This window comes from Spermophilus citellus (assembly GCF_964194105.1).
Source record: "Spermophilus citellus genome assembly, chromosome: 2".
NCBI classification, from domain to species: domain Eukaryota; kingdom Metazoa; phylum Chordata; class Mammalia; order Rodentia; family Sciuridae; genus Spermophilus; species Spermophilus citellus.
The window spans coordinates 240,715,141-241,003,498 of record NC_138183.1 but is presented as its reverse complement, the minus strand read 5'-3'; the positions used below and the strand labels follow the sequence as shown (position 1 = coordinate 241,003,498).

The following is a 288,358-nucleotide window of genomic DNA, read 5'->3' as shown; positions in this document are numbered from 1 at the left end:
TATCTAGCTCCATGGTAGAATGCTTGCCTATAATGCACAAAGCCCTGGGTTAGATCCACTGCACTAAAAAAAAAAAAAAAAAGTAAAAAACATTCTCATAAGTTGTAAGTGGTGTATTTGTGCTAATATGGAAACCACAGGTGAAAAACAATCTCCACATTGTACAACTATTTTCTTATGGGATCCTAAAATAAAGGAGATTGTTAGCCAATTTTAAAATTTTTATTTTATTAAGTAAAAAAATTTGAAAAATATATAAGAATAATAAAAATTAAGATAGTTGGTGACATAGAGTGATTATAAAAGGATAAATATAAAATTAATATTTTCTGGACTACAGTCATGTTTACTAATTTGTTGGTTTGTTTTCCTACTCTTCTACATTTCATTCAGCCCATAGTAGTCAGAGTCCTTTTTATAAAACATGAAGCAGTTCATGAGACTCTTCTGCTAAAACTCAGATGCTTCCATTGCACTTAAAGTCAAAATCTTTATCCTAGTTTACAAAATCTATATGATCAGTTCCTTGCCTAACACTTTGACCTCATTCCATATTACTCTCTTCCTAGTTCATTAGGATTCATCCATAACTTCATTTTTATTCCTGGAACACATTTATGTTCATTCCCAGCAAAGCACTTTGTATTTTTGATATATTTTTTTTTTTCTGCATAGAAAGCTCTGAATTTGGATTTTAGTACCATTGCTATGTCCTTATAATTCAGATTTTAACTCAATTATACCCTCCTTCCAAATGAGGCTTGCTCCCAGTATCAAATCAAGTTAGTTTAACCCCATTCTTATCACCAACTTTTTAAGTCACTGTCTCATCAATTTGAATTCTCTTAACACCATTGCTCTCTGAAATTATTCAATTTATTCCATTGGTTGAAAGCTCCTTGAGACTAAAGATATTGTTGATTTTTTTCCTAATATTGGATTTTTTTTATTGGTTGTTCAAAACATTACATAGTTCTTGATATATCATATTTCACACTTTGATTCAAGTGGGTTATGAACTCCCATTTTTACCCCGTATACAGATTGCAGAGTCACATCAGTTACACTTACATTGATTTACATGTTGACATACTCATGTCTGTTGTATTCAGCTGCCTTTCCTATCCTCTACTATCCCCCCTCCCCTCCCCTTCCCTCCCCTCTTCTCTCTCTACCCCCTCTACTGTAATTCATTTCTCCCCCTTGTATTATGTCTACTTTTAAGAACATGAGCAATTAGAAATATTTAAAATTTTAAAGGAACCATTTGTTGTTGCTTACTTTTTCAATTCCAAGATGCTTTTTCAGATAACATTTGTATTGTTGTAATTTTTGCCACTTTTAGGTGAACTGAAAGCAAAATGAAAAATTCTTTGCAATAAAAAGAGGCAGCCTCAAAGTATTTTTATCATCTTCTTATGTGCTAATATTTGCTAAATAATTATGTGATAAGCACTTTTTTAACTATTTTACATCAACAAGACCTGGACTTCTTATCTGTTTCAAACCAAATTATATATATAGGTGAACAAAATATTCAATACAGAGTATTAAAATGGCTCTGCATTCTACTACTAAAAATGTTTCCTGTTTTAAGGGTCAAATCCATGATAAATGAATCTAAAACTGCTAGAGAAATATTAACATTTTTGTATATTTTTATTTTCAGAATCCAGGGGTACCCAACCATTTAGCTTCATACCCAGGGCTTTACTCCTTTTTATTTTGAGAAAAGTGTTGCTAATTTTCCCAGGCTGATCTCAAAATTTTCCTCCTCCTGCTTCAGCCTTCTGAGTAGCAGGGATTATAATATTCTTTCCTTTATATATAGTTGGACACAGAGAATTACATTAAATACTCATAAAATTGTTGGTTTATTTTATTAATGGAAATTTAAGTCTCTCTCACCTAGGAAAAAAAAAGAAAAGAAATGGAAAAGAAAGTTTACATTTCAGTAGGTATAGATAGAGCACAAGTTGTGTTCAGAGTACTTTTTTTTTCCTTATTAAATTTTGAAAACTTGGTTGTAATTTGCTTTATAAAAGTACCCTCCTTCTTGAACAGAGGGAAATGAGAGCAAAAGGAGATTACAATGTGCAAAAAGAATAAAAAAAAATCAAGAACTAGTATAGCAAAAACATAGAAGAAGGTGGCAATTTCTAAAAGTTAAGATTAGAAAATCAAATGTGGGCTCAAATATATCATAGTCCCCAGTAAATTGTTGATTTGATCAATGGTTTCTATAAGTGTCAATTTATTGAGTTCTCAGGCTAATTAAATACAAGAATAACTGCTTAAAATTTTTTATGTTGAAAAATAAAATACTTTGTGTAAGAGTTTCACATCCTTATTATCGCAGTAAAGCCAATTTGAGTCTCAGTTACACATTTTTACATTGGAATATCAAATTTTCATTCAGAGTAATTTTATAATTATTGAAGAAGTTTGAAGTACCTTTAGGATTTCAATATTTTGTAGAATATTGTAAATGTAGCAAGAAATTCTTATGTAACTGTGCCATGTTCAATTAGGAACTCCACAGGATACCCAAGTTCAGCATGAACTGTTGATCTTTCCCAATTTGCAACTATTTTAGAAGCTCAAATCTTGACAACTGTCCAAACATAACAATCTTATAATAAGATTAGAGGTACTCATCATTATTGCATATAGTCTCTTTGCATTTAAATTATTTATTACTCATATGGAAGTTACTTAGCAAATAATGATATGATAGACTTTTTCTGAAAGAGTTAATGAGATATAATAATTCACACATAACCACGAAAAACACAAACACACATACAAACACACACACACACACACACACACACACCTACACAAGGCATGCATAGAAACTCAGAAATTCAGGAACATTACTTAAGTCTTAGGCATAACTTCAATTATTTGACTCATTTTAATTTATCCAAAAATTCAGCCAATGAAAAATGTTTGGAAAACTATACTGTACCACATATAAAATAGTGTTTATAATATCAAATATGATATATTTCATAGGTCTAGAAATAAAAGGAATTCATTCATAATGTAAATAAATAATAGCATACAAACACACTCATATATGAAAGCACACATAAAGCAAGGAAATAGACTGAGTGGAGCAAATGAACTTAGTAGAATAGCAGTCATTCCTGAAAATGTGAATGATCTAGGAAAATGTCCAGGAGAAGAGATGTGCTAGATGTCTTTTTTATGCATAGATCTGCATTCAGAATAAAGAGGTGCATAGTCTATTTAGGACGTGTTTCCTGACTGAAGATGTAAATGAAATTGCTTCTTGACTATTGAGCTTCCTTCTATAGGAAAATCATGTTAAGTGTCCCTCATCCTTCTTGAGATCCTCAGTATCCTTCAGAATGTCAATTGTACTAGAAAATCTGAACAAAATCTATGATTTCTGATTTCATAAACTTACAGTTAAATGAATACACAATTTTAAAGATTAAATAGTATTGCATTATATTTCATGGACAATTAATCATTATTTTTTAATGGATTTTACAGAATATCAAAGCTAAAATGATCTTAGGAAATATACAAAAATCAATTTCAAAGATTAAATACACTCTTCCCTAAATTTATTAGAAATGTCTTAAAGAAAATATTCTCATAAATGTAAGATAATTTTGAATTGATCATTGTGTACTAAAGAATGTTGGGAGAGCAGAAAAATATAAACTAAATGAGTAGAATTTTTGCTCCACTTGAACCTAGACTCAGATTTTTTGAGTATTCAAATGAAAATTAAAGTGACACGCCTCATCATAGAAATAGAAAAAATCTGTAATAACCTTCAGCAGAAAAAACTACAACTTTCATGTAGATATACTTAGGAATAATTTTAAAAAAATATTTATGACAATTTCAGACCAAATAGAAGACATAGATCTTTATCTTAAAGGTAACTGGGAAATTTGAAATCAGGCCATCTTAAGTGTACACATAAGAAAACAAAAGGAAAATGTAGTTAATTTTCTACTTCTGATTGCCTCTTCCCCATAGATGAAGCATGAAGCCATAGAAGTAGAAGACAATGTCTCCACAGTGGCACAGTTTGTCCTGCTGGGATTTTCTGAATTTCCAGACATCCAAGGTTTCCTATCTGGGGTTTTTTCCATCATTTACATGGTTGTTCTCATTGGGAACTTCCTCATCATCATAATAACCAGGCTGGACCATGCACTGCACAAACCCATGTACTTTTTCTTGGGACATTTTTCTTCACTGGAAATCTGTTATGTCTCAGTCACTCTCCCGAGGATTCTGGTCAGCCTTTGGACTCAAGATAGGAGCATCTCCCTACTGAGCTGTGCCACACAAATGTATTTCTTCCTAATGTTTGGAGCAACAGAATGTTTCCTCCTGGCTGTGATGTCTTATGACCGCTATGTGGCCATCTGCAACCCTCTGCATTATCCTCTAGTCATGAACACAAAGAAGTGCCATCAACTGGCAGCTGGCTCCTGGCTTGGGGGAGTGCCAGTCCAGATAGGGCAAACATGGCAGATATTCTCTCTGCATTTCTGTCATTCCAACCAAATCAACCACTTCTTCTGTGACATACCCCCCATTCTCAAGCTAGCCTGTGGGGACACTTTTGTGCATGAGGTGTCTGTCTACATTGTAGCTATGTTGTTTGTTGTAGTCCCTTTTATGTTGATACTTGCCTCTTATAGCAAAATTGGACTCACAATTCTGAGGTTGCCAACAGCCCAAGGAAGGGCTAAGGCATTCTCCACTTGCTCCTCCCACCTGCTGGTTGTGGTTTTATTTTTTGGATCAGCTTCCATTACCTACCTTAGGCCCAAATCCAACCATTCTGCAGGAACTGACAAAGTACTCTCTCTTTTATACACCATAGTGACCCCTATGTTTAATCCGATGATATACAGCCTTAGGAATAGGGATGTGATTGCTGCTCTGAAAAGATTCATGCTTAAAACATAGTATCACATATTTGTGTATGAATGTTTGCATTGCTGATCTCAAAGTTATCAGAGAAATATTTCAGATCTTACATTTGCTCTTTGACATGCCGATCACTTCCATCTTAGCATCTATTTGTTTTAGTTCAGAACACTAGCCTGAAATTTACTCAACCTGGATGTATCTTAGGCAAATCAATTTATTTTCAATATTACATATCTAAGGAAAAGTATTTTCTCATCAATGAAATTGCAATGTTCATCATATATCCCTAGAAATCTATTATCAGAATCCAGTACTATGACTTGTGACAGAAATAAACTGGCCCAATTTTTGCCTGAAAAAATTCTTATGTATTCACAGCTGTAGTTGTTAGTTTTCCTCTTTGATACTTAACACCTGGAGTTGACAATTGTAGTTGAATATTAAATATGTATTGAGTGATCAAATGAGTGACAGTGTACTTGCATATTTCTGTTCCCTACCTCAAACTCCTGGCAAACTATGGAAATTTTACAACATTGCTCAGCTCTGAAAACACTTTAACTGACTGTGGGTCAGTATATAATCCCTTCAGAGGCAATACCAAAAGAAAATTTTATGAGCATTCAATTATATTCATTAACACTTTCTATACTAGTACATAAAATACAACATGCCTATCTGGTGAGTTATTTACTCACTTAAACATCTAAAGCCTTTGATTAATATGAACTCTTTAGAATTTATTCCTCTATAACCTATGACTGACTGAAATGCATGCTGTATGATGCATCAGTTAATTATTTTAACATTTAAAAATCTGATCAAATAAAGCATTTATAGTAGTCATTCAATTTCACTGGAACATTGTGGTAGAATAATGGTCCTCCAGATATTACCTGGTTCTAATTCATGGAATTTGTGAATTCAATGATTTTATGACAAATAAAACTTTGCACAGGTATATCAGATTAGCAGATATAAGACTAGGAAATTATCCAGGTAACACAACTCATGACATGAGCCCAAAAAACAGAGAGAAGAAAGAAGAATGTGTCAGAGAGCCAATGACAAAAGAGTAAGGAAAATTCTGCCTTTCCAGTAGTAGACTATATGCCCAAGTAGTGACTTTGAGAAGTCACCAATGGCATTTAACTGACATTCATTGAGATAGCAGGGACCACAGTTCATGACCTCAAAGAACAGTATTCATAATAACATAATTGAGCATGAATGGATTCCCCAGGATAGCCTCCCAGCCTCCTGAAAACCATGCATCTCTGATGATAACTTTATTTAAAAATAAAGAAGACACCTCAAGGCACTATAGCATAGCTTAATCTCAGCTCAGAGCTTGAACATGATCAATAGAGTGAATAAACAACCTACAGATTCACAAAGACGTCTCCATCCATAGGGGGTTAATATCCAAAGCATACAAAGAACTCAAAAGCTCAATACAATGAAGACCAAGAATCCAATTTAAATATTGGGAAAAACATGAGCAAACATTTCTAAAGGCATAAAAATGGGCACAGTTATGTAAGGCAAATACTCAATATCACTAATTGCCAGAGAAAAACAAATTAAAGGTACAATGTGATACCACTTCACTTGTGCAGATTCATGGTATCAAAAAGATGAAAGACAAATGTGTTTCTCAGGATATGTGTTTCTTGGAGTATTTTGCGGGGGGTATAAATTGTTCAGTCATCATGGAAAAGAGCTTGTTGGTTCCCCAGAATATTAAAAATAGAACTATCATATGATACAGCAATTGCACTGCTAAATATGTGTCCAAAGAAATTTATCCATATGTTGATGAGATACCTGTACTGCTATGCACATTTCAGCACGCTTTACAATAGTGAGGATATGGATAAGCCCAACTGTACATCAACAATGTAATAGATATATAGAACCTGGCATAAACACAATGCAATATTGTTTGTTCTTACAAAAAATAGAGAAAATCATGCCATTTGTGGCAACATGGAAGAACCTTAGTAGAGTAGGTGACATGGGCCAGATACAGAAAGAAACACAAATCATGATCTCACTCATAGGTGTGATCAACAAATATGAACTGAGGAGCAAAGAGTAGAATGGTGGTTGTGAGGGTAGAGTGGAGAGATTACAGAGGTGCTGATAAAAATAGGCATAACCACATTGAGGAGGTGCAGGTTGAAGAGATCTGCTGTGCTTCATGTTCAGTTTAGACACCAAAAACGATATAGGTTTATGAATATATTTTATTTTTACTTAATTTTAAATAATATGTAAGCACAAAAGTTTACATATTAATTGGGTACCATGTAGGGTTTTGATACATACATAAATTATGTACTTTTACACCATGATGAATGTATCTATTTCCAAAATCTTTCATGATGTCTTTCTGGGAAGAATTTCAAAATCACTTTTTTTCTAAATATGGAGTATAGTATTGGTGTCTCTGGTCACCCCAATGTGCAACAGCACACCAGAATTCTTTCTCAAATGTAAGTGTAACTGAGAACACGTTGATAAAACTTTCCCTTTCTCTCACAACCTCCTGCTCTCCCCGAGTTCTCCTAACCAGAAATGTACTCTAAAAGTTTGTGAGATCTACTTTTTTTTTAAGATTCGACATGTTGAGTGAGATCATGTGGTACTTGGTCTGCTCTTGGCTTATCTCAATATAATGATCTACAGATATAACCACACTGTCACAAATGACAGCATTCTACTCTTTTAGTGGCTGACTCATAGTCCATTGTGTATACGGATCATATTTTGATTACTAATCCATAAGTTGATGGACACTTAGATGGTTTGTATTTCTTGGCCATTGTGAATAGTACAGCAATAAACACATAAATGCACCTTCCTTTAAATACTGTGGTTTATTTCCTGTGGAGATTGGTGACACAGAATGGGACAGCAGTGCCTCAGATTGGAGTCTCTGATGACCTCATGGCTGTGGTATACCTGGTGCCCTGGTATATCCCTTTGCAAGGGTGCAGGATGCCTAGCTGCTATGGCCATGTCCTGCATGAGGAGTCTCTGCAGAAGAGTCTTATGAGCTTCAACATTAATCTCAGACACATAGTTTTAGAAATAGGAAACTCCCTTGTTAGACAACCACAATGTTTCACCAACTCTTACTTCTGAAGGTTCCTGCTTAACAGTAATATTAAAAAAAAGGACTTCTTTTAAATTGGAGATCTACACAAAGCTCCTTGCAACTATAGATTGTAACTGAGACCATAATACACCTTACCTAAGATTTGTCAGGAGGCCAACTCACCTGTTAAGACTCTGCCTCTCACATTCCATTGTTATGAAAACACTCATGTTCATGTATAGTTAAGTTTAAAAGAAAGATTTTTATTAAAATTATTGTAATCCTTAAATAAACAACAAATGTAAATGTTTCTAGCCCAAAGCTTTCTGAGTACAAAGAATAAACCTTGCATGGCATGACCTTTAACCTGATGAGGAGACATATATAAAAAAAAGATTACTGGCATAACTCTTTAGACCTGCTTCTCCATCAGAGAAGTGTTCCACCAAACTCTGACTTTATCATCAAAATTATTTGCATGTGTGAGTCTTTGTTTCCTCTCCCCCTTTGCCCCTCACTGAAACTGCAAGTTTGGCAGCTCTGATAGCACCATTAACATCCAGTGTAAAAAAAAATAAATAAAAAAGGGGGAAATACAAGGTCCAAAAATGAGGATCTTTATGTGTCTATCCTTAAAGGTATGTGCAAAAGAAGAGGTAGTTCTATTAGAAGAGCACATTGTTGTTACAATTTATGAACTTTATTTCTAAAACTCGCCTTTGGTTCCCTACAGAGGGAATGGCAAATGTAAAGAGATGGACAACTGACACCTTACTTAAAGTAATGCTTAAAACTTGAGGGAAAATAAGAGGTGGGGCTCTCCAAGGAAAACATAAACTATGAAACCATACTGTAAGGGAAGAAAAAATGGTTACTACAATTGCCCTTACTTCTTCATTTCTGCTGGATCTCTAGCTCTCCTAGTCTTCTATTTGAACTGAAAATTACAGAGCTAAAACCAGTCAAGACAAAAGAAAAAAAAAGTGTCCCTTTTAAATCAAAACTGCTTGGCTACTAATCTTATCTGTTTTCAGCCAGTTTTCTTAACCAGTTTCTCCCTATTGCTAAAGCACAGAAAGACAAAAAGTGGAAAGATTCCAAATGTAGAAGCTTTCTTTTTTTTTTTTTTGAGAGAGAGAATTTTAATATTTATTTTTTAGTTCTCGGTGGACACAACATCTTTGTTTGTATGTGGTGCTGAGGATTGAACCCGGGCCACACACATGCCAGGCGAGCGCGCTACCGCTTGAGCCACATCCCCAGCCCCGAAGCTTTCTTAAAAAAAAAAAAAAAATGAGAATTTCACAGCCTTCCACATTATTTAAATATCTGAACTGACTCTTTTCTGACCTAAAAATACACTGTGGCTTGATGAAGAAGTTAGTATTGTGGCCATGTAAGTTTCTTATTTTTTAAAAGAATTCTACATAAGTAAATGTATTTTTGTCATCAGTCTTATTTTATCTAACTATAAAGTTTTTACGTTCTGCTTTTGTTCAGGAGCCAATTTCTCCAGGGTTAGTTCTCAAATACTTTCAAAAATTTATTTTTAATAAATCCTGAGGAGGACATAACATGGTGATATTGGAAATGATTCTGATAATCATTAAGGACAAATAGCTGGCTATCTAAAACCTTTGATTTGAGGGTCCAGTATGGTTGTTAGACTTTTTAATTATTATTATCATTTTTTTGTAGTTATAAATGGACATAATGACTTGATTTTATTCGTTATTTTTATGTAGTGCTGAGGAACCCAGTGCCTCAAGCATGCTCTGCAGGGCTCTGCAGAAGAGTCTTATCAGCTTCAACCTTGATCTCAAGCATATAGTTCCTGGGGATAGAGGAACTTTCTTGCTAGACAACCACAGTGTTTCACCAGCTCTGTTACTTCAGAAGCTGCGTGCTTAACAGTAACTTTAAAAAAGTGGACTTTCTTGAGCTCTAAACAAAGCTCTTTATATTGTATATTGCAACACTAGATTGAACTGCAGAGAAGTTGCATAAATGTTGTTAGCCCTGTATCCTTCTGAGTACAAAGAATGATGCATATAATAATTATTTGCATAGTATTTAGCCTGATGATGAGACATATATAAAAACAGATTACTGATGTAACTCTTTAGACCTGCTTCTCCATCAGAAAGAAGTGCTCCTCTGACCTCAAATTTATCTTCAAAATTATCTGCATGTATGAGTCTTTATTTTTCTTATCTGCCTTTATCCTTCACCAGGACCAACAAATTTGGCACAGCTGGTCCCAACAATTTCTTCTGAATATATACTCAGAAAAGGGACTGATAGATCCCATGGAAGTTCTATTTTTAATGTTTTTAGGAAGTTCCATACACTTTTTCATAAGTCTGCCCTAATTTAGAATCTCACCAACAGTGTGCAAGTGTTCCCTTGTCTCTATATCTGCACCAATTGCTATCTTTTGTCTTGTTGATCACAGTCATTTCTACTGAGGTGAGGTGATGTTTTAGTTTGCCTTTCTGGCATGGCAAGTGAGGTTGAGTATTTTGTCATATACTTTTTGACCACTTTTATTCTATTGAGAAATATCTCTTCAGGATAGATATTTAATTGGGATATTTGTGGGTTTTGCTATTTGGAGTTTCTTATATAGTCTCTTTACCCAGAAGTAGGTAAATAAAGAAAAAAATACTAGCATCATATATTCTTTGACAATTCATCACAAACTTTCAGTCAATTTTTTATTTTGGACATATATTGTAGTCATGTATTTTTTACACTAGTTCATGCTTCTTTGCTTTTTATTCTTCTTCCACTCTATGTTGGTGACACTTGCTGATATGGTTGATATGCAGGTAATTAATTCCCTTTCATTTCTGTGTAATATTCCAATATAAAATGTATCATAATGATACTTATTTAATCAAAAGCTAAACTCAACACAGTATGGCACATGCAATTTTTGAAACTCAAACAAGAATTTACTAATGTACTCTCTATTTCTGTTTATATGATAGAGGATAAACCTGAGTGGCTGTGGTAAAGTTCAGGGCTTCAGACCCTAACATGTATGCATGTATGAGGTCTGTTTTCAATTCCCAGCACTACACACACAAATGCACACATGCAAATATCTTGTTAGAGAATTTTTTAAAAAATGTATATGTGTTAATCTAGGATGTTTACAGATGGTATTGCTCAATGCTCAATTCATATTAAGAAAGAAATGTACTGTGCACTCTATTCCATAGGGAACCTAAAGAGAATGTATTCTGGCTACAGTGAGAGTTATCTGGGCAAAATTAAATAAAACAAATAAGCAGAAGCCTAAGAGCTGCTCTTATATAGAAATTTAAATGGGTAGGTGGACAAAGTCCTTGGGGTAGACAAAACAGCTGATATTTAAAAAGCATTTTGTAAAGAACAATTATCTTAAAAGCAGAAGGAATATCTATGATGACATTTTAAGCAATTTAAATATCAAAATAAAAGAGTTAAGCTTTACAGTGAGGGAAAAAACAACCCATTCAAAGAAGGTAAATATGAATTATTTTATCCTGATAGCAAACTTTAATTTATAAGACAAACTAAAAATTGATATTTGTAATATAGTGAGAAGATGTATGTTTTATTAAAGCAAACAATATATAGTTATTATTCTATTAAATGTAACTCGCAATGAAATAATAATTATAAAACATCAATGTAAAGTTTATGTGAAGTCAGAAAACTGTGCTGATTGTGTTTTTAAGCATAGATAATATTATTGGAAAAAAATTTAATTTCAAACTAACACCTTGTTAAAAATAAGATTCATATATATGTATTCAGTCTAGGTTACACTTTGATGATTTAAAGTAAAAGAATCTATGAAAAAAACTTATAATCATTGAGAAATACAATAAATAGTACTGTAGATATATAATTTTTAAAATAATAATTTATGATACAAAATTTCATAGGATCAAAATTTTTTTTTAAATTTTAGTTTAAGGTTTAAGTTGTTAATGTACAAGAAATACACGCACAGAGAAAAGCTTAGGTAGCATGTAATAGTTAGGTGAACTTAAACATTATTACATAATACTTTAATCTTTTGGATTTTTTGAGAATATAAGAACTTGAATTTAAAATATAAAAATCAGAACATTTTACTTTTGGTTAAGAAAAACAAACATTTGCCAAAATAAATAAATAAATAAAATCTCATTTGAAGATATTGAGGACATTTCTTCTCTTTCTACCTTGCTCCCTTTGAGTAAAATAATATTTATTTTTTGTATGTATTAATTATTTCAAAACAAAATGTTGGTTTTGTATTATATTCAATTACATTTTATGTATCACTGAAAATTATTTTAATAGTACAATTAATTTTTAAATATTGTCATTTACCATAAAAATACATAAAGTGTAAATTATTTTTTTTTAAAGAGAGAGTGAGAGAGGAGAGAGAGGAGAGAGAGAGAGAGAGAATTTTTAATATTTATTTTTTAGTTCTCGGCAGACACAACATCTTTTTTTGTATGTGGTGCTGAGGATGGAACCCGGGCCGCACGCATGCCAGGCGAGCGCGCTACCGCTTGAGCCACATCCCCAGCCCATAAAGTGTAAATTATTGTCTTGTTTTTTTTTTTTTTTTCTCTTCGGAGGGATAATTTTAATAGTATTTCTTACTTGGAATAATTTCCAAAAAATTACTGAGCACTATAGAAAGATTAGGCCAAATTTCAACACACTGGGCTGAGGAGTGATTTGTATTTTGCATATTAGAACCACATAATAAAAGATGAGAATATAAACAAAATGTGACAGAGAACTTCTGGATATTTCATCTTGAACCTTTGGGAATTGCATAACTTTATAAGATTGCTATAAGATCTCTCTCTATTCTTATAATAAACATATCATATAAAGAAGAAAATGATTTATAGAATATTTTTCCTTGAAAAATATTTGCTTGAAACAGCCAATAAACTTAAAAGAATATTAATAAATAGCATTTATGTAGATTTGCATAAATGCCATAACCTCTTACAGCTATTAAGATCAGTAATTTACATACTAATTCTAAATCTGGGCACAATTCTTAGTCTGGTTTTTGTTTGTTTGTTTGGCTTTTGTTTGTTAGTTTGTATTTTTTTTTTTATTCCTGTGATACAGGGAATGCAGTAATTTGTATGAATCTCACAGCCAGCAGGAAAAGTATCTGTAATTCAATTCCCGTTCATCTTGGTAGGACTCTGTCCCTACTGTTGGGGGGCGGGTGACCAAGTCCAAAGCACCAGGTTTGGAGGGATGATAACAAAGCTGGGATTAGTAAAGATCCAGAAACCTTGGGTGCAATATCTAAAGTAGCCTTCACTTTCAGAATTGTACACTTACTAAATGCCTCCTAAGAATGAGTGAGCCCTTCTTTAATATTTTATCAAAGAGTCAACTGCAACTTTCCATCATTCTGACACAAAAGAAAAAAAAAAAAATAAGAATGGGACAAAGTACATAAAAAGTAAGTAGAAAACACTATGAAAATAAAATTTTCTAAGCAATGTGTTACCAACCAAGGGGCTAATGATATATTAGCCTAATAAAAATATCTATATTCTACACAATTATATGTATAGAACCATAACTAGATGACAATTCTTCAAAAGGGATGTTTTGCCAATAGTATATCATTTACTTGTCCCCAATAAGGTAACTTAGAAATGTTAAATAGCTTTTTCATATATCACAGAAAATAAATAGTTGAGTTAGTATTCAAACCCAGCTTCAATAAAAAATTTTTCAATGAGAAAATTAAAAAATTGCCTATTATTATTGAGTCTCAATATGTTAATTTCCCAAAACCATGAAAATAGAAAAGTTTGTAGAGTTCTTTGGTTTGTTTGGGGGGTTTTGTTGGCTTTATTTTATTTTTATTCATGGAACAGCAAAGACTTGTGTGGCATCCTGAACATGGAGTATACTTTAGTGGACAATATATTTTTTTCACTTGTGCCACAAACTTATGCACTGTTGCATACCTCACTGACCACCTTGGTTTACTTCAGTACATTCTTAAATGATTCTATCTAGATCTATGCTGCAATACTAAATATAATCCTCCAATTGTTCCCACTTACTATCCTACTGAAGGATACATTTTTTTTCCTTTTTTCAATAAAATATTCTCTATTTTCCCAAATTTATGTAATTATGAATTATGTTAAGGCATTTATGTTAAAATCAAGTGATGGGAGGATATGGAGATGTGAAATAGCCACATAAAAATGTATTCTATATTTACAAAAATATGAATGAATGATCATGAAAATTTTCACAATAAGGAATATTGCTTTGGGAAATAAATATGTAACATGACTTAAATATTACACAATGTGAACATGTATCAAAACATACTGTGGTACCCCATTAATATGTTTTAGAGGGGAGAAAAAGGAAGAGGAGGGTGTATAAGTGTAGGAAATATAGTAGAATGAGTCAGACATCATCACTCTGTGTCCATGTAATATTCCATGACCAGTGTAATTCTATATCATGTACAACAGGGAGAATTTTGGGAAGTCATATGCCATTTATGTATGATGTGTCAAAATGCATACTACTGTGAAGTTTTACTAGTTAGAACAATTTTTTTTAAAAAAATGTTTTTTAGAGATAAAGGCTGGGAGTGTAGTACAATTAACATGGGCTTGAGCCCAGCACTACTAAAATAAATAAATAAATAAAAATGTTAATAGTGTGGGAGAAGATAATCTATGATACAGTTCTGTTGACAATGACTGAGAAAATTCATGGAGACATGCAAGAAGAGGATTTTCAAAAAATGTAATTAATTTAACCTAATTAAATCAACTCAATTAAACCTAAGATACCAGGGCAGACCTATAGATTAATCTTTAATGTTGTCAATTGTACAGGTGCCTGTGCATAGTTTGGATTATGCTGGGCTTTAACAGGAGACACCTGAAGTGATTCTCAAACAATTTTAGGTCAATGTGAGCCATGATCATGCATAAGATCTAATGCAATAAAAGGTGGAATGTGTACGGAGTCATATTCTTACAGTGCAAACAATCGCAGTGGTCCTGAGTATTGATGTGGATGACCAGATTCACTTAGATAGCCCAGACCTGTCCCTGAAGGTCTCTGAGAAGCACATGACCAGTTTCTGCTTTCCACAGATGAAACACCAGGGGAAACCCCCAGAAGGAAACCTGACTGCATGGAAGGAATTTGTCCTTTTGGGGTTTGCTGATGTGCCCCAGCTCCAGTGGTTTCTGTTTGGACTGTTCTTTGTCATCTACATGATCATCCTGCTGGGCAATGGAACCATTTTGGTAATAACAAAAGTAGAGCCTGCTCTCCAGACCCCCATGTATTTTTTCCTTGGCAATTTTTCCTTTTTGGAGATCTCCTATGTTTCAGTTACTCTCCCCAGAATGCTCTTGAATCTCGGGACCCAGAGAAGGACCATCTCTTTGGTTGCCTGTGCTACACAGATGTGTTTCTTTCTTGTACTGGGGGCCACAGAATGTTTCCTTCTGACAGTGATGGCCTATGACCGCTATGTGGCCGTTTGTAACCCTCTGCAGTACCCTCTGGTCATGAACCACAAGGTCTGTATCCAGCTGGTGGCTGCCTCCTGGATCAGTGGAATTCCTGTGCAGGTAGGTCAGACCTTCCAGGTTTTCTCCCTGCCATATTGTGCTTCCAATGTAATCAACCACTTCTTCTGTGACATCTCCCCAATACTTAAGCTGGCCTGTGGGGAAACCTTCACAAATGAGCTGATGGTCTATGTGGCTGCTCTGCTGTTTGTTTCGGCCCCGTTTCTGTTAATACTCATTTCCTATATCAAAATCATCTCCACAGTCCTTAAATTGCCATCAGCCACAAGCAGAGCCAAAGCCTTCTCCACCTGCTCATCTCATCTTACAGTGGTGGTGTTATTCTTTGGATCAGCTATTATTACATATTTGAGACCTGAGGCTAGTCATTCAGCAGAAACTGACAAAGTGCTTTCTCTTTTCTATACTATTGTGACTCCTATGTTCAACCCCATGATATATAGCCTGAGGAACAAGGATGTTATAATGGCATTGAGAAAATTATTAGGGAAATAATCTACTTGAATAAATGTATGCTATATTTGCAGGACTTATTTTTGTCTGTATCTGTAATAAAATCTTCAGTGGTATCCATCTTTAGCTCTGTGTCTTCAATGGAAACTCTTTTTAAATTAAATATTATTTGTGACATTGAGAGAAGCTATATAGGTGATATGTGTAACAAAATTCCAAATCATATTTCATTGATATTTTTTTAATTTTTGTATGTGTGGAAACATGTTTTCTCAATGTACTACTGATAGCTTTAATTATAATTGTACTAATAATATTACAGACTCCATCTTATCACTTTTTGAAAATCATGTCATTCACATCCATAGATTTGTGACAACTATATTTAAAACAGGTACAAAGTGGACATTAAATGAAAAATACACAAAGTGACAAATGCACATACCCACATTTGTTTTGACCAACAATGACCATTCAGTGAAACAACTTGTTCTAGGAAAAGAAAAATGTATTTTCATAAATGATATTGGTGAATATTATGCCTGGCTTATGTACTTTTAAAAGTTAATATTCCTATGTAGTAGTCATGATATGTTATAATAAATATTACTAAAATCACAGAAATAATATGGAGAACTGGGAAAAGGAAGAATATTGTGAATAACTGACAAGTATTATTTTATTGAATATTGAATAGTTATTGTTTTTCAAGTTAAAATTTTCTTGGGGAGATAAAAGATACAGTAGAATTAAGGAAGAGGATATAATATTTTATAAAGCATGTATTTAATATAAAATCACAGGTATTTCATACATACTTTTACACAATATTCACTGAAAATGATGGATTAAAACCTAATTAAAGTTAATGGTAGCTATCTCAGAATAAATTTTTCTCTTATGTTTCTTTTATTTCACTGATATTTAGAGCTTTTGCCATTAATTGGTATTATTTATGTAATAAATAAAAATGAATGGTAAATTGTATACACTGAGGATATGAAACATGTAAACAGTTTTGTGTGCTATTTTCTCATTCATATTCACATAAGTAAACTTATTATTATTACTATGCACAAAGGTAACATATTTCTGAGAAATTTGTCCTGTCAACATATTTATGATTAAACAAGTATGTTGTAAGGTTTGCACCTGCTATTAAAGGCATTTGTCTTTAAGTAAATAATACCTGTTCTTATCACACTTACATGGAGATATGTATGACCAAGGGGAGACAAAATGTACTACTTTCTGACTAGCAGAAGATATTCAGAATATGTGTTAATAAATCAAATGACATGTCCAAGAAATCTACCCCAGCTGAGATCAAAGAAAGGCATGAATAAATCACCAATAATTGCACATAAAGCCTCTATCAGAAGCTACTAAAACCTAACATAAATGATTGGTAATAAAAGAATGATAATAGAAAGAAAAATATACTAAGAATTGTTCCAGGAAAATAATTTCAAGACAGAAATTGGACAAACCAGAAGCTATTGCATTTAGAATTAGATGAGGCAGAAATTCAGGAGACTTTTTATTCTCAGTGTCCCTCCTGTGAAATACAGAAAAAAATTGTTTGAGAGAAGTGAGTTTTGGAAGAAGCAATCTCTTAGTAAGAGTGTTTCTCTTTTTGTGATGGAATAGGCCCAATGTAATCAACCTGCCATTAGAGAATTGGAGGGTCAGTGGAGGAAATGTTGTCATATCAAGAATTAGATATTCATCAGTGACTCTAATCAGATTGAGGATAATGATTTGAAGTTCATGTGTCTTTGTCCATTCATATCCTTACCCTACGTCTGCATGATCTCTTGGCACAAGAGCCAGTGGACAATGCTAACAGTAACTGGGGACAGAGCCTGGGTGGTAACCACAGAAGGGATTTTTCTACCCATTTGATTATCCAAAACTTCCTCAATTGAGGTCAACCTTTGATAAACATTCACATGGTTCACAAATATCTTCACTTTTTTTTGATCATTAAGAAAAGTCTATTTATGTATCTTTTCTAAAGAACTCTTGGTTATCATTTTTCAATTTTACTACTTCAAAATCTCTCACTGTTCTCTCAAACTATTACCTTAAGCCAATGGATGGGTACACAATCACACATCTGGCCATTTTGTCTTTCAAGCTTAATGAACAATCAGAAGTTCTGCTCAGAGTTCTTCTCCCTGGGAATACATCCTCTCACCAATCACCCTCAAAGATATTCCAGAAAGTGGCTACAGGGTTGCTGAGGTCAGCTTTAGCATGATTTCTGAATGCCACACAGAACCAAGTAAACCAGACCCATACTTTCTTTTGCCAAATCAGCTTTCATGAGGTCATTAATGTAGAATTAGAGAGTAATAATGTAGCAAGAGAAAGGACCCTAAGAATCTGGACCTTTTTCTCATGTAAATTACTTGTGTCATCTGGACCTGTTGAACTCCTATATACATCACTTCCATTTGATACTCAGGCCTTTTAAATAAAAATTCAATTTCCCTACTAGTTAGGTAGACTATGCATATTATCCATTTAATCTTGAGGAAGAGTAGCATTTTGTGGATTTTAGGAATGATTTTCATCTACTTTCCATATTCATAGTTTTAAAGTCATTAGGAGTATTTTTATTAGTACTTCAATAATGTCTGTGAGTTTTAATGTAAAATTTCCTTTTGATCCTCATATCTACTATTTGTGATTTCTCTATTTTTATCAATCATCTAATATACACGCATATGTTATTGAGCTTCATAAAAACAGTTTATTATTTTTTTGTTTTGATTATCTTTCTAAGTTTCCACATTTATGTATATAAAAAATATGTAGAATGAAGAACATTAGATTAGAGGAAGCCTAATACAGAAAGGGGGAGGGGAGGGAATAAAGAGGCACTAGGAACTGCAATGGATGGGATTTAAATCCATACTACTATGAATATGTCAAAATAAACTCAACTATTACATATGAATATAATGCAGTAATAAGAGCATTAAAATTTATGATACAAAAAACTGAAAGAAGAAAAATAGTGAAACCCTCTCATATTGACTTTTTTGTATAGATTTATTAATTATCAATTTAATTACACATTGGAAGTCTATGTAGATATTTTATTTCATATTAATGAACATAATTAATGCACATATGATGTCATTTTAGAAGTTGATTTGTTTTAAGATAATTTTTTCCTATAAAATGTTTATATTATCTTTAATAGTGATTTTAATCTTTAAAAAATCAGTTGTAATATATACAAAATCACAATTTTAAATGATTATTTTAAATTATTTAAAGGGGAAACAAAAAATTATGCAAACACTTTGCCTTATAATTACTGGTATAATTTGCTTCATAATGGCTCTCTTTGTTTTTTTTTTATTTTTTTAAATTATGATTTGATATATGGTATCACTTCCTTTTAACTCAAAGACTTTACTTAATATTTCTCATAGTGCAGGTCTCCTAGCAGCAAACTGTGATTTTTTTCAATGTTATTGACTGTGATTCTGTATATAGGTCATATTTTCTTCTTTGGTTGCATATCTCATAAAGTCTGGTGAAAACTGAACAACTGATCTAATATTCTTCAGCAACTTTAGATTCTAGTAGCATTTAGGAGGGGGTGTTGTTGCCTTTTGTTTGTTTCTTCTCTTGCCTGAATTAATTTTGTGGAATTAGGTTACATTGTTGTTGTTGTTATTATTATTATTATTATAAAATCTGGTTGCTATTATTACTATTATTATTATTATTATTATTATTATTATTATTAATAGTAGTAGTAGTAGTAGCAGTGGTAGTAGTAGTTACATTTCAATGTCTGAATTCCTAAGTATACCTCATTGGTCAGTATAGCTTGGCGACCAGCCAATGATACTTATTGTAGGCAGGAAGACATCCAACATTTGTTTGTTGATGAATTTATGGCTGGCTTGGAAACTGAGAAAATGTATTAAAATTTCATGAACTTTGCAAGTGTTTGATGGATTTTATTTTCTGCATTTACATGGTCACATTTACCAGAATCTCTCTTGGGATAACCTTGAGTGTGTGTGGCCTTACAATTTCACCCACTCATTCAGATCACAACAATAATTAGAATTTCAACTGTATCCATTTTCATTTCATCATTTTTCTGAAACTTCTGTTAAATTGTTGGCTAATCTGTCCCAAAGTCTATGTACATCCCACCATAGCTATAATCATGGCCCAATCCCCACAATGACTTACTTCTGATGTTGACATCATTTATAACAATTCTGGAAATTTTGTTCCAATATCAATATGCTGCTTGAAGTCACAGAACCTTCTCCTATAAAATTAGACAGCTGCTGAACTATCTGGTAATTAGTGTCCTGGCAGATCTTCAGTTCCATGTAACTGAGAGTGGTAATGGAAACTGTCTTGTGCAAAATACAGTGAATTTTTACTATTCTTATTTAGTTTGGCTTAATTTTCATAAACATTTTATTAGTGCAACATAGCTGTATATAGTTTTTTGAGGATGCAAAGACTTTTCACTAAAAAAAAATGGACTTCTATGCAGAAAACCCTAAAACTAGAATTCTTGTTTTAAGAAATTCTTGACTTATTATTTACTTAGCTATAGAATGTTTAAAATACATAGTTATTGGAAGAACATGTATGGAAAAAATATGTGTGATCATGTATAGGAATTTATCAATAAATGTTAGCCAAATCACAAACCTGAAAGAAAAATCTTTATAAGCCATACTTTACCAGTATTAAATATTTTGTTCTGTGTTAACATTGTTAAGAAACTGCAAAATATGGGCTACAGTCTCTGAAAATATTGGCAAAGCACATATCTCTCAAAGGAAACATACATAAAATATATGAAGATATCCCTAACTGAGAAAGACATGGCCTAATTAAACAATGTACAAGAGTAAAATTTAAAACAAAAAAATAATATTTCATGTATATTTTAATGCTAAAATTAAATTAATCCCAAATAATATCATTCAAAGTAGGTAAGTACATATATAACCCTTAAATAATCATAGTTTTGATTGTTTGGAAATTAGGAAGCCATAAGTTCTAAAGTATATTTTCCATTTATATAATCATTAGTTCTTATACTTGTTGACATATATTCCAGATTCCTGTGGCTGCATCTTATATTGTCTCCCTTGAACCTGTGAGTGTGCATAAGTGTGTTTTTGTGGATGATTGGGCAAGTTATAGAAACCTATCTTATTAATTTACACTCAATTTGAGGAGCTCCTTGAATCAAAAATCAAGCAATAACTTCTTAAAATTCAAAATATTGACAAGTGAAGGAAATTAATGATAAAATAGGGAACCATAGTTGGTTACATGTCCATCTAGTTAGAAGTTACATTTTATAGCTCCCTGTTCAGGTTTCTATAGTGCTGTCACTAAATTTTACATTGAGCATTATTTCTGGAAAGTCTGCATGACTATTCCAGTTTGTGCATCTGAAAAGGAAAAGTGAATATTAGTCTTTATTCCCCTTCTCCTTCTTTCTAAGTGGGGGATGATGAGATTGAACCCACCAATGTAGATTGATAGGTGGCAGAATCATGTTGAAGATAATGGGAACATCTGAAGAGACATGAACTGCTTGAGAACTTTTAACGACACAAAATTTTTTCTAATTGATGTCCTGAACATTGATAGAATATATTCATTTGTATCACAACTACTATGCAGTTATAAATTGTAGATTTTTCAATGTTTGTATCTATTATCAAGCACAGAAAGGAAGAGAGACTGAGAATAGAAGGGGTCTATAGCCAGGCATGTATTAGTGTGTTGTTAAACTCCTTGAATAACATGAAAATGCTTTCCTTAATTAGTAAGTTACATGGGAAAATACATATCCCCAGGACAGACAATATTTTCTACCTCAGGAGCACTGATTTTTTTTTCTTCCTAAGAGTAGAATATATAATAGGCAAGGCTTACCCTCTGTTACAAATGAAGATAAATTTCTAAAATATAAAAAGGACACACTTCTTTATTATTTTGTGTATTTTACCAATCATTAAAGGGGTAAGCATTATGATTAACCTAATTCTGAAATAGATAAGCACAGAGAAGTTTGACAAATACAGAATGTATTTTCATGTCTACTTTTATTTTTAAGAACATGAGCAATAAGAAATATTTAAAATTTAAAAGGAACCCTTTGTTGTTGGTTACTTTTTCAATTCCAAGATGTTCTTTCAGATTATATTTGTATTCTTGTGACTTTTGGCATTTTTAGGTGAACTGAGAGCAAAATGGAAAATCATTTTTAATAAAAAGAGGCAGCATTAAAATATTATCATCATCTTCTTATGTGCTAATATTTGCCAAATAATTATGTGATAAGCATGTGTTTAACTATTTAAATGAACAAAATCTAGACATTTTATCTGTTTCAAACCGAAATATATATACAGCTGAGCAAAATATTGAATACAGAGTATTAAAATGGCATCCTACTACTATTAAAAATGTTCCTCTTTTCAAAGGTCAAATTCATGAAAATGAATCTAAAACTGCTAGAGAAATGTTAGCATGTATATATATATATATATATATATATATATATATATATATATATATACATATTTTTTATTTTTAGTGATATCTGTTAGAAGGACATCGTTCTGACTTCTGTACCCTTGTATCTTCTCTTATTTCTATTTTTAAAGTGGTTACATTAACTTACTACAAATATAATATGTATGAGAGAAGCTCTGAATAATTGCACAATATTTACACAAAATGAAACAATTGTTTCATTGATCGAAGGGGATAACAGTTAAATAAACAAGAAGTATATGAAACAACAACAACAACAACAAAAAGGTAGCTATGTCTAACTGAATTACTAATCACTTTCTTACTTAGTAATATAAATAGAAATTTCAAGATTTCCCAAAGTCTGAGAAATAAGCAAGAATATTGTGTGATTTGAGTAAGTTTGATATGTCCAATTATGTCTAGAATATAAGCACAATTTGAATAATTGTAAGTAATTATATCATTTCTCTCATTTTAGGTATTGAGTATTGAATCCAGGGGTACTCAGCTACTGAGCTAAACATCCAGGGCTTTATTCCTTTCTATTTTGAGATAAAATGTTGCTAATTTCCCCACACTGATCTCAAAATTTTCAACCTCTGGCCTCAGCCCTCTAAGTAGCAGGGATTATAATATTCATTTCTTTATATGTAGTTAAACATAGAGAATTGCATTAAATATTCATAAAATTGCTGGTTCATTTTACAAATGAAATTTAAGAATCTCTCACCTCTGAAAAGAAAATAAAAGAAATGGAAAAGAAAGGTTTCATTTCAGTAGATACAGGTAGAGCACAAGTTGTGTTCACAGTGTTTTTTGTTCCTTATTACACTTTGAAAGCTTGGTTGTAATTTCCTTTATAAAGGTACCCTTCTACTCGAATAGAGGGAAATGATTACAAAAAGGAGATTACAATGTGTAAAAAGCATGAAAAATTAGTGAGATGGTATAGGAAACAGATGGAAGAAGATGGCAATTTCTAAAGGCTAGGGTTTGATAATATGGTCAAAATATATGATAGGCACAATAAACTGTTGATTCAATCAATGGTTTTTACAAGTGTCCATGTGTTAAGTTCTCAGCTTAGTTAGATACAAGAATAAGTGTTTATATTTTTTTATGTTGGAACATAAAATACTCTGTGGTAGAGTTTCATATCCTTATAATCACAGTAGAGCCACCTCTATCTTACACGATAGTTTGTGTCATTGTAGAGTCTCAGTTATACCTTTTACATTGAAATATCAAATTCTCATTTAGAGTGATTTTATAATTATTGAAGAAGATTGAAGTACCTTTAGGACTCCAATATTTGGCAGAATATTGTAGATGTAAAAAGAAATTCTTATTTAACTTTGCCATGTTCTGTTACAAAAATGCACAGGATGACCAAGTTCAGCATGGACTGTTGATCTTTCCCCATTTGCAGCTATTTTTGAAGCTGAAATCTTGACACCCGAGCAAACTTAACAGTCATAGAATAAGATTAGAGGTATACAACCGTATTACATTTTTTGAATTTAAATTATTTATTACTTATATGGAAATTATTTAGCAAATAATGAGATGATAAACTTCTTCTGAAAGAGTGAATGAGATGTAATAATTCCTACATACCCACCACAAGTACAAACACATTTACACACACACACACACACACACACACACACACACACACACACGGCATGCTTAGAAACTCAGAAATCCAGGAACCTGTACTTAAATCTTGGTCATTAATTCAATTATTTGACTCATTTGTAATTAATTAAAAAATACAGCCAATGAAAATTTTTGGAAAAATATACTCTACCGCATATAAAATAGTGTTTATAATACCAAATAGGATATGTTTCATAGGTCTAGAAATAAAAAGAATTCATTCATAATGTAAATAAATAATAGAATACAAACACACTCATGCATGAGCCCACACATAAAAGCAAGGGAATAGACTGAATGGAGTAAATGAACTCAGTAGAATAGCAGTCATTCCTGAGGATGTGAGTGATTTAGGAAAATGTCCAGGAGGAGAGATGTGCTAAATGTCTTATATATGCATAGATCTGCATTCAGAATAAAGAGGTGCGTAATGTAGCTAAGACCTGTTTCCTGACAGCAGATGTAAATTAAATTGCTTCTTGACTATTGAGCTTCCTTCTATAGGAAAATCATGTTAAGTGTCCCTCATCCTTCTTGAGATCCTCAGTATCCTTCTGAATTTCAATTGTCCTAGAAAATATGAACAAAATCTGCGACTTCTGATTCATAAATTTATAGTTAAATGAATATACAATTTTAAATATTAAATAGTATTGCATTGTAGTTCATGTACAGTTAATCATTATTTTTTAATGCATTTTACAGAATATAAAAGCTAAGATGATCTTGGGAAAAATACAAAAATCAATTTTAAACATTCAATGCACTCTTGCCTAAATTTATTAGAAATGTCTTAAAGAACATATTCTCATAAACTTAAGGTAATTTTGAGTTGATTATTGTACACAAAACAATGTTGGGAGAGCAGAAAAATATAAACTAGAAGAGTAGAATTTTTGCTCCACTTAGACCTAGACTCAGACTGTTCAAATTAGAATTAATTTGACATGCCTCATCACAGAAACAGAAAAAAATGTGTAATAACCTTCAGCAGAAAAAAAAATACAACTTTCATATAGATATGCTTAGGAATAATTTTTAAAAATATTTATGACAATTTCAGACCAAATAGAAGACATAGATCTTTATCTTAAATGTAACTGGGAAATTTGAAATCAGGCCATCTTAAGTGTACACATAAGAAAAAAAAAAAAGGAAAATGTAGTTAATTTTCTACTTCTGATTGCCTCTTCCCCATAGATGAAGCATGAAGCCATAGAAGTAGAAGACAATGTCTCCACAGTGGTACAGTTTGTCCTGCTGGGATTTTCTGAATTTCCAAATATCCAAGGTTTCCTATCTGGGGTGTTCTCCATCATTTACATGGTTATCCTCACTGGGAACTTCCTCATCATCATAATAACCAGGCTGGACCCTGCACTGCACAAACCCATGTACTTTTTCTTGGGACATTTTTCTTCACTGGAAATCTGTTATGTCTCAGTCACTCTCCCGAGGATTCTGGTCAACCTTTGGACTCAGGATAGGAGCATCTCCCTACTGAGCTGTGCCACACAAATGTATTTCTTCCTAATGTTTGGAGCAACAGAATGTTTCCTCCTGGCTGTGATGTCTTATGACCGCTATGTGGCCATCTGCAACCCTCTGCATTATCCTCTAGTCATGAACCCAAAGAAGTGCCATCAACTGGCAGCTGGCTCCTGGCTTGGGGGAGTGCCAGTCCAGATAGGGCAAACATGGCAGATATTCTCTCTGCATTTCTGTTATTCCAACCAAATCAACCACTTCTTCTGTGACATACCCCCCATTCTCAAGCTAGCCTGTGGGGATACTTTTGTGCATGAGGTGTCAGTCTATGTAGTAGCTGTGTTATTTGCTGTAGTCCCTTTTATGTTGATACTTGCCTCTTATAGCAAAATTGGACTCACAATTCTGAGGTTGCCAACAGCTCAAGGAAGGGCTAAGGCATTCTCCACTTGCTCCTCCCACCTGCTGGTTGTGGTTTTATTTTTTGGATCAGCTTCCATTACCTACCTTAGGCCCAAATCCAACCATTCTGCAGGAACTGACAAAGTACTCTCTCTTTTATACACCATAGTGACCCCTATGTTTAATCCCATGATATACAGCCTTAGGAATAGGGATGTGATTGCTGCTCTGAAAAGATTCATGCTTAAAACATAGTATCACATATTTGTGTATGAATGTTTGCATTGCTGGTTATCAGAGAAATATTTCAGATCTTACATTTCCCCTTGAGATGCTGATCAATTCCATCTTAACATCTATTTTTTTTTTTTTTTACTCCAGAGCACTAGCCTGAAATTTACTCAGCTTGGATGTATCTTAGGCAAATCAATTTATTTTCATTATTACATATCTAAGGGAAAGTATGTTCTCATCAATAAAATTGCAATGTACATTTTATATCCCTTGAATAATGTACAGAATCCAATACTATGACTTGCAACAGAAATAAAGTTGCACATTATTTAGTTAAATAATTTGTATGTATTTACAGCTATATTTGTTAGTTTTTTCCTTTGATATTTAATACATAGAATTGCCAATTTTAGTTGAATATTATATGTTTATTGAGTGAGTGATTAAATGAGTGAAGATATAAGTGCATACTGCTGTTCCCTACCTCAAACTCTTGTCAAACTCTAGGGATTTTATAGCATTGCTAAGCACTGTTAGCATATTTAACTCGCTGTCTGTCTTCATAGAATTACTCCAGAGACAATATCAAAAGAAAGGCTTATGCACATTTAATTTTCTTCCTTAAAACTTATCCAAGTACTTAAAATTCAACTCTCTTGCCTGGTGAGTTATTTACTCTATTAAACATATAAAGCCATTGATTACAATGAACTCTTTAGAATTTAGTCCTAGGGAAGCTATGACTGCCTGGAATGCAATATCAAATGATACATCAGTTAATGATTTTAACATTTAAAGATATGATCAAATAAAGCATTTAAAGTAGTAGTCATTCCATTTCAGTGAGACATTATGATAGACTAATGGTCCCCCAGATATCGCCTGGTCCTAATTCATGGAACTTGTGAATTCAATAATTATATAATAAATAAAACTTTGCACAGGTATACCAGATATCAGCTATGAGACGAGAAGGTTATGTGTAGGGATTCTGGTTATTAAAATATAGAGGGTAGCGTTCTTTTGATGAGCAAACTCCTATGGGATAACAGGTACCCTGTTTTCCATGCTTAGGATGCTCTGCAATTTCTTTTAGAATCAGTAAGATAACTAATATATGTGCATTGTCTATCTGCTCTTGCAATGCTCTGCATGAAGAGGCTCTGCGGGGCTTGACATTGATCTCAGGCATACAGCTCCTGGGAATAAAGGAACTTGCTTGCCAGATAACTACAATGTTTCACCAAGCCTGGTGCTCCTGGTTCTGCCAACAGTAACTTCTTATGTTCATAGTCACTTGAGAAAATGGACTTTCTTGAGAGCTGCACAAACTCCTAACTTTGCATATTGTAACTGTAGAATGTAACTGTAGAATAAGCAACCTTACTGAAACAATAAACAATAATGTATTTATGGTACCAATGACCTAATGTAACCTATTGTTTTAAATAAAGGTGGCAACTTGGAAAAACAGCCATCTTTCCTGCCTCTGCATCTTGTACCTGGGTCTCCTTTTTTTATTTTCCTTATAATTATCTAGGTAACACAATTGATGACATGAGCCCTAAAATATAGAAAGAAGAAAGCAGAGTATGTCAGAGATGCAATGATGAAAGAGGAAAGAAAATATAGGGATAAGAAGAACCCAATTTGTCTTTGTTGCCTTTCTAGGAGGGGGACCATATGCCCAAGTGGTGACTTTGAGAAGCCACAAGTAGCATTTAACTGACATTCATTGAGAAATCAGAAACCATAGTTGATGTTCTCAAAGAACAGAATTCTTTAGTAATACCATTGAGCATGAATGGATTCCCCAGGATAGTCTCCTAGCCTTCTGAAAACCATGCATCTCTGATGGTACCTTTATTTAAAAATAAATAAAGCCATCTCAAAGAATTATAGAATAGATTAACTCCAGCTCAGAGTTAAAAAGTTATCAATAGAGTGAATAAACAACCTACAGAATGGCAAAGAGTATTTTTAAACCATAAGGGATTACTATCCAAAGCATAAAGAGAACTCAAAAGCTCTATGAATGAAAACCAAGAATCTAATTTAAAAATTGGGAAAATATGAGCACACATTTCTGAGGGCATAAAAATTGACATTTAAGTGAGAGAGGTACTCAAGATTGCTAGTTGCCAGAGAAAAACAAATTAAAAGCACAACGTGATATCTCTTCACTTTTGTAGATATGGAGAAAATTAAACTTTGAACACTTTTATATTTAAATAAAAAGAATATAAATCAGTTCAGTCATTGTGGAAAAAGCATGGTGGCTCCCCAGATGATTAAAATTAGAACTACCATATCATGCAGCAATCACACTACTGGACATGTTTCCAAGGGAGATTAATCCATATGCTGATGAGACACCTGTACCAACATGCAGATTTCAGCATGCTTTACAATAGTGAGGACATGGAATAAACCTAACTGTACATCAACAACTGAATAGATACATAGAACCTGGCATATCCTGTCATTTGTGGCAATATGGAAGAACCCGGAGGACATTAGAGAGATTACATATGCCGGGCAAAGAAGGAAAAACACATCATGATCACACTCATACGTGCATTCTAAAAATGTGAACTGAGAACCAGAGAGTAGAATGGAGGTGGTGAGGTAGGTGCTTGGGGAGCAGAGATTGCAGATCAGAGCAGGCAAAATGACTTAGAGGAGGTGTAAGTTGAAGAGATCTGCCTTGCTTCATGGTTGAGTGCAGACACCAAAAATGACATAGGTTTATGAATACATTTTGTTTTTAATTAAATTTAAATGGCAAATAAAACACAAAAGTTTACATATTAATGGAGTAATATTTTGATACATACATAAATTATGTACTTTTTACATTCATGATTAATGTATCTGTTTCCAAAAGATTTTATCCTTTCTTTCTGGGAATAATTCCAAAATCTCTTTTTTTTTTTCCCTAGGTTTTGAAATGTGGAGTACAAAGATTGTTATCTCTATTCACCATGATGTGGGGTAGCACACTGGAACTCTTTCTCAAATGTAAGTGTAACTGAGTACCCATTGATAAAACTTTCCCTTTCTCTTACAACCCTATACTCTCCCCACTACTCCTAACCAGCAATGTAGTTTAAATATTTGTGAGTACAACTTTTTAAGGATAAAACATATGAGTGAGATCATGTGGTACTTGCTCTGCCCTTGGCTTATCTGACTTAACATAATGATGTCCTAATATATTCACATTGTCACAAATGTGAGGGTTTTATTCTTTTAGTGGCTGACTAGTAGTCCATTATACATACACAAAATAATTTGGTTACTCCATTGTCAGTTGATGGACATTTGTTGTGAATAGGACTGCAATGAACACATGAATTCACATACCCTTCAATACTATCATTTCATACTTCTGATTATATACTCAGAAAAGGGACTGTTAGATTCAATGATAGTTCTATTTTTAATTTTTTGAGAAAGTCTCATACACATTTTCATAATGTCTGCATTAATTTCCAATCTCACCAATAGTGTGCAAATGTTTCATTGCTTCCATATCCTTATCAACAATTATTTATTTTGTCTTGTTGCTCCTGGTTATATATACTGAGGTGAGGTGATTTTTTAGTTTGCATTTCTGACATGATTAGTGAGGTTCAGTATTTTGTCACATACTGTTGAGCATTCATCTTGTTTTCAGAAACATCTATTTAGGTCTATTGTTCATTTTTATTGGGGATATTTGTAAGCTTTGCTATTGAGTTTTTGTTTTTTTCTCATATGTTCTGTTTATCCAGAACTTGTTAAATAAAGGAAAATCATTAGCATCTTGTAATCTCTGCCAATTCATCATGAATTGGCAATCAATTTTGTATTTTTTATCTGTGTTGTAGTCATATAGTCTTTACTCTATTTTATGTATCTATTCTTTTTGTTCTTCCACTTTACATACATTATGTTGCTGATATTTCCTGATGTGGTTATTATGCAGGTAATTCATTCGCTTTCATATCTGTGTAACATTCCACTCTAAAACATTTCATAATATTATTTAGTAAATTGAAAGCTAAGGTCAGCACAATATGGCACATTCATTTTTGAGACATAAAAATGAAGTTTTCAATATATTGCATATTTCTGTTTATATGACAGAAGGGTAAACCTGAGTGGCTTTGACTTAGAATTCAGGATGCAAACTCTAACATACATGCTACCTGACATTTTAAAGAAAAGCTTCTTGTCTTGATATAATAAATTTTTTTAAAAATTGAGTTGTTTCCAATTGTGTGCTATTACAAATAAAGCAACAATGAAAAAGCTTGCATGGGGGCTGGGCATGTGGCTCTCAAGCGGTATCTTGCTCACCTGGCATGTGCAGGGTGCTGGGTTCGATCCTCAGCACCACATTAAAAAAATAAATAAATAAAGATGTTGTGTCCACCGGGGAAAAAAAAAAAAACAAGTTTGCATGTATTGGAGTATTTCTGAGTGTAATTTTGTCGCATATGAATTTTAAAAAGAAACTAACTAAAGAGGCATTTGTATATATAGCTACAGTAGAAATGGTCATGCATGTTATGAAATGTCAATTCCCACTCCACTGTCAAGAGATTTTTTTCACATTTTCACCAATGTTTTATATTTTGAATGTTTTCACTTTGGATTTTGTAAACTAGTCATAGTCTTGTACAAAGTTGTTTTTTTATGCACTTGGGCACAAAATAAGTTGTGTGTCCACTATGATATCATGCCTATGAAATTTCAATTTTGAATAAGAGACCAGTCAAAAGACCTGTGTTGACCCTTTTTGGTCCTTATGATACTCATGCTACCACTACCTACCTGACACCTTTGTTCTTTTGACTCTTAGTTCAAGTCAAAAGAATGAGAGACATTGTTATGATTTGGAAACGAGGTGTCCTTCCTAGCTCATGTGAGAGACCAGGCAAGAATTTTCAGACATGAGAGGACTAGATTATGAGAGGTATAAGCTAATCAGTGCATTAAATCACTGATATAGATTAACTGGGTACTTCCAATAGTCAAGTAGGGTGTAGCTGGTGGAAGGAGGTTACTGGGGGCAAACCTAGGCAGATTATATTTTGTCCCCAGTGTATAGACCTCTTTCATTGCTTCCTGGCTGTGATGTTCAGTACTGCTTTCTTCTGCCATTCCATTCCACAGTGATGTTCAACCTCACCATAGTCCCAGATTTATGGTGTTGGCTGACGATAAACTAAATATATGAAAACAGGAGCCACAATAAACATTTCCTCCTTTAAATTGTTCTTGTCTGGTCTTTTGGTGACAGCAACACAAAGTTGATTAAAACAGATCTAAAACAAACTTTGTACAAACAAGAAGTCACTCATCTCTTTCAAATCATTTCAGTATTGGTGATGTGTTCTCGTGAGAATAGAACAATAATTCATAGAGATAGAATACTGTATCTGGAAAGGACATTGCAAATAATCTAGATTAAATCCCTATTTCAAGTATAAATTGATTGAATTATATTGTGTTGTACATATACAAGATATCCGATTTCTTTCTCATTTGTATATTTAGGAATTTCAGCAGCAAAGATGAAGAATAAAGTCAATATGTGAAAACATAACTATGATAGTAATTTTCTCTCCACAATCACTGGTACTACTCTATTTAGGAAATAAGACTTGCTGCCAGTAATTGGTTTATATGAAATGAGAATCTTATTTCAACAGATGTAGGAGAGAAAAAAAATAAGGCATGAACTAGACAGTATTAAAGGGATCATAGCATTTGATGACGTGCACTGTATAATTTTGAGATAGAAGAGTCATAACCATCTGCCAAAGTTTCTACTTGTCACAAATTTACCCAAACTAATTATATATAATTGATACTCCACTTTCTAAATTCAAAAGTCATAATTAATCAAATCAGTTCACTCTTTTGGAATACCCTTGTACAGGATTTTAATTTTTCTTTTCTTTAGTTCTTACTCACTGACTCTAATAATAAGGGAATTTGTGAAGCCCCAAGCAGTCTGTAGATGGTATAATACATCTGAACATATGAAAAAGAGATAAGTTAATGTGGAGGAATATCTGCATTCTATAAATTATTGGCAATCAAATGCCAATCAGTTTTGATAATGTTTTAGTATAATTCAGACAATGTTCTTTGGCCATGTTTCTGTTAACCTCAGTGTGTTTGAGGGACTATAATAAATACCACAAATACCTTAGCTTATGTTTTAATCAGCTAATGCAGCCCTGTGACCAAATGTCCTGACAAGAACAATTTGGAAGAGTAAAAGTATATTTTGGCTCACTATTTCAGAGTTTCATTCCATGATCAGAGAGTTTCAACTCTCTGGGCCTCAGGTAAAGCTGAACATCATAGTGGAAGGTTGTGGCAGAGGAAAGCAGCTTTGTACATGGCAACCAACAAGCAGAGAGAGAGAGGTCCACTCACTAACTATAAAACATAAACCTCCTGGGCATGCCCCCAGTGACTTCCTTTCTTCAGCCAAACCCAGTTAATCCATACTAATGGATTAATCCATGAATTTAGACAATAGCTATCAAAATATAATCATTTTACCTCTGAAATTTCTCATATTTTCTCAAACATGAGATTTTGGAGGACACCACATACCCAAATCATAACATTTTACCCCTGACCCAAAACCTCATGACCCACACATAATGCAAAATGCATTTCATCAATTGCCAGGAGTCCCAAAGTCTTAAGTGTTGCAGCATTGCCCAAAAGTCCAACTCCAAAATCTCAGGAGACTCAAGGTAAGCTCTTAGTTATGAGAGTGAAAATCAAAAGCAAATCGCATATATCTAATATACAATGGAACCAAATCAACATTTCCTTTCCAGAAAGGAGAAATAGGGGTATAGAAAGAAAAAACAAAAATGGGACCAAAGCAAGACCAACATCCAGCTGGGAAAACATCTATTATGTACTCACAAATACTTTGCTATTTGGCATTTTTTATTTATTTATTTATTTTTTATCCATTTGCTTGTTTATACAGACATGAAGAAGTGTTTAGAATAACTTGGATGGAATGCTCGATTCTTAGGCCCAATATCTCATATTGGAAATATTAATTTAAGAAACATGGTCACATTATACAATGCTTTGAAGAAGTGAATGTTTGTAAAGGACATTTGATCACATGACTGGGGCTGACAGTGTGGAATAAGGAAATGAAATCTTGAAGGAAGTGATGGAGATGAATTTGATAATTTCATTACAAGATATTCTTTACCAAGTTCATTTTAATTCCTTTTTATAGCTTTATCAAGTTGGACTTTTTTGCTTTTTAAATATCATGACTTCTCTAGTTGTTCAACTCTCTGCCTAGAATTATTTTCTCTGAGTTATTTTCAACATGAAACTGACCTTTGCCATCCAAGGGAGACTTTCTCCTGCACACCACATTTAGATATTTTGCTTTCATCATCTTTTTTTATTCCAGGGTTGTTTTGAGGCCAATTGTCACTCATTTAATTCATGTTAATAAATTAATGTATTAATTATTAATTTAACTAGAATGTAATATTCACTAGTATATAAACTCATAAATTCACAATAAAACATAAGGCACAAAAATATATAAAAGGCAGTTAATATGCATTTACTAAATTATAATATAATTGAAGTAATGCATGAATAAAAGAACAAGCAAATAAAACTTTGAGAAAATTAATATGTGAGGATAATATTTTCAGAGATGAATATAATATGTTAATTCAAAATGAAAAATCAAGCATGACATGTTTGTATAGCTGCAACATTTTCTTATAATTAGACTTAAGCACAAATACTTATTCAATAAACCATGTGAAAAAAATATTCTGTGTATCATGCAATATATTAAAAAGTTTTCACATTAAATATGCACATATGGACAGATATTACAATTACTTAAATCCACCTTTTCTTTTTCACTCTTTGCAGGGCCTCTTTCACATCCTTGTTGCGTAGGCTATAAATCAAAGGATTCAACATGGGGATGATGAGGGTGTAGAACAGTGAGGTCATTTTGTCTTGATCTAGAGAGTAGGAAGAACTTGGCCGGAAATACATGAATAGTATAGTGCCCTGGAAAACTGCAACGGTAGTCAAGTGGGAAGCACAGGTAGAGAAAGCTTTGAGCCTCCCCTCAGCAGAGCGGATCTTTAAGACTTGATGAGATGATGTAGCCATAAGAGACCAGGACTCCAGAAATGGTACTTAGTTCAATGAAACCAAAAATAGTGAATATTGCTAACTCGTTGATCTGTGTGTCAGAGCAAGACAGTAACAGGAGAGGAGGGACATCACAGAAGAAATGATTAATCTCATTAGACTCACAGAAACATAAGCGGAATGTTAATGTCGTGTGTATCAAAGCATCTCCCAGCCCCACAAGGTAAACTCCAGCCATGAGCAAGTAGCAAACCCTACTGGACATGTTGACTGTGTACAGCAAGGGGTTGCTGATGGCCTTGTACCTATCAAAGGCCATCACTGCCAGCAGCAGACACTCAGAATCAGCAAAGATACAGAAGATCAAGAACTGCATTGCACAGCCAATGAAGGAAATTGATTTGTTCTTGGCAAATATGTCCACCAGCATCTTAGGTCCAATTGCTGTGGAATAGCAGAGGTCACAGAAAGAGAGGTGGCTGAGGAAAAAGTACATTGGTGTATGAAGCTGGGGATCCATTCTAACTAAGAAGATCATTCCAAGATTTGCCAGAAGATTAATAAGATAAATAAATAGAAACACAGCAAATAAAATGCTTTTAATCTCAGAGTTAATAGTAATTCCCATGAAAATAAATCCAGTCTGTGAGGAACAATTTCCTCTGTCCATTCTTCTTTGCCTAAACTTTTGAGAAAATCATTAAAAAAAAGATTCATGTTTCATTCTTTACATACAGACTGTACCTATATAGCAAAACACCATTTGTTTCTGATATTTTTCTTTTTAGTCTCAGAAGAATAACCATTTATTTGTCACTTTTTAAAAAACAATTGCATCTGCTTGACAGTATTCATAATAAATAAGAGACTGCAGGTAAAAATTTTTGATTCAAATTTGAATGTCATTCAAGAAATATATGACTTTCTACAACTTCATTACTTCCTCTGGATTTTACCTTAACAGTATATTTTTACTCTACTGAAACCTGTATTCATCTTTCAAATAAATGGAAGAAACACTAGACAAACTATTGCAATTGGAGAATTGACAACATTCACATTAGACTAAAAGGGTAATTTCAATGACATCAGTTTTAAAAAATCATTTTTTATTTAAAAGATCATTGTAGTAGTTCTAGGAATATTAAGTGTATCACTGACTACTGAAACTGAAAAATGTTATTATACTGTTATTACATGTGGCTTTTAGTATTTGTGAAATATAAAATAAATATTCATTTCTTTCTGTATTTTTTATAAATATTGTATGATTTTACCACAATGATTATTGTCTCTTTTTAGAGATAATATGGAATTAAAGGATAAGCCTACTGACCATGCAAAGAAAAATGCTAAAAAGACAGTAAAACCACCTTCATTTAATACATATATTCACATTTCAACTAGATCTTAAGTAGACACTTATATTTAAAAAAAAAGAAAGAAAAAAAGAATAAGGATTTTTGAATAGGCGTGTTTTACTTAAGCATAAGTGAATTTATGTACTTGTGAAGTAATTACAAGTGTGTATGATTCCTATCTGGAATATGAGAAATAGTGAGGGATAGATATAAATGGGATTTTTGTTTTTATGCTTTGGGATTAAGTAACAATATTATATGACTCATACTGAGTTGAAATTACATATATAGTTATTTGTAATGCAGTACTTCAAATATCTATTAAATAAACCACAAAACAGAAAAGTAACAACAAAACCACTTAAATTAATGTAAATACTTATATAGTATAAAGCAAGTAAATATTTTTTATAATATATATTAATATAAAATTAATAAATAGGAAATTTAATGGATAGGAAATTTATTCATGTCTTCCAGTTTTGAGAAGAAATCACCATTTTTGATCATTAAACCAGAATTTATGGAACAGAGTAACTTGGCATAAAATTATTCATCTAGATGTCTTTTTTTTTCAATGTCATTTCTTTAAACCTCAAGTCTTTGAGTTTGGAAACTCAGGAACTTACCTGACACGAACTTACCTGACATTCTTTGATAACTGAAACTTAAGCAGGTAGCATTGAATTATACCAGGTAAATTTTGAGACTTAACTCTCTGAGGCTATTCCCTCAGGCTTTGTTGTTATGCAAACTTATGACTTAATTATATTTATGGCTCTTCATTTTCCCCTCTGAATACATCCACCTCTTTATGAAAGATTGAGTTATTATTATTGACTATCATCAGCAATCTGATCTATGACAGAATGAAAGCTACGAGTAAATTTTATGGCGCAAAATACAGAAAATACATACATACCTTTTACTATAAAATATGATCTATGTCATCCTTGTCTAGTTAAAGCAGAATGTGAGGGAAATCAGCCCCCCAGGTTAGTCATTTCCAACACCTTTCTTTTGTTCATTTTTTTTGCTTTTTTAAATAGTCTTAATGAATAAGTAATTACTAAGTAACTTCACTAATATTTAATGAAATGATCAGTACCTTTCCGTGATAATTATAATGAGATATCCTTCATATTTTATAAATCGTACACTTATAATATCAAAATTTCCTTGGATGTAGTATATTCACAAGGTTATGTAGCCTTTAACACTCTCTGCTTCCAGAATATTTTTTAACACCTCAGTAAAAAACACATCTATTGGGGGTCACTTTCCTTCTTCCTACCCCTGATCCTTAGAAACTTTATTTTCTGGTTCTATGTGTTCACTGATCCTAAGTATAAACAGTCATCTAATATATGTCCTTTTGTGTCAGTCTTCCCTCATTTAGCATACCTTTGTCAGAGTATATCAATGTTGCAGCTTGTTTCTGAATCTCATTCCTTTTTATGACTGCATAGCATTTCATTTTATAAATAAGAGACCCTTTGATTATTTATTTCTACTGGATGGATATTTTGGGTGTTTCCACTTTATTTGTTTTAATAATATTGCTGTAACTACTCATATCAATAGCAATAATAAAGGCCATATTTTTTACTCAGGATTGTCACATTCCCATACCAACCATGTGTCATCCATCCACATATCTTAGATTTTATGATTATTGTGCATACTCTATAGTCAATACACTGCTTTTTGAATTATGTGTAATTCATCCATATGAGGATTTCTCTGCTAAGTTTAAACCTCAAGGAATAAAAATATATGTATTTTTTGTATTCGCTATAATCAGTACTAAAAGATTTCATAAAGTTAATTGCTTACTAAATATTTTTTGGCTATTTTAGAGAACAGTGATCAAAAGTTAAAAGCATAATATGTTTGCAGGATTTTTTTTTATTAATATACCTTATATGTGTAAGAATGATTCAGTTAAATATTGTACATAGATAAAATCGTCCTAAAAAACAGTTACAAATGTTTTGTGAAAGTGATTTAATTTTCTACTATTCATACTATTTCTTTGCTAACTTGGTTAATACTGGAAGACTGAATTCTATGTTCTCCAAATATCACATATCAAGAGATTCTTCATATTTCTTGAACCTTGGTCTATCACTGAAATATTGGATTTGATTGGGCTACCTCTAAAGGATCTAGAGCCAACCCCTGCTTCCACATTTATCTGATTGAAATTTCTGACATTATTCTATATAGGTGTTATTCAATAATTTGGTAGGTTTATGCACAGCAGAAACAAAAGGAGATCACGCATATAGTCACTATTTATTTAAAATGTTAATTAAATGTTAACTTAGGAATATAAGAATTTTAAAATTTCTGCAATTAGGGGCTGGGGATGTGGCTCAAGCGGTAGCGCGCTCGCCTGGTGTGCGTGCGGCCCGGGTTCGATCCTCAGCACCACATACCAACAAAGATGTTGTGTCCGCCGAGAACTAAAAAATAAATATTAAAAATTCTCTCTCTCTCTCTCTCTCTCTCTCTCTCCTCTCTCACTCTCTCTTTAAAAAAAAATTTCTGCAATTATAATTTTAACAGATTAAAGATAGCTATAAGCATTCAGATGCATCTCCTTAGACCACAGTGTCCATTTAGCCTCCCTTCAAAGTTTTGTTGTCATTTACTTGCTCTGACCAAAAAAAAAAAAAAAGAAAGAAAGAAAACAGAAATTATTCTAGGTCGTGCTATTTCCAGTCTTTAAGAAATTATACTGAGGGTGGTCACAATCTATTACCTAATGAGCTAAAGTATCAATGTGAATCACTCTGAGACTCCATGGGGAGTGCAAGAGGACCAGATGAGCCTGTCTTTCTAGAGACATTCACATGCTTATGTCACTTGTGTGATACTTTTTCACCTCTCTCAGATGTCTACTGAATACCATAGTCAATAGGAAGACCAACAGAATAATGATAGTGGTTATTTTGAGTCCTCTGTTCTAGAACTTCATATAGCAAAAGTTAACTAGAACAATGTGGAGAGAATGTAATTAGATATGTACTTTTTCAGAAAGTACTTATTTTTAACACTAGGCACTATATCTGTATATACACATAGTCTGTTATATATGCATGGATTTATGGAGATTTGAATGTGTCTGTTTTGTCACAGACTGAAGAAAGCATTTGACAACCTTAGATCTGACAAAGGACTTGTAGTCAGAAAATGAAGAACTCACAGCAATAATAGAAAATAACCATTCATATAAAAAAATGAAGCAGAGGTTTCAATAGAAACTTCTCCCAAGAAGATCTTTGGATGGAAAATTAATGAATGAGAATATGAACAGCATCTATCATTTTTCAGGAAGTGATAATTAAAGCCAAAATGAGATAACATGACATACCTGAAATAATACTTAAGCTAATATTTTTAAAAAATCATATGTACCATTAATGAAAATATTGTGGAATATGACCTTTCATGAACTTCTGGTGGGCAGGTATAATGTTGCATTTTGGAATACATGTGGGCAATTTCTATGAATGTTACACAGACTTGTGCTACAATACAACTATTTCGTTTCTGTGTATTACCTAAGTAAAGCCCCATGTTCATACAATGTTTTCTTAATGGGCATTTATAGCTTTGGTTTCTAATAACCAAAACATTGGGAATAACTCAAATCTGTCAACGTGAGTGGTTGCAAAATTGTAGAATATTCCTATACTACAAATATACACATAAATAAAAAGGGTAAATCACAGAAACATGCAATAGCATGGATAAATTTCAAGATAATTGTGATGTTTAGGAGAAAAATACACTTGAGAGAATATATAATGTCTACTTCCACTTATAAAAATTATATCAGAATAAAATCTAATCTATAGTGACAAAGTATGTATCAAAGCAAAATGCTTATAAAATGCATGTGGTTTCCAGAGGTAGTATAAAAAGAACAGATGAAAAAGATGGTGCAAGGAAATTTTGGGTGGTGATTTATTTTTTTCCTTGTTTTATTTTACTCATATTTAAAACAAGGATATATGGCAGAAAGAAAACTGTAAGGAAAAACTAGTGAATAGGATTGATTAGTATCTTTATATTCATCCAATAATCTCATTTCATTCTTAAAATGGAACCGGTTAGAAATCTGATAGCCTGTACTTAACTCAGTTGTTTGATTAAGTCACTTAGTCTGATTTATCTGAAAACTATTGAAATACTTGTTGCTTAGTTTTCTTACCAAAAACAATTGGTCTAAAAAATTCATAAGAAAATTTCCAGCAGTAAAAGATGGTGAATGAATTCCAAAAGCAATGTATATAAGGCTATAAGATTTAGAAATGATATGAAATGATAGCTATGTGAACCTACTTTCTATAGTAATCATTTTACTACCTAAAGGTTTCTGGTAACATCATACATACATATTAAATATACATAATAAAATTTATTTTAAAAATAATTTGAAATTTTTTTCTAAATTTGCACTAACAGGTAACATAGATGTGATTTTCAAAGACATTTGGTTTCCATTAATAGTCTTAATAAATGTAACAATGTAAAAATACATTGTTTCAAATTTAGAGCAGTAATATTAAATAAAAGATATTAAAGAATTGTCAGAATTCACTTTATGGTTCTTTGTTTTATTAAAGCCTAACTAAAATATTTTTATAGTTAAGATTTAATACATCTTTTTTTAAAATTTGAAAATTTTAAAAATTTTCTTTTACAATGAAGGATGCTACAGTAATACTCTGACATGTTTTATTCTAACATTGAGGTTCTGGGAGAAAACTCATTTAATACTTGAAATGAATCAGAAAGATTATGAAAATGAAACTCTCTGAGCAGTTGACCTACCCAAGGTTTCTTAACTACTAACAGATAGGTTTAAGGACCAGTCATTTAAGTAAGAATTCAGCATCTGTGTTCTATTTTAGCCTAGATTTCACACAGCTCTGTGGAATTCCTTTCTTCTTTACAAGGAAAAATAAAGAACTGCTATTCCAGAAGTACTTTGGATTAGGGAGAAGGAAGTGAAGGAAGGGGGTAGGGTTTGGGGGTAGGAAATAGAAGAATAAATCGGACATTATTACCCTATGTACATATATGATTACATGAACTGAATGATTCTACATCATGTACAACCAGAAGAATGAGAAGTTATACTTCATGTATGTATGATGTGTCATAATGCACTCTACTGTCCCATATAACTAATGAGAATAAACTTAAAGAAAAAAATCACACAGTTATAACTTCTTAAAAATAGGATAAATTACATAGTGAATAGTGATTTTTAATCTAACAAAGAGAATATACATTGATTAAAGTTTATCCTTTCATTTGTGAGGCAAAGAATCATAATTCTGTCACAGAAGAACTGTGAAATCTGCTGGTGCTCATATAAGCAGAACCCCAACCTGTCCTGACAAATCTGTATTATTACATATAATACTATTTATTTGCAAATGAATCAATAGAATCAAAAAACAACTGCTATTTCTGTACCCACACACTAAGGGGAACAGGTGCGATTTGTGCAGCTTTTACAACATGATTAGTCACTTTCACTTGATGCGGATGACAGATGAAAGACTTTAGAAAAAGGAAGCTAATGCTCAGATTCGGAGTCTGTGAGCATTTTGGTAGTGTTGTTATTTAATGCGAGAAACACTACTTTAAGGACAGAGGTGATCAATTTTCAATTAAATTTTTAAAAATCAAAACTCATGCATTGAACTGCACTAATGCTAGACATGCTTAGTTTTTATCAATCACTATATTCAACTGGATTTAGAAAGAGTATTCTATTTATTTTATAGGATTTTTGGGGGCTTTTGTCAGTACAGATTATTCATTTATTTTATTTCATTTATTTATTTATTTTGGTGCATCTCAATTGTACAGACTAGTTTTTGTTGTGGCATACTGCAATACCTGAATTCACAATTTGATCAATTTCAATCCCCAATAATTCCCACTCTCTGCCCTTCCTCCTCAGAACCCCTGCCTCTACCCCAATTGTCACCCTTCTACTTTTATGGCGTCCCTTTATTTCCCTATGTTTTCCATCTAGCTTGCACATCTGAAGGAAAACATACAATATTTTCTCTCTGACTTATTTCTCAAAGAATTATGACTTCAATTTCCATCCCTTTTTTCTACAAATGACAGAATGCCATTTTTATTTGTGAATGAATAAAACCTCAGTGTGAATAGAGAACATTTTCTTTATCCATTCATCTGTGGATAATCACCTAGATTGATATAATAATTTAGCTATTATTTATTGTGCTTCTATAAACACAGGTAAGCATAGATCTCTAAGCTAAGCTGATTTATTTATTTTTTGTTGTTGTTTTAGTGTGGAGGAGTAAGGTAGCTAGGTCATATAGAAGTTTTATTATTATCTTTTTGAAGCTCCTCTATTCTGACTTCCACAGTGGCTCTATTAATTTATATTCCCACCTACAAAAGAGTTCCTTTCCTCTGCATCCTTGCCAGAGTTTATTGTTATTTGCATGCTTGAGGATTGTCATTCTAGTTGAGGTGAAGTGGATCTCAGTGTAGTTTTGACTTGTATTTCCTTGAGGGCTATACTTAATAAGAGACAAAAATGGTAAAATTACAACAGATACAACTGAAATCAGAAGGATTTTATATACTACTTTGAGATATTATGTTCCAATAAATTGAAAAGTATGTAAAAAATGGATAAATTTCTAGACACGTGATTCACCAAAACTGACCAAAGAGAACAAAGAGGATATAGAAAACCTAAAGAGACCAATAAAAAATATGGATTTATAGCTGAATTTTACTAGTTGTTTAAAGAATTAATTCCAAGACTCCTTAAATTAATCCAAGAAATTGAGAGAAAAGGAATGCTTCCAACACCATTTTATTAAGCCTCTATCACCTTGATACAAAACTGGAAAAGAACACTTCAAGAAAACTACAAATAATGATGAAATTTTCATACTTGATGAAAATAGATGCATAAATCCTCAATAAAATATTAGAAAAGAGAAAGAGACTTCTACAACACATTTGTTGTAGTTTAGATGTGGGGTGTCCCACCTAACTAGTATGAGACAATACAAGAAAGTTTAGAGGTAAGAAATTGTGTTATAAGAGCCTTAATTTCATTAGTCCATTAATCAACTGATAGGGATTAACTGGGTGGAAACTGTAGGCAGGCAGGGTGTATCTGGAACAGGCAGGCCATTGGCAGCATGCCTTAGGGTGTATATTTTGTTTCTGGTGAGCAGAGCTTAGTCTTTCTCTGTTTTCTTGTGGTCAGGACCTGACTGCCTTCCTCCACCAAGCTCTTCTGTCATGATATTCTCCCTCTATGGCACAGAGCAGCCATTGGCCATCTATGGATTGGGACCTCTGAAACTGTATTAAAGAAACCTCTAAACTTGTTCTTGTCAGGTCTTTTGGTTACAGCAGTGAAAAAGCTTACTAAAACAACATTAAAAAATGATACACCATAATCAAGTTGACTGCAGCCCAGGGGTGCAATACAATGCTGGCTCAACATAAGCAAATCAATAAATGCCATACACCACACAAATAAAAACAAGGACAAAAAGGAAGAAAAAGAAAAAAAAACAAGATAATCTCAATAGATTGACAAAATATATCCACTATTTATGATAAAAACCTTGAAGAAAGTAGGGATAGAAGAAACTTGCCTGAATATAATAAAGGCTATACATGACAAACACAAAGTCAACATCATATTGAATGGGGAAAAATGGACACTATTTTCTCTAATACTGGGAACAAGGTAAGAATAGCCACTCTCACATTCCTATTCAACATAAAAGTTGAAATTTTAGAACACTTACTCAAGATAAAAAAAAAAATAAAAGGGATACAGATAGGAAAGAAAGAAGTCAAATTATGTCTATTTGCAGGTTATTATTCTATGGTTAGAAGATTAAAAGTTTCACCAAGAGTGTCCAGGGTATTATTAACACTTTCCTCTTTACTCTGTCATGGTTCCATCTAGGAGCACTCTAGATAATGAAGTGGGAATGTGACACATTAAAGATGGAAATCCTTCTCCAGGGATTCAATGACCATCCAGAATTTTTGAGTCTTCTTTTTGCTGTGTTGTTTTCCATCTACTCTGTACCCTGATGGGGAATCTTGGGATGATTTTACTAATCACCACCAGTTCCCACTTGCCTATCCCAGTGTACTTTTTCATCTGCATACTGTTCTTTATAGGTGCATGTTCCTCTTCTATCATTGCCCTTGAATTACTGTGAGCTTGATTTCTGATATGAAAACCATTTGTTTCACTGACTATACTGCAGAGTTATATTTTGTCTGTTCAATCCTTCTTCGTGGCCGCCATGGCTTATGACAGGTACATAGCAATCTGCAACCCACTGCTTAATACCATTATTATCTCCAAGAGGTCTGTTGCAAGATTGTGCTCAGAGCACTTTGTTGGTGTGTAGGGGATTCAATTCTGACACTGGCATGTTTGACATCATTCTTGTGGTCTTTGCTAGCTTGGTAGAGGCAATCTGTTTTCTAACAGTTCTCCTCTCCTGTGCCTGCATATTGGCAGCCATCCTTAGAACAGATTCAGCAGAGGCCAGAAGGAAAGGCTTCTCCTCCTGTGCTTCCCACCTGATAGTGGACACTCTCTACCATGGCTTCCTGATCTTCATTTATTTGTGGCCCAGGACAGGTCATTCACTAGATATTGACAAAGTGACCTCTGTGTTTTATAAGTTGATTATCTCTATGCTGAACCCCTTAATATAAAATCCAAGGAACAAAGATGCAAAGAATTCCTATAAAAATAATCATTAAGATTGTTCTCAGTCTTGTAATTTTCAAACATATCTATTCTTTGACTTATTTTCTGTCTGTTGCAAATGTCAATTTAATAAGGATATTTCTCCAAGCTGTGGATAATGAAAGTTTCACAAAATAAAAGGCCAGAGCCCAACAGAGAAGCTAGATTCTCATTTTATTTATATCATCACTATCTGTTATTTCCCAGTTGAAATATTTAATATCTATTTCAGGGGAAGATTTACCTTTTCTTACATGCTTGTGTGTCTCATTCTTACACATTTTCTGTTCTTACTCTTTAACTTTTTTTCACAATTTCTGTCAATAATGAATAAGTCACTGAAATAATACAATGCTCCTTTTGTGAAAGAAAATTAATTATATTAACAAAGATTATTTGCCAATTAATTTTGATTTTCATATAAATATGTGTTCATTGTACTTTACCTATTCCAATTTAACTCATTCTAAAAAGACTCCTTAAATACTATTGTCAAAATTTTATTCTGAATCCTCCATTACAATCATAGATTAGTCTGTACTCTAAATCTCATAGGAATCATAGGTGTATTACTTTGAGTACTCTATTCTCATCATTTTGTGTCTTACACTTATTTATGTCTGTGTTCTATTTTCCTACAAAAATTATTTATTAATTTTTATTCGTTATTTGTATCTCTTGCGTTTGTTTCATAGTGTCTTCCCAGTGTATATTCTGAGTAAATTTTATGAAAAAAACAATACAGGTTTACTATTGATTGTTTTCAGTTCTTACTATATAAATCTGACATGCAAAAAATTGTTATTCCTGTTATAATATTTTTGTTTAATTTTCCACAGTGGTATTATATGCTTAGGTGTCCATTACAAGTTATTTTCAAGTAGGAGGGCTAAAAACTAGGTAAATTATTAACAAAATTGTTAATAATTTAATTTTAATAATAACTTTATATTATTCTATAATATAAAGTCTGGTTCTTAGACTGTTTCCTCAAAAGTCAAATGGGTCTGAAATTTCTTGATATATAATGTACAAAGCAAAAATTTCTGATGAATTCTCTAATGTTAGGGTGAAAACTGGGAACTGAAGCCTGAAATTGGTGGAGTTATGGCTTAGTTGGCTGCTGGAAACAACGTTTACAGAATGTGAGGATGAGAAGTCAAAAAAAAAAAAAAGTTAAATCTGAAGATGAGGTTAAATAATTAGAAATCCAATGAGCTAAGAGGAAGACTTTCTGACAGGGAAAACATATGGTGGATTGTAACTTGCAGCCACAGTTTCACTCACTACAGTGGGATGTATTTTTGTAAAAAATAATTTATCCATAATGATCAGTAAGAATATGGCATTCTGAGACTGAAGAGAACTAACTACTTCAACCTGAGTACTTAGCAGTAAATATTTTTTGAAGTGCATGGATGTTTCAAAATAGATGGCTATTGATTCTTCATAGCTGCCATTTCAGCAAGAGCCTTTAGGATCAGCCCCACAGAGTATAACATAAAATGAGTTGCTGTGGGATTAATTATCCAAATTTCTTGGAAATGTGGAGTCTGGGACTGAAGTCCTTAGTGCAGTTTAGGCGCCTGATCTGAGCAGCATAGAGATGTGCTTGGCAGAAGGTCAGCAGAGGTAGCATGAGGAGCCTCTACTCAGCTTTAGCCAGGAGCCAAGGCAGAGTCAAGAAAATAGGTCATGAGGAGGATAAGGAGAAAGCTGCACACATGATGGAAACCATATTCTAAAGTTGGATTCTGACCAGCTAAGGGAGATACATCCTAGAGAACATCACATGACATGGTTTTATTGCAACACCATCCTTTCTTGGAGCACTAGGAGATCAGTTCCTGCAAGCTGACTCAGTAGACTCATAGAGACTGTCAAGAACAATATCATATGTATGTCTACTATCTTTACGTATGTAACTGATAAATATGGATATACAGATACAATCATAGAATGTGTATATTAAACCCCTGTTTAACAGATGAAAAATCTAAGACCTGAACGTAGACACATAACCACCTAGTAATGAGAGCACACAGATGTGAAAACCATACCTGGCTCACTTTAAGGTCCAAATTTTATTCTTAAATTCTCTCTTATTTTTATCATTTTTAATAATTAAAACAAAACAATAAAGTCAAAAATTAAACACTGTTATAAATCTTTCTTTAAAAGAAAAGCTGACAAAAATATATGAGAAATATGTAGCAAAAGGAATTCACAATGTGTGTTTGCTTTTTATAGATGTCAATATATTAAATATGTTTTTAATAAATCACATTGAGGTGGGAAACTGGACAATGATTAAGAGCTCCTGATAAGTAATATATTCCATGAACAATAAGTATGCCACCTGAGATTATAGAGATAAGCAGATATTTAAAAGATGGGACACTATTGTTTGTTTCTTTGAAATTATTCAGCCCGTAATACTAGATATACACTCTGAGAAAATTACATATTTTTATAAATTTGTTCATTCCTATAAATTTTAATGTAATAGTTTTTTAGCACATTTTATAAACAAAATGATGTATAAAAGTAGGTAAGAGGATTTTAATGAAAAACTTGCATAAACACAATCTTCCTTTTATAACAACAACCTGAGATAAGATGAATGCTCTTGAAAGCCTGAAATTCAGTGATATTTTTCATCACCAGATTAACCAATGAGTGATAACATTGACAACATTCGCCACGAATTAAATTAAATATTAGAATATTTATAGTATTTTCTGACACTCAACCACTCTTAAATGACCATTATTAACATTGTTTATAATAGAGTTTCAGTTTATTTTTCAGACACAGAAAGAACCAATATAAATCATTCTAAAGGAAATAATAATGTAAATGTTACTTTTTATATATATATATCTATGTTAATTCTTCTTCCTTACAACTTAAACTGTATCAATTGGTCATTACCATTGTTCTAATTTTAACTAACAATAATATATTATAAAATGCTATGAACCCATTGAGAGAGAAGGAGGCTCCTTTCCAGATGCCTTTGGAGAAGGTCCTGGTCTTAAATCTCTGGCTTCCAACTGTGCAGCACCACATCTGTCCTCTAATCTGAGGGCAAAGAGGGAAGTCCACTCCTATGCCAAGACTGCAAGGGGAAAGGAAAGGCTGGGGATTCTGGTTCAGGGGTTATTACTGCTAATTGAGGCAGACTGAAGAGTGTGAATATGAGGTAAGAAGTTCTGTACATTAAATGCCCTCTTTTACTGATACTTTCAGTTTAAGCAGAAGCCAAGAGGTGTGGAGAGACTTCCTCTAAAACAATATAGTTCATGAAAAGTGAGGAAGGGAGAACCTTTAAATTTACAAATACTCCTTTATGCATTTATTTTGCAAGAGACACTACTTGGTTTATTCAGTTACTGTTTTCAAATGGCTCTCTGAAGCCAAACACCCCAAACAACAGAGCCAAACATAATGGAAAAGGAACCAGACAAGAACATTGCCTTAAAAACTGTGTCTAATGTGCTCCCTCTTTTTCATTCATAATTATTTATTTACTATTTAGTTATTCTAAGTGTTATAATGGAAACTTAGAGAAAGACATTAGTGCTTAGGAAGGAAACCAGGAAGACTGAGTTTTACTCTCTCAGTTTTCTTCCAGTGTGTCAACTGTGTCCACTAAACCCATATTTGAAGTTGAAAGTTTATGAAGGGTGTGTTGAATTAGCAAGGCATCTTTCTGGCTCAAACATCAACAAGGTGGGAGACATTAAAGGACACTTTCTGCAAAATACCTCAGTGATGTTCATTTGCTCTTCACTTAAAAGAGGAAGACCAAAAATTGTGGCTACTTAATCTCAATTTCATCACAATAGATATTTCGAAGTTTGTACTGATAAGAACCTATGTCAATGCATTTATGTTTTACTCTCAAAATCTGTTGATATTTTCTGAGTGTGAAACATGATTTCACCCACAACACAAGTTAGTGCTGATAGCTTTGCTCAGAGCACCCTTTACATCCTTATTTCTTAAGCTGTAGATCAGCGGGTTCAACATGGGGATAACAACTGTGTAGAAAACAGAGGACATTTTATCTGTGTCCATTGAGTAACTCGAGCTGGGTCGAGAATACATGAACAGGAGTGTGCCATGAAATATGGCCACAGCTGTAAGGTGAGAGGCGCATGTGGAGAAGGCTTTGCGTCTGCCCTCAGCTGAGTTCATCCTAAAGATAGTCGTGATGATGTAGCAGTAGGAGAGGAGGACGGTGACAATGCTGAGTCCTACAACACAGCCAGTGAAGATGAACATCACTATCTCCTTGATGGAGGTATCTGAGCAAGAGAGGGCTAGCAAGGGTGGGATGTCACAGAAAAAGTGATTGATGACATTTGAATTGCAGAAGGACAATCGAAATGTCAAGCAAGTGTGGATTGCTGAGTCTACCAAGCCCATGAGGTAGGCAACTGCCACTAGCTGGGTACAGATCCTCCTGGACATTGCGATTGTATAAAGAAGTGGATTGCAGATGGCAACATAACGATCATAGGCCATGACAGCCAACATGAGACACTCCGCATCTGCAAAGGCACCAAAAAAATACATTTGGATGGCACAGAAATCATATGGAATTCCCTTTTGCTCAGATAAGAAATCAGCCAGCATCTTTGGAGAGACAGTGGAAGAATAGCAGATGTCACAGAAAGACAGATTGCTCAGGAAGTAATACATGGGTGTGTGAAGTCTGGGGTCTACCTTGATCAGCAAGATCATCCCTAGATTGGCAATCAAGGTTATGCTATAAACAAGGAAGAAGAACACAAAGAGCCCCTTTTGCACATCCTGTCTTCCAGATAGTCCCAAGAAGATGAACTCAGTAAACAGAGTGAAGTTCTCAACTGCCATTGTTCAGATCTGGAAATTCCTGTATATGTAAAAACAAAGTGAAAGTGGAGGTCATCACAGTCTTTCCTTAGTACTAGTTAACCTCTTGGCTCACTCTTATCTTCTTTCTCTCTATCCCTTCCTCCCTCCCTCCCTCCCTCCGTCCCTTCCTTGATTCCTTTCTTCCTTCTTTCCTTCCTTCCTTCCAGTAATCATAGAAGAAAGAATGCTACAGTTCTTTTAGATTAGTTTTCTCTACTGGAAATATGTCTATTTTAATGTGAATCAAGAGAATAATGGTACCTCTTATATTTATCTTACTCTGTAGAAAGGTTAACATTCTTTCATCTAAATTATGCCAGGTGCTTTTCTGAAAACCTATATAGTCCTTGGAAATATTTTTGTTAGTTCTTTGTATAGATTAATAAGTTGATGTACTTATAATTTAATGTAATAGTTCCTACAATTAGTTGGTCCAGATATCCACATTTTCTGAGGAGACTGTTGTTGATTTCAAATTTGTAGAAAATTCTTCATTCTGTAAGAAAGAATTTTAGTTATGTGAAAATGGAAATAAAGTATATATCCCATTCTTGTTCCCTCATTATATTGGATACCTGAGCAAGTAGCAATTAGTCTTAGACTAGCTTTCTACCTCTCCTTTACCTTCTTAGTGCCGTTTAGCTGCTATCATATGTCTATATGCTATTGTCACTGGGAAGAAGATGGTGTGTAGATGAGGACTCACTAGGATAGGAAGATTAGTTGTTTCTGGACAAGTAGGTATTCTGGGTTTCATGAGCAGTAAACTAGCATAGGTAGAAGGAAACATGCCAGAGTGCACCATTTTTTCCTTTTAAAGCGGTTATGGTCTGGCTGAGATTCTAAAGGCATTGTGAACTTAATTGCAGAGATATTGGTAGGGTAGGTGACACAAAGGCAAGAAAAGCACTGTAGTTTACTAGATGAGTCATTTCAATTAACTAGTATCCACAGGATCTGTTCATACGAAGTTCATACGAAGAAAATAATACATGATGGTTATCTTATTTGTTCACTGTCCCATATCCTCAAGAGAGATTTGTCTCTGAACTGTGTCTCCCCAAAGTTGTTATGTTTTATTATTTTCATTGTTCACTGTTTCTGTTTTATACCAATGAATTCTGCTAATTTTTATTTAAAAGGCCAATGTAATTCTAGGTCCCACTGTCATATTTTGTCAAAACTAATTGTACATCTTATAATAACATTCCTGTGACCTTTGACCAGTGAAGATATAAGAAAAGTGGAGTTGAAGGTAAATGAAGAAAAATGAAAAATTTGAAACCTTACCAGTAGTACAATAGTCAATGTGCAGGTCTCTGTATCTCAGCATAAAGTCATTTAAATATTTACCACTATTTAAAGATCTCTAAAAGCAGTGATTTTCTTTGTAATATGAAAAGGTTTTAAGATATATAAAAATGCAGGTAAGAGATTAAATGACAAATGATAGTAATTAATAATGCTACATGGTATATGGTATATAATTACCATATACCATGTAGCATTTAGTGTATTCTCTGCTATATTTGTATTATTTAAATTGCTAAATAAATAAAGTAATTATAGTAAATGTTTGCATCAAGTTTCATAATCTTCTTCTGTTATATAACAATTTTACTTTTATTTCAAAAGTGTTACAAAAAACTAAAGTCATATATAACATAGAACAAAAGTAAAATTAAAAATAAAAAAATTCAGAACCTGATTCAGAGCTACAGACCTGGTATCTGGATGCACCTAATCCTTCCCAAGGCTAGTTATTGTCTTCAGATTGCCTGGGATTTTAAACATCTCTGTGTTTGACCCCTGGGTGCTGATCACTTTATCCCTTGGGAATAAGTTTAACATCTGATATTTTAAAGAAGTAAGGTAATTGGGAAATAAATGCAGAGCTGTTTTTAAAAGCATAAAAAAAAATTGTTCTTACTTTCTTATCCAGTTTAATGCCCAGTATTAGGTCATGTAACACTAAAGTGATGCAGTCAACCAACATTCCATATCTCAGTGTGCCAGTTTACTTGTTTTAATGACATAAATGTAAAATCAGTGAATCCTTAAACATTTACATGGACACCAACACACAAATATTCTTTATCAAAAACATTCAAAGATTATGGTGGCCATGGTGGCGCATGCCTCTCAACCCAGTGGCTTGGAAAGCTGATACAGGAGGATCATGAGTTCAAAGCCAGCCTCAATAACAGCAAGGCACTAAGTAACTCAACAAGACCCTGTCTCTAAATAAAATGCAGAATAGGGTTGGGCATGCAGATCAGAGGTCCAGTGCCCCTGAGTTTAGTCCCTGGTACTAAACTTTTTAGGTAAAAAGAAATAAAAGATGAAAATAGAAATAATTTTACAAGGGAGCAAAAATGAACAGTTTTCACATGGTCTTATGATAACTAGGTTTTGTTTTCTATACTTAGGAGTTTCTCATCTTCAACAAAAATAATGTCAGATAAACATACCTTGCATACAAATAAATATTGTGATTAGATATGATGCTTTCCTTTCTATTTGTATACATTAATTTATTTAATCTCTTCTTCTAATGACCATTTTTCTTAATTTAATTTTCATATTATAAAACATCTACTTATAAGTAAAATTATGCATACATAATTTATCACGTGTAAGGGTTGTTTTTAAACGTATATTCTAAGAAATAGCCTATAAGAACAAATAGATTTCACCTTCAAAAGAAAATTTTAGCCTTCTCAACCTAGTCAGGCATTTTACATTATTTAATTATCACCACAGATTGTCATATATATTAGGCACTGAGTTGTCTAAAACCCATAAGTGATAAGTCAACTTATAGTGTTTTGTAGGCATTTTTTTCACTGAATCCATAGAAATTTCTCATGTTAGATTCCTGAAAGAAGCACAGTAAAATATATATCTTAAAAAATACTTTTTATAATTTCTCACAGAATTTAAAATGTGCTGATTTTAAAGCAATATTTGAAAACTTACAAAATTAGAGAGCCAAATAACCTTCAGAGACCATTAGGATCCATTTGTAAACCTAGACAGGATCCCAAAAGTGACTGAAAATAAAAGGGAGCAAATAGCAAGGGTTTCCACACTGGCAGACCATTTCTTTTATTTCTATCAACTTGGCTGGAAATCATTAACATTTTTACTAATAGAAAATAGTGCGGTGGGCAGGGGCATTGCACAGTTCCAGGAAGAAAAAAATTAAACAGTTAAACTATTAAGCCATTCCTAAGTGCTCTGTCATGATTTTATCACCTCTCCAAGACTTTGATTCTGAATAGCATCCTTTAGGTGGCATGACATCAGGGAAACAAAGAATGACAGTGCTTATAAGTAAACATTGCAAAAGAGTATGTATACTCAATTAAAACAAACAAAAAATTAAAAAAGAGTAGGGGGTTAATTGATAAAATATGGAACAGGTGGAAATATATGAAGCCTTTTGTTAAGGATATTGCATAGGTATGTTCCATCAGGATGTCTTCTCCTAACTTGTGAAAGTGTTTCACATGCAACTTTGGAAGCAGAGGTCTTTGGATCTTCATTTTAGCCTGTAGTATTTTCACAAAGAGACATATTCCTGAGGCAGCTGGAAAACGCGAGAGACACAGTGGCTTTTGCTTCCAAAATTGAAAAGGATAATTAAGCACTGCCTTGTGTTCTCCAGGGCCCTTAAAATGTGGTCATTCACAAGAAGTTAAATCAGTACTTGACTCATGAGAAAACCAATGTACAGAATATTGATAAAGGCAAATATCAAGGATATATACAGATATAGGCCATTTACTAGCTATTAAGTTGATATTCATGTCACTGTGAATATTTTGGATTTGTATACACAATAATTTTATGGACTTTCTTTAAAGATATTTGGGATGTGGTGTGTGTATGTGTTGTCTCTCTCTCTCTCTCTCTCTCTCTCTCTCTCTCTCTCTCTCTATATATATATATATATATATATATATATATATATATATATATATATCATGCCACTGATTGTTTTTATTCTTTAACAGCATCTATTATGTACTCAGAACTATTTGCTATTTGGTATTTTTATTTTAGAATTTGTTTACTTTACCCATTTTGTGTCCCAGATTTCAGGCAAGTATTTTAAATAGAATAAAATGTTCAGTCCTTAAAAAAATATGCACACAATCTCATATTGGAGATATTGACTTAAGAAAAATGATTGATTATACAATTCTTTAAAGAAGTAAATGTTTGTGGAGGACAGATGATGACTTGACCAGGACAGAGAATGGGGAAGAAGGAAGAGAAATATTCCTGGAAGAAGTTACTGAGAAGATGAACTTGATAATTTCATCACAAAATAGTCCTTAACAAGTTCATTTTAATTCTTTATTGTATTCTTTTCTTTTTAAATGTCATGGATTTGTCCATCTGAAGACTTCTCTAGTTGCCCAAATCGCTGCCTAGAATCAATATCTTTGAAAGATTTTAAATGTGAATCTGATCTTTGCTGACCAAGGAAGATTTTTTCCTGCATATTATATTTAGACATTTTGCTTTGAAATGTAACTCATCATCTTTTTTATTTCAGAGTTTTTTGAGGCTTATTGTCATAATTAATGAATTGACTGATTTACCTAGAATACAATGTACACTCTTATATAAACTAATAAATTCACAATAAAACATAAGGCACAAAAATATATAAAAGGCAGTTAACAAGAGTTTACTGTATTGTAATATAATTGAAATAAAGCACAAATAGGAGAATGAGCAAATAAAACTTTGAAAAAATTAAAAATTTGAGGATTTTTTTAAATGGAGATAACATGTTAATTTCAGGTAAACAGGGAAGCAGAACGTTTGTACAGCTGAAACATTTTCTTATAACTAAAAATTAGTACAGATACTTATTTAATAAACTATGTGAAACAATTTTCCTTCTGTGCATCATGTAATACTTAAAATAACTTTAACTATAAATATGCAGACAATGTCTAAATATTATAATTATTTAAGTCCATCTTTTATTTTTGAGTTTTTCCAGGGCCTCTTTCACATCCTTGTTCCGAAGGCTATAAATCAGGGGGTTCAACATGGGAATCACAATGGTGTAGAACAGTGAGGTCATTTTGTCTTGATCTAAAGAGTAGGAAGAACTGGGCCGAAAATACATGAAAAGCATGGTGCCCTGGAAAACTGCAACTGCAGTCAAGTGGGAGGCACAGGTGGAGAAAGCTTTGAGCCTCCCCTCAGCAGAGCGGATTTTTAAGACTGATGAGATGATGTAGCCATAAGAGACCAGGACTCCAGAAAAGGTGCTCAGTTCAATGAAACCAAAAAGTGTGAATATTGCTAACTCATTGACCTGTGTGTCAGAGCAAGACAGTAACAGGAGAGGAGGGACATCACAAAAGAAATGATTAATCTCATTAGACCCACAGAAACATAGGCGGAATGTTAATGTCGTGTGTATCAAAGCATCTCCCAGCCCCACAAGGTAAACCCCAAACATGAGCAGGTAGCAAACCCTACTGGACATGTTGACTGTGTATAGTAAGGGGTTGCTGATGGCCTTGTACCTATCAAAGGCCATCACTGCCAGCAGCAGACACTCAGAATCAGCAAAGATACAGAAGATCAAGAACTGCAGAGCACAGCCAATAAAGGAAATTGATTTGTTCTTAGCAAATATGTCAACTAGCATCTTGGGTCCAATTGCTGTGGAATAGCAGAGGTCACAGAAAGAGAGGTGGCTGAGGAAAAAGTACATGGGTGTGTGAAGCTGGGGATCCACTCTAATCATGAAGATCATTCCAAGATTTGCTAGAAGATTAATGAGATAAACCAGGAGAAACATAGCAAATAGAGTGCTTTTCATCTCAGGATTATTAGTAATTCCCATAAAAATAAATTCAGTCTGTGAGGAACAATTTCCTCTGTCCATTATTCCTTGTTCTTACCTAAACTTTTGGAGAAATCATTTTTTAAAAAAGATATATTCATGTTTCATTCTTTACATTCTGTATCTATGTGGAAGAACACCACTTGTTTCCTAGATTTTCTTTTTAGTCTCAGAAAAACATCCATTCATGTGTCACTCTTTAAAGAACAATTGTATCTGCTTGACAATATTCATGATAAATCTGAGAAAGCTGATAGAAAATTTTGATTCAAATCTGAATGTCATTTAAGAAATATGTGATTTCTACAATTTCATTACTTTCTCTCCATCTTTCCTTCTTTGTTAAGGAGAATAATTTTATTCTACTGAAATCTGTGTTCATCTGCAAATTAATATGGAAGAAACACTAGAGTAACTATTACAGTTAAAGAATTGACAACATTCACATAGACCAAAAGGGTAACTTCAATTACATTGGTTTTCAAAAATCATGATTGGTTGAAAAGATCATTGTAGTAGTTCTAGAAATATTAAGCATATCACTGACTACTGAAAATAAAAATTATTATTCTACTAAAAATAAAAATTATGATTCTACTGTTATTACATATGGCTTTTAGTATTTGTGAAATATAAAATAAATATTCATTGATTTCTGTATTTTTTATAAATCTTGTATGATTTTACCACAATGATTGTTGCCCCTTTTTAAAGATAGTCTGGAATTAAAGGATAAGCCTACTGACCATGCAAAGAAAAATGCTAAAAAGACAGTAAAAGCACCTTCATTTAATACATATATTTACATTTCAACTAGATAGTAAATGGAAGCTTATATTTAAAAAAAGAAAAAGAATAAGGATTTTTGAATAGGCATGTTTTACTTAACCATAAGTGGATTTATGTACTTGTGAAGTAATTACAAGTGTGTATGATTCCTATCTGGAATATGAGAAATAGTGGAAGATAGATATAAATGGGATTTTTGTTTTTCTGCTTTTGGCCTAAGTAACAACAGTATATCCTGACTTGAATTTGCATATATAATTATTTTTAATTCAGTACTTCAAATATCTATTAAATAAGAAAACAGCAAAAAAATAACAACAAAACCACTTAATTTGATGTAAATATCTATATGGTATAAAAAAGTGAGCATTTGTTGGTGAATCTATATTAAAATGGAATTAGTAAATAGTAAATTCAGTGGTAAGGAAATTTACTATGTCTTCCAGTTTTGAGAAGAAATTATCATTTTTGATCATAAAACCAGAACTTATGGAACAGAGTAACTTGGCATAAAATGATTTATTTACAGATGTCTTTTTTAATGTAATTTCTTTAAACCTCAAGTCTTTGAGTTTGGAAACTCAGGAACTTACCTGTCACAAATTTACCTGTCATTCTTTGTTAACTGAACCTTAAGCAGGTAGCATGGAATTATACCAGATAACTTTTGGGATTTAACTCTCTAAAGCTATTCCCTCAAGCTTTGCTGTTATGCAAACTTATGACTTAATTATATTTATGGTTCTTTATTTTCCCCTCTGAATATATCCACATCTTTATGAAAGATAGAGTTTGTATTATTGACTATTATCAATAAACTGATCTATGACAGAATGAAAACTATGAGTAAATTTTATGGTGCAAAGTACATAAAATACATACATACCCTTTACTGTAAAATATGATCTATGTCATCCTTGTCTAATTAAAGCAGAATGTGAAGGAAATCAGCCCCTCAAATTAGTCATTTCCAACACCTTTCTTTTTTAAAATTTTTTTTCTGCTTTTTAAAATATTGTCCATAGTCTTAATGGATAAGTAATGACTAAGTAACTTTACTAGTACTTGCGTGGAAGATGGAAGGAGACAGAATATATGTATGATGATGTGAGGAGGAAAAAAGAAGTGTGTCACATTAGATTGGGTAGAGAGAAATGATAGGAGGGATGGGGAGGGGAAGGGGAGAATGTAAGTACAGCAGAATAAAATAGACATTATTAATACTGTGTGTATATATGTGACTACATGACCAATGTGATTCTGCAACCTGTACACTCAGAAAAATGAGAAATTATATCCCATCTGATTCAAATGTATGATATGTCAAGATCATTCTACTGTCAGGTGTAATAAATTAAAACAAATTTAAAAAATAAAGTTAAAAAAAATCTATGGGGGGTCACTTGCCTTCTATTCTATCCCTATTCCTTAGAAACTTTACTTTATGGTTCTATGTGTTCACTTATCCTAAGCATAAACGTCATCTAATATGTCCTTTTGTATCAGTCTCCCCTCATTTAGCATCCCTTTGTCCGAATATATCCATGTTGCAGCATGTTTCTGAAACTTGTTCTTTTTTATGACTGCATAGCATTTCATTTTATGAATAAGAGACCCTTTGATTATTCATTTCTATTGGATGGATATCTGGGTTGTTTCTATTTTTATCTGTTGTAATAATAATGCTGTGATTACTCATATCAATAGCAATAAAAAGGGCCATATTCTTCACCCAGAATCTTCACATCCTTTCTCCAACTATGTGTCATCCACCCACATATCTTAGATTTTACAATTATGTTGCATATTGTACAGTCAATACACCGCTTTTTGAATTATGTGGAATTCATCCATATGAGAATTTCTCTAATAAATTTAAGACTTTAGGGATAAAAATCATTTTTGTATTCTCTATAATCAGTACTAAAAGATTTAATAGAGTTAATTAGCTACTAAATATTTTTGGCTATTTTAGAGAGCATTGATCAAAAATTAAAAGTATAATGTATCTCAAAGATTTTTACCCATATAGCTTATATGTGTAAGAATGATTCACTCAAATATTGTACATAAATGTACAATAACATTGTTATTGTACAAATAACAATCTTCCTAAAAAACAGTTACAAATGTTTTGAAAAAGTGATTTCACTTCCTACTATTCATACTAATTCTTTGTTAACTTGCTGAATACTGGAAGAGTGAATCCTATACACTCCAAATATCACATAGCAAGAGATTCTTCATATTTCTTGAACCTTGTTGTACTACTGCAGTGTTTGATTTGACTGGGCTACCACTAAAGGACCCAGAGCCAACTCCTGCTTCTATATTGGTCTGATTGAAATTTCTGTCTTTCTTCTATATAGGTGCGGTTCAAGTATTTGTTATGTTTATGCACAGAAAAAAAATAAAAGGAGATCACACACGTAGTCACTATTTATTTAAATTGTTAAGTTAAATGTTAAGCTAGGAAGTGAAGAATTTAAGAATTTCTGCAATGATAGTTTTCACAGATTAAAGATAGATGCATCTTCTTAGAAACACAGTGTCCATTTAGCTTCCTTTCAAAATTTTGTTGTCATTTAATTCCTCTGAGCAACAAAACATAGAAATCATCCTAGGTTGTGCTATTTCCAGTCATTAAGAAATTATAGAGGTAGTCTCAAGCTGTTACCTAATAAGCTAAAGTATCAATGTGAATCAGTCCAAGACTACATGGGGGAGTGCAAGAGGATCAGATGAGCCTGTCTTTCTAGAGATATTCACATGCTTATATCACTTTGTGACACTCTTTCACCTAGCCCAGCTGTCTCCTGAATACCACAATGTGACCTTAATCAATGGGAAGAGCAGCAGAATAATGACAGTGGTTATTTTGAGCCCTATGTTCTAGTACTTTATATAGCAAAAGTTAACTAGAGCAATGTGGAGAGAATATAATTAGATATGTACTTTTTCAGAAAGCAATTGTTTTTAATACTAGGCACTATATCTGTATATACACATAGTCTGGTATATATGCATAGGTTTATTTATGTAGATATGCATGTGTCTGTTTTCTCACAGTCTGAAGAAAACATTTGACAAACAGATCTGACAAAGGACTTGTAGTCAGAATATGAAGTACTCACAGCAATAAGAAGACAATAATAACCAATAGTATAAAAAATGGAGAAGAGACTTCAATAGAAACTTCCCCAAAGAAAATCTTTGGATGAAAAATTAATGTATGAGAAGATGAGCAGGAGCTGTAGTTATTGGGAAAGTGATAATTAAAGACAAAATGAGATATTATGACATACCTGCAATAATTCATGAGCTAAAATTTTAAAGAATCATATGTACCATTAATTAAAATATTGTGGAACATGAACTTTCATGAACTTCTGGTGGGAAGATATAATGTTGCATTTTGGAATATATGTGGACAACTTCTATGAAAGTTACACAGACTTGAACTGCAATACATCTATTTCATTCCTGTGTATTACCTAAATCAAGCCTCATGTTCATACAATGTTTTCTTAATGGGTGTTTATAGCTGTTCTGTTTCTAATAACAAAAACATTGGGAATAACTCAAATATATCAATGTGAGTGGTCGCATAAATTGTAGCATATTCCTGTACAAGAAATGTACACATAAATAAAAATAATAAATTAGAGAAACATGCAATATCATGGATGAATCTCAAAATAATTGTGATGTTTGGAGAAAAACACACTTGAGAGAATATATAATGTGTAATACCACTTATAAAAATTATATCAGAATAAAATCTAATCTATACTGACAAAGTATGTATCAATGCAAAAGGCCTATAAAATGCATGTGGTTTCCTGAGGTGATGAAAAGAACAGATGAAAAAAGTGGTGCAAGGAAATTTTGGGTGGTGATTGATTTTTTCCTTGTCTTATTGTACTCATATTTAAAACAAGGATATATGGCAGAAAGATAACTGAAAGGAAAGACTAGTGAATGGGATTTATTAATATCTTAATATTCATCCAATCATCTCATTTCGTTCTTTTAATGGAACTTTTTAGAAATCTGGTAGCCTGTACTACACTCAATTATTTGGTTAAGTCATTTAGTTTATCTGAAAACTATTCAAATACTTGTTTAGTTTCCTTACCAAAAACAATTGGTCTAAAAAATTCATAAGAAAATTTACAGCAGTAAAAGATGGTGAATGAATTCCAAAGGCAAGTATGAAAGGCTATAAGAGTTAGAAAAGATATGAAATGATAGCTATGTGAACCTACTTTCTATAGTAATCATGTTACTACCTAAAGCTTTCTGGTAACATCATATATATATATATATATATATATATATATATATATATATATATATATATACAAACACACACACATAATAAAATTTATTTTAAAAATTAATCTGAATTTTTTTTCTAAATTTGCATTAACAGGGAACATGGATGTGCTTTTCAGAGACATTTAGTTTCTATTAATATTCTTTATAAATGTAACAATGTAAAAATATATAGTTTCAAATTAGAGCAGTAATATTAAATAAGAGATATTGAAGAATTGTCAGGATTCACTTTATGGTTCTTTGTTTTATTAAAGCCTAACTAAAATATTTTTATGATTAAGATTTGATATATTTGCTACTTTTTAATACCCCTTTTAAAAATTTTCTTTTACAATGAAGGATGCCACAGTAATACTCTGACATGTTATATGCTAACATTGAGGTTCTGGGAGAAAACTCATTTAATACTTGGAATGAATCAGGAAGATTATGAAAATGAAACTTTCTGAGCATTTGACCTACCCAAGGTTTCCTAACTACTGACAGATAGATTTAAGGACCAGTAAGTAAGGAATTTAGCAACTGAGTGATTCTACACCATGTACAACCAGAAGAATGAGTAGTTATACTCCATATATGTATGATGTGTCAAAATGCATTCTATTGTCACATATAACTAATAAGAATAACCTTAAAGACAAAATCAAACAGTTATAAAGTCATAAGAATAGGATAAACTTACATAGTGAATAGTAATTTTAAGCTAACAAAGAGAATATACATTGATTAAAGTTTATCCTTTACATTTATGAGGCAAAGAATCATAATTCTGTCACAGAAGAACTGTGAAATCTGCTGGTGCTTATATAAGCAGAACCCCAACCTCTTCTGACAAGTTTGTGTGATTTATGCAGCTTTTACAAGGTGATTAGTCACTATCACTTGACACTGATGACAGATGCAAGACTTTAGGAAATGGAAGGTAAAGCTCAGGTTCAGAGTCTTTGAGAGTTTTGATGGTGGTTTTATTTAATGTGAGAAACACTGCTTTAAGGACAGAGGTGATCAATTTTCAATTAAATTTTTAAAAAATTCTAAACTCATGCATTGAACTACACCAATGCTAGACATGCCTATTTGCTATCAATCAGTCATGCATTGAACTACACCAATGCTAGACATGCCTATTTGCTATCAATCAGTTCAACTGGATTTAGAATGAGTATTTTATTCATTTTGAGTTTTTTTTTTTGCTTTTGTCAGTACAGGTTATTCATTTATTTTTCTTGGCGCATCTCAATTACACAGACTGGTTTTTGTTGTGGAATATTGCAATACATGAATCCTCAATTTGATCAATTTCAGTCCCCAATAATCCCCACTCTCTGCACTTTCTCCTAGGAACCCCTGCTTCTACCCCAATGGTCACCCTTCTACTTTCATGGAGTCCCTTTATTTCCCTATCTTTTTCATCTAGCTTGAAGGAAAACATACAATGCTTTTCTCTCTGACTTATTTCTCACAGAATTATGATTTCAATCACCATCCTGTTTTCTACAAATGACATAATGCCATTCTTATTTGTGAATGAATAAAACCCCAGTGTGAATATAGAACAATTTATTTATCCATTCATCTGTTGATGATCACCTAGATTGATAAAATAACTTAGCTCTTGTTTATTGTGTTGCTATAAATGTAGGTAAGCACTGATCTCTAAATTTTGCTGATTTATTTATTTTTTGTATTAGTGTGGAGGAGTGGGATAGCTACATCATATGGAAGTTCTATTACTAGCTTTTTGAAGATTCTCTATTTACTAGCTTTTTGAAGCTCCTCTATCCTGACTTCCATAGTGGCTGTACTAATTTACATTCCCACCTACAAAAGAGTTCCTTTTCCCTGCATCCTCACCAGAGTTTATTGTTATTTGCATGCTTGAAGATTGTCAGTCTAATTGAGGTGAGATGGATCTCAGTGTAGTTTGATTTGTATTTCCCTGAGGGCTAAACTTAATAAGAGACAAAAATGGGAAAATTACAACAGATACAAGTAAAATCAGAAGGACTTTAGGTACTATTTTGAGGTATTATGTTCCAATAAATTGAAAAATATGTAAGAAAGGGATAAATTTCTAGACACGTGTGATTCACCAAAACTCACCAAAGAGAACAAAGAGGATATAGAAAACTTAAAGTGACCAATAAAAAATGATGGATTTATTAGCTGAATTTTACTAGTTGTTTAAAGAATTAATTCCAAATCTCCTTAAATTAGTCCATGAAATTGAGAGAAAAGGAATGCTTCCAACCCCATTTTATGAAGCCTGTATCACCCTGATAGAAAAACTGAATAAGAACACTTTAAGAAAACTATAAATGAACATATTTGATGAACATACATGCAAAATCCTCAATAAAATATTAGAAAAGAGAAAAAGACTTCCCCAACACATTTGTTATGGTTAAGGTGTGGGGTGTCTCACCGAACTTGTAATAGACAATGCAAGAAAAGTGTAGAGGTGAGAAATTGGGTTATAAGAGCCTTAATTTCATTCATTAGTCCATTAATCAACTAATAGGGATTAACTGGGTGGTAACTGTAGGCAGGCAGCATGCCTTAGGGTATATATTTTGTCTCTGGTGAGCAGAGCTTAGTCTTTCTCTGCTTTCTTCTACTCAGCTCGGAACTGCTTTCCCCTACCATGCAGAGCAGCCATTAATCATCTATGGATTGAGACCTCTGAAACTTTATTAAAGAAACCTCTACTCCTCTAAAATTGTTCTTGTCAGGTCTTTTGGTTACAGCAGTGAAAAAGCTTACTAAACCAACATTAAAAAATCATACACCATAATCAAGTTGACTGCAGCCCAGGGGTGAAATACAATGCTGGCTCAATGTAAGCAAATCAATAAATGCCATACACCACACAAATAGAAACAAGGACAAAAAGTAAAGAAAAAGAAAAAAAAACAGGATAATCTCAATAGATTGACAAAATATATCCACTATTTATAATAAAAACCTTGAAAAAAGTAGGGATAGAAGAAACTTGTCTGAATACAATAAAGGCTATGCATAACAAACACAAAGTCAACATCACATTAAGTCGGGAAAATGTAAACTATTTTCTCTAAAATTGGGAACAAGATAAGAATAGCTACTCTCATATTTCTATTCAATATAGAAGTTGAAATTTTAGAAAACTTACTCAAGATAAAGAAATAAAAGGGATACAGATAGGAAAGGAAGAAGTCAAATTATGTCTAGTTGCAGGTTATTTGATTCTGTAGTTAGAAGACTAAAAGTTTTACCAAAAGTTTTCAGGGTATTATTAACACTTTCATCTTTGCTCTGTCATGATTCCATCTAGGAGCACCCTATATAATGAGATGGGAAGGTGACACATTGAAGATGGAAATCCTTCTCCTGGGATTCAGTGACCATCCAGAATTTCTGAGTCTTCTTTTTTGCTGTGTTGTTTTCCATCTACTCTGTACCCTGATGGGGAATCTTGGGATGATTTTACTAATCACCACCAGTTCCCACTTGCCTATCCCAGTGTACTTTTTCATCTGCATACTGTTCTTTATAGGTGCATTTTACTCTTCTATCATTGCACTTGAATTACTGTGAGCTTGATTTCTGATATGAAAACCATTTGTTTTACTAGCTATACTGCAGAGTTATATTTTTTTCTGTTCAATCCTTCTTCTTGGCTGCCATGGCTTGTGACAGGTACATAGCAATCTGCAACCCACTGCTTAATACCATTATTATCTCCAAGAGGTCTGTTGCAAGATTGTGCTCAGAGCACTTTGTTGGTGTGTGGGGGATTCAATTCTGACACTGGCATGTTTGACATCATTCTTGTGGTCTTTGCTTGCTTGGTAGAGGCAGTCTGTTTTCTAACAGTTCTCCTCTCCTGTGCCTGCATTTTGGCAGCCATCCTTAGAACAGATTCAGCAGAGGCCAGAAGGAAAGGCTTCTCCTCCTGTGCTTCCCACCTGATAGTGGACACTCTCGACCATGGCTCCCTGATCTTCATTTATTTTTGGCCCAGGACAGGTCATTCACTAGATATTGACAAAGTGACCTCTGTGTTTTATAAGTTGATTATCCCTATGCTGAACTCCTTATTATAAAATGTAAGGAACAAAGATGCAAATAATTCCTATAAAAATAATCATTAAGATTACTCTCCTTTGATAACAGTAATCAATCTTGTAATTTTCAAACATACCTATTCTTTGACATTTTTTTCTGTCTGTTGCAAATGTCAATTTAATAAGGATATTCCTCTAATCTGTCGATAATGAAACTTCCACAAAAGAAAATACCAGAGATCAACAGTGGAACTAGACTCTCATTTTATTTATATCATCACTATCTGTTATTTCCCAGTTGAAATTTTTAATATTTATTTCAGGGGAAGATTTACCTTTTCTTACACTCTTGTGTCTCTTATTCTTACACATTTTCTGTTCTTACTCTTTAACTTTTTTCACAATTTCTGTCAAAAATGAATAAGTCACTGAAATAACAATGTTGGTCCTTTTGTGAAAGAAAATTAATGACTGTAACAAAGATTATTTGCAAATTAATTTTGATTTTGGGGGCTGGGGATGTGGCTCAAGTGGTAGCGCGCTCGCCTCGCATGCCTGCGGCCCGGGTTCGATCCTCAGCACCACATACAAACAAAGATGTTGTGTCCGCCGAGAACTAAAAAATAAATATTAAAAAAAATTCTCTCTCTCTCTCTCCCTCTCTCTCCCCTCTCTCATTCTCTCTTTAAAAAAATTAATTTTGATTTTCATGTAAATATGTGTTCATTGTACTTTACCTATCCAAATTCCACTCATTCTAAAAAGACTCATTATATATTATTGTCAAAATTTTATTCTGAATCCTCCTTTACAATCACAGGGTAGTTTGTACTCTAAATCTCATAATAATCATGGGTGTATTACTTTGAGTACTCTATTCTCATTATTTTGTGTCTTACACTTATTTATGTCTGTGTTCTATTTTCCTACAAAATTATTTATTAATTTTAATTCATTGCTTTTAATCTTTTGCATTTGTATCACAGTGTCTTCCCAGTGCATATTCTGAGTAAATTTTATGAAATAAATACAGGTTTACTATTGATTGTTTTCAGTTCTTACCATATACATCTGACTTGCAAGAAAATAGTTATTCCTTTTATAGTATTTTTGGTTTATTCTCCATAGTGGTACCATATATGCTTGGATGCCCATTACAAGTTATTATCAAGAAGGATGTCTAAAAAATAGGTAAATTATTAGCAAATTTCTGTATATAGAATATGATAAAGTCTGGTTCTTAGACTGTTTCCTCAAAAGTCTAATGGATCTGAAATTTCCTGATCTATGAAGTACAAAGCAAAAATTTCTGAGGGATGCTCTACTGTTAGGGTCAGGACTGGGAACTGAAGCCTGGAACTGGTGGTTTATGGCTTAGTTGACTGCTGGAAATGACCTTTATAGAAAGTGTGGATGAGAATTCAAAAAAAAAAAAAGTTAAATCTGAAGATGAGGTTAAATATTTAGAAAGTGGATGAGCTAAGAGGAAGACTTTCTGACAGGGAAAATATATGTTGGATTGTAATACATGACCACAGTTTTACTCACTACAGTGAGATGCATTTTTTTAAAAAATAATTTATCCATAAATATCAGTAACACTATGGCATTTTGAGACTGAAGAGAACTAAGTACTTCAACCTGAGTCTTTAGCAGTAAATATACTTTGAAGTGCATGGATGTGTCAAAATAGATGGTTATTGATTCTTCATAGCTGCCATTTCAGCAACAGCCTTTAGGATCAGCCCCAAGGGGTATAACATAGAATGAGTTGCTCTGGGATTAATTATCTAAATTTCTTGGAAATGTGGAGTCTGGGACTGAATTCCTTAGTGCAGTTTTAGGCCCCTGATCTGAGCAGCATAGAGATGTGCTTAGCAGATGGTCAGCAGAGGTAGCCATGAGGAGCCTCTACTCAGCTTTAGCCAAGAGCAAAGGCAGAGTCTAGAAAAATAGGTTATGAGGAGGATAAGGAGAAAACAGCACACATGATGGAAACTAGACTCTGAAGCCTGATTCTGACCAGCTAAGGGAGCAGGCTCTATCCAGCACAGGAGGTAGACCCTAGAGAACATCTCATGATGTGGTTCTATCAGCAACACCATCCTTTCTTGGAGCACTGGAAGATCAGTTCCTGAGCACTACTCAGTAGACTCTTAGAGACTGTCAAGAACAATATCATATGTATGTCTACTATCTTTACGTATGTAACTGATAAATATGGATATACAGATACAATCATAGAATGTGTATATTAAACCCCTATTTAACAGATGAAAAATCTAAAACCTGAACGTAGACACATAACCACCAAGTAATGAGAGCACACAGATTTGAAACCAATACCTGGCTCACTTTAAGGTCCAAATTTTATTCTCATATTTTTATCATTTTTAAAAGTTAAAACAAAACAAAAAAGTCAAAAAATAAAGATTATTATATCTCTTTCTTTAAAAGAAAATCTGACAAAGAATATATGAGAAACATGTAGCAAAAGGAATTAACAATGTGTTTGCTTTTTATACATACCAATATATTTAATATATTTTCAACAAATTACATTGAGTTGGGAAACTGAGCAATGATTAAGAGCTCCTGATAAGTAATATATTCCATGAACAATAAGTATGCCATCTGAGATTATAGAGACAAGCAGATATTTAAAAGATGGGACACAATTTTTTGTTTCTTTTAAATTATTCAGTCAGTAATACTAGACATACACCCTGAGAAAATTTCATATTTTTATAAATTGGTTCATTCCTATAAATTTTAATGTAATAGTTTTAGCACATCTTATAAGCAAAATGATGTATAGAAGTAGGGAAGAGAATTTGAATGAAAAACTTGCATAAACTCAATCTTCCTTTTATATCAACAACCTGAAATAAGACAAATACTCCTGAAAGCTTGAAATTCTGTGATATTTTCCATCACCAGATTAACCAATGAGTGATAACATTGAGAAGAACATTTGCTACCAATTAATTTAACTATTAGAATATTCATAGTATTTTCTGATATTCAGTCACTCTTAAATGACCATTATTAACATAGTTTATAATAGACTTTCAGTTTATTTTTCAGACACAGAAAGAACCAATATAAATCATTCTAAAGGAAATAATCATGTAAATGTTACTTTTTTCCCCCAGTGAGCATATATTTATGTTAATTCTTCTTCCTTACAACTTAAACTGTACCAATTGGTCATTACCATTGTTCTAATTTTAACTAAAAATAATATATTATAAAATGCTATGAACCCATTGAGAGAGAAGGAGGCTCCCTTTCCAGATGCCTTTGGAGAAGGTCCTGGTCTTAAATCTCTGGCTTCCAGCTGTGCAGCACCACATCTGTCCTCTAGTCTGAGGGCAAAGAGGGAAGTCCACTCCTATGCCCAGACTGCAAGGGGAAAGGAAAGGCTGGAGCTCTGGTACAGGAGTTATTACTGGTAACTGAGGAAGACTGAAGAAGTGTGGATGTGAAGTAAGAAGTTCTGTACATTAAATGCCCTCTTTTGCTGATAATTTCCTTCAGTTTAAGCAGAAGGCAAGAGGTATGGAGAGACTTCCTCTAAAACAATATAGTTCATGAAAAGTGAGGAAGGGAGAACCTTTAAATTTAAAAATACTCCTTTATGCATTTATTTTGCAGGAGACACTGCTTGGTTTACTTTGTAACTGTTTTCAAATGGCTTTCTGAAGCCAAACACCCCAAACAACAGAGCCAAACATAATGGGAAAGGAACCAGACAAGAACATTGCCTTAAAAACTGTGTCTAATGTGCTCCCTCTTCTTCATTCTTAAGTATTTATTTACTATTTAGTTATTCTAAGTGTTATGATGGAAATTTATAGAAAGACATTAGTGCTTAGGAAGGAAACAACAAAGACTGAGTTTTACTCTCTCAATTTTCCTCCAGTGTATCAACTGTGTCCACTAAACCCATATTTGAAGTTGAAAGCTTACAGAGGGTGTGTTGAATTAGCAAGGCATCTTTCTGGCTGAAACATCAACAAGGTGGGAGACATAAAGGACCTTTTCTACAAAACACCTCAGTGATGTTCTTTTGTTCTTCACTTAAAAGACGAAGACCAATAATTATGGCTACTTAATCTCAATCTTGTCACAATAGAAAGTATTGGAAAATATTTCGAAGGTTGTATCGGTGAGACCCTATGTCAATGCATTTATGTTTTACTCTCAAAATCTGTTGATGTTTTCAGAGTGTGAAACATGATTTCACCCACAACACAAGTTAGTGCTGATAGCTTTGCTCAGAGCACCCTTTACATCCTTATTTCTTAAGCTGTAGATCAGCGGGTTCAACATGGGGATAACAACTGTGTAGAAAACAGAGGACATTTTATCTGTGTCCATTGAGTAACTCGAGCTGGGTCGAAAATACATGAACAGGAGTGTGCCATGAAATATGGCCACAGCTGTAAGGTGAGAGGCGCATGTGGAGAAGGCTTTGCGTCTGCCCTCAGCTGAGTTCATCCTAAAGATAGTCGTGATGATGTAGCAGTAGGAGAGGAGGACGGTGACAATGCTGAGTCCTACAACACAGCCAATGAAGATGAACATCACTATCTCGTTGATGGAGGTATCTGAGCAAGAGAGGGCTAGCAAGGGTGGGATGTCACAGAAAAAGTGATTGATGACATTTGAATTGCAGAAGGACAATCGAAATGTCAAGCAAGTGTGGATTGCTGAGTCTACCAAGCCCACAAGGTAGGCAACTGCCACTAGCTGGGTACAGATCCTCCTGGACATTGCGATTGTGTAAAGAAGTGGATTGCAGATGGCAACATAACGATCATAGGCCATGACAGCCAACATGAGACACTCTACATCTGCAAAGGCACCAAAAAAATACATTTGGATGGCACAGAAATCATATGGAATTCCCTTTTGCTCAGATAAGAAATCAGCCAGCATCTTTGGAGAGACAGTGGAAGAATAGCAGATGTCACAGAAAGACAGATTGCTCAGGAAGTAATACATGGGTGTGTGAAGTCTGGGGTCTACCTTGATCAGCAAGATCATCCCTAGATTGGCAATCAAGGTTATGCCATAAACAAGGAAGAAGAACACAAAGAGCCCCTTTTGCACATCCTGTCTGCCAGATAGTCCCAAGAAGATGAACTCAGTAAACAGAGTGAAGTTCTCAACTGCCATTGTTCAGATCTGGAAATTCCTGTATATGTAAAAACAAAGTGAAAGTGGAGGTCATCACAGTCTTTCCTTAGTACTAGTTAACCTCCTGGCTCACTCTTTTCTTCTTTCTCTCTATCCCTCCCTCCCTCCCTCCCTCCCTCCGTCCCTTCCTTGATTCCTTTCTTCCTTCTTTCCTTCCTTCCTTCCAGTAATCATAGAAGAAAGAATGCTACAGTTCTTTAAGATAAGTTTTCTCTACTGGAAATATGTCAATTTTAATGTGAATCAAGAGAATAATGGTACCTCTTATATTTATCTTACTCTGTAGAAAGGTTAACATTCTTTCATCTAAATTATGCCAGGTGCTTTTCTGAAAACCTATATAGTCCTTGGAAATATTTTTAGTTAGTTCTTTCTATAGATTAATAAGTTTATGTACTTATAATTTAATGTAATTGTTCCTACAATTAGTTGGTCCAGATATCCACATTTTCTGAGGAGACTGTTGATTTCAAATTTGTAGAAAATTCTTCATTCTGCAAGGAAGAATTTTAGTTATTTGAAAATTGAAATAAAGTATATATCCCATTTTTGTTCCCTCATTATCTTAGATACCTGGGCAAGTAGCAATTAGTCTTAGACTAGCTTTCTACCTCTCCTTTAACTTCTTAGTGCTATTTAGCTGCTATCATATGTCTATATGCTATTGTCAGTGGGAAGAAGATAGTGTGTAGATGAGGACTCTCTAGTGTAGGAAGGTTAGTTGTTTCTGCAGAAGTAGGTAGTCTGGGCTTCATGAACAGTAAACTAGCATAGGTAAAAGGAAACAAGCCAGAGTGTACCATTTTTCCCTTTGAAAGTGGCTATGGTCTGGCTGAGATTCTAAAGGCATTGTGAACTTAATTGCAGAGACATTTGTAGGGTAGGTAACATAAAGGCAAGAAAAGCACTGTAGTTTACTAGATGAGTCCTTTCGATTAACTAGAATCCACATGATCTGTTCACTACAGCTCATATGATGAAAATAATACATGGTGAATATCTTATTTGTTCACGGTCCCATATCCTCAGAGAGATTTGTCTCTGAACTGTGTCTCCCCAAAGCTGTTATATCGTTCTTTTTATTTTCATTGATACCTGTTTCTGTTTTATACCAATGAATTCTGCTAATTTTTATTTAAAAGGCCAATGGAATTCTAGGTCCCACTGTCATATTTTGTCAAAACTAATTGTACATCTTACAATAACATTCCTGTGACCTTTGACCAGTGAAGATATAAGAAAAGTGGAGTTGAAGGTAAATGAAGAAAAAAGAAATAGTTGAAACCTTACCAAGTGTACAATGGTCAATGTGCAGGTTTCCATATCTCAGCATAAGCTCATTTAAATATTTACCAGTATTTAAAGATCTCTAAAAGCAGTGATTTTCTTTGTAATATTAAAAGGTTTTAAAATACATAAAGTGTAGGTAAGAGGTTAAATGGCAAATGATATCAATACCTCTCTAGCATGATAGCATTCAGTGTATTCTCTACTATCTTTGTATTATTTAAAATGCTAAATAAGTAAAGTAATTAAAGTAAATGTTTGCATCGAGTTTTATAGTCTTCTTTTGTCATATAAAAATTTTATTTCAAAAGTATTTCAAACAACTAAAGCAATATACAAGTCAGAACAAAAGTAAAATAAAAAATAAAAAATTCAGTACCTGATTCAGAGCTATTGACCTGGTAACTGGATGCACCTATACCTTCCCAAGAATAGTCATTGTCTTCAGATTGCCCTGGATTTTAAACATCTCTGTGTTTGACCCCTGGGTGCTGAGCACTTGATCCCTTGGGAATAAGGTTAGCATCTGATATTTTAAAGAAGTTAGGTAATTGGGAAATTTGGTTAATTTTAAGAAAGTATTTAAATTTTTTTTAAAATCTTACATTTTTAACCAGCTTAATGCCTAATATTATGTCTTGAAATACTAAAATGACTGCAGTCAACCAGCATTCCATACCTCAGTGTGCCAGTTCCTTTTGTTTTAATGACATAAATGTAAAACAAATGAATCTCAAACACTTTTATGGACACACATGAACAAATACTCTTCATCAAACACATTTAAAAGATAGTTTTATGCTGGGTGCTGGTGCACTCTTGTAATCCCAGTGGCTTGGAAGGCTGAGACAAGAGGATCAGGAGTTCAAAGCCAGCCTCAAAAAAAGCAAGGCACTAAGCAGCTCAGTGAGACCCTGTCTCTAAAAAAAATACAAAATAGAATTGGGTATGCATCTCAGTGGTCGAGTGCCCCTGAGTTTAGTCCCTTGTACCTAAAAAAAAAATTAAAAAAAGAAATAATTTTACAAAGGGACCAAAAATGAATAGTTTTCACACTGTCTTGTGATAATTAGGTTTTGTTTTCTATACTCAGAGATTCTCATCTTCAACAAAAATAATGTCAGAATAAATATATTTTGCATACAAATAAATATTGTGATGTGATGCTTTCCTTTCTATTTCCACACATTAATTTATTTAATCTCTTCTACTAATGACCATTTTTTCTTATATCTAATTTTCATATCATAAAACATCTACTTATAAGTAAAATTATGCATACATAATTTATCATGTGCAAGGGTTATTTTTAAACACATATTCTAAGAAATACCCTATAACAACAAGTAGATTTCACCTTCAAAAGAAAATTTAGACTTCTCACCCTAGTCAGGCACTTTACATTATTTAATTATCACCACAGATTGTCATATATATTAGGCACTAAGTTGTCTAAAACCCATAAGTGATAAGTCAACTTATAGAGTATTGTAGGGATTATTTCACTGAATTCATAGAAATTTCTCATGTTAGATTACTGAAAGAAGCACAAGCATGATTTACTATGTGATATTCAAATGTCTTTGGTTGACAATTTTAAGAAAGTGTGCAGTGACCATGTATATTAACTATATAATGTAAATCTTAATGTAGTTCATTCAATTGCCAAAATTCCTATGTATGATGAATGTGAAAAATTGCCAAACAGTAAGGGGTACAAGAAGTGCAACAGGTTATGCATACTAATGTTTCAAGTAGTTTCACGTTCCCTCTACAGCCCAACTTGAAGTAATGGTTGTAGGTTTTGTGGTGGTCATTTTTGTTTGTCTGGTTTGTTGATATGGAGCATTTCTTTTGCTTTCTAGAAAGCTAGAATACTCATCAGGTGAAGTTCTGTCACATCTGAGTATTTTAGTCTTTGGAAAAGTGATTCTTAGTGATAATTTTTAAGGTCTCTTGATATTTCATTTTTTGAAGGATGATTTCAACAGTAAAATAACAAATGTATTCCTCTGAGAGATACTATTGAGACAAAAAGCAAATCTAAATAATTGCCAATAATTTTCCACCAGGTTAGCTCAAGAATGTCATATTTTGTGTACTCAAGAGCTTTATTAATTTTCTGGTGCACATTTGGAGGAAACATTCAAGGGTATTTGTTTTTCTGATTTCTTTTCAAATTCTTTTTTTTTTATTCCTACTTCTTCCCTATCTGCAGTGATGGCTCACTTTCCTCAGTGTAGAGTCTGGGAAGAATGCAACCTTTAGCTTCATGAACATGGCAGCCCATCCAGGCTCAGTGGTCCAACTTCTACTTCCCATCAATACAGGAGAAACAGTAATATACTAATATGTTGCTGAAAAACAGTTAATCCAAATTATGTCACAAAGAATTTCTGTATTAATAGATAGTGGCTCAAAAGTAAACAGCATCAAGAGTAACTTCAGAAATGGAAATGGAAATGGTCATGTACCAAGACCTAGACGACAAAACAGAGCAGAATCAGCGTTTAAGACAGTATCTCTAGGTCCTATCCATAAATTGCTATTCAAAATACTAGCTTCATTTTGGATGTTTTAAAAGCCCTATAAAAGTGAAATAATTCCATTTGTACTCCTAAATGGCAGGACACTTTAAATCTTTTTATGTTAAATTGCTCTATTCTTTTGTATGTGGTGATAGTTTATTTGTTTTCAATGTGCAGCAGCATCTTAACAAATAAACACACCATCCATTATTAATCAAATTGCAAACACTTCTACTGTGATCATTTTTGCACAAGTGTGATTGTGCATCATGCATTTAATCTATTGGGTGTAAAATAAGGAAGAGCATTTTGGGGTAATAAGGTATGTGTATGTTCAGTTATAAAAGACACTGCCAAATAATTTTCCAGTTGAAACTATTATGACTCCTACTGTCACTAAAAGCTGTAGTTGTTATATATCTTCACAAATTTCTGAAATTGACATCATGAATCATTTTCATTTGATTATTTCATTGGATAAGTTAGAGTTATGTAGTTTTAATTTTTATTCATCTGAGGTCTAGTAGTCTTAAAACCACTTGAGTGATGTGACTGTAAGTCTAAATGTAGAAATGAAAATCAGTTAAAGAGACTTTGGTTAAAAATGCATCTGAATTTTCACAACTCACATTTTTAGCTGATACCAGTGGTCATTGTCCATTTAGGCCATATTACCAGGAGATACCATATAGTTCTATCGTGCAAAGTTGAAGTACCTCATCATTTTTATTATTATTATTTTGATATTTAAAATATCTCTAATAGTCACGATAGGTTTAGATGGCAGCAACACCACAGATATATTGAGGAAAACTGGAGTCCACTGTAAACTACCTCATAGATGATCTGCCATAAATCCCGCCCCCTTTTTTAAAATAAAGAGGTGACTGATGTCTCTTGAGGAAGAGTAACTTGATAAATTCCATAGTCACTGTGAGTTACCTAGGATGTCTACCTCATAAAATGTTGAGGGAAAGAATGAAATAGGAGGCAGGGAAAGAAAGGAGCCCTGGGCAAAATGTAGTATAAGAGCATGTCCCCAGTTGCATCCTTCCTCCTATTATGTCCTCCTGCCAAGAGTTACTACCGATGAGTCAGCTAAAATTATTCATCTATCAAATGGATTAATCCACTGATAATATTGCAGCCCTAATCACTGTCTAAAAAGCCACACTTCTGAACCTTTCTGCTTTGGTATCATGTTTTCAAGACATCAGTTTTTTAGGATGATGTTTTTTGATTCAAACCATAACAACATTCATGTATCTTAGCTTGTATACTTTTATCAGATAACTAACAATATCATATAGTTTTGTGTATTTCTTCTAACATGTGACTGTATACCCATTACCTCACCTAGCTTCTTCCGGTTTTGTGGCATGATAAACTTCAGCAGAGTCCAATGGAGTAACTAAACATCAGTGAAGTACAGAAACAATATTTTTACTTCCTGTTTAATTAATTTTCATGCCTTTTTTTTTTAATTCCTTATCCTAGAATCCACAGTTTTATTTACTTTCTTCCAAACTATAAAATAGGTAATTAAGGCACATACCACAATGTCAGTTAATTTTAATTCAATATCTAATAAAGCTCTCAAAAGTCTATCACATAGGTTGATTTTTTTGGTGTGGGAGGGGGGCACCTGGAATTAAACCTAGGGACACTTAACCACTGATTAACCACTGAGCCACATCTCTTTATTGTTTTTTACTTTGAGACTGGGTTGCACTAAATTGCTTAGGGTTCACAAATTTCCTGCAGCTAATCTGCCTCAGCCTTCCCAGTCACTGGGATTCCCTTAGGTTGATTTTGTTGTTGTTGTTGTTATTTGTTTGTTTTTCCCATTTTGAGTCTTAGTCATGGAGTAGTGCTAGAGTGACAGGAACAAATCATGCTGTCCTTAAGCAGAGAATCTTCACTGTCTCCTAAGGAAGGTGATAGTTTAATGAACAGACTGATGAATGGATCAATGCCTGTAGGAGAGATAATTTATGAATTACAAGATGTACTTAGGGCTGAGAAAGGGAAGAAGAGAACCTCAGTGTAAGTGACTGAGTGGAGTATTTTAGCACAAAACCCTTATCTTTGCAAGTTTGTTTTCCTTAATTTTATTTACATATAATTGACATGGAATTTTACAAATATACAGGTATGATGTGAGGTTGAGTCATATGCTTACAATGTAATGACAAAATCAGAGCCATGACTATATTTGACATATATTTTCTTTGTGGCTTAGCACTAAAACTCACTTTTTCTACTTATTTTTAAGCATACAGTACGTTTACTTGACTATATTAACCTTAGTATAACATAAGAACTCATGGTTACAATGGGAATCCAAGAAATTAGTATAAGGAGAAAGAAAAGCAAAACAAAGATAGTGTAAAAATATACAAATGATCCAAATAGATACTGCTCAAAAAATAAAAATAAAAAAAGACATAAAACTTGCCAATAAGTAATGACAACATGTTCAGCACCACACATCATTAGGGGAATACAAATGAAAACATGTTTCTTTTTATTCCTCACTTGTGGACTTCCTTATCTGTAAAAGCCAGTGCTCCTACCTGCCTAGGATCTCTAATTCTCATCTCCATCTAGAATCATTTCTTCTCCCCATCACCCCACTAGTGTATGTGTATTGATTGTTCTTTTCTAAAACTAAAAGTCCTCATTTCCAAGAGTATTTTCTTCTTTTCAGTATAGATTTTTGACATTTTGCTTCTTCTTAGGATCCTTTACTTTTTGGCATTATGGTGTTACAAAGTTTCTTGTAAATTATACATGCCTAATCAATCAATATTGTGAATTTCCAATACATTATAAGATTTATTAACATAAATAATTAGTTATACTTACTAAAGGCACAATAACTAGTAGAAAAATAAAATCTGTGCATAAAATATACACCAAAAAAGCCCCTTCCCACCCCCCCCCCCCCCAAAAAAAAAATCACCTCTGGCACACTAACAAAGAGACCAGAAAGGTTTTTTTTTTTTTTTTTTTTTTTTTAAGAAACAAAGAGTACCATATTTTGGCATCCCACAATGAAGTACAGAACATTTCATGAATATATACATTTGTGTGTCAATGTATATCAATAACATATACTAAAACAAAATTTTATTTTTCAGTTTTTGTAGGGCCTCTTTCACATCCTTGTTACGTAGGCTATAAATCAGAGGGTTCAACATAGGAATAAATAGGGTATAAAACAGTGAAGTGATTTTGTCTTGATCTAGAGAGTAGGAAGAACTTGGCCGGAAATACATGAAAAGCATGGTGCCTTGGAAAATCGAAACAGCAGTTAGATGGGAGGCACATGTGGAGAAAGCTTTGAGCCTCCCCTTAGCAGAGCGGATCTTTAAGACTGATGAGATGATGTAGCCATAAGAGACCAGGACTCCACAAATGGTACTCAGTTCAATGAATCCAAAAATGGTGAATATCACTAACACATTGACCTGTGTGTCTGAGCACGAGATGGATAGGACAGGAGGAATATCACAGAAGAAATGATTAATCTCATTAGACCCACAGAAACACAAGTGGAATGTCAAAGACGTATGTATCAAAGCATCTGTCAGCCCCACCAGGTAAACCCCAACCAACAGTTGGGAGCACACCCTGCTGGACATGTCCACTACATAGTGCAAGGGGTCGCTGATGGCCTTGTACCTATCAAAGGCCATCACTGCCAGCAGCATGCACTCAGTATCTATGAAGATACAGACAACGAGGAGTTGCAGAGCACAACCAAGGAAGGGAAATGATTTGTTCTTGGCAAATATGTCGACCAGCATCTTGGGTCCAACTGCTGTAGAATAGCAGAGGTCAGAGAACGAGAGGTGGCTCAGGAAGAAGTACATTGGAGTGTGAAGCTGGGAGTCTGTTCTGATTAAAATGATCATTCCAAGATTTGTGAGGAGGCTAATGAGGTAAACAACTAGAAATGCAGTGAACAGAACAACTTTCATTTCGGGGTTATCAGTGATTCCCAAGAGAAAAAATTCAGTTAACGAGGAGCAGTTTCCAGGATCCATTCTTCTTCATTCTTCTCCTACACTATTAGAAAATTCATCAGGTTAAGATCCAATGTTTTTTGAATAGCCAAAAAAAATAACATCTATAAGACAAAATGTAATTTCTTTCTGTAAGTTATTTATTTTCTGTACACTCAGAAAATGTCCCAGACATTTAAAGTTATTATCATATGAAAGCAAATTATTTTTTTTAGAATTGGAAGTTGATAAGCTTTTGTTGTTAATATTTATATAAGTCCTGAGATTTGTTCCTCTCTGAGCGTCTATCATTCATTCAGTGGATGGTAATAAACTAACATGGTTTTAGTTATAAAATGATGTAAAGGAAATACCAAATTTAGAGATAGAAACCATAAAAGAATGAATATCCAATAACTTCGACAAAGGTATGACATTTATTATATTGTTCAAGAATCAGAATTGATTTTATTACTAATAATGATATACCATAAAGTTAATAAAATAATTATGATGACTTTTTTGGTGGTTTTAGGGTTTTTTGTAAAATAAAACACATTTTATGGAACTAGTCTATCACACATCATCACTGATTTACCAATATCATATAAATACTTTGGATAACTGACCTAGTTCCAAAGGAAAAGACCCTTGGAAAGCCAAAAAGTAGTGATAAAAGAAGTAGGAGCAACACAACAAATGTTTTGTCTTAAATTTGGCTGTTAATTGAGTTTTTCTTTAAAGTGAAAATAGAAAAACAGTAAATATTTTAGAGTCAGGCTTCTGTTTCTTGTTTTTACTATGTGCTTATATGTGCACATGGTGGGGTGTCTCTATCTGCTCATATGTGAAAACTGGGCACTCATATATTAGCTCTTCTAGACATCAATAGCATGGCATGTGATCCAGTTGGGCTTCAATTTACATATATTGGTATTTATAATGTGCTACCTCTATTATTATTTGGTTAAGCTAGTTCAGACTTTAAATTTACCTGCACCATATAGCTTGAAGAGTGATTTTAACAGGAATGGGTTACTAATGAATTTTGATGAAAACAAATAAACAAGTAACTATCCTTACACAAATGACAAATGAATGCAGTGGCGTTTACAGAGCTCTAACATGAAAATATCATTGACCATATTTAACTGAGTAATAAGGAATAAAATCTTTCATTGAAACATTCCTCAATACTTGATTTCTGATTTTTCCAAACAAGGCAGGGATTTCTGTTTCCTTTCTTTTTCAATTAGACATTCAGAAACTTACCTGAATAAGAAAGTCTTTCTGTCCTTATCTCTGGTACGTGAATGCTCAGTAGATCACATTGTATTTTAAACTAGTGACTGTTGGGACTTACATCTCTTAAGCATCTGTCCTCACTCCTTTGTATTATTCAAGCATGATTAATTAGATCCCTGGCTCAGTATTTTCCCCTGGGATTTATTCAGCACAGGCTGAAATTTTAATGTAATTCTTTACCCTTCTCACAAAATGATCTATGTCAGAATTTATTTAGCAACATACTCCATGACAATCAGGATCACATGCATTTCTAGTGAAGACAGACAGTTTTTTAAATTTTTTAATTTGTTTTAATTAGTTATACCTGACAGTAGAATGCATACACTTTGATATATCATATATGGATGAGATATAATTCCTCATTTTTCTGAGTGTACATGTTGCAGAATCATATTGGTCATGTAGTCACATGTATACATACAGAAATAATGCTCTCTTCATTGTACTATATTTCCTATCCCCACATCTCCTCTCTTATTCTTTACCTAATGATGTTCATGTCCCTTTCATTGGTCATCCTCCTCCTTCCATTTTTTTAAATAGTCTCCTTATACCAGGTTTAAAAATGTGCTCCTCTCACATGCTGTTTTCCATTAATCAGTGTCTGATGCCTCTCCCAAAATTCATACCAACCACACTCAAGTCTATTGTTTTATGAATGCACAAACTTGACTGTACCTAGAATGCTCTCTTGTATTTATATAATCATACATGAGGTCACTACATTCTCATAATCCCTAGTAGAGATTTAAGTAAAAATAGACTTGTAAAGATGTGTTGTCAAATATGTTCAGACTATTATGGTGGATATTCAACAAAGAGTAGAAATAGTCAACCTCTGAGGTCTGTTTCTACTAATTTAGATAATACATAGTGTAATTTTTTTAAAAAAAAACAAGTTTGATGATACTTTCAAGAAAGAAGCCAACTTCTATTCTTTTCCAAAATAATATGTGTGTAATATTATGCATTGAAGTTCTTAACTAATTGGGAGATCCTGGAGTGTAAATTTTGTCTGTCCTTCAAAATCTTCCCTACGTCTACCAATATAATGTTATATTTTCTCTCAAATTTAGTTTACCATCTTGGTCTCTGACTTTGACTTCATTGGACTCTTGCTGGGACAAAGAGGTAAATTCTGCATTCAGATTTTTCTGACCATAATAATTTCTCTGCTCACCATTCTGTGAATGGGTTTTTTAAGCATCTATGCACTCAGCAATGGACTTTTGAAGGCAAAACTTGTGAATTTAAATATAGATTATTGTGAATATTTTATGAAAAGCTATGTGCTCTTACATATTATGTAATTTATCTCTTTATACATCATGTATATGAAACATTACTGTGTATTTCCCTAACAACTACATTATACAGAAAGAAATTATGAGGTTCAGAAGTAATCAGGAAACTTCTGGAATCCATCAGCATCATGTTTGAGTATAAAACTTGTGCTCTCGATAGATTTATAACTATAGTTTAATAGGAGAAAATATTTCCATCTTTGGAAAAAAAATTGTCTTGGCTTCTATCAGGAAATATTTAGTGTGTTTTATTACATTCATAAAAATAGGAATATACAGTCTTAGATTCTAAGACAATGAACAGGTCCTTCAAGTTCCAACTCTATACCAAAGCAAGATTTCACCAGAGATGGAATGTAGAGGGAAGCAATAAGGTAGGTTGCCAGATTGAAACATAGCTTGTTCATTTGTTTTTATCTGGACATTTCAACTTTGTACATTGGTTTGCAAATGTCTGCCATAACACACAACCCCCAGAATCACTTAGAAAATAAATAAAATAGCACTCCTCAGGCTGTGCACCTAGGCGGTCTTGGAATAAATGCTCTGTATTAGCGACTTCTTGAGGGATATTTTGCAACATGCGAAACATTTCAGAATGCAAAGTTTTATATGTGTTCATTAAACCCTATCTTTTAATGTAACATCAAATAAAATACCCTTACATTCTTATGCAATTAATTGTGTCTACTAAATCAGTAAATAAAAACATTGAATATTCAAAACTTCTGTGAAAAATGATAGGCATAAGCCATTGATATACTCAAAAAAACTTGGTGATTCCAGTGTCTTCTCAATCCTTACCTGAGAATACGCAGATTGGGACATAGTCTTTTTTCAAAATTCTTTTAAAGCTAGAAAATATCTTGGTCTAAAATCATTAAAATCTTCTTGTTTAGGGGCAAAAGTTTCCTTAGTGAAACACTTAAGTGACTTTTCATGTCTCACTATTATTTATTGAGTAATGACACCAATACAAATGTACTAAATTTACTCTAGGAGAAATGTTGCCTAAGTCAAGCTGAAATTAAGTAATTGTAATAATTTGCCACCCATTAAACTGAGAACACTGATACATCTGAATTACTCAAGAGCTTCATTCACTACCATTATCTACTTCTCTTTTATGTATTTAAAGGATGGAAATTACCCTTGTTCCAAAGTACTTTTCCCATCAGAGGACTCCCTGTCTCCAAGATGACAAATCTCTTTTGGTTATTTTCTGTTTAGGCGGGACTTAATTTTTGTTCCCTAAACACAACTGTCCCTGCAGACCATTAGGTCTAAGTTCTCTCCACCCTTTTCCATGACAATCTGAGATGAGAGCCTGAATTTTATTATTCTGGTTGGATAATTAATTTCCTAAAAAAAAAAAAAAACTTGGATTTTATTTTGTCTAGTGAATCTTTCATCATGGAAGGAAATAATTTATTTGGAACTTAAAAAATCACAAGTAATCATGTAAGAAAACAGCGATTAGCTAAAGGACCTCTTTTATGTCATTAGTGCCCTTAAATGTAATAATACTATCCAGGCAAATGCCTGCTTGTAAACTCCTTCCTTCAAAAACTAATTTTCTGGTCTTAAGTTATGGACAGTAACAATAAGGTTAGTGAATGGTACCATTCCCAAGAGAATCAGGTTTGTTCATTTCTTTTTGTGGGAAACAATAGTGAAAAGACTCAGGTTTAGAATAAGATATATTTGTTTTATTTAGAAGAGAGCCATTTTTATAAGAAAAAGGAAAATTACACTGCAGAAAAAAATATAAAAACTGTACACAGTCTTCTTAAAAAATGATTTTTATGTACATTTTTAAGACAAAAATGTGCGTGGATATTTGTGTGTGTGTGTAAATACTTAGTTATCACTGTCATACAGCTTCCCAAAGGGGTGTGCCCATGCATATGTCCACTAAACTCTTTCAGGAACTGAGTCCTTTGATTGTTTCTCTTCTTCACCAGTAACTTAGAGTGGTTTGAGATTTTAATTTTAACCATCAAGTAGGGTATGAATTTTGCCCTGATAACTAGTAAAGCTGGATATCTACTTTTATGAAGCATCTCTTACAGTCCAAAGACAGAGTAGAAGGACGGTCAGTTAATGCGTCCAGATGAATGGTATTGGGTTCCAGAAACTCCTGCTGTCTAGCTAGCATAACTGTCACTGCACCTTCAGGTCAAATTGGCTGATAAATGCAAAGACACCATTTTGCATGAATATGCTCCCACATGCCCCCCTTTTTTCTTCCCCAGTATAGAAACAAATATAGGTATTAACAAAGTCACACTGATTTAGACAGACAGTATGGCAGTAGGAATAAGAGTATAATAAAGGTCATCCAGTTTAAGACTCTGTTTGACCAGATGGTTACTGAGGCCCAAAAGGAAAAGTGATTTTTTTAAAAATTTAAACTATTTGCAATAGTCATATGAATAGTAATATGCTAGCTACATTGCATGTTCATATATCTGTGATTGACACCCAACTTGTCATGGATCAAACATACCTCTGCTCTGAGGCTATTTCAGATATAGGACTTTGTAGATAAAATTTTTATAAAACAGGCTGAGAAGTGATTATGACTAAAATAATCATTTCTCATTACTTTTTTTATGCCTCTATACTTCCACATACAATGTCTTTGGATCACTGAAAAATGACATCCTAGAAAGCACAGGAATTTAACTGTCCTACATGGGTTTAATAAGAAGTCCAAAATATTTTGCTCAAAGGAATAATACAATGGCAGCTGCATAACTTTAAGTGTTTAAGAACTTTTAGCTGGTATAGTTGTAGCTGAATTTTTAAGTGTTCGTGATTCTTTATGACGTTCAAATATGTGTTCATATGAAGAAGTCACTTCCAGTGCTTTGCTCATTAAAAAACTACAGCACAGCAATTGAAAGTTCCTCAATGTCTTAGAAACACTCAGATAAGTCTCTTTTTTATTTTCAAAATTATTTATTTGACTTTATTTACTGTTCCATTAATTTTAGCACAACCACTTCACATTACTTATAACACACACAAAATATATTCAACACAATATTTTAGCACAACCGCTTCACATTACTTATAACACACACAAAATATATCCAACACAATATTAGACATTTGGTCACTTTTTTGTAACCTCATAAGTAATAAACTCCCAACAAACATAACAGATATTTTTCTCTCCCAAACTCCTTGTGTCTCTCCTACCCTCCTTTTTCTCTTGCTCCTTTCCTTTTCCTTCTTTCCTTCCTTCCTTCCTTTGCTCAAATGGTAGGCTGGGGTGGGGTGAAGAGATAAAAGCACAGTCCTTATTCTCAAAGTGCTCAGTGCTCCTCCACATTGGAGGCAATGACTTGGGAAACAGAGTCACAGATTCAGCATGATCTGAGGCCCATGGGGATGTGAGAACAAGGACAGGAGATGCTGGAGGTCAGAAAAGCACCCAGAAGGAAGTGACCTGAGTGGAGAATTGTAGCAAGGATTTGCCTAGTCAAGTCTGTTCTCTTTGTTTGCCATAACTTAGCTGCACTGGCCTTCTTCACATCTCTATGACATGGGCCTGACTGCCTCATGGCCTCTCACACTGCTGACCATCTCTCTAGAATGAGTGTTTTTTTTTTTCCCAATAGAATCTCCCACTTAAATATACTTATCCCTTATTTAAAGATTAAATGTTGCCATTTCCAGGACACATGTTTTAAATTCTGGTTACTATATATGTCCAGTGTGCTTTGGACTTATAAGGTTCAGTTAATTTATATTAGACATAATTGCAGGTATTATGAACAATTTGAATAAGCATTTGGTTCACATTCATTATTTTCATTAGATTAAAAGATGAGTTAGAAAAAGCACTTCAGGATTCACCAGTAAATTACAAAGTACTTGGGAGTGCAACTGGAATTCAGGAATCTATAAATTCTTAAAACAATAAAATTTATAAGTGTAAATTTGAAAACAAGAGATTGAACATATTAGCAATCCTGAATTTGCCCACATAGTGAATACTGTATACATAAAATGAACCAAGACCTATTTGAGGAATTATAAATGTTGATGTCTCTTTAACATGGTATAAATAATTACCAAATTATACCACATTAGTGAAAATATTTTTATTTTCATGTAGTGTAGTGTAAGAGTGGGAGAAAATTCTATGCACATAATTAATTAATAAAACCCCTCTTCAAGTTTTCTCAGGGCCTCTTTCAAATCATTGTACAATTGGATGGAAGAAGGTTCAAGACCCTTGTTTTTTCAAAAGAAAAAGAGATTTGATATAGGTCACATTTATTGAAGAAGAGAGTCATTTGGATTGCAGTTGTAGTTAAATGAGAAGATACCCGGTAACTAAGTTTGATACTAGTAATAACTAAGAGTGTCCTTATGTCATATATGTGTGTGTATGTGTATGTGTGTGCACATGCGTGTGTGTATGGACATTCCTTCACATATAGTGACACACCCAGGTTTTCTCAAGAAGCTCATTCAGTTCTTGAGACATAAGAAAATTAGAGCAGAGAAAGTTAAAAATGAAAATATTAAGGAAATATACAGATGTGCATTTTTTCACTTCTCAGAAAATTAACATTCATGTCTCTGTAGAATCACTGTATTTATATGAAATTATTTTATGTAATTTCTTAAGAAACACCGTGTGTACATGTGTGCATGCATGTGTGTGGCAAACACGTGCTTTCTGTTGATTTTGTTTTACAACATCTAGTAAGCACTCAAAAATGATATCTAGTACTTTATTTATTATTTGTTTCTTTCCCACTTTATGTCTCAGACTTGATGCAAGTAAGTGTTTTGGATTAAACAGGTGGAAGGCTCAGTCCAATTTGGAAAAATAAATTTTGTAATCTCACATTGGAGAGACTGATTTAACAATCAAAGAAACACTAAATATTTCTTTAGAGAGTTGATTTGTGGATCTCAGAAGAGCACTTAGCCAGGACTGAGAATGGGGAAAGAGCAGGGGGAATCATCCTGGAGGAAGTGATGAAGGAAGGAGTTGATGGTTTATGATTCCAGTGCCCAGAGCCCCTTCACCAGGACGCTTTAGCAGCTCTCTGTAAACAAACTTGTTGGGTTTCTTTACTTGCCAGCTACAATAGACCTATTCCTCTTTAAGCTTCTTTAATTGTAAATGCCCTGATACAATCCTTACTTCTCCCAAGCATACCTGTGTTTAGATTTTAACTGGATATCTCCATCCCAGGAAGATTTTTGTCCTGCACATATAATTTAAACATTGAGTTATAGTTCAATCCTTTTTTGAGTTTGGTTGTTTCAAGATCAATTTTAATTTCAGCATGAATTATTTGAGTGCTTATTGAATCTTGTTATTCTATTTCCATTAGAATATAAAATTTACCACAAGGACTTCTGGACTTGTGATGGAATGCCTGACACTTAAATTTGAAAAAAAAAATAGTAGACACTCACTAAATCTTAACATAATAAATTTGAATTAAAATATAAACAAAAGTTTTATGCTATTGAAAGCATTAGGAAAATGAATACCATATATTTATTCAAGAAATATAAAGAAGCATGATTCATAGAAAATGAATACCATATATTTATTCAAGAAATATAAAGAAGCATGATTCATAGAAAATGAATACCATATATTTATTCAAGAAATATAAAGAAGCATGATTCATTCAAGCAACAGTTTTCTTGTGATTAGACTCTAGTACAAATTATTATATATGAAAATTAAACTATGGGACACATCTTTGTTTCTTGTGTCATACAAATATAATTTTATAAAAACAATAACAACTATACATGCATGCATATGTACACAAAAGGAAATCATTTAAAACCACCTTCTGTTTTTTAGTTTCTCTAGGGCTCCTTTCACATCTTTGTTACGTAGGCTATAAATCAGAGGGTTCAGCATGGGAATCACAAGGATGTAAAACAGTGAGCTCATTTTATCTTGATCTAGAGAGTAGGCAGAACTCGGCCGGAAATACATGAAGAGCATAGTGCCCTGGAAAACTGCAACTGCAGTTAAGTGGGAGGCACAGGTGGAGAAAGCTTTGAGCCTCCCCTCAGCAGAGCGGATCTTTAAGACTGATGAGATGATGTAGCCATAAGAGACCAGGACTCCACAAATGGTACTCAGTTCAATGAATCCAAAAAGGGCAAATAATACCAACTCATTGACTTGTATGTCAGAACAAGAAAGGAGTAAGAGTGGAGGTAAATCACAGAAGAAATGATTTATCTTGTTAGAACCACAGAAACATAATTGGAATGCCAATATCGTATGTATCAAACCATCTGCTGTTCCCACCAGGTAAACCCCAACCAACAGTTGGGAGCACACCCTGCTGGACATGTCCACTGCATAGCTCAAGGGCCTGCTGATGGCCTTGTACCTATCAAAGGCCATCACTGCCAGCAGCATGCACTCAGTATCTATGAAGATAGAGACAACGAGGAGTTGCAGAGCACAACCAAGGAAGGGAATTGATTTGTTCTTGGCAAATATGTCGACCAGCATCTTGGGTCCAACTGCTGTAGAGTAGCAGAGGTCAGAGAATGAGAGGTGGCTCAGGAAGAAGTACATTGGAGTGTGAAGCTGGGAGTCTGTTCTGATTAAAATGATCATTCCAAGATTTGTGAGGAGGTTAATGAGGTAAACAACCATAAATATAAAGAATAGAAACACTTTCATTTCGGGGTTATCAGTGATTCCCAAGAGAAGGAATTCAGTTAATGAGGAGCAGTTTCCTTTGTCCATTTTTCTTAGTAAATAGTTAAGAATATCATCAAAGCTGTGACAGATTAGGCTGTGATTTTTTTTTCTGAACAGTAAAAATAAAAACTTATCTGTAAAGCAAAACATAATTTCATTCTGTAAATTGTTTTGTGTTTATTTGGAATATATCCCAAACATATGTTGATTTAAAAAAGACATTATAATATAAAAAATATAGCACAGGAAGTTTGTGATCTTTGACTCTAACTTTTTATATATCCCAGATGTGCAACTTGTCTTATCTATTACCCATTCTCAGTAGAAGCCTTAAGCCAGATGCTAGAAAAGTGAACATCTCCTATCCTTAACCAATATCCAAGTTCTCTCATTCTTCATCATTGCTATACCGTGATTTTATATCTTCTGTCTATGCTATTTCCTGGTTCCAAAGGAAATAGTCCTTGAAAAGCCAAGGAAAAGTCATAAAATAAACTGGTAGGGAGGACTACCACCAACCATTTGCTCATTCATGGGTTTTACATTGATGTTTTCATTTAAATGAAAGTGTGATGATAGACAAAGTTTTGCAGTTATATAAGCTTCAGTTTCTTTTGCTCATCTATGTGTTTACGTGTGTTATGGCATGTTACATGATGGTGTGTCTACATGTATTTATCTGTTGATGTATAAAACTGGAATGTGACTGGTCTTCTACATTTCTTTAAATGTTATCCACAGCATGTGATCCACATGGACTTGAATTGACATGGATTTTTTTGTAATAGGTCACTTCTATTATTATTTGGATACAATGAAATCTTTATATGTATGATATCACTTGAAGAGGGATTTTAAAAATAGGATACTTTCCTTATGAATCTTAATTAAAATATAAATAAAGAAATCCTTTACTATTATTCTACAAATAAGAAGTAGAGTGAATCCTATCCACTCAGATCACCAAGAAAATATCACTGACCATGAGACTGTGGAGCATGATTCAATTAGCAAGCAGGTATAAAATCATTCATCTATACATTTCATAATACTTGATCTCTTATTTTTTTTTTTTTACAAAGAAGTCCAGTATTTATTTTTCTTCTATCCTTCAAACATAGCCATTTAGAAACCTACCTGAGATAAGCGTGTCTTTCTATCCTTATCTCTGGTGTCTAAACAATATGAGGATTATATTTATTTCTTCCCAATGTCTGTTGGGACTTAAAGCTTCCAGACCTCTACCTTCAGGAATTTAAACATGATTAATTAGTTTCCTGGCTCAGTATTTTCCTATGAGAATACTGCAATGAATTTAGCAAACAGCATGCTTCACAACAAACATATGTCACCTTCTTCCAGTGAAATCATACATCTAAGAAACTGAAATGCACAGTCTGCTTAACATGCTGAAATACAGACTCCACTTCCAGGTCCCTTCCATAGCTTGGCTGTTCATAATGTAGAATCCCACTAGTCACGTAGTCATATATGTACAGAGGGTAATAATTTCTGATTCATTCTACTAATGTTACTACCCCATAAACCTTCCCCTCCCTTCACTCCCCTCCACCTAATTTAAGTAATTCAAGTCTTCTTTTAAAATAAACATATCACTTGTATATTCATAAGGCTGTGCAGCCACCCCACTATTCAATCACTGAACAATTTTCATCATCTTAGTAAGAAACACATCTCATAGCAGGCACCCTTGTTCTCCCTTTTCTGTTAGACTCGGAATTCTTTAACCTATTCTGAGGCTGTGTGCTTCCCTAATCAGGAGAGTACATATAAGCAGAAGTATAAAATATGTAGCCATTTGTCTCAGGCTCCTGTCAATGAGTGTAATATTTCCTGGAATCGGGGCTGGGGATGTGGCTCAAGCGGTAGCGCGCTCGCCTGGCCCGGGTTCGATCCTCAGCACCACATACAAACAAAGATGTTGTGTCCGCCGAGAACTAAGAAATAAATATTAAAAATTCTCTCTCTCTCTCTCTCTCCTCTCTCACTCTCTCTTTAAAAAAAAAAAAAAAAAATATTTCCTGGAATCATCCATGCCCTTGCATGTGTCAGAAAGCCCTATTTTGTAGAACTGAAATAACGTATATTTTTAAGTATATAATATATTTTCATTATTCATTCACCCTTGATGGACACTTGGTTTGTTTCTACATTTTCACTGTTATGAATAAAGATGCTATAAACATGCATTTCAATGGAGACTTTAAAGACAACAACATTTCCTGTTCGCGTACTCTGAGTCCCCAATGGCAAGTCATCATGTGTGAAGAAATAAGGCCAAAAACTTTTCAGCCTGAAAAGTTTGGGGCCGTATTTCTTCACATATATTTCTGTCTTTCCTGCACTTTTTCTCCTTCTGTCATTTAGAAAATGTATATGCTGTTATGATTTTTAGTGTCCCATATGTCTCTTAAATCATCTTAAGTTTTCATTTTTTCTTCAGGCTTCCTAGATTGTATGGTTTCTAGGCACCTGTTTTCCAAGTTCACTAACACTTACTTCTTATTCATCTACTTTGCTGGAGAATCTTTCTATTGAATTTGTTAGTTCAATTATAACATTATTCAGATCTATGATTTATGTTTGCTACTTTTTAAGCATATATTTTCTCTCTCTTGGTAAAAATTCTTCGTTTATTTTTGCATTGCTATCTTGAGTTCTGAATGCATTTCTTTGATGATTATTTTTAATTTCCTGTCAGGTCAATCACAAGTCTTCACTCATGTCAGTTGGAGATTTATCATGTTGTCTTCACTGTTTTAACTTAGAATAAATATCCCTGATTTTTCATTTTCCTTAATATTTTTTAATTTGGTCCAAGGAGAATTATAAAGTCAAATCCCCTCTGCCGTCAGAGTTTATGAGTTGAGAGTCAAACCTTGGAGGACGACTTTGGAGATAGTAGTACAATGTGAGGTATACAAGGCTCTACTTTCCATAGGAAGAGATCAGTATTAGATATTTTTATCCCAGTTTTATGCCACAGTTCCTATGACATGTTTTATGTGAGAGTATACCGCATACATTCTTATTCATTTAATATGGATGTTCTCTCATTAGTCCAGTGGATGGGGCTCTCTCAATTGATCTCTTTTTCTCAAAAGGAATTGATACAAGAATAGAGGTTGATTTGGTGTATTCATAAAAGAATATGAATTGAGTGGCTAATTTGCCTTGTTGCTGAAATAATTTCCTCAATTACATCTTATATTAACAGTTTTATTATGATATGTCTTAACTATAGTCAGCTTTGCTTTAAGCTTTATTACAGGTCTTTGAACTTTCTCCATTTGAATATTTATATTTGCCACATATTTTTTAACTTTTAAGTTTTGATTTCCTTATCCAGATTTTTACTCAATCCATCTATTCTCCTTTAAATCCTAAGGTATGAATGTAAGCTTTCTTTAACGTATCCCATAAATCTCATGGATTTTCTTCATTCCTACTCAATTATTTGTAATTTTATTCCCATTGAGTATATATTTTTAAAATACTATGCTTAAGTACACAGGTTCTTTTTTCTATTTGATCAATTATACTTTAAATTCTTTCTATTGCATTTTTTATTTCATTAAATTTTTCTTCAGCTCCAAATTTCTGTTTGGTTCTACATTTTTTATTTCAATCTTTCATGTTTCTATTTGGTTGATTTATTGTTAAATTATTTAATTTTGATTAATTATCTCTCTATGTTCTTTTGATGTTGACTGAGATTCCTTAAATCCACTCAACTCTTTTAAAGGTCATTTATAGGTCTCCCTTTCTTTGAGGATAGTTAATGAAAAATTAGTCTGTCTGGTGTCAGTGTGCATAGTCTTTTTCTATGGAAGATGTGAGTATCTTGTCTGAGCAAGGTCCAATTTTTCTATCTCCAGTGAGAAGGAGTTACCCTAACCCTAACCCTAACCCTAACCCTTTGTATCATGCTTTGTATGAAACCTTTTAGCTTAACTCAGTGTTAATGAGGATTGGATTAATCCTCAGCAGTCAACATTGTGCGTGCTTACAGTAGAAGTAAGGGTTGTAGGAGTCTCTGATGGAGAAGGCTCCACTCTTTTTCCCACTGATGAAATCATTCTCAAGAGGATGACTGTTGGCACTGAGTCTATGTTGGGGACATGATGATGGCGATAGTAGGGATGGTATCTGATGTGCAGAACCTGTGGAATGGACAAGCAACTTGAGTCTTAATCCTGAGTACTCATACAGAATTTATAGCTCTGAAGTTCGGGAAAATGGTGGTCTCAGGGTTCATGATGAATTTTCTCTTAATAAATTATTGATTATGAGGATCAAAGTGTGAGTGCTTGTTCATCAGCTGGGACTCCAGACTCTGAAGCCTGAGTGTATGCAGAGACACTGCAGTACTAAGAGACAGACAGAGCTGGGTTGTTAGGGAAGAGGAACTTCTTCGGTCTTCCTGCTCTTATACCAAAATAACTGAGATTAGGTAACTTATAAATAATATAAGTTTGGTTTCACAACACCAAATGCTATTAAGTCCAAGATGAAGACACCAGAAGATTCAGTGGTAAAGGCTTTTTCCTCATAGATGTTACCTTTCTCAGTGTCACCAAATAGCAGACTAGGTGAAAGCTCTATTGCCACATGTCAGAAACCAGGGAGTTCCTGTTTTGAAAGGTCACTATGAGCTTATGAGTGGAAAATCCTTAAGATTTAATTATTTTCCTGAAAGCCAAACCTCATAATAACACAGTAGGAGTTAGGTTTTAACATGAATTTTGGAAGGAAAATTTTAGACCATAACAACAGTTGTCCAAAGCATAGGTACACACAGACATATTGTGTTGGAATTTAATGGAGATATAGCAGTTCTGGGGTGCCGGGTACATACTCAGTTGCAAATGCAACAGAGCTATAGACGGGAGTGTGAGCATGCACAGAGAAAATGAGGATCTGGGTACAGCATGCAGTCTAGTTTCCAATACTGGTAGTTCTAGGGTCTGAGGCATGAATATATGCACTGCAGCTATGGAGCTGGTCCAGAAGGAGAGTACTGTGGAAAGGCTGCAGGATAGGGTGAGTGGTATGTGTGTGTTTTAAATTGATGTTTCTTCTATTCCTGGGAGGACACAACAGTCCATTACTGAAAGGTTGCAAGCTTCAATGTCTTTCTCTTCAGGGTTGTCCACAGCAGGGCAACCTCAGGGACAAAAGATTTTTGTGTCCTCTACAGAGCACATTGTTGGAGACAAAGAGGGTACCACCCTTTGGCTCATAGCGACCACAAACATTCAAGCATTCTAATTTCTCAGTACTTTTTTGTGAAATTTTCCTCCATTTATTTTTTTTCTTCCACTCTATTACAACATGTAAATAAATGTTCCCTTGAGTAATTCTAAGACTGTTATGATTCCTGAATAATTGTCTTTTTTCCCACTTGGGGAAATGAATTCTTCCATGCTAAATTGCTAACACCATTATTTTAACTCACCAAGATTGTGTCTGATAAATTAAGTGGGGGTAAAAAAGACGGCTTCTCACAGTTTTGCATCTGAAGATACATTAAGACATTTTTCTCTTCCCATCCTCACAATTTTAGGATATGATTTATTTATTAAAAAATACTCAATTATTTCTCCTGAGAACCTAACAATGATTTCATTAAATTAGACGGAAAACTGTTATCTGGTCACATTGGGATGCTCATGCAATAGAATCAATAGGCAAAAGAGTTTATTTTCCTGATTTGGTGATTGTCTATGAGTTGTTATTACTCCCATATAAGGAGGGAAGTGGACAGAATTTCTGGAAGACACAAGAGCCTTTGAGGTGTCTTATATTCTCTTTAAATCTATTGGAAAAAAGTTAGCAAAAAACTAGAACAGTTCAATTTAAAAATAACTGCTGATGACATAGATATTTCAAGAATAATAGTTTGGAAACCTTTACCAGAATGGAAACCATAAGAGTTGAGATGATTGCTGAAATTGAAGAGACTATAAAACATGTCATAGAATGAAGTCTGTTATGTTTGCTACCTGTAATAATATCAATAGGAGTTGAAACCAACATTGTAGTATGAGTTCATTTCTCTCTGGCTTTGACACTCATATATTTATAATTAGAATATCCAATATCCCCCTCACTCCATTCCTCTGTTTCCTAATATAAGACATGGTAATTGTTGTTATACTTTTTATTTATTTATTCTAATTTGTTATACATGACAGCAGAATGCATTTCAATTTAGAGTATACATATAGAGCACAATTTCTCATTTCTCTGGTTGTACACAAAGTAGAATCACACCATTTGTATCTTTATACATGTATTATATGAAGTTCATCTCATTTCGCCATCTTTCCTTTCCTCATGCATCCTCCCTTTCCCTCCTTCCCTATTCAAAGTTTCTCCATTCCTCCCATCTCCCTCATTATGATTCAGCATCCACATGTAAGAGAAAACTTTTGGCATTTGTTTTATTGTGATTGGCTTACTTCACTTAGCAGGATGTTCTCCAACTCCATCCGTTTACCTACAAATGCCATGATTTTATTTTCTTTTAATGTTGAGTAATAGTCCATTGTGTATATATTTTCTTTATCCATTCATATATTGAAGGGCATCTAGGTTGGTTCCACAATTTTGCTCTTTTGAATTATGCTGCTATGAACATTGATGTGACTGTGTCCCTGTAGTATGCTGGTTTTAAGTCCTTTGGGTATGTTCTGAGGAATGGGACAGCTGGATCAAATGGTGGTTCCATTCCAGTTTTCCAAGGAGTCTCCATACTGCTTTACAGATTAGTTGCACCAGTTTGCAGTCCTACCAGATATTTATGAGTGTTCCTTTCCCCACACATCCTTGCCAGCACTCATTGTTGTTTGTATTCTTAATAGCTGCCATTCTGACAGGAGCAAGATGAAATCTTAGAGTAGTCTTGACATGAATTTCTCTAACTGCTAGAGAGGTTGAATATTTTTTGATATTATTTGTTGATCGATTGTATATCATCTTCTGAGAAGTGTCTGTTCAGTTTCCTAGGTTTTTTACTTATTTATTTATTTATTTTTATTTTTTTTTTTTTTAGTTCTTCATATAGCCTAGATATTAGTGCTCTATCTAATGTGTGTGTGGAAAAAATTTGCTCCCATTCTGTAGGCTGTCTCTTCAACTTACTGATTATTTTGCTGTGAAGAAGCATTTCAATTTGAATCCATCCCACTTATTCCTTTTTTTTTTCTCTTTGGTGCTGGGAATTGAACTCATGGCCTTATACATGCAAGGCAAGCACTCTACCAACTGAGCTATATCTCCAGCCCTGAATACATCCCATTTATTTATTCTTGATTTTCTTTCTTGCACTGTAGGAGTCTTGTTAAGAAAGTCAGAGTCTAATCTGACATGATTAAGATTTTGGCCTCCTTTTTCTTCTATTAGGTGTAGGGTCTCTGGTCTAATTCCTAGTTCCTTGATCCACTTTGAGTTGAGTTTTGTGCATGGTGAGAGATATAGGCCTAGATTAATTAATCCAGCATCTGGATTTCCACTTTTCCCAGCACCATGTGTTAAAGAGGCTATCTTTTCTCCAATATATGTTTTTTTGTGACTTTGTCTGATACAAGATAGCTTTAATTTTGTGGATTAGTCTCTGTGACCTCTATTCTGTGCCATTGGTTTACCAGTCTATTTTGGTTTCATTATCATGCTGTTTTTTCTTATTGTTGCTCTGTAGTATAGTTTAAGGTCCAGTATGCTAAGCTCGAGGCCAGCATAAATCTTTTTTTAAAAAATATTTATTCTTTAGTTTTAGATGGACACAATATCTTTATTTTACATTTATATGGTGCTGAGGATTGAACACAGTGCCTTGTGCATGCTAAGAGACCACTCTACCACTGAGCCACAACCTTGTTTTCATTACATTTGTTGATCTCAGATATTGTAGCTTCCATTTCTGTAAGAAAAATATAAAAATGATAGTAACTTCATTATAAATTTGTTAACGGTTTAATGACAAATGGTTATAGATAAAGTGTTTTGCATATTTTCAAGACATATAATCATTATTATATTAAGTTTGCAGTTTGCTCATTAAATGTCCTTTTCTAGAAGGAATGACAGACACAGAGAATGGTGGATCCATTCCCAGCTTTCCCAGGAATCTCCATACTGCTTTCCAAATTGGACTCACCATTTTGCAGCCCCACCAGCAGTGTACAAGTGTACCCTTTTCCCCACATCCCCGCCAACACTTATTGTTGTTTGACTTCATAATGGCTGCCAATCTTACTGGAGTGAGATGGTATCTTAGGGTGGTTTTGATTTGCATTTCTCTGACTGCTAGAGATGGTGAGCATTTTTTCATGTACTTGTTGATTGATTGTATGTCCTCCTCTGAGAAGTGTCTGTTCAGGTCCTTGGCCCATTTGTTGATTGGGTTATTTGTTATCTTATTGTTTAATTTTTTAAGTTCTTTGTACATTCTGGATATTAGGGCTCTATCTGAGGTGTGGGGGGTAAAAATTTGTTCCCAGGATATAGGTTCCCTGTTTACCTCTCTTATTGTTTCTCTTGCTGAGAAAAAAACTTTTTAGTTTAAGTAAGTCCCATTTGTTTATTCTTGTATATAACTCTTGGGCTATGGGCGTCCTATTAAGGAATTTGGAGCCCGACCCCACAATATGTAGATTGGAGCCAACTTTTTCTTCTATCAGGCGCAGAGTCTCTAATTTGATATCTAGCTCCTTGATCCATTTTGAATTAACTTTTGTGCATGGCGAGAGAAAGGGGTTCAGCCAACAGTATTTTTTAGAGAAATAGAAAAAGGAGTCATGAGATTCATTTCCAAGTAAATTTATTGAGTTATTTGACATTGTGTATAGGGTTCTAAATTTCTTTCTCTTTAATAAGTTCATACTCATTACATAGAATTAAAGGATGCCAATTTGAAGCTCAAATCAGTCTTTAGATGCTATAGTTAAAGTGAAAATACCAGATGAATCAATTGGAAGACAATGTGCTCTCCAATTTTACATATTCTTTGAGAGAATTCAAAAATTGTTTTCTGTTATGTTTCTGTGCATGTTGTATTTTTGAGTTGTAATAACAAATATGATAAACTGGCTGACTTATAAACAAACAAACAAAAATTTACCTCAAAGTTATGGAGGCTGGCAGTCCACAGTCAAGTCATAGGCAGATTTAGTGTCTAGGGAGAACTTACCTTGTAATTCACAGACTGCACAATTTAAAATGTCCTTTCATGATGAAAGGGGCTAGGGAAGTCTCAAATCCTGTATAATAGAGACAATTATCCAACATCTGAAGACTGCCTCTGTAAATTTATCACTTTCTAAAGGTGAATCTCAACCTAAACCCAGAATCTCAACATATAGGGAAAGCAAATCACATCTATGTTCATATTCAAAATTACAAAAGAGTTAGAGGTTAACTGAATAAAATGTGGTACAGGTAGAGATCTAAATTGCTTCTTTTTAAAACAAATTGCTCAGAGTTATTTTCTATTATGATACCTTCCCCTATGTTGTCGTGGTATCTCACATGCCACCTTGAAAACAGACGCTTCTTATGTTTTACTTCTATCTTAAAAATTCACAAATGGAAATTTCACACTGGTTATTAGAAACCCTGAGATGCCCAGTGGCTTGTAGCTTCTGTGGTTATACAGGAAAGTTGAGGGTTGCAGGGCAGACCCAAGAGTATAGTTACGCTCACTCATTGGACTTCCAGCCAGCTATGCTTTAGTACTTTTTAAAAAAATTTTTAGTTGATTTTGTTTTTTAAATACATGACAGTGGAATGCATTACAATTCTTATTACACATATAGAGCACAATTTTTCATATCTCTGTTTCTATATGAAGTATGATCATATCAATTCATGTCTTCATACATGTACTTTGGATAATGATGCCCATCACATTCCATCATCATTGCTAACCCCCTGCCCCCTCCCTTCCCCTCCCACCCCTCTGCCCTATCTAGAGTTCATCTATTACTCCCATGCTCTCCCTCACTACCCTACTATGAGTCAGACTCCTTAAATCAGAGAAAACATTTGGCATTATTTTTGGGGGGGATTCACTAACTTAACTTAGCACTATCTTCTCTAACTACATCCATTTACCTGCAAATGCCATGATTTTATTCTCTTATATATCTGCTCACTCTTCCTCCTAAGTTTGCTTTAGCCGTTCTGTTTTTCCAGTTGAATTTCATGACTGCTTTTTCTATTTCTATGAGTAATGTCATTGGAATATTTATCAGAATTGCATTAAATCTGTATAGTGCTTTTGGAAGTGTGGTCATTTTGATAATATTAATTCTGCTTTATCTAAGAGCAAGGTAGATCTTTTCATTGTCTAAGGTCTTTTTGATTTCTTTCTTCAGGGTTCTGTAGTTTTCCTTGTATAGACCTTTCACCTCCTTTGTTAAGTTAATTCCCAAGTATCTTATTTATTTATTTATTTATTTACTTACTTACTTATTTTTGAGGCTATTGTAAATGGGGTAGTTTTCCTCATTTCCCTTTCTGACGATTTGTCACTGATATACAGAAATGCCTTTGATTTATGGGTGTTGATTTTATATCCTGGTACTTTGCTGAATTCTTTTACTGGTTCTAGAAGTTTTCTGGTGGAGCTTTTTGGGTCTTCTATGTATAGAATTATATCATCAGCAAATAGTGCCAATTTAAGTCCTTCTTTTCCTATCCTTATCCCTTTAATTTCTTCCATCTGTCTAATTGTTCTGGCCAGTGTTTCAAGAACTATGTTAAATAGAAGTGGTGAAAGAATGTATCCATGTCTTGTTCCAGTTTTTAGAAGGAATGCCTTCAGTTTTTCTCCATTTAGAATGATGTTGGCCTTGGGCTTAGCACAGTTAGCCCTTACAATGTTGATATATGTTCCTGTTATCTCTAGTTTTTCTAGTGTTTTGAACATGCAGGGGTGCTGAATTTTGTCAAATGTTTTTTTTCTGCATCTATTGACATGATCATTTTATACTTACATTTGAGTCTATTGATGTGATGAATTACATTTATTGATTTTTGTATATTGAACCAGCCATACATCCCTGGGATTAATCTCACTTGATCATGGTGCACAATCTTTTTGATATGATTTGTATTTGATTTGCCAAAATTTATTGGGAATATTTGCATCTATGTTCATTACAGATATTGGTCTAAAGTTTTCTTTCTTCAATGTGTCTTTGCCTGGTTTTGGGATCATGGTGATATTAGCCTCATAGAATGAATTTGGAAGTACTACCCCTTTTTCTGTTTCCTGAAATATGAATAAAGGTCTTGTAGAATTCAGATGTGTATCCATCCAGTCCTGGGCTTTTCTTGGTTGGTAGGCTTCTGATGGTGTCTTCTATTTCATCACTTGATATTGGTCTGTTTAAATTATGTATATCTTCCTGATTAATCTGGCAAATCATATGACTTAAAAAATTGTTGAAACCTTCAATTTCTTCTATTTTATTGGAGTATAGGATTTAAAAACAATTTCTAATTATCCTCTGTATTTCTGTAGTGTCTATTATGATATTATGTTTTTCATCACCTATGCTGGTAACTTGATGTTTCTTTCTCCTTCTCTTCATTAGCTTAGATAAGGGTCTGTCAATTTTATTTATTTTTTCAAGGAAACCAACTTTTTGTGTTGTCAATTTTTTTTTGCTTCGATTTCATTGATTTCAGCTCTACTTTTAATTATTTCTTGCCTTCTACTGCTTTTGCTCCTGGTTTGTTCTTCTTTTTCTAGGGCTTTGAGATGTAATGTGAGGTCATTTGTTTGTTGACTTTTTCTTCTTTTAAGAAATGAACTCCATGCAATGAACTTTCCTCTTAGAACTGCTTTCATAGTATTCCAGAGGTTTTGATATGTTGTGTCCATGTTTAATCTCCTCCTTGATGTCTTCTGCAACCCATTGTTCATTTAGTAGCATATCATTTCGTCTCCAGATATTGGGGTAATTTTTATTTTTATTTTGTCATTGATTTTCAATTTCATTCCATTATGACTTGATAAAATGCATGGTAGTATCTCTACTATTTTTGTATTTGCTAAGAGTTGCTTTGTGGCATATTATATGGTCTATTTTAGAGAAGGATTCCTGTACTGCTGAGAAAAAGTGTATCCACTTGATACAGGTTGAAATATTCTATATATGACAGTTAAGTCTAAGTTATTTATTGTATTATTGAGATATATAGTTTCTTTATTCAACTTTTGTTTTGAAGATCTATCCAGTAGTGAGAGATGTGTTTTAAAGTCACCCAAGATTATTGTGTTGTGATCAATTGGACTCTTGAATTTGAGAAGAATTTGTTTGGTGAACATAGCTGCACCATTGTTTAGGGCATATCTATTCATGATTGTCATAACTTCTTAGTGTATGGCTCCCTTGAGCAGCATGTAATGTCCATCTTTGTACCTTTCGATTAACTTTGGCTTAAAGTCTACTTTATTTGATATGAGATGGAAACCCCTACTTGTTTCTGTAGTCCACATGAGTGATATGATTTTTCCCAACCTTTCACCTTTAGTCTGTGTATGTCTTTTCCTATCAGATGAGTCTCCTGGAGGCAGAATTTTTTTGGAGTCTTTTTTTAATCCAATCTGCTAGCCTATGTCTTTTGATTGATGAGTTTAAATTAATAATATTCAGGGTTATTATTTATATATAGTTTGTATTCCTAGCCACATTTGTTTATTTTTGTTATTTAACTTGACTTGATTTTCTTCTTCAATTAGTTTTTCCTTTAGTGTATTACCTCCCTCTGCTGATTTTCATTGTTGTTTTTCGTTTCCTCTTCATGGAATACTTTTCCAAGGATGTTTTGTAGTGCCAGTTTAACTTTCATTTATCATGTAAGATTTTTATTACACCTTCAAATCTAAAGCTTACTTTTTGCTGAATACAAGATTCTTGGTTGGCACCCATTATCTTTCAGAGCTTGATATATGTTGTTCCAGGATCTTCTAGCTTTCAGGGTCTGTGTTGAAAAATCTGCCATTATCTTAACTGGTTTTCCTCTAAATGTAATCTGATTCCTTTCTCTCGTGGCTTTTAAAATTTTCTCCTTATTCTGTATGTTGGGCATTTTTTATTGATATTATTATTTTTTTAAATACACGACAACAATGGAATGCATTACAATTCTTATCATGCATATAGAGCACAATTTTTCATATCTCTGTATGTAAAGTATGTTCACACCAATTTATTTTGGGCATTTTCATTATAATGTGACTTGTTGTGGATCTGTTGTGATTTTGTACATTTGACATCCTGTAGACTTCTTGAAATAGGATTTCCAATTCATTCTCCATGTTTGGAAAGTTTTCTGATATCATTTCTTTGAATAGATTGTTCATTCCTTTGGTTTGGACCTTTATGTCTTCCTCTATCCCAAGAACTCTTAAATTTGGTCTTTTTATGCTATCACATATTTCTTGAATGTTCTGCTCATGGTTTCTCACCATTATCACTGTGTGGTATATTTTCTTTTCAAGATTATATATTTTGTCTTCATTGTCTGATGCCCTATCTTCCAAGTATTCTACTCCGTTGGTGATGCTTTTATTTGAGTTTTTAATTTGGTTTATTGTTTCTTTCATTTCAAGCATTTCTGTTTGTTTTCATTTTAGGACCTCTATCTCCATGTTGAGGTGATCTTTTGCTTCCTGTATTTGTTTATGTAGCTCCTTGTCAAACTGATCTTTCACTGCCCGTATTTGCACTCTTATATCTTCTTTGAGTTCACAGATCATTTTAACCATGTATATCCTGAACTCCTTCTCTGTAATTTCTTCTTCTATGGCTGCCAATGTTTCTAATGATGTGGTTTCTTGATGTATTTGGGGCACTTTCTTCCCTTGTCTTTTCATGTTGCTTGTCCATCTTCCTTTTCAGTTCTGTGGGTATGAAGTATTATTTTTTTTTTACCCTATAGGTTTGTAGTGCTCTTGTAGGATTCCAAGACCTCTCCCTGTGGGAATGGACAAATATCAACAATATGAACAATTTGTTGTTATTAAGACATTTACAATTAGTCTCAATGTAAAGAAATGTTGGATTCAATTATTATCTAAAATATAGTCAGTAGTTTTGTAAAAAGATTTACAGTTTCTGATGGTGCACAGTGAACTGGGGGTGGAGCATAGGATGATATGCTGAGGATATAGGATGTGAGGATACAGAGTTGATCTATCTTAGGAAACGTGAAAGAGAAATCTAATGAAGAGGGTAAGTAGCAAGAGAATAGACAGGAAGTAGTTTAGTGTAGGCAAATACTTGGAAAGACAGTAGAATATATAAAACAAACATATGTATTTAGAAAAATGCAGATGTTAAAATAGTAAAATTTGGAGGGGAAAGAAAAATGAAAGAATAAAAAATGAAAAGAAAACACAAGGACATATACAACACCTCTATATTATATTATTCAGATGACTCTGTTCTCAAAATTCTATTTCATGTGAAGTTCTTGATTTCACACATGAGAGCTGAAGAATAGAGGGGAGAAAGAGGAAAAAAAAATACCTCAAAGGAAGAAACCAAGGTTGTTGCTAGTTTTAGAGATCCACATCTTTCTTGCTTCTCTTCTCCTTCAATAGGTAGGGTCATCTGTTGTAAACTGGTGTCTCTGCCCTCAGGTGGTGAAGGTAACCAAGGTGGAAAGACTGGTCCTGGAACAGGGCATCTGGAAGCAGGGAGTGGCAACCCCCAGTCCCTGAAGAAAGAATGCACCTCACAAGTCTCTTTTGGTACTGCTCAGATGACTTTAGCACCCGGTACTATCTCCCTATCTTGCCTGGAGAATTCCCAGTTCCTAGTCTCTCTGTTAGGCTCCAAAATTTAGCCCTGTGTCCCTCTCTCTTACCAGTACCCAATTGAGGAATCTCTCATGCCGGGGCTCCTGTGGGAAGCTCCCCGGTCACACTGCACACCTGTGTTGTGCAGCTATTGTACTGGGTTACTGCAGCTGGGGAAGGGGAAAGATTGGGAACCTGGTACCTGGCTGCTGGAGATCCAATCTGGGATCTGCCTGCACCTAATAGGGCGAGAATATTAAGTCAAGATGGAGGCAGTCTGCCTTCAGCCCTGGGGTGTCTGGTAAGGTGGGGCGATAGCGTTGTACTGTGGGTAGGTAGCAGCTGAGTGACCAGTGTGGGAGCAGAGAATAGTCTTGGAGATCTGCAGATGTGTTGATAGGTGATTCTGCTAAGGTGCTTGCTCAGGAGCCCTGCATAGCAAGAACTTCAGGCTTTGGGTCTTACTGGAACCTAGTACATATTCAAGGTGATAAACACCCTGATTCAGCATACATACCCACAGCGGTGAACATCTGCTTGTAAGCATGTGCTTGCTTAGGTAACCTGTTGGCATGATGTTTTCTTTATTTGGTCTGCATATTTAAAAAGGCCTATAGATGGTCTCAGGGGGTTGGGGGATTGAGGCTGCACTCTGATTAGTTTGTTTCCCAATTTTTGTTTCCTAGACATGATGCAAGAGTGTTAGCTTTCCAACAGGGTTAGAATGCTCACTCATGGAGCCAATATTATGCTTATGACCTACTCTTAAAAATGTTGATTTAAGAAGCAGGGTAGTATTTAATAATGATTTAAAGAGGTGATTGTGAATCATAGTGGAAAATGTTATTAACCAGAGCTGAGATTGGGGACAAAGGAAAGTAAAGCTGCCTGGAGAAAGTGATGGAGGGCTATTTGGCAGACAGTTCTGGGCACTCAAATATATACCAGGGCCTTTTGAATTGCTCTCTATAATCTAACATGTTTGGCCTCCTTTACTTTCCAAACTTCATGGACCTGTCAACCTCATATTTTCCACCTGTTAAATCCTATGAACAGAATCTTCCCTCTCCCTAACAAATGTCTATTTTGATCTAAGATTGATTGCATCCAAGGAAGATTTCCAAATCCACACTGGATGTATATATTTGCCCTTAATTTTATTCAACTGTATTTCTTTATTTTAGGATTGCTTTAACGCTTGCACCCAATTGCTGCAGAATAGCAGAGGTCACAAGAAGAGAGGTGATTGAGGAAAAAGTACATTGGTGTGTGAAACTGGGAATCTACTATAATCAGCATGATTATTCCAATATTTCCCAGAAGATTAATAAAATAAGCAAGCAGAAGTATGGTAAATATGGATAATGTTAATGTCAGTGTAAATGAATTCAGTCAAGGAGAAATCTCTCTCATCCATTTTCCTTTGTTCTTGTGCAAACTTAAAAAAAGGTCCCCATTATGTTATATACATGTCTAATTAGTCTGTGTATCCATGGATTGTCTGTAATAAAAGAACAATGATTCCACCTCTAATTTTCTTTTTTATCTTTAGGAAAAATATCTAGTCATGCTTCACTCTTTAAATAGAATCATATCTATTTGGAAAAAAGTGAAAAAAATCTAAAATAGAAGTTGAGAAAATTTGAGAATTAGATGTCATTTAAGAGGGATAAGACTTTCTACATGGCTTTTAATTTTTTGGGACTTTACCTTCCTTACTTCATGAAATCTCAGTATGTTTTCAAACATGGATTAAACACCAACTATACAACGACTAGGCTGCAAGATATAGCACCAAATAATTTTATTTTTTTATTTATTTTTTTAAAGAGAGAGTGAGAGGAGAGAGAGAGAGAGAGAGAGAGAGAGAGAGAGAGAGAGAGAGAGAGAATTTTTAATATTTATTTTTTAGTTCTCGGCGGACACAACATCTTTGTTTGTATGTGGTGCTGAGGATCGAACCCGGGCCGCACGCATGCCAGGCGAGCGCGCTACCGCTTGAGCCACATCCCCAGCCCACCAAATAATTTTGTAATTCTGTGTTTTGTAAAAACATTTACAAAGACACAAAAAATTATTGTTTTAGTTCTACATGCATTGAACATATCACTAACTTGTAAAAATTCTACTGTTGGTAATCAATGTTTTCTTTAGTATTTGATAAGACATAAAACAAATATTATTGACTTTTTTTCAGGAAATGTATTATCATTTTACCACAAATTTGATTTTACCACCAAAACTGGAATGAAATGGATAGATATTTGTGGGTTTCCTGACTTTCAGATAACTATGGTAAGTGGCCCTATTGCGTTGAAATTGTACATATTGTTACTTGTAACATGATAAAGCAACTATCTCTCAACATAAAAAAACAAAATGATGTTCTTAAATTTTAATGTTTCTATACAATAATCAAATGAGGTAAGGGTTGCTTATGAACCCAGATTATAACAAAATAATTATATATATGCATATATATGCAGGTAATATTTGGTATATATATAAATACAGGTAATACTTGGTATGTGTGTATATATATATATAAAGTAATATTTGTCATTACCTCTGAAGCTACTTACTGTCTGAAGCAACTTCCTTCAGGGTTTGCCATTATACAGAGATAAGTATGATTAATTATATTTATGGCTCTTTATTCACCCATGTGAGTGCATCCATGTCTTCAGTAAAGGTTAAGTTTAACTCTTGACATTTATCATTGAATTGATCTATGTCAGTATAAAAAGTACAAATTAAATTTATAGTGTTAAAGTAATACTCATACACAGAACCACTTTTATCATTTGAGCTGTGCCAAAGGCCCACTTTCATGTTTGTCTGGGACTAACTGTTGGTGTGCCATGTGAGTGTGTGGTCATTGCTTCTGTACTAGAAGTCAATCTAAACCCAAGTAATCCCAAATATGCTGTTGGTGTATTGTGCAGAAAATACTAGATAAGTACCTACAAAGTCTTACCGCCAAACCTCCCACTGGTGCTGGAATAAGTTGAGACGCCTTGTCCACAGTTACTACCCAGTAGTCAGGCACTGATGAAGTCTGCCTGACTCTAGGAAGAACCTCGGGATGAAGGGACCATCCCCAGGCTCCTATGTTGCACCAATATTACTAAGCTGGGTAGGTCATAATAATAAACACAATACTGGGACAAGACCATAATAAGCACAGTACCAGGACAAGACCAAGGTCCACAATTCTATGGGCTGCCAACTACTGATGTGGACTTGTGATCCAAGACAGTTTAAACAGCCGTATATTATACTAGCTTAATAGAAGCCTGATATACTAGGACTATATATCTGCCCTTAGCAATGTCACTATCCCAGAACCTTCACCCACAAGCAGGCTAGGATATGAGGCTCCTTAGGTTCTGCCCAGGTTTATATCTCTCCATTCCAATGCTAAGATCCAGGGCAAAGTCTTCTGTTTACTATGATGACATACATCCAATGGAAAAGGTCATGTACCAGGCTATGTTGCCTTAGTTTGGAATGACATTTATGACAACAGTTCCCTTGGCCCCCTAGGCTGGGTGTAAGCTGAGTCATACCTGAGTCTCATGGCCACAACAACATGACAGTCTCAGTGGTTCACCAAGGCCTGACCAACAGCTGGTGATGATTTAAGTCAAAAGATTTGATCTCACTGGCTTATGATTCTCCCTGGTGCTGGAACCTTGTTTTAAGCACTGGCCCAGTGAGGCCTGTGTTGCCTGAATTTGGAGAATGGTTGGTGGAAGCAGTCCCTTGGCCACCAAAGCTGACACTAAGCTGGGTCAAGCCTGAGTCTCATAGTAGCAGAGATTTGCACTGTCTCAAAGAGGCAGGCTGGCGATGGCTCAGGTCCAAGGCTGGATATAATACAGGTTAAACTTCAGGTAGTCCCACTAGTGCTCAAGTCTCTCCCTGATGCTGGGTCCAGTCTACAGACCCCCTACAGGCTCTGGTTGTTTGAAGTCTCAAGATTGTACCAGGTCCTGAGACTCACCATGGTGGGCTTGGCACTGGACTGTGACACAAAGTCCTATACTAGACTTCATGCACATCTCCCCAGACAGTGCTGAGTCTGGCTCTACCTGCCACTCGAAGAAGAGTTTGGCTTTAATTCAATAATATTTTAGATTATCTATCTGAAAATTGTCTCAACATATAATAACATTGATACTAGTATTGGGGATGTAAGAAGCAGGGCTTTTTATCTGACAGTGGCTTACTGGAATATGAGGACCAGAATATTATGGCTAAGAGAAGTGATAACAGTATTTCTCTAAAGAAAATAAACATTAAAATAAAATATTAATATGTGTATAAACACACACACACACACACACACACACACACACACACACACACACACTCAGAGTGAGAAACAACACCACTTACCCCAATGTGAGACTCTGAATGTACTAAAGCCCTTTAAGAAAACTGAAGGATTGAGACTGACTGGCTTACCTCTAATTAGGTGATGACCTGCTTGTCTCTGGCGCCATCTACTGTGTAGAACAGGTAAGAACTCTATAGATATAGTGCCAAAGGAAATCACTTTGCAATCCCTCCTTGCCAAGCAGAACCAATGTGAAAGAAAGAGCATTTTCTGGACAGACTTCCTTCTTTTTAAAATTTATTTATTTGTATTTTAGTTTTATGCAACATTCAGGGTCATTTTCACATAATTATTAAAACATGGATTATAATGTGCTGTAATTTAGTCTCCAGTATTTGCTCATCCCCTCTTCCCTCCTCTCTACTAATATTTATTTATTTATTTATTTATTTATTTATTTATTTATTTATTTATTTATTTATTGTGGATGTACATGATGGTGATATTCACTGTGGCATATTAATAAGTATACATAGAAAAATTAGTTCAGATTTATTCCACTTTTCTTCTGTATCCTGTCCCACCTCCCTCCACTTCAATCCTCCCCATCTAGTCCACAGATCTTCTCTTTGATGTAATCTCCCCCCCACACTTTTTTTCATTTCTCTCTTTTCCCCCCTTTATTTTGGACTTTTTTCCCATATGTCAGAGAAAAGACCTTTGACTTTTGATGTCTGATTTATTTCACTTAGCGTAATAGAGACTAATTTCTTAAAGCTGGTTTAGGGTGGACATTCTATGTAATTGGATAGAATTATATATTTTTTCTGACAATATTCTACATCAAATTAGTTGCATGTTCCAATTTTTTTCCCAAAGTCTCATGGTACTCCTTTGTTTCCACCTAATCCCCTGTGTACTAATAGTCAGTACTATTAAATTCATTCAATGAGCTGTCCATTCTAAGACTGTGTTTACCAGCTCCATTTGATTTGTTACTACAGCTTAATTCCATGGTGAATGACCCCACACTTTTTGTCATTATCCAAATCTTTCTAAAATATTTTTTAAATATTATTTTCTATATTTTTATTTTGTTTCATTTTTTGGAGATATTAAGGATTGAAAGTGCTCTACAAACTGAGTTACATCCCCAACCAAACTCAAAAGGTCAAGGGTTATCTGTTTCCTTCAGAAATAGAAGCTAGGGAGGAAAAAGGAAAAGAAATGTGGGAACAGATCTCAGGGAAATCAATAGAGAAAAGGGATCAAAAAGTGAGGAGTGAGGAGTGGGAGGAGGGGGGGTTGTGGGGAGTGATATTGACCAAATTATATTATGTTGTGGGTATATATGAATATGCAACAACAAATCTCACCATTATGTCCAACTATAATGTGCCAATAAATTATGTGGAGAAAATAAAATAGTTATTTTATAATCTTTTGCCAACTCAAATTGTGTGTCAACATGCATTGGATTTTTAGTATTTATTTTCTTGTTTATTGGCCATAGTTCTTGCCTATTCTTGTTAATTTCACATTTAGTAATTATTATATGTTATGTGTTGACTACACAGAAAGATTTTCCAGATGATTTCTTTTATTAAAGAGGGCTAGATCTTTCCTGTGATAAGACTTAGACTGATAACTCAATCACATCAGCAACTGATTAGAACAGGATCTTTCTTGCCTTGGCAAAAGGCAGTATCCCTATTTATAGGGCATAGCCATTCTGGCTTTCACATATGAGCTTGGGATCTTTGTCTTTTCAATAGGAAGAGTGTGAGAATCTCCACTGTCATGCTTCCAGAGACTTCTGGTTTATGGCATTAATGTTGAGAAGGTTGTAGAAGCAATGTCACTGTGCATTTGAGGTCCCACCAATCTCCTGTTGTGGAACTGTAATCATGTGCAATTACGAGAAGTTCTGCTAACCATTCTGACCATAGCCGCAGCGCTTCTGTATTCTTTTCTGTGAGAGGCAACCAGATTAGCAGGCATTCTCTAAGAAATGTGGTTAAGAGTTGCCATGTCAAGCGATAATTCCCTCAAGCTTTTACACTTTTCTTTTTTACTCAAACCTTCCATCCATTGCAGATCCTTTTGTCCTTAGTAAAACAAGAGTATTCCACTTCACTTGTATGAGGTTTTGTAGTGATGTCAGTTTATTGTAAAATTTGAAGTTTATCCTATCTTGAATAGGAAATCATTCATTCATTCCAGGGTCCTCACATCTCCACTTTAAACAGTCCCATACTTGTAACTTCCTCAAACACTCAGTAAGTCCATGTTCTGTCCTCTCACCCACACTCATGATTGACGTAGCACCTCCAGAGACATTGGCAGATCCTCAGCTCAAGTCTGAGTCTTTAAACCCTGAATTATATTCATTCTAACGTATACTGATGAGTTTATATATATGATGCAAAAAAATTGATTCCCCTAATATTATCAAAGTAGAGATTTGATCAAAGCTTCAGTTTTGTTTATTTTTTTGCTTTGTTTGTTTTTATTTTTGCTGATAAGGGAGAATATCGCCCCACAAAAGCTTTGTCAGTTTCTAGAAGAAAGAGGAGGAGGTAAGTGGAAAAAAACTATTTTAATAAGAGGAAACTAGGCTTCAGGTGGATCTTTCAAAGGAAAGATTTGATTGGGATTAGATGGAGAGAAAAATAAAACAGTCCAAGTTGGTGGAAACAGCAAAAAAAGGATTTAGATGCAAAGCATTTAAAAACTCCAAGGAAGAAATTTTCCCTAATGTATTCCATTGAAGAGGCCATGGATTGTTCAGGAAATTTCTGCAATGGGCAGTTGAAACGGTTGCATGAAACTCTTGGAAAAATTAAAGGATCCTAAAGGATTAACAAGGTCATGACAATGCAAAGGTTACTGTGTGGTTTCAATTTCCTGGTGGGGTGTTGTAGAAAGTCTAGGTTCTCAGTGATATTTAGAATGTAGCCCTTAATATTGTTAATTTTTAAAAAGTTTAAATGAAACAATAAACTAATGCATATTTTCACATCCTCTGTATAGGTTTAGGTTTATAATTTTTTTCTGTTTTATATTTATAGAAACAACAGAGGGTATGGAATTATGTATATACTATATTAGTTACAGTCAATAAACAAGAGAAACCTCTTAGTTGCCTACAAAATTCAGTGGTATTTGCTGATATTAGAAAACATACCATCATAGGTGGTAGAGTAATATCACCTTCACTTCCTTCTCAAATAAAAGTTGACAATATCATAGTTACCATACACCAGCTGACATTGTATTAAAAATCTGTTCAAATATACTCTACTGTTATGTATAACTAAAAAAAAAGAAAAAGAAAAAAAGTTGTCCACTATATCTATATTCCTAAAAATTGTGCTAATCTGTACACTGGACCAATGTATATAATTATCTCAATGTTATCTCAATGAAAGTTTCCCTTCAATTCTCCTTTTTCCTCTATCTCTCTTTGTTACTGTGTCAGTCAGATTTAGAACCCCAATAAAGTATAATGTGAAGTCACAGGAATTAAGGAGGTATTGAAAGTGTTTAGTTTAGTTTGTTTCATTTTGTTTTCTTGTAGAGACCATGCTACAGCTTCTGGGATGATGGACCTTTTCCCCATATCTATAGAACTTTGGATCTCACCCACACATTCTTATAGATCAAGATTAGAGTATTACATTATCACTATTCTTCTTTCCTCTCAGAAAACACCTGCTTATGAACCGTCTACATAGGACTCCCTGGGTCTTCCTCCTCAAAACAACAAAAATATTAATTTTCAGTACTCATAATAAAAGGGAAATTTTTCTAGCATCCATCTAGTTTGTTAAATAATTTATTCAAATAAATTTCTTGACTCCTATTTTTTATTCTCTGAAGTGCATAACTGGAATTTTAATAAGAATCACATTTGGGATGGGGATGTGGCTCAAGTGGTAGCGCGCTCGCCTTGGCATGCGTGCGGCCCGGGTTCGATCCTCAGCACCACATACCAACAAAGATGTTGTGTCCGCCGAGAACTAAAAAATAAATATTAAAAATTCTCTCTCTCTCTCTCTCCTCTCACTCTCTCTTTAAAAAAAAAAATCACATTACACCTGTATAGCATTTTTGGAAGTATGGCAATTTTGAAAATATTGATTTTGTCTATGCAAGAACACAGGAGATCTTTTCATCATCTAAGGTTTTCAATTTCTTTTTTTAGTGCTCTGTAGTTTTCATTGTAGAGGTCTTTCACCTTTTTTGGTAGATTGAATCCCAAGTATTTTTTGAGGCTATTGTGAATAGGATACTTTTCATGATTACTCTTTTAGCTAATTCATCATTGCTGTATAGAAATGCATTGATTAGTGGATGTTAATTTTTTTATTCTACTACTTTTCTGAATTTATGCATGAGTTGTAGAGTTTTTCAGGTTGAGTTTTTTGGATCTTCTAAATGTGGAATCCTGTTATCCCCTAATAGGGACACTTTGAGCTCTCCTTTTCCTATCATATCCCTTTACTTTCGTTTTCTTAATTGCTTTGGCTAGAGTTTCAAGAACTTTATTAAATAGAAGGGATGAAAGGGGGCATCCCTGTCTTGTTCCAGTGTTTATAGAAAATGCTTTAACTTTTTCTCCATTTAGAATGATGTGGGACATGGCATTGTTTTATGTAGGTTTTAAAATGTTGAGGTATATTCCTTCTATACCTAGCTTTTCTAGGGCTCTAAACATAAAGAGCTGCAGTATTGTGTCAAATGCTTTTTTTTTTTGCATTTATTGAAATAATTATGTGATTCTTGTCTTTAAGCCTTTTGATGTGGTGACTTATGTTTATTGATTTCCATATATTGAACCAATCTTGCATCCCTGGGATAAACCCCACTTGATTATGGTGCACGATCTCTTAAATATGTTTTTGTATGCAATTTTCCAGGATTTTATTAAGAATTTTTGCATCTGTGATCATCAGGGATATTGGTCTGAAGTTTACTTTCCTTGATGTGCCATTGTCCGGTTTTGGTATCATGGTAATACTAGCTTCATAGGATGAGTTTGGAAGGGTTCCCTTCTTTTCTATTTCATGAAATAATTTAAAAAGAATAGGTGTTAGCTCTTCTTTGAAGGTCTTATAGAACTCTGTTATGATTTTGTCTGGTCTTGGCCTTTACTTTGTTGGTAGGCTTTTCATGGCATTATTAATTCCATTGCTTGAAATTTATGTGTTTAAATTTTCTACATCCCCCTGATTCAATCTGGGTAAGGTCATATCTATATAAATTTCTTGATGTCTTCAAGATTTTTTTTATTGTGGTATACATTTTTAGAATAATTTCTGATTGTAGTTTGTATTTCAGTAGTGTCCATGATGATCTTTCATTTTTTATCACAAATTTTAGAAATTTCTTTTTTTGTTTCTTATATATGGCTCAGTATTTATCAATTTTATTAATATTTTCAAAGAACCAAATTTTTGTTTTATTAATTATTTTGTTCTTTTGTTTCAATTACATTGATTTCATTTCTTATTTTAATAATTTCCTCTTCTACTTCTTTTTTTATTGATTTGTTCTTCTTTTTCTAAGGCTTTGAGGTGTAAGGTTAGATTATTTATTTGAAGGCTTTCTATTATTTCAATGAGTGTGCTCAATGCAATGAACTTTCCTATTAAAACAGACTTCATATTGTTCCAAAGATTTTGATATGTTGTGTTGTTCTTCTCTTTTACTTCTAAGTACTTTTTAAAATTTCATCTCTGATTTCTTCTGCTAACTATTACTTATCGAATAGTTTATTATTTAGTATCCTGGTGTGGAATGGTAGCTTCTAATTTTTATTTTTTCGTTGATTTCTAATTTTGTTCTGTTATGATCTGATATGAATGCAAGACAATCTCTATTTTTTTTTGGTATTTGCTAAGAGTTGTTTTTTGGTCTAAGATATGTTTTATTTTATAAAAAACTACATGCTACTGAGAAGAAAACTTATTCAGTTATTGATGAAATAGTCTATATGTGACTGTTAAATTATTAGCTGTGTTGTTTAGTTCCATAGCTTCTTTATTTTGTTTTTGTTTGGAAGATCCATTCAGTGATGAGAGAGGTGTGTCAAAGTCCCCCAGTTTCATTGTGCTATGGTCTATTTGATTCTTGAAATTGGGAAGCATGTGTTTGATGTATATAGATGCTCCATTGTTTGGGGCATAAATATTTATGATTGTTATTACTTGTGTATGTACATATAGATATATATACACACACATATATCTATCTACCTATATATATGAGATACAGTTTTAAATATCTGAACTATTTGCAAAGAACTACCACTAATGTAGGGTCATTTATCAGTTCACAATGCTATTAAAAACAACCCAAATATTAGTGAAATTACCTTTTCAAATTAACACTGATAGCATTTGTACTATAATTAACAATGTGTATTTAGAAAAAAAAACTACAATGAAAGTAACTATTAACAATCCCCAAGGATTCCCTTGGAAATAAACTTGTTTGGAATATTTTAATTATTAGGTCCCCAAGGAACAGGAGAATTCATATAAAAGTCCTTAGTCCTGCTGGTGAAATTATTCACCTAGACAGTTGGAAACATCTCCTATCTTGGTGAGTGGCTTCTGTAATGATTATACCTGGCTTTCATGGGGCAAAGTTGGGCTTGGGTACTGCAGGTGGTAGTGGTAGTGCTCAGTGGTAGAGGTTTTGCTGAGCTTGCATGAGGCCCTGGTTTCATCCCAGCATTGAAAAACAAAATAGGGGATGTTTGAAGCTCTGAGAACAAGAACCACTGATTTGTATCCAATTGAGAAATTGTATTTTTTACTTACTCAATATTATGTCTGTAAGGGAATTCTTCTGTGTCACTCTGATCCAGGTTGTCCAGGGATGCAACATATCTTTGCTTAAAGACTCCTTTTGTCACAGATAAGAAAACACACATGACTGCCTACTTGATACTTTTATTCCATAAGATTGTTTTACATTTGAGAATAATTTACTGAATCCAGTAGCTTGATTATATCTTTTTCTTAATTTCTTTTTAAAACAAGAGTTCAAGGTCCACTTTCCTCCCCTCATTTCCCATCCTGTATCTTCCCTTCCCTGTATCCTGTCTCTACACAGAAATTTTAGGCTATCAAAAGAAATGATCACTGCTGCTTAGGGTAAAATACCAAGGTCATTGAACCAGTAGTCAGTACATTTGATACAAGTTCAAGTGTTCCCCAGCAAAAGCCCATGAGAGCAAGCAAGAGGGTGATCATAACATGAGCAGTGTGACCACTCCGAGACAGGCAGAGGTTCCTGGAGTGGCTGAAGGGAAGAAAAAAGGCCTCTCTGTTTTCCTGAGTACTTACTCTGTTACACAAAGTGACATTGTCTACCTATGGCCAAGATAGACAGGCAACCAAAATCTTACTAATGCTAATGCAATAAGCTTGATAATTTTGCAAACAATCAAAATGACAAATTAAGCACAGCCCTGCCATGGAGCTCCTTGTATTCACAACCAGGAAATAAGGTAGGAGAAAACCTTGAGCAGGTGCTTAAGATACTGGTCATCATCCTTCTCCTGTTCAAATTGCCTATGCCAGAATTAAGTTTATGATTAAGTAAGATGAAGTTTGTAGCCCTGTCACTGTTATACTACTTATTTTATAAATTACAAAGTGATACAGAAACATATTTAATGCCCTTCCTGCCTTTCTGGGGTAATACTAATATAGCAATTGGTGCTTTCCTTTTAAAACTATTTTATGTATTTCTAAGTCCATTTCTGAGCTTAAGTTCAACATTACTTTCACTTCAAAGTCATATCAATTCAACTCCTTCAGGTACTTCAAGTTCTACTCTTAAAAATATTCTGAGAATTTGGAGGCAGTGATTGAAAACTTTCTCAGGCTTAACCAACTATGTTCTGCTGAAACAAAAACAGTGGCTTTTTCGGTTTGCTAATTGTCTTAAAATAGCAAGAACATCTATGATTTAATTGGAAGTAAATTTGCAACTAAATGCTGTATCAGTGGAATAATGTTCACTATTTACTGATGATATATGCCAAAATAATAAAAGCAAACAACTTATTTCATGTTTAATTTATTGCATGCACAGGATATATGGTGTTATCCAAAGATTTTTCTTGTTAAAAATATATTCAGATCTGATATTTACTGTTGCTTGTTTTCATTTCACTAACAGAGCTTTTACTTTACATTTTAAAATATAAACACTTATCTAGCTCTTTTTTTTATTAAAATACTCAATCCACATTGTCAAGAAATATAACACACTAGTGTACATTAAATCTTAGAAAACATTGTTCTAAAGTTCTCATTTTTATACATACTCTAGGAATCAATTTTAAATGATATAATATATGTGTGTGTGTGTGTGTGTGTGTGTGTGTGTGTGTATATATATATATATATATATATACACATTTTTTATGTTCTTTATATCATCATCAGTCAGTCCAATAATTTACTGCTTTGTGAGTACACTTAGCCAGCTATTGTTTTATGACTAAAAATGTTAGTGAAACCATAGATTAATTCCTACACACAGGGAGCCAAATGTCCAATGACAGGAATAATCATTAATTGAATAAATAAAAGACGTAACTATGAAATTGATAGCTAATAAATTACGAAATGTCTCTCCTAGTTTATGCTTTAGAAACTTTAATCATAATGTATTTGACTAGTTAATTATTTTTTAAACAGTACATTACCTGGATATCTCATTGTCTTTCTCCTTCCATCTATATGTTATTTTAGGAGGTTAGAATTTTCATAGAAGGAAAATCACACCGAAGATGGAATTTACAGAGGGAAACTACACCTTGATCACTGAATTCATTCTCCTGGGTTTTCCTACTCACCCTGAACTGCAGATTGTCCTATTCCTCGTATTTCTCGTATTGTCCGGTATGATCTTAACAGGGAACATTGGATTGATGCTGTTAATCAGGACAGATCCACACCTTCAAACCCCCATGTATTTCTTCCTCAGCAACCTGTCCTTTGTTGACCTTTGCTATTCCTCAGTCATTGTGCCCAAAATGCTGATCAATTTCCTCTCAGTAAACAAATCTATTTCCTACTATGGGTGCGCCCTGCAGTTTTATTTCCTCTGCACTTTTGCAGATACTGAATCCTTTGTCTTGGCTGCCATGGCATATGACCGCTATGTGGCCATCTGCAACCCTTTACTGTACACAGTTGTGATGTCACGGGGCATCTGCATCAGGTTGATTGTCTTGTCCTATGTTGGAGGCAACATGAGCTCTCTGGTTCACACATCCTTTGCCTTTATTCTGAAGTACTGTGACACAAATGCCATTAACCACTTTTTCTGTGACCTCCCTCCCCTGCTTAAGCTCTCCTGCACAGACACATCAGTTAATGAGTGGCTCCTCTCCACATATGGCAGCTCAGTGGAAATTATCTGCTTCATCATCATCATCACCTCCTACTATTTCATCCTTCTCTCAGTCTTAAAGGTCCGTTCTGCTGGTGGGAGGAAGAAAACCTTCTCTACCTGTGCCTCTCACCTGACTTCTGTGGTCATCTATCAGGGGACTCTTCTCTTCATTTACTCCCATCCCAGTTCTGTGTATGCTCCCAACACTGATAAAATTATCTCCGTGTTCTACACCATTATCATCCCAGTGCTGAATCCATTGATTTACAGTTTGAGAAATAAAGATGTAAAAGATGCAGCGAAGAAAGCTCTACAATCAAAGGTAAATTCTTCATGAGAGAAAACATTTCAAGATTCATCTAATTCCCTGATTAATAACTCTAAATGGGCACCTTCAGCAACCTTACCAGCAGGCACATACCTACTTGCATAACAGGCTATTATCACATTTATTTTTTCACACAATCAAATGCTTTTTATAATCCCATGATAAAAGTAAACATTAAAAATGTTTTGTTTATTAAGCAACTAAATAATAACTGCTCTTCAATATGTGTTTGGTTACAGGCTTGGGATGTATGTTAAAATTGTTTGGGTCATGATATATAAATATTTCAGAAAACTGTGGGTATATATGTATGCAGAATATCTCAGAAATATGAGTTTCTGGGTAAGAGAAGATACAAGACTGCCTAGGTATGTATGATAATGAATGGTACAATGAAAAGATTTCTATACTTTTCTCAGCCATAGTTCATTTGCCTGAAAATGAGAGAGAACAATTTTATCTGTATCATTGATTTTAGTGGTCAGTAGTGTTAATACCTTTAAGTGCTAAGAATAATGTCTGTACAGTTTTACCAGTTAAATGATCTCTTACTTTGTATAGTTGTATTGCACATTAATTAGAAGGCACATCATATAATAAGGAACATTTGGAAAGCAAAAGTTAAAAAAAAAACTTTTATAAAGGGCAGTTTAGTTACTTTTTAATAATGTTTTACACTTAGTTTACCCCAGAGTGTTTTGGAAACTTGTCTAAATAGCAGTTTGAGCAACAGAGGTGAATTATAATAAAAATAATTGTATTTTTTCTTACCTCTTATTGTTTATCCTGCCAAAGTATTGCTGACAGTATGGGATGTTCTGTGGCAACTGAGAAACAGTGTAAGACATTATGTTATGATAGTGTGTACCAATGTCTTCAGGGAGAAATCATTTCAGTGCTATGGTAGAATACTGTAATGGGAATTCATTGCAAAATATATTACAGAAACCAATACATTTTGCTGTTCATAAATATTATTCTGTGAAAATAAATACTATAATCTTTGATCTGAAAATACCAGAGTAAAAGTATATTTACAACAATATTCTCTCTATTACAGCCAAAATATTTTTTGTGCCAGTTTTAAAGTTCTCTATATAAATTTTCTTGATATTTCTCTCCTACAATGTTCTTTCTCAGCATTTCTGGTTCTTCATTTGGTAGAAAGAGAGCACACACTCTCAAAACTTCAATCAAACTGAACACTCTAATCCTGAATTTAGTTTCACTGTTATTCAACCAAGTTTATAATCATACAAAGCATGTTAGATGCAGGGTTTCTAAACAAAACTTTTTATGCCAGTCACGTCCTTGACATACTTAAGCATCTATTAGTGATAGTATCTACATTGGGTAGATTAAAGTTGCAAATTAAATTCTTACATTTGCTATACTACTGCCATTTGGTAGTCAATAATTATATCACAGACATTATATTGTTTTTCAGAAAACATGATTATTTCTATGTAAGCGAATAGTAAAAGTTAGAATGTGCCACTGGTTTTTGGAGTTGCTCAGGCGATTCCAATGTACAAGCTGGAGCAGCACTTAGAGAAACCCTGGGTCAGCTCAGCCTGCTTACTAAGCACCCTGAGGGCTGCTATCACCAACTATGCTTCCTGGAGTCCTGCTCTCCTCATTATACAGGGAGCCTGCTGTATTTCTTCACTAATGGTAGGTGCTTGCTGAATTCCCATGGCTGTAATGCAGCTAGCAAAGCTGAAATTGTATTTTAGATCCAACACAGTCATCATTTTGAGAAGCTGACCACCTACCTACAATATGACTAAGACCTTCCTAAAGCATCTTTGCTGAAATATGTGTGGTCCCTGTGCTGGTATCAAAAGGAACGTACTCTGCATTTCAACATTGGCAGCAGAAACCTGTAAGTATTATGGGGTTAGGAGGTTTATGTTGAAATCTCATATAATTACTTCTTTTAACTAATTCTAACCTAGGAATTGATTGGATAAGTGTAGCTCCCAGCCAGGAGCCTACTGAGAATGATACCCAGAAGAATCCAGCCCTTTCAGTGTGCCATTCATAAACATATATTTAATTATATTTAATTTTCAAATAAAACCAATTATAAAAGTGTGCTTATTTCAAACAGATGTATGCATACAACTGAATAAAAAGGATACACAGAATTTTACATGTCACTTTATCTATCTGGGGTGATGGAAATTCTTCTAGCTATGTCCACAGAACCTTTGTACTCTGTGGCTCACTAAACCCTTGATTTAGAAGTGTAAACCAAAAATACCATGTCTTATGTTAAGAAGCAGAAGAATAGAAGATGGGAGAAATATTGGATATTTATTTGTGTGTGTGTGAGTGTGTGAAAATTCTAGAGATAAATAAGTAGTACAATCTTTGTTTCAACTACTGTTGATATTATTACAGCTGGAACACATAACTTACTTTTTTCAATAATCTATTTCAAACGCTCTTCAATCTCAACAAACACCTCAACTGTTATGATTTGTTTTCTGGTGAAAGTATTCAAACTATTAGTGTTGAAATGTCCATTTCACTAGTAGTTATTTTTATATTGAACTGTTTTACTTTTTTATTAAGTTTTTCCAATAGGAGTGAACATAATATAAGAGACTTCAAAGGCTCTCCTGCCTTCCAGAAATTCTGCCCACCTTCCTCATTATATGGAAGTAACAACATAACTCATAGACCATCACCACAATCAGGACTTTTTTTCCTGATGGTTCAGTAGCATGGGCATCCCAATATGACCAACTAACAGTCCTCCATGTAATTTGATGGATTTCTTGTTAGGATTTCGGGAGAAAGAATACGCAAACACATACCTACACATCAGTGATAAATCTATTAAAAGAGATATTTTTAAAAAATTACTCCATTCACAAGAGCTGCCCCAAAATAAAGTACTTGGGAATAAATATAACAAAAGTGATGAAAGAGCTCTACAATGAACTATAGAACACTGGAGAAAGAATTGAAAAAAGACTTTAGAAAATAGAAAGATGTGTTTTAATAAACATAGCATATTTCAAAATTGTAGGAAAGGTAGCAGAATACAACAGTTACTAATAGGGCATTATGTAAAATTGTGGATGTGTAACCGACGTGATTCTGCAATCTGCATTTGGGGTAAAATTGGGGGTTCATAACCCACTTCAATCTAATGTATGAAATATGATATGTCAAGAGCTTTGTAATGTTGTGAACAACCAATAAATAAATAAATAAATAAATAAAAAGAAAAAAAAAAACAAAATTGTGAGGATGGAAGACAAAATTTTCTTAATGTACTTTCAGATACAAAATTGCGAGGAGCTGTCTCTTTTTCTCCCTTAGTTTATCATAATTGATTTTGGGAGTTAAAAGTAGTATTATCAACTTAGCATAGAATACATCATTCCCCCAGGGGAAAATGGATAATTATTCAAAAATCCTAGCAGTCTCAGGATGACTCAAGGGGACATTTATTTATCCGCTAATATAGAGTAGGGCAAAAAAAGAAAAGAAAAGAAAAGAAAGAAAGAAAGAAAGAAAGAAAGAAAGAAAGAAAGAAAGAAAGAAAGAAAGAAAGAAAAGAAAAGAAAAGAGAAATGGAGGATAAATTCACAGAAGACTACTGGGAAAATAGAATACTTGAGATGTTTGTAGATAGCTAGAAATAAGAGGCAGGAGAGTGTGGTTGGTATGAGCCACAGGGTGGGTACCATCTTTTGTCTCCAACAATGTGCTCTGTTAGAAACACAAAAATATTTTGCCCCTGAGGGTGTCTGGCTGTGGACAACCCTAAAGTGAGAGATGTTGCTGCTTGTAACTTGTAACTAATGGACTACAATTATGTCACCTTAGGAATAAAACCAACCTCTTTTCCGAACACACACATATGCCACTCACCCCAATCCTGCGGCCTTTCCACAAGTGCTCCCCTGGACATCAGTTACACAGATGCAGTATAGGCATCCCTGCCTCAGACCCCAGAATCACCAGCATTGCAAGCTAGATTGAATTCTGCACCCAGATGTTCAATTTCTCTGTGCAGGTCCACACTGTTGTCAATAGCTCTATTGCATTAGCAAGTTAGTATGTGCCCTGCACCCCACAACTGCTGTATCTCCATTCATTCCCAACACTATTTTTCTGAGTGTACCTATGCTTTGGACAACTGTTTCTATTGTTGGAAATTGTCTTTCCAAAGCTCATGTTAAAACCTAATTCATTGTGGTATTGTAAGGTGGAATTTCAGCAAAAGTATTAAGTTATGATGGTTTTGCCCTCATACACTCTTAGTACCCTTTCAAAACTGGAACTCTCTGGCACCTCTTAAATGTGACAATATAGCTTTTGCCTGGTCTGCCATTTGGTGGCACTGAAAAGACACCTTCATCTTGGACTTCACAGCCTTCAGTGTTGTGAAACTGAACTTATATAGTTTATAAGTTACCCAGTCTGAGTGATTTGGGTTTAAGAGCAGGAACAGACGATGAAGTTCCTCTTCCATAGCAACCCAACACTGCCTGGCCTCTAAAACTGCAGTTTCCTTCATACACTCAGGCTCTATAGCCTGGAATTCCAGCTACTCAACAAGCACTCACAATGGGTACACCATTACCAATAATATATCAAGAGAAAATGCATCATGAACACACCAATGCTACCAATACCTTAAACCTCAGAGATACAATTTCTTCATGGGCACTACTCAGGCTTAAGACCCAAGTTCCTTTCCCATTCCAGAGGTTCTGCCCATCAGACACCACTCCCACTCTCACCAGAAGCATGCCCCCAACCTGGACTCAGTGCCAAGAGAAATATCCTTGAGAATGATTTCATCAGTAGGAAAAAAAAAATTAGTGTGGAAGACACTGAAGGCTTCCCCATCAAAGACTCCTACAGACCTTATCACTACTGTGAGAATCCACAATGTTGATCACTAGGATCAATACAATCCTCACCAACACTGACTTAAGCTAAAAGGTTTCATAAAGATCTTGACACTGTTCCCTCACTGGAGGCAGACCCCCCACACTTTGCTCAGATAAGATACTCACATGTTCCATGGGGGAAAGACATTCCACACTGACACCAGACAGGGTAAGTTTCCGTTAACTGTCCTCAAAGAAAGGGAGACCCATAAATAGCCTTAAAAGAAGTTAAACAGTGAGCATAAGGAATCTCAGTCAACATGAAAAAAATACAGAGCAATAATTCAACAAAATTAAATAATTGAACAACAAATCAACTAAAGAGGAACTTGTGTTTACACCTGTGTGTAAAACCACACAGAAATTTTGGAGCTGAAGAAAACATTTAATGAAATAAAAATGCAATAGGAAAAATCCACAGTATAATTTATTAAGGAGAAGAAAGAATCTGTGAACTTAGGGCAGAATATTTTAAAAATATATACTCAAAGGGTAAAAAAAGAGAAACAAATAAATAAGAAAGAATGAAGAAAACCCATAATATTTATGGAACAACTTTAAGACAGCTAACATTCATACCATAAGAGTTAAAGAAGGGGAATGGAGATATTGAATGAAATTTGCTTAAAAAAATCATGGTTTAAAAGCTATAAAATTTGGGAAAAATATAAATATTCAATTGGAGAAAGTTCAAAGATCTATAATAAGGATCAAAGTAAAACTGACTATACTAAGATATATCATAATCAAACTATTTATATGACATATTACTGAGGGAATAATATCAGCAACATGACAAATTAGCCACTCAACTTCCCTTTCTTTCGTGAATACACTGAATCTATGTCTATTCTTTGATCTATTTTCTTTGAGAGAAAGTCAGAGACAAATTGAGAGATCCAACCCACCTGGTCACTGAGAAAATAACCACATTAAATGAATAGAAAACTGTGAGATATACTCTCACATAGAACATGTCCTAGGTAGAGTGACATAAAATTGGTATATGAATATCTAATACTGATGTCCTCCTAGGGTGAGGAGGGCTTATATTTCACATTGCACTATAAACTCCAAATTCCTCCAAAGTTTGGCTTTCAACTCACCAACTCTGGCAGCATACAGGATTAGATGTACATAATTATTATTGGAAAAAGGGGAAAAAAACATCAAGGAAAATGAAAACCAGGTAAACTCATTCCAAATTAAGACAATGAAGATGGCATGATAAACCTCCAGAAACCAACATGAGTGCAGAGAGGACTTGTGATTGAACTGACTGGCGATTAAAAGTAATCATCAAAGAAATGCACTCAGAGTTCAAGATAGCAATGCAAAAATAAATGTAGAATTTTAACCAAGAGAGATTTATATATATATATTAGCAAAAAGAAATCATAGATCTAAATAATGCTATAACTGAAGTAAAAAATTCAATAGAGATTTACTAGCAAACTATAGATAAATCAGAAGTAAAGCTTATTGAAGTTCCATAAAGCATAAAGAATAAAATGAGAAACCATGGTGATTTAAGTGACATAGGGTACACCATAAATCATAACAGCCTATGCATTTTCTAAGTGACATAAGGAGAAGAAGTGGAAGAAAAACTGAAATATATTCAAATAAATAAAGCCAAAAACATTCCAGGCCTGGAGAAAGAAATAAAACCAAGAAACCAAAAGGACACCAAATATGATTCATCAAAAACTACCCACACTGAGACCTGTCATAAACACATTGCCAAACTGTAAAGACAGAGCATTTTTAAAGAAGGGAATTGTGTACAATGGGATTATCCAGATACAGTCAGAAGATTTCTACATCAGAAACCTTACAGACTAAAAGAGACCATTGAGATGCTATGTTTAACGTCTTGAAAGAAAAAAAAAAGTTATAAACCAAGAATATTTTAACCAGCAACCCTGTATTTTTAAAATGAAAGAATGATAAAGACTTTCTGAAATAAGCAATAGCATAGACAATTTAAAATCACTAGAACTGCTTTATAAGAATGCTAAAGGGCTTTTTTTTTTTTTACTTAGAAGAAAAGGGATAATAATTAGGTGCATTAAAATACATAACATATAAACTTCATGGGTAAAAGTACATTGTCAAATCAATATTCTAACATCATCATGTTGACTGATCAATTATCTCTCCAGGTATAAAGGTTAAAAGTAAAATTATTAAAATAATTAAAGATACAATATTTTATTAAGCATAAAAGTTATGAGAAATAAATTATATCATCAATACATAAAATATGAGAGAATAGCATGGAAATATAGTTTAAGTAGACAATGAAATTTAATAATAATAATTTAATAATTCAACAAAATTAAATAATTTAACAACAAATCAACCAAACTTGCCATCAGCTTAAAATAACCATTTGTAAGTTCAAGTGGATTTATATAAGCCTCAAAGTCACCACAATGTAAATATCTATGGTAGTGACATAACATATAAAAAAGAAAATACCTAAAACTTATCACTGCAGAAAACCATAAAACTACAAAAGAAGGTTATAATATAGGAAGAAAGGAATAAAGGCCTCTTAAAACAACCAGAAAATAATGAGGTGGAACTAGTAAGTCTCAATGGCCAATAATTGCATTGAATATAAATGCATTAAATTATTTAATTGAAAAATCATAAGAGTGCCTGAATAGATTGAAAAATTAAGACCCATCTATTTGCTGCCTACTGGAAATTCATGTTTCCTTAATGGACACCTATTGTTTGAAAGTGAAAGGAGAAGCAAAGGTCTTTAGTGCAAATGAAAAGAGAAAATAATAGGGCAAGTTATGCTTACTTAAGACAAAAAAAAGACATTAAAACTGTAAGAAGAGGAAAGAAGACCATTTTGTGGTGATAAAAGGGTCAATTCATCAAGAGGACATAACAATTATAAATATGAATGAACTCATATTGGAATTTCTAAATATGTAAAGCAAACATTAATGATCTGATGGGAGACATAAAAATGGGCAAAGAATATTGAGAGAGAGTCCTTAAAAGAAAACACACATATGTTTAACTGGTATGTAAAAAATGGTAACATCTTTACAGTTGTATGAAATGCATATTGAATTTACAGTGAGATATTTTCTCACACCTAGAGAATTTCATTATAATCTATCTGTTGAGGAGGATTTTTTAAGATTAAGAAAGACAAACTTCCAATTGTTTTTAATTTTGAAAAGAAGTACTATGAATAATAACAAACTAAATTATTTTTGAACAAAATATTTTATTTTTATATTAAGTTTTCCATGTCAAAATTCTTATATGATTCAATGTTGCACATATGGCTCTCTCATTAAGAAAATAATTTACAAAGTCAGTATATTTCCACATTTGATCACTAATTACTAGCCTAAAATCCTTAAAAAATAATATCAAACGATTATTTTTGCAAATCCTCATTCCAGGCTTCTTAGGGGACACAGAGAATAAACATTGATCTTGTCTCTAAAGTCTTACATGCAGTAGATAAGCTTTGGTAGAATAAACTAATCTTTACTCAAGTGTGTATATGTGTGAAGAATGTAGTGTAATCATAAAATTAATGAGGGTGATGTCTTTCCTATGGGGACTGAGAGTATGGCAACAGGAAATATTGTCTTTAAAGATTCCTTTGATATGCATACAGCATCATTATTCATAATAGTGAAAATGTAGAAACAAACCATAACTGGAGAATCGATAATGAAAATATATTACATACATGAAAATATTGTTATTCAGCTCTGCAAAATAGGGTTTTCTGACACATGCAAAAGCATAGATGATTCCTGGAAATATTAGACTCAGTGAAAGAAGCCTGAGACACCTGGCTATATATTTTAGACTTCTGTTGATATGTACTCTCCTGATTAGGAAACACACAGCCTCAGAAGAGGTTAAAGATTGCCAGGGCTAGCAGAAAAGGGAGAAGTAAGGTGCCTGCTAAGAGATGTTTTTCTTACTAAAATATGTTCAGTGATTGGATAGTGTTGGTGGCTGCACAGCCTTATGAATATACAAATGAAATGTTTATTTTAAAAGGAAGAATATAGCCAGGCCTATAGTCCCAGCTGCTCAGAAGGCTGAGAGGGGAGAATTGCAGGTTCAAAAACAGCCTCAGCAAAAGTGAGGTGATGAGCCACTCAGTGATACCCTGTCTCTAAATAAAATACAAAATAGGGCTAGGAATGTGGCTCAGTGGTCCAGCGCCCCTGAGTTCAATCCCTGTAGCCGCCCCCACCAAAAAGGAAGAAAAAATAGCCTATTTATCATAACATTTTAAAAAAACTATATCAAAGGGTAATAATGTTCTTAATGTGAGATGATAAAGGAAAACGTTTCAAAAATCAAGAAATGAAGAACAACACAAGAGTTAGGAGTGATTGAAGAACTGTATGAGTTTCATTTGTTTTCCACTTTGGAGAGTGACAATTTTTATTATATGTTGCAGTATGTATATATTCTTTACATTTTTTTCCTGATATAGATAATTTGGTGAAAATACTAAAGAATTGAAGTTTAACCTGAGCTAAGTCATTGCATTATACACAGGGGCAATACTGAACCATGAATCTAATTAACACATCAAACCCTGAGGGAAAGAGCTTCAGAAACTGAAGTCCCAGTTGCTACTGAGTAAAATAAAATGCTAATTGCTGAGTGTTCAGCTACCAAAGACCTGCTCATCTCAGGTAGGTTCTCAAGTCTCCAGATGTAAAGACATAGGGAACAATTTTTCAAATATTATTTCTTTAGAAAAAAATGAGAATTTTGTAAAGGAATTATTTTTATGTTTGTTCACTGACATCCATAGATTATTCTATCTAATGCCTGAAGATGATCGTCTTCCCCCTCTGAATAGGAAAAAAATTGATTGAATTAAATAATATCCACATAATAACATTGAAAGTATTGTATTTTAGAATAGTTAAACATGAAAATGCTAATTTCTTTTATTATTATGCATGCACATACTTACATGAATTGAAGGAGTGTTTAAGTTTGTTTCATGTCAAAAAACTTTGACTTACTATATTATGGATAACAATATATACAAATTCAACTTCATGTGAGCTACATAGTCTCTTAGATTTTAAAATAACCCACTAATACACATCACCCACATTTCAGTTCTCATATTTCAAGAGAAACATACTAGTACCAGGCATAGGCATGAAAATATATACATAAACCAAGAGGCTTGTATTTCTACGAACATGTATTGATCCTAATTCTGTTTCCATTTTTAATACAAAATAATGTAATGAAAAACAAGTGTGTGTGTTAAATTCTGTCCATTTTACCTTCTTTTAACAGACTTCTTTGGTCATAGGACTTATCTTTTGGTACCAGACCACTTCCACAAACAGGTAATGAGTACTTTAGTAAAATTAAAACAGACTCTTGAAATGGTAAATAGAACTTATTTCATGTCCAATCAAATACAAAAGAATCATAGGCCAATAGAGTAACAGTAATTTTCAGAAGTAATTGGGATTTGCCCCATATTTCTAGAATGAGCACAAATGTCTTTTCAATAAGTCATGATTTTTTAGAAATACAATGAGAGTAATCAATTTATTTTTTGTCCACACGAATTTCCTGATGCATATAAAATGCTTATTCCTATATCTTACAAATTGTCTCTCTGGCATCTGTGTTTCTCCATATCATTTTGAATACCAAATGTGATTTCCATGTATCCAAATCTACCTCTTGAAACAGATAAAGTAGGAAACAAATTTTGGGGACTTGTGGAAAGTCAGAGATCATGAATGGCATGTAGATTTATATCAGTTTCTGTACTTCCTACCTCAATATTTATTTATTTATATTCACTTTCAAAAACATAACCATGATTTTTAAGAAATGTCATATGGTGGGCAATTTTCCTTGGATAATAATGACAATAAAGAAACAAATGTTATTCTGTCTTAGCAATATATCATTGATGTTCAAAAGTGCAAAATGTGCATTTATAGTTCTTTCATTGTATTTTAGAATAAGAAGAGAGTAAAATGGACAGAAAAAATTGTTCCTCATTGACTGAATTTATTTTCATGGGAATTACCAATAATCCTGAGATGAAAGTGACCCTGTTTACAATATTTCTACTTGTTTATCTCATTAATCTTTTGGGAAATCTTGGAATGATCTTCTTAATCAGAGTGGATCCCCAGCTTCACACACCCATGTACTTTTTCCTCAGCCACCTCTCTTTCTGTGACCTCTGCTATTCCACAGCAATTGGGCCCAAGATGCTGCTCGACATATTTGGCAAGAACAAGTCAATTCCTTTCTTTGCCTGTGCTCTGCAGTTCTTCATCTCCTGCACCTTTGCAGATTCTGAGTGTGTCCTGCTGGCAGTGATGGCCTTTGATCGGTACAAGGCCATTAGCAACCCCTTGCACTACACAGCAGACATGTCCAGCAAGGTGTGCTTCCTGCTCATGGCTGGAGTTTACCTGGTGGGAACAGCAGATGCTTTGTTACACACGACATTGGCATTCCGTTTATGTTTCTGTGGGTCTAATGAGATTAATCATTTCTTCTGTGATTTACCTCCACTTTTCTTCCTTTCTTGTTCTAATATACAAGTGAATCAACTAGTATTATTCACCATTTTTGGTTTGATTGAACTGAGTACCATTTCCGGAGTCCTTGTCTCTTATGGCTACATCATCTCATCAGTCTTAAAGATCCGCTCTGCTGAAGGGAGGCTCAAAGCTTTCTCCACCTGTGCCTCCCACTTAACTGCTGTTGCAATTTTCCAGGGCACCATGCTTTTCACATATTTCCGGCCAAGTTCTTCTTACTCTCTAGATCAGGACAAAATGACTTCACTGTTTTACACCCTTGTGATTCCCATGCTGAACCCTCTGATTTATAGCCTACGTAACAAGGATGTGAAAGTGGCTCTGCAAAAACTTAAAAATAAATGGTGTTTTTAAATATTTATACCAAGTCCCAACCCCTTGCACATATGTAGTAATTTTTATTTCATAAAATCATACGGTAAAATTTATGCAAAAGATTTTCTAAAGTACTTTATGATAATGATAATTAGTACTCAAATCCAATAGTAGGAAAATGTAGCTCGCCAAACATGCCATGCTCCATTATGTGTCTTCTACTTTCCCTCACTATTTTGCCCAGGCTGGCTTCTCACCTGCAATATTCTTGCCTTATCTCATGAGTTGCTGGGATTAAGAGAACTCCTCATTATGCCTGGCTATTCATTTTTGTTTTCAATTTCAATATAGTAAGTACTCTATCTTGGCCAAGTTTTTATTTGCTCATTCTTTCATCCAGGTTGTTATTTCAATTTTATTAAAATTTACAATGTTTTTATTAAGTGCTCTAGGAATTGAAATGTTTTTATTTTCTGTAGTAATGAATCCTATAAACAAGTGGAAGTAAAATGCATTAATTGTCTAAGGATTCAGATAACTCACAATAAGACTTACACCTTCATGAAGCCAAAAGGCTGGGAAATAAATCCAAAACAAATTGTCTAAATCAGTTGTGTAGGAGAGTGCCTTCCTTGGACTGAGAATCTCAATCCAGATCTATGGAAATGCAAATTAGGTAAAGGAATGGATCCTGGGCAGAAGGTCTGGGAATTAGAAAGGTCCTGACCTAGACAAGTCTTGTCTTTTTAGAAGCAAAGCTGTTCAACATTCTTTAAGAAGGATGAATAGAGGCTTTTTAAAGAAAATCCTTGTGCACTAACTGTTAACTATCCATCTCCATCACATCCTCCAGGAAGCTCTTTCCCTTATTCCCTGGTTCTTTGTCCTGCTTAAAGGAACCTTTTTTTTTTTTTTTTTAAGTTTGGACAACTATGTCCTTAAGGAATTGTCTTAATATCACTCTGCATGTGAAATGATTTCCTTCCAATACAAACTTGTGCATGTCCTTTGCTCAAGGACAAAGTGAGCCACCATTTTATCTAAAGCACTTGCATTGCCTTTGTGAGAAGACACAGGGAAACAAACAAAGCAATAAAGAAATACAAACATGTGACACTTATGATGTTGTTAGATGCCAGTAAATCTAAAGTAACTTATTAGGTAGGGCATGTGCCTTAAAACACAGACACACACACACACACACAAACACGCACGTTTAATACATATGTACAATAACATTCAATAAATTATATATAATATAAAATACGTGTGGATACCATGGTAATAAATCTATATGGAAATAGTGATTTTCTGGGAAGTAACCTCATTCATGTATGCATACTCATAGTACTCACTTATGTCATCTTTGTCTACTCTAGTTTTTTTTTTTTTTTTTTTTTCCCTAAAACAGTGACTCAGCTCGTTGAGAAAATTTGGATGTGAAAATATATTTGAAGTACCACATATTACCCTTTACCAGTAAGAACTAATGGATGTCTTCTAGTAGTCATTATAAAGTCCCTTTCTGAAAATATTTCAGAATAGAATGAGAGTCCAAGAATCCCCTCTGCCTTTCAAGGTAGCATTAATGATTTAAATTAATGCATTATATATTACCATGATGAAGAAAACCCATAATGAATGTTTTTTTTTAAAACAGGTTTTAAAGATTTCCACTTGTATCATATTACTTTTTTAAATTATTTTTTTATTTATATATGACACTAGAATGCATTACAATTCTTATTACACATATAGAGCACAATTTTTCATATCTCTGGTTGTATACAATTCCTATCCTCATAAATGTATTTTGGATAATAATGTCCATCACATTCCACCATCATTGCAACCCCCATGCCTCCTCCCTTACCCTCCCACCCCTCTGCCATATCTAGAGTTTGTCTATTCCTCCCATGCTCCTGCTCCCTACCTCACTATAAACCAGCCTTCTTATATCAGATAAAATATTCCACATTTGTTTTTTTGGGATTGGCTAACTTCACTTAGCATTATCTTCTCTAACTCTATCCTTTTACCTGTATATGCCATGATTTTATTCTCTTTTATTACTGAGTAATATTCCATTGTGTATATATGCCACATTTTTTTTAACATTTATCTATTGAAGGGAATCTAGTTGGTTCCACAGTTTAGCTATTGTGAATTGTGCTGCTATAAACATTGACGTGGCTGTGTCCCTGTAGTATGCTGTTTTAAGTCCTTTGCATATAGACTGAGGAGAGGGATAGTTGGGTCAAATGTTGGTTCCATTTCCAATTTTCCAAGAAATCTCCATATTGCTTTCCATATTGGCTGCATCAATTTGCAGTCCCACCAGCAGTGTATCAATGTACCTTTTGTTAGACCAGGACACAAGAAAATACCACTGACTCCAATTAAAATCAAATTAAAGCAAGCTTATTATTTAGACCAGCCAGGCTGCCTCTCCCACCCAAAACCATAGGAACAAGACAGTCTGGCAGCTTTCTTGCAGCTCAGCTTTATAGCCCAGAAAGTTACACAAAGGGGGGTTACAGATAACAAAACTTTGATGAGCATAACATTTTTTGCTGGCCCCAACATCAGAATTTATGAGGACCATTAGAGCCTCAGAGAGGATCGTTGTCTGGCCAGGCAAGGCCAAGATTTATGAGGCGTCACTAAAGTTTCAGAGAGGGCTGCTATCTGGTCAGAGAGCCAGGCATGGGTGAGTTCAAGGCACAGGCAGGCATTCCAAGCAAGTTCAGAATTTGCAGTAATTTATAGTAAAGCCGAAATTATCTTTTAATGGCTTTGTGGCAAGATGGCTCCCAATTTTAAGAGAAAATCAGGTTGGGTCTATCATTTTTTCCCCCACATCCTAGCCCAAACTTGTTGTTGTTTGTATTCATAATAGCTGCCATTCTGACTGGAATTAGATAAAATCTTAGAGTGATTTTAATTTGTATTTCTCTAATTGCTAGCGATGATGAACATTTTTTAATATATTTTTGGTTGATTGTATATCACCTTCTGAGAATCGTTTCTTCCGGTTTTTGGCTCATTTATTGATTGGGTTGTTTGATTTTTGGTGTTTAGCTTTTTGAGTTCTTTAAATACCTTAGGGATTAGTGCTTTATCTGATGTATGAGGGGTGAAGATTTGCTCCTCATATGTAGGCTCTCTGTGTACCTCACAGATTGTTTCTTTTGCTGAGAAGAAACTTTTTAGTTTGAATTCATTCCATTTATTGATTTTTGATTGTAATTCTTGAACCAAATGAGTCTTATTAAGGAAGTTGGGGCCTAATCCTACATGATGGAGGTTAGGGCCTACTTTTTCTTCTATTAGACACAGGGACTCTGGTTGTGTTCCTAAGTCCTGATCCATTTTTAGTTGAGTTTTGTGCATGGAGAGAGATAGGGGTTTAATTTCATTTTATTGCATATGGATTTCCAGTTCTCCCAGCATCCCTTTGTTGAAGAGGCTATCTTTTCTCCAATGCATGGTTTTGGTTCTTTAATCCATCCTCAAGAAATTTTAAAAAATAAACTTTAATGAATTTTTTGACTCACCTACAGAATAGCTAAAATGAAAACAATTGAAATATCAAGTAATGCGAAAATGTGAAGCAACTGAAGTTCTTACAGGCTGATGGAGAAAACCATTGGCATTCTACATTCTAAAATTGTGTAGAAGTATCTACTGTACCTTGCTGCATATACAGATGACTTATAACCCCAAATTTCATTGTTAGATTTATACTCAAACTGAACTATTAATAATGTCTACCCAAGGATGTGTACACAAATATTCAGTCTTTTATTGTTTGCAGCATCATAAAATTGCAAATATTTCAAATATTATCAACACTTCAGATCAGGAGTTGACATAGTAAATGTCATACAGTACAACTTTTAGGGTTTTAAGGGTATAAAACCCCCTTTTCAAACCACTCAGATTTGTCTTTAAACCATAAAAGCAATAATAGATAATATATTGATAAAATGTTATTTCTGAATCCCAACAACTTTTGTGGACCCCATATTGCTAACTTATGTTAGTAGATAAATAACTTTATGGTGAATTTATACATTGAGATATTAAACAATAATGAGAATGAATGAACTTTCTCTCCACACAACATGAAATAATTTTGAAAGATAATGTTGAATGAATAAAGACCAACATGAAAGCAAAAACATCTATGTATTTTTTTTTTCACCAGGTACCTAACACAACATACAAACTATCGTAGGAGATTAGAAATCAATTTTTCATGGATGTGGGGTAAATTTCTGGGATGCTGTAATTTTTTTTTGTCCTGGTTCACAATAAAGGGATGCTTTCATTTTTGAAAATTTACCTGCAATACAATTTCAATAGGTAATTCCAACATGCATATTGTACCCTAAAGTGGTTTTCTAAAATAAAGCATAACACTGCCAGATTTTAAGTAAATGAAAGCTAATATTAGTTTTAAAATGGATATGTGTTTTTCTACAGAATGAGTTGTAACAAGTTTATAAAACTAAGTTGGTGCACAAATTCCATAGAATGTCTCAGTAAATAATTGATCTTTTGCTACTGAAAGTGCTGCCTTGTTTGTAGAACATATTCATAAGCTCAAAGGCACCAGATTTTTTTTCCCAGCATTAGGAAGACTTGGTATACTTTGTTGTGTGTCATGGGGTGTCCCAGCACCCCAAAATTTGGAGTCAGACAGGTATTTTCTGGAGAAGGTGTTTTTCTAGGCAGACAGTTGTGTATAGGTTATTATGTCAACTAGGAAAACCTTAAATATGGATATATTTTTCTGAGTTTGTTCCATATGGTGAATAACAAGTCCTGAAATAATTACTTAGAAATTTCATTATGAATGAAAATGCAAATCTCTATGTAGTCAAATTTGATGATCTAATTTGTAACATCAGTGTAACTTTATAAGCTTAGGTTCTAAATGAGGGTGTGGGTTGGGTATTGTAGTCTGTGTGCTTTAGAGGAGAAACTGTTGAAGAAGCTGAAACTGCTTAAGTTTTTGACACATGCTATACTATGGATGAAATATTGAAACAGTAAGCTAAGTGAAAGAACTTGTACATAGAAAGCTACATTTTTGTTGTTGCATTTTTATAACCATAGAGCAGGCAAAGCTATAGAGCCAATAAATAAAATGATTTCCGGTGCTGGGGGATGGGTGTGAGGGTAGTATGTGCTTAATGGATAAAAGGTGTCTTAATTGATGAAAGTGCCCTAGAATCAGACAGTGATGATGGTTATATAAATGGACATTGTACGTTATATGTTATTTTATTTATATTATGTTAATTTATGTTACATGAATTTTACTTTAATTCAAAATTTGGCTAAAAAAGAAAGCAGATATCTGACTAAACCAAATGTAATCCAAAGACAGGGAGGCATCTAAGGGGACAGTTGTTTACAAAAAGAAATGGTGGGTGTCCAGGGACAAATCCATGTCTTCCAGATATCCACCCGAGAAGTAAATAGCAGTCAGGAAGCTTTGGGATAGTACAAATGCATTACTTTCTTGAATTTAACCAGGGGCAATTACTAGCAATCAGTTTGGTGGTTTGAGCTTTGCGTCAACAGTATCTCCCACAGGACTACTCTGGTATGTAAATATAGGAGTCATATAGAGGAGAAAAAAACAAAAGGTCTTTAAGATTTCTTAGGAATCACTATTCCTAATATTAAAAACAACAACAACAACGAAAGCATACTGGTTTCACTGGTCTTGAAATTGCTTGATGAATTTTCTTTTTTTTCATAATCCTTTTTTAAATTTTTTTTAATTAGCTACACATGATATTATAATGATCTTGGCAATTCATATATTTGAATCAATTAGGGTATAATATCTCATCTTTCTGATTGTACAGATTGCAGAATCACACTGGTCATAGCATCACCTATTACATACAGCAATCATAATGTCTATTCTATTCTGTTGCTCTTCCTATTCCCCCTTCTCCTCCCCTCCCCTCCCATCACTTCTCTCTATCCAATCTAAGGTGCCTCACATTATGTTTAAAGTTATGTAAACATCATACATGTATTCTGTATAACGATGAGGGTCTCCTTCCATCTTCCATGCAACCCCCTTCTCCCTCCTTTTCCCTCCCCCGTCTCTTCCCTATTTAGTGGTAAACTTCTTCTCATGCTCTTCCTCCCTATTCCATTTTGAGTCACCCCCCTTATATAGGAGCATTGGTGGTTCAGTGGTAGAATTCTCACCTCCCATGCTTGATGAATTTTCTACCTTTATAGAAAGAAAAACAGAAAACAGCAAACTAAGGAAACAGTTGAACACGCACACACACACACACACACACACACACACACACACACACATTCACACAGAGGAGAAGCTATGTCCCTGTCCATTCCCAGGTGTGGCTTCAGTTACTCAAGTCACACACGCCAAACACATTCAGTGGTATTTTTTTTTATTTGCCCTTAAGTTTTGGATTTGACAATTAATCACCTATGACTCAACATATATACCTAGTGAGAATAATTACAATTTTTTTTTAGAATTTCATGGAGAGTATACTGTCTTGATAACGTACTATATCACTTACAATGTGGCTAATATAGAAGCTTCTCCAAACCTTCTCGTTGATATAAGTTCTGTGAACAATGATTTTTTCCCATTTTCTGTTTACTCTGGAATTGTACAATGTCCCTGCCCTCTGCAGGATTCTGTCTTCATATCAAAGTTATTAAGGTGCAATGGTTCAGTCAATATATATCAAGCAATACTTCCATATTTGCTATTCTCCTGTGCTTCCTCTTTTTTATCCTTAATCAATATGGTTGAGATTTTGCCTTATTCAAAAATGAAACCTACATGTCATCAACTTTTTAGAAATCTAAAATTATGTAATTCATTAATTAAAAGAAACTCAAAACATACTATAATATAGTGACTCTTCAGCATTCCATGAGATTAATAAGATAATTATTTCTTAAAAAGGATTCATTCTTTGCAATGTAATCAGGAATTGTTGAGAACACAGTCTTTGAAGTCGGAAAACCTTAATATCTATGAGATTATAACTATACTCACATTTGAAATTGTTAAAAGCAACTGAGGTTATATGGTATAGTATGTAAAATATGTGGCATTTTATAGTAATAATGCAAATAATATATGCAAATATCTAATTTTTTTAAGTATTTCAGAATGATTTCACATGCCCCTCAAGTTAATTTTCAATGATTTTTTTTCAAAGAAACATTTCAATATGATGATATACTACACTCTTACTATTTTCAGGGATTTTTATAATATGTGTATGCCTTTTTTATGTTTTACATCTTTCCACTAAAATGATATTTAAGAAGTAGTGTGGATGCAATAAAGTATTTTACATAAAATAAATAGACCTCATTAATGATATTTAATATATAAATGTATTTATTATTTCATTTTTTAAAAAATCTGATTGCATATAGAGGAAAGCATGATTCTGCCTAGTAAGTATGATTCTAGTAACACTTTTCTATCTTAATAAAAATGTTTCTAAATTATAAGTGCATTTTTGAGTATGTGTATCTGTGTGATCATACATGAGTATGCAATGGATCATTTCATGTTTATTAAGGAATTAAATAAAATTAATATTATACAGACTTTTTTAATGTGTTGTGAAAACTGACTATTCATAGGTGAACAAGAATTAAGTTTCCTTTTGCCCTGCATCAATCTTCATTTTAATTACATACATCAATATCCACAAAGAATAGGGTCTATCATAAAATTAAAGCACTAAATGGGTAGGTAGTTATAATTATAAAATATTTTTTAGAGTCTTACTCGAGCTTTTAAATGTTTTAATGAACTCTTTTGAAACAGGGACATTATGTTTAAAGATATATATACATGAACAGATAAATGAACTTAGGCCAAAGTTTTGAAGACCTGCCCGTAGGTCACCATATTATTATTCACATATCATTTTCTTTTAATTTTTATGCCTTTAGTTCTATTTTTCTTTATTCCTAAATAATATAGACTTGCAGGTATGATATTGTATACAACATAATAAATTTTGGTGAAAGATAATTAGTGCTCAGTATTCAATAGGTTACTCAAAGTCCTCAAGCCTTTTTAACCAAGGACAGGCAAATTTTAGAGGTTTACAGGAGTAGTAGAATCACAGAAATCAATAAATCAATTTAGAACTACTGAAAAATGATACATAGCATAGGAAATCAAAGACACATGGGATTGCATCAAAGTGCAAACTTCCCCATATTCAAGGCAACACTCTAATAGAGTTAAGAGACAACTAATGCAACAGGAGAAAGTATTTGAATGACATTAATTTAATAAGGAGCTAATATCCAAAATACATTAAGAACTCAAACCACTTGTCCAGTTCACAACCCCATTGTGGCAGGATGGTGGGGTAAGTTTTGACAAGGTCAGAGAAAGTGTCCAGGCACGGAATGCGAAGTATATGGTTTATTTGGGAAAATTTATAGGAGATCAGTGATTGCTCCAAGAAGAGTTCAGTGGTGACAGGCTGAGCAGATAGCAATTCTGTCCCATGGCTGTGTGAAAAGCAGTATTTCCTCTCCATCATGATGTTCTGTCCGGTTTGGGTGGGTAGCTGGATGAGTGGCCCATATCCCTTCTACAGTGCCCTCAGTTCTGTGTCTGTCCCTGCTCTGACAGGGGTTTCATATGTTAGACTGCAGAAGCTGTAGCATCATCAACTTTCATTTGCTTAGTTTGCTTATATGACCAGTATCCCAAGGAGCAACTATCCTGGTGTACATGCAAGAAAGTAATTTTCTACAGATAACCCTGACTTGCCCCAATTCCCAGTGTGCATAAATAAAACCAGTGTCCTTTAAGATAATATGCAGATAATATCTCACATGTTGCAGTTAGCATATCTAGCACCATTCAACTGGAAAGTACCACCTTGCATATTGGGATAGTTTCTGCATTAAGCAACTATTCATGTTGTTCCTTTAATTAGGTTAGACTTTTGAAACAAAAAGAGGGCATTCAGGGGCATGGTGTTTTGTTGTCCCCTTTTACTTCAGAGACTGTACATTCTGTTCATGTTTCCAAAGCTCTTTGCAATCTTATCATGGTCATCTTCCATAATGCACCTTGGATGGCACATCGGGATGTACAATTGCAATGAAATCCACAACAGAAATACAAAGACAACATAATGTGAAAAGTGTTACCATAAGAAAAGCAGACTGGGGGCTGGGTTTGTGGCTCAGTGGTGGAGCACTTGCCTGTCATGTGAGAGGCACTGGGTTTGATTCTCGGCACCGCATATAAATAAATGAATAAAATAAAGGTCCATAAATATCTAAAAAATATATTTAAAAAAAGAAAAAAGAAAGACTGTATACAACACATCTTCAGATAGCAGGAAGTGATTGTTACCAAGTATAAATAGAATGAACATCAAGTTTACCTATAGCCATCATGCCAGATTGCAACTTTCATAGCGTCAGAGACACATTATGGTGATTATCAGGGTTACATACACATGGTTCTGTTTTCATGAGTCATCTCACACATTGCAGTTAGCATATCTAGAACCAGTCAACTGGAAAGTACCACCTTCCATATTGGGATAGTTTCTTCATTAAGCAAAGTTAAGGCTCTATGAGTTTTATTTAAGGTAGAAGAATTGTCTTTAGTTAAAGACTAAGTCTGGAATACAATGTCAATGTTTGCTGCTTGGCTAGGAAATATAGCAAGCCAGTAAAAATACTAGGTGCCTTGAATTACCTTATGCTTATGTCAGGTCTCAATTTGTAGGGTTTTAGAACAATGTGGGAAAGATGCAGACTGGTAGAGAAGGTCTTTCCCAAGTGCATCAGACAACCCAGTTTTAAGTCAGTTTTGGTGACCCAGGGGTGCCATATGTCCATAATTACTCTCATGGGGAGTGGTGTTCAAGCTATTAGACTTTTCCATACTAATTAGGCAGTGTCTAAGTAGAACAGCTAAATTAATAAGAATTTACAGGGGTCAACCCATATTCACAAAGGGCAGAATGGTGTTACTGACATTGCTTCTTTTTATATGGCAAGGAAATTTCCTTCTTATTTTCACTTGTGTTGCATTTAGCCACCCAAAGGTGTCAACCACTGTGTACCCCAGCAAAGTCTTAGCCATAGTCATTTGATCCCCAACCAAATGGACGACTTAATATTGATGGTCCTTAAAAGAAAGTGAATTTGTGTTCACATCATTAGGGAAGTTGACCATGACCTGGGGTTTTGCTTCAGTTTAATATTGGCTTCTACTCTACCAGGGTGGCTGGCTGAAAATATAAGAGGAAACCAGTGAAGGAAGATAGCAGTTCAATGCATACCCAGGATCTATTTTATTCTGTACATCTGCAATAATCCCTGCCCATTCTGCAAATAAATTACCTCCAAAAATGAAATGCAACAGATGTTAACATAGGCAATCTAAAGTTATTCAACAAAAATATGAACAACTTGATAATTCTGAGGAATAGTACCCATCTATACTTCATTCCCCAGTTTACAATGTCATATTTTTTTTATCCCTGTAGTCTTTATAATTTTAGCAAAAAAAAAGTGTGTCCAGGTGAGGTTGTTATAGACCATAATGATATAACACATTCCCCCTTAGAGTTTAAATGTCCTAGATTTGTAACATTTTTCTATTTCTAGGTCTTGTTGTAATCCCTTTACCCCTGGACCTAGGAACCCACACCATGAAGATACTTTTTATCATTTTTAAGCAAATGTGAATAAGGGTCCCCTGTATAAGGGTTCTGTGATAGCAGCAGCTGCATATTATCCTGTGTTCTCATTCATGGTCTACTGGGCCAGAGCTGCTCCCGCCTTCTCAAGACACATGGTTAAGCTATGCAAATGTTCTCTGGGAAGAACACTGAAAGTTCATTGCTGCCCGTTGCACATGAAAGCAAACTCCTGGTTTTCTTATTGGAGCCCTTGTGTTTCCTTGGCCCTCTTTTGCTTCCACCTTCTGATTCATACTCTGACTTTTTAGTCCTCCCCGCCATACCATCCATATCCTGTTTTGCTTGAGAATGAGAGACACCCACTAAAGGACTCAGTATTGTACCAGAGCTCCACAATATTGTTCTGGTGCCATTTAGGTAGTGTGGTCCTTCATTCCAGCTGGCTGAGAATGTCTCATTATCAGAACCAGTGTAATTTACTGCATAGATGTCTTGCTTCATCCCCACCTCCCTTAGGAGTTCTTGAAGTTTTTCCATGGATTGCCATCTTGGGTGCAATGTGTAACTCTCTCATATAGGGCCAAGAACATTTATAGGCGGTTATTGGGACAGTAAAGAGATGGCAGGGTCCTCATGAACATCTGCATGTAAATGTTGTTGCACAGTAGAATATGTGGTACCCAAGGTGATTTTACTTATTTCACTCTGTATAGTTTCAAGGACCTCAGATACCTGTCAGATTCTGCGAGGTTATCTGTTTGAGCAAGACTAAGGTGGTTACCAACTGCTCTTACAGACAGAATCCAAGTGTTCCCTAACCCCAAGCAGTCACAGATCCTCCTGGGATTACTACACTGCTGGTCCTGCTCTATTCCATACTTAATAGAAATGTTAAAACCATTGTATGATTTTGTAAAAGGAAAAGCCCAGTCAGCTTGTGAACCTAAATACTTGAGGTCTCTTCCCAAACAAAAACAACTGTAAAATAGATCCCTGGACTTATCAGTCCCAAAACAGCCCTATGAATTGGATGTTTTTAGCTTCCCTGATGGTTAGAATGGGTTCTATGACCACAACAGGAGGGAAAAATGAATTTCTTTAGTGTTTTGCTCACAACTATGGAAGGAGATAAAAATATGGAGAGATATTTGACAATGACAGCCACACTTGTAACCGTGTATCAAGTGACATCACACAGTCCTGATCCTACACAAGGCAACCAGGAAGCAAATGATGCAGCTAAATTTAAATCACTATAAAATGAATCAGCTGAAGATATGGCTTCTTGGCTGTATAGAGAGATGGAACACAAATGAAACTCTCTGGTATACTGCAAAAAGAGTGGGACTTCCCACTAAGGTACTCAGATATGGTACATATGTGGGACTTTCATCCTGTGAAGTATATCCTGGTGAGTGATTTATGTCATGAGGTAGGCGGCTTGAGTCATGCAGCCTGCACAACAGTACCAGGCTGACTTCATTAGACCTTTGCTCATTTTCAGACATTCAAACTAGACTACTATGGGTGTAAGCTTGCAGAAGGGCCACACAGAAAGTAACTCTATAAGGTCTTCAAATGCTCGATGTCAAATATAACACTCTCATGGATATAGACAATGACACTTTACTGGCCACATTCTGTAAATGTGTAAAAGTGGACTAAGAATTTGGACATATATCAGAATTTCCATTTGTCTTATAACTAGGATATAGCATAATTAATTCCATGAATGAATGGCTCACTAAAACAGCAACTACAAATAGAAGATGGATCTATCCAAGTGTGGTACAAGCAACTATGGATGGCCATCAGGAACATCAATAAACATGATGGCAGAATATACCCAAGTACCTGCCTGATGTTGACAAGAACCCAATGGCACTATCTGTATTCAAATCATGATACTTAAGAAGGACAAGTGCACTCCACAAATGGGAATACAGGATAATTCACTGGGGTTATTTCCATAGAAACAACCACAAGGAACCCATCTTTTGTCTTGGCCATGAGAATGGCAAATGAGGCTCAATAGTTTGGATTTCTAAGTCAATGAGGGAAAGGGATCAACGAGACTAGAAATATCTTGAGATGGGCCACAGGCCAGCACTACTCTCAGAATAATCAGCTTGATTCTGTATTGTTGAATATTAAAGATTTGCCTGTAATTATACTTGTTAAAAATACCTTACATTTCATCCTTAGCAATAATTTATTTGCAGAATGGCCAAAGTCATTGCAGAATTGCAGAATGGATTGTTGGGTGTGCACTGAGCTGCTTCAGTCCTTCTGCAGTGATCTTTTATGGTATCTGCAAAGAGCCACCATGGCACAATGAAAAAGAATGGTCAGTTGGAACAAAACCCTCCATTCATGAACCCAGCTGGACAGCTGCTTTATAAACCTGAAAATAAATTCAAATTCTTTTAAAGATACCAAATATTATATCTTTCTCTTGTCTGGGAACAAATGAACCTGACAAAGACTTACTGGGGTATACTGTGTGACAGCAGGGGGTGGCTACATAAAACCCAGGTGGAAACGAAAAGAAAATTTCTTATCTGTATTAAAAAGAAATAATGGTGGCAATAACAATTCTCTCTTCTCTATAAATATAGTTTGATCCCCTGTTGATCAATGTGATTTCAGCATCATACTTAATGACACACACTACTTATGATGACATAGTCAAACGCCATGTTCCAAAGGTTATGCCTCCCTTTGAGTGTGGTTATGGTCCTACAATACCCATGGATGGACATCCCTGTCTTATAACTGGAGAAATAAATAAGTAAATGTCAAAAAATTATATTTATTTCACCTGTTCTTTTTAGTTATACATGACAGTAGAATATAATTTGACATGTTTATACAAACATGGAGTACATTTTATTCTAAATAAAATTATTTTAGAAATGAGTAGAAATTATTATTTTAAGGTATTTAATATTTATTTTTAAATGTTTTTGTTAGTTAATAGTGGGCTTCATTTTGACATAATTATACATACACGGAATTTAATTTTCTCATTTTCAGTGCCCAGTATTTCCTCTTTTCTTTCCCTCCTGTCTCTTTTTCTCTTCATCTCCTCTACTGACCTTCCTTCCATGTATTTATTTATTGATGTTTGGTTGGTGATTTATAGACACAAATAAAGATGAAATTTACCGTATTATACTCAAATATCCACATAGCATACTTTGGTCAATTTTATCCCACAGTTCTTCCCTTTTTCTGATAACTCTTTCTCCTTCTCAAATTTTGAAGAAGCAATATGAATACTACCAAACTTCTTTCTCTACTCCTGTAATCTACCTTTATTATCATGGGATCCCTCTTTTATCTTATTTTTCCCTAGCTTGTGTGTATGAGAGAAGACATTCTACCTTTGACTTCAGAGTTGAGCTGATTTCACTTACATGATGTTCTCCAATTCTATCATTGTGCCAACTTATGCCATAATTTCATTCTTGTTTGTGGCTGAACAAGATGCCATTTTGTATACATAATGTGTGTGAGAGAGTGAGTCTCCGTCTGTATGTGAGTAGGTGAGGAAAGAGTATCTATTTGAGTTCCATAAAATTTCTGCCTTGGTTGGGCACAAAAAGTTTAGATTATATTTTACAGATATAAAAAATGATTCGCAGCTTTACCTGACATGGATTAATCTCATTAGGTTACTATAGTGAATAGTTAAAGCTCAATTTTTGCTTAATATGCATGTAGGGGAAAATATAGACAGAGAAATATGATTAATCACATCAAAGCCTGTGGGAAATTGCATCAGAGTCCTGAGTCCCAGACACTACTTGTTAAAATAAAAGGCCGTCTCTCCAGTGTTCAGCTATCAATGGTCTACTCATCTGCACATCTCAGGTAAGTTCCTGAGTATTCAGCTTTAAACACAGAGTTAAAAAAAAAAAAAAAAAAAAAAAAAACAACAAAAAAAAAAAAAACAACCTAAGAAATTTACTATTTTTTTTACTATTTTAGAAAAAAACATGAGAAATTTATAAGGGAATCATACTTTGTCAGTGATTTTTATTTAAAATGTTCTCTAATGCCTGAAATAGATATTTCCCCCCTCAGAATTAGAAGAATTTGAATGAACTTAATAAATCCACAAAATCACGTCTTTATTTTATTTATTTATTTATTTATTTTTAAAGAGAGAGTGAGAGAGGAGAGAGAGAGAGAGAATTTTTTAATATTTATTTTTTAGTTCTCGGCGGACACAACATCTTTGTTGGTATGTGGTGCTGAGGATCGAACCCGGGCCGCACGCATGCCAGACGAGCACACTACCGCCTGAGCCACATCCCCAGCCCTTTATTTTTATTTTTTTTAAATGTTTATTAGACCTTTATGGTTAGATAAAGTACTTTGGTTTATCTCAGATGTGCATGGAAATTGATTTCAGTTCATGATCCCCTTGATAGAACTTTATACTTTTTATTACTGTGCATGTACACATATAAATTTAAGAAAAATAAACAACAGCATGCAAATTCAACTCCATGTGAATCACATAATATATTTATATAGATCTAAAATTTACCTACACATATTTATCATCCATATTCCAATTCTCATATATTAACAAATAGTCATACATATGCATGAATTCTGGACACACAGAGGAAAATTACACTAGCCCAAGAAAAAGAAGCCATATATATATATATAAATATTCACTGTGCCCCATCAAATTTCCAATTTTAACACAAAAATCCATTGAAATTCAATGAAATGAAAATGGATAAGCTACATTTTATTGATTCTTTTTCTTTTTAAAATATTCTTTGGTCAGAAGACTCATCAGTGTGTAACAGACCACTGCTACAAGTAGGTTCAGAGTATTGTTCCCAGACTGTAACATCCTACTAATTAAAAGTCAATAAAACTATTTCGTGTATTTCAATACTAAAAAAATAATAGGATAAGAATAGCAGCAGTAAATTTCTTTATTAAGCAGTGGTGTAATTCTATATTTCTAGAATTAATGCCAAAATTTTTGAACCTAATCATGATTTTAAAGGAATGTAATGCAATAATTTTTTTTCCTTCATGTGAATATTCTGAAGCATAGCAAAAGCTTACTCAAGCATTTTGTAGCCTCATCTCTCAAATATCTGTATTTTTTCAATATTATTTTGAATATCAAATGAGATTTCAGTTCATCAAAGTCTAATTCTTGAGGCAAAGGATGCAGACCACACAGATACTAGAAACATGTAGAAAGTCACAGACTCATGTGTATTTAGATCAGAGTTTCTCAACTTTTTATCAGGGATATTTATTTATAAAGATATTTCCAAGTAATAATGTGTTGAAAAATGACATATGACTAGATGATATTCTAAAGAAGTGATGCGAAAACAGTATTCTCCTTTACAGATCCATTGCTGAAGTCTACAAGTACAAAATTGGCATTTATAAACATTTATTATTATTATTTTTTCAAAAGTTTACCTAAGAGTAAAGAAGAATGGACAGGGAAAATTGTTCTTTGAAAGAATTCATTTTGATGGGAATTACTGATAACCCTGAGATGAAACTGACTCTATTTATGATATTTCTACTTGTTTACCTTATTAATCTTCTTGGAAACCTTGGAATGATCTTCTTGATTAGAGTGGAGCCCCAACTTCATACACCCATGTACTTTTTTCTCAGCCACCTCTCTTTCTGTGACCTCTGCTATTCCACAGCAATTGGGCCCAAGATGCTGGTCAACATATTTACCAAGAACAAGTTAATTCCATTCTTTGCCTGTGCTCTGCAGTTCTTCATCTCCTGCACCTTTATAGATTCTGAGTGCATCCTGCTGGCAGGGATGGCCTTCGACAGATACAAAGCCATCAGCAACCCCTTGCACTATACAGTAGACATGTCTAGCAGGATTTGTTCTGTGCTTTTAGCTGGAGTTTACCTGGTGGGAACAGCAGATGCTTTCATACATACAACATTGACCTTTCGCTTATGTTTCTGTGGGTCTAATGAGATTAATCATTTCTTCTGTGACATCCCTCCTATCCTATTACTGTCTTGCTCTGACACACAGGCCAATGAGTTAGCAATATTCACCATTTTTGGTTTCATTGAACTGAGTACCATTTGTGGAGTCCTGGTCTCTTATGGCTACATCATCTCATCTGTCTTAAAGATCCGCTCTGCTGAGGGGAGGCTCAAAGCTTTCTCTACTTGTGCCTCCCACTTAACTGCAGTAGCAATTTTCCAGGGAACTGTGCTCTTCATGTATTTCAGGCCAAGTTCTTCCTACTCTCTAGATCAAGATAAAATGAGCTCATTGTTCTACAATCTTGTGATTCCCATGCTGAACCCTCTGATTTATAGCCTACGGAACAAGGATGTAAAAGAGGCCTTACAAAAAGTGAAAAATAAAATGCAGCTTTAAATATTTATTATAAGCTCCTCTCTCCCACACATGTGTGATTATTGTTTTCTTAAATTGGCAAGCAATTGCATATAAAAAAACCAAAATTTTCTCAAACATTTTAGTTTAATGAAATAAGTATTGATCTTAAAGTCTGGCCATAGGAAAATGTTATAATTCCCTAACCTCTTTAAATTATATAGGATACCACATTCCAGTGGAACACTTTGCTGATCTAATTTTGCCAGATTTTTATTTTTTCTTTTACTCCCAAACTTTCAAATACATTGAAGCTTATTAAGGTTGTACTGTGTTTATGCATTTTGATAATTCATTTTCATGGTAAACATAGTAATTTCTACAGTAAACATTCTCTCAGCTATTGGAAGTAACATGTACTAATTAACTAAGCATTCAAATACTTCATAATAAACTTCAAAGCCTTTATGAAGTCAAAGCACTGAGGAATAAATTCGAAAAATGTTCAAATCCAGTGTGTGGAGAAGGGCTTCTTTGGTTCAAGTTTCTCAATTTTTAGTTCTAGAGAAATGCCACTTGGGAAGAGGAATAGATTATAGTAGAGGTAAATAGCCTGGTAGTGAGAGGAATCTTGAGGTAGAACAGCATATTGTGCTTTAGATGCAAAACTGTTTTATATTGTTAAAGAGCAATGAGAAGAACCTGGTTACGGATCTATCTGGGGTAATTGCTAAGGGTCAACTCTTCCTCACTTCTTTCAGTACTTTCTTCCCTTTTCTCTATCTTGGTTAAATGTCCCCTTTTTAATATCTCACAGACAGCTATCTCCTAAAGGCATTGATTTAATGTCATCCTGTATGTGTTTGAAATATTTGCTTCCAATATGGTATTGCAAGTGTCCTTTCCTTGAAAACACAGTGATGCATCCCTGTTATGTGAAACAATGGTTTTGTGTTTGTGAGAAGAAAGGGGGAAACAAATAAATAATAAAATAGAAACACTAGATATTTTTAGTGCTGCCAGATGTCACTAAAACAAAAATTTTTTGCTAAGGTGTATGCCTTGAGTATACATATTTTTGAACTTTTGATACATTATGTAAAATTATTGTGGATATAAATATAATAAATCTATAGATACATATGATTGCATTGAAAATAAATATTATGAATCTGTATATTTGTGATATGTGTCTATTTCATCTTTCTCTACTCTCATATTCTGTTTGCTTAGACAACTGAATCAGCTTGTTGAGAACTAAACTTAGGTGTCAATATACACGATGGATTATATACGACTCAAAGTCACTAGAGTTATCTATTACAATTGTGGAAACTAAAAGCCAATAATGTCCCAGAATTTCTACTTGGAATTATAAAATGCTTCTGTTTGAAAACATTTCAGAATGAAATGAAAGCCCCAAAATACCCTTTGACTTTCAAGGTAAAATTTATGAGACAAAGTGACCAGTCAGATAATATCATGGTGGAAGAAACCTAAGAACAATACTTTTTTAGATAAAGGCTTTAAAGGTTTCTACATGTACCTTGCTTTCCATAATACGTTCTTTGGGATTTTTGTTATGAGCAACACCACCCCAGAAAACACTGCAATTATTAAAAGTATGTTGGGCTGGGGTTGTGGCTCAGTGGCAGAATGCTTGCCTAACATGTGTGAGGCACTAGGTTCAATTCTCAGCACCACGTATAAATCAATGAATAAAATAAAGGTTCATCAACATCTAAACAATTTTTTTTTAAAAGTATGTGCATAATGTGCTCTTAATGGATAACTAATAATACAAAGGTCATTACGTTTCTTCTAATCAATACATTTTCCTTAAATATGACACTTAATGAATTACAGCATCTAAACACTGACTTAATCTAACTCTTGGCTCTGTTATCAGCTCTATTTGCTGTGAACTACAGAGAAGAAAAATTTCAAAGTAATACAACCAGGAGTCCCAAATACAATTTATTGAACTTATTAATTCTAGCCCTCCTTCTGTCTCTCCACCAAAATAGAAGTTAAATAACAAATTATTGTTGATATTTTTAGGTGATTCAAAGTTAGGATAAAAAAAATTAAGCATATGTTCCATAATATTCTCCTATTTAGGGATTCCACATATGTCAACACAACATAAAAAATATGATCTATTCATTAAATATGTCTTATTTTCTTCTCTCAGGATCTCTAAATAACATCCTTCTCACATATCTACTAATTACTTATGATAAACAATTGTCCAAATATAATTTTCAAAATGACTCTGTGGAGGGATTATTATTGTAGTAAATCTTTTGTTTCTTGACCCTATCCTTTCTTAATGCCACTGAAATCCCTAAACAAAAGAATTTCATAGCAGTGGTACATTTGGATACATGGGTAGCACAGATAATACTAGTCACAGGCCGTGTAAATGCATTGGTTAGAATTGACCAGTAATGATGTTCAAAGTCTCAATAAAAGAAAGTTTCTATGTTTCAGTCAAGTGTAGCTATTTATTTATTTATTTTATAACAGGAATTGAATCCAGGAGTACTTAACCAATAAGCCATATCCCCAGTCCTTTTTTATTTTTTATTTATTTTATTTATTTATTCTTCTCACAAACACAAATTGCTTAGGGCCTCACTAAATTGCTGAGGCTGGCTTTGAATTTGGGATTCTCCTGCCTAAGCCTCTGGAGCCTCACTGGGATTACAGATGTGAGCCACCCAGCCTGGCAGGTCCACCATTTTTTAAGGGTCATAATTTTTAAGGTCACACACACACACACACACACACACACACCAAAAAAAAAAAAAAAAGGGGGATGGTGGTTGTGATGAGAATTTACAGGAGTTTATAGTCACAAAGTTTTTTGGTTGTCGTACCAAACTACTTGATCTTCAGCAGATTGGTGTGGTTCAATTAGAAGGTAATTTGGGAAATGAGCTGATCCCCAGGGCAGAGAATATTTGGCACTCAAAGAGCATTATTAATTCTGAAAATATAATATATTTGAAAAGTCAATAAACCTCTGTTCAAATAAAATACATTGCCAGCCCTTAAAAAATAATCCTCCTTATTTCTCTCTCTTACTTTTCACCCAGTCAAAAAAGGTAAGTATTATGTTTAACCTTGATCCAATAGGTAAGCATGAACTACTCTTAATTAGTACAATTTTAATTTTACATATATGTATAATATTTTGGGTCAGCAAAGAACAGTTTAGTTTAGAAAAAAAATATATATATATATTTCAAAGCACTAATTTGGATGGTCTTTTTACCTTTCTGTCTTTAATTATTTTATTATCAAATGAGATGTACATAAAGTGTTCGTAAAACTTATGAATCCCTGTGTTTAAGATTATCATAATTTTTATCATCATCTTCTTCAATGTTAATATTAAAATGATCTCTATGTGTTAAATGTATTTAGGCATTTTATATTTAAGTATCATATGTTTTATCTGCAGTATATCTGGGAAAGGCCTTTCATAAAAACTATTTCTTGTCAATGTTTAACCAGGTAATGGACAGATATTATTGAATTGGATTTGCATTCTATCCAGTAATGTCAAAGTATTTCATTGTTAATTCTGATCATTGTTCTTGTGTTAATCTCCTACATTGTATTAATTTAAAATCAATAAATGAATGAAATTGGACTGTTGTATGATAGTATATTTAAAAATTTTTAATTGTACAGTCTTTTTTAAAACTTTTTTTAGTTGATGGACCTTTATTTTATTTATTTATTTTATTATATACAGTGATGAGAATCACACCCAGTGCCTCAGACATGCCAGGCAAGCACTCTACCACTGAGCCACAACCCAGACCTGTTGTATAGTCTTATCCTGAATTCTTATCTAAGTAATGTCATTCTTAGCTACTTATTGAAGATTTTATAAACTTAGTTATAGAATTTTCCTTTTTATGTGATCATTTGATTTTTTTCTTTTAATTTTAAGCTGATACAAAATGTTCATATTTATTTGACACCATGTGACATTTCTTTCCATATGTGTATACTTGCATAATGTTTAAATCAATGTAAAACTCACTTCTTGAACACTCACATTTCTTTATGGTAAAACATTTCTTAAAGATACTTTTTTTCTTTCTTTTTCTTTTTCTCTCTTTCTTTATATATTTTAGTAGTACTGGGTATTGAACCCTGGGGAGGCGGGGCTCTTCTGTCTCCTTTTGCTTCATCTCATTTCTTTGGCGTAGGCTAGATAATAACCACCTTACATGCTAAGTTATTTGAAAGCTCGGATGGATGGGACTAATGTTCTGCGACAAGACACATTTCTAACCATGTGCTAAGATTGGTAGATCTGTACAGTGACCAAGATTTCCTCTTCAAACATACATAGACAGAAGTGGGGAAGAGGCTATGTTGTGCTTCCTAGGGCATCCTAAGTTAAACCTCAAGCCCTTTTTTTATTTTATTTTGAGAGAGACTCTCACTAGGTTGCTAAGGCTAGCCCAAAAATTGTAATCATCCTTGCCCCAGTCCCTTGAGTAGCTGAGATTACAGGTTAGAACACAGTTCCTCACTATCTAGATACTCCTGTTTAAGCAACAATACAATTTTGCTGACTATCGTGGCCCTACTGGGCAACGGCATGCCAGAAATTTCTAGTGTAACTACAAGAACACAGTACACATAAAACCAACCTCATCCCATCTCTCTACTCCCTTTTCCTCAGCTCTGTTAATCACCACCATTATACTCTTGTTTCTCGGGAATCAAGTTACAACATCTTCACAATGTCTAAAATCAAGACCTTTATATAACTATGGAAAACTGTTTAAATATTTTAAGTGCTTCAGCATATTGACTGAAGTACTACAAATGATTTAAAAAAATACATTTAGTATTGTTTTACCCAGTCACAGAAAGTCCTTAGGATGCCCAAGGAAGCACAGGCTAGCCACTTCCCCACTTCTGTCTATGTATGTTTGAAGAGGAAATCTTGGTCACCATACAGATCTACCAGTCTTAGCACATGGTTAGAGATGTGTCTTGTTGCAGGACATTAGTCCCCATCCAAGCTTTCAAATAACTTAGCATGTAAAGTGGTTATTATCTAGCCCACACCATAGAAATGAGGTGAAGTGCTACTCTAAGGAGAGCAAAAGGAAACAGAAGCAAAGTGCACAGCCTAAAGTAAAGCTGCTCACCTGAGCTGCTAGCTTTATTAATATCAATAGGTTACTTTAGGTCATTGGCATCATTAGTACACATTGTTCATTGTATCACTAGGCAGCTTACAGATTTAGCATCGTTATGAAGCCAATTCCTCAGTTACATACTAATTTGCAATGTGCAATGTTAAGAGCATTTTTTTATCCATTCATCTATTGAAGGGCATCTAGGTTGGTTCCACAGTCTAGCTATTGTGAATTGTGCCGCTATAATCATTGATGCAGCCGTATCCCTATAGTGCGCTCTTTTAAGGTCCTCAGGGAATAGTCCGAGAAGTGCAATAGCTGGGTCAAATGGTGGTTCCATTCCCAGCTTTCCCAGGAATCTCCATACTGCTTTCCAAATTGGCCTCACCATTTTGCAGCCCCACCAGCAGTGTACAAGTGTACCTTTTTCCCCACATCCCCGCCAACACTTGTTGTTGTTTGACTTCATAATGGCTGCCAATCTTACTGGAGTGAGATGGTATCTTAGGGTGGTTTTGATTTGCATTTCTCTGATTGCTAGAGATGGTGAGCATTTTTTCATGAACTTGTTGATTGATTGTATGTCCTCCTCTGAGAAGTGTCTGTTGAGGTCCTTGGCCCATTTGTTAATTGGGTTATTTGTTATCTTATTATTTAATTTTTTGAGTTCTTTGTACATTCTGGATATTAGGGCTCTATCAGAGGTGTGGCATCTATACACAATGGAATATTATGCAGCACTAAGAAATGACAAAATCATAGAATTTGCAGGGAAATGGATGGCATTAGAGCAGATTATGCTAAGTGAAGCTAGCCAAGCCCTAAAAAACAAATGCCAAATGTCTGCTTTGATATAAAGAGAACAACTAAGAACAGAACAGGAAGGAAGAGCATGTGGAAAAGACTACAGTAAACAAAGACGAATGGGGGGAGAGAAACGGAGAGAGAAGGGAAAGCATATGGAAATGGTAGGAGACCTTCAAGGATACATAAAATTATAAGAGGCTATGAGGGGCAAGGGGGAGGGAAAAAAAAAGGGAGAGAATTGAACAACAGCAGGGGAGATAGAGAGGGAAGATGGGAGGGGAGGGGAGGGGAGGGGGGATAGTAGGGGTTAGGAAAGGTAGCAGAATACAACAGACACTAATATGGCATTATGTAAAAATGTGAATTTGTAACAGATGTGATTCTGCAATCTATATTTGGGGTGAAAATGGGAGTTCAAAACACAATTTGAGTCTAATGTATGAAAGATGATATATCATGAGCTATGTAATGCTTTAAATAATCAATAAAAAATTAAAAAAAAAGAGCATTTTTTTAAATTTGTTTTAGTAGTACTGGGTATTGAACCCTGGGTAGGAAGGGCTCTTCTGTCTCCTTTTGCTTCATCTCCTTTCTTTGGTATAGGCCAGATCTTGTGTTGCACTCAAGAAAGTCGATTGTATAAAATCACTGTTATGTGGACAGGTTTAGGCTCAGTGAAACATTGTGGTTGTCTAACAAGAGAGTTCCTTTATTCTCAGGAGCTGAGTGTCTGAGATCAAGGTCTCTATCCCAAAGCCTCCTCATGAAGGACATTACCATTGCAGGTAGACATTGCACATGTGTTAGTCATCTTACTACTTCTAGGGAGAAACTGAAGAATATTCCAAGTGTGGAAAACAGGGCACTTATTACCCTCCGGGAGTTTGCTTGCCAGATGAATGCTGCCTTGTACATTTCCACAGCCAGAATCCTTATAGATCCCCTTTTCTGTTTTATATAGCATTTTGGATGAATAACATTTTTTTTTCTTTAATATTGGCAGAGGCAAAAAAAAATAAGAGAGAAAGAAAAAATAGGGTAAGCAATGACAGTAACAAGTATAACATAATAATCCCAGTGTTAGTACACACCATCTATGAACAAGGAGTCTGATTTTTCTGGATTTCTCATTGCTAGGGAACAACAGCAGAATAACATTATCATAAGTATCAAAACAATTCCTGAGTTTTGTGTAAGTTTAGCAAACAAAGCAGTAACCAAGTTTCCAAGAGTGTATTTGAATCCCCTTTAAGCCAACAGCTGTTGAGCTGAGGCTGTTAATGATTTTATATCTCCCCATATCTCAAGGCACTCTTGCAGCCTTTCTTCTCTTTTGAGGAGAGTGATCATCTTTTTTGTTTGATGGAGTCCTCCTCATCCAGAGTCAAATGAAACTTGGGGATCAGGTTGTGAAGTCCCTGATGCCCATGCATAATTGACAGATCTTATGCATCAAGATGAAATCCAAATAGGACCTGTTGGTGTAAGCATAGTAATATATCTTTTCCCCCATATGATCAGAAGCATAGGGTCTTATCCTCCTGGGTCTGGTGGAATCCCATATTTTAAATAAATTTTTGCTGATGGCTGTTTGGGAAGAAAATGTCAATCCAAAGCAGATCACCAATTGTGAGTATTAACTTTGTGTAACATGTTGAGTGCATTAACTGTAAATAAAATGATATATAAGTCATTATTAACATGAGAGAGGCTAGGTGCCCTTTTTTGTTTTTATTTAAACAGGTATGTTTTAAGAGTACAACATGCTTATTCAACTAAAGCCTGTCCAGTAGGGTTATGAAGAATTCCATGAGTTAACATTATATTCTATTGATTACAAAATTGTACAAAAGCATGGGATGTATATGCAGGGGCATTATCTGTTTTTAAATAAGCATGTTCTCCCATATTAGCAAAGCAGAGAAATAATAAATATTAAATGTAATTAGATGCATTTTTTAGACCAGTGGGCACTACCCCAAATAAACCCAGAGTGAGTATCAATGGAAATATGAAGAAAGGAATAAGGATAAAAAGGAGGGAAATGAGTAACATCCATTTTCAAAGTGCATTAGAATGTACGCCTCATGAATTTATAGATTCCCACATAGGAGCCTGGAAAGGTGTACATTGATAACAGTTATCGACAATGGTATGAGCTTGTTGGGAAGTGAGCAAGTGTTATGATGAAAAAATCCATGAGCTTTTGAAAATAAAGAATAAAGGGATGGCATAGCTTTGTCTGTGGGGCATTACTGTCTGTCAGAGGTTCAGGAATTTTGGTGTGGCTTCATATATTAGTGAGGAAGATAGGATATATATGATACTGAAAAAAGAGTTTAAAATATTAAAAAATAGTAAACTAAAATCAATTTCAGGAGATAAAACAGCTATATAAGTATGAGGAACAATTTTATCTATATATTGAGAATCTATAATAATGTTTAAAGTAGTAGAAAATAATCTGAGCATCAAGATAAAGGTGTCTAATTCAGCTTGCTGTGGAGAGATTTGAGGCAGGGTATAATAGTTATTCAATTTACCACTAATCAAAACAGATATTATTCCTCTTTTGTTTAGTTTCATCTGCATATTTGTTAACCCATCTACAAGAGGAATGGTAAAAATTAAGGAAGAAGGGAAATGTGTAACTTGATATAACAAAGAGAATTGGCCATCAAGAGGCATGTGAAAAGCACTTGGTGCTAAAAAAAAAATCTGTTAATACAACTTGATAGTTGGGGGAGAACTGTAAGTATTAGAGATGTAAAGTTTTTTTCATAAGTAAAGTATTAAAAATGCTTGTCCATACCTGTAAAGGATAAAATTTTAGTATGGCCATCAGCAATTAATCGAGAATATACATCAGCAAAAAGGAAAATATTACAGCCTGAAAAATGAGAATATAATCATTTTTATGTGTGTATATATATATATATATATATATATATATATATATATATTTCTTGATTATAAATAGTAATTACTGCTGTAGATTTTTTTTAGCAAAAACTACCAATGGTAATGGCATAATAGGTATAGGAATTTGATCCACCATATTGTTGATAGTTTTGTTAACTTTTATAAAGCCTGTTTTAGAGAGGGAGTCAGATAAATAGTGAAGGTAGAGTCCTATTGTTTCTTTAACAACTGGAAAAAAGGAGAGATCAGTTGGACATCAGCTATAATTTTTAATTAATTTATTTAAGAAAACATACTTATGAAGATTAATCCCATTTATGTTAAATTTAATTGACTTGTTTTAATTATTTTAGTTGTAAAATAAAAATATCAGAAAAATATGGTTGATAGTATCAATCACCTCTTTCCTGTTGAAGAAAAATTTTAGAAGTAATGGATATTATATTGTATTTTAGACATTCTTTAGAAATTAAGACTTTAATGTTTGGCCACCAAGAAAAACCCATGAGCCAGAACCTTAAAGACACCTATATATTTATTCATTTATTCATCTATATATTTATTTATTTATTATTGATTTGAATTAGATTATTTGGATTTATTTAATTTTTAAATTTTAGTTGACGAGCACTCATTTATTTAAATACCAATTTAATACCACGTATGTAATATATAGACAGAAGAAAGGCCTGTATAATTGGAAATCTCAGATATAAAATCCAACAGCCATGATGGACACTGAAATCAAAGGTTTCAGATAGCTGGCTATTTGTCCTTCAGATTATCAGATTTATCCCCAGCATCACTATGTTTATATTCCTCTAAGGATTTCTTAAAAGAAATTTTTGAATGTATTTATGAATTAACTCTGGAGAAATTGAACTTTGGACAAAGACAGAATGTAAAAAGCTTTACAGTTAGATAAAATAAGACTGATCAGAAAAAATACATTAACTTATGTGAAATATTAAAAAACTTACATGGTCACAATACTATCTTTTTCATCAGGTCAGAGTACACTTTTAGCTCAGATAAGAGTCAATTTAAAGTCTGTGAAATTTTCAGAACTTTTTTTTGAAGAAAGCTTGTATATTTGGAATTTTTATACGTTTGTATTTCTGTTCTCTAACATTAGGGAGAAACTGGTTTAGAAAGCTGGCTGAAAACAGATAAGATAGCCTGCCAAGCAGCTTACATTTAAAAGGGACACTCTTTTTCTTCTTTTGTCTAAACTGGTTTTTCATAAACCTAGAAAATGGTATAGGCCTTGTAATTCATATTTTAAATGCAAGACTGGGAAAGTTAGAGATCCAGCAAAAGCTAAAAAATAAAGAAAACTGCTGTGACCATTTATTTTTTTAAAATAAGATTATTCTTTTAAAGCATGGTGTTGCAGTTTATATTCTTTCTGAAAAGTTCTTTTTCCTTTTTATTTTAAATCTTGTAAATTTTGTAATACTTTCCACACATGGTTGAATATGAATAATGATTTATTGTGGATTGGAAGGGGCAGAGCATGGTAGACACAGGGAGCTTTCAGACATTTGCTAATTTTTGCTTCCTACCCTTAGTATCAGTATCCAATAGCCTATAGCTGGCCAATCATTTAACTAGGAGTTAATTTAGGTCTACCTTCAGTTATTGATAAACATGCTCCAATGACAATAGAGCCAAACTTTGTATTTCCCCTTTCATTTAAAGGTTGTTGAAATGAAACATAGGGAATCACAAACAATTGAGCAATAGAGGATTTTGGGGTGAGGTTGGAAAAACGGATTCTCCCTCCTTTTGCCCTGGGTCAGTAGATGGCAATTCTTTAAATAACAGCAAAAGTTAATTGCTTATATTCTGGTTGGCTGGAAGGATTTAGCTTAATAAGGAAAAACAGTTAAATTATGAGATTTTCCTTTTTTTTTAAGAGAGAGTGAGAGAGGAGAGAGAGAGAGAGAGAGAGAGAGAGAGAGAGAGAGAGAGAGAGAGAGAGAGAATTTTAATATTTATTTTTAGTTCTCGGCGGACACAACATCTTTGTTGGTATGTGGTGCTGAGGATCGAACCCGGGCTGCACGCATGCCAGGCGAGCGCGCTACCGCTTGAGCCACATCCCCAGCCCCAAATTATGAGATTTTCCTTCCTCCAGTATTTGCTGCTTACCTTCAGGGTTCTAGGTGGGGGTGGAGTGATTGCAGATGCCAGCTGCAGCAGGAGTGGTGTCAGATAATTTAAAGGAGGGCTGAAGTTGTGGCTCAGCGGTAGAGTGATACCCTAGCATGTGCGAGGCACTGGGTTCGATCCTCAACACCACATAAAAATAAGTAAAATAAAGGTGTTGTGTCCAACTACAACTAAAAACAATTTTTTAAAATGATAATTAAATGGAACCACACACCCAGGTGGGGACCGTGGTGGATGGGGGAAGGGGAGCAGCTTGTTGGGTGCAGGAGGGAAAGAGAGCATGGGTTGAGAAGCAGAGGCCTTACCAATAACATCACAACAAAGAAATCAAGCTTGTAGCACAAGCACATGAGGTCATGGCTCCCCATGAAGCTTCTTACCTATATCATCCCAATCTTTTGTACCACTTTCTGGGTAGGAGGGCCAATGAGAATCTATCTCTGCCAGCAAAGCAAGGTTAGCATTACTTACATTTTGTCCAGCATTGCAAACTAAGTCAGAAAGTTCAGCCCAATGATGACAATGTTAAGCATTAGATAGGGAATTCATAGCTTACCAGAAGAAATGAGTGCCAACTGATGAAAGACAGGCATCAAAGCCTGTTCCAGGCAGTAAGCTTACTCCCTTCCCCCATCAAAAAGGAAGGGGCCCCTGTTCAGTTTAATAGGGCCCCTAGAACCCTTGGACTGGGAGACTATAACAGAGAGTTGGGACAGGACCACCCCTTGTCCCAAGTTGTTTGGCACCAGTTGTAAGGTCTGAAAAAGGAAACAGAAATAAAGTGCAGAGCTAAAAGCAAAGCTGATTGCCTGAGCTGATAGCTTTATTTATTTCAATAGGTTACTTTAGATCATTGGCATCATTAGTACACATTGTTCATTGTATCACTAGGCAGGTTACAGACATAGCAGCATTATGCAGCTTATTGCTAAGTTACATACTAAGTTGCAATGTGCAATGTTAAGAGCTTTGTGTAGCTCTCAAGAAAGTGGATTGTATAAAGTTACTTTTATGTGGACAGGTTTAGGCTCAGTGAAACATTGTAGTTGTCTAACAAGATAGTTCCTTTATTCTCAGGAGCTGAGTGTCTGAGATCAAGGTGGAGGCTGATAAGACTCCAGCCCAAAGCCTTCTCATGAAGGACATTACCATAGCAGGTAGGCATTGCACATGTATTAGTTATATTACTAGTTCTAGGGAGAAACTGAAGAATATTCCAAGTGTGGAAAACAGAGTACCTGTTACCCTCTGGGAGTTTACTCACTAGAGGAATGCTGCCTTGTACGTTTCACAGCCAGAATCCTTACCTACCACCTTTGCAAAAGTGGATGAAACTACCATAATTTTTACACATCTTCTCTCCCATCCTCCCTAACTCATGGACATGAAAATTGAAAGACATGTAAAACATATTTAATCTGCTATTGAGAAGCTGGGTCTGCATTCAGGCTAGAAGCCAATCTTATACCTTGAAACCTATTCAAATGAAGCAACCACTTTGCCTTATTCATGATATATTCAAGAAGTTATCAATATTAAGTTTGTGAAAAAAATATGTAATACACAAGAAATATACAAGTATTAAAATAAACTTGCAATCTAGGTCTAGAGATAAGAAAAGAACATAATAAATATATAGTATAATCAGTATAATCAATCATGTTGGTGAATGTATTCACACACACACACATGCAAGGAAAAAAAAACTTCATGAACAAAATGAGGTCAGAAGCAAACAGCAATGAGAGCACATGAGAGGTTTATGATGATCTCAGAGGTGAGTTGTGAAAGATGCTTCTTTTATACAATATACAATAGCTATGTACTCAAATGCTCACATTCATGTTAGAATTGATTTTCTGAACAAAGATGTTACCATTGCCTACTTCTCTCTTCAATTTTCCCTAACAAAAAGAATAACTTGGCATTCCTTTTCTTCTCACTGGAAATTCTGAATAAAATTCATGACTGCCAGTTCAATGCACTATATACTGATATGCATCTACAATTTACAAAAGTAAATAATATTTCATAATATTTAATGGATACTTTTATTATTTCTGAATAATAAAATTACCATGATTATGCAAAAAGTCAAAGCTAAACAACATATTGGAAATATTATAGAAAAACCACAATGTGTAAAAATTAACTATATTGATCCCTAAAAGTTATTTTAGATAGCACACAATACGTTTACTTAAAGATAAAAATTTATTTTGCATTAATAATAGGAAAAATTGGGTCTGAAATGTGAAGGAAAAAATGGTTACTTAAAGAAAATGATTCCAAAAATGGGCAAAGATTCAGATTTAAAGTTTTTAGAAGTTCAAATGAATAGAAAAATTTAAAATGATATATCTTATAAGAATAAAAAAGAAATCTACTGTCTTCAGGGAGGAAAACAAGATGAAAATTGTTCATATAGACACATGTATTAATAATGATAAACTTAACTCTAATATTAGATTCCTGGAAGTGATACTTTTGTTCCCTGAGAGAACAGGAAAATCTGAATGCTCATCATCATTAGATTATACATGGGAAAACAAGAGCCCTAGAGAGTGAAATGATTTCTACTTCTGGTTAAATCTTTGCAACAGATGAAGCATGAAGAGAGAGAAACAGAATACAATGTCTCCAAAGTGGTGCATTTTGTCCTGCTGGGATTTTCTGAACTTCCAAACCTCCAAGGCTTTCTCTCTGGAGTGTTCTCCATCATTTACATGGTTATCCTCATTGGAAACTGTCTCATAGTCATAATAACCAGGTTGGACCCTGCGCTGCACAAACCCATGTATTTTTTCCTGGGACATTTTTCTATACTGGAAATCTGTTATGTTTCAGTCACACTCCCCAGGTATCTCATCAGCCTTTGGACTCCGGATAAGAGCATCTCCTTACTGAGCTGTGCCACCCAATTGTGCTTCTTCCTTATACTGGGCACCACAGAAAGTTTCCTCCTGGCTGTGATGTCTTATGACCGCTATGTAGCCATCTGCAACCCTCTGCACTATCCTGTAGTCATGAACCCAAAGAAGTGCCATCAACTGGCCATTGGCTCCTGGCTCGGGGGAATGCCAGTAGAGATAGGGCAAACATGGCAGATATTCTCTCTGCATTTCTGTCATTCTAACCAAATCAACCACTTCTTCTGTGACATACCCCCCATTCTCAAGCTAGCCTGTGGGGATACCTCAGTGCATGAGGTATCTGTCTATGTAGTAGTGATATTGGTTGGGGCAGTACCTTGTATTTTGATACTTGTCTCTTATAGCAAGATCATCGCCACCATTCTGAGGTTGCCAACAGCCCAAGGACGCACTAAGGCATTCTCCACTTGCTCCTCCCACCTGCTGGTTGTGGTTTTATTTTTTGGATCAGCTTCCATTACCTACTTCAGGCCCAAATCCAGCCATTCTGCAGGAACTGACAAATTTATCTCTCTTTTCTACACCATAGTGACTCCTATGTTCAATCCTGTGATATACACTCTCAGGAACCAGGATGTGATTGCTGCACTCAGAAGATTATTTCTTAAAGCATAGTGGTCTGAGTTTACTAGAGGTTGTTTCACCATTTTGTCACATATCAGACAAACATTCCAACTCTCTGCATTCTACTTTTGAGAGGGTAATACCTTCAAACTTATGCTGTATTTTTGTCATTTAAATTTTAGTCTGGGATTAACTTTGTTCACATATGTATAGGGAAATTTATCTATGTTTGTGATCCTATATAAAGAAATTAATTATCATGCATAAAATTTTAAAGTGATAACATTGGACCTATAAACATATGAGCAGAATTCAAAATATTATGTCTTATACATTAAATTTAAAGGAATATTTAAATTTACCTAATCTGAACCATATAGGCTGGCATTCTTTTTATTATACTGTAGGTAAGACATAGTTACCAAGGGTAGTTGTACAATGAATCCTTTTTCAGCAAATAATACAATGAATAAATCGATAAGTGAATGTAACTTTGCCCTACCACAGAATTCTGACACACACACACACACACACACACACACAAATATATATATATATATATATATATATATATATATATATATATATATATATATAATATTTTGCACCCTATGCACCCAAGTGGAATACTTCCTGAATAGTGACAAAAGTAAAGTTATATGGGCCAGGTGCACTAGTGCATACCTGTAATCCCAGAAATTCAGGTGGCTGACGCAAGACGATCTCAAGCTTGAGTCTCCATCTGTGGCTTATCAAGATCTTCAGCATGTTAGTAAAACCTTGTCACAAAATTAAAAAAAATGAAAAAAAAAAGGACTGAGATCTTAGCTGAGCTGTAAAGGATCACTGTGTAAAATACCAAAAATTATATGAAAAAGGAAAAAGAAAAGCTTACATGCATGCAGGTCTCATTCTCATCCTAGTAACTTGCCATGATAGCACATAATGTAATACAACACTACTATCTTTAAAAACTGACTTTCTTTTGTGCATATATTTTCCTCCTTTGATGTCATGGTCCCAAGATATCTTGCATAATTATTTTTTGTCTTCCAACTCTTTTTTTTTTGGTGATACTGATAATTGAACCCAGGTTTTTATGTACCCTAGGATTGTCCTCTACCCTAAGCCACATCTCCAGCCTCCAGCCCTCATTTCTATTTTACTTCACTCCAAAAGCTACTCTTTAACCTATTTCTATTTTATGAAATATCTACAAGTACAAATGGTCAAGGATGTCTTGGAAACTACATTCAGGAATATGTAAAGTCCACAGAGCTGAACTACATTACCTCACGTCTGCTTTCATGCTTTTAAACTAATCTAAAGTTTTAGAATTATGAAATCTGTGAGCTGACATTGAGGAAAGGAACATTAATCAGCAGAATGAGAAAAGTCCACCCATCCACTACCATAATCTCAAATAAGTTGTCTTTCTGTTTATTTGTTTTGCACATCTGAACATCATTCCGTCCTGTAGCTTTAGCTGTGATAGAGTACACAATGCATGAACATGTTAGCTCCTGTCCTGGATATACAACATTTCTACTTTATCAACCTATAAGCATCCTCCACATTGGTGTATGTTATTCTTGAAAATATATATGCATGTATCTCTTACCATTTAATAGTTTATATTGAATTTGGAATTTTGCATAAAGTTCATGAGGAAGACCATGCTGATATGACTGTGGTGATAAAGGTGTAGTTTATAGAGAAGATGATTTTGGTAGTTGTTTATTTTCTGAAATTTGATAAAGCAGGAATCACAATGAAACTGGCACCAAGTTTTCCCAGAAGTTCAGAAAACTGAGATGTATGCTTAATATTCTAAGCAAACTGTTGAGTAGTTAAATGTCATCTAACTATATTTTATAACAACTGGGATTAGTTAAATACAGATATTATGCTTTTTCTTTTTAACAGACAGGATTATTAGAAGGTATTAACTATTCACTTAAGAAACATTGAAATGTTGGCTGTATTCAGATGCAATTATTAGAGGAATAACTAGCTATGTATTTTATATTTAAATACAAATAAAAAATGAGATAACAGTTTGACGTTATTTTTGTAGAAATGGATATTCCACAATACTAGTTACCTGAAAAAGTAAGCATATTTGTTTACAAGTTGAAATTACCCTCAGTAATACAATTAGTTTTGTTTTTAATATATTGACTATTCTCTTAGTAAGATAATCTTTAAAGTTGATTGTCAATAAACTGTAAAAAACATCAATCAACATGAACACAGTAGAGTTTGCATCTTAAATAACTTAACAAATAATACCTTGGGATTTAATATCATGTGGCCTATCAGTGATTAATTTATGTAAGTTATGGAACCATTCAAATAAAGAATGTAATAATTAGTCCTCCTATTCACTGAGATATTATGGTAGATAGGACAAGGGCTCTCAGAGATGTCCACATTCTAATCCCTGGAACATCTGCATATATTGCATCACATGGCAAAGGGACCTTGCACAGGTGATTAAGGTTTTACATCCTGAGAAAGGTACATTATTCAGGTTGGGCAAATCTAATCAAATGAGCTCTTAGAAAAGAAAGAGAAGGAAAAATGGGAAATGTTCAAAGAACACATCTCCTGGCGGGGTGCAGCGGGACATTCCTGTAATCCCAGTTGCTCCAGAGGCTGAAACAGGAAAATCACAAGTTCAAAGCTGACTCAGCAACAGGGAGGCACTAAGCAGCTCAGTGGGACTTTGTTTCTCAGTGCAATACAAAATAGGGCTGGGGATGTGGCACAGTGGTCAAGTGCCCCCAAGTTCAATATGGGACCAAAAACAACCCACTCTTAAGGTGGGAGATCTTATCCAGTCATTGGATGGAGCCCCACTGAGAAAGAGAGGACTCTGTCAGCCTGATGGTTTTCAAACTAGAGCATCAGCTTTTCTTTAGTGTTTGGGTTAGAACCCAGACACAAGCTTCTCAGGGGTCTCAAGTCTGCTAAACTTTCAAAAGAACTTCAGTATCTGTTCTTTAGGTTCTGAGGTCTTCGGATTTATATCAGAATAAAACCATTTGTTCTTCTTATTCTCAAATTAACTAACACACCATGCAAATGTTAGGATTTACTAGATTTATAATAACATAGACAATATCCTATAAAAATGCAAGCAATTATTATTAATACACATGAATACTGAAATTTAGTGTATTTATATATGTATATAAATAACCTGATTCTATGTGTTCTGACAATCAGTGTGTTGATAAGACCTTGCCATGATTTGCTTATGCTGGATACTTTGATTCCCAATTACATTTTATTATTTTGCTTGTATTCCAATTCCTTCGTAAATTCCCTCACTTAAATTCCACACTTAAATCTTCTTATCATTATTTATCTATTTCATATTATTTTCTTAAAATACTATTATAGTTATTTTAAAGTCCTTGATTGTCATCCCCAATGAATGAATGTGTTGATTTTTACTGTCTTGTTTATTGATCAGAATGACTCACCCATTTCCATTTGATGAATTTGTTTATTTTATGTAACATAGCTTTTTATATATAACTCTCTGATCTGGGTTTGTTTCTCAGTGTGAGCCAATTTGTCTTTCATGCATAAGTACAAATTGAGATCTTAGTTGTAAAGGATCACTGTGTAAAATCACCAATACCATTTATTATATGAAAAAGAAAAAAGAAAAAAGCTTACATGCATGCAGGTCTCATTCTCATCCTAATAACTTGCCATGATAGCACATGATGTAACACAACACTACTATCTTTAAAAACTGACTTTCTTTTGTGCATATATTTTCCTCCTTTGATGTCATGGTCCCAAGATATCTTGCATAATTATTGTTTTTGTCTTCCAACTTTTTTTTTTTTTGCTTGAGGTGAATCCCCATCACTATGCAGAAGTAAAGAGAAAATGAATCTCTCTGTAAGTTCCTACACCTAGTGGAAATATCAATAAATAGTCTTATGCTGTGAAAATAAGGAAGCTTATAGAAATATTGGAGCTGCATAAATGAAAACTCACACTTAAATCTCATTGTTTTAGTGGAACTAAACAGAATGTATTTTGGCATATTATATATACATGGAGTTTACGATGGTTGTACATGATGTGAAGTTCACAAATGAACACAGGAAATTTATGTCTGACTCATTCTCCTATCTTTCCTATTCTCCTTCCCTCTCTATTCCCTTTATCCCTTTGTCTAATTCTATTAAATTCTATAGCCCCCTCCTTATTGTGTTAGCATCCACATAACATAGAAGATTCAGCTTTGGTCTGAGGGACTGTATTATTTCACTTAGCATGATAGTTTCCATTTCCATCCATTTATCTGCAGATGCCATAATATCATTATTCTTTATAAGTAATATTCCATTGTGTGAGTGCATGTGTGTGTATATATGTTGATATATATGTGATATGTGTGTGTATCACATTTTCGTTATACATTCATCTGCTGAATGGCACCTAGTTGTGTTCCATTGCTTAGCTATTGTGAATTCAGCTGCTATAAATATTGATGTGTTTAGGTCACTGTGGTATGGAGATTTTGAGTCCTATTGAGAAGTGGGATAACTGGGTCAAATGTTGGTTCAATTCCTAGTTTCCTAAAGAATTTCCATACTGCTTTTCATAGTGATTGCACCAATCTGCTGTCCCACCAACAATGTATGAGTACACATTTTTCTCTATGTGCTCGCCAAAATTTATTGTTACTTGTGTTCGTGATAATTGACATTCTGAGTTCCTCTGTATTATTCATGGCTCAAAGTAATTTAGAGGTCAGAGAATATGTTGTGCTTACTCATCTTGAGTAAGAAAATTTACTCTTTCCTGAAACATGTGTCTGTGATTAAGAGACATAGTTTACAAAATTAAAAAATATTGCATTGGATTTCAATTTTTATTCCCTCTACTTACTAGTTTATATTCAACCAGGAAAAAATGGCTTGTGTGTTGGCTTTCTGGACTATTCTGAGTGTGTATGGAACTGTATTCTTGCAACCAGTCTATAGATCAGTAGGAATTAGGATGTTTTTTTCAATACGCACTTTATGTTTCTCATTCCTCAGTTATCTTTGTTGTATTTCTTTGTCATCTGTTCCTTTCTATAATAAAGAAAGTTTGGTATATCTGAAACATTGTTTTTCTAGTATAATTTGCCATCAAAGATGTTATACATTTTAACAGTAATCTTTGAAAACATTTTATACTCAGCTCTAAGTAACAGAAACCTCTCCCAATAGTGACAACAGAGAGCCAATATTGTTGGCATACACAACTTGGTAAATGTCCTGATCAATGTAGCTGAGAATAGATAATAGGTTTAGTCACATTCTAAAATTTACTGATTTTGAATGCTCTTATGGATGTCAGTTTCATTTTCTGAAACACTTCACAATTTGCAATGGACCATAGATAATTTGCAAGATTTTGAAAACATGAGTGCAGTTGACAATTTTGTCCATCTTTATCATATTCTGGTGTTTCACTAATCCATTGAGGAAATGTGGATGACTGAATTTTGACAATAGTATGAGTGGTTTTAATTTAACAAAGGCAATTTTTGTAAAACTTCATTTGGAAGAATTAAATTTTCACACACAGAAATATAAACAAAAAATCAATCTAAAAATTTAGCTTTATGGAAAAAAAGAATAAAAACAAACAATAGATTTAAATGTAAAATCTAAACATTGTAGAACTACTAGAACTAAACACAGAAGTAGGTCGTTAAGACCTGGAATAGGCAAGAATTCTAAAGTACATTAGCAAAAGCACAATCCATAAAAACAACATTTTAAAAATAGACTGCTTTAAAATTGAAATAGTTTTCTCTTGTATCACCATTGTTAAGATCATAAAAATGAATACTGGGAAAACATTTTCAAATCACTTATCTTACAAAGGAAACATTGGAGAATATGCAAAGAATGGCCAAAAAAATAACAGCTTGAAAATAAATTAACAAATGCATAAAAATATTAAATGTTTGACATACATGTGATATATAGAAGATAATATTCACATAAATGATGTCCACTATCATTAACCATAATTAAAATTAAAATTAAGACCCTTAATAAATATTGTTATAAATGTGTTCTAATAGCTAAATTTAAGATGAAATAAATTTTAAGGTAACAAAATTCAAAATTAGTGACTATTACCTATGACTAGAGGTAATTCAGTGCATAATAATGATCCTTTTAAACCAATTGTATCCCTCTAACAGTCTTTAAGTGTGTATAAATCTATTACTGTTTGCCATAGCTATATCAAATGTTACTCTCTATTGTGTTTTGTGATTATGCATCTAAATAGGTTTGTTTCTCTGGGTATTACAGATTCCTGATCCATCGTATTACACTCATTACATTAGAGAAGCTGACATTAACTTGAGCTGGTCCTTTACTGTGAACTTCATGTACTCACTGCTTGGAATTTTATTTTTGATGATAGAGGTCAGGTTCTGATCATAGAGTGTCTTACTGGTCACTTGGGAGTTCATTTTGAAATTAGATTTTGTAGCTTCTATTCCAGGTTTCTATGATGAAATGTTACATAGGAGTTTTGTAAGAAAATTCTACATGCCTTTTTCCAGTTTATACACCTGAAAGGAACAGGGAAGACATTCTCTTGAAAACTTTACCCCATGTCTCCCCATTTCTAAATTGGGGCATGATGTTACTTACCTGACCAAGGTAGATATGATGAAGAAGAGCCATGTTCAAGATAACATAGGGTTTGGCTAGGTTCATAACTCTGTCATTATAATTTTCAATGACAGAAAAATTTTCCAGCTCAACACATTACGTAGGTTGTATCTTTTTAAAGATATTTAAATTTATATGTTTAAACAAAGTGTTTATAGCCCTCTAGTTTCCTGATGTTTTTAAGCTCAGCTTTCTTAATGTTTAAAAAACAAGGGGGGGGCAGGGAGGGGAGACTTTATGAAAAAATATATGGCCATGTAGAATTTTGGTTGTACCAGAATCCTTGATTGGCAATAGAATGGTTTGATTCAATTAGAGGTCTCCTTGGGAAAGAAGTTGATCCCTAGAGCAGAAAATATTTACTACATAAAGAACATTATTAGTTCTGCCAATGGACTACATTCGAGAAAGCAGTGGGCCTATTTTTCAAATAAAATAAATTACTGACATGAGAAAGCAACTCTCTCATTTTGCTCTTACTTCTTAATCAGTCAATAGAGGTAAGCATTATATTTGACCATGATCCAAATAGGTAAAAATCAATACTTTTGTCTAACACAAATTTATTGTATAGACTTCTGTATATTTAACATTTAAATGTAGAAAATTTTGAAAATGTATTCTTTATTTGAAAACACTGATTCATATGGATGTTGTACTTAATTGTAACATCAAAGGATATAAAAATTTAATGTGCTTCTTAAACTAAGAGCCCATATCTTAGTGACTATCATCATTTTCTGTATCATCATCATTTTATATGCAAACATTTAAGATGTTACTATGTGTTAAGAATGTATTTTGTATGCAATGAATCTAGGGATATTATGTTATAAAACAGAATTTTATAATATTAACCAACAAGTAGGTAAAAAGTATTATTGAAATGGCTTTGCATTTTATCCTGGCATCATCAAATGATAATATCATTATCATTATTATTATTTGCTTGCTATTTTTATCATTGTTCCTATATCAATCTCTAGGCTGAATTTGAAATGAATAAGTGAATGAAATATCATTAATATGCAGGACAGTATAGTAAAACATTTCCTGAATATTCTCAAACTGAATCATCTTTGAAATATTATTAAAGACAGACTACAGATTATTTTACAATTACAGTTGTAGTTGTATATGGGGGTGCACCTATTTCTTTTTGTTTCCTTCGATTTAGTTGTAAGTAATGGAGGTGATTTAACATTCAGAATTTTTCATACATATACACCTATGTCATGCTCAAATCAGAGTAAATGTGTCTCCTCAAATATCTATCAGTCCTTTATGGTGAAAATCTCCAAATTATTTTATTTCACTTGAAATAACAATACAATTTTGTTATCTATAGTCTCACTCCTTTCAATGGCATACCAAACCTCCCAGTGCAAATAACTATGATTCATACACATTAAGCAACTCACTGATCCCTCCAGTGTCCAGTCCCCCCAGTTCATTAACTTCCATCATTCAAGTCTTCGTTTGATGAGATCAACTTAAACATCTTTGCAGTGATCAAAATAAAAATACAAGAGGCTTGCTGAGGATGTGGCTCAGTGGTAGAGTGCTTGCATATCAGATATAAAACCTCAGCTTGATTTGATAGCAATGCAAAATAAATAAACAAAATAAATAAATAATAGACTTATGCAATTGTGGAAGATAGTATTTTTTATATATTTATACACATATACATATGCATTCACATATATATATATATATATGCATTCATACATATATATAGTATAGGCTTTAAATAATTACTTTCATATAAAAGATGGTAAAGTTAATGTATATTTAACTTTCCTTCTTGAATTCACAAAAAATCCTTTGGATACTCAAGTTTTCTCACTGCATTGCTACTTTCACACTTCCCTCTAAACATCTTTGAAGTTGAAATCTGGTAACTGTCCACACTTGATGGGTCTCTGCATATGATTAGAGTTGTGTCTCCCCATTGCAGTGAATTAGTCTCTTTCAGCATTTGAATGACTTAACGCAGGAGGTAGATGTTATCTAGCGCCTCCCTAAAATAATGAGGAAAAAACGCTACTTTTGCAAAAGTAAATGAAACTACAAAAATTCCTACTCACCCTCGCTCCCATCTTTATCACACAGACATGAACCATGACATACATATAAGACATCCTCAATCCATAGCTGAAGGTCTGCATTTTGTCTGGGAACCAGTCTTACACCTTGAGGACTGGTCCAATGAAGCAGTCAGCGTGAAAAAAAAAAAAAAAATTCTGAAGCAATTATTCACTCCAATGCACATAAAATCTGTAGACAATCTTATGAAATTTATAATCTAGGACCAGAGATAAAGTCAGAACATAGGTAATGTAAATAATCACATTCCAATATAATGTTACATACCAATGCACTCCCACACACAAGGGAATTGACTTAATGAAACAAATAAGGTCAACAACATACAGCACAGAGAGCACTGAGTGATTTAAGATGACCTCAGAGATGAGTTGACATTACTGCATTTTTTATACAATAAATAAGTAAAGTTAGTGTGCACATTCTAGTCAGAATTACTTTCTGGACATGGGTGTACATATGTATACTTCTCCCTGTTGAGCTTTCCAGACAATAAAGCATATAGATTTCTTTTTTTTTTTTTCAAAACTACAGAATCTGAATTAAGTGTATAATTACCCTTGTGTATACCTTAAATTGAAATACAAATACATGATCCAGTAAGAAATAATGTTCAACAATTTATAATGGGCAGTTTATTATTATTTATTCATAATAAAATCACCAAGAATCAGAAAGTCAAAGATGAACTGGAGGAAGGAAATGTGACAGAAAAAAATATATAAAAATTGAATTTTTTCATTTATCAGAACAATGCCAAAGGTTACACAAAATATTTATTAAAAATTAAATAAACTTTGAATTGCTAATAAAGGAAAATAGATCTGAGATCCTTTCTCCTCAGAAAGACAAGGCAACTGAACAATGAAATCATGGCTGTAATACAATTTTTACCAGGAGTGCATTTATGTAAAATAAAAAAAAAAAAATATGCTAAGCTATAATCTCAGAACCCCTAAAAGTTTTTGTTCAAAAGTAAACACAGAAATCAGTAGGTTTGCCATCAATGCATTATACATGAGAACACAAAAGCCCAAGAAGCAAAATGAATTTTACTTTTGATTCACTCTTTCCCACAGATGAAGTATGAAGAGATACAAGCTGAAGAAAATGTCTCCACAGTGGCGCAGTTTGTTCTGCTGGGATTTTCTGAACTTTCAAACCTCCAAGGCTTTCTATCTGGGGTGTTCTCCATCATTTACATGGTTATCCTCATTGGGAACAGTCTCATAGTCATAATAACCAGGCTGGACCCTGCACTGCACAAACCCATGTATTTTTTCCTGGCACATTTTTCTACACTGGAAATCTGTTATGTTTCAGTCACTCTCCCGAGGTATTTGGTCAGTCTTTGGACTTGGGATAGGAGCATCTCCCTACTGAGCTGTGCCACCCAAATGTGCCTCTTCCTTGCAGTGGGAACTGCAGAATGTTTCATTCTGGCTGTGATGGCGTATGACCGCTACGTGGCCATCTGCAACCCTCTGCACTATCCTGTAGTCATGACCCCAAAGAAGTGCCATCAACTGGCCATTGGCTCCTGGCTTGGGGGAATGTCAGTCCAGATAGGGCAAACATGCCAGATATTCACTCTGCATTTCTGTTATTCTAACCAAATCAACCACTTCTTCTGTGACATACTTCCCATTCTCAAGCTAGCCTGTGGGGACACCTCTATACAGGAGATATCTATCTATGTAGTAGTGATGTTGGTTGCTGCAGTCCCTTTTCTGTTGATACTAGCCTCTTATATCAAGATAATTGCCACCATTCTGAGGTTGCCAACAGCCCAAGGACGCACTAAGGCATTCTCCACTTGCTCCTCCCACCTGCTGGTTGTGGTTTTATTTTTTGGAACAGCTTCGATTACCTACTTCAGGCCCAAATCCAATCATTCTGCAGGAACTGACAAACTGCTCTCTCTTTTCTATACTATAGTGACTCCCACATTCAATCCTGTGATATACAGCCTCAGGAACCAGGACGTGATTGCTGCATTCAAAAGACTCTTGCTTAAAACATAGTGTTCAGAGTTTACTAGAGGAGTTTTACCATATTGTCACATTTATCAGAGAAATATTTCAACTCTCTGCATTCTCCTTTTGGAGGGTAATGTTTTTCAAGCTTATGATGTAATTTGTTATATTAAAATTTTATCCTGGAATCTATTTTGTTCACCTCATTTATATAGGGAACTTTATCTGTCATTGTGATCACACCTAAAGAAAATAAATTCTCATGAATAAAATGTTAAAGTGTATCACATTTGCCCTAAAAATATATTAGCAGAATTTAAAATTTAAGATCTTATGCATTGAATTTAATGGAAATTTACTAAATTTAATGAAATTTACCTAAATGTTCCTACCTGTATAGACTGAAATTCTTCTTTATTATATTGCAGTTGGGACACAGTTAGAAGGTATTTGTATAATGGATGTTTATTCAGGAAATACTAAACTGATTAAATGGATAAGTGAATGTTACTTTGGCCTACCACACTGTTGTAGCAAAATCTATACTTTTTTGTAATCAATAGGAATTAAGATAACTATGCATGAAAGTGGAATACTTCCTGGATAATACCAAAAGAAAAGATGCATGGGCCAGGTAGAGTGGTTCATAGCTGTAATCCCAGAAAATCAGGTGGCTGACGTAAGGAAATCTCAAGCTAGAACCTGCTTGTGTATTTAGCAAGATCCTCAGCAAGTTAGCAAGACCCTGACATAAAATAAAAATAAATAAATAGAAACGTTTTGGGGGGATCTTAGCACAGTTGTAAAACATCCCTGTGTTCAATCACTGATACCAAAAAATTATAAGGAAAATATAGAAAAAAGAGTCTTACATGCATGCAGGTCTTATCTTCTCCTCCAAACAACTTGCCATGGGAGCATATGAAACAATACAACACCACTATCCCTCAAAACTGATTTTCTTTTGCTCCATATGTTTTCCTGCTTTGATGTCATGGTCCCACAATACCTTTCATAATTATTTTTTCATCCCCCAACCTGTATGTATGTATGTATGTATGTATGTATGTATGTATGTATGTATTTTTGTGGTGCTGGGGATTGAACTCAGGATCTTATGCATACCAGGAATGTCCTCTATCCTGAGCCACATCCTCAGCCCTTATCTGTTTCTGTACTATACTCCATCAGTCAGGCCTAAAACTTTTCCTATTTTATGCTGTATCTATAAGTGCAGATGTGCAAGGAAGTCTTGGAAGCTATTTTCAGTAACACCTAAAGTCCTCACAGCTGCACTGCATTTTCTCACCTTTGCTTTAATGCTTTGAATTCACTCTAAACTGATTGAAATCATTAAATCCTTGAGCTGATACTGAAGAAAGGAGCATTAATCTAGACAACCAGAAATGCCCACCCATTCACTATTGCACTCTAAAATAAGTTGTCTTTCTGTTTGTTTGTTTTGTGCATCTGAGCATCACTCCATCTGTTGTTTTAAATGTGATACTGCTAACAATGCATGAACATGCTAGCTCCTGTCCTGGAAATATTACATTACTACATTATCAATCCATATGCATCTTTCACCATCTATAATAATGTTTTACATTTATTCATTTGTGTATTTTATTCCTGAAAATATATGTGCATATTCATTTAATGCTTTATATTGAATCTGGAATTTGGCATAAAGGTCTTGAGGAAGACCATGCTAATATGACTGTGGTGATAAAGGTGAAGTTTATAGAGGAGATGATTGTGGTAGTTGTTTATTTTCTGAAATTTGCTAAAGCAGGAATCACACTGGTGCTGGCACCAACTTTTCCCACAAATTTAGATAATTGAGTTTTATGCTTCACATTCTCAGCAAATTATTGAGTAGTTAAATGTAATTTAACTACATTTTATAACAATTAAAATTAGTTAAATACAGATAATGGTTTTTTTTTCTTGTTAACAACCAGGATTATTACAAGTTATAACTATTCGCCTAAGATAAAAAATATAGTAGAGAATCATTATTAGGAAAACATTGAAATGTAGGCTGTAATCAGATATGATTCTTGAAGAAATCACTAGTTATTTATTTTATATTAAAATTTATTGAGATAACATACAATGTTATTTTTGAATAAATGGATATTCTACAATGTTAGTTACCTGCACAAGTAAGCCTACTTGATTAAAAATTTAAATTAATCTTAGTAATTTAGTCACTTTAGTTTTTTTAAAATATTGACTATTTTATTGGTAAGATAATCTTTGAATTGTAAATTAATTGTAAATCCCATCCATGAACATGAACATTTTAGAGTTTGTGTCTTAAATAACTAAATCTATTATACTTTATGATTTAATATCATGTGGCCTTTCAGTGATTAACTTATATCATTAATGAATCCATTTAAATAAAGAATGTAAAAATTAGTCCTTCTATCTCACTGAGATATTGTGATAGATAGAACAAGAGTCCCCAGAGATGTCCACATCCTAATCCCTGGAACATTTGCATGTGTTGAATCACATGGGAAAAGGACCCTGCACAGGTGATTAAGATTTTACATCCTGAGAAAGGGACATTATTTGGTTCAAGCAAATCTAATCACATGAGCTCTTAAAAGATAAAGAGAAAGAAAGATGGGATGTCTTAGAAAAAAAATCTAATTTGGAAGACTTATCCAGTCACTGGAAGGAGGGCATAGTACCAAGAGTCTAAACCTCCTGAGTAAGAGAGGAATCTGCATGCCTGATGGTTTTCAGAGCAGAGCATTAGCTTTTCTTTGTCTTTGTGTTAGAACTGAGGCATGAGCTTCTCCTGGGTCTCAAGTCTGCTTAACTTTCAGTAGAACTGCATGATCTACCTTTTACCTTCTGAGGTCTTTGGATTTATATAAAAATGAAACCATTTGCTGTTCTGATTCTAAATTTCACCAACACACCATACAGATCTTTGGATGTACCAGTTGTATAATAACATAAACAATGTCCTTTATAATTCATATATCAACATATATGAATCCCAAAATATAGTGTATTTGTATATGTATTTATATAACCTGATTCTTTGTGTTCTGATAATTGGTGTCATTCCATAACTTGCTCATGCTGGATACTGTGGTTCTTAATTACATTTCATTATTTTGCATAAATTCCAAATCCTTGGTGAATTATTTAATCTTTTTTTACTGGTCATCTAGTTTTAAAGAATTTTCTTAAAACATCATTGTAGTTATTTTAAACTCCTTGATTGTCATCCCCAGTAAATGAATGTGTGCAAGGAAAATAAAAAGGAGACACAGAGACAAGATGCAGAGGCAGAAAAGGTGGAAGGATGGCAGGGGGGCGGGCCAAGCTGCCAAGCTTCATTTATATCAATAGGTTACTTTAGGTCATTGGCATCTTTAGCACCTATTGTTCATTGTATTACTAGGCAGCTTACAGACTTAGCAACAATATGCCACTTACTCCTCAGTTACATACTAAGTTGCAATGTGCAATGTTAGGAGCTTTGTGAAGCTCTCAAGAAAGTCCATTGTATAAAGTTTAGTGTTATGTGGACAGGTTTAGGTTCAGTGAAACATTGTGGCTGTCTAACAAGAGAGTCTCTTTATTCCCAGAAGCTCTGTTCTTGAGATCAAAGTTGAGGCTGATAAGACTCTAACACAGGGCTTCCTTATGAAGGACATTGCTACAGCAGCCAGGCATCCTGTGTCTCTGCACAGAAGTTTTCCCAGCAGCCAGGCATTCCATGTCTTTGTACAGAAACTTCCTAGCCACCAAGCATGCCACAGTCATGAAGCTATCAGAGACTTCCATCCCAGACACAGAACCCCTACAAATGTGTTATTTTTTAGTGTATTTTGTCTTGTTTATAGATCAGAATGACTCACAAATTTTCATATGATTAATTTGTTTATTTATTGTATGTAATATAGCTTTGTTAATATAACTCTCTGGTCTGGGTTTGTTTCTCAGTGTAAGATAATTTGCCTAGCATGCATATGTTAGAGATGGATCCCTATTACTATGCAGAAATAAAGAGAAAGTGAAGCCCTCCCTAAATTCATACACCTAATGGAGACATCAATAAATAGTCTTCTACTGTGAAAATAAGGAAGCTTATAAAAATATTGGAGTTCCATGAATGACAATTCACACTTAAATCTCATTGTTTCAGTGGAACTACATGTAAAACGTATATCAGAGTAATTCAGTTGATGTTGAAAACCTCCATTGACTAACTGGCCTGCTTTTGTCTCAATTTCAGCATCTCTGGCAGAGGATGCTTGTCTATGATTCTTTACCCTTCTCACCAAACACCTGCTGATTTCCCATGGTATAGCAGCCTGCATCATGTTCACCTTTCTATGCCTCCAAAATACATATCATATTCAGTATTGGTGACAGTAGCACTTCAAAATTGCCTGAGATTTTTGATATATTTTCAATAACAACAAATACATTTTAAAATGTTCAAACAATTTTGAAGCAACCTCCAAGTAACAGGTATCTTTTGTAGAATTCTAACTTACACACACACACACACACACACACACACACACACACACCACAATAATATAGAGAGTGGAAAGAAAGTCCCTATTTAAATTATCACTGACAATATTTTTGTTATGGTTTACAATCTGTTTTGGGAAAAAAATCACAATGATGGCCCTTAGCTATTCTCTAGTTATCATTATAAATAAATCCATTTAAATTCTTTTGAGTTACTAACAATGATATGAAAACAGGTGTAGAAGTTCTCAGTTTTATTGGTCAAATAACCCACCTGGACAAATGGAAACAGGTCCTCTCTTGGTAAGTAGTTCTGTGACAATTGAACTGACTCTTGAGCAAAAATTCAGCTATTATGCATTTAAAAGCAAAAAACACTAGTCTGTGTCCATATATATATATGGGAAACATATTGATACTCAGTATTCTATCTACAAAGTAATCCACCTTGTATCTCTTCTGAGGTGACACAAGGTGTCTCAGAGGTCCCTATTTAACAGGCTTTACTGTTACAGATAAGATAACTAAAGCATAGATACCTACTGAACAGTTTGATTTAATTCATTTTGTAGCTAGTGACATGATGTTATGATTGGGAAGATTTTAACATGTTACAGTAATTTGACCTTTCTCTTAATCTCTCTTACAATGAACCCAAGTATTACATTTCCCATACCTCAATCTTCCAGCTCTTTTCGTTCACATTTTCTCTAAATAAAATCATTGAACTATCAGAAGGAATGATCAATGTAAGGTTCCCAAGGTTACATGGCATCTCTTCCAATAAATACACAGTTCTTTCCTTTCTGCCTTCAGCAACACTAGCACTTCATTCTGTCTCATGGTGGCCATATTGGTGATATTCTAACCAACCTTATGATCATATGCATGGCCACAGCTGGGCCACAGATGTACTGCACATATGTACTAGTGCAGTATCAGCCAACTAAGTTACTAATGAAACTGTGAGCCTGCATGCTCTTATTTAATCAAGGGTTAATATAAAGAGTGTAGCATATCAAAAGCCAACTTATCACAAGGCATTGGAGTCAGCATCAAGGACTCCTATTATCTTTTCATCATACCCTGCAGGGTTCTCAAATTCTCTCTGCCTTATCAAAGGCAAGGTAGGAGAATAGGCAACTGTGAAAGACCCTTTCTCAAAATGAAAAATAAAACATATTGAGGAAATAATTCAGTTTCCATGAATTGCTGGATTAATCCAGAGGAAACTAAATAATAATAATAATAATAATAATAATAATAATAATAATAATAATAATAATACCAGTTTCCTCAGACAGAACTGCAGTAAACTCAAGCCCATCCTTCCCATCACACAGGCTTCTCCACCTCTCTTTGAACTAATGGAATTGAGCACCACTGAACAAGAGCTGAGACAAAAATCCTCATTTTATCAGAGTGATACCTTGTTTTAGGGTGGGACCCTGAGTGGCCTGTGTCCTCTAGTCTCTTTCTTGATCTTCCCAGTATGAACTTCAGACCTTTAAGCAAGCTCAGGAGAAACAAGCAGAGCTCAGGGCACCACACCCATTGCACCTGTAAAGACCTCAGCCCATGAATAAAGGCTGGAGTGAGGAAGGGAGCTCTGGCCCCTCTGGGTGTCTGCACTAACCACCATGTCTTCTCTCAGTGTCTTGCTGCTTTTAATCTTCTCTATACATGTCACACTTTCCTGTTTCTTTGCTTATATCATAAACTTTGATTAAAACTAAATAATCCATAAATACATAATACCTTTTGTGAATTCTAGTTTCCTGGAGGGATGGCTGTTATCACTCTTTGTATATTTTAGTAACTTGCTTAGACTTGCTTTGTTGAATCATGTTTCCATCATGGTGTATAGTAGCGGATGTCTCTGCACTCCCACACTTTATATAAATGCTTACATATTCATGCTTACTAGACTGATTTCCTTTCATCTTTTAAATTTCTCTTTTTTAATTTGCTCTTTATATATACACATGGCAATAGAGTGAATTTTTACATAATATACATAAATTGAGTGTAAATTTTCCATTCTTGGGATTGTACAAGATATGCAGCGTTTTTGGCTGCGTAGTCACACCTGAACAGAGTAAAGTTATATCTGATTCATCCTGCTGTTTTTACTATTCTTATTCCCATCTACCTTCCCTTCATCCCTTTTTCTAAACCAATTAAATTCTACATCACGTTTCTTACTGTGTGTTAAGCATCCACACATCAGAAAGAACATACGGCCTTTGGTTTGAGGAATTGACTTATTTCATTAGCATTATAGTCACCAGGTCCATCCATTTATCTGCAAACACCATAAATTCATTCTTCCTTATGGCTGAGTAATATTCTATTGCACACACATATATAACATACATATATATAATATACACATATATATATAACATACATATATATAACATATATATATATATATATGTAAATATATATATATATAATTTTCAAGGCCCATTCAAAATGGGCAATTTTGTCCAGCTTTATCATTTTTCTGATTTTTCACTAATTCATTGAAAAAATGTGGGAATGTGGGTAACTAACTTTTGACGATATTACAAATGATTTCAATTGAACAAAAGGTGTTTTTGCAAAATATCATTAGGGAGGGATGAATATCCACACACACCCACAGAGATAGGACCAAAAAAAAAATCTAAAAATTTAGACTTATGAAAAAAAATGAATGAAAACAATGGACTTAAAGGTAAAATCTAAAAACTAGAGAATAAGTAGAAAAAGACATTCAGTTAAATTTTTATGACTTAGACTAGGTGAGCATTCGAAAGTATGTTATCAAAAACACAAAATTCTAAACAGACAACATTTTTTTATAACATACTACATTAAAATTGGAATAGTTTCCTCTTGTACTGCCACTGATGAGATCATGAAAATGCACATGGGAGCAGGGAAATTTCTAATTGCTTATCTGACAAAGAAAACATAGCGAGAACATAGGAGATAACAGAGTGAAAAAAAAAAAAACAAATGCACAATTATTTGAATATACCATGTATGTGTGATGTATAGAAGAAAAATATTTGCATAAATAATGTCAACTATCATTATCCACCATTAAAATGAAAATTAAACATCTAATGAGATATTGCTACAAAGGTATTAAAATAGCTGGATTTTAGATAAAATAAATTTCAAAATGACAAAATTCAAAGTTGGTGAGGTATTATCTTACCTTTGAATACTGGTAGATCAATACTTAGTACTTTAATCCTTTTAAACCAAGTTTGTACCTATAGCATTTTTCAAATATTTATACATCTGTTCCCATTTGCTACAGCTATACCAAATGTTCTTCTCTGTTTTGTTTTGTGATGATGTGTCTAAATGGGTCAGTTACTTTGGGTGTTACAGATTTCTGTTCAATCGTGTTATAATCATTTCATGAGAGAAGCCAAAGTAAACTGAGCTGGTCCTTTACAGTGAACTGAATGTAGTCACTGCTTGGAATTTTAGGTTTTGACAATGGAGGTCAGCTTCTGATCAGAGGGTGCCTTACTGGTCACATGGGAGGTGAGTTGGAAATTATATTTTGTAGTTTCTCTTTCAGGTTCTTGTGATGAAATTTTACATGAGTTTTGTAAGGAAATCTCGCATGCTGTTTCCAGTTTATACACCTGACAGGAATAGAAAAGAGATCCTCTTGATAACTTTACCCCGTATCTCCCCATCTGTAACCTGAATTACAATGTGACCTGCCTGACCAGGGTGGATGTGGTGGAGACCAATATAATATAAGGGTCTGAATAGACCCATAACTCTGTCATCTCAATTTTCATTGACAGAAAGATGTTCCAGTGCAAGACACTGTATAATTGTACCTTCAAAAAATATTTAATTTGTATCTAAAGTGTTTACAATACTGTGATGTTCTCATGTTTTCAAGGTTCAGCTTTCTTCGTAATCGAGAGAGAGAGAGAGAGAGAGAGAGAGAGAGAAAGAGAGAGAGAGAGAGAGGATGAGAATTTATAAATAAATAATAAATATATGGCTGGTAGATTTTTGGTTGTTGTACCAAACTCCTTGATTGGCAACAGAATGGTTTAGTTTAATTAGAAGGCTTCTTGGGAAAGAAGTTGATCCCTAGAGAAGAGAAGAGTTAGTATTTAAAGAACATTATTATTTTGACTGGACTACATCTGAGAAAGTATTTAGCCTCTTTATCAAATAATATAAATAACTGACATGAGAAAGCAACTTCTCTCTCATTTTTTCTTACTTCTTAATCAGGCAATAAAGGTAAGCATTATATTTGACCATGAATCAAATAGGTAAAAATCAATCTGTTGTCTAACACAAATTTATTTTTTTCTGTATATTTAACATTTAAATATACAAAATTTTGAAAAATGTATTCTTTACTTGAAAATACTGATTCACATGGATATTGTACTTTTCTGGCTTTAGTAATTGTAACATAAATGACTATAAAAATGTAAAGTGCTTTTTAAACTAATGAGCCCATATCTTAATGACTATCATTATTTTCAATATCTTCATCATTTTATATGCAAACATTTAAGTTGTTACTATGTGTTAAGGATATATTTTATATGCAGTGAGTCTGGAGATATATTATAAAACAGAATTTTATACTATTAACAAACAAGATAGGTAACAGGTATTATTGAAATGGCTTTGCATTTTATCCTGGCATTATCAAAGGTATTTGCTCATTATTTTTATTATTGTTCCTGTATCAGTCTCTAAGCTGAATTTGAAATGAATAAATGAACGAATAATATGCAGGACAATATAGTGAAACACTTTCTGGATAGTCTCAAACTGAATTCATATATTTGAAATTTCATTATTAGAGAGTGACTACTGATTATTTTAAAACCTCAATTATAGCTGTTTTCTATATGGAGGTGCACCTATTTTTTTGTTTCCTTCATTTTAGTTGTAATTAATAGTACATTCTGATTTTTTTCATACATATCCACTTGTCTAATGCTCAAGTCAGGGTAAAGATCTCTCCTCAGATATCTATCAGTCCTTTTGGTGAAAAACCTTCCAACAATTTTATTTTATTTGAAATAACAATACAACTATGTTTCCTATAGTCACCCTCCTTTTAATGGCATACCGAACCTACCATTACAGTAACTGGGACTTAGTACACAGTAACCAACCTCACTAATCCCTCCAGTGCCCAGTCCCACCAGTTTTATTAACCATGACAATTTTACTCTCTTTTAGGTGAGATCAAGTTAGAGTATCTTAACAGTTTCAAAAATTTAAAAATAAAAATAAAAAACACAAGAGGCTGGGCTGAGGATATAGCTCAGTGACAGAGTGCTTTTCCTACCAAGTGCAAGGCCCCCAGATGATCTCTGGCAGTACAAAATAAGTAAATAAAAATTAAAAGGCTTATATACTTGTGAAAGATTGTGTGTGAATACATATGTGTGTTTATATATATATATACACATATATATAGTTGTGTATATATATACACATATATATTCATACATATATATGCACATATATATTTATAAATATTATAGTCTTTAAATATTTAATATTTTGATGAAAATACTATAAAATATGGTAAAAATTAATGTATATTCAACTTTCTCTGAGTTACAGAAAGTCATTTTGATGCTCAAATTTCATACCTAAAATTAAAACAAACACATGAATCAGTTACAAATAATTTTCCACAATATATAATAGGCAGTTTACTATTATTTCTTAGTAACAAAATTACAAGAATGTGAAAGTCAAAGCTGAACAGAAATTGGGAAATAGTATAGAAAAACCACATCTTATAAAAATTGACTATATTCATTTCTCAGAATACTGTCAGAAGACAGCAAATATTTATTTTAAAATTAAATGAATCTCTAATCAATGATAGCAGAAAATATATTTGAAACCTTTCTTCTCAAAAAGACAAGGCAACTGAACTAGGCAATCATTGCAGTAATTAAAACAATATTTCCCATGGGTGTATTTATTTATTTAAAAAAATATGCTTAACTATAATCTTAGAGTCTCTAAAACTAAAAGTTTTTGCTTCCTCATAGTACAGAAAAACCAAATGCTGCACGATCACTGCATTATACAGGAGAACCCAAAAGCCCAAAAGAGTGAAATGACTTGTACTTTTGGTTCACTCTTTCCCACAGATGAAGCATGAAGAGATACAAGCTGAAGACAATGTCTCCACAGTGGTGCAGTTTGTCCTGCTAGGATTTTCTGAACTTCCAGACCTCCAAGGCTTTCTACCTGGGGTGTTCTCCATCATTTACGTGGCTATCCTCATTGGAAACAGTCTCATAGTCATAATAACCAGGCTGGACCCTGCACTGCACAAACCCATGTATTTTTTCCTGGGACATTTTTCTATACTGGAAATCTGTTATGTTTCAGTCACTCTCCCAAGGATTCTGGTCAGCCTTTGGACCAAGGATAGAAGCATCTCCCTACTGAGCTGTGCCACCCAATTGTGCTTCTTCCTTGTACTGGGAACTGCAGAATGTTTCTTTCTGGCTGTGATGGCGTATGACCGCTACGTGGCCATCTGCAACCCTCTGCACTATCCTCTAATCATGAACCCAAGGAAGTGCCATCTACTGTCCATTGGCTCCTGGCTTGGGGGAATGCCAGTCCAGATAGGGCAAACATGCCAGATATTCTCTCTGCATTTCTGTTATTCTAACCAAATCAACCACTTCTTCTGTGACATACCACCCATTTTCAAGCTAGCCTGTGGGGACACCTCAGTGCATGAGGTGTCTGTCTATGTAGTAGTGATGTTGGCTGCTATAGTCCCTTTTGTCTTGATACTAGCCTCTTATATCAAGATAATTGCCACCATTCTGAGGTTGCCAACAGCCCAAGGACGCACTAAGGCATTCTCCACTTGCTCCTCCCACCTGCTGGTTGTGGTTTTATTTTTTGGAACAGCTTCGATTACCTACTTCAGGCCCAAATCCAACCATTCTGCAGGAACTGACAAACTGCTCTCTCTGTTCTACACCATAGTGACTCCCATGTTTAATCCTGTGATATACACCCTCAGGAACCAGGATGTGATTGTGGCACTCAAAAGATTATTTCTTAAAACATAATGTCCTTAATTACTTGAGGATGTTTTAACATATTTTTGCAGCTATCAGAGATACATTTCAACTCTCTGCATTCTCCTTTTAAGAGGGCAATGCCTTCAAACTTATGATATATTTTTGTTATATCTAAACTTTAGCCTGAAATTTACTTTGTTCACATATGTATAGAGAAATTTGTCTGTCTTTTTGATCCCCCATAAATAAAGTGATTTCTCATACATAGTGTTTTAAAATGCTTCACGTTTGTCCTATAAATGTGTGAGCAGAATTCAAAATGTTAGGTTTTACACTTTAAGTTTAAAGAAAGGTTGAAATTTACCTAAATGTATATACCTGTATAGGCTGAAATTCTTGTTTATTATATTGTAGTTGGGACACGGTTACTGAAGGTAGTTGTATTATGGATGTCTGTTCAAGAAATAATAAAATGAGTAAATGGATAAGTTGATATTACTTTGGCTTACCACAGAGTTCTGGGAAAATCCTTATATTTATGCCATCAGCAAGAATTTTGATAACTATGCACCAAGATGGAACACTTCCTGAATAATATCAAAATAAAAGATTCATACACCAAGAGAAGTGGTGCATGCCTGTAATCCCAGAAATTCAGGTGGCTGATGCAGGATGATTTCAAAGTTGAACCTGAATCTGCAAGTTAGCAACATCCTTAACAAGATAGCAAGAACCTGTCTTAAAAATAAATAAATAAATAAATAAATAAATAAATAAATAAAAAGAAAGGACTGGGATCTTAAGTTAGTTGTAAAGCACACATATACCTGTATTCAATCACCAATACCAAAATGTATAAGGAAAATAAAAAGATGAGAAAAAAATCTTATATGCATTCAGGTCTCATTCTCATCCTTATAACATGCCATGAGAGCACATGATAAAATACAATACTATTGTCTTTCAAAACTGATTTTCTTTTAATCATATGTTTTCTGCTTTCATGTTATGGACCCAGAATACCTTGCATAATCATTTTTCCTTCCTCCCCATTTTATATATTTATTTATTTATTAGTCGTGCTGAACCCAGCATCTTATGTATACTAGGACTGTCCTTGACCCTGAGCCACATTCCCAGCCCTCATCTCTTTCTTTACTGCACGCCAACAGCCAGTTCTAAACCTACTTCTATTTTTTTTTTTTATTTATGAGTGCAAATGTGCAAGGAAGGGGCTAGGGATGTGGCTCAAGCAGTAGTGCACTCGCCTGGCATGTGTGCGGCTCTGGGTTCGATCCTCAGCACCACATACAAATAAAGATGTTGTGTCCGCCGAAAAAACTAAACATAAATATTAAAATTCTCTCTCTCTCTCTCTCTCTCTCTCTCAAAAAAAAATGTGCAAGGAAGTATTGGAAGCTATTTTCAGGAACATGTAAAACTCTCACAGCTGAACTGCATTAACTCACCTCTTCTTTCATGCTTTTAAACCATTCTGAAGTGTTTAAAATTATTAAGTCTGTGAGCTAACATTGAGGAAAAAATTGTAAATTAAGAGAACAAAAATGCCTATGCATCTATTATTATTAATACTTATTTTTGATGTATCTGAGAAACATTCCATCCTGTAGATTTAGCTGTGATAGAGCACACAGTGCATGAACATGTTAGCTCCTATCCCAGAAATACAATATTTTTCCTTTATTAACTTATATGCATCCTCCATCGTCTATACTGGTGCTTTACATTTATTAACATGTGTATTTTATTCCTGAACATATATATGCATATGTCTCTTACTATTTATTGCTTTATATTGAAAATTGAATTTGGCATGAAGTGCATGAGCAAGACCATGCTAATATGACTGTGGTATAAAGGAGATGCTTCTGGTAGTTGTTGATTAAAGCAGAAATCACACTGTCACTGGTACCAGGCTGTCCTAGAAATTCAGATAAGTGAATTCCATGCTTCACATTCTCAGCAGTTGAAATATGTTCATGTTATCCCTAGTTTTTCTAGTGTTTTGAACATGAAAGGGTGATGCATTTTGTCAAATGCTTTTTCTGCATCTATTGAGATGATCATATGGTTCTTATCTTTAAGTTTATTGATGTGATGAATTACATTTATTGATTTCTGTATGTTGAACCAACCTTGCATCCCTGAGATAATTCCCCCTTGATTGTGGTGTGTGATCTTTTGGATATATTTTGTATTCAATTTTTTCCAGAATTTTATTGAGAATTTTTGAGCCTATGGTTTTTAGAGGTATTGGTCTAAAGTTTTCTTTTTTGATATGTCTTTGCCTGGTTTTGAAACCAGGGTGATATTGGCCTCATAGAATGAATTTGGAAGTTCTCCTTTTTTTCTATTTCCTGAAATAAATTGAAAAGTATTGGTATTATTTCTTCTTTAAAGGTCTTGTAGAAATTGGCTGTGTGTTCATTTGGTCCCAGGCTTTTGTTGGTTGGTAGACTTATGATGGTATCTTCACTTTTGTTGCTTGAAATTGATATGTTTAAATTTTGTGTATTAAAATTAAATTTTGTGTAGAAATTTGTCAATGTTTAAATGTTTAAATTTTGTGTATTAAAATTAAATTTTGTTAAGAGATTTGTCAATGATTTCAATATTTTCTATTTTATTGGAGTACAAGTTTTCAAAATAATTTCCAACTATCTTCTGTATTTCTGTAGTTTCTGTTGTGATATTTCCCTTTTCATCATGTATGTTAATAATTTGATATTTTTCTCTTTTTCTATTTGTTAGCATGGCTAAAGGTCTGTCAATTTTATTTATTTTTTCAAAGAAACATTTTTTGTTCTGTCAATTTTTAAAATATTTTTTGTTTTAATTTCTTTGATTTCAGCTCTGATTTCAATTATTTCCTGTCTTTTACTGCTCTTGTTCTTTTTCTAGGGCTTTGAGATGTAATACTAAGGCATTTATTTGTTGACTTTTTCTTCTTTTAAGGAGTGAACTTCATGCACTGAACTTTCCTCTTAGAACTGCCTTCATAGTGTCCCAGGGATTTTGATATGTTGTACCTGTGTTCACATTCACCTCTAAATTTTTTTTCATTTCCTCCTTGATGTCTTCTGTAACCCATTGTTCATTTAGTAGCATATTATTTAGTCTCCAGATGTTGGAGTAACTTTTATTTCTTATTTTATCATTGATTTCTAATTTTATTCCATTATGATCTGATAGAATCCAGGGTAATATCTCTCCTTTTTTATATTTGCCAAGAGTTGCTATGTGGCATAATACATGGTCTACTTTAGAGAAGGATCCATGTGCTGCTGAGAAGAAAGTGTGTTCGCTCATTGAAGGATGAAATATTCTATATATGTCAGTTAAGTCTAAGTTATTGATTGTGTTATTGAGTTCTATAGTTTATTTGCTCAGTTTTCTTTGGAGATCTATCCAGTGGTGAAAGATATATGTTAAAGTCACCAAAAATTATTATGCTGTGTTCTATTTGACTCAAACATAAGAAGAATTTGATGAACATAGATGCTCCATTGTTTGGGGCATATATATTTATAATTGTTATGTGTTGTTGGTGTTTGGTTCCCTTGAGCAGTATGTAATGTCCTTCTTTATCTCTTTCGATTAACTTTAGCTTGAAGTCTACTTTATTTGATATGAGGATTGAAATCTTGACTTGTTGACTTGTTTCCACAGTCCATTTGAGTGGTATTATTTTTCCCAACCCTTTACCTTTAGTCTGTGGATGCCTTTTTCTAAGAGATGAGTCTCTTGGAGGCAGCATATTGTTGGGTCTTTTTTTCTTAATCCAATCTGCTAGCCTATGTCTTTTGGATTGTTGAGTTGAGGCCATTAACATTCAGGGTTATTGTTGAGATATAATTTGTATTTCCAGCCATTTTTGTTTATTTTTGGTATGTAACTTGACTTGGTCTCTCCTCTGATTATTTTTTTCCTTTAGTGTAATCCCTCCCTCTGCTGCTTTTCATCATTGTTTTCCATATCCTCTTCATGGAATACTTTCCCAAGAATGTTCTGTAGCACAAGATTTAGTTGTAAATTCTTTTAACTGTTGTTTATCATGAAAGGTTTTTATTTTATCATCAAATCTAAAGCTTAATTTTGCTGAGCAAAAGATTCTTGATTGGAATACATTTTCTTTCAGAGCTTGGTATATGTTGTTCCATGATCTCCTGGCTTTGAGGTTCTGGGTTGAAAAATATCTTGAGATACATATGCACATGTGAACATAAGAAAGTCATGTCCGATTCATTCTGCTGGCTTTTCTATTCCCTTAACCCCATCTTCCCTTCATTCTTTTGTTTAACTCAGTGAAATTCTATTTCCCCTCCTTATTGTATGCTAGCATTCACATATCAGAGAGAATATTCAGCCTTTGGTTTAAGGGACAGCCTTATTTCACTTAGCATGACAGTCTCCAGTTCCATCCATTTGTATGCAATGCCATAGCTTCATTCTTCTTTATGACTGAGTAATTTTTCATTGTGTATAAATAGATACCACATTTTCATTATCTGTTCATCTGTTGAATGGCACTTAGTTTGATTCCATTGCTTAGCTATTGTGAATTCAGATGCTGTAAACCTTGATTGGGTTGTGTCAATGTGGTATGGTGATTTGAAGTCCTTTAGGTATATACTGAAGAAAGGGATGACTGGGTCAAATGGTGGTTCGATTCCTAGTTTGCTGAAGAATTTTCTTATTACTTCTCATAGGGGTTGCACAAATTTGCAGTTCCACAAGCAGTGTATGAGTGTACATTTTTTCCCTACATCCTCACCAACATTTATTGTTACTGGTATTCTTGATAATTGTCATTCCGAATTCCTCTGTATCACTTATAACTCAGAGTAATTAGTGGTCAGAGAATATGTTGTGCTTACTCATCTTGACTGAGAAAGTCTATCCTTTGCTGATACAAGTGTGTGTGTTTAGGAGATACAGTGTAAGAAATTTTTTAAAAATGTGTTGGAATTCAATTTTTTACCCTAAATTTATAAGTTTATATTGAACCAGGAATGAATGGTCTGGACCCTTGTGAGTGTATATGGTGTCTTGTTCAAGCACCTAGCCTTTCAGATGAGTAGGAATAAGTACTTTTTTATCAATTACCACTTTGTGTTTCTCATTCTTCAGTTACCTTTATTGAATTCCTTTTTAATCTATTCCAAGCTATGAAGTAAGTTAGGAATAGCTTTATTATACTTTTCCTAGTAACATTTGCCAGTAAATTTGTTACAATTTTTAACAATAATCTTGGAAAAAAATTATACTCAGATCTATATAATGTGAAACTCTTCTGTTAGTGACAACAGAGAGCCAATATTTTTGGCATACACACTGCTGGTAGATGTTCTAATCAATGTAGCTGAGAACAGATGATGGATACAGTCACATTGTAAAATTTACTGATTTTAAATATTCTTATTGAGGTCACTTTTATTTTCTGAAACAGTTTACAGTTTACTATAGGCCTTTGATAATTTCCAAGATTTTGAAGACCTGAGTGCAGTTGACAATTTTGTTCACCTTTATAACTCTCTGATTTCCCACTAATCCATTGAGGAAACGTGGGTAACTAATATTTGACAATAGTAAAAATAATTTCAATTGAAAAAAGGTGTTTTTTAAAAACATCATTTGGAAGAATTGAATATCCACACAAACCCACACAGATATGAGCAAAAAAAAATTCAATATAAAAGTTTATCTTCATTAAAAAATAAATGGAGGCTAATAATAGATTTAAAGGTAATGTATAAAAACTATAAATTACTAGAAGAAAACTGTTAAATCTCTATGAATTAGACTAAGCAAGAGTTCTTAACTATGTTACCAAATAATAATCCATAAAGGAAACATGGGGAGAAAAATGTAAAGAATCCCTAAAAGATAACAGCTTGAAAAAACAAAAAAAATGCACAAAATAGTTGAATATATAATGTACATGTGAAATATAGAAGCCAAGTAATCACATAAATGTAGTACACTATCTTTAACCATAATAAAGGTACAAATTAAACCCCTAATGAGATTTTGCTACAAATGTGTCCTAATAGCTAGATGTAAGATAAAATAAAATAAATTTCAAGATGACAAAATTCAAAATTGGTGAATAAAAATACTACATTTGAATAGTGGTAGTGCAGTACTTACATTTAATTCTTTTAAACCAAGTTTGTACTTCTATCAGTCTTTAAAGATGTATAAATCTATTCCGTTTGCTACAGCTATACCAAATGTTCTTCTCTGTTGTGTTTTGTGATGATGTGTCTAAATGGATTAGTTTCTTTGGGTGTTACAGATTTCTGTTCCATCCTGCTATAATCATTACATGAGAGAAGCATTAACCTGAGCTGGTCCTTTACAGTGAACTGAATGTAGTCACTACTTTGAACTTTAGATTTTGACAATAGAGATATGGTTGTGATTATAGAATGTCTTACTGGTCACATGAGAGTTTATTGAAAATTATATGATGTAGCTTCTCTTCCAGGTTCTTGTCTAATGATTAAATTTAACATGAGGAGTTTTGTAAGGAAAGTCTGCATGCCTTTTTCCATCATATGCCTGAAAGGAATAGGGAAGCGATCCTCTTGATAACTTTACCCCATGTCTCCCCATCTGTAACCTGGAGTGTGATGTGACCTGCCTGACCAGGCTGGATGTGGTGAGGAAAGACTCATGTTCAAGATGACATAAGGGTGTGAACAGACCCATAACTCTCTCATCGCAATTTTTAATGACAGAAAAATTTTCCAGCAGTAGACACTGCATAATTCTATCTTTTTAAAAAATCTAAGTTTATATCTTAAGTAAAGTGTTTACAGCACTCTGATGTTTAGATGTCCTCATGGCCCAGCTTTCTTAATGATCTCACACACACAGAGACAAACACACACACACACACACACACACACACACACACACACACAAGCACACACATACATACACACGCAAATAAAAGACATGCTGAGAAATTATGAAGAAATATATGGCTGGACAGGTTTCGGGTTGTTGTACCAAACTCCTTGATTGGCAGTAGAATGGTTTAGTTCAGTTAGAAGTCTCCTTGGGAAAGGAGTTGATCCCTAGAGCAGGGAATATTTACTACTTAAAGAGCATTAGTAGTTCTGACAATGGACTATATCTGAGAAAGTAATTAGCCTCTTTTTCAAAGAAATAAATTACCTGACATGAGAAATAACCTTCCTTTTCATTTAGCTCTTACATTTTAATCAGAAAATAAAGGTAAGCATTATATATATATATATATATATATATATATATGTGTGTGTGTGTGTGTGTGTGTGTGTGTGTGCGCGCGCGTGCACGCATGTGTGTGTGTAAATATAATGAATATATCAATACTGTTGTATAAACAAATTTATTTTATGTTTCTGTATTTTTAACATTTAAATATAGAAAATTTTGAACAAAAAATATTTTTATAGGAAAACACTGACTTGGAAAGGCATTGTATTTTTCTGGCTTTAGTAATTGCATGATCAAGGAGATCAAAATGTAAAGTGCTTCTTAAACTAATGAGCCTGGATCTTAAAAACCATCATCATTTTCTTTAAAATCATCATTTTATATGCCAACATTGAAGTTGTTACTATGTGTTACAATTATTAACAAACAAGGTAGGTAACAGGTATTATTGAAACGGGTTTGCATTTTATCCTGCCATTATCAAAGTTATTTCCTGCTTGTTTTGATCATTGCTCCTGTATCAGTCTCTTGACTGAATTTGAAATGAATAAGTGAAAGAAATGTGATTAATACACAGAACACTATAGTGAAACACTTCGTGAAAATTATTACACTGAAATCCTATCTTTGAAATGTCATTCCTAGAGACTGATTACTGATTATCTCACAAACTCAATTTCATCCATTTTCTCTACTGGATAAACCTATTTATTTTTGTTTCCTTCTTTGTAATTGTAATTAATGCACATAATTGTACATTTGGATTTTTTCATACATACACACCTGTGTCATACTTAATCAGTAAACTTATCTCCTCAAACATCTATGAGTCCTTTATTCTGAAAACTTTCAAATAATTTTATTTCTTTTTAAATAAGAATAATTTTGTTTTCTAGAATATCCTTCTTTTCAATATAATCGACTACATACAATTAACTAGGATTAGTATAGATTAATCAAACTCGCCCATCTGTCCACTTTCTAATCTCCACAGTTCTGTTAACCACCACCACCAACAACAACAAAAACACATTCTAGGATGGCTGAAAATGTGGCTCAGTTATAGAGTGCTTGCTTACCAAGTGCAAGGCCCCAGATTCAACCTCTAGCAGAGCAAATTAATTTATTAATTAATTAAGAGACATAAAATTGTGAAAGACTACATATATATATATATATATATATATATATATATATATACATGCCTCAAATATTTACTTTAATTTTTTGATGAAAATGTTATAAAAGATGATAAAATTAATGAATATTTAAATTTTTTTCTCTAAGTCACAGAAAATCCTTTGGATACCCAAATTTCATGCCCTCCATTGCTACCTTCACAAATTTGTCTATACATTTTTGAAGTTGAAATCTGGTTACTGTCCACAATTAACCAGTCTCTGCATATGATTAGAGATATGCCTCCCCTTTGGAGTGAGTTAGTCTCATTTAGCTTTGAAGTGACTTAACACATGAAGTGAATGTTATCTAGAACTTCCCCAAAACAATGAGACAAAAATGCCACTTTTACAACAAAAACAAAACTACAAAAACCACTGCTCACCCTCACTCCCATCTCTATCACATGCACATGAACCAAAACATACATGTAAGACATGCTCAGTCCACAGCTGAAGGTCTGCATTTGGTCTGGGAACCAGTCTTACACCTTTGGGACTGGTCCAATGAAGCAGTCAATGTGACTTCTATGCAATTTGTCCAATAGGTAGGCAAATCAAATTTTCTAAAGCAATTGTGCAATCCAATGCACATAAAATGTGTAGGCAATTGTGAGAGACTCATTATTTAGGACCAGAGATAGGGAAGGAACATAGGAAATGCAAACAATCATATTCCAGGATAATTCCACACATGAATGCACTCCCACACATAAAAAAAAATAGACAATGGAACAAAATAGATCAGCAAAGTACAGCACAGTGAGCACTGATATAAAATCATCTCAGAGATGAGTTTGTGTTGCTGCTTTTTTCAAACAATAAAGGTGTAAATCAAGTGAGTGCATTCTAGTAAGACTTGGATTCAGAAGCATAGATGAATGTGTGCACACTTCTCCCTATTGAGCTTTCCCTGACAAAAAGGACAATTAGATTTCCTTTTCTCAACACTATAAAATCTGAATAAAATTTATAAATTACCACTTTAAAAAATTCTAAGTAAATACAAATATGTGATCAAAAATAATTTTCCATAATATATAACAGAGAGTTTACTATTATTTTTAATAATAAAATTACCAAGAAATACAGAAATTCAAAGCTGAAATGGAGTTTGGAAATCCTCAACATATAAAAACAAAACATATAAAAATTAACTTCATTCATTTCTGAGAACAATTTTATTTTATTTTATTTTTTTATTGGTTGTTCAAAACATTACAAAGCTCATGACATATCATCTTTCATACATTTGATTCAAGTGGGTTATGAACTCCCATTTTTACCCCAAATACAAGTTGCAGAATCACATCGATTACACATCCACAATTTTAAAACTCAGACAAAAATATGTGTTTGAAAATAAAATTAATTTTGGACTGATAAAAGTAGAAAATACTTTTGAGATCCCCCTCAAAAAAAGACAAGGCCACTACACAATGCAATCGTTGCTATATTTAATATAAATTGAGATATTGAGTTTTTGTGCTCAAGTGAATGTTAAAATTAAATTTAATATCTATTCTCATGTAGACTAAGAAGTGTAATATCAATAACAATGAAAAAAATACTAAAATTTTTCATATGGGTACATTCATCTATTCTAAAAAAAAATACACCAGGAAGTGATAGTTTTTGTTCCCTCAGGGTCCAGGAAATTCAGAACGTTCATCATCACTGATTACACATGATAACACAAAAGCCCAACATAGTGAAATGATTTGTTCTTCTGGTTAAATCTTTCCCACAGATGAAGCATGAAGAGAAAGAAGCCAAAGACAATGTCTCCACAATGGTGCAGTTTGTTCTGCTGGGATTTTCTGAACTTTCAAATCTCCAAGGCTTTCTACCTGGCGTGTTCTCTATCATTTACGTGGCTATCCTCATTGGGAACAGTCTCATAGTCATAATAACCATGCTGGACCCTGCACTGCACAAACCCATGTATTTTTTCCTGGCACATTTTTCTATACTGGAAATCTGTTATGTTTCAGTCACTCTCCCAAGGATTCTGGTCAGCCTTTGGACCAAGGATAGAAGCATCTCCCTATTGAGCTGTGCCACCCAATTGTGCTTCTTCCTTGTACTGGGAACTGCAGAATGTTTCTTTCTGGCTGTGATGGCGTATGACCGCTACGTGGCCATCTGCAACCCTCTGCACTATCCTCTAATCATGAACCCAAAGAAGTGCCATCTACTGGCAGCTGGCTCCTGGCTTGGGGGAGTGCCAGTCCAGATAGGGCAAACATGCCAGATATTCTCTCTGCATTTCTGTCATACTAACCAAATCAACCACTTCTTCTGTGACATACCCCCCATTCTCAAGCTAGCCTGTGAGGACACCTCAGTGCATGAGGTGTCTGTCTATGTAGTAGTGATATTGGTTGGGGTAGTACCTTTCATGTTGATACTTGTCTCCTATACCAAGATCATTGCCACTATTGTGAAGTTGCCAACAGCCCAAGGACGCACTAAGGCATTCTCCACTTGCTCCTCCCACCTGCTGGTTGTAGTTTTATTTTTTGGATCAGCTTCCATTACCTACTTCAGGCCCAAATCCAGCCATTCTGCAGGAGCTGACAAAGTGCTCTCTTTGTCTACACCATAGTGACTCCTATGTTCAATCCTGTGATATACACTCTCAGGAACCAGGACGTGATTGCTGCATTCAGAAGATTATTTCTTAAAACATAGTGGTTTTAAGATCACTTGAGGTGATTTTCCCATATTCTCACAGTTTTCAGAAAAACACTTCACATCTCTACAGTCTAAATTTGAGAGGTTAATGCTTTCAAGTTTAGGAGGTATTATTGTTATATTTAAATTTTAGCCTGGAATTTACTTTGTTCCTAGATCTACATAGGGAAATTCATCTATCTTTGTGACCCCACCTAAACAAAGTACTTTCTCATATGTAAAATATTAATGTGCCTCACATTTTCTCTATAAATTTATTAAAATAATTAAAAGTGTTTTCTCTGGTCAAATTTACTAAAAAATTAAAATTTGCATAAATGTTCATGCCTGTATCTGTTGCCATTTTTTAATACAACACATAGGACATATTGATCAAAGTTTGTTTGGTAATGACTGTGTATCCTAGAATTTATTAAATGAATGAATGGATAAGTGCATATTGCTTTGCCCTACTACAGAGATTTGTCAATTTCCAGAATTGTGTTTGTCATCAGTTAACATTAAAATACCTATGCACCAAAATGTAATAACTGCAGTATAAGAGCTTTAAAAAGTTTATATTTATGTAAGTCTCTTTCTAAAATCTTACTGTCAGATGACATGATAAAACAGTTCTACCTTTCTCAAATGGTTTTCTTCATATATATTCCTCCTTTTCTATCATGGTCCCATATAATTTGCTTTTAATGATTTTATCTTTCTTACTATACTACAACAACCATTTTGCATTTATTATGCTACATATAAAATATTCATATTTTGCAAAATATCGATGAGTATAAAACTGAAGGGAAAATTTGAATGCTATTTTCAGAAGTATATGAAGTCTACCCAGTTGCATTGCAGCAATTTACTTCTACTTTCATCTTTACAAATCACTCTAAAGTATTTAAATCACTTAATGTTCAGGTTGGCATTGTGGAGAAAATGGAGCATCAGTCAACAGAAGGAGGACTATCCTTCCTCCTGATGCACAAGTCAACAATTTCCTTAATGATTCATATTTTAGTTCATCTGTCAATTATTTCATACTATAACTTTAGCTATGGTTATACACACATGTACAAGACACTGATAGTTACTCTTTATAAATAATTATTGTTCTCCTTTATAAAACTATTTGTATAATAATTATCATGATTTTAAATTTATTCTTGTACTTCATATATACACACATACACATATATGTCCCTGACCATTTAATGTTTTATGTGTTTTAGGATTTTGTCAGGTGATGCATAAGAAAGACCTTGCTGATATGACTGTGATAATGAAGATTTGGTGGTGGTTTACTTTTTGAAATGTAATAAGCAGGAATACAATGCCAGGGATAGCATGCTGTCCCAGTATTTCATATAAATGCATTTAATTCTTTATTTTCTGAGAAAACTGTTGAATGGTTAAGTATCATTTATCTACTTTTTCATAACATTTATACTTAATAAATAGTGACAATAGACTATTCTTATTAACACACAGGATTATTATAAGGTACAAATATCTACCTAGGAAAACAAAGATCCAAAAAGATTGTTAAGAAAAATTTGAAGTGTTAGCTGGATTTGGATATAATTCTTGGAGGAATCTCTAGTTGTGCTGTATTTCATGTTTAAATTTGTTGAGATACTCATGCAATGATGTTTTTGAAGAAAAGGACATTCACAGCAACAATTATATATTCGAGTAAACCTACACGTTTACACAACAGACTTATTTACCTTGACTAATGCAATAAATTTAGTTCTTAGATTTTCAGTTATGTGTTATTCTTGTCAGAAATTCTTTGAAATTAATACCTAAAAGCCATAAATTAACATCAAAATATTATTGTTTGAATCTTAAGTAGTTTAAACAGCCATATCACAATTTGTAATGTCATATGTTTCATCATTGAACAATTTATGTCATTAGGGATGCAATCAAATGTTGACTGTAACAATCAGTTCTCCTTTTTCACTGGGATATGGCAGAAAGACAAAAGTCCCCAGAAATGTCCACATCGACTCTCTTTAACATCTAAACAAGTTGCCTCACATGGCCAAGGGACATGGCACAGGTGATTAAGCTTTTAAATCCTGAGATAGACGGATCATACAGGTAGCCCAATCTAATCCTATGAGTCCTTAGAAGAGAAAAAAGAAAAGATGGATTATCTGAGTAAAGCACATCTCCTAATGTGGGAGACCTTGTCCAGTTTCTTAGAGTAGGGCATAGATCTAAGGGCCTGAGCCTCCCCGAGTAAAAGAGGACTCTGCCTGCTGATCATCTTCAAACTGGAACATTAGACATTGTCAGCTTTTGGATTTGGACTGAGGAGTGAATTTCTCCTGAGTCTCACGCCTGCTTATGTTTCTGTTCTTTATGGTTATGAGTTATTTGGATTTATATTGGAATTAAAATGTTTGCTCTCATTGTAATGTGTGTGTGTGTGTGTGTGTGTGTGTGTGTGTGTCTTTTCAGATTCTTCTCTGTGTTCAGATAATCAGTGAATTGTTAAATTTGGTCAATAATGTGTTGCTCATGTTTGATGTTGTGCAATTTCATTGGATTATTTTAGGTGGATTCCAGTTCCACGGAGAACTCTTTCAACCTTTTATCCTTGTTCATTAACTTTTAGATGATTTCTTAAAGATATCATTACCATTACTTTAAAGTCCTTGGTTGTCAACTACAATGTTGGATAAATGTGTGTTTATTTTAACATATTTCTTCTTGTTCACTGATCTGAAGTTCTTGCCTCTTTTTAATTTTTATATCCAGCCAAATTACTTTTTTATGTTTTTATTAGTGCATTGCATTTATACAAAACAGTAGGGTTCACTGGGACAGACTTAGAGGTGCACATGATTTGTTCCAATTCATTACCAAGTTAAATTCCTTTTCCCTCCATCCTCCCTCTCTCTTTCCCTTTCCTCTAGTCCTTGGTCTTCCTTCTACTTATTTCCACGAGTTTTTCCTTGGTGTATTACCGTCATACATAATAGTGGGATTCATAGTGCTATATTCATATATGCATATAACACAATTTGGCCGATTTTGTCCCCTAGTTCTTCCCCTTTCTCTCCATTTCTCCCACCTTGCCCCCTGGATCACATACCTCTACTGTCCCGATCTCCTCTCTGTTTACATGAGATCTCCTCTGTAAAATTCACATTCTAGCTTCCATGTATTAGAACATTTGATCCTTGACTTTCTAAATCTGGCTTATTTCACTTAGTATGATGATCTTCAGTTTCATCCATTTTTCAGCAACTGGCATAATTTCACTCCTTTCCTGGCTGCATAGAATTCCATTCTGTCTATATGCCACATTTCTTTATCCATTCATCTGTTGATATACACCTAGGCTGGATACATGACTTGGCTGTTGTAAATTGAGCTACTATACACATTGATGAGCATGTATCACTATATTTTCCTGATATCATTTGCTTTAGGTAAACAGTGAGGAGTAGAATAGCAGGCTCACATAGTGGTTACATTTCTTGTCTTCCAAGGAATCAAAATGCTGATATCCACAGTGATTGTACTAATTTTCAATATCAACATCAATATGTAAGCATTCTCCCAAAGTCTTCTCAGCATTTAATATTATTTATATTTTTATATTTCCACTGTAGACAAATAAAAAATATCCATGGATTTTGGATTTACATTTCTCTGCTGATAATATTGAATTTTGTTTAACATATTTGTGAGAAAACTGCACTACTTTTCTTGAGAAAAGTCTAGTTAGTTAATTTGTTCACTTATGATGGCGATAGTTGTGTGGTTATATTTGGTGAGTTTTTTGCATTTTTCAGAATGAGAAATGTGCTCAGTTATTTATTCCTTTTCCAGCTTTTATTGGTGTTTTCTAGTTGACATAATGGAGAATTTGTTGTTGTATATTTGTACATGCATACAATATAACAATGTAATTTTCTAATATCACTCTCCTCTTTTATGCCTATTCTATGCTTTAAAATGTTCTCTCTCCTTTGGGGATATGTTAGGGTCTGTAAACAAGTCAAGATGGCACCTGGCATTTTGCCAGAGGGAGTGGTTTGTGAAGTAATGCCAGCGAGCCATTAAGTGTGGAGATTCCTTATTGGTTAACTGTTGTATCTAGTTTATGTTAATTAAGATAAGCTGTGTGCAATGTATATATACCCCTCCTGTCCTACAATAAACGGCTCCCACTCCAGCTGTATCAATCTACACAAGTTGCTTGTCACCCCCGGTTATTTTGCTGCAGCTGGACTGCAGCAGGGATATACTTTCATGTTACAGCACTTGCCTAGTATGTGTGTAGACCAGGGTTTGATTCTCACTATTAGCATGAAGAAAATAAAAAGATATTTTTTTTCTCTTTGGTTGCAGAGAAAGAAAAGACTTTTTAAATAAACTTCACTTATGCTGTAAAAGAATACTAGCTTATACAAAATACTGGAGTTCCACTAATGACAGCTGGCATTTAATCTTATTTTCACAGAACCGTGTGCCATGTATATTAGAATAATTCATCCAATGGAAAGAACCTGTGTGTACTGACTAGTGTGGATTTCCAATCTTCCTCTGGCACTCTGACAGAAGATGCATAACTATGAATCTTCTCACAAAGCACCCACTAATTCCAAGTTGTACAGAAACCTCCTCTGGGCTCATCCTTCAATGCTTCCAAAATACATTTTATATTTAGTATGGGTCATAGCAAGTAATGCTCTTTAGTTTTAGTCATATTATTTTTTCATATAATTCACATGGTACGTTCTTAAACATATGAACTGCTTTTAAAAAACCTCCATGATAAAGGAAATCCTTTTTAGAATTCTACTTTCCATTTTAAAGTACTCAGTAGTAAAAACAACCAATTCAAATTATCACCAAAAATATTTTCATAGCTTGTTACCAAAGTGCTTTAAAAAATTGCAATGATACCTTTCACTATTCTCTACATGTGCATTGTAATTAAAAATTTATAAAATATTTTATTCACTACCAATAACTATGAAAAAGTATGTATAACTCTTTGGTTCTGTTGAAAAAATAACTTACCTGTGCAATTGGAAAACAACTCCTTCCTTGGCAAGTAGTTTTCATTGGATTGGTAATTTAATTGTGCAAAAAAATAAAATTTCATGAATGTGAGAGTAAAAACCACTGGTTTGTGTCAAAAAATATTGGAAACATTGATACTCTGTCATATCCAAAGGTAACTCATCTTATGTCACTTTTTCTGATAAAGCTCCTGTAGGTAACTAAAGGGTCTTTTATTAAATAAGCCTCTGAGTATGAATGACAGAATTAAAGCATGAATTCCAACTGAATGATTTAAATTAATTTATTTTCTAGGCAAAAATAGTATTATCATATTTGGGAAGAATTTAGTGTGTCACAGTAGTTTGACTCTTTTGTTAATCCCACTTAACATTAACCCAGGCATTACCCTTTCCCCTACGACTGACTGCCTTTCTACCTCTTCTGGTCCCTTCACAGTTCTCTACATGGGATCATTAGACTGTCAGAAGGAATGACCCAAGGCTACAGGGCCTCTCTTCCAGTAAGCACATGACCCTTTCCTTCCTGCCTTTAGGAACCCCAGCACTTCAGCTGTCTCTGCGGATATTCTGACCACCCTCTTGGTTATTCTCATGGACACACTTGGGTGGATCTGTACATGTTCAGTACTAGCTGCATGACCTTCTAATGTCATTCTAAGCCTGGATTCCCCAGTTCAAATCATTGGGTTAATATGAAGAGTCTAGCTCATGGAAAGCCAATGTGTCATAACGGCATAAATCGATGGCTTTGGAGTCATCAATGAAGGTTCTAATCCTGTTTCCATCACACCCCGTCTCTCAAACTCTCTTGCTTTAACTGTCTCACCTATAAAGGACAATGTTGTTGATAGTTTAATTTTGTGAAAGCTATTTGAGTTTTCTGTGAAGAACTTAGAATACTCTTTGCATATAATAAACATTATATAATGTAGTCACAAGTATTAATAATAGCCTCAATATATAGCTGTCACCATAATCTAAGAAAAAAGAAAGAGGGTTGTGATAGTGAAACATAATTTTTGAAAATTATTTTTGCTATTTTCCTACTATTCATTAGTTATGATAATGACATACCATTTATAAACAGAACATAGAGTAGATGAAAAATAGAAACATAGCTAGAATAATATTCCTAATCCATTCCATATAGAAACACTGTAAGGTATTAATTCTTATTATTATAGCATAGATTGAAATAATTTAGATTAAATTAACCAAAGTGACACAACTATGGCCAAGGAAGGACTAAAACCTAATTTATCATAACTATAAAGAAATAACTTACTCTTTCTTAATAATGTGTTCACTTTGCAAACAGATAAAATAAGAAAAAATAATAAACACTCTCCCGGTATAGTGCTACATCCCAATCACACTTTGGAAAGACAACATAAGACAGGACTTTGAACACGTGATTAACCTTGTCATCATTGGCTTCCTTCTTAGGGTGGTTTAAAAGATTAAGTGAGATAAATGAAGACTTTGGCATGACCACCATAATAATATTTATTATATTAATGAGTGATCCAAAAACATCATCATCCCTTTTTTTCCCCATTTTTCTCTTAGTTTTAGAGGTCTTTTCTGGGGGTGTAGAGAGTAAAGACTTATTTTCCTGCTCCTCTCACCTGACTTCTGTGGTCATCTATCAGAGGTGTATTGATTTTAGTTACTCCCAGCCCTGAAAACATTGTCTCAGTGTTCTACACCCTCATCATCCCAGTGCTAAATCCTTTGACTTACAGTTTGAGAGGCAAAAGATGCAGCTAAGAAAGCTCTAAAATCAAAGGTAGTTTCTTTATAAGACATAAGTTTCAAGATGCATCTAATTTCTCCAATACAAACACTAATTAAGAACTTATAAAAGTTTTACTAATAAACACAAAACTACTCAGTCAGATATTTCATTAAATCCTTGTTTTAACATAGAGATCCTTTTTGTAATTCAAAGAGGTTAAACATTTAAAAGTTTCAAAGTTTCTTTTAGGTAATAAGCTACTGTTTAATCATTATTAGCTTGTGTTTTATGTTAAATAGTTCGTTTCTTGTTGACTTAATAGATCGAGTAAATACTTTTTAAAAATAATTTACCTATATGATTGAATTTTGGATAGTTCATTGAATTCATACAATTAAGTTATAAGAATCAAATGTTTTGCTGTGAATAATTATTATTACCATGCCAAGTTTTAATAAGCCATGATCAAAGAAACTGTAGTGGAGTATCTGTTACCATGAATTCTGTGTTGTAATAAGCCATAAAATATATCACAGACATTTCTTCTGTCACTTCTAAGTTTCTCTAAAAATATTTCCAAAATTTTTATCTCTAATAGGTAAAGTTACATCATTTGTCTTGGAGAAGATGTTAATTAATTGTTAATTCATACCAAAATAGTGAATTTAGAATGTAAGTTTTAAGCTTAAGTGATTAAAATGATATACTAACTTCCTATTTTACATTACCATTGTACATTTATTGAATAAATAAATTATTAAAGTAGTACTATAAAAATTACATAGTAGAACAATATAGCAAGTACAAATAAATCTTCTGCATCCTCAATTCAGATGTGTACACATGCATACTGAAGCATGGGTTCATGCAAAAACACCCAGGATGCAAAGGCCAAGTCTTACTGACCTTTTTTCTAGTAACATCAAAATGTAAGTTGACAAGTCATGTACACAACAATTATAGAGTTCTAGAGGCATTATTCTTCTCCATTCTCTGAAGAATATGTTCACTTTTTTTATGTAACTTCACTTTGTTCTCCTCTAGTATTATCATGCATTTATTAATAAAAAAATGATTGTATAATGGCTGTTAAGGGAACTTAAATTCATTGTTGCTCAATTGTAAAACTATTTTTTTCTATTTCCATAAAAAGACAGAAAACTCTAAAAGAAGTGTTTATCATTGTTTAATGGCTGTGTGTCAGGTGATATTCTGAAATTGAATATGTAGATCAGTCATAAGATCAGCAGTATATATATTTCTGAAGACTCTTATTGGAAACCAACTGTTCCTCTAAACTGAACTTGGGTTCATTATTAATGCAACTTAATAATATTTTTTCAGATTTTTTTAAAAATAAATTTTGTTGTGGTTGTGTGTGTGTGTGTATGTGTTTGTGTGTGTACGGGTGTGTTATTATTGGCATTGAAACCAGGAACATTCTACCACTGAAATACATCCTTTTTTAAAAAAATATTTTTTAAAGTTGATGGACCTTTATTTTATTCATTTGTTTATATGCAGTGCTGAGAATCAAACCCAGTGCCTCAAACATGCTAGGCAAGCACTCTTCCACTGAGCCACAAATCCAGTCCCTGAGCTATATCCTTTTATTTTTTATTTTTCATTTTGAGACAAAGTTTCATTAAATCACTAAAGCTGACCCCAAGCTTGTGATCTTCCTGCCTCAACCTCCAAAGCAGCTAGTATAATAATAGTCAAATGCCATACTGCTAGGTTATTGAGTAATTTTAAGGTATACAGTATGATGCATAGAGATAGTAAAGTGAATAAAGGGGTAATTTGACACATCAATCACCTCAACTTTATTTTTGAATCTGCTCATCCTTCATGGTTTTCTTTTAAGACATAGTCAGAATACTGTACCACTGGGTTGCTTATTTGTTTTTGCATAATTTTATACACTGATTATTTATGATGAATGAATAGGCAACAGAGAAATTGAATGGTGGTTACAGAATTCAAAGATAACAGATGATCAGTCAAGGAATTGAGTTTAGCAAAGGCTTCCTTGTTTTCTATATATTCCATGCAGACAATAACATACTATAATTTGGTGAACATGAAGGTATTCACTAATGACCTTTTTGAAATTTCAGCTCTCTTTCTTCCATATTGCTTGGTTAACCAAATAATGTGTACATTAGTCACACCCCAAAATATCCTTGTGACACTTTTTTAATTTTTTTTAATCCCACCTCATGTAACCAGTGATAGGCACTTTGTTAATACAAGTTAGTTTTCATTTAATACATATTTGTACAAATAGAACTGTACTATATTAAATCTCATGTATGCTTTCTTCCACTCACCATAATTATTTTGAGCTTCATGCATGTGGTTGCATGTTTCTATAAACTATTCCTTCTGTTTATAGGTATGATTCCAGTGTATGAGTGCATCACAATTGGTGTAACAACTCACACATTAATAGATTTGAGTTGTTACTAGTCTGCTATAACAAACTCAATTGTTATAAATTTAACTTATAAACCATTGTATACACATATAATTCAAATTTCTTAAAAGAAATTAGCAGCTTTTAGAATTGGAACATAAGGTAAGTGTATGTTCAACTTTCAGCTCTCTTTCTTAAAGTGATATTGTCTAGTGGAATTCCAGGTTGATTATAATATTTTAGTTCAGGAGGGATTTGGCTGTAGGAAGTTAGTCTCTTGGGAATATGTTTAGACTATACCCTGTCCCTGGCCCCTATCTTACACTCTTTTCTTCCTGGTTTCATGAGCTGAACAGCTTTCCTCTGCCATGTGATTTCACCATGATGTTCTAATTCCCCTCAATATCACAGCAATAGAGACAGCTGGCCATGGAATGAAACTCTGAAACTGTGACTCCAAAATAAATTTTACCTACTCTAAACTATTCTTATGAGGTATTTTGGACATAGCTATAAAACATTGACTAACACAAAAGCTTTGCTCATTATTTATTGACTTGCTTGCTTTTTTAAATTGGTTGTATCTTCTATCAAATCTCAGTTTACAAATATTTTCTTCTTCTCCTTGTGGAGATCACATACATATATAGAAAGAATAGAAAGAATATATGCAATATGTATATATATATATATATATATATATATATATATATACACACACACACACACACACACACACACACACAATATAACTATATTATCCCATATATGCTCACGTTATTTAAAATTCCTTTCTCATGAAAATTTCTCTCACAGTATATTCTCTGTAGACTGTTCTAATTATCTTTTTCTATACAAACACTATCCTGGAATACATATCTTTAACTGACAATGATTGGGCTATTTTGTTGTTGTTGTTGTTGTTGTTGTTGTTATTTGTATTGACTGTGGTCATACTGTGGTCTGTAGCTGATAGTTGGGCTAGGTTGTAAATTTTCTTTTCCTAGCCATGTCACCTTCACATGGCTAGAAAAACAGGGTTAGTACAATCTGTTTTCCTTCCCATGTTGTCAAAACAGCTCACATTGTTCACCCTGGATGTTAAACTTCTTTAATAGTCAACAGTTCCTGATTTTCAGGTGATAATAATATGTTAAAGACTATAACTACTCTGACATGGTATTTTTTGTGCCTTTTTTTTTCTTTTTTGGTTTAGGAAATTGTACCAGGGGCACTTTACCACTGTGCTACATTCATAGCTCTGTAAAAAAAAAAAATTAGGGGGGACAGGGCAGGATCTCACTAAGTTATTTAGGATTTCACTAAGTTGCTAAGGCTCTCCTTAAACTTGGGATCCTCCTGTGTCAGCCTCCAGAGTCACTGGGCATGTCTTTGTGCCATTTTATGTTGATCAAATAGTTAAATGACAGCAAAATGTCCAAAGAAGTATAAATAAGTACTGTGTTTCTAAAGCAGATGTGTCCAAAATTGTAGTCATCTTTAATCTGCCTAAATAATCATCAACCCATTGTATAATTCTGAAATTACTCATTCCAAATTTATTATAAGTTCTTGACCTTTCGCAAATCGTTGAGTCTGCATCTAATCTCTTTTCCTAGCTTTTCCGTGGCCATATCTGGCAAAGCCACCAAGTAAAGCAGCATTTGAATAGCACACACACAGAAGAAAATGACTGTCATTGTCATGAGGATATTGTGGACACAGTGTTAGCTCTCAGGTCCATTCAAAGAAGCCCAATAAAACCAGATACAGGGTGGCAGATAAGATTCAAGTGATATGGAAAATTTTACCACAATCTTTGTTGCAGGATTTTTACAGAATATGAAAGTCAAAATTTTAGTAATTCTCAATTTTATGAAGAAAAAGGGCAAATAGTAATAAGTGAAATTATTCTTAGAATAAATTCAGAACTCTCATTTTTATACAAATCATTCATGTTACTTCTTTTTTTTTAAGAGAGAGTGAGAGACCCAGAGAGAGAGAGAGTGAGAGAGAATTTTTTTAATATTTATTTTTTAGTTTTCGTCAGGCACACACAACATCTTCGTTTGTATGTGGTGCTTTCAAATAAACATTTGCTAAGCATGTTCATGCATCCACAGGGGACAGCACAGAACCAGAAATGCAATTAATCCTGTTTGCATAATTCCAAAACCTCAGGGAAATAACCTCAGAGAGTTTAAGTCCCAAGTGCAGCCTGTTATAATACAATGCTACCTGCTCAGTGCTCAGTTACTAAAGATTGGCTCATTTTAGGTAAGCTCCTGAGTTTACAAATTTAAAACAATAAGGTTAAAAAAAAGAAAAGAAAACTCTTTGGAACAAATTAGAGTTTTGTAAATGAATCAGTTTAAGCTTTCTTATGTAGTTCCATGAATTCTGAATTTTAATAATAAAAAATAATGTATTCTTCTGAGAACTAGAAGATTGATTGAAATTGTATTGAATAGTATTAACAAAGTAACATTTACTTGTTTCTTTTTAAATATGGATTCAAAAACCAAGCTTTTACTAATTTTGTCATTATGTGGGGATATACATAAATTTAAGGGTTCTAGTATTTTTGTTGTTGTTTTATTAAAAGATAATAGAAATGACACAAAGCAAATCCAATGTGTGAAAATTCAAGTTCATGTGAACTGAATACAACAGTTACTTGGTTAAAAAAAAAAAAAAAAACAAAGTCATCCACATATATTGAAACCTACTTTCTATTTCTATTTCAGTTGAGAATCATACACCCATAGAAAATTATGTATGCATAGATACATACATACTTAATGAAAATAAGTCTGTTAATATCTTTATTATTGTTTCTCACCCTGTTTTTATTTGTAATATAAATTTTACTTAAATATGATATAATGCAGTTGTATTCATTAAATCATGGTGGTTCCACATCTATTTTAGCATTTCTCTTTGAATGACCAGGAGACTCCTCCTTTGTCTCCAGAATACCCCTGTTAGTAGTCCATGAGCATTGTGGCAAAATCATAAAACATTTCTAAAAAATAGTAATTTTTTTCATATCTAATTAGATAATAAGGACCACACAGCCCAAGGTGAGTAGATTAATGATTTTCCTGTTTAGAAGTTAGTGATATGACCATTGTTGCTAGAACCAGCAGTGGTTTTCAAAAGCAATCATGAATTTTGAGGATTGTAATATTGCAATTTTTTCTGTCTCCATGAATGGTTTTAAGAACACAAAATAGTTCTATAAGTTGCTCTCATCTAAGAGTTGGGTTCACTCCAGGACATTTTGAAGATTTACTTAGATTTCAGCCTATAAAAATATATTTCCTAAAGAAAAGGAGGGCAAGTGCCACTACATGGGACTAAATCAGTCAGGGTCACTCCAGATGAATAGGGTTGGTGTTAAATAATCAGAGACAGAGAAAATACCCCTTTCTTGGGGTTCATTGAGGGCTCCTCAGCCCCAGCTCCCACAAGGGAAGCAAGAGAGGCAGACAAAAAGACAGAGAGAGAGCACTCCTGAAACCTTCTTATTCATTGAGGAGTGCTGTTCCATAGAACCTTCCATCCATAAAAGGTAAGGGGTACTATTGCAAAGGAACAAGAAGGCAGCCCACTCCCATTGCTTCACTCCCCGCTGAGCAATGGTGGAAATCAACCTGCAGCTCCTGATGGGAAATACACAGATAAATTAAAGTAAAACTCAGATCCCTCACAAAAGGCATCTTGATGGCAATCACTTATTCTCAGCTACACTTCAAGATTTTATTTTTAATTATTGTCAAAGCACATAATGTCTCTTTAAGGATTAACACATTGATCATGATCTTGTTTGGAGGATATATCTTCCAAATAAGATATATATATATATATATTTGTGTTTGGCCTTACAGATATTTACTGGTTGTATATAAGGATTAAATATGTGTCTTTAATTTTTTAAATCATTTCTTTAAGTTTAGACAAGAAAACAGGAAAATGAACGTGGAAAATTGTTCGTCCTTGAATGAGTTCATTTTCTTGGGAATTACTAGTAATGCTGACCTCAATGTGACCCTTTTTAGCATATTTCTACTGATTTACCTCATTAGCGTTCTGGGAAATCTCTGAATGATCTTTTTAATCAGAGTGGATCCGCAGCTTCACACTCCAATGTACCTTTTCCTCAGCCACCTCTCTTTCTGTGACCTCTGCTATTCCACAGCAATTGGGCCCAAGATGCTGGTCAACATATTCGCCAAGAACAAATCAATGTCTTTCCTGGGATGTGCTCTGCAGTTCTTGATCTTCTGTACTTTTGCAGATTCTGAGTGTGTACTTCTGGCAGTGATGGTCTTTTTTTTTTAAAATTGGTTGTTCAAAACTTTACAAAGCTCTTGACATATCATATTTCATACATTAGATTCAAGTGAGTTACGAATTCCCATTTTTACCCCAAATACAGATTGCAGAATCACATCGGTTACACATCAATAGGTACAAGGCCATTAGCAATCCCTTGCTGTATACAGTTAACATGTCTGGCAGGGTTTGTTACTTGCTTATGGCTGGGGTTTACTTCATAGGCCTGGCAGATGCTTTGATACATACAATATTGGCATTCCACTTATGTTTCTGTTGGTCTAATGAGATTAATCATTTCTTCTGTGATTTAACTCCACTTTTTCCTCCTTTCCTGTTCTGACACACAGGTCAGTGAGCTGGTAGTATTCACCATTTTTGGATTCATTGAACTGAGTACCATTTCTGGAGTCCTTGTCTCTTATGGCTACATCATCTCATCAGTCTTAAAGATCCACTCTGCTGAGGGGAGGCTCAAAGCTTTCTCCACCTGTGCCTCCCACTTTACTGCTGTTGCAATTTTCCAGGGAGCTGTATTCTTTATATATTTTCAGCCAAGTTCTTCCTACTCTCTAGATCAAGATAAAATGACATCACTGTTTTACATCCTTGTCATTCCCATGTTGAACCCTCTGATTTATAGCCTACGCAACAAGGATGTAAAAGAGGCCCTGCAAAAGCTTAAGAATAGAATGTAGTTCTAAATATTTATGATAAACTTCCACCTTTTTCATTTGTATAATGATTTTTGTTATCTTAAAATTATATATCATTGTTCATGAAAAACAAGAATTTTCAAATTTGGAGTAATGAATGATACAAAAGTGTTTTATTCCCTAACCCATCATGTTCCATTATATGTCCTGAATTTATATATGTTGTTATCTCCCTGTGGTATAAATTCCTGATCTATGTTTGAAAGGTTTTATTAGCTCTTTCATTTACACATTATTTTAATCATATTAAAATCCATCAAATTTTCAATATGTGCGTTTGTGCATTTTAATGCTTTGTTTTCATGGAATATCTAGGTATTTTTAGAGCAAAGCATCTGATAAACTAGTGGAAGGATTGGCCATTAATTAATACTTAAATTCATAATAAGCATCAAAACTTTCATGAAACCAAAAGACTGGGGAAATGAACCCAGAACAAAATATCTAAATCCAGGGGAGAGACTGCCTTGGACAGAGATGCTGAATGTGAATTGCAAAGAAATGCAAATTGGAAAAAAAAAAAAAGGATGCCAGGAAGATAATGTGGCAATTAGAGAACACTTGACAGGGTAAGTCTTGTTTTTAGAATTGAATGATTCAAATGCCCCTTTTCTTGGTAGATCACAGATGACTCTCCCTAAAAGGTATCTATGAAAAGTTTGCTTCCTAAATGAGATTGTGAGGGTCTATTGAGCAAGAACTAAGTGATCCCTCCCTGCCATCTAATACAACTGCATTGGGTTTGTGACAAGATTTGGGGAAAGAAACAATAAAATTGAAATACAACATATACTAGTATGGCAGTATGTAAAAAAGTGGATGTGTATCTTATGTGATTCTGCAATCTGTATACGGGGTAAAAACGAGAGTTCATAATCCGCTTGAATCAAATGTATGAAATATGATATGTCAAGAGCTTTGTAATGTTTTGAACAACTAATAATAATAATAATAAAAGGAAAAAAAGAAACACAAGACACTTTCAGTGCTTTTATATGTCAATAAAACAATAGAAATTTTCTAGGGTTTGTGCCTTGAACATATAAATTTTATAATTTTAAGGAATTACATAAAACAGTTGAGACTACCGATGTAATAAATCTGTAAAAATATGAATAGAAAATACGTTGGAAGAAGATAGCATTCATCTTTGCATGTCCATGATACTTGTCTACTTCATCTTTGCCAACTTGAGGGTTTTTTTTTTTTTTTTTGAGCTTGCTGAGAAAGTATAGATATGGCCTTGAAGTACCATGTATGAATTATTTATTCCTCATATCTGTTACAACGACAGAAGCTAAAAGCTAATGAATGTCTTAGGCTTTTTAGATGATGCTTTAAAATGTTTCTGGTTGAAAATATTCTTGAAGGGCTTGAGATATAATATTCTTGAGATATAGCTCAGTTGATAGAGTGCTTGCCTTGCATGCACAAGGCCCTGGGTTCAATCCCCAGCACCAAAAAATAAAAAAAAAATAAATAAAAAATTCAATGAAAGCCAAAGAAGTACCTCTGTGTAATAAGTTAGATTGTATCATAAGGAGTAAACCGATGAAGAATACAAGTTTGTTTGTTTGTTTTTAATATATTTTTTAGTTGTCAATGGACCTTAATTTTATTTATTTATATGTGATGCTGAGAAATGAACCCAGTACCTCACACTCTAGTTAAGCACTCTACCACTGAACTACAACCCCCATCATAGAAAACAAGTTTTTGATAAAAGGATTTACATGTTTCCATCTGTATCATATTTTATTTAATTCATTTATTTTAGAATTGATATTTATAAGCAGCATATGACTGAAAACTTTGAAATACATTAAACCTACAAGAACCAGGGGACATTAACATATTGCTGCTAATATTGATGCTGTTACAAGTCATTTAATTAACCCATCTTCCCCCAATATGACATCACTGTACTGCAGCATCTAAATACTTATTTAAAGTATGTATTAGAGTTGTTATTGGATCTAGTGAATCTGAACAATAAAAAAATATTCAAAGTTCTATAACTGGAAGTTCAAAACTAGAATTTATTGATTTTATTAATTCTATCCTTGTTTCTCTCTCTGAATTTTTTAGAAAGAATAACAAATTGTTTAGAATTTTCTTAGGAGATACTAAAGGTCAAAAATTTTAAAAATCAACTTGTAGTTATGTCCAATAATACCTCTTTTATCATGGTGTTGTACAAAAATGTCAACACAACAACAAAGATTTGAGAAACACAGCCTGCTTATTGAAATTCTTATTCTCTTCTCTTAGTACCTTCAAATCACATCCTTCTCATGCAAGTATCAATGACTCATGAAAAATAACATTCACTAATAAAATATTACCAATGGCTGTATGTAATGGGTTAATATTCCAGTAAATCTTCTATCATTTGATGCCTTCCTTTGTTTTTGCTACTAAAATTCTTAAATCAAAAAATGATGTGATGGTACCTTTCGGTATATTGACTGTGTAAGTATACTGAATAGAATTGAACAGAAATAATGTCCAAACACTTGGTAAAAAAAAAAAATAAGGCATACAAATCAGGCAAACAAATCAGGTATTCAAATCAGGCACAGCAATGTTTTAATCTTCCTAGACAACTACCTGCCTCTCTCTAGAAGCCCACTGTGAAGGGGATTTTCAATGCCCCTCTAAATCACTGTGGTACTTGACAATGAATCTTCCTTTCTGGAACTCTGGCCCCCTCTCTGAAAAAGAGGAAATTGACCTAAATTATTTCTAAAGTCTCTTTCAACTGACTTTTATATCTCTATGAATTATGATTCCAATCCTATGCAGACCCTCCCCACTATTGAAAAAATATTTAGAAAATAGAAACTATGACCCACTATATCAGCTTCCAAAGGAGTTGCACTCATATTCCTGGGCTGGTGTGACCTGGAATAGTGTTGACAATGAAGCCAGAGAGATGATATGGGTTTCACAAGGCCATATACTTTAAATATATCCCTGTTAGCTCTCAATCAGAATTTTGTGGACATTACTTAAATGTGTTATCTCCAACTTCAGTAGTGCTCAAGTAATTAAAATTTGAAATTTTAAAATTCAATGTCATTTAATGACTTACTTATGGATTGGATTACAGGGTTGTGTAATCTTAGACTTTTCTTGGCTACATGTCTCTGTATTGCTAATAATACTGATTGCCTTCCCTTTTGTTTATTGATATATTTTCAGTGGAGCTATATAAATATATATATTTTTTTACATTTTTAATGACATACAATACTTGGTGTTCATGAAGACCATTATTGTATTTTAAAACAAATTTTGGCCTGATTCTCTTCTTATCAAATTACATCAGTTTCTAGCCAGGCAAGGTGGCACATACCTATAATCTCGTTACTTAGGAGGCTGAGGCAGAAGGATTGCAAATTCAAGGCCAGCCTGAGCAACTTAGTGAAACTCTATTTCAAAATAAAACATAAAAAGACTGGGGGATGTAGCTCAGTGGTAGAATATCCCTGAGTTTAAACCCCAGGACCGCACACATTCAACAAAGTTAAACCAGTTTTCTCAGACAGAGTTAGAATAAACTCTAATCTAAGGCCTTCTTTCTCACCTCCACCTGTCCCTGAGCTGGTGAAACTTAACACCACTGAACAAGGGCTGCTGACAGGGTCAGAAGCCTCCCTTTCCTAGAGTGATAACTTTTCTAGAATGGGATGCTGGATGGTCTGTATCCACCAGTTTCCTTTCTTGCTATTTTCAATGTAAACTTCAGAACTTTAAGCAAACTCAGGCAGAAACAGAACTCAGGGTACTACACCCATTGGACAGGGAAAAGACTTCAGTCCACAAACAAGGTCTGGAGTGAAGAAGGGAGCCCTGGCCCCCTCAGGTTGTCTGCACTAACCACTGTGTCTACTCTCTGTGTCTTGCTGTTTTTATTTTTCTCTCTGTGCATTTCACACTTTCATGTTTCATTGCTTATATAAACTTTGATTGAAACTGAACAATCTGGAAATATGCTTTAGACTTTGTGGATTCAAGTTGCCCACTTGGAAGGTGACTGTCACTCATTCTCTGTAACTTGCTTAGACTGATTTTGTTGAGTCTGTTTTCCTTATGGAATGCAGTAGCTGATGTCTCTGCACTCCTCTCACTTTATTTTAAATTGTTCATGCTTGTATTTGCAAGACTGAGTTTCTGTCTATCACTTATGAGTGAGTATAATTTAGAGATCAGTTAATATGCATGTTTATTCATCTTGAGCAAGGAAGTCTTCCTTTTGCTCACACATATGTCTTTGATTAGGGGATGCCTTATAATTTCAGAAGCTTAACAATTTTGCATTGGGATTCAGTTTCTATTTCCTGCATTTATAAGTTCATATTCAACCAGGAATGAGTGATTTTCTCACTGATCTTTTGGAGTCTTCTGAATGTATATGGAACCTTCCTTGCACCCAGTCTTTAGATCAGTAGAAATTATTATTTTTGTGTGTGTGTGTGTGAATGTTCACTTTATATTTCCCATTCTCCTGTCATCTTTATTGAATTCCTTTCCCATGTATTTCAGATCACACAGGAACATAAAGACTGATGTAATATTGTTCTTTGTTACAATTTACCACTAAACTTATTACAGTTTTAATAGTAATACTGGAATATGTTTCCAAGTTTGCTCTACGTTGTATCAGCCTCTTCTAGTAGTGATAACAGAGCTGCCAGTCTCTTGGCATGTACCACTCCTGACAGATGTTTCATGGAACTGAGAATGGTTGGTGGGTCCAGCCACATACAAGTTTTTGTGGGTTTTTTTGTTTTGTTTTGTTTTGTTTTGTTTATTTTTTTTATAGTGATGGGGATCAGTCCCATGCCCTTGCACATACTGGCCAAACTCTCCATCACTGAGCCATATCCCCAGCCCACCTTTCTAAAATTTACCCTATTTTAAAAATTCTTATGAAGTTAGTTTTATTTTCTGAAACATTTCAAATTATTTTATATGCCTCTTGTTGCATACAAGATTTTAAAAAGAAAATGATTGTAGTTTAAAATTTTGCCCAGATCTTTCATTTTTCTGTGTTCAAATTTACCATAAGAAAACATAGGTAATGAATTTCTGACAATAGGATAAATGGTTCAATTAAAAAGAGGTGTTTCTATTAAAATGTAATTTGGATGAATTAACTATGTATACACATCCAAACATGCATGCACCAAAAAATCTAAAATTTATCCTGCTGCAAAAAAATGAATAAAAACTACCATATTTAAATGTAAAATCTTAAACTATAGAACTAGTTGAAGAAAACAAGGGCATAAATCTTTGTAAATTGGAATAAGCAAGATTTCTACATTACGTTACCCAATGCATAATCCATAAAAGACAACATTTAAAAAGCGGACATCATTATAATAGAAATAATTTGTTCTCATATTGACATTGCTAAGGGAATAAAAATACACACTAGGAAGAACATTTCAAATCACTTACCTAACAAAGAAATAGACAGAATAGGATATTGCTACAAATGTGTTTCAATAGCTAGAACTAAGATAAAATACATCACAAGATAATAAAATTCAAAATTGATAAATAATCCCCTTGAATAGTGATAGTTTAATTCAGACTATTGATACTTATGAATTAAGTTTTTCTATTAGTCTTTAACCATGAAGAAATGTATTCATATTTACCATAGTTAGACCAAAAGCTCCACTCTAATGTGCTTTATAATTAATTGTCTAAATGGGTTTCTTTTTCCAGGTGCTACAGATATCTACTCCATTATTTTATAACCTTTACATGAGAGAAGCCACCTTTAACCTAAGCTGGTCCTTGACTGTGAACTTCATGCAGTCAGTACTGCATTTTTGCATTTTTTTTGACAATCAAAATAAAATAAAACTCAATAGAGTTTCTTAGTTGGTCTCATGGCAGTTCAGTTGGAAATTTTATTTGTGAGGCTTCAATTGTGACTAAATTTTATATGAAAAATTGTATCAAGAAATTCTGTATGCCTTTTCCTGTCTGTCCACCTGGAAGGAATAGGTTATAGCTCTTATTCACTACTTTCCTCAGAGTTCCCCATCCATAATATGATCCATAATATGGGGCATGTTGTGACCTGCCTGGTCAGGGTGTATGTGCAGATGGAAAAATCGAGTTAAAGATGATAAAACTGCCTGCAGAGACCACAAATTTCGCATATCAATTTTCAATGATAGAAAGATAAATTTTCTAATTTAAGACATTTCATATTTGCTTTTTTTTTTTTTATAAGCAGGGTCTTGTTGAGTTGCTCAGCACTTCCCCATTGCTAAGGCTGGCTTTGAACTCACAATCTTCTTGCCTCAGCCTCCTGAGCCTCTGGGATAACAGGTATGCACCACTGTACTTGGTAGATTTGCATCTTTGTAAGAACATTTCAGTTTATATCTTAAATAGTATTCAATTGTAACATTCTGTTGTTTTCAAGACTCATTTTTTAATGATCATGAAATAAAGAAAGCCTGATAATTTAAAAAGAGTTAGTGTTGACAAGTTTTTGGTTATTGCACAAACACTTTTGATTGGCAGAGGAATGATTAAGGTCAATTAGAAGGCTCCTTGGAAAAGGAACTGATCCCTAGAGCTGAGACTATTTACTACTTAATGAGAATTTTTACTTCTGAGAATGACTATATCTGAAAAGGCAGTAAGCCTCTTTTCAAATAAAATAAATTACCCAACATGTAAAATAATCTTCTTTTTCATTTTCCATTACATTTTACTCAGTCAAGAAAGGTAAGCATCATGTTTGAAATTGAACAAACAGGTAAAAACCCATACTCTAGTCTAAAATAAATTTATTTTTGCAGGTATCTGTATGTTTATTTTTGCAGGTATCTGTATGTTTAGAATTAGCAAAGAGGACTTGTAGAAAATTTTGAAAAAATGTACTTTTTATTTCACAACACTAATTCAGTTGGGCTTTGTACTTTTCAGGCTTTGATAATTGTAAGATCAAATAAGATCAAAATGTAAAGTGTGTTTTACACTAATGAGGCCATATCTTAAAGACTATTGTCATTTTATATGTTAAAACTTAAGTGATTCCTCTGTGGTATGTATTTAAATATTTTATATGTATTGTCTGGAAATATTGTCAAAGAGGTCAATTCTATGTACCTAATAAACAAGCTAGGACATAAATATTATTGAAACAGGTTGCATTTTATCCTGCCACTATCAAAGGGGTTCCTTGAACATTTTGATCATTATCCTAGTAGCTCTAGATTGAATTAATTTGAAATGATTAAGTAAATAAAATATGACCTAAATGTTGCAAGGCAGAAGAGTGAAACTCTTCTTGTGTAGTCTTAACCTGAAATCAGACCCCAGAAATGTCAGTGTTAGGTTAGGTACAGATAATTATCTAAAAATTTTGCTATAGCCCTTCTCATTTTGTGTCTGCATCTATTTCTCGTTTCCCCCTTTTTTTATTTGTAACTGATGCCCAACATTATACATACTTAGGTGAGTCTTCAACACGTCTTTTCCTGTGTAATATTCAAATGAGAGTAAACCTCTCTCAAACATTTATCATTCCTTTAAAACCTTCAAAGTCACTTTTGAGTAAAAATTCAATGGTGTTATCTATTGTCACTCTCCACCATGACCAACCTCACCCCATACCTCCTAGTCTCCAGTGTCCCAAGCCTCTGTGAACCACATTCTACTCTTGCCTCTGTGAGATTAAATTAAGTCAATTTTATAATCTCTTTGATATTTTGTGCAAAATATTATAAATAATAAAATAAATTCTTGTTAGCTTTCATTTTCTCAGTTATAGAAAATCCTTGGGATGCCCAACTTTTGTGTACAACATAGCTACTTCCTCACTTCTGTTGAAATGAGGTCACTGTACAGACTGACCAGACTTAGCACATGGTTAGAGGTTTGTATACACTTTGAAATAAGTTACTCTTTTTCATCTTTAAATTTACTGAACACATTATGTGTTAAGTAAATGCTATCTAATACACACCAAATAAGTGAGATGAAATGTTACCTTTGTAAGAGCGACTGAAACTACAATAATTCCTGCACACCTTCACTCCCATCTCCACCACGTGGACATGAACAAGGACAAACAGGTAAGACATGCTTAATATGCTGCTGGGCATCTGGTTTTATATTTTGCTATGAGTCAGTCTTGTAGTTTTATATGAGTTAAATAAAACAACTGAGTGGAATATCTTGTATTTCATACAGTAAGTAAGTGAATCAAATTTTGTGAAGCAAATATACAATGCAGTATACATGAAATATGTAGACAATACCAAGAAACTTGTAATTTAGGTCTAGAAATAAGGACATAATATAACAAAGACAAATGATCATACTCCCTTATAATCATGGACATGAATGCACTCACATATAGGTGTAAGGGAAAACGTTTAATGGAGCAGACGAGATCAGCACCAAATAACACAGTGTGGACTTAATGATTTACTATGATCTCAGGAATAAGATGAGGTTGATGCCTTTTCCATAAACTATTGTGTAAATTGAAGGTATACATTGTAGTTAGATTGCTTTCTGGACCATAGATTTATGTGTTCTTAATTTTATCTGTTAAGCTTTCCCAGAGAGGAAGAACACTTAGGATTTCCTTTTCTCAACACTATGAAACTGAATAATATGTATAAATTACAATTTCATAGATCTTACATGGAAATACAAATTCATTATCCAAAAGTAAATACTATAACAAAGTATCTGATTATCAATATATTATTATTTCTAATAATAAATTTACCAAAATATACAGAAAATCAAAGAAGATCACAACTTGGGAAATACCAGAAAAAAACTATAACTCATATGAACAATCTACATTCATATAAGAAAATTATTTAGATATAATTAAAAATATTTACTTGAAGAATAAAATATACTTTTGAATTGATGATAGTAGAAAACATATATATCATAATATAGATTTGAGAATAGATATCAGAATTTATGACAAAATATTGCAACTTAAAGAAATGAATCATTGGTATCATTTTTGTACATTTAGATTCTAAGATTCTGGATATTCAACCAAAATTAATAATACCATTATTATTAAAGAAACTCTTACATAAAAAGTCTAAAATTTTTCATATGGGTGCATTTATAATAAAAATATGCAGAATTATAATCATAGAGTACCAGGAAGTGAGAGTTTTTGTTCTTCTGTGGAACAGGGATATCAGAATATTAACAATCATTGGATTATACTCAAGAACACAAAAGCCCAAAAAAGTGAAATGACTTGTACTTTGGTTAAATCTTTCCCACAGATGAAGCATGAGACGATAGAAGCAGATGACAATGTCTCCACTGTGGTGCAGTTTGTTCTGCTGGGATTTTCTGAATTTCCAAACCTCCAAGGCCTTCTAACTGTGGCGTTCTCCATCATTTACATGGTTATCCTCATTGGGAACAGTCTCATAGTCATAATAACCAGGCTGGACCCTGCCCTGCACAAACCCATGTATTTTTTTCTGTCACATTTTTCTATGCTGGAAATCTGTTATGTTTCAGTCATACTCCCCAGGTATCTGGTCAGTCTTTGGACTTGTGATAGGAGCATCTCCCTACTGAGCTGTGCTGCCCAAATGTGCATCTTCCTTGCACTTGGAACTGCAGAATGTTTCCTCCTGGCTGTGATGGCCTATGACCGCTATCTGGCCATCTGCAACCCTCTGCACTATCCTCTTGTCATGAACCCAAGGAAGTGCCATTTTCTGGCCGCTGGCTCCTGGCTCGGGGGAATAACAGTCCAGATAGGGCAAACATGCTGGATATTCTCACTGCATTTCTGTCATTCTAACCAAATCAATCACTTCTTTTGTGACCTACCCAATATTCTTAAGCTAGCCTGTGGTGACACTTCAGTGCATGAGGTGTCTGTCCATGTAGTAGTGATGTTGGTTGCTACAGTACCTTTTATATTGATACTTGTCTCTTATATCAAGATCATTGCCACTATTCTGAGGTTGCCTACAGCCCAAGGACGTGCTAAGGCATTCTCCACTTGCTCCTCTCACCTGCTGGTTGTAGTTCTATTTTTTGGATCTGGTTCCATTACCTATTTCAGTCCCAAATCCAACCATTCTGCAGGAACTAACAAACTGCTCTCTCTTTTCTACACCATAGTGACTCCCATGTTCAATCCTGTGATATACAGCCTCAGGAATCAGGATGTGATTGCTGCACTCAAAAGATTATTTCTTAAAACATAGTATTCTGAGATTACTTGAGGTTGTTTTATCTTATTGTCACAGTTATAAGAGAAACATTTCAACTCTCTGAAGTCTCCTTTTGAGAGGATAATGATGCCTTCAAGCTTGTGATGTATTTTTGTCATGCTGAAATTTTAGCTTGAAATTTACTCTGCACACAAATATAATTGACAGGATCATCTATCTTCAATTATCCTCACCTAGAGAAAATATTTTCTCCTATATAAAGTTTTAATTTGCATCACACTTACCCTATAAATATATAAGCAGAATTAAAAATCCATGTATGTCTTATAGTTAAATGTAACAGAAAATTAAATAGTTCTAAATGTCCATACCTATGTATGCTGACAATTGTCTTTGGTCATGGAGCATGTAGAATAGTAGCTACCAGTTGCTATTGATAATGAATGCTTTTCATGAAATGATTAAATAAGTGAATTGATAAGTGAATGTTACTTTGGTTTGCTATAGTATTCTAGGGGAAAATACACACACACACACACACACACACACACACACATATATATATATATACATATACATATATATTGGCATCATAAGCAATGGAAAGATTATGTGCAAATGTGCATAAATACTTCCTGCATCATAGCCTTCCAAAAGCTTATGTGCATTTACATCTCTTCTTAGTAACTCTCTGAGAGAGTTTCTGATATAATACAATTTCCTTTGTCAAATGGTTTTATATTTTCACATATTTCTTCACATTTTATATAATTTCTCCAAAATAATTTTCTTTAGATTTTTTTGTTTCTCTCTTTTCCACTCTCCAAATCCACTCCTATACCTTTGCATATTTTGTAAAGAATGCACTTTCATGAAAATGCAAAGGAAATGTTGGAAGCTATTTTTAGGATTTTGTGAAGTCCACATGGTTGCCTTTCATTACTTTATCTAATCTTTCATACTTTTAATCAATTCTAAATTGTTTATGAACTATTTGAACTGATATTATAGAGAAAAGTTTCTATCAATAGCACCATAAATGTTCATCTACCCAATACCTGATTCTCAAACAGCTCTTTTCATTGATTTTTCTTTAATGTTGCTTCACTTAACTGAAAATTATTCTATTCTATAACTTTTGTATAGTTGTAAACATGTATAAAAGTAGTGTTACCTCCTGTACTCTACATAGTTATATTTCTCCTTCATTGATTCTTATGCACTTTTAAATATCTGACATGTTTTTTTACATATTGTTGTTTACTGTGTTGATGTAAATATGTATACATATATCACTTGCCAATTAATGTTTTATAGTAAAACAAGAATTTGGCACTTGGTTCATGAGAATGACCTTGCTGATATGTCTGTAATGATAAAGATGAAGATTATTATGGTCATTTTTCAAAATTTAGTGAATCAGGATTAATAATGTCATGGATATACAGTTTTCATAGGAGTTCAGAAAAATGAATTTTATTCTTCATTTTTGTGAGGAAGTGTTGACTCATTAAATTTTATGTAGTATGTTTTCCATAACATTTATAATGTATTCTTTCTTAACTCCCAGGACTACTATAAGTTGCAAATATCTACCTGTAATGGAAGTAGCAAAAAAAAAATTCAAAAAACTTTATTAAAATTGTTGCCTCTATTTTGATAAAATTTTGATAAAATTCTTGGAGGAATTATTAGCTATTTTGTATTTTATATTTGAATTCATTGAGATAATCATTCAAAATAAAGAGATGTTACACATTATCAGTTACTCAAAATAATAAGCCTACTCATTCACAACAATTAGAGTAAGTACCTATTTTTCACTATTGCTATGAGTTTAACATTGCAATATGCTCTATGCCCCTGGTAAGATACTATTTGAAATCAATATGTAAAACCCATCAATTAATATCAGATTAGGTCTTGAGTCCTGAGAAACTTAAAAAGCAATACCACAGGTGTAGTGTTGTCCAGTGCATCAGAGATCAAATGAAGACCCTCAATAAATAGTTCATCCTTTTCATTGGGATATTGTGATAGGAAAAGTGTCCCCAGAGATGCTCATATCTTATATCTTATGACCTCTGAAAATACATTTTATGACAAGTGCCTTTACACAGATGATGAAGTTTTAAATCTTAAGATAGAGAAAACATTCAGACTCAATCTAATCTCATGAGCTTTTAAAAGACAAAGAAAAAGCATGAAGAGTTATCAAGGAAAAGAAAGAAGCAAAACAAAAAAAAAAATAGAATGCATATACATTATAAGTAACAAGATGTATATATATTAATAATAATTTGTTTATTTGTGAAATAAACTTAGTTTTAGAGACTATGAATATTATTAAAAGATCTGCTAAGTCCCAAGATCTTCCGGGTGTATTGGTGAGTCAGATAACCAGAAGGGCAAACGGTTTAGTTCCACTGTCAATCCAATGTCCTCAGAACAGAAAGAGCAGATGGATGAGTTCCACTCAAAAGTGAATAGGCCAGAAACCCAGGAGAAGCTCACACCTCATTCAAATCCAACAGATGAAGAAAAGCTCTGGCTGTAGTTTGCAGAGAGAACCATTGTTATATGCCATCTTCAACTGACTGGAAATGGCTTTCCCACATTAGGGAGAATAATGTGCCTTGATCAACAGAACATTATAATGCTAATATCATCCAAAAACATCCTCAAGGAAAAATATCTCAATAATATTTTACCAAACATCTGGGCACACAATAGCCAATTTCCAATTTAACATATAAAATTAACCTTTACAGTAAACAATTAGGTATAGCATCATTGTGTGTGAATGTCGATATGTAACCAGATTCTTTGTGTCCTTTTAATCAGTGAGCTGGGAAGCCTATTCAATGAGCTGCTTATACTGGATATTATATTTTTCAATGCCATGTGATTATTTTCCATGAATTCCAATTCCTTTGTGAATTTCATTATCCTTTTATCATCATTTCTCTATTTTTTAAATCATTTCTTGAAGATATTATTTTGGGTTGTTTAAAGCCGTTAATTGTGGAAACTTGTATTTGTTCTTAGCAAATTTCCTCTTGTTTATTGATCATAAGGAGTTTCCTATTTTTGTAGTGAGAAATTTAATTAATTTATTATTTGTAATGTAGTTTTAGAAGTTCCTTTCAGTTCTGGGTACAATTAAGTGTTAGAACACTTACATAGCAGGTATAAGACCCAAGATTTGATCTTCAGTACCACAAAGAAGAAAGGAAAAAAGACAAAGGTTCTAAGATTTGATACACAGAGGAAACATAAGTAAACTGACATAATATATATGACATTATATAAACTGACATTATATGAAAAATATGAGCTTATAAAAATATTGGAATTCCACCAATGACACTTAGCACCTAAATCTTATTGTTTTAGTATAACTATGAATACAATTTGTATTCAAGCAATTCCATTGATGACCTGCCTACCTTAACTGTTGTGGCTTTGCTATCATATCAGGATCTTTGACATAAGATGCTTCCCTCTGACTGGTCCCCTTCTCTCAAAGCTCCTGTTAATGCCAAATACTATAGAAACCTCTAATTGGTTCACCCCTTAAGGACTACAAAATACATAACATCTTCAGTATAGGGGATTATAAGTAACTTTATTGAGCTTTCATAAGATACCTGACACAATTTAAATACAATAGACACATTTTTAAATATTTGATTATTTTCAAACAGTCTCAGCAATCAAGAAAGCCTTTTGCAGAATTCCAAATTTTATTAAAAACACCACCAATAATAACAAAAGTAAAAAGTAACCATTCAAGCTATCATGAACAACAAATGTATTACTGTCCCCAATATGCTTTTAGAGAAGAATCACAATGATATAAATCCCATTGTCTATTACCTAGGTGTCAGTTGAAAGAGTACATGCTTGCAATTCAATTATTAGCATTCCTATAAAATGCATGTAAAAGCCCAAGTTTTAATTGTAAATCAATTCACCTGGGCAATCAGAAAGTAGTTCTTACCTGGAAAAGTTGTTTCTGTAACCATGGGGCTGGCCTGAATGCTACAAAATATCAACTTTTATGTATCTGAGAGCAAAAACCACCAAATTGTGTCCCCAATAGGTGGGGAAAATGTATTTATCACTTTTTCTTGTTTTTGCAATGTAATCAACTTTGTGTCACTCTGTGGCATAGCTTCTGTAGGTGTCTAAAGTATCTTTTGAGACAATGAGATGGCTGAGTGGTTGAGGTGATGGGCTGCTAAAATACTTTTTCCTTAAATTCATTTTTTTCCTTTTTTTTACAGATGAAAGAACAAATGCACGATTGCCTACTTAGTAGTTTGAATTAATTTATTTTCTTACCAGTGATATTCTTGTTAGGGTATTGAGGAGATTTTATTGAATCTCAGTATTTTGATTGATCATTTTCTTAAATCCATTTAAATATGCAGACCCACAGTTTACTCTCATCCTCTACCTTCACTCACCTGCCTTTTATCTTCCCCTTTACATTTCTCTAAAAGGAATTATTAGATTATTAAAATAAATGATCAATGTAAGTTTAAAGGCTACAAATCTGTTTCCAGTGATCCATTCTCACATCTGATATTTATTGATGTCTATTTTTCTCATTTTTTTTCTTTGTGTGTTTGACGATGGATACTCATTATGTTGCCCAGTCTAGTCTCAAACCCAAGGGTTTAATGATCCTTCTGCCTTAGCAATACCACATTGCTGCTGCCACCACACTTGGATTCCTCATTAGTTTTAATTCTAATTCATAGACATTTTAAAACACAATTAGGTAGAGTATGTTTAATTATTCCACTACATTCATAGTTTTAAAAGATGCATCATATTACTATATATTGAATGAATTATGAAAAGAATAGAAAACTGTTCTATAATTAGTGTTCTAATTCACACAATTTATTTCTTATTTACATATATATGTATATATAATTTGTTTTATCCATACATTAATTTATATTTCCTTCAAATCTCTCAGCCAGCTCTTGCATCATATTGAAGTAAAAGTGTAAGCTAAATTATACACTAATCCCTGCACACAGGAAACCAAAACATCCAATGGTAAACATTGTTGCTAATCAGAAAAATAAAATAAACATGACACCATGAAATTTTAACTACTAAATTTTGGTATATATTTTAGAATTTCTGTTTGACAGAAGTTAGGGCATGGTATCTTATTTGATTATTTGTATTTTTGTTTTTATAAAATAATTTTATAAATGTATTAAATTATTTTTCTCTTTCCATCAATATAACACTTCAGCATATTAGAATTATCATAAAAGGAAAGCAATAAAGAGGTTTGATGCAGTCTGGCTGGGCACAGTATAACCAAGCCTCCACACAGCCTTGTAGGTTCAAAACAGAGGTTGAAATTGACAGGTGAAAACTAGGCCTTGGTCACTGAATTTATTCTACTGGGTTTTCTAACTTGCTCTGAACTGCAGATTGTTCTATTTCTTGTATTTCTTATATTATTGGTATGGATTGATGCTGTCAATCAGGAGTGATCCATACCTTCAAAGCTGGTATTTTTTCCTAAGTAACTTACCCTTTTTGTTATTCCTTAGTCTTTGTGCCCAAAATGCTGATCAATTTCCTCTCAAAGACCATATCTATTTCCTACTATGGGTGTGCCCTGCAGTTTTATTTTTCTGTACTTTTGCAAATATCGAATCCTTTATCTTAGCTGCCATGGCATATGACTGCTATGTTGTCATCTGCAACCCTTTACTCTACACATGCATGATGTCACGGGGCATCTGCATCTGGCATCTGACCGATCATCTTGTCCTACGTTGGAGGCAACATGAGCTCCCTGGTTCACACATCCTTTGCCTTTATTCTGAAGTACTGTGACAAAAAGTTGTCATTAACCACTTTTTTTTAACCTCCTGCCCCTGCTTAAGCTTTCCTGCAGAGACACATCTGTTAATGAGTGGCTCCTCTCCACATAAGGCAGCTCAGTGGAAATTATCTGCTTCTTCATCCTCATCACCTCCTACTTTTTCAGCCTTTACTCAGTCTTAAAGATCCCCTCTGTTGGTGGAAGGAAGAAAACCTTCTCTACCTGTGCCTGTCACCTGACCCTGATAAAATTATTTGTGTTCTACACCATTATCATCAAAGTGCTGAATCTACTGGTTCCTAGTTTGAGGAATAATGATGTAAGAGATGCAGCTAAGAAATTTTTAAAATCAAAGATAGTTTCTTTGTGAGGTATATGTTTCAAGATTAAGCCAAGTTTTCAAGTAAAAATTCTTATTAGGAATTTACAACAACTCTACCAGGAAAGACAAAATGTCTGATTAACCTGTTACTCTCCTTCTATAAATGTGCTATCAAGTACTGTTTTATTTACTGACTTTGGTAGATATGTGCACAGCAAAAAATGGAAAAGAGATCACACATATGTTCCTTATCTAAAAATGTTGAAAGTTACAAATAAAATAATTTAAAATGAGAACTTTAACATATGTTAAGATAACCTTTAGAGGAGCATCTTTTCTGCTCTTCCTCATGTTGACTGTGGTCACCCTATGGTGCTCGGCTAACAGTCCATCTAGGCTACTGCCTCATAACTGACATCCCGGTGGTAATGACTTGAGACTTCATCAAACACCTTTTAGTTGTTGGTGGTGCTGGGATTGGATCCAGGGTCTCACAGATTCTAGGCAAATGTTCTACCACTGAGCTTCTCCTCCATTTGGATGTAGCTTGTTTTAAATTCAGTAAAATGCATTTTATAATTCCAAGTTACAAGTGAACATTAAAAAGTTTTAAAATTGCTTTTATGGAATAAACTGTTAAATTATTATTAGCTTGGGCTTTATGTTAAAATGAGTTATATCATGTTGCCTACATGAATAGAGTAAATTCTTCATAAAAAGTGTGAATGGTGTTCAGGTGTGATGTATAGGACATCTCCTTCACAAGGGTAGATTACTAAGTGAGAGAACCAGCTTTCCTTGACTTGAATGCCTTTTGGTATCTGGCTACACAATAGCATTTTTAGAAGGTTATTTAATAATTCTCTCCTTCATTTAAAATACATGCAAATGGTGATCATTAATTTTTACATGGTTCACTGTATTAACAGTTAATTGCTGCAAATAATATCTGGGTAACTTTAAGCACTTAATAATTGTTTCAACATATCTCCCTCTAATTTAAATGCATGCATACCACAGGAATTCCACCTTTATGTATATCTATAAAGCACCAAATGACAAGGCAATTAGTAAATAGAAGTAAGACCAGTTGAAGGGGAATAGGGGCAGCCAAAAGGACACGGAAAGAAGCCCTGGGGATTGAAATGGAACAAATTATATTTCTTGCATGTATGTTTATATCAAAGTGAACCCCATAATTATGTATTACTGTAATGCACTGATAAAAGCATTAAAATATTTCTCTCTGAATATATTCTATCCACACCACTTCAGTTATCTTTTGCTGTGTAACCACTATCCTGGAATATATTTAGGATAACCATGAGAGGGGCAACTTTTCTGCTCTTCCTCATGTTAACTGTGGTCACCCTGTGGTGTTCAGCTGACAGTCTAGGCTACCACCTCATAACTGACACCATGGTGATTGTGGATAGGAAAAACACCCTCATCTCATTTTCTTTCCCTCCCCCTGTAGTCTCAGAGCAGGTCGTGTGATGTACAATGACGTCAGCATTTAATGGCTGAGAGATCTAATTTGTTAAAGGATATAACTGGCGTGACATAGAGTTATCTGTTCCATCTTTGTTGGTTGAGTCAATTAAATGACAGTGAAATGCCAAAGGATGAATAAAAAGCCACATGTCTCTAAAAGAAATGTGTCCAAAGTGTATAGCCATCTTAAATATGACAACACGGTCATTGACCCATGTAGAATTCTGAAAGTTCTCATTTTAAATTGTTTGATTTTTAACTTTCAACATTTTTAGTCAAGGAACTTATGTGTGATCTTTTTTTTTTTCCATTTCTTCATGGAACACATATCTACTGATGCCAGTGAATAAAACAGTACTTGAATAGAACATATATAGAAGGAGAGTAACAGGTCAGTCAGACATTGTGAATGCAGGGCAACTTCTGGAACATTTTGAAGTAGCCCAATTTAATTAGATACCACAGTGGTAGACCAAGATTCAAGGTACGTAGAGAAGTTTATTACTTTTTTTCTGGGAGAGTTCTTGCAAAATATCAAGGTCAATCTATCAGTAAATCTTAATTTTGTGAAGAATGAATATGGATATCAACAAACTAAATCATTTGTAGGAAAATGCAGAACTCTGTTATATTTCAACAAATCATTATTCATGCATAATTCTTAAAGGAATTATTTTTACATGTATGTATACTGCTAGTATAAAAAAAAAAACCTGCAAAGGCAATGTGCTTCTACTCTTTTACACTGCAGTCCATTATCAACAGGCTAATATAGTTAATAGTAAATATTTGGTAAACAAATATCTTTACAAATTATTTTATTAGTGACTGTAGGGAACATGAAAAAATGAAACATGAATATTATTCCTAAAACTTTATTCTTAATTGAATAAATAAAGCTTAATTTAAAATGAAAATACTGTTTTAATAAGCTTTTTCACTGCTGATACTTAAATCCCTGACAAGAACAATTTTAGAGGAGGAAAAGTGTATTTAAGGGCTCAGGGTTTCAGATATCTCAGTCCATAGAAGGGTGGGTCTATTCTTTGGAGCTCATGTGAGGCAGAATATCATGGAGAAGGAGTATGGCAGAGGGAAGCTGCTCACATGATGATCAGAGCACAGAGAAAGAGAATCCACTGGCTAGATATAAAATGTGTACCTTAAACAGAGCCCCCAAAGCCCACTTCCTCTAGCTATATTCTACCTGCCTTCAGTTACCACTCAGTTAATTCCACCAGGGGATTGATTCACTGATTACCCAATCATTTCTCCTATAAACCTTCTTGTAATGTCTCACATAAGAGCTTTTGGGAGACACCTTACATCCAAACCATAACAAGTAATAAAAGTAGAGAATGTGAATTATTCATACAATATGAGAAATGTGGATAGATGACATGTGGATGGGAAATGGGATTATGACAATACTGGATGAAAGTGACCCTTAAAGTTTCCATGAAAATGAATGTTTACACCATTACTCAGAATATCTTGAAATTGATGAAAGGGCAAATAAAATGTACTATAAACATAAAAGAAATTTTTTTTAGCTATGAAAGGGAAGGAAATTCTGTTACTTGCTATGCAAAGGATAGATTTCAAAAACTGGTAAAACAAGTGAAAAAGCAACACAAAAGGCCACATATTGCGTAGTTCTCCTTATAGTTGACATCCAGATTAGGAGAACAAATGGGTTTAAAAAGTAGATAGAGGCTGCCAGGGACTGAGGGGAGGGGCTAGTGGAGTGACCACTAATGGGCCTGTATTTCCTGCAGAAGGGATGAAAAATGTCCTGCAAATGGAAGGTAAAGAGTGCATAGCCTTCCAAACATAGTCAAATCCACAAATGTGCTTTACTTTAAAGTGTAAAATGTATAGTTTATGAATTATATCTCAATAAAAAGCAATTAGATGGTGAAGGATAGAGCTGAAAAAAAATGAAAGAAAAGATGAACAACAGAAAGAAAGTGGAAATGATTAAATAAGGGCCTATTAGTTTTATTGATTCAACTTCATCAGGACAAGGAAGATGCAGATTATATTTTATAATGTAAAATAGGCACATATTCTATGTATTCTATAGGACAAATTAGTTTGCAGTTTTCATTTTGACATATATCACTCAGTGACTATTTTCAAGATTTCAGTTTAACATGTACTAAAGATGTTCATGTATTCACAGGGGAAAAGACAGGAACAGAAATGTAATCACATGGTTGCATTATTTCAAAACCTTAGGGAAGTAGCTTCAGAGAGTTGGAGTCCCAAATGCTGCCTGTTATAATACAATGGTATCTTCTCAGTGCTCAGTTACCAAAGAACAGCTAACCTCAGGTAAGCTCCTAAGTTTCCAAATTTAAAACTATAAGGTTAAAAAAAATACTGTTTTGGAGCAAAAAGGGGGGAGTTTTGCAAATGAATCAAGCTATGATTTCTTATTCTGTAATTTCATAAATTTTGAAGTCTAATGATAAAAAATGTATTCTTCTAAAACCTGGAAAACCCTGAGTGAACTTGAACTTGATAGCATTCACAAAGTAATATTATATTTATTTTATTTATATCTAGAATTATAAGCAAGCCTTTACTTATTTTATCATTGTGTCAGTATATACAGGAAAATAAGGGTTTTTAAACTTTGATCATTTAATCAATTCATCATATAGGCACTCCAGTAATAAGAAAGCATATACATAAAAATATACATATATCCATTATCCACTGTCCACATGTACTAGCACAATTAAAAATCATGCACACATGTACATGAATACATATTCATAAATACAAATACACTTAAAGAAACCTACATATGTAGAACTATTAATTGTCCCTCATCCTATTTTCATTTTTAAATAAATATGTCCTTCTAAAAACCTGATAGAATGCAAGTTTATGTGTTAAATTATGAGAGTTCCATAATTTCTGTTTGAGCATTATTTTTTCAGTAATTAGGAGGTCTTCCTTTTGTCCACAGATTATATTTACAAAGGGGCACTGAATCTTATGTCAATCTAATACATTTCTTGGGAAGAATAAAAAAATACTTTTATATTGTGTCTTAAATACAAAAGAGCACATAGACCAAGCATAGTACTCATTGTTTCTAAAACTCACACAGTGGTCTTTAAAACCAATCACTACTTTTGATTAGCAAAAATTGTAACATTTTTATATCTAGAAAAATGTTTATAAACAGCAAATATTTAATATTTGTATCACTGCCTAAACTGTCTAAGGAATTTGACTGTGTTTATCAAACATTATTTTAAAAATTCATGGAAATTTTAGTATATCAAATTTTTTTTCATAAAAAGGGAAGATAAGATCCAGAGATATTAAAGATATAGAAAGTCATGTACTCATTAATCACAAAATATCTCTCCTGCTATATAGTCATGTCTTACTTCAAGAGCATAAAATGTCTTTTTGTAGAGTAGAACACATGACTTGATATTTTTCTTAGAATAAAAAATTACAGGGCTGGGGTTGTGGATTAGTGGTAGAGTGCTTGCCTAGTGCATGTGAGGCACTTGGTTCGATCTTCAGCATCACATTAAAAAATAAATAAATAAAATGAAGGCACATGTACATCTACAATTAAAAAAAGTTACAAACACAAATAAAATACAGATCCATGAACATCAAAAATGTTTTAAAAAGGTTACAATGTCTTTTTATAGAGTAGAACACATGACTTGATTTTATTTAAGATAAAAAATTACAGATGTAAAATGTGCTCTGTCTTATTTAAATTCTGGTAGAAAAAGAGGAATCAAATATGTATTTATTATGTTTGGAACATTTAGACAGGAGATGAGAAGAATGGACAAGAAAAACTGTTCATCCTTGAATGATTTCATTTTCTTGGGAATTACTAGTAATGCTGACCTCAAAGTGGCCCTTTTCATCATGCTTCTCGTGGTTTACCTCATTAATCTTCTGGCAAACCTTGGGATGATCTTCTTAATCAGAGTGGATCCCCAGCTTCACACACCAATGTACTTTTTCCTCAGCCACCTCTCTTTCTGTGACCTCTGCTATTCCACAGCAGTTGGGCCCAAGATGCTGGTGGACATATTTGCCAAGAACAAATCAATTTCTTTCCTGGGCTGTGCTCTGCAGTTCTTGACCTTCTGTAGCTTTGCAGATTCTGAGTGTCTGCTACTGGCAGTGATGGCCTTTGATAGGTATAAGGCCATCAGCAACCCCCTGCACTATGCAATAGACATGTCCACTAAGGTGTGTTCACTGTTCATGGCTGGGGTTTACCTCACAAGCCTGGCAGATGCTTTGATACACACCACATTAACCTTCCGCTTATGTTTCTGTGGGTCTAATGAGATTAATCATTTCTTCTGTGATTTACCTCCACTTTTCCTCCTTTCTTGTTCTGACATACAAATCAATGAGCTGGTATTATTCACAATTTTTGGATTCATTGAACTGAGTACCATTTCTGGAGTCCTGGTCTCTTATGGCTACATCATCTCATCAGTCTTAAAGATCAGCTCTGCTGAGGGGAGGCTCAAAGCTTTCTCCACCTGCACTTCCCACCTAACTGCAGTTGCAGTTTTCCAGGGCACTATACTCTTCATGTATTTCCGGCCAAGTTCTTCCTACTCTTTAGATCAAGATAAAATGAGCTCACTGTTCTACACGCTTGTCATTCCCATGTTGAACCCCCTGATTTATAGCCTACGCAACAAGGATGTGAAAGAGGCCCTGCAAAAACTTAAAAGCAAAATGTGATTAAATAATTTCAATATCTATACATATGCGTATCTATTTTAAATGGTTGTTTTTTACATTGTATTTCATGATATGCAAGAAACAAAATTTCATTATATAATTTAATTTAGTTAAATGTGTTTTTGTATTAAGGTATGATTGTAAATAAATGTTGTAGATCTCCATGTGTGATGTTTCTTTATTTCTCTTGAATTAATGTTTCTGATCCTTTCATGTTTCAACATTTCATATGCCAAATATTTCATTAAATTCAATTTTTTTCAAAATTTAGAAAATGATTTTGCTAATTCACTTTTTGTACATTAAAACATTTTACATGCTGCTGCATATTCAGTAGTTTATTTACAAGTGACTCTTATATTCTATGGAAGTAGCAGACATTAATTAACTGAGCACAGAAGAAATTCCCAATGACCTCAACACAGTATATAAAAATACAGTGAGATATAATCACATGGAAATATGTAAGACACTTTTCAGAGTGCAGGAAAAATGTCTTCCTTCCATGGGTTTATGGGCTCTTAGATCTAAAAAGAATTGCAATAAGAATTGGAAGTGATTGTAGTTGAGGTTTTGACAATAGAGAAGTTTTGAGGTATGTGGGTTGATACCACTGAATCCAAACACACTGGCATGTAAAAATCAAGAAAAAGCGTTTTGATAAGTAACATTATATATGTTCATTGGAATTCACAATAATCAGATCCTCATCACCTCTGGGAAGTTTTTCTTTGCTTTCTTTCCAATCTCTACCCCAACCCCCTGTAACATAGAACCTCTTAAGCCATATTGCCCTTTTTCTAAAGCAATATCTCCAGTACAAGGATGTAAGCATATTTTGGTCAAGTACTGAACTTCCAACCTGTTATCCAAATCACTAGCCTCACACTGGGGCACAGAGTGGGAAAACAAAGAAAAAATAAAATACAAGAGAACAGCATTTTGAGTGTTTACCATATATTAATAAAGCAAAATTAACCAATGTTATGATGTGTGAAACATACACACAGGCTATTATTTTAAGAAAGTATATAAAATAGTTATGAATATTGAGGTAATAACTCTATAAAGACATGGATATTCATTTCCTCAGAAGTAAAGAGCTCACATCTGTGTGTCCTTGATAGTTGACATTTCAATTCTCTGCTCTAGTTGTCTGAGGGTTCATGTACCAAGTTATCTCTTTGATGGAATATAGACGTGGCCACTATTTGAAGGATTAGATAACACATAGGATATTTATAGTTATCCATTACAACTACTGAAACTAAAATCAATGTATATCTCAGGTTTTAGAGCTGCTAGGGTGTGTCATCCCTGTCTTAAATATTTCAAAATGTTGGTAAAGCCCTTAAGTGCCTCTGTTTTCTAGGTCATACGTACAGTCACAGTCAGGAGATGATATCATGAGAGAGTATTTACAAAGGATTTTTGCTTTATTAAAAAAAAAACTTTATGTGTTTCCACCTATAAATTAATTTCTGAATTAACTTCTGATGTTTTGAAATTGTGCATTCTGTATGTGGTTATATTTCTTTGTGCTTTCGCCCATGTGTTGTGACCCTAAATCCCCAAATGATATTACTATCACCCTCCAGCAGTGATAAATTTATGAGTGCAGGGAACTCAACAATGTATTAGTGACCTCATCAAATAGACCTGGAGATCACCCTGAACCCTTCTGCCATGGAAGACAGTGAAAACAGAGCTATGTCTGAATCAAAAAAAAAAAGGCTCTCCCCAAACACTGAATCTCACATTGCCTAAATGTTAGACTTCCATCCTCTACAACTCTAAAAAATAATTTGTTGTTTACAAGCCAACAATTCTATGGAATTTTGTTGTAACAGTTCAAATTGAACAATAAAATGGTGAAAGCATTGTGTGAAATATGTTGAGGTTTAGGCAAAGGGATAAATGCGGCTTCTCAATAACCTAAGGATAAAATTTTTCCATCCAACTAACTCATATCCCTCTCAGATGTTCACTTTTGTTAGTAATTCAAGCTTTATATTGGCCCTTATGTTAGATAAAGTGGGTGTGAAAAAAAAAAACAAGGAAAATTAAAGCCTTATGAAAGGATGACAAAAAATCTCATAAACATGTTTGTTAGTGAGTTTCATCTCTCTGAAATCTGTGAGGTTGAAAAAGTATTATTTGATTTGAAATTATTATTAGTGAATTCATAACTGAAACAGAAGTTTGGACAGATGGTCCCCATTGACTCTTCTGCTTCAGAATTCTAAAGAGCTATGAAATGCAGCACCAAAGACGTGGATCTATTACAGACTGTCTAGCCCAATCCTTATACTTCCCTTCTCCTCTTGATATCTCTAAAGCACCTCCTTCTTTCATGCCATCAAATGATTGGTGGCAAATATTGTTGAAATAAACACAGTAATGGTTATTATGTTCACAGGGTGAATAATAGAGTTGTTTCTTAATACTATAACACTTAAATATAATAATGCAAAAGAGATGGCATAGTGGTATGTACCTAAAACACCGTCTACTTTACTCTCTTTTTACATAACAGAGACTTAATCTAGATTATTTGCAATGTCCTTTCTAGGTGCCACATTCTGTCTCTATGAATTATGATTCTATTATGTGTAAATCCATTTCACTGTTTAAATATATTTTAAAAAATAACACTTACTTCATTGTTGTACAGAAGGATCAAGAACTGCATGGCACAGCTGAAGAATGGAGTTGACCAGGTCTTGGCAATTGAGCCTACTAGTATCCTAGCTCCAGTGGTTGTTCAGTTGCAGTTACTAGGAGAGAAGACGGTACTTTTGAAAGTTAGGGTATTTTTTACTGTGTATGTGAAGTTGTGAATCCAGACCAATTAAAATGACCATTACAAGGTTTGTAGTAAAATGAAGGAGATCAACAACAAGAAATATGCTAAGTGGTTTTTTGACCCCTGGATGTTCAAATATTTCCTAGAAAGTGAATTCACTCAAGGAAAAGGAATTTCCCCTTCATTCTTATTTATTCTCCTGAAATGCTAGAGATGTGTTCCAGAAATTTCTAGACAAAAAAATTTTACCTCTTCTTAACATTTGCAAAATGAGAATCTTTAAGTCAGAAAGGATTTATTCCAATATATTATATTCTCTATTCTCAGAAAATGGTTGTGTAACTTAGTGTTTTCATTATAGTAATAACAAAGCTGAGGTACTTAATGTTAAGGGGGAAAATTTAACGTTGGCTCATGGTTAAGAGGTTTTATTCCATTTGTTTTGGGCCTGTAGAGAAGCAATCATATGTGGTAGGGATGAGAATCAAAGGAATTTGCTCACCTCTTGAAGCTGGGAAGCCTAAAAGACAAGAAAGAAGAAGGGCTAGGGTCCCAATGTCCCCATCAATTGTACTTCCACATTACTGGAAAACATCCAAATAGGCCTCACCTCTTAAAGGATCCAGAACCTCCCAACAGCACCATGGGCTGAAGACCAAGTCTTTGCACATGGGCCTTGGAGGATGCTTACCCCAGCCACCACAAGCACCAATAACGTTATATATCCACTAATGTGACAGGTCTATGAAATTCTAAACTTGAGCAAGAAACCCGTTAATAGGACAGTGTTTCAAAGTGTTCGACCTCCTGACACTCACACTACCTACTTGGCATCATCACTACTCCTCTGTCAGGTTAAAAAAAAATGATGACATCAAATGCGATCTTTCTGTACAATCATACACAAACATTTCTGAACCCTATTTCTGTACAAAAGATAAGTTAACAACATATGTCTCTACCCCAATAAATGCATGAGAATATTTATAATAATATTAATGAGATAATAACTCAACTTCTATCAACAATACAGTAGATACATAAGTGATATATTTGTGTAAAGCAACACCTTACAATAATGAGAATGATGGCAATGGGCTCCTGCAGATGTATACTAAAAAGTTTTATGAATTTCACAGACACAAATAAAACTGTGAAAACAGTGCACACTGTAGGCATCCACTTACACATGGTTAAAAAAAATACCAAACTAAAATTTAATGAGAAATTTCAAGAATAATTATTCCCTGGATAGAATATCATATTGGCTTACGAGGGTGCTTTCAGAAAACTCTAAGGTTCTATTAGTGCTCTGGTAACTGATCTGGATAAGAAAGAAGAAGGGATAGGGTCCCAATGCCCCCATCATCTGTACTCTCACATTACTGGAACACATCCAAATAGGCCTCACATCACCATTACATCATAATAGTCCATGTTTTATTGTCAGACAATGCTCACTGAAGGAAAGAGCTCACACGCAGACAGCTGCCAATATAATATTATACATATTTAAAGAGAACTATGGCCACCAAGGAAGTAGTTCAGAAACAAATGCTTTTTCAATTGGCTTATTTCTTTTTTTTATTGGTTGTTCAAAACATTACAAAGCTCATGACATATCATCTTCCATACATTTGATTCAAGTGGGTTATGGACTCCCATTTTTTACCCCAAATACAAGTTGCAGAATCACATCGGTTACACATCCACGTTTTTACATAATACCATATTAATGACTGTTGTATTCTGCTACCTTTCCTATCCCCTACTATCCCCCCTCCCCTTCCCTTGCATCTTCCCTCTCTACCCCATCTGCTGTTGTTCAATTCTCTCCCTTGTTTTTTTTCCCCTTTCCCCTCACAAACTCTTATATGTAATTTTGTGTAACAATGAGGGTCTCCTTCCATTTCCATACAGTTTCCCTTCTCTCTCCCTTTCTCTCCCCCCACTCGTCTCTGTTAAAAGAAAAGGTTTATTAGGCTTATTTCTGATTGCTTATATTCTGTCACTTTCTTTCGTCGTTCAATAGAGCCATATTCAACAACTTAACAAATCCCTTTAAAAATATAATCATTCTGGGCTGGGGTTGTGGCTCAGAGGAAGAACGCTTGCCTAGCATGTGTGAGGCACTGGGATTGATCCTCAGCAACACATAAAAATAAAATAATGGTATTGTGTCCACCTACAACTAAAATAATGTCTATATATATATATATATATATATATATATATATATAATCATTCTATTATTAACAATTATCATGAGGCTGTTTTACTCAGGTTTTAAAGAAAGCATTGGAGAGAAGTTATATTTTCTGATGATGAGTCATGTTCAGGAAATCAAATTTAGGTCTTGCCTAAGTCAAGTGCAACTTGGAAAAAATTGTCATCCATCCCAAGAGACTGAGAATGCATCACCTGATAGGAAAATGGATCTAAATGAAGAATAATTTCCATTCCTTCAAATGTGCAACAGAAAAAAGAGCATGTAAACCTCTTGGGTAGCATAAATGTACCAGTGTCTTCAGGTTAATGGGTGTATAAAATTACAATTTATTAATTAGGGCTTGGCTTCAACAATACCCCTTAAAGCAGTAGATTTAGTGTATTTGTATCAGCCCCATCACTCAAAGAATAACAATGCATCACTAAGCAACTATAACCCTTTTCCCAAATTAATGATATTTTAATGATTTTAATTTTATTTAAACTATTGTACATCTTTGTGTGATCCACTATGGTAATTCAATTGGTGTATACAATTAATGTATATTAATCAAATAAGAGTAATAAGCATTTATATATGTTCAAAAATTAGACATTATTAGGTAGTGGGAAGTTCATACATTTCTGCTCATTTTGAAATACAGCATAGGGAGATTTATCCAATAAATACTGTGCTAAAGAATCAATATTGATACCTCTGTCAAACTATGTTTTGCTTAATATATAGACTAGGTTTCAGTAAAAATTATTCCAGGCTACTACCAGGTAAGACATGACACTGAAATTCTTTGCAGTATCTGTGTACATACATGGTCTTTTATTTATCAGCTCATATTAATTTTGTACATAGAAAATTATCATTTGTTTTAGTTAGAAAAATAGAGTATCACACTAAATGTGCTTTAAAGTACATATAAAATCATATAAATACATACTGTATATAGTTTCACATTAGAGTCAACATCATTAATCAACACATAAATATCTGTTTATACTGGAACCATTGACACATTATAAAATATCAGTCAGAACATGGCTCAGCCACTGGGGCACCATTTTTTTAATGTTTTATGTGATTCTTAGAATTATGTGATGTGGAAGTTCTCTGCAAACCAAAATTTATGACATGGAAATATCCAGTTAAAATGAATAACACAAATTATACATCAATCTGGCAGCTTCTCCTACTGTTTCCCTCTATACTTAATCTCTGGAAGAATCTATTCTAGGTATAGAGATGAGACTTGGATGACAATTCCATTGTCTGAGAAATATGAATTTCTGCACAAAGACTCACTAACTTTTCATGAAAGCAGACAAGATTTTTTTTCAGATCTCTCTCTCTCTTTCTCTCTCTCTCTCTCTCTCTCTCTCTCTCTCTCTCTCTCTCTCTCGTACTGTAGTGAGAAACCTAATGAGAATAGGAGTCCAAGTATGATGTTTTTGGAACTCCAGAAGTTTACTAATCACTCATGTATCTCACTTTTAGAATCTGTATGATAAGGTTGATAAGAAGCAGAAAGACAAAATAGTATGTTAAATATTATATATAGAAATAAGTTGAATGTGCTGGGGCTGGGACTCAGTGGTACAACACTCACTATCCACATGTGCAGACCTGAGTTCGATCCTCAGCACCACATAAAAATAACTAAATAAAATGAAGGTGTTGTTTTGAACTATAACTAAAAATAAATGTTTAAAAAAGGAAATAAAACTAGAAATAAGTTGAATAATGTGTGAAAGCAAATGGCATTTTGTAAGATATCCACAATGGTGTATAATTAAATTAATAACTTTGGTACTCATAAATTCAGGGCTGAATGAAAAGATTCTCAAAGAACACATTTACAGAAAAGACATTGGAGACATTTTTATGGTGGGAAGAATGTCATGTAAGATTAAGGTCTTTGTATCAACAAAGGAGTTAAATAAAGTCAAAGAAAAGGAAGATTGGCAAGACTGAAGGAGGAAGCATCCTCATTGTTGGCTGTACAAAAAAAATGAGTCTGCACAATAAATTATACTTCCAGTACATACTATAATTAATAATATGCAAAAGTTATTTTTTTAAAAAAATAAATCATGGGGTTTTCTTTGAAAACATCATACCAATATGCATTATTTTTAAAAAAAATCACTCAGAATATGGCACAGATCCTGGGGTTTTCTTAATGTTGTATGTGATTCTAGAATTGTGTGATGCGGAAGACTTATGCAAACCAAAGTTAATAATATGCAAGTATTCAGTTAAAATGAATAACACAGATTATGCATCAATCTGGTAGCTTTTCCTACTGCTCCCATATGTGATGAATTTCTGTAAGAATCTATCTTTGGTGTAGAGATGAGACTTGGATTACAATTTCCATCATCTTACAATTTCCAAAGTCTTAGAAATCTGAATCTCTGCACAGACTCTATAACTTTTCATGAAACCAACCAAGATAATTTTTTTCAAGGGGATATCTGTTTTTTTTCTATTACACTATAGTAAGTAACCTAATGAGAATAGGTGTTTTGGAATCCAAATATGATTTTATGGGACTCCAGAAGTGTACTGATTTACTCGAGTATCTCACTTTTAGAATCTGTATAATGAGGTTGTTAAGAGGCAGAAAGACAAAGTAGTATGTGAAATACTATATATAAAAATAAGTTGAATAGTGTGTGCAAACAAATGGCATTTTGCAAGAAATTCAGAATGGCCTATATTTAAATTATAACTTTTGGGTTCATAAAATATGTGCTGAATGAATTTTCTTAAAGAACACATTTACAGAAAGGAGAATAGAAACACTTATTGTGGGAAAAATGTAATGCAAGATTGAGATCTTTGTACCTACAAAGGAGTCAAATAAAGTCAAAGACAAGGATGATTTATCTCCCAACAGTCACTAGGTGAAAATAAAATATGATCTACTTGTCACTCAGGCACCAGAGATAAGGACAGACAGACTTTTACATCTTAGGTAAGTCTCTGAGTGGCTATGCTTAAAAGTAATATAAAAAATATGATTTGACTTACTAATGAGAAATTAATTTTGAAAGATATGTAAGTAAATGGTATTATACATTCTTACTCAAGTAAGAAAGAGGGAGAACATCCATTGGTGGCACACAGGAAAAAGTGAGTGTGCACAAAAAATTATACTTCCAGTATCTGATATAAATAATAGTAATCAAAAGTTATTTTTGAAAACATAATATTAAATCATGGGGTTTTCTTTGAAAACATCATGCCAATATGCATTATTAAAAAATAATAAGTCATTTTTCATGTGAACTAAGTTAGCAGAAATAAATCTTGAAATTTATTCATTGCTTGTTGTTGAATATATATAGTGTAACATTAAAGTATTTTAAAACACATACATTTACCTATTCATTACTCTGTGCTAATGACTTGCTAATGTAGAGGTACTCGCATAAGATGAGATACACAAACATTTGAAAGAGGACCAGCATGTATGTAGTAAGAGACTGAGTTGAAATGAGGGCAGTTGGTGTGGAGGTGAGCTGGATCATACCATGATTAATGAAAGAAGTAGCCTGTAGACTACCATTTGTCTAAAATGTAGTGCAAGAGGCTGTCTCAGAAATGAAGAAGCAGGACCTGGAACCCTACAAAAAAGGAATAAATTTTTGTGTTTCTGTAGATGTCTGATTTCATCAGATAGCTGGCAGGGTCATGAAAGCCACGAAGCGGACTTTTAAATAAGTCTGGGTCCATTTCTGACATTGATTAATTTGTGTAGGGTCATGAGAGACATGAAACAAGAATGTTAAATAAGTCCTGATCCATTTATGACATTGATTAATTTGTGACAAGGCCAAAGAAATAAAAGTTCAGTCTCTGCTGAATTTGTTTCAGTATCCTCAGGAGAAAATACTCAGAAAAATATCTAATTAATCATGTCTGAATAACACAAAGAAGTGATGGCAGTGGCTTAGGAGATTTAACTCCCAATGGCCACTAGGTGAAAATAAAATGTGATCTACTTATCATTCAGGCACCAGAGATAAGGACAGACAGAATTTCTCATCTTGGGTAAGTCTCTGAGTGGGTATGCTTAAAAGTAATGGAAAAATATGACTTGACTTACTAATGAGAAATTAAGTCTTGATAGATGTTTAAGTGACTGGTTTCATACCTTCTTACTCAAGTAAATAAACCCTCTGTGTAATGACCAATGATATTTTCCTGATAGACCTGTGGGAGTTTAAATGACTCCATTTGTCATTTGAATAAAGACTGTAGCACTGTTACTTGTTCATATTTTAGAAATCCACTCCTTTACAAAATCTTTCTCCAAGGGATGTGGTACATGAAAATTTAATTTTATTCTACTTTTATTCTAACATTAATAAAGGCAACACATTGCAAATGCCAATATATGCCAATTGCCCATCTACTGTTTTATTTAAGTCTAAAGTCATATAGTCAGAAATTATATAGAAATTTGAAAGCAAAGTTAATCAGTTCTTATGTTAGACTTTTTAGCTTCTTTTTAAAAATATAATAATGTTTCTTATCAGTGACACTTGTGTTTGTGTAGGCTATTTTCTGAAGGAAAAGAAAATAATATAAGTAATAATAATAATAATAATAATAATAATAATAATAATAATTAATAATAATAATAAATGTAATAAAGGAAATTAGGAAATGCCTCATAATAATATTTTTCATGTATGCATAAAGAGCAACTCCTAATCTATCATTTTCTTATTGATATCTATAACAGAGTATTTAAAAAACCAAGAAGAATGGACAGTGGAAATTGCTCAACATCAAGTCAATTTTTTCTCTTGGGAATCACCAATAACCCTCAGATGAAAGTGATTCTATTCCCTGTATTTCTAGTGGTTTATCTCATAAATGTCCTTGCAAATCTCAGAATGATCTTCTTAATCAAAGTGGATCCCCAGATTCACACTCCAATGTACTTTTTCCTCAGCCACCTCTCTTTCTGTGACTTCTGCTATTCCACAGCAGTAGGACCCAAGATGCTGGTCGACGTATTCACCAAGAACAAATCAATTTCTTTCCTGGGATGTGTTGTGCAGTTCTTGACCTTCTGTAGCTTTGCAGATTCTGAGTGTGTGTTGCTGGCAGTGATGGCCTTTGATAGGTACAAGGCCATCAGCAACCCCTTGTGCTATGGAGCAGACATGTCCACTAAGGTGTGTTCAGTGCTCATGGCTGGGGTTTACCTCATAGGTCTACTTGATGCTTTGATACACACGACATTAACATTTTGCTTATGTTTCTATGGGTCTAATGAGATTAATCATTTCTTCTGTGATGTCCCTCCTCTCCTGTTACTGTCTTGCTCTGACACACAGGTCAATGAATTAGTGATATTCATCTTTTCTGGTTTCATTGAACTGAGTACCATTTCTGGAGTCCTTGTCTCTTATGTCTACATCATCTCATCTGTCTTAAAAATCTGCTCTGCTGAGGGGAGGCCCAAGGCTTTCTCTACCTGTGCCTCCCACTTAACTGGAGGTGTAATTTTCCAGGGCACTATACTCTTCATGTATTTCTGACCAAGTTCTGCCTACTCTCTGGATCAAGATAAAATGAGCTCACTGTTCTACACCCTTGTGATTCCCATGCTGAATCCTCTGATTTATATCCTTTGGAACAAAGATGTGAAAGTGAGCATAAAAAAGCTGAAAAATAAAACTTTATTTTAATAAATATCCTACAAATACATATTATACAGAATTTCAAAATGGTGTTGTTGTGTTTAAAACCCACAATATGAGAAATCTCAGTAATGCATGGACACATACTAGTAGTTTCTAGTTTATTAAACATCCTATACTTCATTATGTGCCATTTATCTATCATCTATCTATCTATCTATCTATCTATCTATCTATCTCTCTATCTATCTCTCTATCTATCTCTCTCTCTATTTTTGTGGTGCTGGGGACCCAACTCAATGCCTCATGCATGCTATGCAAGCATTCTACCACTGAGCCATAACTCAGGCCTTGTGGCTTCAATTTAAATATGATATTCTTTAGTTTTAGAAAACTTTTCAGCCTGTATATATTGTAGTAAAATATCATTTATTTGGTGTAGATTTATGCATTTAATTATTCTAAGATTTATTGGGTTTTCAGTGTGTGCCTTTTGCATTATTGTGTGCATTGACTTTCATGACAAAAAAAATTCAATGCAAATGAGCTATCTATCCTATTGGAAACCAGAAAGAGTAACCAATTTAACTTACAAGTAATTCACATTTAATTATAGCACACCATGAAGTCACAAGGCCAGGTGATCTATTTAAAAGGAAATATTTCAATGTAGACTTCAATGAAGAAATGATTCCTTGTATTAGAGATGTTTAGCTTCAGATCTAAGCAATGATTAGAGATACAGTGGAGATATGGTTGGGAGAAAAAAAGGATTACAAATGTCTACCACGCGGCCTGCGCAGTGGTTTCATTAATGAGGTTCTAGGCATTAAGTTAGTTAGAAGAGATCAAAATAAAACACACAAACCAGTACCTTATTTTACATTGCTAGGTCCGAGACGGCTCGCCTCCCTGGTTCCCGCCTCTAGCCGCCCAGCAGGGCAGCGAGGATTACTCTGGGCTAGCAGGAGAGAGAGAGAGCGAACACGCCGGGGAGTAGCCTTTTATTTGGGGGACAAGAGATTCAGGGGAGAATTCCATCCAATGAAGGTTGAGGGGGGGCTGCACTCCAAAGTCAGGGTCAGTGATTGGGTCTCCAGGGTCAGTGGTCACGCACACCCCCACACGGATGGGCTCTCTCATCAGGAAAGGGTCGGGATAGCTCCGACACAGCCAGAGCGCCTCAGGCCCTTAACGGGAGTCACCCAATCACGTGTCAGAATGGCTCCCCACATATTCCCCCTTTCTTTTCTTAACAATGAGGCGGCGGTTCACTCTCTGGAGTCCCTGGATTCTTGATTGGAAGACTCGCCATCCTATAGTTACAATACAAAAGAGAATTAACAGCAAAGAGAATAATCCAATAAGGTACCAAGCGGAGTGTTTGAGAATATTTCCAGGGTTGAATCCATTTAACTCCTTCAATATTTGGTTAGCCAAGGAAGAAGGATCTGAAAAATCAGCTCTATTATTTTGAATGTCTTGAATATGGTGATGAAGTTCCAGAATATCCAAGCTATTATTACTATTTTGCCAAATACCTAATAAATGGTTTTTAACCTTCTCCCAATCCCAGAGAGAAGCATTGTACTTGGCAGCTGTAACACATACATACTTATAATTAGCATGGCATTTAAGCCTTTTCTTAAATTTTAAGGCTGAAAGTTCATTACCAATGTTTATAACAGTCGCCTCTAAGGCGTTTAATTTAGTCTCAATCTTTTCATCAATATTTACTTGGTTACGCAGAGCCTTGGAAGTATTTTGAGCTAAATTATTAAGAAATTTTGCATGCTGAATATTCTGAGACAATGTCAGAGATGCAGAGATAGTTGAGGCAATAAATGAGACCAGTGCTAAGACACCAACAATTATGACTCCAATAGCACGTTTAGGTCTTGTTAGCTGGGCATGAATCTGCTGTAAGACTTGTAAACCAGCATCAGCATACCATGGCTCTGAAATATTAGCAGGTAATAAAACAAAAGAGGGCTGATGAAGTATCAGCACTCCTTTTCCTCCATTATACCTAGAAATACAATTGGTTAGGTTGCACTTATTACAAGTAACAAAATATCTGTCATCTATCCATTTAACTTTTACATTTCCAATAATTAAAACATAAGGAGATTGGACACAGGCTCTTAAGCCATAGCAAGATCCCTCTTTACAGTTCTTGCCGACAAATTTTGGTAAAGGTTTATCTGTAAAATGTAAATACTCTGAGGCAGCAATTAAACGCCAAATATCTTTTTGAATACCTCCTTCACTATAAGTCAAAATATTACTAACAAATCCTGCAGGTGTCATAGCAGAATTTCTTCGTAATTGTCTCTTATCAATTTTTGGAGACCAGTCTAAAATATACCCACTAGCCTTAGACACCTTATGTTGTACAGGAAAGGTATTTACACAATCCATCCATTTAGGAAAGGTGCCAATTTCAACTGTAGAACTATTTGGACAGTGGTGTACCGGTGGAGGTTTTGCAGAAATGACTGGCTTGTTATGGGAAAGTCCCATCTTAATTACTGATCTAGTATTAGGTTTTAAGTCTCCATAAATAGAATTATTTGTCAGTCTAGGTTTACCAATCGCTGTCTTTTCTTCAAATGATACTTTCAGACAGCCAGCATGTTTATCATGTGACCAACATAAAGGTAATTGGGCACTGTAGCCAGAATAATTAAATCTAGTCACATGATTGGGAGTAATATGAGTATCTGTAAATCCTCCCATTATGAATGAGTCATTAGTAAATACTGGAATAGATTCTCCAGTCCACACAGCTGGGTGTACCAGGGGTGGATCTGGGAAATATGTCCAATAAGTGTCTACTTGATTCCCTTTTATCTGACAGCCCAGTAGGGCAATTACTGTTGCTACCATCAAGACTGGGGTCCTGTTCTTTCCTAGGCGTCGAAGTATTTGGGAGGCCTGGGTTGTCAATTTCTTCACATCTTTCCACGAAATCAGCTTCTCGGCTGGTTCAATCTGGTCTTCATCTTTTTCCGATATCTCCTCCTTCTGGGTTGTGGCTCCTCTGGGTCGATCCTCGGTCGCTTGAGTCTGGGTTCTATCTCCTCCATGTCTGATAGTACGTTCAGGCACCCAAATAGGACGGAAAGCACCTTCTGGAAAAATACAAGCATGCCTTTTCCCCGCATTATTACCGGGTTTGGACCCTGCCATTAACCAGTCTGTAAATCTTTCCACAGAACTCTGCCTAAGGGGCCTGTCACTGAGGGAGACATTTGCCTCTCAGCAGCAGTGTGACCTTCTGTGTCACAGTTTAAAAAATTTAAAACAAACAAGGCATGATTAAGGCTATTTTGGGGAGTCACTATCTTATTCCCCCTTTTCAATTTTTGTAATTGACGCTTAATAAATAAATGAGCTCGTTCTACAATGGCTTGACCTTGGGGGTTATAAGGAATTCCTGTTTTATGATTAATTTGAAACTCTTGGCAAAATTGTTGAAAAGAAGAGCTTACATAAGCTGGAGCATTATCTGTTTTAATCTGCATAGGGCACCCTAAAACGGAAAAAGCTGCTAAGCAATGAGAAATTACATGTTGAGTATTTTCCTTAGTACGTGCTGTTGCAAAAATAAATCTAGAATAAGTGTCCACTATGACATGCACATAACATTGTTTACCAAATTGAGGAATATGAGTTACATCCATTTGCCATATCTGATTTGGTTTTAATCCACGGGGATTTACCCCTGATGGCAGAGATGGAGTGTGAATAACACACTTAGGGCATTGGCTTACAATCTGACGAGCTTGTTCTCTGGTAATACTGAATTTTTTACGTAAGCTAGAAGCATTGTGATGATGTAAGGAATGGGAAGCTAGTGCACAGTCATACGAAGACATCTGTTGACAAAAGGCTACTAATTTATCAATTTTATCATTACCTGCAACTAAAGGTCCAGGAAGGATAGTATGTGCACGGATGTGTCCAATGAAACATGGGTACTTTCGCATTAGCACTGTCTTTTGTAAATTATGAAATAATTCAAATAACTCCTGTGATGAAGTAAAGCCAATAACTGAGGTTTCAATATTTTTGGTAACTCCGACTGCATATAAGCTGTCAGAATAGATATTAATAGGATAATTTGAAAAATAATCTAAGGCACAAATCAGAGCTTGGAGCTCTGTCCTTTGAGCAGAAGTATAAGAAGTTTGTATTACCTCTGTGTGAACACGGCTGAAGAAACCTGCCTTACCAGAGTTGGAACCATCTGTGAACACCGATAAAGCTCCCTCTATCGGATTAGAACGTACAATCTTTGGAAAAATAAGTGATGTTAATGATGCAAATTGTACAATCTTATCACGAGGATAATGGCTATCTATCTGGCCAGGAAAATCTGCAAAAGCTATCTGCCATGAACTAGAAGTTTGAAAAAGCCAATTAGTCTGTTGAACATAAAATGGTATAATTATGATATCAGGTTCGGATCCAATTAATTGTAAAATCCTAGTTCTACCCTTAATTATTAATTGAGCTATAAAATCATGAAAAGGAATTAATGTTTTTTGAGGGGAGTGAGATAAATAAATCCATTCAATAACTCCTAATCTTTGCCATATGGCTCCTGTTGGGGTATGCTCAGTTGGAAATATTAATAAATACATTATTTCTTTAGGATCTATTCTAGTAAGCTTTGCATCTTTAATTGCAATTTCCACTTTCCTTAAGGCTGCCTTGGCCTCCAAAGTTAGTTGACGTGGAGAGGTTGGAGAAGGATTTCCTTGTAATATCTGAAATAAAGGACTTAACTCAGAAGTAGTTAGCTTTAAAGATGGTCTTAGCCAGTTAATATCTCCTAATAGTTTTTGAAAATCATTAAGGGTATGTAACTCCTTAACTCTTATCTGAAGATTTTGAGGACGGATTGTAATCCCTTGAATTATCTGACCTAGATATTGAAAAGGAGATACCTTTTGAATTTTTTGAGGAGCTATACATAAACCCATTGTTGTAAGTGAAGTCTCTAACTGAGTAAAAATTTCTGAAAGTACTTCTGGATTAGCATGAGCCAGTAATATATCATCCATAAAATGAATAATATAGGCATAAGGGAAGCTATTTCTAATGGGATCTATTGCTTGGTCAACATATTTTTGGCACAGTGTAGGGCTATTACGCATTCCCTGAGGAAGCACCTTCCAGCAGTATCTTTTAACAGGTTCCTTAAAATTAATTGCTGGGACAGTGAAAGCAAATCTTTCACAATCTTCAGGATGTAACCTTATAGAGAAAAAACAGTCTTTTAAATCTATTACCATCAAGCTATAATCTAAAGGAATGGCTGTGGGGGAGGGAAGTCCTGGCTGTAATGATCCCATAGGCTGAAATATCTCTCTTAAAAGCCTTGAAAATCATTAGGGGTTTGTACGAAAACTGTTGTCTTGCTCCGGTAAAATTAAAGATGGCGGCCCCCATGGTCGGCATGGAAACTGTTTGTTTTGCTCCGGTAAATCTAAAGATGGCGGCCCCCATGGCCGGCGCGATGACGTCACACTGTGCGACCTTCCCTGGAATTCCCGGGATCCGCTAGGAGGAAATGCCGGCGGCGGTGAGAAAGCGGGCTGATCCGCATTATTTGAATCCTCCGCATGGGGCTGCGAGTCTAAGTTCACATTTCTAACCTTGGTCCCTAGTGCTTTTGTTCTAAAATGGCTCAAGGGAAAGGTAATTAACTTAGCCTCAGGCTGATTTTCCATTTGAATAGACCTAACAGCTCCTTGAATGCCTTTTAAAAGGTCTTCAGGGTGTCGTGAACTCTGGCCCGTATATTTAAAAAGACAGACTTCTAGGGCTGTCCAAGTTTTCTGTATATTCTCTATACCTCCAGGTATTTCAGTAGAAAGACAGACTCTCTGTAACTTTCTTCCTAATTTCTCCCAAGTAAGTAAATTTGGAGACTCCTGGTCACAAAACCAAGGACAATATTCACCTACAATCTTTAAGAATTGTAATAACTGAGTTTTCTTTATCTCTTTTCCTTTCTGATTAATTATACTGTCTAAAATAGTCAGATACATTTCCTTATCCGAAGAAGTAGAATTTCCCATTTTAAGTAATTTAACGTCTCTTTCCTACAATATCTCCTGGTACTTTTGTGACCCAAATGTCACCTCTTCCTTATCTTATTCTTTATTCCTTATCTTCCTTTATTTCCTTCCCTTATCTTTTTAGCGCGCGCTCCCACTCAATCTAACTAATTCAGAATGGCCCCACGTTGGGCGCCAATTCTACCACGCGGCCTGCGCAGTGGTTTCATTAATGAGGTTCTAGGCATTAAGTTAGTTAGAAGAGATCAAAATAAAACACACAAACCAGTACCTTATTTTACATTGCTAGGTCCGAGACGGCTCGCCTCCCTGGTTCCCGCCTCTAGCTGCCCAGCAGGGCAGCGAGGATTACTCTGGGCTAGCAGGAGAGAGAGAGAGCGAACATGCCGGGGAGTAGCCTTTTATTTGGGGGACAAGAGATTCAGGGGAGAATTCCATCCAATGAAGGTTGAGGGGGGGCTGCACTCCAAAGTCAGGGTCAGTGATTGGGTCTCCAGGGTCAGTGGTCACGCACACCCCCACACGGATGGGCTCTCTCATCAGGAAAGGGTCAGGATAGCTCCGACACAGCCAGAGCGCCTCAGGCCCTTAACGGGAGTCACCCAATCATGTGTCAGAATGGCTCCCCACACAAATGGAGATGAGAATTACAGTCAGAGGTGGGCAGGAAAACTACTCTAGATAAAATAAAGTACAAAATATAAGGAATATGGAGCAAGTTCCTTTGATTTGCATTCCTCTAATTTTTATCAGAGTTGAATTTTTTTAAATGCTCAATAATTATCTGTATGCCTTCTTTAAAGATATGTCTCTTCAATCTTCTCTAGAATGTTTTATTCAAGGTCTTTTTTGTTTGTTTGTTCCATTATTTATTTGTTTTCTGCTGAGTTGAGTACAAAATGAGAAATAAATTTGGTGACCTACTGAACAGTAGGGTTAGTATTGTTAGTGATAATGTATTATATATTTCAAAATACATAGAAGAAAAGACTGTGAATATTGTACAATAAAGAAATCATGAGGCTTTGAAATGATTCATATGGTAATCCCCTTCTTTGACATAGAAGATATAGTAATCACATTGCTTTTATAACTATGCAATGTATATATGACTCTTTTCAATTGATGCAATTTTTAATTTTGTAAAAATCGTATAAGTATAAAGAAGGTATGTTATTTCTAAGTAGTTACAAGGTGAGCTGCTATTATTATAATAAAGGCAAAGTGGGATTCAGTGAGAGCAATATTCTGTATCTCAAGCCAAGATTTATTTCACTATGTTAAGACTATTGAGAAAAATTCCCAGACTCCACAATACAAAAATGAACCCAGACCACAATATAAAGTTTATAAAAGTCTAAGTGTCAGTGCTTTTTTTCAATGTTACATTATGACTGATAAAATAGTGCATACTTCATACCAGTTAAATCTCCACTCTTTTCCAATTCCCCAAGAAAACAACATTAGGTACAGTCTATGCATTTGAGAGCAAAGAGCTTTTGACATGATTTGGGATTACAAAGATTATAGTCTGAATAATTAAAAAAACATTCTATATGCTACTGATTGTAAATTTTAAAACCAACTTCACAAAAGACATTATCTATCAATGAAAGAAAAGATATCACTAGAGTTATGTGTTTTCAATTTTCATTTTTTTTATTTTATATAAACTTTATATCACACTGTACCATAAATTTATTGATTTCCTGTCAACAATAATATGACATAAAAAAATTGTAAATGAAGGACATTAATAAAGTCCACCTTGAACTAAAATTCTCAACTGTCAGCTTTTCTTCCTTTCTTTTCTTTTTCAATTTTGGTTAAATGGTTACCTTAGTGATTAACAAGGAATACTCTCCTAAAAGCATCATTTTTCCCATTTCTCTGATTATTAAATCTTGAACTTCAGTGAAAGACTGTCAGCATTCTTTGCTGAAGTACAGCATGCCTTATGCTTTTTCATTCTTTCAGAGCATTGTGATTGAGACACAGAATGCAAAAACTAATAAAGATCGATCATTGGAGTAACATTCGAGTGTTCATGAGATATAAAATTTTAGTGAATATTTGAGTAAATATTTTATAGCTTTTAAAATTCTAAGTTAGTGAATAAACAAAGTGTGCAAATAAAGTAGAAAGCATTCATCTAAGTACTTAATCGATGCTCAGTACTACATGTGGCTCTGCTCAAGTGTACAATGTCCAAACATCAGGAGAATCTTAGTGAGAAAATGCAGACATGACCATGAGTTAGAAGAATTGCACAACTCTACGAAATTCTGAATTACCCACTAACATTGTAAAACTTAAAGACTTAAAAGGTTGTAGCTCATTATAAAATATCCCAGGTGAGAACTCTCAAAATATAAGTAAAGCACAGGAGAGATGTAAGCTTTTCAAAGTGGCATTAATGGGACCCTATGATAGTTTATATCAAAGTGTAGTGAAGGAAAACAGCACATGTGACAGAATGGGGTCAATGTTCCTTTTCAGAAACAGGCTTAAAGGTTTCTGCTTGTGCCCCATAATCTCAATTTACCCATACACTTTTGTTCATATTTCTTTTGAGCAGTGCAGCACCAGAGGCTAATAATTTCATTAATTCTGCTTCACCTGGACAAGGATGATACAGATTGTATGTTTTTTTTTAAGAGAGAGAGAGAGAGAGAGAGAGAGAGAGAGAGAGAGAGAGAGAATTTTTAATATTTATTTTTTAGTTTTTGGTGGACACAACATCTTTATTTTATTTTTTATGTGGTGCTGAGGATCGAACCCAGCACCCGGTGCTTGCCAGGAGAGCACACTACCACTTGAGCCACATCCCCAGCCCCAGATTGTATTTTATAATGTAAAATATGCACATATTCTATTTCTTCTATAGGATGAAGTAATTTGCAGTTTTCATTCTAACAGATATTATTCAGTGACTTCAGATTTCAGTTCAACATTTACTAAAGATGCTCATGTATTCACAGGGGACAACACAGAAATGTAATTACATGGTTGCATGATTTCAAAGCCTGAGAGAAATAGGTTTAGGTTTAAGTCCCAAATGCTGCCTGTTATAATACAATGGTATCTGCTAAGTGCTCAGTTACCAATAAATGGCTCCTCTCAGGAAAGATCTTCAATTTCCAAATTTAAAACTGTAAGGTTAAAAAAAAAAAATTGACATAGGGTTAGAGATAGGGCTCAGTTAGTAGAGTGCTTGCCTCACTTGCACAAGGTGTTGGGTTCAGTCCCAGCAGCACAAATCTAAAAATACTACTAATAAAAAAAAATTTTAAAATAAAAAATGACCTCTTTTGAAAAAAATGGGAGTTTTATGAGTGAATCAATTTATGCCTTCTAAAGTAGTTCTGTAAATTCTGAAGTCTAATCAAAAATAATGTATTCTTCTCAGAATAAAAATCTTTGAATGAGGGGCTGGGGATGTGGCTCAAGCGGTAGTGTGTTCGCCTGGCATGCGTGCGGCCCGGGTTCAATCCTCAGCACCACATACAAACAAAGATGTTGTGTCTGCCGAGAACTAAAAAATAAATATTAAAAAAAAATTTATCTCTCTCTCTCCTCTCTCACTCTCTCTTTAAAAAAAATCTTTGAATGAATTTGATAGTATTCAAAAATAACATAATTTTATTTATATCTTGGATGATAAGAAAGACTGTACTTATTTTATCTTAGAGTAGGTATGTACAGTAATACAATTTTTTTTAATTAATTGATCATAGAAATACCACAGTAATAAGAAATCATACAAATAAAAATATACAGATATCCGTTCTCCACTGTTCACATATCTGAGTGCAATTAAGAATCATACACACACGCACAAAAATTACATATTTGTAAATACACTTAAGGAAACAAAATGTTAAACCATGACACAAAGAAAAGACCACCGACTCCAATTTAAATCAAATCAAAGCAAGCTTGTAATTCTGACCGTCTTCAGGCTGTCTCTCCTGAAACCCATGGGAATAGAAGACAGCCCCACAGCTCTCTAGGAGCACAGCTTTATAGCACAGAAAGTTGCAAAAAAGAGAGGATGCCTTGAGAACTTACAGATAACAGGATTTTGACAAACATAACACAAGGCAGGTAGTAAGTTAATAATGGTCCAGCGCTTAGGGAGTAAATTTAGATCCCAACATCAGAGTTTATGAGGCACCGCTAGAGTTTCAGAGAGAGTTGTTATCTGGCCAGGGAAAGTCAGAATTTATGAGGTGGCACTAAAGTTTCAGAAAGGGTTGTTATCTGGTCATGGAATGCTAGGCATGGGTGAGTTCAAGGCACGGGCAGGCATTCCAAACAAGTTTAGAAATCACAGTAATTTATACTAAAGCCAAAATTCACTTTTGATGCCTTTTTTTTTTTAAATACTTAGGAATCAACCTAACAAAAGAGGTGAACGACCTATACAATGAAAACTACAGAACCCTAAAGAAAGAAATAGAAGAGGATCTTAGAAGATGGAAAAATATACCCTGTTCATGGATAGGCAGAACTAACATCATCAAAATGGCGATATTACCAAAAGTTCTCTATAGGTTTAATGCAATGCCAATCAAAATCCCAATGGCATTTCTTGTAGAAATAGATAAAGCAATCGTGAAATTCATATGGAAATATAAAAGACCCAGAATAGCAAAAAACAATTCTAAGCAGGAAGTGTGAATCAGGTGGTAGAGCGATACCAGATTTCAAACTTTATTACAGAGCAATAGTAATAAAAACAGCATGGTACTGGTACCAGAACAGGCGGGTGGACCAATGGTACAGAATAGAGGACACAGAGACTAATCCACAAAGCTACAACTATCTTATATTTGATAAAGGAGCTAAAAACATGCAATGGAGAAAGGATAGCATCTTCAACAAATGGTGTTGGGAAAACTGGAAATCCATATGCAACAAAATGAAACTGAATCCCCTCCTCTCGCCATGCACAAAAGTCAACTCAAAGTGGATAAAGGAGCTAGATATCAAATCAGAGACTCTCCATCTGATAGAAGAAAAAGTTGGCTCCGATCTACAGATTGTGGGGACGGGCTCAAAATTCCTTAATAGGACACCCATAGCACAAGAGTTAATAACAAGAATCAACAAATGGGAATTTCTTAAACTGAAAAGTTTTTTCTCAGCAAGAGAAACAATAAGAGAGGTAAATAGGGAGCCTACATCCTGGGAACAAATTTTTACTCCTCACACTTCAGATAGAGCCCTAATATCCAGAGTATACAAAGAACTCAAAAAATTAGACAATAAGAAAACAAACAACCCAATCAACAAATGGGCCAAGGATATGAACAAACACTTCACAGAGGAGGACATACAATCAATCAACAAGTACATGAAAAAATGCTCACCATCTCTAGCAGTCAAGGAAATGCAAATCAAAACCACCCTAAGATACCACCTCACCCCAGTAAGATTGGCAGCCATGATGAAGTCAAACAACAACAAGTGCTGGTGAGTATGTGGGGAAAAGGGTACTCTTGTACACTGCTGGTGGGACTGCAAACGGGTGCGGCCAATTTGGAAAGCAGTATGGAGATTCCTGGGAAAGCTGGGAATGGAACCACCATTTGACCCAGCTATTGCCCTTCTCGGACTATTTCCTGAAAACCTTAAAAGAGCACACTACAGGGATACTGCCACATCGATGTTCTTTTGATGCCTTTGTGACGAGATGGTTCCCAATCTTAAGAGGGAATTAGGGTGGGTTTATCAAAAACCCATATATGTTTGAACTATTAATAGGTCTTCATCCTGTTTTCACTTCCTAAATAAATATGTCATTCTAAAATCCTGATAGCATGCAAGTTTATGTGCTTTTTATGTGGGTTCCATAATTTCTGTTTGAGCATTATTTGTTCAATGATCAGGAAAATTCCCCTTTGCCTCCAGACTATACTGACAAATAGGCAGTGAGCCTTATGTCAATCTAATACACTTTTTGGAAAGAAAAGAAAAGGATACTTATTATATGTCCCATCAAATACTAAAGACCACATAGACCAAGCATAGTACTCATTGTCTAGACTCACACAGTGATCTTTATTTTTTTATTTTTTTATTTTTTAAAGAAAGAGTGAGAGAAAGAGAGAATTTTTTTAATATTTATTTTTTAGTATTTGGCGGACACAACATCTTTGTCTGTATGTGGTACTGAGGATCGAACCCCGGGCTGCATGCATGCCAGGCGAGCACGCTACCACTTGAGCCACATCCCCAGCCCCACACAGTGGTCTTTAAAACCAATCACTAGTATTGATCTTGGAAAAATTGCAGCATATACATGTACTTTTATTTATCAAAGCTTTTAAACTTATTTCTTACATCCCAACCTGCTTGAATTTTTCAGTTTTATAGACCCATGTTTATAGTTTTTCATGGCACTATAGGTCACTTTGAGATCAGTAATTCACAAGATCAATTCAAGAATGAACAATTTTTCCTGTTCATTCTTCTCCAGAAGATTAGTGCGGTAAGTCAGGAGAAACATGATGAAAAGGGTCATTTTGAGGTCAGCATTACTAGTAATTCCCAAGAAAATGAATTCATTCAAGAATGAACAATTTTTACTGATCATTCTTCTCCTCTCTTGTCTAAATATTCAAAGAATAGTAAATACATATTCAATCCTTTTTTTCTACCAGAATATAAATAGGACAGAACACATTTATATCTTTTTTTATACTAAGAAAAATATCTAGTCATATGTTCTACTGTACAAAAAGACCCTGTACCGTATGTGTTTGACAGTGAGACAAGGCCTTAGATGGGTCCATCAGCAACCACTTGCGCTATGCAGTAGACATGTCCACTAAGGTGCGTTCACTGCTCATGGCTGGGGTTTACCTCATAGGCCTGGCAGATGCTTTGATACACACGACATTAACATTCTGCTTATGTTTCTGTGGGTCTAAGGAGATTAAATGATTAATCACATTCTTATGTGATTTCCCTTCACTTTTCCTCCTTTCCTGTTCTGACATGCAAATCATTGAGCTGGTACTATTTGTCTTTTTGGGATCCACTGAACTGAGTACCATTTCTGAAGTCCTTGTCTCTTATAGCTACATCATCTCATCATTCTTGGAAGATTTGCTCTGCTGAGAGGAGGCTCAAAGCTTTGTCCAATTGCAACTCCCACTTAACTGCAGTTGCAGTTTTCCAAGGCAAAATACTCTTTATGTATTTCTGGAGAAGTTCTTTATAGTCTTTAGATCAACCTAAAACGGAGGTCACTCAACTACACCCTTTTCTTTCCCATTTTGAACCCCCTGAGGCCCTGCAAAAACTTAAAAGCATGAGTAGTTTTAAATAATTTTACTATCTATAAAAATACATATTTATTTAAAGTGATTGTTTTTGCAAAATTGTATCTCATGATATGCAAGATACAAAATTGCAGTATATAACTTATTTAGTAAAATGAGCATTTATTTGTATTAAGGTATGATTATAGGAAAATTTTTAAAATCTCCATGTGTCATATTTTATTATTTTTATTGAATAAAGAGTGCTCTGTCTTTGTGGACAATGTTTCTGAGCCTTTCAAATTCCAATATTTCAAATGCTCAACTTTTTGCTCAAATTTAACTTTATCAAAATTAAAAAAAAAATGTTTTTGCTAACTGACCCTTTGCACATTAAAGGATTTTGCATGCTGTAGCATATTCAGTAGTTGATATACAAAGTGACTCTTATATTCTATGGAAGTAGTAGACATTAATTAACTGAGCACAGAAAAAAAATTTCCAATGAACTCAATACGATATACAAATATACAGTGAGATATAATCCACAAGGAAATATGTAAATTTAGAGTGCAGGGAAATGTCTTCTTTCCATGGGTTTATGTAGTCTCAGATCTAAAAAGAAGTGTACTGGGGTGTGGAAGGAATTCTAGTGGAGTGTTTGACAACAGAGAAGTTTTGAGGTACATGGGTCTATGAAACTGGAAAATTCAAACAGGTTGGGATGTAAGAAATAAATTTAAAAGCCTTGATAAATAAAAGTACATGTGTATGCAGCAATTGTCAACAATCAGATCCCCATATGTCCCTCTAGGAAGTTTGTCTTTACTTTCTTTCCAATCTCTGCCCTGGTTAAATTCTTCTTCTTCGTCTTCTCTTTTTTCTATGATTGGATTTCTTAAGCAGTGTTGTCCTGTATCTAAAGCAATCTCTCCAATACAAGAATGTAAGCATATTTTGATCAAGTAGTGAACTTCTATCCTGTTATCCAAAGAATAGCCTTATACCTTGGGCACAAAGTGATAAAACAAAGAAAAAATAAAGTGAAAGACCAGAAAACAGCATTTTTGAGTGTTTACTAGATATTAAAAAAAAACAAATTAACTGAGGTTTTGGTTTGTGAAAGCAAAATTAGCTAAGGTTTTGGTTTGTGAAACATACACACAGGCTACTACTTTACTAAAGTGTATAAAATGATTATGGATACTATGTAATAAATCTATGAACACATGGACATTCATTTCCTCAACAGTAAAGATCTCATATCTGTGTGTCTTTGATAGCTGATGTTTCAGCATTCTCTGTTCTATTTGTCTGAGAGCTCACCCACTGAGTCAGCTTTTTGAAGAAACATGAACAAGGTCATGATTTGAAGGTTCAGAAAACAAACAAGGATATATTTAGTTATCCATTACAACTACAGCTGCTAAAACCAATGCTTAACTCGGGTTTTAGACCTGCCAGTGTAAATCATCTCTGTATTAAGCATTTCTGAATCTTGTTGAAGCCCATAAGTGCTTCTGCTTCCTAGGTAATATGAGTACACTCACAAGGCAGGAGAAGATATCATGAGGGAAAATACCTATAAGTATTCTTGTTTCATTACAAAGCCTTGTGTGTTTCCATCTATATAATAATTTCTGAATTAGCTCCTGATTGTGTTTTTGAAATTGTGTCTTCTGTGCATGGCTATAGTTCTTTTTCTTTCCCCCATGGTTTTCAACCCTAACTCCCCAAATGATGGTACTATTACCTTCTGAGGGTGATAAATTCAGGAGTGCAGGGTACTCCACAATGGGAATAGTGTAATTATAAAACAGATCTGGAAATCTCCTTAGACACTTCTGCCATGGGAGCGCAGTAAAAACAGTCCTGTCTCTGAATCAGAAAAAGAATCTCCCCAGATGCTGATTCTCACATTGTCTAAATGTTAGATTTCTATCACCTAGAACACCAAAGAATAATTTTTTGTTGTTTACTGTTTACGAACCAACAATTTTATGGTATTTTGTTATAATGCTTAATATGAACAATAAAATGGTGAAAGCATCTTTGAAATATGTTCAGGTTTAGGCAAAAGGGATAAATGTGACTTTTCAGTAAACTTAGGGTAAAATTTTTCCACCCAACTAACTCATATCCTTCTCCGATGTTCGCTTTTGTTAGTAATTCAAGCTTTATATTGGCCGTATGTTAGATATAATGGGTGTGAAACAAAACAACAAAAATTAAAGCCTTATGAAAGGATGACAAAAATATCTCATAAACAGGTTTGATAGTGAACTTCATCTCCCTGAAATTTAAGAAGTTGAAAATGTATTATTTGAAATTGTTATCAGTGGTTTGATTACTGAAACATAACTTTGGGCAGATGGTCCCCATTTGCTCTTCTATCTTGGGATTCTATAGAGCTGTGAAATGCAGCACCAAAGACTTGGATCTATTACAAACTTTCTAGCTCAATCTTCATCCTTCCCTACTCCTTTTGATATCTCTAAAGCACCTCCTTCTTTCATGTCAACAGATGACTGATGGCAAATATTGTTGAAATAAACACAGTAATGGTTATTATGTTGACAGGGTTAATGGTAGAATTGTTTCTGTGCTCATTCTTAATACTATAACAGTTAAATATACGAATGCAAAAGAGATAGCATAGTGGTATGTACTAAAACACAGTCTACTTTACTCTTCTTGTACATAACAAGAGACTTAATGTAGATTATTTGCAATGTCCTTGCCAGGTGCCAAATTTTGTCTCTATGAATTATGACTCTATTATATGTAAACCCCATTGCACTGTTTAAATATATTTGAAAACAAAAACAAAAATTGTTCATTGTTGTACAGAAGGATCAAGAACTGCATAGCGCAGCCAAAGAATGGATTTGACCACGTTTTGGCAATTGAACCTACCAGTATCTCACTCCCATGGTTGTTTAGCTGCTATTAGGAGAGGAGATGGTGGCTTAGAAAAGATACAGTAGTGTGTGAAGTTAGGAATGCAGACCAATTAAAATGACCACTACCAGGTTTGCAGTAAGATGAAGGGGATCAACAGCAAAAAAAAATATACTGAATGGTTTTTTGATCCCTGGATATTCAAATACTTCCAAGACAAGGAATTTAATTAAGGAAAAGGAAATTCCCTTTCATTCTTATTTATTCCCCTGAAAGGCTAGAGATGTGTTCCAGAAATTTCTAGACAGAATTTTATCTCTTCTTGACATTTGCAAACTAAGAATCTGTAAGTCAGAAAGCATTTATTCCAGTATGTTCTATTCTTTATTCTCAGAAGTTGGCTGTGTGACTCTGTTGTCATAGTAATAACATATCTGAGACAATTAATGTTAAGGGGGAAAGTTTAACTTTGGCTCATGTTTTGAGGGGTTTTATTCCTTTTTTACTTTGGGGCCTTTAGAGAGGCAATATTTTATGGTGGAAATGAGAATCAGAGGAATCTGATCACATCATGGCAGCATGGAAGCTAAAAAGGCAAGAAAGAAGAAGGGCTAGGGTCCCAATGTCCCCATCAATTGTACTTCCACTTACTGAAAAACATCCAAATAGGCTTCACCTCTTAAAGGATCCAGCACCTACCAATAGCACCATGGGCTAAAGACCACGTCTTTGCACATTGGCCTTGGAGGATGCTTATCCCAGCCACCACAAGCACCAATAACGTTGTATATCCACTAATGCGACATTTCTATAAAGTTCTGAACTTGAGTAAGAAACCAGTTAGTAGGGCAGTGTTTCAAAGTGTTCGACCTCCTGAAACTCACACTACTTACTTGGCATCATCACTAGTCTCTGTCAGGTTAAAAAAATGATGAGATGAAGTGTGATCTTTCTGTACAATCATACACAAACATTTTGAAACCCTATTTCTTTACAAAAGATAAATTAACATGTCTCTACCCAGATAAATGCATGAGGATATTTACAATGACATTAATGAGATAATAACTCCTATCAACAATACAATAGATACATAAGTGATACATTTGTGTAAAGCAACACCTTACAATAATGAGAATGATGACATTAGGTTCCTGAAGCTGTATAGTAAAAAGTTTTATGAATTTCACAGATATAATGTCAGATAAAACTGTGAAAACAGTGCACACTGTAGGCATCCACTTAGGCATGGTTCAAAAATATATCAAACTAAAATTTACAATAAATTGCAAGAGTAATTACTCCCTGGATATAATATTATATTGGCTTAGGAGGCAGCTTTCAAAGAACCCTGAATTTCTGTTTGTTCTTTGTTCATTGGTCCTTATCACTAGTGTATTTATCACATTTCTTAAAGTAATCCAATTTTATTCTTATAATTACATATTATGTATGAGTACATCACACTTCAAAAGCTTTTCTAAAAGTAAAATTTACTCAGCATTAGATTTTAATTTCAGAATTTTATTATTATTAATTTTTATCCATAGCAAGCCTTGTATATAGTACAATAAAATAGCTTGTGAAATAAATGGTGTAGTGTTCACAGAATAGTTAATGAATTTTCTGTTTTGTAAAGAAGTTATATTTTTAGGAAAAATTAACATATATTTTGTAAAACAAAGATGTCCTATTAAACCCATGAGCAATTTTAGCATTGATTCCTGCAAAAAGAAAGACCAGTGGACCTCTCTTCATATATTAACTTATTTATAAATTTCCATGACTTAAGGTCAGATGATGTTCTCTGAAGGAAGGAGTTCTCAGGGAGACAGCTACTAATGTAATGTTATATTTGAGGAAAACTATGGCCACCAAGCAAGTTGTTCAGAAACAAATGCTTTTCAACAGCCTTATTTCTGATCTCTTACATTCTGTCATTGTCTTTCATCATTCAACAGATCCATCTTCAATGACATTAGAAATATAATCCCTCTAGAAGTATAATCATTCAATTTTTAATAATCAAAATGAGGCTGCTTTACTCGGGTTTTAAAGAAAGCATTGGAGAAAAGTTATACTACTTTGCCTGAAGGGAAGTCATGTTTAGAAAGGCAAATTTAGGTCCTGCCTAAGCCCAGTGCAACTTGGAGAAAATTGTCATCCTTGGAGATTGGGAATGGAACACCTGATAGGAAAATGGATCTAAACAAAAAATAATTCCCATTCCTTCAAAAGTGCAATAGAGAAAAAGATAGGCATGTTAGTGTCTTCAGATTAATGGTTGTCTAATAATTATAATTTCTTAATTTGTGCTTGGTCTCAACAATACCCCCTAGAGCAGTAGATTTACTATACCTGTATCAGCACCATCACTCAAAGAATAGAAATGAAGCATGAAAAGAGATTTTAATGTGACACTAATTAACCAGAACCCTTTTCCCAAATTAATGGTATTTTAATGATTTTGTTTTTTTTAACATTTTACATCTTTGTATGGTACATTATGATAATTTAATTGGTGCATATCAAAAAAGGGTAATAATCATTTATGTATCTTCAAAAATTAATCATTTTATGTGTTGGAAAGTTATTTTTTACTAGTCATTTTGAAATATCACATAGGTAGATCTACCACATAAATAATCTAATGTGCTAAAGAACCAAGAATGATCCCTAAACTAAAACTATATTTTGGTTAATGTATAGACTAGATTTCAGGAAATTCTATCCCAGTCTACTGAGAAGTAAGACTTGAGAAGACACTAAAATTACTTGCAGTATCTGTATTACATGGCCTTATATCTATCAGTTTTTATACTAACTTTGTACATATAACACTTTCATTTGTTTACTAAAAATAGAGTATTACACTAAATATGCTTTAAAATATATACATATCATTATATAAATATATACTATATAATTGTGCATTAGAGTCAACATCTTTAAACAACACATAGAAATATGTTCATACTGAAATAATTAACACATTATAAAATATCACTCAGAACATGGCACAGACCCTGGGGTACCATTTTTTTATGATGTATATGATTCTTGGAATTTTGTGATATTGAAGACCTCTGCAAACCAAAGATAATAATATGGAAGTATCCTGTTAAAATGAAAACCACAGATTATACATCAATCTGATAGCTTTTCCTACTGCTTCCCTCTGTACTTTATCTCTGGGGAAAAAATCTGGCTCAGGGTAGAGATGAGACTTGGATGACAATTTAATTGTTTTAGAAATCTGAACATCTGCACAAAGACACTATGACTTTTCATGATAACAATCAAGATAATTTTTTTTCAATGAGGTATCCTTTTTTCCCTATTATAGTGTGAGTATTCTTTTTTTCCTATTATACTGTAATGAGAAATCTACTGAGAATAGGTACTTTAGAGTCCAAATAGGATGCTTATAGCAATCCAGAAGTTTACTGATCACTTGGGTATCTAATTTTTGGAATCGGTATAATGAAGTTGTTAAGAGATAGAATTAAAAAAAAACAATATGTGAAATATTATATATGGAAATAAGTTGAATATTGTGTGAAAACAAGTGGCATTTTGTAAGATATCCACAATGTTATATATTTAAATTAATAACATTTACCCTCATAAATTCAGTGCTAAATAAAAAGGTACTAACAGAGTACATTTACAGAAAGAAGAATAAATAGATGCACTCTTATGGTGGGAAGAATGTAATGCAAGATTGAGATCTTTTTACCTACAAAAGAGTCAAATAAAGTAAAAGGCAAGGATGATAGGCAAGGTTAAAGGAGGGAGACCATTCAATGGTGGCTGTACACAATAAATGAGTGTGCACAAAATTTTATACTTCCAGTACCTATTATAAATAATAGTACACAAAAGTTATTTTGGAAAAAAAAAACTATTAAATCTTAGGGTTTATTTGAAAACATCATACTAACATGCATTATTTTTTTTAAAAAGAGATTCATTTTACATATGAACTAAGATAGTAGAAATAAATCTTGAAACATTCATTGCTGTTTTTTTTGATCTATAGCCTCACATTAGAATGTTTTAAAACCTACATTTACTCATTCATTACTCATGAAATCCTCTGTGCTAATAACTGTGCTAATGTAGAGGCACTAACATGGGATGAGATATACAAATATTTGAAAGAGGACCAGTATGTAGTGGAGATCATGAGTTGAAATGAGGGAGTTGGTATGGAAGTGAGGAGAAATCAGACAATGATTAATGAAAGACGTAGCCTGTGAACTACCATGTGTCTAAACTGTAGTGCAAGAGGCTGTCTCAGAAATAAAGAATCAGGTGGATGAAGAAGGGGACCCAGCAGCCACCAAGTAGGGAATACATTTCAGTTTCAATAGATGTCTGCTTTCATTAGATAGCTGGTATGGTTATGAGAGCCATGAAACAGACTGGTAAATAAGTCCTGGTCCATTTCTGACATTGATTAATTTTGTGACAAGGGCAAAGAATTAAAAGTTCAGTCTCTGCTGAAGTTGTTTCAGTATTCTCAGGAGAAAATACTCAGAAAAGAATCTAATTAATGATATTTGAATTACACACAGAAGTGATGGCAGTGGCTTAGGTGATTTAACTCCCAACAGTCATATGTGGAAATAAAATGTGGTCCACTTGTCATTCAGGCACCAGAGATAAGGACAGACATAGTTTCTCAGCTTGGGTATGTCTCTGAGTGGCTATGCTTAAGAGTAATTGAAAAACATGACTTGACTCAGCAATGAAGAATCAAGTCCTGACAGGTGTGTAAGTGACTGGTTTCATACCTTCATACTCAAGTAAGTAAACCCCTCAGTGTAATAACCAATGGTGTTTTCCTGATAGACCTGTGTGTTTTCAAGTGTTTGACTGACTTCATTTGTCAATAGAATAGGCCTGTAGAACTTTTAATTATGCATATTTTAGAAATCCACTCCTTTATAAAATCTTTCTGCAAGGGTGTGGTACATGTGAATTTAAGTTTATTCTAATTTTATTCAAATATTAATAGAGGCAACACATTGCAAATGCCAGTGTATGCCAATGCCGCATCCCTATTTTATTTAAGTCTGAAGTCATATAGTCAGGAACTGCTTATAAATTTGGAAGCAAAGTTAATAAAGTTCTTATATTAGACACTTCAACGTTCATTTTAAATATGATAATGCTTCTTATCAGTGACCATATGGACTATTTTTTCAGGGTAAAGAAAGTGATGTACAGAAATAAATCATGTTCTGTCTCAAAATAACATTTTGCAAGTATGCATAAAAAAATAATTCCTAATTTATCATTCCCTTATTGATGTCTACAACAGATTATTACAAGAACCAGAAGAATGGAAAGTGGAAATTGTTCAACATTAAGTCAATTCTTTCTCTTGGGAATCACCAATAACCCTCAAACAAAAGTGGTTCTATTTCCTGCATTTCTAGTAGTTTATCTCATTATTCTCCTTGCAAATCTCGGAATGATCATTTTAATTAGAGTGGATTCCCAGCTTCACACTCCAATGTACATTTTCCTGAGCCACCTCTCATTCTCTGACCTCTGCTATTCCACAGCAGTTGGACCCAAGATGCTGGTGGACCTTTTGGCCGAGAAGAAATCAATTCCCTTTCTTGGCTGTGCTCTGCAGTTCTTCATCTTTTGTACCTTTACAGACGCTGAGTGCATGCTGCTTGCAGTGATGGCCTTTGACAGGTACAAAGCCATCAGCAGGCCCTTGAGCTATGCACTAGACATGTCCAGCAGGGTGCGCTCCCAACTACTGGCTGGGGTTTACCTTGTGGGACTGGCAGATGCTTTGATACACACAACACTAACATTCCGCTTATGTTTCTGTGGGTCTAAGGAGATTAATCATTTCTTCTGTGATGTCCCTCCTCTCCTGTTACTGTCTTGCTCTGACACACAGGTCAATGAGTTAGTGATATTCACCATCTTTGGTTTCATTGAACTGAGTACCATTTGTGGAGTCCTTGTCTCTTATGGCTACATCATCTCATCTGTCTTAAAGATTCACTCTGCTGAGGGGAGGCTTAAGGCTTTCTCCACCTGTGCCTCCCACTTAACTGTAGTTGTAATTTTTCAGGGCACTATGCTCTTCATGTATTTCCGACCAAGTTCTGCCTACTCTCTTGATCAAGATAAAATGAGCTCACTGTTCTACACCCTTGTGATTCCCATGTTGAATCCTCTGATTTATAGCCTACGGAACAAAGATGTGAAAGTGAGCATAAAAAAGCTGAAAAATAAAATTTTATTTTAATAAATTCCCTACAAATACATATTATACAGAATTTTATAATTGTTTTTTTCTTCACAACCCGTAATATAATGTGAAATTTTCTCTAATACCTTAATAGAATATTTATTTTAGTGAATTGCCAAATACCAATTGTTTCTAGTGTATTAAACAGCCTGTACTTCATTATGTGTCTTAAATTTAAATATGGTCATATTTAGTTTGGGAAAACTTTTCAGTCTGTATATAGTGTATTAAAGTATCATTCATTTGGTGTAGATTTATGCATTTAATTATTCTAAGAGTTGTTAGGTTTTCATTGTGTGCCTTTTGCATTACTGTGTGCATCGTTGATTTTCATGGCATAAAACTTTTCAATGCAAATGAGCTATATACTCTATTTAAAATTAGAAACACTAATTAATTTAACTTAAAAGTAAGTGACATTGAACTATAACACATGGTAAAGTCATAAGTCCAGGTGATCAATTTAAAAGCAAATACAAAAAATCTAGACATCAATGAAGTAATGATGCCTTGTAATGGAGATGTTTAGCTTCAGATCTAAGCAATGATTAGAGATACAGTGAGGTGTGGTGGGGAGAAAAAAAGGATTCCAGATGAAGATGAGAATTGGAGCCAGAGGCAGCAGGAAAATGACTCTTGATAAAATAAAGTACAAAATATAAGGAATATGGAGCAAATTGCTTTTGACTTGCATTCCCCTAATGATAAGTGAAGTTGAATTTTTTTTTCACACACTTAGTAATTATTTGTGTACCTTATTTAAAGAAATGTCTATTCAATCTTCTCTAGAACAATTTATTCAAGTTCCTTTTTTTCCTTGCTTGTTTTCCTCTGAGTTGTTGTTTGAGTATAAAAGGAGAAATAAATTTGGTATTATACTGAATGATAGGGTTACTATAGTCAGTAATAATGCATGTGCATTTCAAAATAAGCAGTATAAAAGATTTTGACTATTTTACAATAAATAAATCATGGGTCTTTGAGATAATACATATGATAATCACCTTCTTTGAGATAGTGAATGATAGTCACCTTTCTTTTATTACTATGTAATACATATATGATCCTTTTTTAATTGATGCTTTTTTTGTAAAAACTTTTAAGAATAAAGAATAAAGAAATGTGTTATTTCTAAGTAGTCACAGGGTGGGCTGCTATTATTATAATATTTGCAAAACTGGGATACTCTAAGAGCAATATTCCATATCTAAGAATCAAGATTTACTTCACTATGTTTAATCTATTGATAAAAATTCCCATGATCCCAGACCAGTATATAAAGTTTATAAAAGTGTAAGTGGTAATGCTTCTTTTCATCTTCACATTTTCTGCTCTATATAATAGTATGTACTAAATAACAGATAAATCCACACTCCTTTCCAGTTACCCAAGAAAACAATATTAGGCATTTGGATACATCTATGCATTTGAGAATAAAGATCTTTTGACATGACTTAGTACTACAAAGGTTATAGTCTGAATAACTAAAAAAAAATTCTATATGGTACTGATTGTAAAGTTTAATACTAACTTTATAAAAGACCAATATCTATCAATGAAAGAAAGATTTCACTAGACTTATGTGTTTTCAAAGTTTCATTTTTCATTTTTTATCTAACACTTGATGTCACACCATACCCAAACAATTTGTCAATTTTATGTCAATTAACAATAAAGTGAAATGAAGAAAATTTGTTAATGAAGGACATCAATAAATTCAACCTTGAAATGAAATTCTCAACTCTATCATGTCTATTCAGTTTTTCTTCCTTTATTCCCTTTTTCAGTGGGTACATTTGTGATTCCCAAATAGTACTTTCCTAAAGATATTATTTGTGGGTATTCTGTCATTGGAAATGCACAGGGAAGCGGTCCTCTGGTGAGAAAACTCCCAGGTAGGGAATAGGCACCATGTTTCCCACCCTTAGAATGTCCTGTAATCTCTCTTAGGATCTAATAATGTAGCTAACATATGAGCTATGTCTAGCTGGTGTGGCAATGCCCTGAGATGCCTATGTGTTAGAGCCTCATCAAGCCTTGACCTTGATTACAGGCACATAACTCCTGGAAATAGAAGAACTTGTTTGCTAGATAACTACAATGTTTCATCAAGCTCTGGTGCTCCTGGAGCTGCCCACCTAACAGTAACTTTAGACAATGGACTTTCTTGAGAACTGCCACAAACTCCTGACAGTGTACATTGTGACTATGAAATATAACTTCAAAATAAGTAACCTTACTGATACTCTAAACAATAACGTGGTTATGGTACTAATGACCTAATGTAACTTATTGATCTAAATAAACGTGGCCTCTTGGACAAAAAGCCACTTTGCCCATTTCCCTGCCTCTGCACCTTGTCTGTGTCTCCTCTTTATCATTATTCCTTACAATTATTTTTTTTCCATTGCAGTTTATTAAATCTTCAACTTCAATGAGAGATTGTGAGCATTCTTTGCTGAAGAACAGCATGCCTTATGATTTTGATTCTTTCACAGCATTGTGACTGAGACACAGAATGGAAAAGCAATAAGAATTGAAGATGAATTCATGGAGTAACATTTGAGTGCTCATTAGATATAAAATTATAGTGAATTGAAGATATGCAATATATTTTGAATAAATATTGTATAGCTTTCAAAAACAAATAAAATGGCCATATATTATAAGTTAGTGATTAAACAAAGATGTGAAAATTAAATAGAGAGTATTCTTCTAAGTACTTAGAAGATACTTCATCTACTGCATCTGGCTGTGCTCAAGTTAATGATGTCCAAACACTAAGAGAATCTTTTTGAGAAACTAGAAACATGGCAATAATTTAGAAGGATTGTTCAACTCTATGAAATTCTTAATTATCAATTAAAATTGTACAAGATTAAAGGCATAAAAGATTGTAACTTTTCTAGCTGTCATTATAAAATATCTCAGGTGAGAACTCTAAAAACATAAGTAAAGCACAGGAGGCACCTATTCTTTTCAAAGTGGCATAAGTGGTACCCTAAGACAGGTTGTATCAATGTGTAGTAAAGGAAAAAAGCACATGGATAAGAACTGGGGGAATGTGGCTTTCCAAAACAGGTCTAAAGGTTTGTGTCTGTGCCACATATTCTCAAATTACCCATATACTTTGTTCATCTATCTTATGAACAGCACCATGGGGCTAATAGTTTCATTGATTCTGTCTCAGCTGGACAAGGATAATACAGATTGCATTTTATGATGTAAAATATATGCTATTTCTTCTACAGGAAGAACTAATTTGCAGTTTTCATTCTTACAGACATTATTCAGTGACTTCTGATTTCAGTTCAACATTTACTAAAGATGTTCATGTATTCACAGGGGACAACACAGAACCAGAAATGTAATTACATGCTTGCATGATTTTAAAGCCTGAGGGAAGTTGCTTCAGAGAGTTTAAGTCCCAAATGCTGCCTGTTCTACTAGGAAAGGTAGCAGAATACAACAGTTACTAGTATGACATTATGTAAAAATGTGGATGTGTAACTGATATGATTCTGCAATCTGTGTTTGGGGTAAAAGTGGGAGTTCATAACTCACTTGAAGCTTATGTATGAGATATGATATGTCAAGAGCTTTGTAATGTTTTGAACAACCAATAAAAAAAAAAATACAATGGTATCTGCTCAGTGCTCGGTTACCAATGAATGGCTTATCTCAGGTAAGCTCCTGAGTTTCTAGATTTGAAACTGTAAGATTAAAAAAGATATATATCACTTTAGAAAACAATTGGGAATTTTTTAAATGAATCAAGTTATACCTTCTAATGTAGTTTTATGAATTCTAAAAGTCTAATGTTCAAAAATACTGTATTCGTTTCAGAACTGGAAAACTCTAAGTGTACATGATAGTATTCACAAAATAACATTATTTTATTTATATTTAGGATGATATCCAAGCCTTTACTTATTTTATCATTGACTAGGGATATATAAGAATATAAGGTTTTTTTTTTAAATTTGTAGGATGATTTAATTGATTGTAGAAGCACCACAGTAATAAGAAAGCATACAAATAAAAATATACACATATGCATTCTCACTCTATCTTAGTACAATTAAGAATCATACACACATGCACAAAGATTAAATATTAATAAATATACATACACGTAAAGAAAGGAAATTTATATATGTATGGACGATTAATTGGCCCACATTCTGTTTTCACTTTCTAAATAAATATGTACTTCTAAAAATATTTATTGTATATATATTATATGATATAATGAAACATTATGTGTTAAATTATGAGGGGTTTTTAATTTCTGTTTGACCATTATTATTTCAATGTTCAGGAAAACTAACCCTCTCTGTTAAGAAGATATTTACAAATAGCCAGTGAGCCTTATGTCAAACCAATATATTTTTTTGGAAAGAAAAAAAATAACACTTATATTGTGTGTCATCAAATATGAAAGAGCACATAGACCAAACATAGTACCAAGTATTGATATTGAAAAAAATGCATTTTATTTTTTACATCTAGATGGATGTTTTCAAACATAGCAAATACTTAATCCTTTATATCACTGTCTAAGAAATCTAAGACTATGTTTATTAAATATTATTTTAAAGACTTACTGAAACTTGAGTGTTTCAAATATTATTTTATAAAAACGTGAAAGTTCCAGAGACATAAATGATGTAGAAAGTCATGTGCCTCATGAATTACACAATTTCTCTTCAACTATCTATTCATGTCTTTTGTCAAAAGCACACAATACGGGTTGGGGCTGTGGCTCAGGGATAGAGTGGTTGCCTAGCATCTGTGAGGCACTGAGTTTTATTCTCAGCAGTGCATATAAATAAATGAATAAAATAAAGGTTCATCAACAATCAAAAATTAAAAAAAAATAAGAACAAAGAATACAATGTCTTTTTGTAGAGGAGAACACATGATTTTTTTTTTTAATTTTATGCAGAGACAGGGTCTCGCTGAGTTGCTTTGGGCCTCAATTTTGCTGAGGCTGGCTTTGAACCTGCAATCCTCCTACCTTAGCCTCCCAAGCTGCTGGGATTACAGGCATGCAATTAAGGGGTCTCAATAAATTGCTGAGGCTACGCTTTTATCTTGCAGTCTTTCTGGGTCACTGGGATTACAATCATGTGCCACCATGCCTGGCTTCAGTTTTAATTTTTAACATCGCAAATATCTGTAGACATAATCCATATACCCAAAGGTTCTTAAGGAGTTCTCAATAATTTATAAAGAGCATAAAGAAGTCCAAGACCAAAAGGCTTTAAAACAATAATCCTACACAGTTCTGCCTTAGAAAATAGATTCCAAAAATCTTTTTTTTTAATTTTATTTTTTTTATTGGTTGTTCACAACATTACAAAGCTCTTGACATATCATATTTCATACATTAGATTGAAGTGGGTTATGAACTCCCAATTTTACCTCAAATGCAGATTGCAGAATCACGTCAGTTACACATCCACAATTTTACATAATGGCCTATTAGTAATTGTTGTATTCTGCTACCTTTCCTATCCCCTACTATCCCCCCCCCTCCCCTCCCATCTTCTCTCTCTACCCCATCTACTGTAATTCATTTCTCTCCTTGTTTATTTTCCCATTCCCCTCACAACCTCTTATATGTAATTTTGTATAGCAATGAAGGTCTCCCTTCATTTCCATGCAATTTCCCTTTTCTCTCCCTTTCCCTCCCATCTCATGTCTCTGTTTAATGTTAATCTTTTCTTCCTGCTCTTCCTCCCTGCTCTGTTCATAGTTGCTCTCATTATATCAAAGAAGACATTTGGTATTTGTTTTTTAGGGATTGGCTAGCTTCACTAAGCATAATCTGCTCTAGTGCCATCCTTTTCCCTGCAAATTCATTGATTTTGTCATTTTTTATTGCTGCATAGTACTCCATTGTATATAGATGCCACATTTTTTTTTTATCCATTCATCTATTGAAGGGCATCTGGGTTGGTTCCACAGGCTCGATATTGTGAATTGTGCTGCTATGAACATTGATGTGGTAGTATCCCTGTAGCATGCTCTTTTAAGGTCTTCAGGGAATAGTCCCAGAAGGGCAATAGCAGGGTCAAATGGTGGTTCCATTCCCAGCTTTCCCAGGAATCTCCAAACTGCTTTCCAAATTGGCCGCACCAATTTGCAGTCCCACCAGCAATGTACAAGACTACCCTTTTCTCCACATCCTCACCAGCACTTGTTGTTGTTTGACTTCATAATGGCTGCCAATCTTACTGGAGTGAGATGGTATCTTAGGGTGGTTTTGATTTGCATTTCTCTGACTGATAGAGATGGTGAGCATTTTTTCATGTACTTGTTGATTGATTGTATATCCTCCTATGAGAAGTGTCTGTTCAGGTCCTTGGCCCATTTGTTGATTGGGTTATTTGTTGTCTTATTGTCTAATTTTTTGAGTTCTTTGTATACTCTGGATATTAGGGCTCTATCTGAAGTGTAAGGAGTAAAAATTTGTTCCCAGGATGTAGGCTCCCTATTTACCTCTCTTATTGTTTCTCTTGCTGAGAAAAAACTTTTTAGTTTAAATAAGTCCCATTTGTTGATTCTTGTTATTAACTCTTGTGCTATGGGTGTCCTATTAAGGAATTTGGAGCCCGACCCCACAATATGTAGATCGGAGTCAACTTTTTCTTCTATCAGACACAGAGTCTTTGACTTGATATCAAGCTCCTTGATCCATTTTGAGTTAACTTTTGTGCATGGCGAGAGGAGGGGATTCAGTTTCATTTTGTTGCATATGGATTTCCAGTTTTCCCAACACCATTTGTTGAAGATGGTATCCTTCCTCCATTGCATGCTTTTAGCCCCTTTATCAAATATAAGATAGTTGTAACTTTGTGGATTAGTCTCTGTGTCCTCTATTCTATACCATTGGTCCACCCGCCTGTTCTGGTACCAGTACCATGCTGTTTTTGTCACTATTGCTCTGTAATATAGTTTGAAATCTGGTATTGCTATACCGCCTGATTCACACTTCATGCTTAGAATTGCTTTTGCTATTCTTGGTCTTTTATTTTTCCATATGAATTTCATGATTGCTTTATCTATTTCTACAAGAAATGCCATTGGGATTTTGATTGGCATTGCATTAAACCTATAGAGAACTTTTGGTAATATCGCCATTTTGATAATGTTATTTCTGCCTATCCATGAACAGGGTATATTTTTCCATTTTCTGAGATCTTCTTCTACTTCTCTCTTTAGGGTTCTCTAGTTTTCATTGTATAAATCTTTCACCTCTTTTGTTAGGTTGATTCCCAAGTATTTTTTTTTTTTTTTTGAGGATATTGTGAATGGAGTGCTTTTCCTCATTTCCGTTTCAGAAGTTTTGTCACTGATATACAGAAATGCCTTTGATTTATGCGTGTTGATTTTATATCCTGCCACTTTGCTGAATTCATTTACTAGTTCTAGTAGTTTCTTTGTAGACCCTTGGGTCTTCTAGGTATAGAATCATGTCATCTGCAAATAGTGATAATTTAAGTTCTTCTTTTCCAATTTTTATGCCTTTAATTTCTTTTGTCTGTCTAATTGCTCTGGCCAGTGTTTCGAGAACTATATTGAATAGAAGTGGTGATAGAGGGTATCCCTGTCTTGTTCCAGATTTTAGAGGGAATGCCCATAACTTTTGTCCATTCAGAATGATGCTAGCCTGAGGCTTAGCATAGATAGCTTTTACAATGTCAAGGTAACCTCCTGTTATCCCTAGTTTTACTAATATTTTGAACACAAAGGGATGCTGTACTTTGTCGAATGCTTTCTCTGCGTCTATTGAGATGATCATATGGTTCTTATCTTTAAGTCTATTGATGTGGTGAATAACATTTATTGATTTCTGTATATTGAACCATCCTTGCATCCCAGGGATGAATCCTACTTGATCATGGAGCACAATTTTTTTGATGTGTTTTTGTATTCGTTTCGCCAGAATTTTATTGAGGATTTTTGCATCTAGGTTCATTAGAGATATTCGTCAGTAGTTTTCTTTCTTTGAGGTGTCTTTGTCTGGTTTCGGAATCAGGGTGATGTTGGCCTCATAGAATGAATTTGGAAGAGCTTCCTCTTTTTCTATTTCCTGAATAACTTGAAAAGTATTGGTATTAATTCATCTTTAAAGGTTTTGTAAAACTCCGCTGTATACCCAGCCGGTCCTGGGCTTTTCTTGGTTGGTAGTCTTTTGATGGCTTCTTCAATTTCATCCATTGATATTGGTCTGTTCAAATTGTGTGTATCCTCCTGACTCAGTCTGGGCAAATCATATGACTTAAGAAATTTATCGAAGTCTTCACTATCTTCTATTTTATTGGAATATAGGTTTTCAAAATAATTTCTAATTGTCTTCTGTATTTCTGTAGCATCTGTTGTGATATTGCCTTTTTCATCCCATATGTTAGTAATTTGAGTTCTCTATCTTCTTCTCTTCATTAGCATGGCTAAAGGTCTGTCGATCTTATTTATTTTTTCGAAGAACCAACTTTTAGTTTTGTTAATTTTTTCAATAGTTTCTTTTGTTTCAATTTCATTGACTTCTGCTCTGATTTTAATTATTTATTGCCTTCTGCTACACTTGCTGTTGTTTTGATCTTCATTTTCTAGGGCTTTGAGATGAAGTGTGAGCTCATTTATTTGTTGTTTTTTTCTTTTTTTGAGGAATGACCACCAGGCGATGAATTTTCCTCTTAAAACTGCTTTCATTGTGTCCCATAGATTCCGATATGTTGTGTCTGTATTTTCATTTATCTCTAAGAATTTTTTGATTTCCTCCTTTATGTCTTCTGTAACCCATTGATCATTCAGTAACATATTGTTCATTTTCCATGTGATGTAGGATTTTTCCTTCCTTCTTTTATCATTGATTTCCAGTTTCATTCCATTATGATCAGATAAAATGCATGGTATTATCTCCACCCCTTTATATTTACTGAGGGTTGCCCTATGGCATAATATATGGTCTATTTTTGAGAAGGATCCATGTGCTGCTGAGAAAAAAGTATATCCATTTGATGATGGTTGATATATTCTATATATGTCAGTTAAGTCTAGGTTATTGATTGTGGTATTGAGTTCTATAGTTTCTTTATTCAACTTTTGTTTGGAGGATCTGTCCAATGGTGAGAGAGGTGTGTTGAAGTCACCCATAATTATTGTGTTGTGGTCTATTTGATTCTTGAACTTGAGGAGAATTTGTTTTATGAATGTCGCAGCACCATTATTTGGTGCATAAATATTGATAATTGTTATGTCTTGTTGGTGAATGGTTCCTTTAACAGTATATAATGTCCTTCTTTATCCCTTTTGATTAACTTAGTCTTGAAGTCGATTGTATTCGATATGAGGATGGCCACCCCTGCTTGCTTATGAGGACCGTGTGCATGGTATATTTTTTCCCATCCTTTCACCTTCAGCCTGTGTATGTCTTTTCCAATCAGATGTGTCTCCTGGAGGCAGCATATTGTTGGATTTGTTTTTTTAATCCATGATACCAGCCTATGTTGCTTTATTGGAGAGTTTAAGCCATTAACATTCAGAGTTACTATTGATATGTGGTTTGTACTTCCATCCATGTTTGATTATTTATCCTTTTTTTAAAAAATTTAGTTTGTTTCTCCATGATTATCTTTCCCCTCACCCTCTGTCTTTACCGAGGCACTTCCCACTGATGGTTTTGGTTATTGTTTTTCATTTCTTCCTGGTGTAGTGTTTTGCTCAAAATGCTTTGCAATGCTGGTTTTCTGGCTGAAAATTCTTTTAACTTTTGTTTATCATGAAAGATTTTTATTTCGTTGTCATACCTGAAGCTTAATTTTGCTGGATACAGAATTCTTGGTTGGCATCCATTGTCTTTCAGTGTTTGAAATACATTGTTCCATGACCTTCTTGCTTTCAGTGTCTGTGATGAAAAATCATTGTTAACCTTATTGGTTTACCCCTGAATGTAATCTGTCTCCTTTCTCTTGTAGCTTTTAATATTTTCTCTTTGTTCTGTATATTGGATATCTTCATAACAATGTGTCTTGGCATTGGTCTACTGTAATTTTGTGTGCTCGGTGTCCTGTATGCATCTTCAATTTGTATATCTGTTTCCTTTTTTATTTCTGGAAACTTTTCTGTAATTATTTCATTCAGTAGGTTACTCATTCCCTTGGTTTGAATCTCTGTACCTTCTTCTATCCTGATGACTCGTAAGTTTGGTTTTTTTATGTTATCCCATAACTTTTGGATGTTTTTCTCGTGATTTTTTACCAGCCTTTCTGAGTTGGCTAGAATCTTTTCAAGATGATATATTTTGTCTTCATTATCTGATGTTCTGGCTTCTACTTGCTCCACTCTGTTAGTGATACTCTCAATTGAGTTTTTAATTTGGTTTATCGTTTCCTTCATTTCTAGAATTATTGTTTGATTAATTTGTTATACTCTCTATCTCCTAATAAAGATGCTTAACTTCTTCTTTTATCTGTTTATGTAATTCATTCTCAATGTGTTCTTTCGCTGCTTGAATTTCCTGTCTTGTATCCTCTTTAAGGTTCCATTCCATCTGTCTAAGGTGTTCCTTGAGTTCTTTATATGACCATTTTTCTGATGACTCTAGGTCCTCCTGAATATTTAGGCTGTCCTGCATTGTTTGTACTCCTTTTCTTCCTTGCCTTTTGAAGCTGTTCATGTTACTTCTTGTTCTGTTTGACTGCTGAGTTACTGTTTACTCCTATAAATTTATTTGATGCTGTAGCCACAGGTTTCAATGAAGTTATCTCCTCTGCTGCAGTCTGGTGACGTCAGTTCTCTGCCATGGTGGTATCTCTTGCAAATGGCGACAGTTCGTTTCCCTTTGCCGGGTGACCAATGTTCAGTTTAGTATATGGAAGAAAATAGTAATCATTTTTATTTTAATAGTTACCCATTAAAAGCATACATTTAATAAATGCAGTAGATTTTTAATGATGAGGTAAACATATTAGATATTTAATAATGCAATGAAATAATTTACCTAGAAAAGGAATAAAAATTACTACTTCTCTTTGTCTTCATCTCCCCATACATTTGTTTTATACTTATTTTCTTTTCAAAATATATGAAAGAATGAGTATCTCAGCATATCATAAAAATTTAATCAGATCTCTTGCAGGAACATTTGGAGACAATTGATATATGCTGTAATCACTTCCTTTAGTCCTGATCCTTGAGGTATGAGTGAGGTAACATTATTAATGTTCTTTGTCTTTGGGGAGGATGTGTAATTATTCTGTGTCTCACAAGTGTATGACTTTTTGCTCAACTTTTTAATGAGAATTGCCCTTGCCTTGTCTGCGCAATGCACTAAAACAGAGTCAAATACCGTTTTTGAACTTGAGGGACTCATTCCTTGCCATGCATTATTCATTTTAAGTAAGTTAACATCACTGGGAAGCAGAGTTTGTGGCTTGTATGATGAAGATTTTAAGTGAGGTACAGTTAATTACTTATTGCCCATGCCCTAGTGTGCTTTTCCATATGGCCCTTTTTGGCACATGAGTGACACAATGTCATCAGGGGAAAGTCATGAGCAGAACTTTTTATATTAAAACTTTAACATATCAGTGCTCTGGGCACTAGTGAATTCAAGTTTTCAAGTTACAGAACCTGCACGAATAATTTAGCATCTAGTGCTTCTCAATATGTTTATTTTAATTCAACTTAAATCAGCCTCTTAAATCAAACACAGAATTTTCTCCCAAGTGCTTCTGTTGCATATGTCAATGACCTTGAAAATAATACGTTATTAGCAGAACTCATTTGTCCTCTTGGGAAACAATAAAACATTAAACCACACTAAAAAAAATGATTTGATTTTTTAGGATAAAAAATTAGAGTTATAAAATATGTTCTGTCCTATTTATATTCTGGAAGAAAAAAATAATCAAATATATTTTTATTATGTTTTGAGCATTTAGACAAGAGAGGAGAAGAATGGATATGAAAAATTGTTCACCCTTGAATGAATTCATTTTCTTGGGAATTACTAGTAATGCTGACATCAAAGTGATCCTTTTCATCATGTTTCTCCTGATTTACCTCATTAATCTTCTTGCAAACCTTGGGATAATCTTCTTAATAAGAGTGGATCTCCAGCTTCACACTCCAATGTACTTTTTCTTCAGCCACCCCTCTTTCTGTGACCTCTGCTATTCCACAGCAGTTGGGCCCAAGATGCTCATAGACATATTTGCCAAGAACAAATCAATTCCATTCTTTGCATGTGCTGTGCAGTTCTTGACCTTCTGTATCTTTGCAGATTCTGAGTGTCTGCTGCTGGCAGTGATCGCCTTTTATAGGTACAAAGCCATCAGCAACCCCTTGCGCTAATGTAGTAGACACGTCCACTAAGGTGTGTTCACTGCTCATGGCTGGAGTTTACCTCATAGGACTGACAGATGCTTTGGTACACACGACATTAACATTCCACTTATGTTTCTGTGGGTCTAATGAGATTAATCATTTCTTCTGTGATTTACCTCCACTTTTCCTCCTTTCCTGTTCTGACATACAAGTCAATGAGCTGGTACCGTTTACCATTTTTGGATTCATTGAACTGAGTACCATTTCCATAGTCCTTGTCTCTTGCTACATCATCTCATTGGTCTTAAAGATCCGCTCTGCTGAGGGGAGGCTCAAAGCTTTCTCCACCTGTGCCTCCCACTTACCTGTAGTTATAATTCTCCAGGGCACTTTGCGCTTCATGAATTTCCGACTGAGTTCTGCCTACTCTCAAGATGAAGACAAAATGACCTCACTGTTCTACACCCTTGTGACTCCCATGCTGAATCCTCTGATTTATAGCCTATGGAACAAAGATGTGAAAGTGAGCATGAAAAAAACTGAAAATAAAGTTTTATTGTAATTAATATCCAACAAATACATACTATAAAATAAATTCATAAACATGTTGTTCTCTTCAAAACACATAATATTAAATCATCGCTAATATCTTAACATAATTTTGATTTTATTGAGTTTTCACATGCCAAATATTTTAGATGATTCAACATTGTATACTTTACTATTTGTCTTCAATTTAAATGTGATACTCTTTAGTTTTGGAAAACTCTTCATTTTGTATCTCAGTGTAGTAAAGTGTCATTCATTTTGTGTTGATTTATTCATTGAATTATCTTAAGAGTTCTTGGTTTTTTAGTGTGGGCCTTTTGCATTAGTATGTGCCTTGATTTTCCTAGCAAAATAATTTCAGTGTAAATAAGCTATATTTTGTATGGGAAATTAGAAACAGTAATTAATTTAACTTACAAGTAATTCACATTGAACTGTAGCACACCGTGAAGAAGTCAAAAAGCTAGGTATTCTATTTAAAAGCAAGTTTCTAAATATAGACTTCAGTGAAGAAATGATTTCTTGTAATGGAGGTTTTTAGTTTCAAATTAAAGCAATGAGTAGAGAGATACAGTGGAAGTTGGTTGGGAGAAGAAAGAATTCCATATAGAGATGGGAATTAGAGATCCAGAAATGGGCAAGAAAATGTCTATAGATAAAATAAAGTGCAAATGTAGGGAATATGGAACCAAGTGCTTTTGATTAGTGTTCAGTAATGATAAGTGAAGTTGAAATTTTCAAATATGCTTGGTAATTTATATGTCTTCTTTAAATAAATACCTATTCAATCTTGTCTAAAACTTTTTATTCAAGTTCTTTTTGTTTTCCTTTTTTTTTTTTTTTGTCTACTGAGTTGATTGAGTACCAAGGGAGAAATAAATTTGGTATTCTACTGAGTGTAGTATTAATGAAGTATCTCCCTGAGAAACGGAGAGTTGCTTCTCCACTTTCTTCCCTCCCCCTGCCAACTATTACTATGGAGCCCAATTGGCAACACCTTCTCTTCTCTTTGAAAAGTAAATGTCTCTTTAAATCTCCCTGGCCCAAAGTCAGAGAACATGGTAAAACATTCAGTCTTCCTTATCACAGTTTGCATTTGCAAACACACTTCCCACTTGAAAACTTTTACAAATTATTATACACCTATACAATACTACATAGTCCTTAAATGTTGTGAAAAGCTAATAAAGGGGGATTCAGCTCCTGGAGTGCTGATCTCTTTCAGGCCCATGGACAAGTAAGGGAGAGCAACGGGAAATAGAAACTTAACTATGTTAAACTATTTTTACAGAGATTTTTTTTTTCTGATTGTCCTAAGATCAATTATAGTGTGAATTTCTGGAAAAGTTTAGTTAAGATTTTCTGTGGAGGACGGGGTACCACTAAAAATTAACAATATATTGAAATGAAAAAAAAAATTGTAAATGAAGGACATCAATGAAGTCAACCTTGTAATGAAATTCTCAACTCTGTCACTTCCACTCAGCTTGTCTTGCATTCTTCTCTTTATCAGTTCTGGTTAAGTGGGTACCTTTGTGATTCACCAATAATACTCACCTGAAGGCATTATTCTTTCTATTGTTCAGTTTAATAAATCTTCAACTTCAATGAGAAACTGTGACATTCTTTGCTGAAGAAAGCATGTCTTATGCTTTTGATTCTTTCACAATATTGGGACTGAGAAATAAAATGGAAAAATCAGTAAATAACAAAAATCAATCCATAGAGTAACATGTGTGTGTGTGTGTGTGTGTGTGTGTGTGTGTGTGTTTGTGTGTGTTTTTGCTGGGGATTGAACCCAGGGCCTTATGCATGTGAGGCAAGCATTCTATCAACTGAGCTATATCCCCAGTTCCTCCATAGAATAACATTGGAGTGCTCATTAGATATAAAATTATAGTGAATTGAGGAAATGCAATGTATTTGGAATGTTTTACAGCTTTCAAAAACATAAATGGTTGTATATTCTAAGTGAATAAACAAAAGTGTGCAAATTAAGTGAGAGCATTCCTCCAAATAATTATAAGACAACTCAGCTGCTACATCTGGCTCTACTCAAGTTTATGATGTCCAAACACTAAAAGAATCTTGTTGAGAAAATGCAAACATGATCATCTGTTAGAAGGATTGTACAACTCTATGAAATTCTAAATTATCTATTAAAACAGTACAAGCTTAAAAATTAAAAAATTGTAGCTTTTGTAGCTGTCATTATCAATGTCCTGTAAGAGAATTCTCAAAAAAATAAGTAAAGCACAGAAGGCACCTATGCTTTTCAAAGTGGCATTAGTGGGACCCTATGACAGGTTGTATCAAAGTGTTGGAAAAAACACACAGTAAAGAATGTAGGCAGTGTTGCTCTCCAAAAACAGGCTTAAGGATTTCTGCTTGTGCCACATATTCTCAGTTTACCCATAGTCTCTTATTCAACTTTCTTATGAGCAGCAGCAAGGAGAAAACTCTGCTTGAAACACTGTGACAGTTCAAATAAATTAGAAGATTTATGAACTGAAGTGCATAAACACATTTCATTTTCCTCTGTATGACATTCTGCAGTTAGATCATGGAAGGATTGATTTGATCTGCTAGTTGGTTCCTTTAATCATACGCAGAAAGCATGAAATAAACAAAAGGAAAGTCTAACTGCAACAAGTGTGCATCTTATGCTCAAAGATACATGTCTAAAGGTACAAGAAAACAAGTTCATAAGTTATAGTTTTCATCTCCCTGAATTTGTTAAACTAATATTTAAAAAAATCACTTACTCTGAATATTTCTTAGAGTATGCATGACTTCAGTAAGAATTTAAGCACATAGCCTTGAGTGATTGATACATCTTGGGATTCTATGCTAATTGGGGAACCTGTATTAAAGGTCTTTAATTCATTCTGGCCTGTCCACTTCAATCCCCATCAGTCCCTTCACTGCCCATCCCTCCACATCACATCTTCCTCATAGATCATCAGTGACTAATGGAAAATTGTATTGTCATATATGATATTGCCAATAATTGTGTCACTGGAGTTCAAACTACAGGAATGTTTCTCTATCTCCCTTTATTTCCTTCAGCCTTAACACAAAAATACCTGAACATAAACATAGCACCTAATGGTAGGTTTGATGTCTGTATAACCTAGTGAAAGCACAGATACATACTGGGGATTGGCTGTGTAACTGCATTTATTAGAAAATAGCAGTAATCATGATCAGTAACCAAGGAAATGAGAAGTCACCTGTTCAAGACAGCAGCTTTTAACTCCTGGAACATCTCTCTCTCTAGAAGCATGCTAGGGAATAAATACCCAAAGAAACTCTAAGTCAGTGCTATGTAGGATGTCCTCACTCTTCCTCATTTGACATAAGTCCTCCTCTGTAAAAGAGCTCAAATTAGATTATCTGTAAGGTTCTTTCCAGTTGGCATTTTCTCCATTATTATACCTATAATTCTACTATCAATTTTTCCTGTTCACACTATTGGAGATATTGAAGACATAAATAAATAAAACAATGAAGGCCTTAATCATTGTACAAAAGAACTGTGTTGTGTCTCTGAATTGATTTGGTCTGAAATGGCATTGACAGTGGTGTCAGCTAGACCACTTGTGTTGTGAAAGACCACATACTTTTAAACATAACCTCTAACTGGCCTGCCATTCTGCATTTGGACTATAATAGACACAGCAAAGAACTGGTTCTAAAACTATGAGTATTCAGTTCAGTAAAAGTTAAAACCTCGTACAGTAAAATGACCAAAAGAAAAATTGTTAACATTATTAAGTAAAAATTGTTAACATTATTAAGTATATCAATATACTAGAGTGGATATGTAACAACTTCAAATCTAACACACTGGAAGTAGGAGTCAGAATTGGGTTTTCACTGGAAGACTATTTGGCAATCTCTTCTATAGCTGGACATATACATACCTTATGTCCCCAAAGTACTATTCCTTTGAGAAACTGATGTGACTCCATTTTTGAAAAATCAGCTTTTACCTCAAGGCCTGTCCAAAGGGAGGGGACATGACCCTTGTCTTTGGAAAAAACCACATAGCCACCCTGTTGAGTTGTTTGTCTGTAGATAACAGCAGAGATCTGCTGGCACCAGGTGTCCCAGACTCAGTTATGCTAGTTCCTGGAAAGAGCATGAAGACCCATAGCAACCCCCTAGCAACCACCAATCAGTGTGAGACAAGGAAAATACCTGAAATGTCAGGTGACCTTCCCAGTAGTTTCATGATTGATAACATAACTAGGAAACCCTGCAGTTTAGCATATACACTCTTGCAACCCCTAAACCAATCAGTTCAAATGTATCCACCTCTTGAACTAACCAATCAACTCTACCCAACTTGTTCCCACCAGTCAATGTGCTAATCAATGTTAAGAGTTGTTTGATTTTCCCACAGTATGAAATGATGTTGTGTCACATAGAGTATCCCCCCAAACCTATAAAATCTCACTAAACAAAGGACACGACTCAGTCCTCAGGACCACTGCATTGGAAATGGTTGTGAGTCCAGGCTCACTTGCAATAAAGACTCTTATGTGATTGCATTGGATTCGGCTCCTGGAGGTCTATTGGGGTCCCCAGAATCTGGCATTACACCTTCTTTTGTAAAAATTGAACTTAATGGAGATATGAATATGTGTGTTTGTGTGTGTATACATATATATATATATATATATATATATATATATATATATATATATAGATATAGTTATAGATAGATAGATAGATATAGATATACCGAAAATTTAGGCAGAATGATCAGTCTTATTATTTGCATTTTGACAAATAACAGGTTGTCTCTGCTTATTAGGATGCTGCATATTAATGAAAATGTACCATCACTACACATAACCAAATATAAGGAGGACTCTAGTAGGAAAGTTAAAGAACACAGGCATAAGAAACACATTGTGAATGATTCCACTTCAATATCAATTTTTAAATCACGCAAAATTAACCATCAGTTTTTGTACCAGCTTTAGTCAGGGCCCTATTGCGATGGCAAAAGGTGCGACTTATGCAGTGCAGGGGGTGAAACAGAGAATGTCCATGTGCTTCTGCCTCTGCCAATGCTTTATTCACTTAAATCACTCAATGCAATTTCACCCTATAGGTTCTTCTTATATATATCTTTTTTCACTTGTTGATAGACTTTATTAATTTATATGTAGTGCTGAGAATTGAACTCAGTGCCTCACACATACTCTTCACGTGCACTGCCACTGAGTCACAGCCTCAGCCCTCTACAGGCTCTTAATCAAGAAAACGACAATCCTTAATGCTAGGCACTGCAATAGACATAATCAATTCACAGGAGACAATTCTAGATTAATACTAAGTGCTGTAAAACACACTTAATCATGACTCACTCAGATCGTGGTGATCAGGTCTGGAACCAAGTCAGGCTTTTCCTGGCATGGAGTGGACGACCGGTTGAGGAGAGGGACCTAGGGAGGAATTGAGGCTCTCACCAAGGTCCAGAGGAGAGAGTAGAGTTTGAGAGCGGTGAGGATCACACAGAGGCTCAGGGAACAATGAAACCTGCAGTTTCACCAGGCACACCCTCAGATCCCTCCAGTATGGCTTCAGACAAGTTATTTCCCCTCACCCTGATAAAGAGAGTGAAGCCCCTGGCAGGCTGTCCTAGTCTGATAAGAGGGAAAGGAAAGAACATAAGGGTAGAGACCATCAGACCAGATGTTTCTGAGCCCAGGGTAAATGATGTCACTGAGAAATCCATTGGTAGCTGAGAAGGATTGAAAGGAGGGTCAAAAAACCTCAAAATTTAGTATAAATGATAGAGCAAATGAACAGGGATTCAGCCAGCCAAAACAAGGATGCACTCGGGCTGGAGAGCCTGATGAGGAGCTGACATTTCATCACTTGTCATTGTTCCCTGAGCCTCTGTGTGATCCTCATTGCTCTCAAACTCTACTCCTCCTCTGGACCTTGGTGAGAGCCTCAAGTCCTCCCTAGGACCCTCTCCTCAACCGGTCGTCCACTCCATGCCAGGAAGAGCCTGCTTTGGTTCGGGACCTGATCACTGTGGTATGAGTGAGTGTGCATCTTCCTTGGACTTAAAGTCTAAGGCTTAAGACTTTTGAACTTAGCACACAGAGGAAATGTCTGTCATCAGCTTATCATGATTAAGTGTGTTTTGCAGTGCTTAGAATTAATCTAGAATTGTTTGCTGTGAGTTGATTATGTCTATCGCAGTGCCTAGCATTAAGGATTGTCGATTTCTTGATTAAGAATCTATAGAGTGAAATTGTATTGAGTAATTTGAGTGAATAAAGCATTGAAAGGGGAAGAAGCACGTGGACTGCATATGTTATAATTTTACCCCCTCGTGACACCTCCTAACCCCGAATAAAATATTTTTTAAAAGGCTGTTGTCTTTTAAAACACAAATTCCTTTGGGAAGTATGTATTGATGGGGAGTAGGGTTTGTGCCACATGGCCTGCAGGGATGATTCTGTTAATGAAGTTGGTGTTTGGATCCTGAATGAGCAGAGTGTAGCCTGAGGAAATGAGGCATCCCTGGAGACAAGGGAACTTGTGAGAGGGAAAAAGAGAGTGCAACTAGAAGGTTCCCAAGGATATTTCCACCTCCTCCAAATGTGCACCTGTAAATTAATAAAGCTCCTTTAGGTCCTTGAGTGAACCTCTGGGAAAGTTATTGGTGATTACCTAGAACAGAGCTCTGCCTCTATAATATCTCTCACAAAATTGGATTCGGTATTTTAGTATCACAGTCATCAAACAAAAACGAAAATGAAACAGCTAGAGTTATTAAAAATTGTCAGTAATCATATTTTACCAACAGGAAAGGTGGTGCATGCTTATAAAATATTCTAAGTGTGTTGTGGGTTATGCTGGGAAGTGGCGATGACCAAATTATGTGATTATATTGTGTAAACTAGGATTACAGGTAAAGGCCTGTTCACCTAGCTAGTCAAAATACAGTTGCAGATGGCAGGCTCAGGTCATGTTTGTGTATCTCTGCCCAATGACTCTAGGAGTTAGTACTCCTGACTCTGCCTTCCTTCCTGGTTAGAGCTTAGCAGAGGCTGAAAGGATAAAAGAAACTGAAGTTACAATGTAAAGGACCAGGCATTGTAAAACTGCTTCTAAGCTGCAAAGCCTGAGTTAAAATGTAAAGGACCAGGTATTGTAAAGTTTCTAAGCTACACTCAAAGCCTGAAATTCCTGTGGCAGTTAAGACAATTCCCGGAACTGCCCATTAGATGTGTGTCGGAATCTCCCCTTGACTACCTAGTTGCTTAATAACCCAGACCCTGAGCAGCTCAGCACATACACACTCCAGGGCCTAAACCAATCAGTTTGAATGTACACGCCGCTTTAGGACTGACCTATCACTCCCGCCGGACCTGTTCCTGCCAATGAATGTATTAATCATGTTTGAGAGTTGTTGTTTGATTTTCCTGAGCCTCATGATGATTTGCTCTGATGTATGCAAAGCCCCCGCCCTCCCCCAAAAGTGTACTTAAGCACTGCTTAACCCCTGCTCTCGGCTCTGGGCAGCTCTCCCTTCTTGAGTGAGCACGGAGCCCCCGCACGCTGTATCTGCAATAAACCCCCTTTTGCTGTTGCATGAGTCAGTCTCTTGGTGGTCTCTTCCTCCATCATTCACCGGTCCCTTACAAGGCTTCCCCATGACTCCCCCTGCCAATCATATCATCACCTGCTTAAGCCATTTGCCCCCAAATGCAGTAGTAACTTCAATCCCAGACCTCACATTCTCAAAAACTGAATTCATTAATTCATCTTAGAGCATTTTATTTTATATTAGTCTGTGGGATCCATCCCAAGAGCCATGACTAGAATGGCAGGTAAAAAGAATCAATATATATCTGTTGTGATGAATCCATGCATTTCAGAGAACATTTTCTATTGATTTTTCAGCTTGAAAAACTTAGCTCTCTTCAATCTCGGCGTGCCATTTCTGTCTTCACTATTGAAAATCCATATGGGTCAGAGCCCTATTTCACTACTGGTGTGGAAGGACAAATTACTTTTTATGCATACATTTCCCACTCTAAGGAAGAGCACAGTGGTCTAGATTTAGGGCCCAGAATATATTTTCCACTGTCAGAAGACTTCCCTCATTAGTTTATCCTCTCTCTCACTCTTCAACCTTAACTTTAGCTTTAATTTTGTTTTCTTTTCTTTTTATTTTCTAGGCATGCTTTATATGTCATGGTATGGTAGTAAGTTAGCCCATCATCCCACCATTCAGAGGTAACAGTTCATATTCCTGGCTCTCAGAGCATTGTGATATTTTGTAATGGCCACCACTTGTATATACTATACCACTCTGGAGAATGAATCAAAAATACTGCACTAGAAATAACTAGTATCTGAAGATTGGAGAAATGAGACCTAAACTAAAAACAATCAATGGTCAACTTACATTAACCTGTTAAAATTCTCCCAATATGAACACTAGAGAAGATACTATGTTAAAGAGGCAAGAGATTAAATAATGAATAAGATTTAATTAATGAATCTGAAATATGATTAGAATGTAGACAGCTACAAGATAAGAAAACAGACAAACAAAATGATGATCTTGAAAGAATCACACCAAGGATTCCTGTGAATAATGTATACAAATTTAGTTTTTATCTGAAATTGAAAAGGGTATTCAGAAAACAAATAAGTGAGAATTGAAATTTAATAATATATTTTAGATTAGGTAGGATTTAGATAGGTGAACTGTTTAAACAGACGAGCACATTTTTCCATAGGAATCAAGATTAATGATAAATAATCTTCATGAATTGAATTTGTTTTCTTTCACACACATACACACAAACACAAAAACAGGATGATGAAATACCATTGATTTACCATTTTTTTTTAAAGAAACTGTGGGGGAAAAGGTTTAGAGAAAGAGGAGAAAATGTATAATAGGACACAAAGAAATTGGTGAGTAAATATTCCCTTAGATTGATGTTTACTATTTCAGCGTTAAAACAATAGACAGATGTTATGTTAGTAATGTAAGAGATCCCAGCTCCAAGGTTAACCTTCAACCTTATTCTGTGTTTGAGATTTCATTATTCACAGATCTGAGGAATATCCATGTTAAGTTGACATTTCCAACAGTTTAGAACCAAAGATCAAGAAACAGACCTCATTAAAGTTGTCTGGTGATTGTTATGTCATCTTAAGAAGCCATTTTCGGCGAATCATTTTTCTAAAGGCATTTTTGACATCTTTGTTCCTTAGACTGTAAATTAGGGGGTTCAACATAGGGATAATCAATGTGTAGAACACAGAGGTCACCTTGTCAATATCCAGGGAATGATCTGTGCTTGGGCGCAAATAAATGAAGATCAGGGTGCCATGGTAGATAGTGACCACTACCAGGTGGGAAGCACAGGTGGAGAAGCCTTTCCTTCTGGCCTCGTCTGAACCTGTTCTAAGGATGGCTGCCAAAATGCAGACATAGGAGAGGAGAACTGTTATAAGACAAATACCTTCCACCAAGCTAGCAAAGACCACCAGAATGATGTCATGCACGTGAGTGTCAGTGCAGGACAGAGAGAAGAGCGGGGAGATATCACAGAAGAAATGGTTAATTTCTTTGGAGCAGAATGACAGATGGAAAGTATTGGTGGTGTGAATAATTGAGCTCAATGTTCCCCCCACAAATGCTCCAAGTGCAAGCTGACAACATGCCCTTTTTGACATAATAACAGTATAAAGGAGTGGGTTACAGATTGCAATGTACCTGTCATAAGCCATGGCGGCCAAGAGGAAGGATTCTGTGTCAACCAAAGAGCAGAAAAAATATAACTGTGCAGCACAACCATTGTAAGAAATGGTCTTCTCATCAGAAATCAAGTCCATAAGTAACTTAGGGGCAATGACAGAGGAGTAGCAGGAATCTATGAGGGACAGAATGCCTATGAAAAAGTACATTGGGTTGTGCAAGTGGGAACTGGTGGTGATTAGTAAAATCATCCCAAGATTCCCCATCAGGGTAACAGAGTAGATGGAAAAGAACACAGCAAAAAGAAGACTCCGAAGTTCTGGAAGGTCACTGAATCCCAGGAGAAGAAATTCTGCCTTCACAGTATCATTCTCCAACCTCATTATCTGGGGTACATCTGGCTTTCTGGAGTCCTGACAGAGTAAAGATAGAAGTGTTAATAACAACCCGACACTATCAAAGGAAAATAATTTTTTAAAAAAGGAAAAAAGGTCAAAATAATTGCAATAATGATTGCTAAACCACTTGAGTATACTGATAGCAACCAGGTATGTCCACAATTAGTTTATTACATATATTTAAAAATAATTTGGTTCATGTCATTCTAAGGTATTGTTTAAAAGTATTGTTTCCCACATTAAATAGGGCCATCATCAAAGCAGTTGTAGGGCTCTTTTTTTTTTTCTTCTATCATCAGTGTGGAGTGATCATGGCTAAGCACCTGATGTGGGCAAAGTGAGTAAACTGACTATTTCCCTTTTGTGTTGTCTTGTTTATTTCTATAACAGATAAAAGTGCTGCTGTTCTTAGTGCAGTCATGTGGGTGGAGGAGTAGGTCTGTATTTATCACTTTGACATGTGGCTTCCACCTTGGAGGAACCAAGGACCTCCTCCTTCATGTCTGAACTCCACTGATAACACAGAAAGAACAAGGATTCTGTATAGTTACTTCCATATTGACTGCTCCTCAGTAGTTGCCAGATCTTGGTGGCACAACTATGTACCAAGTTCAGTTTCTTCATCTGCAATATGAGAAAGATAGCACCTTTTGCCAATTGCACATGCTGAATTAATTGGCTTCCACATCTTCAGTATACTCCCCCTCTGTTCATTCCCTGTTAGCAAATGTCACTATAACAATTCTGGGTGAATCCAGACATCTAATTTTTGTTCAAGTCTGGAATCTAAATATGGAACAATGATTTGTCATACTTACAAATGTACTCTGTTTAATTCAAGGAAGTTATAGTAATTGAAAACAGAGAGGTCTTCATTACCTTTTCAGGGAATAACTGTATACGTTTTGAAAAAATCTTACCTACTTTCTCTCTAAATTGTTTCTGCTTTTTATTGCTCTTATCTATAACTCTCTAAGTTGTATATCAATGTTTGCATTAAAATTATCCTTGTGTGTGTATTTTGTCCAGCATAGAGAAAACTGACTTTTCTCTCTTCCATGGAAAAGCCCAGATTTTTATGTATGTATAATTTATTTCAGAATATCTGATCTTTCAAATTAGTTTTTTTTAAAAATTCTCTTTTGTGCCAATTATAGAAGTTTAACTAATGAATAAGACAAGAAAGATCATTGAACATACACATTTTATATTTGTATGGTCATAATTTTAGGTTACTTGTGTGTTTATCCGTGTATATAAAGACAGGTCCTTTCATGATTCATATTACACACAGCTCTTTCCCTATGGATAGCAATCTTAAACCTTTATTACTCTATTTATGATCCTACTTTGCCACCTTATTCTTCCTCCTGAAAATGCTTTCTAATTTATAGGGAAAATATTAAATAGAAAATAAGTTTATCCCGGTCTTTCTGATCAAGTCAGCTAATCAGCTTTTTTTTCTTTTTTTATTTCTTTTTTTATTGATTATTTAAAACAATACATAGCTCATGATATAACATCTTTCATACATTTGACTCAAATTGGGTTTTGAACTCCCATTTTCACCCCAAATACAGATTGGAGAATCACATCTGTTACATATTCACATTTTTACATAATGCCATATTAGTGACTGTTGTATTCTGCTACCTTTCCTATCCCCTACTATCCCCCCTCCCCTCCCCTCCCCTCCCATCTTCCCTCTCTACCTCCTCTGCTGTTGTTCAATTCTCTCCCTTTTTTCCCTCCCCCTTGCCCCTCATAACCTCTTATAATTTTATGTATCATTGAAGGTCTCCTACCATTTCCATATGCTTTCCCTTCTCTCTCCCTTTCTCTCCCCCCATTCGTCTTTGTTTACTGTAGTCTTTTCCTCATGCTCTTCCTTCCTGTTCTGTTCTTAGTTGCTCTCTTTATATCAAAGCAGACATTTGGCATTTGTTTTTTAGGGCTTGGCTAGCTTCGCTTAGCATAATCTGCTCTAATGCCATCCATTTCCCTGCAAATTCTATGATTTTGTCATTTCTTAGTGCTGCATAATACTCCATTGTGTATAGATGCCACATGTTTTTATCCATTCATCTATTGAGGGGCATCTAGGTTGGTTCCACAGTCTAGC

General features: G+C 34.1%; 18 protein-coding genes and 4 pseudogenes across 22 annotated transcripts; 16 read left to right on the top strand and 6 right to left on the bottom strand.

Moving 5' to 3' along the window:
- Nucleotides 1–4,023: 4,023 nt before the first annotated feature.
- On the top strand, nt 4,024–4,968 carry LOC308638753 (olfactory receptor 10AG1-like; the record flags this gene model as incomplete). Its single annotated transcript, XM_081276519.1, has 1 exon — nt 4,024–4,968. The coding sequence occupies one exon, from the start codon at nt 4,024–4,026 to the stop codon at nt 4,966–4,968; it is 945 nt and encodes a 314-aa protein (XP_081132645.1).
- A 10,206-nt stretch (nt 4,969–15,174) lies between these two features.
- LOC308638660 (olfactory receptor 10AG1-like) lies at nt 15,175–16,140 on the top strand (the record flags this gene model as incomplete). Its single annotated transcript, XM_081276299.1, has 1 exon — nt 15,175–16,140. The coding sequence occupies one exon, from the start codon at nt 15,175–15,177 to the stop codon at nt 16,138–16,140; it is 966 nt and encodes a 321-aa protein (XP_081132425.1).
- Nucleotides 16,141–25,512: 9,372 nt separating this feature from the next.
- LOC308638762 (olfactory receptor 10AG1-like) lies at nt 25,513–26,457 on the top strand (the record flags this gene model as incomplete). Its single annotated transcript, XM_081276531.1, has 1 exon — nt 25,513–26,457. The coding sequence occupies one exon, from the start codon at nt 25,513–25,515 to the stop codon at nt 26,455–26,457; it is 945 nt and encodes a 314-aa protein (XP_081132657.1).
- Nucleotides 26,458–34,344: 7,887 nt separating this feature from the next.
- Nucleotides 34,345–35,281, bottom strand: LOC308639617 (olfactory receptor 5W2-like; the record flags this gene model as incomplete). The annotated part of the gene is given in 2 exon segments (XM_081277879.1): nt 34,345–34,605; nt 34,607–35,281. Coding segments are annotated over 2 exon segments (933 nt in total). The 5' UTR covers nt 35,279–35,281.
- Nucleotides 35,282–48,726: 13,445 nt separating this feature from the next.
- On the bottom strand, nt 48,727–49,665 carry LOC308638872 (olfactory receptor-like protein OLF2; the record flags this gene model as incomplete). The annotated part of the gene is made up of 1 exon (XM_081276783.1): nt 48,727–49,665. The coding sequence occupies one exon, from the start codon at nt 49,663–49,665 to the stop codon at nt 48,727–48,729; it is 939 nt and encodes a 312-aa protein (XP_081132909.1).
- Nucleotides 49,666–54,676: 5,011 nt separating this feature from the next.
- On the bottom strand, nt 54,677–286,221 carry LOC308641843 (olfactory receptor 5W2-like; the record flags this gene model as incomplete). Its single annotated transcript, XM_081280429.1, has 2 exons — nt 54,677–55,244; nt 285,857–286,221. 2 exons carry the CDS (start codon nt 286,219–286,221, stop codon nt 54,677–54,679), a joined length of 933 nt encoding a protein of 310 aa, XP_081136555.1.
- LOC308638885 (olfactory receptor-like protein OLF2) lies at nt 68,989–69,927 on the bottom strand (the record flags this gene model as incomplete). The annotated part of the gene is made up of 1 exon (XM_081276807.1): nt 68,989–69,927. The coding sequence occupies one exon, from the start codon at nt 69,925–69,927 to the stop codon at nt 68,989–68,991; it is 939 nt and encodes a 312-aa protein (XP_081132933.1).
- LOC308639023 (olfactory receptor 5W2-like) lies at nt 76,883–77,815 on the bottom strand (the record flags this gene model as incomplete). Its single annotated transcript, XM_081276974.1, has 1 exon — nt 76,883–77,815. The coding sequence occupies one exon, from the start codon at nt 77,813–77,815 to the stop codon at nt 76,883–76,885; it is 933 nt and encodes a 310-aa protein (XP_081133100.1).
- Nucleotides 86,216–87,148, bottom strand: LOC308639082 (olfactory receptor 5W2-like; the record flags this gene model as incomplete). Its single annotated transcript, XM_081277066.1, has 1 exon — nt 86,216–87,148. The coding sequence occupies one exon, from the start codon at nt 87,146–87,148 to the stop codon at nt 86,216–86,218; it is 933 nt and encodes a 310-aa protein (XP_081133192.1).
- Nucleotides 115,100–127,916, top strand: LOC308634974 (uncharacterized protein; the record flags this gene model as incomplete). The annotated part of the gene is made up of 3 exons (XM_081269210.1): nt 115,100–116,029; nt 126,299–126,335; nt 126,973–127,916. 3 exons carry the CDS (start codon nt 115,100–115,102, stop codon nt 127,914–127,916), a joined length of 1,911 nt encoding a protein of 636 aa, XP_081125336.1.
- On the top strand, nt 144,093–145,022 carry LOC308639172 (olfactory receptor 5W2-like; the record flags this gene model as incomplete). Its single annotated transcript, XM_081277269.1, has 1 exon — nt 144,093–145,022. The coding sequence occupies one exon, from the start codon at nt 144,093–144,095 to the stop codon at nt 145,020–145,022; it is 930 nt and encodes a 309-aa protein (XP_081133395.1).
- Nucleotides 158,665–159,609, top strand: LOC308634968 (olfactory receptor 10AG1-like; the record flags this gene model as incomplete). Its single annotated transcript, XM_081269196.1, has 1 exon — nt 158,665–159,609. The coding sequence occupies one exon, from the start codon at nt 158,665–158,667 to the stop codon at nt 159,607–159,609; it is 945 nt and encodes a 314-aa protein (XP_081125322.1).
- Nucleotides 169,463–170,407, top strand: LOC308638778 (olfactory receptor 10AG1-like; the record flags this gene model as incomplete). The annotated part of the gene is made up of 1 exon (XM_081276552.1): nt 169,463–170,407. The coding sequence occupies one exon, from the start codon at nt 169,463–169,465 to the stop codon at nt 170,405–170,407; it is 945 nt and encodes a 314-aa protein (XP_081132678.1).
- LOC308639578 (olfactory receptor 10AG1-like) lies at nt 181,039–181,989 on the top strand (the record flags this gene model as incomplete). Its single annotated transcript, XM_081277775.1, has 1 exon — nt 181,039–181,989. The coding sequence occupies exon 1, from the start codon at nt 181,045–181,047 to the stop codon at nt 181,987–181,989; it is 945 nt and encodes a 314-aa protein (XP_081133901.1). The 5' UTR covers nt 181,039–181,044.
- On the top strand, nt 192,100–192,957 carry LOC308639501 (olfactory receptor 10AG1-like; the record flags this gene model as incomplete). The annotated part of the gene is made up of 1 exon (XM_081277723.1): nt 192,100–192,957. The coding sequence occupies one exon, from the start codon at nt 192,100–192,102 to the stop codon at nt 192,955–192,957; it is 858 nt and encodes a 285-aa protein (XP_081133849.1).
- On the top strand, nt 206,221–207,281 carry LOC308639302 (olfactory receptor 5W2-like; annotated as a pseudogene). The gene is made up of 2 exons: nt 206,221–206,568; nt 206,687–207,281. The product of its transcript is annotated as an olfactory receptor 5W2-like (transcript).
- Nucleotides 216,575–217,552, top strand: LOC308638629 (olfactory receptor 10AG1-like; the record flags this gene model as incomplete). Its single annotated transcript, XM_081276250.1, has 1 exon — nt 216,575–217,552. The coding sequence occupies one exon, from the start codon at nt 216,575–216,577 to the stop codon at nt 217,550–217,552; it is 978 nt and encodes a 325-aa protein (XP_081132376.1).
- On the top strand, nt 219,856–223,755 carry LOC308634960 (olfactory receptor 5I1-like; annotated as a pseudogene). Its single transcript has 2 exons — nt 219,856–219,906; nt 222,931–223,755. The product of its transcript is annotated as an olfactory receptor 5I1-like (transcript).
- LOC308639215 (olfactory receptor 5W2-like) lies at nt 229,030–229,956 on the top strand (the record flags this gene model as incomplete). Its single annotated transcript, XM_081277382.1, has 1 exon — nt 229,030–229,956. The coding sequence occupies one exon, from the start codon at nt 229,030–229,032 to the stop codon at nt 229,954–229,956; it is 927 nt and encodes a 308-aa protein (XP_081133508.1).
- LOC308639132 (olfactory receptor 5W2-like) lies at nt 239,762–240,694 on the top strand (annotated as a pseudogene). Its single transcript has one exon. The product of its transcript is annotated as an olfactory receptor 5W2-like (transcript).
- On the top strand, nt 262,261–263,193 carry LOC308639121 (olfactory receptor 5W2-like; the record flags this gene model as incomplete). The annotated part of the gene is made up of 1 exon (XM_081277137.1): nt 262,261–263,193. The coding sequence occupies one exon, from the start codon at nt 262,261–262,263 to the stop codon at nt 263,191–263,193; it is 933 nt and encodes a 310-aa protein (XP_081133263.1).
- On the top strand, nt 275,167–276,097 carry LOC308634953 (olfactory receptor 5W2-like; annotated as a pseudogene). The gene has a single exon. The product of its transcript is annotated as an olfactory receptor 5W2-like (transcript).
- Nucleotides 286,222–288,358: the final 2,137 nt, after the last annotated feature.